A 202,500-nucleotide genomic window follows, 5' to 3' on the forward strand; every position below is an offset into this window, starting at 1 on the left:
CGCCTCACCGCGCCCTCTCCGCCGCAGGGAACACCATCACCATGCCCACCGGCGTCCGGGGCCAAGAAGCGCTTCTGGATCATCGAGGACATGTCCCCCTTCGGCAAGCGCCGCAAGACGGCGTCGTCGCGCAAGATGCTGGACGAGGGCATGATGCTGGAGGGCTTCCGGCGCTACGACCTGTACGAGGACTGCAAGGACGCGGGGCTGCCAGTTCTCGCTCAAGGTCACGCACTACCACTGGCACGCGCGAGAACTGCGGCTACAAGTTTCTGCGGCCGCACGCACATGTACAAGCCACGCGCAGCACCACGACCGCGTGGGACAACCTGGTCCTGGACGACTTCAAGCGCTTCAAGTCCTCGCTGAGCTGCGACTTCCCCGAGTGCCCGTGGTCGGGCAGCAGCACGCACTTCCACTGCCTGCGCTGCGGCTTCCGCTGCACCGACAGCACCAAGGTCACGGCGCACCGCAAGCACCACGGCAAGCAGGACGTGATCAGCGCCGCGGGCTTCTGCCAGTTCAGCTCCAGCGCCGACTGCGAGGTGCCCGACTGCAAGTACAAGCTCAAGTGCTCGCACTTCCACTGCACGGCGCCCGGCTGCAAGCACACCGTGGTGGGCATGTCGCAGATGGACTCCCACAAGCGCAAGCACGACAAGCAGGAGCGCGGCGAGCCCGGGCCCGACGGCGCCCCCCGCGGGTCCTCCCGACCGCCAGGCGGCGCCGCGAGTCGAGGGGGAGGCCCCGGGCCTCGACAGCTCGCTCAACCTGGCCTCCGACGCGGGCGCGTCCCTCTTCTTCCTGCAGAGCGCCGCCGCCGGCCTGGGCCTCGCCGACTCCCTGGACCTGAGCAAGAAGCCCCCCGAGGGCCAGGAGCCCCGCGCTGCCGAGCCCCCCCGAGGCGGCGCCCTGCTCCGCGGGGGCCCTGGACGACTCGTCCCAGGAGGAAGAGGAGGAGGAGCTGAACGAGGACGAGGACGCGGAGGAGGAGGACGAGGACGACGAGGAAGACGAGGACGATGAGGAGGACGACGAGGACGACGAGGACGATGAGGACGAAGACGAGGACGACGAGGATCTGAACACGGACTCCGAGGAGTCGCTCCCCGACGCGGCGCAGAGCGAAGGCCTCGGGCCCAAGGGCCAGGGGGGAGGCGAGGAGGCGTGCCCCCTGAACCACAGCGACTCGGCCCTGCCCCCCGCCGGGGACTTGGCGGCCTCCGCCTCCCCGTAGCCCCCCACACCAGGCCGGGGCCCGTTCGTTTGTTTGCCTGTTTGTTTGAAAGTGAGACCCTGACTCCCGTAGAGAAGAGCCCCGCCCCCCCAGCCCGAGGAGGGGCCCGGGCCCGGGGCTGCGGGGTGACGCCCAGCGAGAGGGAGCAGCGGGGCTCGGCGTGGCCTCCAGGCCTAGGGTCCTCCCGTTTCCCTCCTCCTCTGGCCGTCTGGCCCGCTGAGGAGGGGAGGGGAGGGGGGGTCTGGGTCCCTTTCCCCCTCCCCCGGGGCTCCGAGGGGCCTTCTTCCTCCTGCTCGCTCCTGGGCCTTTGACACCCAGAGCCAGAGGCTTCGCACATGGAGGCTCGGGGGAGGGGTATTTATTGTTAAAGGAAGCATTTAAAGAAGGGGCGGGGCGGGGGTCCCGGGCCCCATCTTCCAGTCCGGCTCTCTGGATGTTGGCTCGTTTTTTTAAAAATATATTTATACATAAAGCCGCCTGCGGTGCTTTACCCAGGGCGGGGGAGGCCCAGCCACCTCTGGAAAGGGGCGGGGTGCCTGGAGCCACACCTGCCCCGGGTGCTGGTGGCAGCCCCCCCACCTCGGCCTGGGGGGAGGCTGGCACCGAAGCAGAGGCCGAGCCTCCCCGCCGGACCCCGTGGGACGAAGCAGAGGGACTTCACGAACTTTCAGCGGCAGTTTGGGGGCTTTCTTCAGGGAAACAGCTTTTTTCTGGGGGGAAAGTGGACGAACCCTCCCCATGACCCAGAGTGGCTGAGGAGGTCCTGAAGCCTCCCGCCGCCCCTCTCTGCGGGACTATTTATTGCTCAGGACTGTGACAGTTCTCAGAGGGCTACTGTGAACCCTCCGGCTCCAGGGACCTCCCCCACCCTCAGGGCTATCCAGAGCCAGCCCTCAGGAGCCCCCACCCCAGGGGGGCCGGATGGGGAGGGGAGGAGGCCAGCAGCGCTCTAAGCAGGGGGGGGGGGACTCAAAGGCCCTCCCCCCTCGGGCCTCGGCCCCCCGGCCCTGTCCCTGCATCGAGGATCCACTGAACTGGGACACTGGCGCTAGACTTGGCCCCGTTGGCGGGCCCCAAAGACCCCGATCCAGGGGGCAGTTTTCTCCCTCGTTGTTCTGAAAGGTTGGGCTGAGGAGGGGTAAAGGTCAGCTTTTTTTCCTTTTAACTTCCCAATCCCACCCTGGGAACGGCCCAGGGAAAACTTACCGTTTACATCTATGCTGAGGGGGAGGACTGAATGGTGCTGATGGAGAGAAGGAAAAAGTGGGGCCGGGGAGGGGGGAGGGGCGCTTCTCAGCCAGCGGCTCAGGTCGTGGCAGGCAGGGCGGATGTGACTGTTGGCTTTAATATTCAGAAATGAAAAAGAAAAATTTACAAAAAAAAAAAAAGGTGTACAGTATTTTTCCTGTAAAGGTTATTATTCTATGTAGAACAAAAGATAAAAGGAAAAAAAAAGGCTGGGGTGCTGGAGGGGACTGGCCCGCCTTCGGCCTGGCCCCCGAGGGGGTGAGTGTGCAATCTCTCTGGAGGGTTTCGTTTAGCATTTATTTTAGAGGCCTTAACACTTTGAGGCTGCCTGTCTTCACGCTAGCACTGACAAGGACTCTTGACTTGAATTTTGTAGCGGGAGGGGAAGAAGAATAGCGTTAATAAGGTTTGTAGTTAATTTGAGTGGGGGGCTCCCTCATCATTTAGCGTGTGTGGCTTCCTAAGACTCCCTTCCCCCCCTTTCTAGTTTTGGCCCCGCTCTGCCGCCGTACCCCCTAATTGTCCACCCCCGAAGTAGTCTAGGCCCCGCTTCTCCCCTAGCCACGAAGGGGAAGAGGCCGGGCCCCAGCTACCGCATGGGCCAGGACCCCGAGCAAGAGAAGAGGGGGCTCAGGTCCAGCCCGTCCCTCCCCCACGCCGCGGCTTGGCCTCCATCTTGTTTATGGCTCTGACATTGAGTGAGTTGGGGGGGAGCTAGCTGGCCCCCCTCTCCCAAGGCCAGCCCCCCCAGGACAGTGTCATTGGACAGCCCCCTTCCCCAAACCCACATTTATTCATCCCTTAACAATGGTTTGGTGATGGTGGATTTTTAACTGAAAATTGGAAAAATAAAAAAATAAAACTCAAGCCAGATAGAAGTCATCCAAGCAGCTGGTTCTGAGGCCTGGACAGACACAGCCGCCAGAGCCAGCTCGGAAGGGGAAAGAGCGGGAGGAGAGGTCAGAGTATTAGAGATCGAAGCGAAAAATCAATTTAGACCCCCCTCCCCCGCCCCGCCCACCTCCCCACCCAAAGGCTCCTCCTGGGCTCTGTGACCGCCTCTGGCTCCGAAGACAGTGATCTCCGCGAGTCATCGCCACGTTCTAAGCCACGAAAACTGGATTCGGTCTGTGGAAGGAATTTTGTCACGAGAAAAATCAGAACACGTTTTTCAATGTAGCAACACATAAAAAATTTTACAAAAAGGAAAAAAAGACGAGGACAGAGTGGGAAGTCTAGCCTTTTGTAATATATTGCACATTAGGACTACAAGCCATTGCTAGCTCATTTCGAATTTTAATGTGTAATTTTTGTTTTATTTTCTTTCTGTGGGGAAAAATGCTTGATCCACCAATGATCTTTTTAATGTTTTATAAGTATGTATGTGTATATATATAAATATAAAATAATATGTATGCACATATATATGTGTGTGTATATATCTATATGTATATACATATATATAGATATATAGATCTATATAGAGGTTTTGAGACAAAAAAAAAAAATGCAGAAAGTGAAAACTGAACAGAACAGTGTGTGCTCCGATTACTTGAATCTGGTCTCCACGGCACCTGCGTTATTAAGAACTGAATATTTTTCCACTTGAATTTAGTGCTATTAGAAATTTAATATATGTGTTTTATTTATTTGATTTTTTTTTTGCATGACTGATGCAAGGTTTGACATTTTCACTCAATAAAAACTGGAAAAAAAAGTTCTCAGGTTGTCCCTTATTTTTCAAGGCCTTCCCGCTCCCTTCACCCCATCCAAGTGAGTGACCTGGTGATCTTTGCTATTGGAGTTACTCAGGGGTCCCCAATCACTGGGGAGGGGAGGGATGAGAAAAGACTAAGTGGATCTGCCCGTTTTATCTAAGAAAGAATTGCAGCTCAAAATCAAGAGGTGGTAAGTATCAGAGGCAGAATTTGAACCCAGTACCTTTTCTATTGTATCAGGCCTAGCGTCCTAAAGTGAGCAGGGGGGGGGGGGGGAAGAGACAGAGACAGAGAGAGAGAGAAAGAGGGAAGGAGGAAGGGAGAGACAGAGACAGAGGAGGAGAGAGAGAGACACAGAGAGAGAGAAGGAGGAAGGGAGAGAGAGGGAGAGAGAGAAAGAGAAGGAAGGAGGAAGGGAGAGAGAGAGACAGAGACAGAGACAGAGACACAGAGAGAGAGAAGGAGGAAGGGAGAGAGAGAGAGACAGAGAGGGAGAAGATTGTCTAGCCATATATATGTGTGCGTGTATATATGTATGTATGGAGAGAGAATCTAGACTTAGGACATTTCCTGGGCTCCGGGGACATTTTGAGACAGTCCTGCCCTCGAGGAGCCTCCAGTCTATGGAGGAGACGGCCAGCTAGAAGCGTTTATTCAGAAACCAGTGACTTCGGGAAGTTGGGCTTGCTGGGGTTCTAGGTGGGACTAGGAGCCTCCCAGGTGTGTTCTGGCTGAGCCCTCCTGGAGATCCTTGTTGGTGACAAGGTCGGAGGTCGGTGCTCCTGGACCCAAGCGTGGCTGGGGAGAAAGATGGCGAGGGGGAGAATTGGCTCTTTATCTCGGTATTGCCGGTTTCTGTGGAAATGCTCTATATGTTTAATTTTCTCCCTTTGAAAGCATTGTTTGGAGAAGGGTCTCCAGATCTCACTGACGACCCCGGGGTCCGCAGCACAAACTGAGGGTGTAATCGCCCCCTTTCCCTGCAGCTGCAGAGCCTGGGCCAGCTGAGCGTGGGGGAGAACGGCAGCCCCCTGCCAGCCCAGGGAGCCAGGGAGAGGCAGTCAGCTCAGGCTTGCTCCCTTCCTGCAAGGACCTGCCCATGGGTGGGAACAGCGTGTACCCGGATCCGGATGTTGGCTGCCCTCCTGTCTGGAACGCAGGCTGGTATAACCGGGAGCTGAGCAAGCTCCTCCAGTCGGGCCCCTGGACCCAGCCCAAGGCGAGGCCCCGGCTGTCGGGCCTGGGCCCCGGAGGTGACCACAGGGAGACTGCCACAAACAGAATCCCCTGCACAGGCTTAAAGACCCCTGCCGGAGCCATTCTGGGCCAGCCAACCCCGGAGAAAACGGGGAGGATTACGGGAATCCCTACACACCCGGGGCCAGGATTTGAATCCCAGGCCTTCACTTGAGGGGTCCTGTTGCTTTAGCCCCTTTCCCCACTGGGGAGAATTACCCCCAGTCTTAATGAGCCTTGGGTGGCTTTTAAAAGAGAGAAAGAATTTATTGTCTGGATGGGCCTTCAGAGGCCATTTGGCCCATCCCCCTGTCCCCAATATTTGGGGAAACTGGCAGCCCCAGGTGACACAGATCGTTAAAAGAGCCTAAATGGCAACTCCGAGCCAGGCCCATGCCCTTCAAGGTACCATGATCAGCCCCAGTGATCTGGGATCAAATGAGATTCGTTCAGGTACACAGTCGGTGCTTAATAAGTGTTTGTTCCCTAACACTGTCTTGGGGGCCTTTGGGGGGCACCATGGCTTGGCCCCAGCTTTCACCCTCAAAGAGAGATTTTACTTAGGTTTTGAAACCAAAAACAATGCAGATCCCAGTGGGCGATTCTGGGCCTGGTCTGGGCGCCCGTCAACAGCGCAAGATCGGGTTCTAGTCTGCTCCCGGGGCCCGTGGGCAGCTCCACGGTCCCGGCCCTCTGAGGCCCTGGGACCAGCTGGGGCCGACCCCGACTCCCCTTAGTGAAGGATGAAGGCCTCCTCCCCCCGGGCCCGCCAAGCGGCTCTCGGCGCCCAGGTGCCCTCCTTCTGGCTCTGGGCCTGGAACGAAGCCCACCAGCCATTTACCTGAGTGCTTGCAGCAGACGCGCTCACCCCGACACACGTATAACACACTCACACTCTTTTCTGTCCTATTAAAATCTTCAAGTTGAAACTTGCCTGTTGTTTGTGGATATCTTGATTCTGTTAAATAAAACAGTGACTAATTTATGAGATAAAACACAAGTTCAACAAATTAAAACCATTATGGCTGCTTTTCAGGCTCTCCTGTGAGTGCTGGGGGGTGGGGGAGGCACAGTGCCAACAGTCGGGGTAGGGGGGGGGAACAGAGACACTGCCCAGCTGCCCTGGGCCCTGGGGGAGGTGCAAGGCTGCTGGGAGAACTGGGGCCTCTGCAGGAGCGGCCGGGGTCCCTGGGGCCCGGACCTCCGCCCACACTGCCAAGGTCCAGGAAGGGGCTCCCATGGTGCCCTCCATGGGGCTGAGGGCTGGGGGGCGAGGTGGGAGCCAGGACCGGCTCCTGGGCTGTTTCCTCTGGCCCTTGGCCACTGCCTGGGGCCCTCGCCTGGACTTGGGGCTCCAGGCCCCCCGAGAAACCAGGCTGTGGGCGCCCCCCATGTCCTGGGAGCTGAGGCTCAGGCGCTTCTTATCTATAAAAGGAATAATCATGCGCCCAGCCCGGCTCGCCAGGTTCGACTCAATGGCGATCTAACGCAATGGGAAGATCTGTGGGGGAAGCAAAGGGTACAGGGAAAGCCGAGCTCCCACCCACCCCCAGCTGGGGGACCATGTCACTTCACCTGTCTGTTCCCCTCAGCTTCCTCATCTCTAAAATGGGCACAATTATTGGCTCCCAGGGTTGTTGTGAGGAGTAAATGAGCCGAGCATGGGAAAGCTCTCCAGCCAGAGCTGGCGCCAGCGGGCGCTGCATCAGTTATTGTTATTGTCAGTGTTGTTTCCCCTCCAGACCCCCTCCTCACAAGGGTCCCCCGCCAGACCTCCTGCCTCTGGCTGCTCTCTCCCTCTGACTATGGACGGCCTTCGAGGTGTCCCCCTTCCCACGACTCACAGCCCCCCGTCCTTTCCCCCACCCAGGGCTCGCCCCCAAGTAGCCGGGCTCTGTCCCGGGTGATGGGGAGGGGCAAGGGTGGCGGGCGTTCCACCCTGAGGGGTGCGGAGCTGGCGAGAGGGCACTGGAGTGGTAGGAGAAACACCATAAAACATGTTTTCATCCTGGGCTTAATTAAATGTGGAGGCGAAGTTCCTCCTACACCCAAACTGGGGCTAATTCCAGAGTTTTGTAACTTCTCGGAAAGAGCTAAAACCCGCTCCGCAGGCTCCCTGAGAGCCCGGCGGCTTGCCCAACCCCATGGAGTCGGCCGGGCCGGGCAGAGTTGGCTGGTATTCTGGGGCCCCAAAGAAGCAAGGCTCCCATGACCCAGACGTCCCCTGTGTGCGCGAACCATCCTCACAGAATCCTGCACGGGGAGTTGGGAGGGGCCTGGCCCTCTCATCCCGCCCCTTTACAGGAACGGAAACTGAGAAAAGAAGCTGTCTGCCTCAGTTTCCCCAAATGTAAAATGGGATAATAATAGCACCTAGCTCCCAGAGTTGTTGTGAGGACCAAGCAAGTAAGATAATATTTCTTTTTTTTTTTTTAAATTAAAGCTTTTTATTTACAAAACATATGCAGGAATAATTTTTCAACCTTGACCCTCGAAAAACCTTCTGTTCCAAAATTTCCCCCCTTCCTCCCACCTCCTTTCTCAGAGAGCAAGTAGTCTTGTTAAACAGGTTAAATATATGTTAAATTCAATATATGTATACATATTTATAGTTCTCTCGCTTGACAAGAAAAATCAAATCAAAAAGGGAAAAAATGAGGAAGAAAATGAAACAACCAAAAAGAAAACAACGAAAAGAGTGAGAACGCTGTGGTGTGGTCCCTCCTCAGTTCCCGTGGTCCCCCTCAGTTCCCGCGGTCCCCCTCAGTTCCCATGGTCCCCCTCAGTTCCCGTGGTCCCCCTCAGTTTCCATGATCCCCCTCAGTTCCCGTGGTCCCCCTCAGTTCCCGCGGTCCCCCTCAGTTCCCGCGGTCCCCCCTCAGTTCCCGTGGTCCCCCTCAGTTCCCGTGGTCCCCCTCAGTTCCCGTGGTCCCCCTCAGTTTCCGTGGTCCCCCTCAGTTTCCGTGGTCCCGCTCAGTTTCCCCGTGGTCCCCCTCAGTTTCCGTGGTCCCGCTCAGTTTCCCCGTGGTCCCCCTCAGTTCCCGTGGTCCCCCTCAGTTCCCGCGGTCCCCCTCAGTTCCCGCGGTCCCCCCTCAGTTCCCGTGGTCCCCCTCAGTTCCCGTGGTCCCCCTCAGTTTCCGTGGTCCCCCTCAGTTCCCGTGGTCCCCCTCAGTTCCCGCGGTCCTCTGGGGGGTGGATGGCTCTCTTCGACACGAGACCGCTGGAAGTGGCCTGGACCCTAAGGTACTATTTCTAAAGCTGGACTCGTTGTTTGGCACCCAGTAGGTTCTGTATAAGCGCTGGCTCCCCCTGTGCTTTCCTAATTAACGCCTGGTGGTCATCATTTTTTCAGGGCTAGAAGGGACTTAATGGATCATCTCAGAGGGTTTGAGTAAACATGAATGGATTTCGGAGGGTCCTTGAGCTTGGATGGGGAACAAATTCCCCTTATTTCACTGTCCTTGGTTTCCTCTGTAATCCTCCGGATTTTATTTTAAATTTGAGACGTTAAGACCCGTTGGACCAGACTGCCCAAGGGGGGTCCGTGAAACACACAATGAAGTCCAGAACCTCCGAGCGAGCCCGCACAGCCCACAGACGGGGCCCAAGGCCGGTACCGCCGGCTCTCCTACTCGGGCCTTCAAGCGCAAACAGGCGCTCTCTGCCTTCCCAGGGCCCGGGACTCTGGGGCCCTTTCAGCCGGTCGGGGACGGGGGCCTTCCACGCAATGGCCGATCCGGGGCCCAGAGGCCGGCCCGGAGCTCCTTCCTCTCCCAGGATGGCGGACGCCTCTGGCGGCCAGAAGCCGGTGCCCGGCCCGCAGCCCGGCCGCCCACCTCCCACAGGGATGGAGACACCCCGGGCTCCCATCAAAGAGCCCCGCGGCCCTGCCCTGAAACTTCCCAGCCCTGGCCGCCCCGCCCCGATCCGGGAGACCGGGGAAAGATCTGGGGCTCCCTTTTTCCAGGGCTCCCCGCACGGAGGCAGGAGGGGGCGGGGTGGGGGCCCCCAGGGCCTCGCCCAGCGCTTCAAAGGGGCAGTTTTAAATCCGTCCCTTTAAAGAAGGCTCTTCCCGGGCTTGTCTGGGAGCGCGGAGAAGGCCTCTGGCCTGGGGAAATGACCATAAAATCCCGGAGAGAGCCAACTTCCAGCGCGCAGCTTGTGCCGGGTCCAAGCGAAAGTCACCCAGGGCTGGAGGTGCTCTTAAACGAGTTTCACATAAAGTTGAAAAATGTGAACAAACAAGAATCTTTTTTTTGGCTCGGGATCTGAGTGGTGCCGGCGAGCTCCCTCCCCCCCTCCCCCGGCTCTGCGGCCCAGCTGGAACGGGGAGGTGACCGCTGGAGTGAGTGTGTGTGTGTGTGTGTACGTCTGTACCTCTGTATCTGTGTCTCTGTGTGTGTCCTGGTGTGTGTGTGAGCGTGTGCCGGCCTGTGAGCAGCGAGGGGGCGGTTACACGCACACAGCGCCGCCCGCCCACCTGGGCCCCGGGGCGGGGGGGGGGGGGGGGGGGAGACCAGGTGGTTTTCTGGAGGGGGGGCAGGGCCCGGCAGAGGGGGGCTGGGGGCGGCAGGTGGCCGGTGTGCGGCCAGAGAGCTCGCCCCCGCCCCCTGCTGGGGGTCCCCTCCCTTCCCGCTGGGGCCGCCCCCCTCCCAGTGCGGCTCCCCGGGGGGATTGTAAATGGCCCCAAACCCCGCGGGGTTTCAGTCACCCCTCAGAGGAAGCCGACGCCCCCCCTCCCTCTGGCCCCGGTCCCAGAGCGGCCACTGCGGCAGGAAGCCGCCTTTCGGGGCGCGGGGACCCCGCTTTTCCCTCCAGTGGCCTCAGCCGCTCACTTAAAGTCCCCTTTAACCTTGGGGGCTCCTCGGCCGGTCTGATTCGGAGAACCGCGGACCTAGAACCGGGAGGCCTCTTGGCCCAACTCGCCGGATCCAAGACTGCGGCGCCGGTTCGGGGAATAACCCAGGGAGCTCGGCCCAAGGAAAGTCAAGGCCTGAGAGGCCAGAGAGCTCCAAAGTGGTAGAGCTGGATTGGAACCCAGGACCTCTGACTCCAGATGCTCTCGTCACTCTACCCTCAAAGGGACCCAGCCTCAAGGAGGACGACGGGAGGCTGGGACAGGATGGGAGGGACGGCTCCTCGGGGCAGTCTCCGCCCGCGCGTCAGGCCAAATCCAGCGGCCCAGCCTCCAGCCAAGCCAGACCCTCAAGCATGGTCCTCTCGGCCTCTGGAGCCCGTCCCCATCCTGGCGCTCACTGGGATCCAGTAACATGCACCCTTCCCCGGGTCCAGCCCCCCTCATGCCCGGGAAGCTTCTCCCTTCTCACCGGGCTCCCAGGCTCACCTCCAAGTCCCTTTGGACTGGAGACTTCCCTTCCCAAGTGAACTTCTGTGGATGGACCTGATTCCCCGGGGAGACGGCCTTTGCCTTCTTTTGGATCTCCACCATTGGCAGCACCTGGTGCTTAATAAGTGCTTTTTTATTCATTTATTACACACCAGGCCCTGTTCTACTAACAGCCGTACCAAGAGAAAATAAAAACCAAAGTCTTCCCCTTCACAGGAGCTCACAGTCTACTGGGGGGTGGGATAGGCAGAATATATTTCAATAGAATTTAACACAAAGTAAAGGAGGAGGGGAAAGAAAAGAAACAAGGATGAGTGGAACTGGACTGAAGTTCTTTGTCCAGGAGGCACTCGGACTCGGTGGAGAGAGGGCTGGGCCTGGGGTCAAGAAGACCCGAATTCAAATCCGGCCTCAGACCCTCCCCCTAAGCTGTGTGAGGGACACACCCCCTGTTTGCCTTAATCCCTGGAGAAGGGAATGGCAAATCATTTCCATAGCTTGGCCAAGAATACCCCACATGGGGTCCGTGGGGTCGGGGAAAAGTGGACACGGATGACTAATTATCCTAGAATTGGGAAAGGAACTTTGGGTTCAAGGAGCATTTTTCTGAGTGTTTTGGGAGAAGCATGAATGGAGCAAGATGGGATCTGGCAGTCGGGTCCTCCCAGGGAGAGCAAGACCCCCTCCAGGCCGGCACCTGCCCCTCAGCCCAGCAGGCCACCCCGTGGAGGCCTCCTCACCCTCTCTGATGAGGGCCGGGTCACCTCAGGCACCATCCTCCCCATTCTAACCAGCTTGCCACTGGAGAAGCTGAATCCAAGGTCAGCCAAAGGCAGAAGGCCGGAGATGGCTCGGAGGGCCCCCACTATCTCTGAGATGTATTAGGAACCAGCCCCCCGCAGCCGCAAAAAAACTCGGGCCCATTTCTTCCCTGAAAGACACTCCACAAAAATAAATTGTAATTGAGTTTAATAATCTTCCCCCCTTCCAGAAGGAGCCTGACAGATTCTTCCTGCTGCTTTTTTCTGCCTCATTCCAAATATTTTTACCTTATTTGGATGAAATGTATTATTTTTCTAATGAAAGGCCCTTTTTTTTTTTCTAAAGGGCGGCTTTCCCCCCTCTGTCCAGCTCCTGCCTTTATTAGGTAGTGTTCATGCCTTTTTGGGAATGGGTTTTCTTCCCTGAAATATTCTCATTCTCTCTCTCTCTCTCTCTCTCTCTCTCTCTCTCTCTCTCTCTCTCTCTCTCTCTCTCTCTCTCTCTCTCTCTCTCTCTGTCTCTTTTCTCTCTCTCTCTCTCTTTCTGTCTCTTTTCTCTCTCTCTCTCTCTCTCTCTTTCTGTCTCTTTTCTCTCTCTCTCTCTTTCTGTCTCTTTTCTCTCTCTCTCTCTCTCTGTCTCTCTCTGTCTCTCTCTCTCTCTTTCTGTCTCTTTTCTCTCTCTCTCTCTGTCTCTCTCTCTGTCTCTCTGTCTCTCTGTCTCTCTCTGTCTCTCTCTGTCTCTCTCTCTCTCTTTCTGTCTCTTTTCTCTCTTTCTCTCTCTCTGTCTCTGTCTGTCTCTTATCTCTCCCTCCCTCCCTTCTTTCTGTCCTCTCCTCTCACTCCTTTTTCTTCTTTCCCTCCTTTCCCTCCCTCCTTTTTTCTCTTCTCTCATCTCTCCCTCCCTCGCTCTCTCTCCCCTCTTTCTTTCTTTCTCTCAGCGTTTCTCTTTTCTCTCATTCTGTCTCTCTCTCTTCCTATCTGTCTCTTCTCTTCAATCTTTTTTTCCTTTTTTTTAACCCTGTCCTCTCTCTCCATCTCTATCTTCTCTTTCTTCCTCCTTCCTTCCCTCTGTCCCTTCCTTCCTTCCTCTTTCCCTTCTTGTCTCCCTCTGTGTCTCTTTCTGTCTCTGTCTTGCTCCGTCACTTTCTCTGTGCCTCTGTCTCTTTCTCTGTTTCTCTGTATGTCTTTGTCTCTCTATCTGTCTCTTTGTGTGTCTGTCTCTGTCTTCCTCTGTGCATGTCTCTCTTTCTCTGTATCTCAGGACAAGTGAGCCTCCTACAGAGGCTGCCCCAAGAACACCTTCCAAGCATTTCGTGTCTGTCTCCCCTCTGCAGGTGGGGAAACTGAGCCTGGGAGCTCATGACAGTTGCTGCTGCCATACTAGACAATAGGGTCAAAGTTGGCTGAGGAAAGCCCCCGGGACTGGCCGGGCCCATGAAACAGCGGTTTGTGGTGGAGTGAGAGGGAGCCGGGACACTGGTATCCCTGGCTGAGTCTGGAGCCTCAGCTCCAATGGCTCTTCCTGCGGGAGGTCTCCTAGTCCGTCCCCTCTGATCTCACCCCCCTATTTTAGGGGTTCTGTTCAGCAGTCTGGGTGCACGTCGTTTCCCTCCTTGTAGACAGAGTCTATTTTGGTTTTTTCTTTCTGACTGCAGCACCTAGGGCCCTGCCTGGTACACAGCGGCTTGTAGACTGACCAACCCAAGGTCTCTGTCTCCCTCACACAGCCACCACCAGCAGTCAGACCTTCACAGTTTTGTTCCCACCGGCACGATCGTTTCCTGCTTCCAACCTCTCCCCTCCCCAATCCCTCTATCCTAGCTGTCTGTTCTATCGTCTTCCTGCTTTTCTGTATTTCCATCTGTTGGTCTATTACTCTGTCTCTATCTCTGTGTCTCTGTCTCCATCTATCCATTGTTCTCTCCATCTGCCCCTCTGTCTTTCTGTACCTCCCTCTATCTATCTGTCGTTCCATCTTTCATGTATCAGTTGGTCTGTAGGACTCTCCCCCACCCCACTCAGTCAGGCAGCTGCGCCTCCCCCTCCTCTAAGAAGACTCCTCGGACCCTCCCTCCCTTGTCCCTCATTATTGTATCTTTACTCCGGGCGTGCTGTAAATGTAATAGGTCGTTTTTCCAGCCAGCCCCTCACCGTACTCCAGCCCGTCATGTTCTGCCGAGCCTTTCCCTCACAACCACCCTAGGAAGCAATGGTGCAAACATCGTTATCTGAATTTTGCAAAGAAGCGATTTCCACTGGGTGGCAACACTAATATAAAAGTCCGAGGCTGGATTGGAACTCAGGGCTCCAGACTCCCTCATCAGTGCTCTTGGCCCTAGGATGCTTCTCACATCCTAACCCCTTAATAAATGTCTTACGAAGTGAAATGGGATTTTCTAACCTTCCTTGGACCCACAAATGTCTCGTTTGGGCTTATGCGGGGCACAGAGGGAGGGGGAACGGGAAGGAATCTATTGAAGGGGACAAGGGGGCCAAGAAGCACTGTCTTGGGCCAAGTCCCCCAGGGATGGCTCAGGAGCTGCAGCTGGCGGATTCTGGGGGCTCTAGAATTCAATTGGAAGTTGGCCCGCTGGCCCTTGCTGGCTATATGTCCAACTCGGGACCCCTCCACCCCCAAAGGGGTCTCCCCCTTCCTGCTCCCAGCTGAAAGGGCCCTAAAAGTGAGATGGACGGGCGGCTAGATGCTGCAGTGGATGGAGCAGCCCTGAAGTTCAAATCTGGCCTAAGGCACTCCATACCACTAGCTGTGTGACCCTAGGTGAGTCACTCAACCCCAATTGCCTCATTAAAAAAAACAAAAGTGGCATGGAAATGATCCTCCCACCCAGCACTGGGGGCCACTGTCGTGCGGTCACTGACAGATCAGGCTGAAGGGCAGAGAGAAAGTGGTAGGAAGTAGCTGCCAAGGTCCCAGCATCCTGGACAACTCCTCTCCTGCACTGACCAACCAGCTCCCAGGCCTAGATCTCTCCTTCCATGGCTCCTCCATAGCCTCACAGACTCTTCCCCGCTGCTCTCTAGGCAGCTTCGGGTTGATAAGGATTCATTTCTGTCTCTTTCTACCAAGAACAAGACCCGAAGCTCTGAAGGAAGTCCAGAAATCAGACCAGCCACCAGCTCCAGACTTGTGATTTCTTTCCTTTTTTTTTTTTTTAATTAGCTTTTTATTTACGAGACATATGCGTGGGTAATTTTTCAGCATTGACAATTGCAAAACCTTTTGTTCCAACTTTTCCCCTCCTTCCCCCCCTCCATATGGCAGGTTGACCAATACATGTTCAATATGTTCAACTATAAGTTAAACACAATATATGTATACATGTCCAAACGGTTGTTTTCCTGTACAAAAAGAACCAGACTTTGAAATAGTGTACAATTGGCCTGTGAAGGAAATAAAAAATGCAGGCGGACAAAAATAGAGGGATTGGGAATTTTATGTAATGGTTCATAGTCATCTCCCAGAGTTCTTTCGCTGGGTGTAGCTGGTTCAGTTCATTACTGCTCTATTGGAACTGATTTGGTTCATCTCATTGTTGAAGAAGGCCTCGTCCATCAGAATTGATCATCATATAATATCATTGTTGAAGTGTATAATGATCTCCTGGTTCTGCTCATTTCACTCAGCATCAGCTCATGTCAGTCTCTCCAGACCTTTCTGAAATCATCCTGATGGTCATTTCTTACAGAACAATAATATTCCAGCACATTCATATACCACAATTTATTCAGCCATTCTCCAATTGATGGGCATCCACTCAGTTTCCAGTTTCTGGCCACCACAAAGAGGGCTGCCACAAACATTTTTGCACTTGTGGGTCCCTTTCCCTTCTTTAAGATCTCTTTGGGATATAAATAGCACTGCTGGGTCAAAGGGTATTCACAGTTTGATAACTTTTTGGGCATAATTCCAAATCACTCTCCAGAATGTCTGGATGTATTCACAACTCCACCAACAATGTATCAGTGTCCCAGTTTTCCCACAGCACCTCCAACATTCATCATTATTTGTTCCTGTCATCTTAGCCAATCTGACAGGTGTGTAGTGGTATCTCAGAATTGATTTAATTTGCATTTCTCTGATTAATAATGACTTGGAGCATCTTTTCATATGGCTAGAAATAGTTTCAATTTCTTCATCTGAGAATTGTCTGTTCATATCCTTTGACCATTTATCAATCGGAGAATGGCTTGAATTCTTACAGAGTCAATTCTCTATATAGTTTGGAAATGAGGCCTTTAACAGAACCTTTGAATGTAAAAACATTTGCCCAGTTTATTGTTTCCCTTCTAATCTTGTCTGCATTAGTTTTGTTTGTACAAAAACTTTTTAACTTAATATAATCAAAATTTTCTATTTTGTGATCAATAGTGATCTCTAGTTCTTCTTTGGTCACAAATTCCTTCCTCCTCCATAGGTCTGAGAGGTAAACTATCCTATGTTCTTTTAATTTATTTATAATCTCATTCTTTATGTCTAGGTCATGAATCCATTTTGACCTTATCTTGGTATATGGTGTTAAATGTGGGTCCATGCCTAGTTTCTGCCATACTAATTTCCAGTTTTCCTAGCAGTTTTTGTTAAATGATGAATTCTTATCCCCAAACTGGGCTCTTTAGGTGTGTCAAATACTAGATTGCTATAGCCATTGACTATTTTGTTCTGTGACCCTAACCTATTCCACTGATCAACTAGTCTATTTCTTAGCCAGTACCAAATGGTTTTGGTGACCGCTGCTTTATAATATAGTTTTAGAGCTGGCACACCTAGGTCACCTTCATTTGATTTTTCTTTCATTAGTTCCCTTGAAAGTCTTGTTCTTCCAGATTAATTTTGTTAGTTTTTCTAGGTCATTAATATAGGTTTTTTGGGAGTCTGATTAGTATAGAATTAAATAAATAGATTAATTTAGGTAGTATTTAGACTTCTGATTTCTTTTTTTTATTTATTTAGAATTTTTTTCACAGTATATATGCATGAATAATTTTTTTTTATAATATTATACCTTGTATTCATTTTTCCAAATATTCCCCCCCCTCCATTCCCTCCCCCCGATGACAGGCAATCCCATACATTTTACATGTGTTACTAGACTTCTGATTTCTTAAGGAAATAAGGATGGGGCAGAGATCCACCAGGAGAAGGCTGAATAGTCCAGAGTGCACCCTGTTTGATTTAGCTCTAGTCGGATCACACCTGGAAATACTCCTGGAGTTCTGGGGCCATGACTTAGACGGACACCGATTGTCCAAACAAGGGCAGCCAGGATGGTGAATGACACCGAGGGCCCGCCAGGGGACCAGCTGAAGAACTGGGGGTGTGGACACCGCAGGAGGCTCAGTGGGGACGGGGCAGCTGCCCAGCGAACAGGAGGCTAGTCTACTTTTCTATTTCCTGAAGGCAGAGCTGGGAAATTGGGAAGAGGTAAATGTTGGCTGGATGTCCAAAAGTAGAACCGCTCAGCCCATCGATCAACAAGCATTTACTAAGGGTCTATGAGCCAGGCACTGTCTTAGGCACAGCAGGACAAAACTAAAATGAACTTGATGCAAAAACTTAGACTTTGATGGAGAGCCCGGCAAGTGAAATAGGTACAGAATAAATGGGAAGAGAATACATACAGGGTGATCCCGAGGAAGTAGGGAGAGGGGTGGGACAGTGCAGTTGGTGGGAGATCTTTAAGCAAAGGGGAAATGACTGTTTCTTGGGCATGTGTCAAAGGGAAGTCTCTTGGAGGCTGGGTTGACGACTCTTCCAAATCCCAAGAGCGAGTCTGCTGGTGGTGATCGTTGCCCCTCGGTCCTTTCCTCCCACTCTTGCCACTTGCAGAATTTCCCCGTCCCGTTTTGGATCCTAAGGACTAACCTCCATGTGTCACGGTGACAATTTCAAGATTCTGGTGGCCACTCGGAGGACGCCATTTTGTTTTTCCTTTTCTATTTTTCCAAAAACATGATAAAGATAGTTTTCAACGTTCATTTTTGTAGAACTTTGTGTCCTAAATTTTTCTCTCCTTCCTTGCCTCCCCCTTCCCGAAGATGGCAATCTGATTCATATGAGTCTTTTCAATATATTTCCGTATTTGTCACATTGTACAAGAAAAAATCAGACCAAAAGGAAGAAAAAAACCAAAAATCGGTGAAACAATTCTGCTTTGATCCACATTCAGTCTCCATAGTTCTCTGGAGGCAACCCATTTCTCCATCCCAAGGCCATTGGAACTGATGGGACATCCTTTCGCATCTTCCGTGGGGCCTGCAGATCCCCACTCTGGTTCTGCTTGGGCAGGCTGGGGGTGGGGATGAGGAGACAGTCAGAGTGTTTGCATCTCACAGAGGAAGAGAGGGTTGGGTTGCACTCAGCCCGGCCTCTCCTGCTCAGGCCATTGAGGGAGGAAAGGCTCCCCTGTCCCTCCTTTTCAGTCCTGGATCTGGGAATCGGGAAGTTTTGTTGTCTGGTTGCCTCAGTTACGTCCACCTGGGGGTCTTCTTGGCAGATATACTGGAATGGTTGGCCATTTTCTTTTCCCAGTCCACTTTACAGATGAGGAAACTGAGGCAGACAGGGTAAGGGTCACAGAGGGTGTCTAAAGACAAATTTGAACTGAGGAAGAGTTTTCCCCAACTTTGGGTCCTGTACGTCTCCAGAGTCAGGAAAACGGCTTCAAATCCAGGCTTAGGCCCTCCCTAGCTCTTTGAGCCCAGAAAAATCACCGTTTGCTTCGTCTGTAAAATGGGGATAATAGTGGTCCCTTCTTCTCAGGGATACTGTGGGCGTTAAATGGGATCATTTATGAGCTTTCAAGTGCTTTATAAATACTGGAAACGGAATCTCCTCAGCCTGGAGTTTAGGAGGAGGAGGAGTTGGAGAAACAGGAGCCTTGAAGAGGAGAAACAGGAGGGGGAGGCGATGCATTTGGGGACTGGAACCTGATGCCTTCTACACAAAAACTCGGCTCCAAAACCGCCGGGGGACCCGGAAAGCGCCGCGGCTGAGCCCATTTTCCCCAAGTCTCAGTCCTCTCTGTAAATGGAGCTGCTGTGACTTCCACAACCAGTGAATCCATGGCTTGCGCAGGGCCACATGGCTAGTAAGCATCTGAGGCTGCAGATCATGGCACCTCAACGAGACACGAGCCACTTCTGAACATGGTCTGAACGGGCCGGAGTGAGCACCCCTCCCTCATTCTGGAGCCCACGTGGCCATGTGGAGAGCAAGTGGCGGGGGGCAATCACCTACAGCTTAGGGGACCCTGGGACTCCAAACCTCGAGGGCCCCCACCGGCGCTCTTTCCTGGAGTTCCCTACATTGATGAAATCCCAGATCCTGGCAAAAACAAGAGACCTCATTGGCTTTTCCGTGGTGTCCCCTCACGCTTGCAATTCAGCGAGACCTCCAGATCTTCTTCACACTGATCTAGTCTCCATTGTGCTCTCTCCCTCCCTGGGAGGTTGGGTCCTTGAAATCAAGTTAGACTTCCTATGGATTCCCACTGTGCCCACACAGATCTGGGGCAGCCTCAGCTCCTGGCTCGGTCAGCGTTCCCAAGCTGGCCTTCGATGCCCCCACCTGACTTACCTCGGCCTCTGCCGGCCTCATCCTTGGGCATAGCGGGGCAGCTAACAGGGGAGGAGGCCCAAGAGACTTGAGTGCAGAGATCTCTAACGGAACCTGAAACAGGCCAGGGTGGCCCCTGTATAGAGAACGCCGCTTCCAAGAGGAGGGGGTCAAAGTCTGGAGTGAAGCCCAGACAGAAGGGACACCTAGAGATGGCAGCACCCAGGCCCTGACCCGGACTGTCTCATCCAGGCCTTCTCCAGGCCTCTCCCACGCAGGCCCCAGCCCGGACTGTCCCATCCAGGCCTTCTCCAGGCCTCTCCCACGCAGGCCCCAGCCCAGACTGTCCTGCCCGGGCCCCGGTCTAGCCTGTCCCGTCCAGGCCTTCTCCAGGCCTCTCCCACACAGGCCCCAGCCCGGACTGTCCCACCCAGGCCTTCTCCAGGCCTCTCCCACACAGGCCCCAGCCCGGACTGTTCCATCCAGGCCTTCTCCAGGCCTCTCCCACACAGGCCCCAGCCCCAGACTGTCCTGCCCGGGCCCCGGTCTAGCCTGTCCCGTCCAGGCCTTCTCCAGGCCTCTCCCACCCAAGCCCACTGCTACCCCCACCCCCGGTCCCTCCCACCAGGGCGAGAATAATGAGGCCCAAGTCCCTCAGATCACCTCCACCAGAGAACTGCCAAGCTGGAAGCAGAGGGGGCCGTCACCTCGCAGACCCCCAGGGCTAGGCCGGAAGGGAGCCTGCGGGAGTCCCCACGCCATGCCGGGAGGGTGCAGACACCCCTTTCCCACATTTCTCTGCCTGCGGTTTCCCGAGCTCTTTCCAGCTCCTGCATGCACTCAGTAAGCAGCGGGTCTCTGGGCACACTCCCCATTCGGAATCCTTTCAAGGCCGTGGGGGGGGGGGGCGCTGCTGGGCGACAGGACTCCCCCGTCCCAACACTTTGGGAGTTTTCTGGTTTCAGCCCAAGGCTCTGTGAACATTACAGGGAGCTGAGAGAAGGGAGAAGGGAGACGCACTCCCGCAGAAAATCTTCATCCATTTAAGGAGAGGGCACACATCCCGGGCAGGTCTGTGTCAGTCATGGGGAGCCCCAGAACGTCCCCGGGCCCTCCGGCCTCCTGTCCTTGCTTCCCTAAGCGGGCCGAGTCGGGCTGACCCGAGGGCTGAGCAGCAGGCCTGCAGCCCGACCACCTGAGTCCAGATCCGGCTCTGCCCCTTGCTCGTGCTGCTTCCCCCCCGCCTGTTAAGTCTGGCTCCCGTCAAACGAGGACTGGCCAGGCCTCAAGGTCCCCCCACCCTAAAATCCTACGGGCTGACTCTGTGGGGTCAGTGAGACACTGTGCTTGGCACCCTCAACAGAGAGCGCCTCCTTCAGGTGAGTTCCGCCCCCAAACAAAAACGATGAGGAGCCAGGGTTAAATAGTGGTACCTCCTATTTATTACAATTATATACAGTCTTATCTTATATTCTGGAATCTATACATGATCACACAAACGAGCGCGGCTTCTCGGGAGCAGGGCGGGCTCGGGTGTTCCAGGCAGCGCTCGGCCGGCGGCTCCTGCGCGGGGAGGGATCGTGCGTCACCGTCGGGCCCGGCGAGAACATGATGCGGCAGAAACGGGCGGTCACGCTTCTCCAGGAGGACAACGGGGGTCGTTGGGGGGTGGGGAGAGGCCGAGCAGGACAGCTCAGTGTGGGAAGGCCTAGGGCTCCCGGGCACCCCCAAAGAAAAGGGGAGGTGGAGCCGCCCCCGTCGGAGACGAGGGGCAGGCGGCCAGGTGCCCGCTGTGCCCGACAGGCAGGAGGGTGGCGATGGAGAACCTTTTCCTCGGCCCTTTTTTCTTACCCGCAGACTCGGGAGTCATGTGAGGAAACCATCTGTCGTCACGCCCGGTGGTGTCAGAGGCCAGACGCCACCAAGGATGAGGGTCACCTCGGAGCCCTTTGACCCCAGACCCACACCACGCAGATCTCAAAGGCTAGACTGGTTTTAGGGACAAAGTGTGGGCGATGGGGGCGTGGGGTACAGGAGGTGCAGAGCCAAGACTGAGGGAGGGCTCAAAAAAGCCGGGACTCGGGGAGACCCGCCAGGGCCTGGGCTGGACCCAAGGAAAGACCTGGGTGGGTCCCCAGGGGCCGAGACGGGGCAGGACAGGCGGCCTCACTGCCCAGCGGCACCCGGGGAAGTCAGCACACGGAGCGCGCTGGGGCCACTCCACCCCGCGGCTCCCGGGGAGCGCTCCAGGAAACAGGAAGGGGCTGCAGAGGAACAGGTGGCAGGGAGGAGGCCCAGGCAATCCTAATCGATCTCGTTCTCGTTGCTGGCCCCCTCGGGTCTCCGCAGCTTCTCCACCTGCTCGTTGATCTGCCCATCTCCCCCTCTCCTGTCCTCGGTCTGGACCCCCAGGCAGTCTTCCTCATCCACATGGCTCACATCCTCTTCTTCCTCCTCTTCTTCCTCCTCCTCCTCCTCCTCCTTGTCCTCTCGCTTCTCCTCCTCCCCCTGCACCTCCATGCGCACCTGGCCCTTCACATCGATCACCACCTCCCCTTCCTCCTCCGGGCCCAGTAGGTGATAGTTGACCTTGGAGCCCTCGGGGCTGTGGTTCTCCTTGACCGGGGACGAGGAGGCCGACTCGTTGCTGACGGGGGAGATGTCGCTGCTGCTGTTGTGGTTGGCCACCGTGGGGTTGGAGGGTGACGAGGATTTGACCGAGATCTGCCAGGATGGGATCTTGGGCGCGGAAGGGGACGGGGGGAACTGCCTCCTGGGGGGACAACAAGGCCAGGGCGGGTCAGAGGGCAACCTCTGCCTGCCCGCCCGGCATCTCTCCCTCCCCTCTTTTTGTCTGTCTGGCACACGCACAGCCACAGCCACAGCCACAGACAGACACAGACACACCAGACACACAGATACAGAGACAGACACACACAGAGACAGACACAGACACACAGACACACCAGACACACAGACACAGACAGACACAGACACAGACAGACACACAGACACATCAGACACACAGATACAGAGACACACACACACACAGACAGACAGACACAGACAGACACATCAGACACACAGATAGAGATACACACACAGAGACAGACACAGACACACCAGACACAGACAGACACACAAACACAGACACACAGACACAGACACACACACACACACAGACACAGACACACCAGACACACAGACACAGACAGACACACAGACACAGACAGAGACATCAGACACAGAGATACAGAGACACACACACAGAGACAGACACAGACACACAAACACAGACAGACACACAGACACAAAGATACAGACACACACACACAGAGACACAGACACACCAGACACACAGACACAGACAGACACAGACACAGACAGACACACAGACACATCAGACACACAGATACAGAGACACACACACACACAGACAGACAGACACAGACAGACACATCAGACACACAGATAGAGATACACACACAGAGACAGACACAGACACACCAGACACAGACAGACACACAAACACAGACACACAGACACAGACACACACACACACACAGACACAGACACACCAGACACACAGACACAGACAGACACACAGACACAGACAGAGACATCAGACACAGAGATACAGAGACACACACACAGAGACAGACACAGACACACAAACACAGACAGACACACAGACACAAAGATACAGACACACACACACAGAGACACAGACACACCAGACACACAGACACAGACAGACACAGACACAGACAGACACACAGACACATCAGACACACAGATACAGAGACACACACACACACAGACAGACAGACACAGACAGACACATCAGACACACAGATAGAGATACACACACAGAGACAGACACAGACACACCAACACACAGACACAGACAGACACACAAACACAGACACACAGACACAGACACACACACACACACAGAGACACAGACACACCAGACACATCAGACACAGAGATACAGAGACACACACACAGAGACACAGACACACCAACACAGACACACAGACACAAAGATACAGAGACACACACACAGAGACACAGACACAGACACACCAGACACACAGACACAAACAGACACACAGACACAGACAGACACATAGACACACACAGAGACAGACACAGACACACCAGACACACAGACACAGACAGACACACAAACACAGACACACAGACACAGACACACCAGACACACAGACACAGACAGACACATCAGACACAGAGATACAGAGACACACACACACAGACACAGACACACCAACACAGACACACAGACACAAAGATACAGAGACACACACACAGAGACACAGACACAGACACACCAGACACACAGACACAAACAGACACACAGACACAGACAGACACATAGACACACACAGAGACAGACACAGACAGACACACACACAAAGAGACACACACACACAGAGATACACACACAGAGACAGACACAGACAGACACACACACAAAGAGACACACACACACAGAGATACACACACAGAGACAGACACAGACACACCAGACACACAGACAGACACATAGACACACACAGAGACAGACACAGACAGACACACACACAAAGAGACACACACACACACAGATACACACACAGAGACAGACACAGACACACCAGACACACAGATAGACACATAGACACACACAGAGACAGACACAGACAGACACACACACAAAGAGACACACACACACAGAGATACACACACAGAGACAGACACAGACACACCAGACACACAGATACAGAGACACACAGACACATACAGAGACATACACACAGAGAGATACACACACAGACACAGACAGACACATCAGACACAGACACACACACACACAGACACAGACAGACACAGACCCACAGACACACCAGACACACAGACACAGACAGACACAGAGACAGACACAGACAGACACATCAGACACACAGATACAGAGACACACAGACACACACAGAGACATACACCCAGAGAGATACACACACAGAGACAGACCCAGACACATCAGACACAGACACACACACACACAGACACATCAGACACACACACACACACACACACAGACACACACACAGACAGACACAGACAGACACACAGACACAAAGATACAGAGACACACACACAGAGACACAGACACAGACACACCAGACACACAGACACAAACAGACACACAGACACAGACAGACACATAGACACACACAGAGACAGACACAGACAGACACACACACAAAGAGACACACACACACAGAGATACACACACAGAGACAGACACAGACAGACACACACACAAAGAGACACACACACACAGAGATACACACACAGAGACAGACACAGACACACCAGACACACAGACAGACACATAGACACACACAGAGACAGACACAGACAGACACACACACAAAGAGACACACACACACACAGATACACACACAGAGACAGACACAGACACACCAGACACACAGATAGACACATAGACACACACAGAGACAGACACAGACAGACACACACACAAAGAGACACACACACACAGAGATACACACACAGAGACAGACACAGACACACCAGACACACAGATACAGAGACACACAGACACATACAGAGACATACACACAGAGAGATACACACACAGACACAGACAGACACATCAGACACAGACACACACACACACAGACACAGACAGACACAGACCCACAGACACACCAGACACACAGACACAGACAGACACAGAGACAGACACAGACAGACACATCAGACACACAGATACAGAGACACACAGACACACACAGAGACATACACCCAGAGAGATACACACACAGAGACAGACCCAGACACATCAGACACAGACACACACACACACAGACACATCAGACACACACACACACACACACACAGACACACACAGAGACAGACACAGACAGACACATCAGACACAGAGATACAGAGACACACACACACAGACACAGACACACCAACACAGACACACAGACACAAAGATACAGAGACACACACACAGAGACACAGACACAGACACACCAGACACACAGACACAAACAGACACACAGACACAGACAGACACATAGACACACACAGAGACAGACACAGACAGACACACACACAAAGAGACACACACACACAGAGATACACACACAGAGACAGACACAGACAGACACACACACAAAGAGACACACACACACAGAGATACACACACAGAGACAGACACAGACACACCAGACACACAGACAGACACATAGACACACACAGAGACAGACACAGACAGACACACACACAAAGAGACACACACACACACAGATACACACACAGAGACAGACACAGACACACCAGACACACAGATAGACACATAGACACACACAGAGACAGACACAGACAGACACACACACAAAGAGACACACACACACAGAGATACACACACAGAGACAGACACAGACACACCAGACACACAGATACAGAGACACACAGACACATACAGAGACATACACACAGAGAGATACACACACAGACACAGACAGACACATCAGACACAGACACACACACACACAGACACAGACAGACACAGACCCACAGACACACCAGACACACAGACACAGACAGACACAGAGACAGACACAGACAGACACATCAGACACACAGATACAGAGACACACAGACACACACAGAGACATACACCCAGAGAGATACACACACAGAGACAGACCCAGACACATCAGACACAGACACACACACACACAGACACATCAGACACACACACACACACACACACACAGACACACACAGAGACAGACACAGACAGACACATCAGACACAGAGATACAGAGACACACACACACAGACACAGACACACCAACACAGACACACAGACACAAAGATACAGAGACACACACACAGAGACACAGACACAGACACACCAGACACACAGACACAAACAGACACAGACAGACACATAGACACACACAGAGACAGACACAGACAGACACACACACAAAGAGACACACACACACAGAGATACACACACAGAGACAGACACAGACAGACACACACACAAAGAGACACACACACACAGAGATACACACACAGAGACAGACACAGACACACCAGACACACAGACAGACACATAGACACACACAGAGACAGACACAGACAGACACACACACAAAGAGACACACACACACACAGATACACACACAGAGACAGACACAGACACACCAGACACACAGATAGACACATAGACACACACAGAGACAGACACAGACAGACACACACACAAAGAGACACACACACACAGAGATACACACACAGAGACAGACACAGACACACCAGACACACAGATACAGAGACACACAGACACATACAGAGACATACACACAGAGAGATACACACACAGACACAGACAGACACATCAGACACAGACACACACACACACAGACACAGACAGACACAGACCCACAGACACACCAGACACACAGACACAGACAGACACAGAGACAGACACAGACAGACACATCAGACACACAGATACAGAGACACACAGACACACACAGAGACATACACCCAGAGAGATACACACACAGAGACAGACCCAGACACATCAGACACAGACACACACACACACAGACACATCAGACACACACACACACACACACACAGACACACACAGAGACAGACACAGACAGACACATCAGACACAGAGATACAGAGACACACACACACAGACACAGACACACCAACACAGACACACAGACACAAAGATACAGAGACACACACACAGAGACACAGACACAGACACACCAGACACACAGACACAAACAGACACACAGACACAGACAGACACATAGACACACACAGAGACAGACACAGACAGACACACACACACAGAGATACACACACAGAGACAGACACAGACAGACACACACACAAAGAGACACACACACACAGAGATACACACACAGAGACAGACACAGACACACCAGACACACAGACAGACACATAGACACACACAGAGACAGACACAGACAGACACACACACAAAGAGACACACACACACACAGATACACACACAGAGACAGACACAGACAGACACACACACAAAGAGACACACACACACAGAGATACACACACAGAGACAGACACAGACACACCAGACACACAGACAGACACATAGACACACACAGAGACAGACACAGACAGACACACACACAAAGAGACACACACACACACAGATACACACACAGAGACAGACACAGACACACCAGACACACAGATAGACACATAGACACACACAGAGACAGACACAGACAGACACACACACAAAGAGACACACACACACAGAGATACACACACAGAGACAGACACAGACACACCAGACACACAGATACAGAGACACACAGACACATACAGAGACATACACACAGAGAGATACACACACAGACACAGACAGACACATCAGACACAGACACACACACACACAGACACAGACAGACAGACACAGACCCACAGACACACCAGACACACAGACACAGACAGACACAGAGACAGACACAGACAGACACATCAGACACACAGATACAGAGACACACAGACACACACAGAGACATACACCCAGAGAGATACACACACAGAGACAGACCCAGACACATCAGACACAGACACACACACACACAGACACACACAGACAGACACACACAGAGACAGACACAGACAGACAGATACACTCACTTGCACACACAGACACATACGCCCCCCCAGCCCCCACTCCCAGCCCTGGCCCAGGCCATATCCAGAAGCCGCAGGGAGGAGCTGCTAAGGCCCAGCTGAGGAGGTGCCAGCCCCGAGCCCACAGAACGGCCACCTTACCCCCACCCCCGCTCTGGACTGACCCCCGACAAGTGTCTGCCGTCTCCCTGGAGCTATCGCCTCCATAATCCACCAGCGCCTTCAACGCCACCAACAAGTCCCAGGGCGAGCTTTCTCGGCCCCCGGCCCCCCGCTGCCTCCTCTTCCTTCTCCACTGGCTGCCTCCCCTTCCCTAGCTGGGAGCCCGTCCCCTCGCCACGCTCCTTCTGAGCTTCACCTTTTCTGGGCAGACAAGGAAGTGACCAGTGTGGAAGGCTGGCCCGGAAGCTCACTCCCTCCCTAAAGCCACCCCTCCGCTTTTCCAAAGACCACTGTCAAGGAAGGTCAATAGCGCCTACTGAAAATACGGGCCCTAGGAGAAAAGGAGAAAAGGGGCTGTGGGAAACGCCTCGGGGACCGCGAGCTCAGGGGGCGCAGCCCTCTTGAATCGGCACCTGCTAAGACACAGGGACCTGCTAGGTGAGGAGGGCACTACGAGAGAGCGAGCTCACGGGCCGGGCCAGCGTGTGGCGAGGCGTCGGGACGACAGCCTGGGACGGTCCTCCCTCTCCCTCAGGAGACACGGAGCACTCTCAGGAGCACCACCTCCCCAGCACAGTGTGCAATCAGCTCCCAGCCCAGTCCCTCCATACCGGTTCAGGAGGAGTCCTTTTAAGGAATTAATCTCAGACTTGAGTTCATTTATGTTCTGTGACTCCAGGATCCAGTTGGTGGATGTGGTGGCCTGAAAGACAGAAGGCGGGGGGGGGGGGGGGGTCATCCAAAGTGGCTCCGATCCCCAGGCCCAGGCGGCAACACCGGGACCCAGCAGAATGCCCGCAGGGCAGGAGGGAGTTCTACAGACATCAGGGCAGGAAGTCAAACAGTCCCTGCTCTCAAGAGCTGAAAGATTCACACAAAATAAACAAGGTAAACAGGATCCCAGAGCCTGGGGGGGAGGGGAAGGCTGCTGACCTCAGGCTCCCCCAGGGACCAGAAGTAGGGAGAGGATTGTGAATGGGGCGGCTACAGGCCACAATGGAGCACTAGGCCTGGGCTCCGAGAAGACTCCCTCCTCCCGAGTTCAAATCCAACCCCAGACCCTTCCCAGACGGGTGGCCCTGAACAAGTCACTTCACCCATGTGCCTCAGCCCCCCCATTTGTAAAATGAGCCGAAGAAGGAAGCAGCCGACCAAGAAAACCCCAGTGGGGTCACAGAGAGTCAGACATAATCAGAAAATGACAAGGGAGATAGTGAGGGAGCAAGGAGGGGGACGTTCCTTCAATGCTGGCTCTGCATAAAGCTCCCCCACAGGCACTGGGGAAGCGCAGAGAAAAGCCAGGCGGACGTTCAGCCGGGCCAAGGACCGACGTCGAGGGCTTCCCCCCTCGGCCGGGTCACCTTTGTCCGGGAACGCTGGGGCTGGGGGCGGTGCCGGCTACAGAAGCACATGAGGGCTCGGGAAGGTCCTATGGCTCCCAGGAATGGGGGAAGGGCTGTGGCGCCGGGGTCTGGAGTCCAGGGCTGTGAACGAGCCCAGCTCTGAGAAGGACCCTGAGGAGTCAGTCAGTCATCAGGCCTCTGTTAGGTACCTGGCTGCGTGTGAGGGCCGGGGATTCAGAGAAATGGAAACCAGGCCTTGCCCTCAGCGAGTTTACATTCTAATGGGGGACCCCATGTGTCAGGAATGGGGCGCGGGGTAGACTGAGGGACCAGGGATCACTGGCCCAAAGGAAGGACGCCTCCCTTCACCGATGAAGGGCCTTCTTGGTAAGCAAGAAGCAGGAGCCCGGGGGGAAGCTGCAGAGAGGCTGGTGGAGTCAGGGCCACCTGTTAGCAGAACAGGCTGTAGAGACAAACCATGGAAGGCCCTCTCTAATGGCAGAACGGGCCAAGGAGACAGACCATGGAAGACTAACGGCGAACGAGCTGTGTAGACAGACAGCCGAAGTCTCTCTCTAATGGCTGCCGGGGGTTACGCTTCTGCCTGCACTGAGCCCGATAGCCCCCGAGGGCCTCCCTCGCTCGCTGCTTACCCAAGCACCACCTCATCTCAGGAGGTCTGATTACAAAGGGAGAGATTCCATTTTAGAGTCCTGGGTCCTGCTCCTGACACTTTCAAGCCAGCTGGCCATGAACTGTCCAGTCTAATGCTTTACTTGCATGCAGGCCACCAGGGTCCTCCATGGTGAACCTTTGAGAACCATGTTCCACCTGCCAGGGAGCCCCGCAGAACAGGATCATCTTTCCTTGCTATATTCACGAGTAATTTTGGGAAAGCTTGGTTGTCTACAAAATCCTGCCCATAAATGGCAGCCAAGGGTGGTGGAAAGGACCATGGCTTTGGGTTCAGGTCGCGTTCTAGTCTGGATCAATCAGATCATTACCAAGGTGGGTCTGGCAGCTGAGGTAGAAAGGATGGGAACTTTGGGGAAAACAAGATTCACTTCTGAATAGGCGATAAGAGGAAATGAGCAGGGAGAGGAGGGGAAAAGAAGAGAAGAGAAAGGAGGAGGTAGACATCATCTGACCAACAGAATGCAGCCTTTGTGAAAGTAGGTTTCAATGGATTCCAAGGATTCTATGTGGGAAGTTAGCCCAGGAAGAAGGGAAAATTCCAAAGAAGGAACTTTGGAAGTTATCAAGTCACTCTGCCAGGAGACTGATGTAGAGGCTATGCTGGGTTTTGCAAGCCATGCACAGAAAACGGAAGGGCAGATTCACCACCAAAAACTAGTCTTACAAGATGGCTAGTGTTCGCTTGTTGGAGGCCAGAGGGACAAGGAAGGATTCAATTCGATTACTATTAACAACTACCAACGTCAAGATTGCTAAAGCTTAAAATGAATCTGTCAAGAAATCTGCTAATAAAAAGGGGTTAGTCTGTGGACTATCCTGGGGAAAAGTGGAGGATCAAAGCAGGGAGAGGAGAGCCCCTTGGTTTGGATGGATGCTAAGTGAAATAGAAGAGATCCACTGCTTCCCTCATAAATACAAACTCTTCCTTGGTTTTTAAAGCTCATTCCAGTCTGGCTCCTTCTCATGCTTTACTCTACTCCCCAAACGCCGACATCCAGCTGGACTTGCCACCCTCCGGTCCCTCCTGGCTCTGGCTGGGTCCCCCATGCCGGGGTATCCTCCCTCTTCACTGAGAACTTAAGACTTGGCCCAAATACTGATTTCTGCGGAAGGCCATTCTCTTGTGGGCCGACCTTGCATTTATTTTTACACGTCTTGTATGTTCCCATTTCCTGACACATGGAATTAGAATGTAAACTCCCTGAGGGCAAGGCCTGGTTTTCCATTTCTCTGAATCCCCCGCCCCTCACACGCAGCCAGGTACCTAACAGATGCCTGATGACTGACTGACTGATATTTTGTTTGTTTTCCCTGCCAAAGAAAATTATCTTTGTACTGGAAAAGAGAGAACAGAAATGGCTAACAGGGAGTTGACATCTGAGATAATTAGGGAAACAGTAAGACAGCATCGAGCTACCCTTGATGATTTGATGAATTCAAGTCACCAGACCCAAATGAATCAGAACCCAGAGTAATAAAAGAACTGACAGATGTGATGGCCTGGCTTTTGTCAATAATCCTTGAAAGGAATCGTCTATCAGGAGACGCACCACGTGACTGGAAAAGAGCAACTGTCCCGATTGTTTTCTTTAAAACGTGCAGAGAAACGAGTGTGCAAACTACCTCCAGGTAAGCCTGACTCCCGCAGACGGCCAAAGGCACAGGGTCAGAACAGGCCGCCACAGACGGGTGGTCACTGGTTGGCAGGTGATTGGTGCTCCCAAGAGAGCAGCCTGGCACACTCCTGCCCCCCACTTCTGGGCCAGTATCCACCCCTTCTGAGCTTCTCTCTGGGGGCAGGGGGATTTCAGCCTTTCTAGCCCAAGCAAACCCCTGCCCCCACTGCTTCATGCTAAGCTCCTTAGCTCATCCTACACATACAACTCTGGGTTTAGGACTAGGGAGACTCCACTTGATGCACATGGACCCATCCTTATAGGCTCACTGTCCCTGTAAATTCTCTGATCATAAATATCCCCCTCTCCTGCCCCAGCGCACCACTTCACTTAGTGTTTTGTCTTCCTCAACAGAAATTAGTTCTTGAGGGCAGGGGCTGTCTTGCCTTTTGTATCTATATCCCCAAAGCTCAGCACCATGTCTGGCACACAGTAGGAGTTTAATAAATGCTTCATCCATCCATTTGTTCATTAGTTTATTCATTTCCTCATTTATCAGAAAAATGTCCTAATTATCATCTCCCTATATTTTATCAGAGCATTTAATAAATACTCTCATGCTATTTTTGTGGAAAAGGAAAAATGTGAGCAAGATGACAACATGATTAAGTGGATTCTGAACTAGTTAAACGGCTGGACCCAAAGCGTAGCAATTAATGGAAAGATGTACACTTAGGCGGCCTCCAGTGAAGTGCCCCAGAAATCTCTGCTTGGTTCTGTACTAGTAACATTTTTCTGAATGACACGCTAAGCCATAGTCCCACACTTATCAAATTTGCAGATGACGCCAAGCTAGGCGAGAAAGCTCACAAGTCAAGATGACCAAGTCGGGGTCCGAAAGATCCCCAAAGGCTGGAACACTGGCCTCAAGACACCAGGGTCACAAGGACAAGTCGAGTGAGGGCTCAACAACAGTCCTTAGGAAAGAGATGCAGGAATGTAACAGATTGTCAGCCAACAGTATAATCTAGCAGTCTCCCTGAAAAAACCTACCAATGACCTTAAAAGGAGGAACAGAGGACCCGTTTCTAGGAGTCGCAGAGTGATAATACTCTGTCCCGGCCAGGCTAGAGCTGAAATACGGGGTTCACTTCCAGGAACCTGATTTTATTTGAAATTTCATTATGGCCTCTTGTTGGCACATTAGAGTCCTTTTCACTTAATCTCCTCCTCCTCATCCCTTTTTCTGAACCCTCTTCTGAACCAAAGAAAAATACTTAAGGAAATAAAGACCACAGGTTACTCATTCATAGTCTCCCCTGCCCTGAGGAAGATGGCTCTCCAAGACGGACGTCCCAGGGACGTGCAGAGTGGCCACCGTGCACGCTACCCGGCTGGCTTTGTGGCCTTTCCTGCTTGTTCACACTGGAGTCCCACACTTTCCTAAATCCTTCTATGTCTCATTTCTTACAGCACAATTCCATTTGAGTGCCACAATCTGTTCATCCATTCACCAAATGATTAACTCCCACTTAGTTTTTAACAGTTTGTTACCAACTAAAGGACTATTCCATCTGTGTTGAAGTTGAACCCTTCTAAATACATCTCCCCCATTAGAATGTGAACTCCTTCAAAATAGGGATTGCCTCATTTGTGTGTGTGTGTGTGTGTGTGTGTGTGTGTGTGTGTGTGTGTGTGTATTCCTTAGTGCTTTGCACATAGAAAGCACTTAATAAATGCTTATTTACTCATTCATTCATATTATGAATTCTTTGGTATAGATGGATCCTTTTGATGGTTGACTTCTTTGAGGTAAAAGCCCAATAATGGGATGAAAGGTCAAGAAGAATTCAGTGACTTTTCTTACATAATACTTTTCCAGAATACAATAATTTATAACTCCATCAATGGTATACACTGTATATAATGGTATACATGTGCCTGTCTCTCCATATCCCCTCCACACCATTTCTATTTCTTTTCATCATGAGATCATGGGCAAGTCACAGATGGGCAGGTTTTTTTCAGGGCTCTAGACAATTATAAATGAAGGATACTTTGCTAATCAGTCTCAAAAGAAGAAGTTTCTGCCAGAGCCCTTTCCCTCCACCAAAAAATCCATCTCTGTTGCTTTGAGAGACATTTTAGCCATTTTCATTTGTTTGGCAGTCTGCAATCCTTGGTCATTGGCTGGGGAATCCATTCAAATACCAATTACCACCAATTACCCAGATACCAGACTCTTGACAAAGATGTAAAAAAAAAATTTTTTTGCACTCAATTATTTCTCTTCTTATTCTAGTTGCATTGATTTTGTTTATACAAAAACTTCTCAATTTTCTACAATTGAAATAATTTATTTTGTCTTTTGAGATGTTTTCTCTTGCTTGTGAATTTTTCTCCAGAGTCAAGAGTAGTTTAAAAAGTCCCCGGGGGCCACATTTTAGGAAGAGCATTGATCATTTGGGAAGTGTTCAGATGAAAGTAGCAAGACCAGTGAAGAGGCTTGAGAGGATGCTATGTGAGGAGTAGCTGAAGTAACCAGGAATGTTTAAACCTAAAGAAGAGAGAACTCCAGAGCTGTCTGTCGATGGAAGAAAGAGTCAGGGGCTACGGGTGTGGGAGCTGCAGAAGAGCTCCCCAAAAACGGAGGGCTAGGTCCACAGCGTTCCCTCTCACATGAGGCTGGACAGACGGATGATCCCTTCTTGAATGACCTACTCGTTGCAGTCTTTTTGGTCTAAAGTGAGCAGACCAGATGGATTCTGAGGCCCCTTCCAACTGTGAGATCCTGGGTGTCTGTGTCCCCGACAGGGATCCTGTCCATGGGTCACAGAAGTGCCTTCCTTCACGAGGGGGATAGATAATGCAGCTGTCAGACCCCCGAGCCCAGCACAAATGGTGACCGCTCCGCTCCTGTCACTGCACGAGACGCTTACCTCAGGCCAGCCGGGGACAGGGGCAGAGTCTCACGGCTTTGAATCTTTCCTTTTACCTGGGGGAGGCAGTGGGCTCCCTGCAGACAAGTGGGATTGCCTTTTCTCATTGTGCCCCCAGCCTGGCAGGGGGGGAGGGGAGGCTGTCACTTCAGAGGTGCTGCCGCCTCCTCCCGCGTGACTCTTGCCCGCGTCCTCCCCTAAGCCGAGTGTCCGAGGGGCTGAGTGGTGCCGCCTTTCACCACCTTGGTGGCTGCTGGGCCAGCCTCTGGGCCTTGTTCTCGGTCTCCAGCAGCCCTTGGTGCTCCCTCTGGCACAGGGACGACGGGCCGGGGGAACCTGTGAAGCCGTGTGCCCTCTGCGTCATCCTGCCCAAGCACTGGAGGCTCCTATAGAACTTTGGGCCCAGTCACTTTGCTTCCTGTGGGATGAGTCATGGCTAAAGAACATCACTGAAGAAAGCTGCTGTTAAAATGACAACTCGGGGCAGCTAGGTGGTGCAGGGGATAGAGCACCAGCCCTGAATTCAGGAGGACCCGAGTTCAAATCTGGTCTCAGACACTTAACACTTCCCAGCTGTGTGACCCTGGGCAAGTCATTTAGCCCCAGCTCAGGGGAAAAAAATAAAATAAAATAAATAAAATGACAACTCTATGACAAAGAGCAGTCTAGAACCAATTAAAGTGCTGCACAATTCCCCAAATGCATCACAGCCAACTCTCCCTTCTCATTTAATTCTGGGGCCAGCTAGAACTGTGCCTTGGACAGGCACACCCCCCCACCACTCTATTATCTGCAAGGCTGAGGAACCTGCAGGGGCTCTCTGATGACTTTGCATCCACTTTCCATGAGCCCACACGTCTATGTTTTCTCCCCCAGGAGAATGTAAACTCCTTGAGGGCAGAGAAAAGTCACATATCTCTCTGTGCCCCCCCATGTTTTGTACGGTGCTTAACACATACAGCAAGCACTTAATGTCTGCTGGCTGCCCGCCATGTGCACGGGATACACTCTTTGAGAAGAGACGTCTGAAGGAGGCATCCAGCTCTGCCAAGTCAGCTGTCTTTAGAGATGCTACAGCAGGACCTCAAAACCTTTCACCAGAAAGCAAATTCTGTCAGAGAGCATTTGCAAAATGCCATTTTCTTCTTGTTTTCCTCCTGGGTACAAGGAGAGTTCATTCTCTCAAAGTTTTAGAGAGATGAGAAAGTAGGAAACTGGACAGTTGCTGAGGGCCTCTGACGCCCCTTCGTATTCACACATGACACGGTCCAACCTGTGGGCATCTCCCCCTCTGTCCTCCCTGGCAGATCCCCTCCCTGTCATTGGCCCAGGGCAGCGACCTCCCCCTTTTTTGCTTTGTGAACGTCACTGCTTCTTCACAACAAACAGGGCCCCGAGTTTATTGAGTCTTAATACGGCAGCTCGGTTTTCCGGTTGTTTCTCACCCTCTTTCAGTCTCTGCCAGGCTTGTTCTTTGGACGATCAAACCGCGTTGCCTCTTGTGTCAAGCTTTGAAAAAACTTGCTTTCCTCCTCTCCACCTGACTTTGCTGTTTTCCAAGGCAAAAACCACTCGTCATTCTTCTCTGTCGTCCACGAGATCTGCAAATGAATGTATATTTGCAGACTTGATCTGGAGACCGAGGGCTTCATGCCTGCAGTGGTTTCAGAGCTCCTTAGGCCTCCACATTGTGGCAATGGCTTCACACCAGGAAATGGGGTGTCTGTGTCATTTTTTCACTGTCTATAGCTTAACTGAAGTCACATAGTAGGAACTTAATAAATGCTGAATTGAATGAAAACCACCACATGGGAAGTAATGGTCATCATCTCTGGGCCTCCGAGCATGATTATATTCTGCTACAATAGATTTAAATAATTCCCAGTTTAAAAGAAACTGTTCCAAAAGACTTAATTTCCAATACTTTCCCTGCTAAGAGCAGAAACCACATGGTGCACCAAGGAGTAATAATTACACAACCCAACATCCTCCCCCGTTTCCTTTCAGCGATTCCCGCTGCAGTGGACAGGACAGCCACCACAGAAACGGTTTTTACAAATGCCAAAGCCAGTGGGATGAAATCGTTTTAAAGGCCACAGGTGTGCCTGACGGAGGCCATGTCGACTCCAGCCAATCTCCACCAATCTCCAAGTTGTTTTTGAATGAGCAATTAATGTGGGCTCCCCAGAAGGTGATCACTCCTAAATTTCTCTTCTCTGTCCCCTATTACCCCGCCACAGGGCCAACCCAGACAATTCAAATAAAAATACAGAAGGATGGGAAGAGACAGCAGCCCAAGAAGAGTAAACAGAGGGTCGTGTGTAGAAGAGAAGCTCAATAAATATTTGAGAAATAAACAAGTGGCTGGCGGTGCTGGTAGGGGTCCCGAGACGGCGAGGAGAACCTTCTCGGAGCTTGTGGGCTGGCGCTCCTCAAGGACCTTCTGCAGGGAGCGTTGCCTCCACTGCCTCCAGAACGAAGAAGCTGGGCTTGGAGGGCTTTGGTTAGAGAAGTGCACCACACACACACACACACACACACACACACGCACACACACACACACACACGCTCATTTGCAAGAGTGTATTCCCTTGGGATTCACACTCCAAGCCATCAGACAGGCAAGAACCCAGGAGCCGCCACTGTTCTGGCTTCTCTAAGACCTTGAAAGCTACAGCAGCACATTAACAAGGGAGCAATTTCTACTCACCGGCCCGCAAAGGACTCAAATTTCCAAACGCATATGGTGCCAGATGCCTAGGATTTAGAAATAAAATCTGACATCTGGGGCTTTTTAGCCAGTCTCTTTAAAAAACAGTTGTAGAAAACTCACAGCCTTCGGTTTTATGTAGGTTTTTTAATTACTTAAAGCTTCTCTTTTTAATTTTTTACAGTGCTCCAGTAGGAGTTTGGAAGGCAGATATAAAAACTTACATTACAGCTGAGAAAACACAGCTTTTGCTCTTTGGTTTATGGGGTTACCAAAGTCTTCGTACACATGGGTTTTAGATACCAAAACAGCATGCTTTACATTTCAGAATAGGAGAAAATGAGAAGGGGTGGGAGGAGAGAGGGTTCTTTAAAAAAAAAAAAAAGTGCGAGAAACTTTTAAAGGCTGTACTAAACCACCAAGCAGAATTCCTGGGCCCTTTCCCTTCTCAGAACCCAACATGTGGTCTTAATCTTAATTCTTAAGACCTGAAAACAGTTTTCCAATTTCCGGAATGGCTTCAGGCCCTTGGCAGGCCACAGCTCCAAAGGATAACAGAGCTGTGACCATAAATTGGCTTTCACGGTTTGTTTATGGCTGTGCCGCCGTGTGAGTCCTACTGCACGGAGCGTGCTCCACGGTGCACAGTGGCCACTGGCCACAAACGAGCCCGGGAGGGAGCCCGCGGCAGCTCTGCGTGTGGGATGGGGGGCATGCAGGCTGCCCGTCAGGCAGCGATGACCCAAAGGCACCGAATGCCCCTCGGCACCCGTGGTTCTTTCTCCGGGGGAGGTGCGGCGGGAGGTCACGGCGCCTGAAGCCCAGGGTCTACCAGTGACAAAAGGTGCTCACGATAAAAAGATGTGACTCCTGCCCTCATGGAGCTTTTCACCTAAATGGAGGCCCACAACTCATGCCCCCGCCGTAGACTAAGCACTTACCACTAAGCAATGAAGAAACGAACCGCCAAGAAGAGCAGAACTGGGGGGGAGGGGCGCCAACGGAGTGACGCGGGAGCCTAGTCAAAGAAGGGCAACAATGCTCTACCTCGGGGCAAATGGAACTTAGCTCAGAGGGGACCCCAGGATATCAACCTTCTGCACTGGAAAGAAGGAAAGGTGTCTTCAAACTGTCAATTTAAACAGACCTACAAGCGTCCCCTTCCCCAAGAAAGGAGTGCGCCCCCGCGGGGGCCCTGCTTGCTTCCTCTGGGTAAGGGGAGGCTGTCAGGGGAGCGATCGGCCCTGTGGCCATTTTGCTTTGTAACGCTGTCTCCTGATTGGCCTCTACAGCCAAGCTGTCCTCTGGCTTTTCTCTGCCGTTCCCAATCTGTTCTGCGTTGCCACCTGGTCATCGCCCGTCGAGTGGCAGAGACTCCCGTGTCCCTGGGAGTCCCGCGACCGGCCCGGGAGGTGGGCGCCATGGCGGCTCCCACGGCACACAGAGGCTGAGCGGCTTGCCACCCAGCTAGCGGTCAAAGGCTGGATCCGAACTCGGGTTTTCCACATCAGGTCCAGCGCTCTTCCACTCTGTCACAAATCCCATTCCCGCACCGCGGCCAGAAGGGCTCAGAGTGAGAGGGCTAAACTGCCCGAGTCCAGAAAACCTTCACTCATCCACTCAGTCAGCATTTATTGAGTACCTAGTGTGTACCAGGGGCTGGGCCCCAGTATAGTCACAGAAGAGAGCAGAGCCCCCTTGGGAGCTTTTAAAGGAGACGCACAGATTGGTGGGCGCTCTTCACATACAAACCTGAGCACACGTGCAGTGTGTGTGTGTGTGTGTGTGTGTGTGTGTGTGTGTGTGTGTGTGTGTGTGTGTGTGTGAGACAGCAGGGGTGGGGGGTGCACAGAGACCCCGGGGGCTCAGTGATCGTCCCGCCCAACGCCTTCGCTTGCAGGGGAACCACCGCAGGGAGGAAAGCGGCTGGTGGGCAGGACGTGGCGCCCGGGCCCCAGCAGCCCCCGCCGCCCCTCCCCAGGGCACGGGTTCTGCAAGGACAGGGAGGCCCAAGTGAAGGCCAGGGCGGGCCTCCCTCTGGACACGCCGTGCTGCCGGCTGCGGCCACTTGACCAGTGCGGGGATGTGGCTGTTGCCGAGCGGGCTGAGGGCACGGTCAGGACCTAAGGAGGTGCCCGCGGCACACGAGGAGAAATGAATGGAGACCGGAAGTACCTTGGAGGCAGCCAGTTCCTGGGTAAGATCCTGGATTTTCTGTTGCTGCTGGATCAGAATTTCTTGGACAGAGGCTAACGTCGCTTGTAACTGAGTCACTGTGAGGGAAAAAGCAGGAACAGCTCAGTGCAGCTGCCCAGGAGATTCCCGCTCCCTCGCCGGCTGCAGCTCTCTAATTTATCGAGGGACGCTCCCGCTCCCTCTCTCCCCCTTATAATTCATCTGCACTGTGGGCAATCTACCTGCACTGCATCTAACCTCCAGTATTTCTAGTTTATCTTTCCATTGTAGGGTTGTCTATAGGCAACAGTATATCCATCCAAAACCTCTCCCTCCTAATTAGATCTACTCAGGATTTGCTCAGCTCTCCCAACTTCGAGGGTGTTTGCATCATTCATCTAGAGGGGCCGCACACGTGTAACTAGCAGAGAATTTCCAGTTCTCAAACAGAATGATTTCTCTTCCTTCCTGATAAACACCGCCCAGGAAAGATTAAAAACAGCAAGTGGGTTTCTCCAGCTGGCCCTCTTTTCGCCCTCCCGAGGGTCCCGGGGGCGCCTTCCCCGCCGCTGGCCTGCCCCCCACCCTTCGGTGCACAGGCTGCAGACAACTTCCAAGGAAGACCCCCCTCAAGCCCCAGGCCGTGGGCAGAAGAGACTCTTGGCCGGAGGTCCGGGAAGCCGCTCTGCCTGCCTTTGTTTTTAATCTGGACCTTCCATCCCGTAAACAAGTTCACGAAGGAAAAAAGAAGCCCACCGGCGTGGCCAGCTCCAGCTAATCTGGGCCGTGGCGAGGTGCTGGGTAATGAGCGGGAGCCCCGTGGAGTCAATAACAGAGAAGGTGGCCGGGGTCGCGGGAGCCGCAGTAATTACAGACTCTCTTGACCCCGCTTTGAATTCTTAGAGGGAAGGGGGAAAATCACCGAAAAACCCCCCTGAAAACCTCGGAGAAGCAGAAATTAAAAATGAACTTTACAGCCCCTAGAAAGGCTGTCATTTTATTCCCCTTATTAATATTCTGAGGTTGGGAGCCTTTCCGTAAAAACATAATTAATTGAGGCCGCGCCGACAGTAAACAAGCAATTTCAAATTAAACCGAAATGACGGCGGCTTCATTTGCAAATGTGAACAGATTCTCGAGCAGATAAATGAAGTCACCGCATAGAGTGGAGGCGGAGGGTGGGGGGGGCGCACGCGGGGGGCTCAGAGGGGCGAGCTGATGGAGCCATCAGTCTACCTGTCTGCGTCATGCTGCCGCTCATCTCCGAGATGTTCGCCTCGATTCTCTGGAGCTGCTTCCTGTCCTCCTTGCCTCCCATGAGCAGAGGGAGCAGGTACTTCTGCAAGAAGCAGGACGGGTGTCAGCGGGGCCCTCGCCCTCAGCTCCCGCGCCGCCCTCGCCTACGGCCTTCCCTCCAAAGCCGGCCCTTCCTCTGCTCTGCCGGCCTGACGCAGGGTCTATGGCTGGGGAGGGGAATCCCGGGAGGCCCCCCGCCCGTCTGCAAGCTCTTGGAATAACCTCTGAGTGACCCTCCTGACCCGGACTCAAGTGCAGGGAGGTTCAGGGATGGAGGAGAAGTCATGGAGCCAAGGAGGAAGGCGCTGCCCAATAACAAGGGGGTGGGATCCGGCTGCCAGGGCATGGACCCCAAAGGCAGGAGTGCAGAGGGGCTGCCCCGTGCCCCCAGAACCACCCAGGCAGGCCACCCAGGAGCCAGCTCCCAAAGCTGCCCCCCAAGCCTAACTCTCCTCAGGCGTCTCACTGACCGGCTCTGGAAAAGGGGAGATTTGGGCCCACCAGGTCTCTAAACTCGAGACCCCTCAAGAGAAGAAACTGAAACTTCTCCATTAAGAGTTTCTTACTGGGGAGGGAAGAGGAGGTGACTCACAAGGGGTTTGTGGGAACCGCTCCTAAGTGAAGCCCATCATTTTGCATTTTTACGTAAGCATTTTCTAAGTCTATTCTGCAAAGTGCTTTTCCAATGGCTGGTATTAGTTCTCGCCCACAATGCCGCTCAAACACATCAATGGCAAAGTTACCAGGGAGTGGAGAACTCTGAAAGTTCAAAGGCAGGAAGTTCCCAGCCACGAGCTGAGGGAGGGTCCTCTGCGGGAGCCCGGCTGAAGCCTTCCAGGCCCCGGGGAGAGCAAACGCACGGCCTCCCTCCCATTTTATCATTTGATAATGGCCTGTCAAGTCCCGGGCTGCTCTCTTTGCCCATTCTTCTTTTCTATCCCCAAGCCCCTAAGCTCTCAAAGACCACCTAAAAGAGAGAGCGGGGGCTGGCCTGCCCTGACGCTCATCAGAGGTCCCGATGGGGATCCCAATCCCGGGGTAGCTTCCCACTCCCCCTTCTGTCTGAAGTCCAGAGGCAGGAGGCCAGGACTTACTCCAGTACAAGTCTTCCAGGCTCCGTCCACGGGACTGCTGCGTGAACAGCTATTTAACCGTTACGCATTATTTATTATAGGAGGTGCTTATTTGAAAAGACCTGGGAGTTGAATTTTCTTTCTAATGTGACAGTATTTAGGCTGCCGTGTCTGTGTACAACAAATAGCCACGAAGGAGAGTGCCAGGAGCAGACTTTTGTTCTGACTGCCTGACACTGAAACATCCAGCTCTGGCACTGGACGGGACTGCTTGTAGCCAGCCACCAGCCGCCGAGTTAGACCAAAGACCTCAGTGCAGATTCATGCGACCGAGCAAGAGATTTCCAGCCTAACAAGAGCTTAACTGACTCTGGATTCCAAGTGTGGGTTGGACCTGCCAATGACGGGACTCTAGGACAAAAAGTGATTCTGAATAGCGGAAAAAAGCAGAAAAAGCGTCCCTTCCAGAGAGGAATAAGGGCAGGGATGGTGGGGAAAGTACGTCAGCAGGGGGGAACAGTGGCCCCCACTCACAGCTGTGTTCTTGGGGCCCTCCTGCCTTTGGGCCCTCCAACCCGAGGCTGGCCTTCTCTCTGTCAGCGTGGAAGCAAGTGCCCCTCTGAAGGGCGCTGACTGACGGGTACCCCACTGTGAGATCCGGAGCTTCTGCAGATTTATGGCCTTCTCCCATGAGCAGTTTTTTGTTTGGGAATAGTATCTTAGACTTAGATGCAACATAACGTGCATATGCTCTAAACGTTTCCAGGACAGCTCTGAGAGCCCGGGCCAGTGCTCCCTTCATGTCACCCTCTGCTCGCTCACTTGTCCCCTGCTAATGAGGTAATAGTGGTCATGACCTCTCCTCGCTCTCCTGGGGCAAAGGGGGCAGTCTTCCAGCCCGATAAGGGGAAGGATGCGGCGGGAAGTAGCCTCCGAAAATGAGGCGGGATCTCAGCCAGAGCCACACGTACCTTATAGAGCTGGTGGAAGCCAAAGGCGATCCCTGCCATGATGATGGTCAGAGCCCCATAATCTCTCCATCTAGAACCTGCAGGGTCTAATGGTTAGAGAGAGAGAGAGAGAAACACCGGTGAGGAAAACAGACGTCACGTCTCCTTCCAGCGGGAGGGGAGGGAGAGGAGGGAGCTCGCCTGCCAGGGTCCAGGAGACGTCCGGCGCTCCTGCCCAATTCGAGCCCCGGGTGCAGGCCGTCCCTGCTCCTGGCCAGTGCTTCAGGAGTGTCCCCAACCGCATCCCCTAAATGGCATTTCCATCACACTGACACCACAAAACAGGACTTTAGAAAGGGATTTGGGAGAAGGCAATGGGCTCCTGACCCTTAAAGGAGCACAGAATTCAGCAGAAGGCCCAGTGGAAGCCAGAGCCCCACGCAGCTCGGCGGCTTCGCGCCCTGCCCCCCTCCGGTGCACACCCATAAAGCTGCTGGCCAGGCCCTCGTCATGCCCAGGGTTTTCATGAATAATCCAGAGGCAGCAGAATGATCTTTCTTAAAGTTCAGTAGCAGGATGTGGGCACGGACACTGAGGGGGCCTCTGGCCAACAGCCCAACCAAGGCGGATCCCCGGCCAGAGCCTTCCCAGGGCTCGGCAGAGGTGTGGGCCCCCCCGCCCCCCAGACCTTGCTCAGCTGTTCAATGGACTCCTACAAGAGACTGAGGCTCCATCCATCGATCGAGATGCCTGGAAGCGTCTCTCCTTGGCCACCGCATTCCCTCCCTCCCTCGACGCCTGTGGAATTCAGACTGAGGTTTACCAAAGCAAGACCTGCCCGGAGCTGCCTTCATAAAACAGTAACGGGGCAGCCCTTCCCTAAACTTTCCATCCAGAATCCAAGTGGGGCTGCTCGTCCAGGGCGTCCGGATCCTTGGAGGTCCCCACCCGTCACAAAACGAGGCAAAAGTCCCCAAGAAGTCACACCCTGACTCCGGGAGCTGAGAGTTTTAACGAGGCTCAAAAGGCTTTGGGTCCAACTGTGGCTCCAAGGAGTCCCCTGCACACCCCCGACACCCCATCCCCCCTTTCACTCCCTTCACATCAGAAAACAAGGAGCCGCTTACAGGATTAGATTGGCCGTTAAGGGCAGGGAAGGCTGACGCCGGATCCCTGCCCTCGATCTCATACATCCAAGGGAGCCAGAGGTTCAGCTTAAGGTGCTGGGCCCCAGGCCACACTTCTACTAAACTCTCAGCATTAGCATCTACTCCTTGGGCCAGTCAGCATTTAGGGCTTTACTTGGGGCACGATGAGCCACCACGGGGCCTCTGAGCTGAGAGCACTTTCAGTCGCGGCAGGTACTCAGAAGAACTAACTACATCCACATTTGTTACTCCGAAACCCACTCAGCCCCCACAAGGTGCGAGGCAATAATGGGGTCGGAAGCAGGACCACCCACCTTCCCAAGCGCCCTCTTCCCAGCTCCAAGGGGTTAAAGCCACGCCAAGCAGCAGAGCGCGTGGCGAGCTGCTCCCACCTTCCCGGCGCCCTGACCTCCACACAGAATTGAGAAACACCTGTAGTTCCTTGTCAGAAGCCCCCTTCACCTCTCTCATCGCTCCCTCCGTTCCTGCCATGCTCACGCTAAGAACATTTTATTGCCCTCTGGTTTTCATTATTAATGAAAAGGGACCAGAATGATCTTTCCTAAAGTTCAGAGAGTCTATAAAGACAAGAAGCCGAAATGCCATTTCACTCGTTTTGGAGATGGGTGATACAACTCTGTCTGGTGGCAAAAAGGGAAAGAGAAGGAAAAGCAGGGCTGGGGAGGGCTCCCACTAGCCCGGGGGCTTTCAGAGGGAAGGAGAACTCGGACTGTGCTAGCGTGATAACGCTCTCCGGGTCCTAGTCCAGCTCAGGTCGGCAATGTTTATTAATCAGCTCTCTATGTGCCCCTACCCCCACCTCTCTCAACCCTGAACTCCTTGGACTTCTTCCCTCCCCATCCCCCCTTCCCTCAGGTCTCCCAAAGGAATCAGAAAGGAGGCACAGGGGCCACCTCCAACATGGGTCCCACAACTGGAGAGAGAACTGCAGAGGCCACGCCAGCTGAGACCTCCTGCTCCAGACAAGCATCAATGGGAAGGGGACACGATGTGGATATAGGCTGGCCGTGTCCACGGGAGATCCAGACGGTCCAGTGAGAAGGCGGAAAGTGGTCAGGAGATCCCCAAGCCTCCTGGCTCCAGGGCGCACGTGGGCAGCCCTCAATGCCAGCGTGCAGCTTCTCTTTTCTTTCCAAGGCCAGATTCAAAGAACGAGACAGGAATCTGCTGCAATAAAAAAGCACCGCAAGGCAACAGGAGCCTGACTTTCTATCCTGGCAGTGCTAGCTAGCTACCAAGGCAAAAAGATTTCTTTCAAAGGAGACCCTCCGGATTTCAAGGGGCTCCCCTCAGCCCTATCTCCAAGCACAAAAAGAAGGCACTGGAGCCCTGGCAAAAAGCACTCTGGCCCCCAGCCCCGAGGCCTGCTGTGGCTCCCGCCTCTTTTTCAAGGTTTAGCTCTGGAGCCCTCTTCCTTTCTCTCCATGTACTCTCTGTCCTCACTCCCTAAAAAAGGGCATCCTGTTACGCAGCACAGTTTGCAGGGACTCCTCTGTTACGGACACATGTGAACCCACCATGGACTGAGACTGCCACCCTTCTGTCTGTCCTCAATGCCTGGCACAGTGACGGGCACAGAGGAGGCACCTGGAAGCTTGAAGAATGAAGGGGTGACGGCCCCTTAGGGCATCCCATGGGCAACCCTGGGCCTTGAGGCCTGGATACCTGCAGCCACACAAGACTTCTCACACTTTACCAGTGAGCCCCTGGGCGAGAGCACGAAGGCCCCTGCCATTAGCAGAGGGAGCAGAGTCTGCGTCCTGTCTCCTCGCCCCTCCTGCCTTGTCTGCTCCAAGGCCCAAGCTCCTCGAGGCGGGAGTTACTGAGCTTTCATCCTTCTATCTCCTGTACCTGGCACAGAGCAACGCGCCCAGGAGGCATCTAACAGATATCTGCTGAACTGAGCTGGGCCAGGAGCCGAGCATCCCCCTCTTGGCCCGAGACTGGCTGTGCTGCTTTAAGGCCTCAAAATAGGTTAACCATGAAAGCGGAGGGCACAGAGCACGCCTGGAGTCACAGAGACCTGAATTCAAATCCTACTTCAGTTACTCATGGGCTGGCTGGCTGATCAGGCTCCTCTGGCTCCTCAAATGTTAAATGAGTCCTAATAGCATCAGTGTCTCAGAGTTCTTTGTGAGGATCAAATGAGATCATTCTAAGTGCTCTGCAAACCTTTAAAGTGCTACATAAAAGCCAGCTATCATCAGCATTGTTATTGTTATCCACTGAGAGGAACTGGGGGGCGAGGGGGGGACGACTCTGTGACTTGCTGTGTATCCTCCTTTTAAGGCTCCCTGGGCCTGGGCCAGAATTCCCTTAGATGCTAGGGCTGATTCACGGGCCCTGATCGTGTGTTGACCACGCGTGCACATGTCACTCAACAGCAAAGCAGCCTCCAAGCTCAAGAACTCCTTTCACAGCAGAGACATCACACAGTGTCTGAAATGTGCCGTGGAGGTGGGGGGGATTCCTGCCCGTCCCCCCGGAGCTGGAGTCTCCCTCACCTACTGCCAAGTGGCCACCGTGGACAGACAGGGACCAGCAAGCCGTGCCGTCCCACCGGGACACTGAGTGACAGATGATGGGCAAGCGCCGCGGGGGCTGCAAAGAGGTGTACCTGTGGTCCAAAAGGTCTTCCACCCACTGCCTCTGGGCTCCCCATTCCCTACACCTGGGGACAAGAGGCCTATGGGGCACAGGAGTCTGCCCGGGGAACACGGGGCCCACCTGGAACAAAGGAACCCCAGCGATGTCACTTCAACTAACAGCCTGTTTTCACAAAACCAATGAATAACGCCAGGTGCAGGTTTTCCCTTTAGTGGAAGCTGAAAGTTAGACCTGAGCATGGTGGAGGGACGCGTGACGGCTCGTCCTCCATGCTTGGGGTCACAGCTTGCGTTTACACAGCGCTCTAAGGCTGCAAAATGCTTTATGCTCCAGCTCCCGGATGCTGCGAACAACCCTCAGAGGGAGCTGCCATTACCATCAGATTTTTGGCCAAGGTCACTGAGGAAGGCTGGAGCTCAGGCCTCCCTGCCTCCAGCTGGGGCCAGCAGCTCAGGATGCTCCAGCATTCCCTCCCCCAGTGGCACATAGTAGGGGCTTAATAAATGCTCATCCATGGGTGGAGAATGGGCACTCTGTAGGTCTGTACCAAAAGTCAAGTGAGACAGTTTGCATAAAACATGCTGCCCCCAGCACTCCTAGTGCTTGCTGGCTCATCATCCTCCAGAAGAGGAAACCAGAGGGCAAGGTTAAATGACTGGCCCAAGACCACCCAGCTCCCACCCACAGGCTTTGGGACCCTCCTAGCCTCCTGGCCCCCACCCCTGGCCATCAGGGACCCTCCCCGGGCTCCCTCAGGCTCCAGAGCCGGCCTCAAGCCTCCCCTCCAGCTTGAAGGGCTCCTTGCTCTTTCATTTAACTCCCGTGTCTGCTCCTGTTGTTTTACAGCACCTACAACTTGGCATTTCATTACGCTGTCTTGCCTTGTTCAATAATCATTTCATGTGTATTAGTTTTGTTTCTCCAACAGTAAATTTGTCAAAAACAGGGGCCCGTCTTCTGTTTCTCCTGTGCACCCCACAGCACACAGCGCAGCCCAGTGCCGAGGACACAAAGGGCACTCAACAAATGGCCACAGATAGCTAAGCCTGTCTTTGCTACCGGTTGGCCACATGGCTGGAAATCTTGGGAGTTACTCTTCCCACTATCTAACATGGTCCTGGATGAGGATGAGATGGTTAAAGAGGTACGCCCGTTTCTGAGCAGTACAGAAGGCCTCTTGAAGCTCCTGTTGCTAAGGGGAAGCCAAACCCCCCACTTGAGTGAGTGAGTGAGTGGGGAGGAAGGGCTAGGAGGAGGGGAGCACGGTCTCCTCCACAGAAAGGAGAGCTCAGGTGATCACTCCCAGCCCTCCTCCTCACCACCCTGACCTCCCACGGCCAAGGAGGCTACCAGAGAGCCTGGAGAGGGAACAGAGCATGTGCCTGGTACAGCACTGAGGTGACAGGTGGGGGGCTGGCTACTTCCCTGAAGAGCGAACAGGAAAACTCTGTCCCTGTCCACAATGAAGAATGCAAAGCTGACTTCTTCTAACTACAAAAGGAAGGCCTTTCTGCGCCTTGGGAATTCTCAATCTCTCTGATCTCTGAATAGCCAAAATATTTAGCCTAAGTTAATGGTCAAAGTGGTCACCACTTATATTTCATTTCAAAGGCAGCCAGGTGAATAAATGGATGAATAAATGAATGAAGTAAACAAGATCATGGGTCAAACTAGTTTCTCAAAAGGTTTGGTTTTGGTTAATATATATATATATATTTTAAGATTATTTTTAAATTTACATGTTCTTTTGGTTGAAAGACTTTTTTAAAGAAACCCTTTAGGCCAAGGTATCATGGACACCTTGCAGAACTGGGACTGACCCCACCCACCTTTCAATGCCAGCCCCCATCTCTCTGAGTGTGAATAAATGGAGAGCGAGGAGACGTCTGCAGGAGCTTGTCATTCTTTTACTTGGCCAGCACTTTTTAGGGCCTACTGTGGACGATGAATGTACGTGATGAGTTTGCTTTCGGCTCACCCCGACTCCCTTTACACACTGAGCATAGCGGCCCAAGCTCCCTAGTGGCCCGTACCAAGTCTCCCTTTGGCACCCACACCTCATCTCCGTGAATCCTCCATGAGCCCTCCAGCCTCCCCGAGCCTCCTTGTCTGGACTCCTAAAGTACTTCTGATTTGTGCCCTTATTCAAATGACAACGTCATAAGAGGTTAGCTCTTTCTGTATGTGGGTGTGTATGTATCTCCCCAAAGAAACTGGGAGTTCCTTCAGAGAAGAGACCCCCCCACACACACAAACTCATGTACAGTCAAAGGCGGCCCTAAGAGTAGGTGCTCAATAAAAACTGACTGCATTGAGTTGCTGCCATTACTCCAGGTTCCCGTATTTCTTTTAGCCTGTTCTTGCTAAAATGTGAAGGGCAAGAAGATTGCCCAAGAAGGACAATGCTGAAAAGGAAGCAGAGTGTCTCGTGTGTGGTCTGGGTGGTTGGGCTGCCCGTGGGCGATAAGGGGGGAGGGGGCAGGAGGCTGGCACACTGTCCAGTCACCCACAAGCTGGGGCCATTGCTCCTCTGCTACTTCTGTGGGAGCTGCCTCTGCCCATGAGGAAGACAACTCAGGGGCTCAGATTCAAGCTCTTCTTGAGCTGCTCATGGAAAAGAGGTTGCCCTCCGAACATGGACCCCAAGAGATCCCTTCAAGGTCCCTCAGGGCATCTCCAACAAAACGAGGGAGGGAGCCCAGTTTTGTCCGGTCCTTCTAACGGGCCAGAGACAGGAGGAAATGGAATGCCAGGCCCCAAGACAGCAGCTACTGGGACTGGGCTACGAGGAGATCGAAAACCAAAAGGAACACGTGTGCACGGAGGCCATAAATACCTCATGCAGGGACACAGACAATGCCTTGGCGATAAGCATGCAGATTGCACACCTAGTTCAGAAACTCCCCTGAGTTTGCTTGTAATTAAGGGGGTTAGAAAGGTAAAAAAATATATAAACCCAATTAATCATTTAAATATTTAAAGTCAGGTTTTTTCCTCACTCCAGGATCAGTATATTTCATAAAGCTAGCAGCCGACAGCCCTGGTTTTTACTGGGGTTCATTTTAGAGCATGTTTAAACTAGTCAGATTGAGTGATGCTTCCAGCAACTAATCGCATGTCAAATAAAAGATATTTTATGTAATAAATTACCGCTACAAGTAATTCAAATGTCATTTATCAGTTTTATTATCAGTCAGGCAAAGTCTTGTTTCTCTATATTAATCAAAATCAAGCTTTTTTTTTTTTTTTTTTTTTTTTTTTTGAGCAGTTTTGACACCTCTTGGCAAAAGTACCTAAGGGAAAAGACAGAATTACCCCCGTCGAGCTGAGAAGAGCAATGTAACGGTTTAAGAAGAATGAAGCTAAAGGGAGAGAACTAAAAACTAAATGTATTTAAAATTATAATTACTATGATTTTTACTCCCAAGGCAGCAACAGAAGGACTTTTCCTCTGATAGAATGCTTCTTATTTTCAGGGCGGGGAGAATTTTTAAAATATACTTATCTGGGAGAAATCTCACCATGCTAACACTTCACTAACAGAAACTCTTTTAAGCAAGTGAACTGGTTTTTCCTACCTCTTTCTTCCTGGAAAAAAAAAAAAAAAAGTCTTCATTTAATCGTGCTAGTCCACTGAAGCCAGGCGACTTCATCGAGACTCTGGCCCAACTCTCTGACCCCCTAAAGCAATTTGTTCTGAGCAAAGAGTAGCCCTGTGTCCCTGGAGACCTATTTCTATTAAGCCATGTAAGGAAGCAGCTGGAATCCAACAGATGTGCCTCCTGGAAGAATTCTGCCAGCTGCCAGTGCCTATCCTGAGCAAGTCCCACTATAAGGCTGGCCCAAGGACTCAACTAAAGGAAAAGAAGCGAATCCCAATCCATTGGTCAGAAAAAGCACCTGTGAAGGTGCTCAGTGACCCACACAGCCAGTACCTGGAAGCCAAGCGATGCTGAGGAGTGGGCCCAGACTAACAAGTGGTTGCCACGGACTCTCTGGTAACTTAAATGAAACGCACCGGCTTCCTTGCCCCAGGGGCTTCCTCCCCTGACGGGTGTCAGTCTGTTCAGTACCAAGGGGTTTGCTGAGACAAGCCAGAATGTGGGCCCTATCTAATCCACAGCCTCTTCTTTCAGAGATCAAGGGGAAGACAGAGGACAATGAGATCGGAGCCTCCGAGTGCCTCCGTCGCCCTTCTGCCTCCTCCGCTGGGGAGGCCAAGGGAAGTCCTCCTGAGACACTGCCCAGCTTCCCCCAGCAGCAGCCTAAAGAGGCAGGTAAGGAACAAGGAAATCCGCTATGAGACGAGCAAAAGGGGTTTGTCTCTGAGGCTTGCCCTTAAGAGCCTGCTACTTTAAACCATCTTAAAGCTTTTAAAAAAAAACCCAACCCAGAGCCCTCTTCCAGACTACCTGAGGCAGGTGAAGACAACCCAGGAAAGACGTCTGGAAGGAGTGGAGGGGAGAGTGGGCTGTTCCCCTATCCCAGGGGCCACGGCCTAGTCTGGGGCACAGCGTTCCATGTGACCTGAAAGGGAGCTTAGCATCCACTGACATATTTGGGGGAGTGCACGATGCCGCCATTATCTGCCATAATCTATCCTTCTAAAATAGCTTTCATGAGAAACCTCATGATTAACATTCATACACAATTAAGAGCAATTAAGAGTGAGGATTTTTACATTTTAATTGGGAAACCCCTAAAGAAACCCCACCACAGATAAATAATAAGCTAGGATCTTAAATTTTTTTAAAACTAAAAAACTTATCTAGACTTTAAAATTTTAAAATAAGAAAACACATGCTCTCACTGAGTGACTGGAAGCGGGGGGAAACTTTCCTAGTTATTCAGCTGTTGAGAGACTTATCTTTAACTACAGAGAGTAAGAGGTGGCAGCACCAGGACACAGTCTCAACAGTGGGAGGATGGCCTCTGACTTCGGAAAGCGCTGCACTGGGCTTCGGGCTAGTCCTTGTGGTTGATGAAGAGGACGAGGGTGATGACCGCGGTGGGGAACAGCCTCTGGGAGCATTTCTCTTTTCCCAAGTTCTCGCTGGAGGGAACGACCCTGAACCCCAGAGAGAAGGAGAAGGAAAGGGAGAAAGGAAAGCACGGGCAGCCACGGGGTGTGGAAGACTAAGCGGGGCTGAGGCTGGAGTGGGACTTACTGTATGGCTGAGGCAGGAGGTGAGGGGGCTGGAGGGGCACCATCTGGGTGGGAGGGCCCAAGGACTGAGACTCATCGGCAGCAGTGCCCGACTGCTGGAAAGCCAAGTCAATCTCTTCATCTGTCAGTCCTGAGAGGGAAGAGGAAATGATATCGGGTTAGCACCTTTCTCCACTTTCTGTGGCTCTAACAAAATCCCTGGTGAGACAGGACCCTTTCGGCTGCACAATGTCAAGCATGGTGACTCCTGGGCTGCCGCCTCCCCGATTTCGGATTCTCTGGAACCTCTCTCTGTTGCAATTTAACCTTAAGCGACAGAATATTAGCCTCAACGCTGCTTCCAAATGTGGCTCATTCAATTTCCTTAATTTATCCTTGAGTTTATTGCTGCTTTTGAAGTCGCTCCGTACTGCAATTCTCCATTCTTCCCCCGAAAACAGATACCATCAACTGCAAATGTGGCTCATTTTAATCTGTAATGGTGTTAAAAAAAAGAAGGGAAAAAACTAACAATAATGCATGAAAACAGACAGGGAAACAAAAAACTAATTATTGGGTGAGACGACTAATTAGTCTAGATCGTTTCCGAAGACGGGAATAATTTGCTTTATTTTATGACAAATGCAGAAATAAAAAGAAAAATCAGGACTGACTGTGATTAGTATGAATGGGATATAGAATGTAAAGAAGAAAATAAAACAAGAAAACAGATCAAAACAAGGCCAGGCCCAAACTTTCAGATGATTATTGCTCCAGCCTATGATAGGCTCTCGCCTCGATCGCCTTTGGCTAGTGTCTCTGTCGTGTGTGTGTGTGTGTGTGTGTGTGTGTGTGTGTGTCCCTCTCTCTCTATCTCTATCTTCTCCCCATATCTCTCCCTCTCTGTCTCTCTTCTCCCCATTTCTCTCCCTCCCTCTGTCTCCCCCATCAGCTGCTGCCATTTTCTAGGGTACTTTGCACATGGGACAGGGGAGTACCAGGGTGCCATCTACAGTGACTAAAACATGTAGAGAGAATTTTCCCACGAAGGATGAAAAACTTCCCAGGAGCCACATCTGGGCCAGGCGCACAGGAGGGCGGGGCAGGACAGAACCTCACAGGCTGCCCTGAGGAGAAAAGAGAGAAAGCCCGGGCCCTGGGGAACGAAGAACTTTCCTCCCAGAACATTCGGGCCATTCACTGTTGGGCTCCAAGAGTAGCCGAGCAGGGGGAGGGGTGCCTCCAGACTGCCCTGGCGTGCCAACACTGCCCTAGCAGCCCACGCTGTTCCCGGAACCCCGGTCTCCAGCCCGGCCACAACACATGCCTTTTTTAACTGGAGCAGAGAGCTTCCCACATCTGGTCCGCAGCTCTGCATCCGGGCTCCATTAGAAGGCCACTGCACGGTCTATTTGCCCCTAGGGGTAGATGAAGTACAAGCAGGTTCTGAGGACCAGCTTCTTCAAAAGCCCGGTGCCTGGCACTCCGTGCCCAGGGGCTAATGGATGGAGCACATTACCGCTCTCAAGCATAGCCCTGCCCGGCCCCTCCTGGTGGGTGTGCGCCCAGGCCGCAGGGGGCCAGGGCTGTGCCCTTCCCACGGCGGCAGAAGCAGAAGCTCTCGAGGCCCTGTCCGAATACAACAGTGAAGCTGGGTCCGGGCTGGCCGGGAGGCCTTGGCCCCCACTGAGCCCAGCAGCCCGGCTCCCTGAGCTGCCCCTTCACCTGCAGAATGAGGGAGTGGGAAGGACGGGTTTTGTGGCTCCTCTGACAGTGGAGGGGGGACGTGACATCCAATGCCCACCGAGTTACAGAGGCGTTTGGGGCAGCTCCTAAGCAGCCTGCCGACGTCAGCACGGGCTGCTGGTCACTGGCATGCAGCAGAATCTTATAAACCTGGCGGCTCGCGTGCCTTGTCAGCCGCTGGCTGCAAATGAGGATAATTTTCCCAAAAGGAGCATTCAGTTGCATTCTCATTTTCCCTTTTGGCTCTTTCAAATATAAACAAGTATGATAATGTTTAACGCTGGGGAAATATACAGTAAGTTACAGGCGGCGCTCCAGCCGTGGGAGTGAAGCTGGTTAAAGGGACAAGCCGCTGCCCAGAACTTTGCCCTGTGACCCCGTGGCTCTGGTGCAAACTGCCTGACTAGTAATTACAGCCGTGCCCGCTACTGAGGCCGGAGGGGAAAGAGAGTCTCTTCTCCAGAGCTTCTTCCCTGAGGCCTCAAATCTGCGCTGCCCAAAGTGACGACCCCCCCCCCACCAGTTCCCCCACAGAGCAAAGCACTCCGTTTACAGGCATAAAGTCTGCCGAGACTCGGGCTCTTCCACACTTTGTGTGTCTTTTAGAATAACATGAGAAGAGCAACAAAGTGCGGCGCGCCGGCGAGCTGGACAGGAAGCTTGGAACACAGAATGTCGGGCCGGGAGGGGCCTCCCACAGCGTCTCACCCAATGCCCTCATTGTACAGATGCCAAGGTCAAACAGCTAACCCGCGTGGAGCAGAGATTACGTCTCCCAGGCCGGCCGGGCGCTACGTCACGCCGGCTCGGAAGAGAGAGGACAGGAAGCCAGTCAAGTTCACGTACAGAGCTTGGGATCGCACTCTCTTCCTCCAGAAAATTTCGGCCTTTCCCTCCTCATAAACAAGTAGATGAGGATCCCATTGAACCCCCCCAGAAAGCATGACCCGGCGAATCCTGGCCTCCCCCACCCCATAACCCCGCACAGATGAGCGTCTCCACTTCACTGAACAGCCTCTCTCGTCTCTCCATCTCCATCTCTTTTCCGGGGAGTGAGACATCTCCACGGGACGGTCGTTTTCTCCCAGTCTGGAGCGTCCCTGCCTTGGGACGTGACCCGGGGAGAGAGATGTCCCCAAAGTCCCCCTGGCCCAGCCCCCACCACTCACAAACAGTGAGGACCCTCAACAGGCCCAGTGAGATGAAGACCGTGCAGGATCCAAAAGGTTAAAAGGAACAATAAAGGAGACTGCCAATTGTAAGTGAATTATATTTGGCTTTGAAAGCTGAGGCACCGGCTATATTATGAAAGGCATCTCTTTGCGTTGTTTACCATCACCCTGACTAATGCAGACCTTTTTTTTTGTTTTAAATAATCTCATGCAAATTAGACACACACACTTCCTTCCAGTTGATTGCTATCTGCAAGGAATAATCTAACCGCAGAGGGGACTGAGCAAGGACTGAGCCCCGCGGAGGGATGGAGCAGACTGGCTCCCTAATCCTATGGTATGGAAGCCTTCTCCCCCTTGCTCCCCCCTCCCCCCCGCCTGCTAATTCTTCCTCAGAGCTGCTGCCTTTGGAAGAATTAGTCATAATTTTCATAAAGCCTAAAATTTTCTTTTAGCTTTCAATTTGCATTCTATTACACCAACAGTGTTCCTCACATTCAGATGCTCTCTCAGGAACTTCACTGCCGCCACTTGGCAACATCCAGGAGCCACCAGCTCCTCTGAACGCTGCCACCCTGGTCATTTAAATCTAGAATCAATAGGAACCAAATCCTGGCAAGACCCACTGGGTGATGTCGTCTGGCCCCGTCAATTTTGCGAAGGAGAATCGGAGAGGAAGGAGGGGAGAGAAGCCATTAGGGATAGAGGCTGGAGGCTGAGCAAACAGGAGGCTGAGGTTGCCATAGCTGAAAGAAAACCCTTCTCCGAGAGCTCTGGCATTGGGGGGAGGGCCCACGCTGGAAGCTATCTGCCACTGCTACCCTCTGCCCCCCACTTCAAGAGGGAAGCAGTCACTGGCACTCCAGGCTCAGGAGGCCACCTCCTAAGAATGCTGCTGGTTTGGGGAGTCTCTGAAACAACCACCTCGGGGCTGATCTCACACTGAGCTCCTTTACCTCCCTCTTTTTAAGAAGCAGACAAACATTTTAATTTTGTCCTGCTTTTCTGGAAGGTTTCTGTTAAAAAGTAAACAAAACCAGAAAGTGGTTGGCTTTGTGGGCTGGAAGGAACAGGTCCTCCTCCTGCTGCCTCAGGGCCCACCCTCCCTCCTGGTTCCCCAGGACTGGGGGTCTCCGGAAGTTTCTCCCTCCCCTCCCCTTCCCTCCAAGCAGCCTCAGAGGTAACAACTGAGAAGGTAAGCGTGGGAAACTACTCTCTTGCTCTGGCAGAGTCCGTCCTAGGCAGGAAGCCATCACCTGGCTCTGCAGGAACAAGGCCAGGGAACCAGTGGCCAAGAGAGCCAGGAGCTTTCCAAGGTGCTCGCAACTCCTGGTCCAGGTGCCTCTCAGGGAGCACAGGGACACAGTTGCTGAGATCAGTGACACACCGACACACTCACTCATTCTCTTTCTCTCTCTCTGGCCAGGAAGACATGGCAAGAGACCACTTCCCTGGCTGCGGGCAAAAACCTCTTTGAATGAAAAGAAAAATCAACTCACCCTGAAAAGGTTGAAGGGGGAGAAAGAGAAGGGTGGAAAAAGTATTTTTTTTATTTTATTATTAACATTTTGTTGGAACAGTGGAGTGCAATAAGGACTCTCCGAGCCTTTAAAAGTCGTCGGATGACCTGGAGACCCCTATTTCCCAGTGCCTTGTATAAAATTGAATTTTTTAAACATAAATTACACGTAATGACGACACTGTAAAAACTAACAGTAATGGAAAGCTGTGCTGTATTTCATTAGCCTGTATTATTCCGTGCCACCTGATCCAGCCGGGCCTTGTTTATGAGTTAGTGTGTTAGCAGATGCCGATGGAAGCATTTGCTTCGACCTTGCTCTTCTCATTGGGGCATGAAATTACGACGGCAGCACCTTGATATTACAGCCATAAATACAGTAAACTGCAAATTTAAGCCAACGGCTCCTATTGTCTCTGAACATAAAGCTGATCGGTATTTATTTAAAAGGAGAACAAAAAAAAATATTATATATCACCTTGTTTATGGGACCTCCCTCCCCACCCACCCACCCTTCCCCCTGCACCCCTTAACCTGCCTGACTCACTTGGTGAAAATACTCAACGAGCCAAAATCTGGTCTCCTTTTCTTTTGATTAAAATATTCTTAAGGTATTCAGCATGGTCTTTGGGGGGCAAAAAACCGACAAATAATATCATCCTCAATGGAACATATTTATTTGCAGATCGGATAGAGCTTCCTCTCTCCCCAATTTTAAGAGATCTTGATGTGCAAAATCCCCAACAAGTCTTGTAACTTGCCCCTCTCTTTAAATGAGGAAAGTTCAAATAATAAGAGAAAAAAGTTGTCGATAAGAAAAGGAGCTGAAATTGAATGTCCTCTTGGTATCCTTCCTAAAAAATGCTCAGCAGGAATGCTATTTCAAAAAGCAACAAAACACAGCCTCCTGCCATGGGGGGGAGAGAAGAAGAAAAATGTCTAACTAACAATATAATTCTCTTCTCCAAACACAAGGAGCTGGGGGGAACTTCCCATTAAAACTTGTACCAATCCCAGTGAACCAGAAAGACAATATATCCCTTAAATACATTAAATGTGGGAGAAAAATCAACACAAAGACAAAAGGACACTGTGATATCACCCAGGCCTGGCTCCCAGCATAAATCACTGTGTTATAAGCCAGGACAAAATGTATTTCACTGCTAGTTTAAAGACAAGAAGCCTAAGAGGTGTGTTCCAGACTGGATGCCTAAGCCCTTCGGGGCCGACTCTCCTCGGGGCAGTTCCTTCCCCAAAGTGGGAGAGGGGGAGCAGATGGGAAAGACAGGGGCGGTACAGGCTATGAACATGTTGGGGGGGGGAACCTCAAGAAGGTCATGGAGGAGAAGTGAGATTTTTTTTAAAACTATCTCATCAAGCTTAATTAGAAATCACTCCCAAAGAAGTCCCAGCCAGACAAGCAAACCCTGGGTTTATATGCCACAGCCCCCGGGAGTGCTTTTAGCTCCGAATCAGAGAGGGCTAGGGCTACCAAGTACCGTGCCCCGGGGAATCCAAGTCACAGCCAAATCAAGTCCACTCAAAAGTTTTGGTACATGAGGTTTTGACACCTCTTCCCAAAAGGCAGACAAATTTTCTCAGTCCTAAATTATTTGAAACACACCAGTCACCGAGCTCAGCTCCTTCCGCACAAGGAGGAAACTTCCCTATAAAATTTATTGAGCTTCTCTGGGGAGTCGTATAACTGGTGAACAAGACAGAAGTGAGCTGCCCCTCGGTGTAACACAAATTGAGATCTCTCTTACGAGAGATTGGGAGGATTTCCAATCAGCATCTCTGAAGCCTATTTTTAGTTCCAGAGCCTAAAGATTCGGCCCCCTCCTCTTAAGTTAAATTAGAAACAAAGATCTACATGGATATTGGGTCAGGGCCTCCAAGGGGTAAATCAAAGGGAGGGCAAACATTATCAGTGCCTGTCAACGATCCAGCTTGCCAAGCAGGGCGAGGCTGTGGCTACCACCTCCCAGCACCCTCAGTGAGTTCTGGGGGACTGAGATAGGACACTGTGCATGGGGTACATGCAAAAGGCTACCCATGTGCCACCCAGAAGCAGCCTACAGGCCAAGCACACTCCCAGCTTCTCCTCATCAGGTCACAAGGCTTCCTTTTGAAAAGCAAGATTCAGACCGTCCTAATTATAGAACTCTGATGCTGAAGTGGGTGTTGGGGCTGGTGGAGTTCATCTCTCTAAGGCTGGCCAGCCAACTCCTCACACAAAGCTCTCCCAAATTCACTATTTCCCCACATGATGACACTCTGACCCCTGCTGATCCATCGGTCCTTACCTAGCTGGAGTATTTTACATCCGTAACTGCCCTCAAAAAGGCACTCGCAGCTCCAGTGCAGAATAGCTGGGACCTGTCGTCTTCCTCTTTGGGGAGGGGCAGACTTGCCTGAGACCCCAGAGCACCGCAAACGAGCGGGGGACCTGCAAGTGCTCACCCCTCGCTGGTCTGAGGCCCAATGTTGTTGTACTCAGGGGAACAAGACCGGGGTGGGGGGGAGGGTGTTGAAAAAGCATGTTTTTAAAAGGCAAGCATCTGTTCTATTTTGACACATCCTGGCTGCCCAAATGTTTCTTTCGGCTCTAAACATTTGTTTCACAAATGGAAACGTTTTCATTATGGCACCAAAACAAACATTTGCTTTGGGACAGTCAAAGACAACCAAGGAGTGTTCCAATCTTCTCTCCGCAGCCAGACTCTCAAAGCCAGGTCGTAGGTTTGTGAGGCCTCCAAGGTGAAGAATCTCTTTCTTTAGCTTCTCCAGAGAGGGGAAAGGCCCCTTCTTGGGAGGCAGCATCCCCCAACCACTCGGACACACTAGAGCCTTAAAGCCAAGGTTTATCAGGAGCCACCTAATTTAGGACAAAGAGCCGGAAACAGAGCAGAGCAGCCAACATTGCCAACAGGTGGCCAACCAGCCTCTGCTACATTATGCCAGGGACAGAGAAATCGACCTCCACATTCTAATCTGAACAGCTTAAATTTTACAAAGTTCTTGGAAGGGTGCTGCCTGCCTGCCTTTCATTTTTGCCTTTGGTTCTAGTTTTCTCCACAGAACCTCACAAAATAAATCTATGAGCTTTTCTGTGTAGCAGCCCTTTACCAATCAGAGAAGAGCTGGAATTATCCCCCTCCACTCCCCAAGTCTGACTGCCCCCCACAACTATACCCTGATTTCTTTACCCCTCAGCTGGGCAGGCTCCAATGTCTCCCGCTCCTGCCTGGCCAGTGCATCCTCCCGTGGTCCTCTCCCTGCCTTAGGACCTCACACTCCCTCCTTAGACAGTGCTTGGAGCTCTTGGTCTCTTACAGTTCCCATGAACCAGAGCTTTCCCTATATAAGAGCTGAGCAATCTTTGTTTTGTCAGGCTTGTCAATCATCTCTAGCAATGTCATCTTCTTGGGGAGGCAGCCAGCATAGCGGACACAAAGGTGTCGTTCTGAAGCCAGAACCCTGTCTCTGACAAGTCCCTTCATCTCCCAGCAATCTCAAAGTCTCCACAATTCCCAAAGTCCTCTCTGCATCGAGGAAGCTCCACACCAGAGCCCCCCAAATCGGCAAATCCACAGGAGAGGAGAAATTAAAAAAAAAAAAATTTAAAAACCCACCAAGTTGGGTGGGTTCTGATCCAGAGCTGGAGCACATCAAGATGTTGTTAAATATAGGTGAAGGCTCCCAGTCACACTCTTGGAAATCTGATATGCTGACATCATGGTCTTCACCTGAGTTGAAATACTCAAAAATACTGAGCAGAACAAGACTAAGCGCAGACTCCTGCGCCATGCCACATGTTATGGAACCTCGCAACCATCATCGATCAATTAAATGAGGACCACGCATCTTTGGCTAAAGCACAGATGCAATATGTCTCTCTCAGTCTAAGGAAGAAGAAACAAGAATGGTCTGGCATTCTTCTTAGTGAACCCATGCTAATTCTTAGTGATTACCACTTCTTTTTAAGTGCTCAGAAGTTATCTTTGTATTCTGCCAGTCATGATAACAAGCTTTTCGGAATCAATCGACCAATCAATTCATCCAACAAACATCGACAAGATCGTCTATGTGCAAATTACCAGGTTGGACTCTTTATTCCTTTTTCTAAATTCAGGACATTTGTTTATCTCTAGGCTTCTGGACATGTTCTCCAAATCTCTATGAGCTTATGGATAGCTCTATCACATCCACAAGTTACCATTATCTTTCAATTTAATACTTATTATCTTATAGGATCCCAGGTAATTACAAGAGCCACCTGCCTGGTCTCATGTTGGAAAGTCGGGGTGCTCACCCTAATTATTTCCCTCTTGATGGAGAGCTGGACAAATCTTTTTTACATCCCAACATCTTTCTGTCTGAAAAATGAAGATAGTATTTCTTGCCAAGATGTCTGTCTGACTGTCTTGCTCCCATTCACTTACTCCAGCAAAAACTGGAAAAATGTACCAGACTAAATAACAATCAAGAAATCCAATGAGAAACTACAGTGATTGACCTCTTCTACCCTAGAATTGAACAAAAAAGCCAGCCAGAAGTCTCTGGGCAATAGGAAAGGGGGTTTTCAGGAAAGTCAGTGCCAGCACGGGCAGACAGGCTCCTAGTAAGAGCAGATAATGGCCAGAGACACAAGAGAGCCTACAAGGCTTTTGGTCCAGAGGCACCAAAGGCACAGGGCTTTCAAGCCCGAGGATGGTCACAAGAATCCCAAGAGAACCTCAGACCAGGAGACTTCTTAAACTTTTCCCACTCATGATCCCTTTTCACCCAAGAAATTTTTACATGACCCTAGGTATAAAGACATGTAAAATAGGTATACAAATCAGATACTGACTGATAATAAATCATAACTTCATAACCCCCACATTCAACTATGAGACCCATATAGGGTAGCAAAGTAGTTTCAGAAGCTGGGCCCCAGGGAGAGGCAGTGCACAGTACAGCATTTAGAATAAGACAGTCAAGGTTCCAGAAGCTCACTTATAAAATCCCTAGCCCTCTGCCCTTAGATGCCATAGATGGCCCTCCAAACCTCAAAGTTCTGGGTTGAAAAGGGGGGCACTTAACTCCAGGAAGTATAATCGGTATGAGAACTCAAATGACTCAAGGTGAGACCAAGCAGGGCCAATCACCCAAGCCACATGGCAAAAAGCCACAATTCCAAGAGCTAAAGATGGAGATGAGTAAACCAAAGAAGAGATGGACTATTATGAAAGATTATCATAACTCTAGAGATTCCTAAAAAGAAGGCAAAAGTATCTCTGTAATAATGGCAAATGAAGATAAAAAGGGGGACAGAGGAGGAAACTGATTTTCTACAAAGATTACAAGAATACTTGGATTAAGTGAAGCAAGAGATTTTAAAAACTGAAATAAGCCCTGGAGAAAAGAAACAGATGAAAAATAAATTGCTTAAAAGAGAAAGTGGTAAATCTTGCCAAAGAAATGGATTCTCTGAAAACTTGAATATAACAAAGACAAGAAATATTAGAATAAAATCAAAAGATTGAAAAAAATTAAAGTTAAGCTATATGACATTAAAAAAAAATGATCTGGAAAACAGATCAAGGGGAGTGGGGGGAGAAATCATTGGATGCTCTGAAAAATGATTATTTAAACAAACAAATAAAAGGCTGGACATTCTATTTCAAGAAATCATAAATGAAAACTGCTTTGATATTAGAACCAGAGGGCCAAGTGAAGAAAGGAAAAAAATTTCCACAATCAATACCTGAAAGAAATCTCAAAAACGGTTTTGCCATAGATAAAATCCGGAACTCTCATTTCAAGTACGAAGGATCCATAAATAGTATCACACTTATAGCTTCTATTATAAATTAAAGGAGTTGTTAAGATGTAATATTTCTAAAAGGCAAAAGATAGAGGCTTATCACCAAGAATAAACTTACCCTGCAAAGCAAAATATAATCTTGGAGGGTTGGGAGTGGAGAATATAGTCCTTTAATGAAAGAGAGGGCTTATTTTAGGGATATAGGAGAAGAGATGAAGGGAGCAAACATGGATGGCTTCTTATCTGAAATGGACAAGGAGAACTGAATGCACACTTACATGCAATGTGATGTTTAAGTATATCAAGTTTAATAAGAAAACAAAAAGGGATAGGAAAAGTGATGCAAAGGGTGAAGGTAATATTGGAGAACAGCTACAAGCAAAACAATCTTTCTGATCTTGAATGGAAGGTTAAAGTTAGGGAAGGGAAAGAAAGAAAGGAAAAACAGAAAGAAAAAAATCATAATCTAAGGAGTCCCTCAGATTGTCTTGGCTGAAGACTAGCTGAACAAACTATGGCATATGATTATAAGAGAATGTTATAAGACCACAAGAAAGCAAAGAGACAACTTCAGAGATTCCTGGTAGCATTAACTGATACAATGGGAAGTGCTCACAACCAGGAGAATCTTTTATACAAGGACAATAGTATAAAGAAAAAGTTAAAAAAAAAAAAAAAAGCTGAAAAAACATTGATAAACATAGGGGATCAAAGATGTCTCTAGAGGACCTAGGACAAAACATGTCACCCTGAAAGAAAGATGGATTTGAGGTTTTAAAAAAAAAAAAAAAGATACACATTTCTGGACATACCCACTGCATGGATTCATTTTTGTTGACTAAGCTTACTTGTTAAAGGATTATCTTCTTTTTTTTTTTTTCTCCATTTTTAATGGGAGGTACAAAAATGATGCCAAGAGGGTCATTATAGCATTCTAAAAATTGCACAGGACAGAAGGAAGTTCAAAAGGAAGCTCAGACAAGAAGGTCAAATTTGAAAGTAATGTGGATTTATTGATTTAAGAAATGCAAATAAAGACAACTCTGTGGTATCACTTCCCACCTCTCAGATTGGCTAAGATGACAGAAAAAGATAATGGAGGGGATGTGGGAAAACTGGGACATTCATACATTGTTGGTGGAATTGTGAACAGATCCAACCATTCTAGAGAGCAATTTGGAACTATGCCCAAAGAGTTATCAAACTGTGCAATCCCTTTGATCCAGCAGTGTCTCTCCTGAGCCTGTATCCCAAAGAAATCATCAAAAAGGGAAAAGAACCCACATGTGCAAAAATATTTATACTAGCCCTTTTTGTAGTGGCAAGGATCCAAAAATTTAAGTTTTCAGAAAGATCTGGAGAGACTTGCACGAACTGATACTAAGTGAAGTGAATAGAACCAAGAGAATATTGGACATGGCAACAACACAGCAAATGATGATCAACTGTGATGGATGTGGCTCTTTTTAACAATGAGGTGATTCAGGTCAGTTCCAATAGACTTGTGATGGAGAGAGCCATCTGCACTCAGAAAAAGGCCTATGGGACTTGAATATGGATCATAACATAGTATTTTCATTTTTTGTTGTGTGCTTGCTTTTGTTTTTTCTCAATTTTTTTCCCCTTTTTGATCTGATTTTTCTTGTGTAGCATGATAAATGTAGAAACATGTTTAGAAGAGTTGCACATGTTTAACCTACATTATAGATTACTTGCTGTCTAGGGGAGAGGAGGACAGGGAAAGAAGGGAAAAAAATGTGGAACATGAGGTTCTGCAAGGGGGAATGTTGAAAAATATCTTTCTTTGCATGTGTTTTGAAAATGAAAGGCGATTTAAAAAAAAAAAGTAATGTGGAATTTATGTTGTTTTAAAAATTAATAACAGCATTTGTAGAGCAATTAAATGTTTATAAACAACATGAATTGGAGGTTTCATATACAATCTTCTTTTTATGTTCTGGTGAATATTAATATGCTTTCTTGGTATTTAAGTTCAGAATTTTTATAATTGAAAAAAATGAAAATAACATGTCAGAGTTGGGCCTCAAGTTGTCTCATTTGTAAAATGGACATTTTAGTATTTTACCCTGCTTAAAAGGAAGGGATGAATTAAAGGATCTGAACAGTTGGGCTTTTTTTTTTTTTTTTTAAAGAACTGCAAATTACTAATGACTATATTAAAGGCTGTTTCAAATTGCTATAAGAAAAATGCAAATTAAAAATAATACTAAGATCTTACCTCATATCCTGCAAATCGGTAAAGATGACAAAAGACTGAAGAATCAATATTGTGGAGGCAGCAGAATGACAGGCACACTAATAATATGCCCTTGATGAAGCTATCAATTGGTCCTCTCATTATGGAAAGCAATTTAGAATCATGCTAAAAAGTGACTGAAATGCCCCGTGCCTTTTGAAAGAGAGATGCACCATGAGTATCTATTCCAATGAGGTCCAAGCCAGAAAGAATGGTCTCGTGTACACCAAAAGAGGCAGAGCAGCGTTTTTTTTTTTTTTTTTTTTTTTTTTAATACTAGCAAAGAACTGGAAATAAAATAGATGCTTGATTGGGGAATAGCCAAACAAATGAGGGTACATGAAAGTAACAGAATATTATTTTTCCATAAGAAAGAATACGACACACTGAAAGATTCAAATAACCCTGTGAAGAGCAAAGTCAGCAGAAGCAGGTAAACAATAAATACAGCCATCACAACAATTGGGACTGAGCAACAACGACAAAATTAGCACTAACTACAATGACCAAGTTTGGCCCTGAAAAAGGGGAGAAAATGCGCCCGTACAGAATACATCCATTACAGTTAACATTATTATCAGTTTTATTGAACTAATGTTTTTCTTTCTTTTTTATTCTTTAAACAAGAGAAAGGAAGGGTATGATCGGATCAAAATGGATAGTAAAACCAAAAGATGGCAATAAAAACAAAAATTAAAAAAATTAAGGGACTATTGAGGTCGGGAAGTAACAGTGATATAAAAGGGTCCTTTCACAAAGTTCCAAGTAAATGAAAAAGAGTGTGTGTGTGTGTGTGTATTTTAAAAGGAAGAATCCTTTCAGTCCTAATATGTACCAGAGGACTTTGCACACAATAAATGTCTGCTGAATCGGATTGAAATTGAATTTGTCTATAATTCTAGGTGACATTTCTTGTCAGTGACAACACCCATTTTCAGATAAACCAGCCATGATGTCATAATCCAAGGATGAGAAGTTCTGCTAGCCACTCAAAGTCCACAGTGGACGGGGTCTAAAGGAAATTTTTAAGCTTCTTTTCATGCAACAGCTCTCAGTGAAATGAAGGTGACAACGAAGTAGAATAAATCAAGAATAACTTCTAAATAAGAATAAGAGACCAGCTGGAAACCGGCTCCCAGGCCAGGATTCCAGTTCTAACATGAGGTGTCTTTCCCAGGCTGTAGCCCCCCCCCCAGTCTCTCCACCCATAAAATGGGAAGAAAAAGGCCAGGGCCACACTCCTCCCTCCCAGGTGGGTTAGTGTTTCTGTACTAAGTATTGTGATTGAAAATTTTCCACCAGACACAATCAGCTCTTTAAAGTTATGGAGTAAAACTCAGAAGTTTTTGATGATATGCCCCAAAGACAGCAAAGCCTAATAATAACGACGGAGGCCCGGCGGCACCACAGCAACCGCGTCCCCCACCCCTGGCGGGAGCACCGAGGCAAAGCCACGGTTTCATCATCCCCGCCCCTGGGGAGGCCCCGGCACACTCCCGGCCTCGAGTCCTCCAAGGGTGCGATTATCCCAATGTCACCGGCTTCCCCGGGGCTTCCTTCTCAGTAAAAGAGAAACTCAATGTGGTCTGGAGATTGGCAGAGGCGCCGAGGGCCGAGGGTGCGGCTGCAGGGGGGCCCAGTCACACTCTCCGGACAAGGACCCTCCCCAGCTGTAATGGGGCAAGTGTGACTGAGCTTCTTTTTACAAATGAGGAGCCCGACGGCCAGCCACGGCAGGGGACAGCTGCCTGCAGCGGGGCCCATGCTCCACCAGGAGAGAAGCCCGGCCAGAGGCCAGAGGCTGGACACACAAGCAAGCACAGGGGTCACTCAGAGGTCGGAGATAAAGGAGCAAATCCTTGTCACTGCACGAACCCGAGGCTGTTTTCTTGTGGAGAGGGATCAGGTGGCTGCAGGTGAGCCTCGCACAAGCCTGTCCTGTTCATGATGGCGAGGTGGCAGGTCCCCCCTGGCGCGGGATGGCACTTAGTGCCAGATCTCGGCGCTGCCAAGTAACTCATTTACTTCTCTGCCCCCCCCCCCATCCCTGACTCTTTCTCCTTTTAAAAAATCTATTTCTGTTTCTCCCTGAAGAGCGGAGTGAAGCAAGCGCCGTGACAATGATGCAATACCTGGCCGCAGGTGAGGCCCTGACTCCTCTGCAAACCTAATGAATGCAGGCAGGCACCAGCATCACCTCGGCTTGACAGCAGCCAGGTGCCAGTAACTGCCGACCTCCAGGGACCCCTGGTAAACACATCCACCCGGGCCGGATCCTCCGAGTCGAGGCGCGCGCACGGAGCCCAGATCACACCTTCCCCACCCGGCTCTCACACCTCAAAAACAAATTATTTAACTCTCCTCCTCCCCAAGGAATAACGCTCTCATTTCAAACATCCAGCTCCTGGCTTGTCTTTCACATGTGCAGAACATTCTGATAGGTTAAACGCTGCCATTTAATTACTGTAATGAGGGCTGCTTTTTTTGGTTTCCCTAAACACTCATTTTCCCCTCTCTTGTTTTACACTTAAAGTCATCTTTAACATTTTTTTTTTTTAAACCAGTGTATGGTACTTCACACTCTTGGGAGGGAGACAGGGAAGGAGGGGGGAAGGGCTGCTCAGTTCATCCTTTTAGGCCTTAACAGATGAGACTGAGCTTTAATGATATCATGCAATTGGCCAAATGGGGAAAAAGGCCAGAGGGAAGGAGGAGAGCAAGAAAGCCAGTGAGATAGGGTAAGAGCAAAGAGGGGTGCCAGAATGCTGTCCATGTGCCCACTCTGTGACCCCGAGCGCCTTAAGACCCCCTCAGGCTGCAGCGAGCTCCTCTGTAATAGGAGGGGGACTCTCATAATTTTGCAAAGTGTAAATTCCACCTAACATTTCATATGGTGGTTATATGGCAAGTACACTATTAACTAGAGATGCTATGTGAACGTGAGCCTCTAAATTAATGAATTAATTTGTGGACCAGGACCAGTATCAAGTCCAATTGGTTTGGGAGTCTCCGGGGTAGGGTGGCCCTCTCACCACTAAGAAAGGGAAGGGGCCAGGTTGAAGAAGCAGTTGAGTATCCTTAGGCAGAACAGAAATGCCCTTCTTTGCAATGAAGGGGAAAAGGAAGAACCCTGGAACCAATTCTACCTGCAGAGATGAGGCTTCTTTCCAAACCTTCAAAAAATAATGCACACTGTGCTTAAGTAAACTGCAATTTCTAAATAAGACTCCCACCTGCTGACCAAGTCTGCCTTCAACTCTGGAAATACCAGCAGCAGACACTCCAGATGGTCCGTGTGCTGCAGATGTGTGGTTACAATCTTACCCACCCACCCATCTATCTACTACTCACCCATCTATCACCCACCCACCCATTCATCCACCTGTCCATCTACCCATCTATCCATTCACCACCCACCCAACCACTCATCCACTCACATATCCATCCATCCATCCATCCCTTCAACAAGCACAAGAATGTGCAAGGCACTGGGAATACAAGGAAAAGCGAAAATAAGTATTGCCTTCAAGGTGCTCGTACTCTAATGCGGTAAACACCATCTATAAAGCAGCACTTGTCCAAGATGAATTGAGAGAGAGAGAGAGAGAGAGAGAGAGAGAGAGAGAGAGAGAGAGACAGAGAGAGAGAGAGAGAGAGAGAGACAGAGAGAGACAGAGAAAGAGACAGAGAGAGACAGAGAGACAGATACAGAGACAGAGAGAGAGAGAGAGATACAGAGAGACAGAGAGAGAGAGAGAGAGAGAGAGAGAGAGAGAGAGAGAGAGAGAGAGAGAGAGAGAGAGAGAGAGAGAGAAGAAAATCTATAGCCTGAGAGGGAAAGGTATCAGCAAGTAGAGTTGGACTAGCTCCAGAGAAGACTTTTGGAGCTCTTATGCTTTGTAGGAGATGGGAGTTTTCAGTGGATATGGAAGAAAGCTATGACATGAAATCATAATTGTTCCTTTCTTTCACAAACACTACAATGCTGTATGTCATCCCTACTGCAATGGCCAATGCACCGTGCTTTGGGCTCTGGATGGGCACCAGGGTACCCTCTCCCTGTTCTCAATGCAATTTAGAAAGAGCCCCTCTCTTTCTGAGAGCAGGCTGAAATTTCCTAGATCTCAAATCCATGGCTTCAGGAAGGACACTGAGCTGTTAGCTGAAAAAAAGCTTCTCTTTTTTGAATGTGGTTCCCTTGAGAGACTGTAGCAAAGGCTGCAGGGGCAGCCCAGCTCTTGGACACTTTATGTCAGGTGACCTCCAGATCTCTGGCCAGATCTCTCTCTAATGCATTTGGAGCTTCTAGTCCCCCAGGGGCTGCTGGATTTCAGGGATCTTTGTGGGGAAGACATACACCAGCTCATTCATTAGAAGGTCATTCCAAGTATAATAATAACAATTACTCATGGATTTATGTTCCTTCTGCAAAGAATCTCAAAATCAGGTGCAGTTTAAAAATGAGATGGCCGGGGCAGTATGCTGGGAGCTAGGGTTACAAAGACAAAAAACAAGGGCCCTGTCCGTAAACAGCTTACATTCTCTTAGGTTGAGGGAGTAACAGTATACAAATGAGTGAATACAAAATACACACAAATGTCAGAGTTAATACTAACAATTGGAAGGATTGGGGGCTTCTTAGAGGAAGGGGCTCCTAAACTGCGCTTTGAAAGAGTGGGGGCCCTCAATATGCAGCTGAAGGGTCTCAAGAAGAGCATTCTAGGTACAGGGAGATCACTGTGGTTCTTGAAAAAAGTCACAAGATGGATCATCATGTACAAGGAATAGATTGAGGCAAATCTAGATACAGGATTGAGAAATGAGGAAGGATAATAGGAAATAAGCATTAAAAGAGAGGTAGGAGGCAGACTAAATATCAAACAGGAATTTCTAATTGACCTGTGGAGCAACAGGGAGCCAATGAAGCTTCTTGAGCAAGATAGTGACCTGTCAGATTTATGGTTAGGAACAGACAACTTTCTTTAGTAAATTTGTATTATGCAAACAGAGAGGAGGCAGTTCTGTGCGCCCCCTGAGCACTGCAGCCATTCAGAATGTGGAGCCCAGAGCCACTCCATGAGGGGATGGGGAGTCCTGCTAAATGGTCAAGGCCTGGCTGTCTTCCAAAGTCACTGAAGTCTAATAGATGCAGTCAATGTCTGACCAACCTCTCAGCTCACCCTCCACCTGCCTCAGCTGCCTGCAGGACTGCTGAAACAAACCGTTCTTATCCCACCCATTTCTGCCCAGGTACTTTACATGTTTGGGGGATTCACCTCCCTAACTCACCAACAAGACTGAATTTGGGGAATACTGGATCAAGAAAAGACTTTCTAAGGATGGGAGAGAATCCAATAACCATTTATTAAACTGATTGGTTGCTGTCCTTTGTTACCAAGAGGACCAAAATGTCATCACTCTGTTAAGAGTCAAGTTATAAATGTCTCTGACTGAGGCTGATCAGACCAATACGAGCTTCGAATACTTGTCCACAGGTGGGGCATAGAGTCCCCACGAATATTTGGGGGGCTTCCTCTAACTCTGCACACCTCACGTTCCTTCTGGACCACTTCAGTCTGCTTTGCTTATGGATCAAGGCCCCTTCTCTGATGCTGGGTGGTCCTGTGCCAGTGTCTCCCATGTCATACCATCGATTCTAAAGTTCTTAAGAGGGAGTTTGAAAGGATCCTCCTATGGCTTTTTCTGACCTACAAACGCCAGCTATGGTTCTAGACAGGACCCTCAACATTACAATCTAATGGGGAAGATAATGCACAAAAGGAGGCTAGGGATGGGGACCAGAGCCCCGGGCCCAGAGTCAGGAGGTCCCACCTTCCAATCTGACCTCAGACAGTTACTAGGTGTGGGGCCCTCAGCCAGTCACTTTCAGCCTGATTGCCTCAGGTTCCTCTTCTGTAAAAAGAGCTCCTCGACAAGGTACAAAGAGTAGGGCAGGACTGAGCCAACTGAACCACAACAAAATAAAGGAAGGCATCTCAAAAACCTGGCAATCCATCCCCAATCAGAGGGCAGAGCAGGCTGAGGGAGATGGCATTCAGGATTGAGTTAGCAACATGGGAACAAGATCAGAAGTGACGAGCTTATTTTGGAAAGGGCATCTTGTGGAAATGTGGGCAAAAGGGAAAGAGAAACCAGGAGATAAGGCAGGATTAAAAATGAGAGACAGAGGATGATCAAAAGGAGCAGGGCTCCTAAAAGGGACAGGAAGGGATGAGTGCCAGGACTGACTAAGAAGCACCTCTTGGTCCTTCAGAATGGGAGACAATGCCAGAAAGTCTCAAATGAGAGCTCATCATGGATGGTTTCAGCTTTCCAAGTGAAATGAAGAGTCTGGTGGACTGATGAGAGAGAGGGAGAAGGCGGTTTGAAGAACCAATGCTGGGAGAAGAGAGACACAGGGAGTCAGAGAAGAAAGAGAAAAATGGCTGGTATTCCCACTGAGATAGGCTGAAAGATATTGGAGTGACCCAGTTGGGACAATGAGACCCCCTCCCCCCCCAATGCTTCAGCCCATCCTAAGAAGGGCAGAAAAGGCCAACAGTGACAAAATAGCTGCGGGCTGGATTAGCACAAGCCAAGGAGAAAAGGGGTTTGAGGGAGGTGTAAAGTTGAAATTTTCCACCTCAGGCAGATGCAACAAGTTTATAATTTATAATCTGAAGTAAAAATGAGGCCCAAACACCAGCGTGGATCCCTTGGGAGAGGCTTTCAGAAAGACATGAGTGAGAATCACACAGGAATAAGAATCTTCTATGAAGGAAGGGAAGGGGCCTGAAGCACTCTGACGGGGAGTACCACTCACGCTTCATCCTGCCCTCTGATCTCTGGGCCCAAGAGCTGCAGTTTTCCAAATCCATGCCAAGGACCAGGCTAACTCTGGAGACATCCAGAAGGCTGGCCACAAAGAGCTGGCATCTCTGGACACAGACCGGGTGAATTTTGAGGAATGGTCCTAGAAACCTAAAGGAGCCCAGTCTACAACTAAAAATCTGCCACCAGCTAGTTACATGTAGGTAACTGAGAGTTAACTGTCCATATAGTTTGGAACTCCACCACAGAAATGCATTCAAATAAGTAACTACCATTTCTAAAAGCAAAGAGGATCATAGGAAAATTGAATGTTTATGCAGAAACTGAATTACAGTTCACAGTGTACACATTAAGTGCCCTAGCTCTACCCCCAAATTATCTCAAAGCCATATCTGTACTACTGAGACTGGTCCTTCCACATGCCCCACAGTCCAGCTTTCTATACAATAACACAGTTTAGTTAATAGAGATGAGCTTTGTCTCCTAGAGATTCAGCCCTTGAGAAAAGATCTTTAAAAGTATGGCACAACAACCCAGGAGAGGCTAGCTTTAATTTTATCATCATAAAAAGGGACATTTGCACATGGACAGCAAGGACAGGAATATCATGTGTGCATGAGAGAATTATAAACACGTTTTTGGTGAAATTCAATAAAGCTGATTCTACTGCATAAGGTCAGCAATTTACTGTAAAAAATGATATGATTGCAATTTTTAATATAACCCATGTATTTGCTGCAAGATGTTCTAGAAGACTATGTAATGTAACCACCCGACCTCTCCACAGGAGCAGAATTCACCCCATTTACCCTTTGTTGTCTTGATAAAGGTCTGCAGAGTACAACAAAGTCAACAGCTTTTTTATTTAACACAGTTACAAGCACTAACAAGACCAAGATTCTCTCTTCTCTAACATAAGGTAGTTCTGGCATGCTACTTTTTTGAAAGTCCAGAAACAAATAAAAACAGGATCCAATTCCTCTTCCCATTCCCAGATACAATTAGTGAAATCCTAAATGAAAAGACTTGGACAAAATAAACCCAATCTGAAGTCATGCAAGATTTAACCCAACAATGTAATCTTCCAAGATGAGAATCAAAGGCTACTACTGTTTCCAATGGGGTCCATGCATCCTCACCTTTATAGCCAGTCAAGTCCACAGAGAATACCGAGCTCTACTCCCTTTTTACAGACGAGGCAAAGAGGTGACCTAGTCAGTGCCCAAGGAAGCAGGAGAGCAGGAAGTCAACAATTCCTCAGACTCCAAAGTCAGACCAGGCCTATCTACTAAGGCCCGGTCTGTCTCATAACAGGCAATCCTGAACTTTCTTTAGAATTCTTACACCGGGGCAGCCAGGTGGCACAGTGGATAGAGCACCAGCCCTGAATTCAGGAGGACCCGAGTTCAAATCTGATCTCAGACACTTAACAAATCCTAGCTGTGTGACCCTGGGCAAGTCACAACCCCAGCCTCAGGGGAAAAAAGAATTCTTACACCATATGGAAGTCTTTCTTTAAAACTGCTCACCAATCCAATGTGATTTACAAAGAAATGTGCATAAAAAAAAAATTCATGTAACATGTATAACCAGGAAAAAAAAAAAAAGGAAAATAATAAAACTGCTCACCAAAAAGGAGGCCAAGATGGCGGCATCAGCAGGAAGAAGGAAAGCCCACCTCCCCCAACCCATATCCTCCCAAGGACTTAGAAAACACCACACTGAATGTTCCAGCCCAGAATCTGGCCAAGAATACAGGATCCAGCAGAAGTACACCCAGAGAATGAAAAGGATTGAGTGGACACAAAAGCAAAAAGCAATCGCACAGAAAGAGATGGTAGGGATCTCTGAACTTGGGTAGGGTACAGAAACAGGTGCCTTCTGGCAGTTGTCATTCACCACCTAGTGCTGGGAAATGGATCCAGGTGAGCTGAAAGAGAAACTGGCAGCTAGGGGTAGTGGAAATGAGCAGCTGGTTGTCATGGATCCTAGCTATAGTCATGGATCCTAGATAAAAAACAAGTTCATAAGGTAACAATAGCCGGGTGATCCCAGGAGCAGAGCTGGGATTCACTGCTAGCCTCTAACACAGGCTGAAGCTTGCAGTAGAATAAGCTGGGTTGGAATTTGGAACCAGCAGTCCCTATGAACCTGCAGAGCTCCCAGCTGGCTGACAAGAGCTGAAGGATGCTACTGGAACTGCAAATCAGAGGAAACCACATAGAGCTCAGACCAGAATGGCAATGAGTATAAGTCACTCCAGATCATATCACTTTGTGAGTACCTCAAAACTTCAGGTCCTCAGCTTGGGTTAAAAAAGCGATAGGAATCAATAAGAAGAAACACTGCCCAGATAATCCCCAAAGTAATGTGCAGAGTCCAGCTTTAGTATAAAGTGCAAACAAATAAAGAATTCTACCAAAAAAGTATTAGGGTAATAGGGAATCTTGAGAACAAAGCTAGAAGAGAATGACTTAAAACCCCATAAAAGTAAAGCTTCAAAGAAAAACGAAGCTTGAATATAACAGATGCCTAACAGTTCAAAAGAATTTTTTAAAATAGTTAAAATAGGATTTTAAAGATCAAATGAGAGTGTCAGAAGTAAAAAAAAAAAAAAAAAAAGAAAAGAAGTGGAATATGTAAAAAGAGAATCAACAGTCTGGAACAAGAGATACAGAAAAAGACTCTGTACTTAAGAAAACAATTTCAAAAATTAGAACTGATCAAATAGATGCTAATGATTCTATGAAAAATTTTAAAGAATATTAAAACAAAATCAAAAGATTTGAAAAAACTCAAAAAAATTGAAGAAAATGTGAAGTATCTCATAGGGAAAAAATGCCTGGAAAAGAGATCAAGGAGAGAAAACTAAGTGAACAATCTGAAAAATGATTTCAAGAAATTATGAAGTAAATCTGCTCTAATTTTTTATAACCAGAAAATAAAGAGATAGAAGAGAAAAAAAATTCACCAGTCATTAAATGGAAAAAATCACAAAATAAAACTCCCAAGGAATAATATAGACAAAACCAAGTATTTCCAGGTCAAAGAAAAAATATATAACAAAAAGCCAAAACTTCCAAGGAGTTTACAATCAGGATCACACAAGATTTAGCTACCACCACTCAAAAAAAAGCAGAGAGCTGGGAATACAAAATTTTAGAAGACAGAAGACTTTGGCATATAACAAAGAATATTTCTTTAACATATAAACATAAACACCAAGAGGTAAACATGAATGAGAAATCATAAGGGACTAAACAAGGGTAGGCTAAACTGTTTATATTCTTATACGGAGAAATAATAAACATATCCTCAGAGTTCTATCATCATCAGGGGCAATAGAGGGCAATTAATTAGAAGATCTGGGAGTAGTTTTCTTATGTTTTGATGATCTTAAAAGAATGGGAAGGATTGGGAAGGAAGGAGATGAAGAAAGGGAGAAATTATTTCACATAAATGAAGCATGGAAGTAAAAATCTACAGGAGTGGGAGAGGAAAACAATACTTGAACTTCACTTTCATCTGAACCAGTTAAAGGAATATACATGTACATACAAGAGTGTATAGAACAAGAAAAAGGAGGGAAAGGGCAAAGAGGGGGAATAAAGAAAACAGATTAGGCCAGGATTAGTCAAAAACAAAAGGGAAAGCATAAAAGAACAGGATGAAGGAAGATATACAATAAACAATGAGGAATTAAATAAAGTAAATGTGAATGGGATCTACTCACCCATAAAGTGGAAAAACTAGAATCCAATGTATGCTGTTTATAAGAAACACACTTGAAACAGAAAGATGCACACAGAGTTAAAATAAGGGACTGGAGCAAAATCTATTGCTTCAAGTAAACAAAAAATGGCAGGGGTAGAAATCATGATCTCTTACAAAGCAAGAACAAAAATAGCTCTAATTAAAAGAGATAAACAGAGAAACTATATTTACTAAATAGTTCATTGGCGGCAAATCAACATGAATACTAAACATTTATGCACCAAATGGAGTAGAATATATAAATACTAAAAAGAAAAGTTAAATGAGTTACAGAGAGAAATCCATAGTAACACTGTAATAGTGGAGAATCTCAATGTATCCACTTTCAAAAGTATCTTTCCTCATGGCTCCCTTTTCCCAACTCCCTCAGCTGGGTGAAAACAATTCATTCATTCAGTCACAAACAATTCATTCATTCAGTCATTTCACTCCTGCCCAACTCTTCATGACTCCATTTGGGGTTTTCCTGGCAAAAATATTGAAGTAGCTTACCATTTCCTTCTCCAATTCATTTTACAAATGAGGAAATTGAGGCAAACAGGGTTAAATGACTTGCCTAGGCTCACACTGCTATTAAGTATCTGGGGTCAAATAAACTCAGGAAGATGTCTGACTCCAGAACTAGTACTCTATCCACTGTGCCACCTAGCTGTACCTATCTCATATTTTACAGAAAAAAAAAAAAAAAGAAGCTATTCACTATGAACTCTCTTCTAATCTCTTCCTCATTGCCACTTTATTGACCTTCACTCATCTCACATGATGAAGAAGCCTTAACTTGGCACCAAATTTAATCCCTCCTCTACCTGTTCACATAATCTCCTTCCACTCCATCTTCTCCAATAGATCTCCTATTCCATCACCACTGCTTCTTCACTTATTTTCATGATCTCCCTCTCTACTGGCTCATTTCCTGCTGCCTGCAAATATACCCATGTTTCTCCCATCCTGAAAAACCTATAACTTGATTCTTCATCTCTGCTAACTATTGGCCTATTTCTCTTCTGCCCTTTGTAGCTAAACTCCTCAAAAAACCCATCTACAATAGATCCATCAAACTTCTCTCTTCTTACTCTACTTAACTCCTTAAAATCTGGCTTCTGACCTTATTATTGCACTGAAACTGCTCTCTGCAAAATTACTGGTGATCTCTCAGTTGCCAAACCCAATGGCATTTTCCTTGACCTCTTTGCAGCCTGTAACACTGTTGATCCCTATGTTCTCCTTGATGCTCTCTAGGTTTTTGGACCACCCCTCTCTTGGCTCTCCTAGTCTTTCTCTGTCTCCTTTGCTATATCTCTTGCAGATTATGCCCTCCAATACTGGATGGTCCTCAAGGTTCTATCCTAAGTCCTTATCTCTTCTCTTTCAATACTACTTCATTTGGTGATCTCATCAGCTCCCCTAGATTTAACTGCTATGTCTATGCTGATGATTCTCAAATCTACCGGCTCAAAACTCTGCTGACCTCCAATTGCAAATCTCCAACTGCCTTTCACACTTGAAATGAAGGTCCAGTAGACCTCGTAAAGTCCCCTTTCCCCTTTCCTACTACCTTTCCCCTAAGCTAACCCCTACTCCTACTTTCCTCTTACAGTATGGTCCACCTCCCTTCTCCAAGCTCTGCCAAAGGCTCGCCAATCTCACCTTTTCCACATCTCTTGCATGTGGTCCCCTCTTCTCTGGACATTGACACTGCTCTAGTGCAGGCCCCATCTTGTCATGCTTGAATACTTCAATAGCCTACTGATGAGGCTGCCCACTCAGGTCTCCCCCCACTCCAATCCATTCCTCATTCAGTCACTAAAGTGATATTTACTGAAGGTAAAGGTCTCACGTGTCATCCCCAGCTCAAAAATTGCAGAGGGTCTCTATCACTTTCAGGAATAAATACAAATTATTCTACTCTATTTGACATTCAAAGTCCTTCATAATCTAGATCCTCTTTACCTTCTTATCTTCTTACACCTTATTCCCCAACATTTACCCTTTGATCCATTGGCCTTCTGGGTGTCCACAAACAAGACCCTCCATTCTCTCAGCTCTGACTGCCCCCATTCCTGGAATGTTCTCTCTCCTCTGCTCTGATTATTAACTTTTCTGGTTTCCTTAAGTCTCAACAAAAATCCCATCTTCATCTTCTACATGAAATCTTCCTCAGTCTTCTTAATTGTAGTGCGTTTTCTCTATTAATTATCTCCTAGTTATCCTGCATATAGGTTGCTTTGTAAATATTTCTTAACAAGTTGTCTCTCCCATTATTCTAAGATCTTTGAGGGCAGGGACTGTCTTTTGTCTCTTTGTAATCCCACTGTTTAGCAAAGTTCCTGGCACATGGTAGGAATTGAAACAAAAAAGAAATGAAGGATTTGAATAGAATTTGAGAAAAGTTAGATATGACATACCTGGAGAAAAATGGGAATAGAAAAGAGCATATTTATTTCTTAGCTATGAAAGGCACTTTCACAAAAATTGCAGAAAAACAGGAATATTAAAACATCTTTTGCTTACCATAACACAATAAAAATTAAGTAACAATTTTTAAAATGGGCGAGTCAAAAACCAAATCAAAGAAACAATAATTTTGTTAAAAATAAAAACAACTAGACAATATATCAAAATTTCGGGGATGCAGAGAAAAAGAGATCAATGAATTGAATATACAACTAAAAAAAAAAAAAATCTAGAAAGCCAACCCCAAACACAATAAAAAATCAAAGAAGAGATTAACAAAATTGAAAATGAAAAATCCATGGAATTTACAGAACTAAAAGTTATCTTTTTTATTTTTTGCAGGGGGTGGGGAGTGGATAACAATAAAAGAGATAAGCCATTAGATAACTTGATTTTAAAAAAATAAAAAGAAAACAATCACTACCAAAAAAGAAAAAAAAAGGGAATTCAAAACCAATGCAGAAGAATAAAAATTATTAATGGCTATTTCATGCCAAAAACAAAACAAAATCTGACAACATAAATGAAAAAAAAATTATAAAAATGCACACAACTCCAGATTGACAGAAGAAACAAATTACTAAATAACTCTATCTTAGAAAAAAAAAATTGAAAAAGTCATAAATGAACTATGGGGGAAAAAATCTAGAACCAGATGGATTTATAAGAGAATTCTACTATACATCTAAAAACTATTAATTTTAATTTTATATTAAACTCTTTGGAAAAAAATAGGAAATGGAAAAGTCCTATCACATTCCTTTTATAACACAAATCTGATCTTCATACCTAAACCAGAATGAGTCAAAAAAAATCCAAAAAACAAAAAACACAAACCTATAACCAATATACCTAACGAATTGCACCAGTATGAAAAGATTTTAAATAAAATATTAGCAAAGAAATTATAGCAATATATCACAGATTATACACTATGATCAGGATAGATTTATATCAGAAATGCATAACAGAAAAATATTAGGCTATATATACATACTTACATATATGTAAAATATATAATATATAGGTGGTAAAAATTTTATTATAAATATAAAATTGTTTTGTGTGTGTGTGTGTGTATATATATATATATATATATATATATATAAAAAGAAAAATTTAATGTTAGGAAAATTATTAAAATAACCATGCTAAAATATACATAACTTACACACACACACACACACACACACACACACACACACACACACACACACACACACACACCAAGCATTATCTTTAAAGGGGAAAAGATAGAGGCCTTTTCAATAAAATCAGTATTAAAGCGAGGATATCCATTATCACCAATACTATTCAGTAGAGCTATAAATAGTGGCTATAGCAGTTAAGACAAGGAAAGGTAAATGAAGGACTAAACATAGGAAAAGAGGAAATAAAATTATTACTTTTAGCGTATGATGCAAAATTTTACTTTGAGAATATTGAAGAATCAACCAAAAAACTACCTGATACAATTAAATAGTCTCAAATAATTAACATTTCTGTATATTGCCTACAAAGCAATAAAAGACAAAAGGAGAAATAATATTCAAAATAGTTAATGTTTGTAGTTTTCTACCTGCCAAGATACACACAAAAATGTGAACATAATTAAAAACCCCTTTTTACTCAAATAAAGATAGATCTAAATGACTGGAGAAATATTAATTGCTCATAAATAGATTACCTAAATTAATTTACTTATTCAGCATTATGGCAATCAAACTACCAAAAAATTATTTTATAAAACTGAAACCAAAATGAAATACGTTATCTGGAGTAAGAAAAAGCCAAAAAATATCAAAGGAATTAATGGAAAAAAGTGGAAAGGGTGACATCATAATCAAATTAGAGGGGCATGGAAGAAAATACCTGTCAGATCTATGGAGAGGGAAAAAGTTTGTTTTGTTTTGTTTTTTACAAATAAAACTTATGCAGTTAAAATGAAAAGAGAACCCGGAAAATGGGGGAAAGTCTTTGTAGCATATTTTTCTGATAAAGATTTCACTTCTAAGATAGGAAACTGACTGAGCCATTCTCCAATTGACAAATTGGGAAAGAATTTGAATAGGCAATTTGTAGATGATGAAACAAATAGATTCTACCAATTCTACCAATAATCATATAAAAAATGCTCTAATCCACTAATTGAGAAATGCAAATTAAACAATTCTGAAACAATACCTCATGTCCATTTGATTGGCAAAGCTAACAAAAAGGGAAAATGATAAATGTTGAAGGAGTTGTCAAAAACAGAGACATTAATGCACCATTGGTGGAGCTATGAACTGGTCCAGCAATTCTGGAAAACCATATGGAATTATGCCCAAGCTATTAAACTGTGCATATCTTTTAACCCAGGAATATGTCAACTAGGTCTATACCCTAAAGAGACCTTTAAAAAGAAAAGAGTTCTATACATAAAAATGACTATACTATAAGAAATTATGAAAAGGATGGTTTCAGAAAAACTGTTAAGACTTTATGAAATGATGCAAAGTCAAGTGAAGGAACCAGGAGAACATTTTATATAGTAAAAACAAAACTGTAAATAAAAACAACTTTGGAAAACTTAAGAATCCTTAATTTGTTTTATGAAAAACCCGTTTCAGAGGATTTAAAATGAAACATGTTATCCACCTCTCAATAGAGAGGTAATGGACTCATTTAAGTTTGGATTGGTTTAGGTTTTTTTTTTTGGGGGGGGGAAGCATAGTTAATGTGAGAATTTGTTTTACTTGACTAAACATGTTTGAAATAGGTTTTACTTTTCTTGCTTTCCCAATGGAGGTCAGAGAAAATAATGGAAGGAAGAACATGCAAAGCTGAAAAAAAAAATTGGATTTTAAAAAATAATACAACAAAGCATTTAAAAAATAAAATACAATTATTCTCAATTGTTATATGTATGATTTATCACACACACAGACACACATATCATAAACATATCAGAGACTCCTTATGTATCTACTAGGCTGTAAGCATCTTTAAAAAAATCAATTAATCAACAAATCTTCATTAATTATACAGGGGGTACAGTGCATAGTGCTTACGCTCAGGAAAGATGACAAATTTTTATATGATACAATACCTTCCTGAATTTCGTGGTCTAGTAGAAAAAGAAGTCACACCTACACTTACTTCCAAGTTTTGGGATCGCCTCCGGGAGGGAATTTCTTCTACCACAATCTCTCCAAGACTCAGTAGACAGTTTCTCCCAATTGCTATGACTAAAAAAATTCATTCTTCTCCAGTCACCCTGGTAAAGAATCTCTGAAACTCATTATTGGCCTGATTAACACCAACTCAACTGAATAAACATTTATTAAGCACCTACTATGTCCAAGAGAGGCAGCACTGAATAGTAGATAACCAAGTTCCTGATAGAGAAGAACTGGGTTCAAGTCTTGCCTCATATATATCTGTGTGTCCTTGGACTAACTTCCAAGACCAGAAGCTGCAGCCCAAATGCCAACCTGAAAAAGTAGAGGGGTTTTGTCACTGGGAATTTCCTGCCACAAGATGTAGAATTGACAGGGTTTGGTAACTAATTCAATATGAAGACTGAGGGGCAGGTACCAGCCAATAATAATTTCAAGCTTATCTCTTGGATCCCCACTACACCAATGCCATAGGAAGACAGTGGAAAATCAGTAAATGCTTTCACGCTACTATACACTTAGGTCACTGAATCCAGGGTAGCAAGACATGAGTCTAGTTAAAACCACTCTCAATGGCAATATCCACTGTTTCAGGAGGTACAAGGGAAAGGAGGAACCCTCAGCTCACAGATTTAAGGCCTCAAAAGCTGGACCTGTGTGTGATCCAGAGTGCTGAAGGGACTTGCCTGTAAGCACAGGCAGCAAGTAGCAGGGCTGAAATGTGAACCCCGCTCCACGAGCTCCAAATCCATCTCCCCATCAACCTTACAAAGTATTAAGATGTTTCTCTTCCTCCTCCCCCTAAAGGTGCTCTCATCTGTCATCTGTTCCTGACATGGATCCTGCCTGCACAAGTTCTCTCTCTCTTTAAAGGGCTGTGTAAGAAAAAAGTTCCTAAATTAGGTTAAATATCTGAAATGGACTCCAAATGGAGGCATCATGGAGCTCCCTATTTATTCTCCCTCTCAATTACATTCTGATCCAATTACCTCCATTTCTAAGTGCCTCTACCTCAAGCCCCACCTGGGCCCTTTCTGTCAATGCCCCCAAGTTCTGTAATCATGTCTGGTGAAGTGAACATGGCTGCTTCAGCTGAGCCAAGGTAACCCTGACTGTGGACCGCTAACGTAGCCAGCACTGCAAAAGGGTCAGTGGTCAAGCAGAAGGATCAGTGGTCAAGCGTGTTGCTTGTTGGCCACCAGTACGGCAACAGCTTGAAGCTACAGAGAGGAAAGGAGAGCCCCATTTCTATAGACTTCAGTTTTCTCTGATAACACTGACAATATGCAATTGTGACACTTTATCCTCTCCCTTCTGCTGACCCCAAGATTCTATGGAATGGTAAACTCCAACTTTCTGAGTGAAAGCCACTGACAGCAGGCACTTCACAAATAGAAATCCACCTAAGTCCCTCCCCAACCCAATAACATTTTAATCAATCGTCCAATTACTGAAAGGTTCTGTTTAGGGCCTTTTAAACTAAAAAGCATAATTAATAGTAAAAAGGAGAGTATAGCCACATTGTTTGCCAGTGCTCCTAAGGATGGCTAAGAGGCTCAAGACCCTCCCCTCCTCTGTCAGAACATCTGGAAACCAAATAGAGCTGGTGAGGGGAGCGCTGCAAAGGCCCCCTCCCAGAGAAGCCTGTGAGGCGATCCTGTTCACACACTTCCAGGAACATTCCTGGCTGTGAAGTGTCAGGGTGCCAAGCCACTCCCTGCAGCAATGGAAGCGCCTCCAGTGGCCCAGGCCCAGACCGGGATGCAAGATCACCAAGGCGAACTTCAAAAACTGCAAAGGAAGAAAACACAGCCATGGGTTTCAAGGAGAAACACAGTGGCAATGTTTGTGACTGAGCAAAATTCACCATACTGAGCAAAGTTAATTTGAAATCTTTTGCTTTACAGATTAGTCAATGTTAAATTTATTTATTTTTAAACTGGGATGGTAACTGAAAACCATGGACATGCTCCATCTCACATAATACCCATCGGAACCCTGAGCACACAAACAGACCACTCCCTAAAGCCCCAGGTCCCTTTTCAGGTTCATCTTAGGTCTCCCCTTCATCACCCACCCCTCTTTCAGGCAGATACTCAGGCCTGGGAGGCCCTCCTTCCTGCTTTCTTCCTCACCCAACTCCGAGCTGTCCTCAGGGCAGAGCTCCAACACCAGGCAGACCCCCTCAGCTGTTGGCAACTCACTGTGCCCCCAGGATTTACTCACTGTAGTTGGATATAGACTGAACAACGTCCCTAGGGAAAATGCCTAGATGCGCAGCATAAAAACACTTTGTAAAGTTCTTGGTTATAGACTGTATGTAAATATTTAACTCTTAGTGGAGAGAACCAAAAGGGAAATAGAAGGACACACAGGAGAAGGTCTGCAGCATTCGCTCACTCAAACAAGGAGCATTTAGTAAGTACCTACTATAAAATTTGTACCATGCAAATACAAAACAAAAAGTCCTGCCCTTCAGGGGTTTACATTCTACTGAGAGAATACAACCAACAAATATCATTAATATTCATCAACACTATTTAAAGAGATTGGAGAGGACCAAGAAACGTTATCTGAAAAAACTCCAGAGTAGGATAAAGAGAAGCAAAGGAGTCTATGAGGTTGAAGTGAAGGGAGAAGGCATTCCAGGGAGGCAAAAGCCTCACGAGCAGAGATGGAATGGCCAGGCTAACGAGTATCAGGTAGACCAAATTGCAGTGCAGGAAGCCTGGGAAACAGGCCCCAAAGCAGAGTGTGTAAAAATCCCCTAAAGATTTCTGAAAGAGTAAAAAAGGTCAAACTTATGATTTGAGAAAGATCACTATGGCCCCCACCAGGAAGAAGGACCTGAAGAGGAGAAAGCAGACCAGTGATCAATCCATAATAAACTTGACCTGAACTAGAGTGGGGGCTTCGTGAAAACCAAGATGTTGCAAAAGCAGGACTCAGAAGATTGCTGGGAGGCAGGGGAAAATATTGAGCATGACCCTAAGCTTGCAAACCCTCAGGGACTAGTACCCTCAGCTGCAAAGTTCTGTTGTCTCCAGAGACTGCTCATCGCTCTCTGGGAGAAGATCTGCTGTCTCAACTGCCGCCAACTCTGACCTCGAGTAGAGACTCCTGCACAATCTCTCAAGTGCCACCCTCTTTTATCCTTCCAGAGAATGGGCATGGGATAACGCAAGGGCTTCTGGGAAAAAATACTTCAACCAATGAACTTGCTCTTCCTAAGCATGCAAGCTCCTCCCCAGAAGTTCGAAGGGGTAAAACTCCCGGTAAAGGCCAGAACTAGAGAATTGTTATGTTAAGTCCCCACTTAGCACTTAGTAAGACTCAGCTTTGTAGGGAAGATAAATTTAGGGTGGAAAATGATGGGTTCCATTTTGGAGCTTGTGGTGTCTATGGGATGGCCAGGTGAAAATGTCCAATAGTCAGGTCCAATACAGGCAAGTCTGGAGCTCAGGAGAGATTAGGAATGAATTTATAGATTTGGAAGTCATCAGCAGAGAGGTACATCTACAGAGGTAATCTGTAGAAACTGATGAGATCACCATGAGACTGGGTGAAGTAAAAGAACAGAGCCTTGATATGCACACATAATTATGGGGCAGTATGTGGGATGATGATCAAGCAAAGGAGATTAAGAAGGAAGGAGATTAAGAAGGAGCATCCAAGATCTGAAGGTGATCTTGTCCTCCTGTAGGGAAAGCCTAGAAAAAGATAAAAGGATACAAGAGGGAGAGGTTATTGTTCTTCATTATGAAGGATCATCAAAATGATATTACTATGTCAAGGTCAAGGTACAGTGGGTCCAACTGGCTGATCAGACCACAGTGAGCTGGAATGGAAGGGCACAAATGGTCCCTATGAACATTTGGAGTGGATTCTAACTCTGTGCACCTCACAGTTGTTTTGAGCTTTTGCAATTATGTTTTGCTAAGAGAGCACAGCACCTTCTCTGATGAGGGCATGCCATGCTGAGCAGTCCTGGGCCAGTGTCATGCAATTAATTCTAAAATTTTTAAAAGAGACCCTGATAGTGCCCTTGTATCTCTTTGTGAGTTCTCCATAACTTAGGCAAACAATGTTTGGAATTCAAACAACATGACCAGTAGAGTTTGGGTGTTTAATAGTTCAGCTCGAGAAAGGACCTCTGGTATCTTACCCAGTCAGGTATCTTCAGAATCTTCCTAAGACAATTCAGATGGAAGCCATTCAGTTTCCTGCCATGGTGCTGGTACACTGTCCAAGGCTTACAGGCATACAACAATGAGCTCTGTAGCCCTTCAGTCTGGTAGGCAGTCTAGTACCTCTTCTCTCCCACACTTGCCTACAGAGCCTCCCAAACACTGAGGCAGCTTCGCCATGAAAACACCAACCTCAGCATCTGTGTACATCCCTGGACAGCGCACTGCCAAGTTAAGTGTAACAATCCAAAGCCATCTCCATTTGTTGTAACTAAGGTTTCAACATATGGACGCTGTGGGGCTGGCTAGTGGAGAATCTGTGTTTTCCAGGTGTTGATTAACAGGCCAAAATTAGCATAAGGCCAAAGAATTGATCTCTGGTGCACCTTAGTCTCAGAGGCTGCATTGAGTAGCGATGAGGGAAAGGAGATAAAAAGTATCAAAAGCTTCTTAATAGAGAAGTCAAAAAGAGCAAAGACTGAGGAAAAAAGTCACTGGAGTTAGCAACTACAAGATTGTTGGAAACCTTGGGGAGAGCATTTTCAATCAAGTCATAGAGTTAGAAACTAAACTGTAAACAGTGAAAAGTGAGAGGAGGAGGAAAAGGAAATCAAGGCAATGAATGGAGACATAATGTCAATGGTTTTGTATGTGTGAAGTGGAATAAAAGTCAATGTCCCTCAGAGAGATGAATCCTTGGATTCCTAGAAAGAAGGAATTTTACATACAGTCAAAGTACAGAATCTTATACCCTAGAATTTTCATTTAGGATTCAGTGGTAAGTAACAAATCATTGCTTTTTTTTCCTCGTATAATTCCCCTGGGATAGCGACTAGAGCAGCGATCCTATTCCAGTAGGATACTCCAATGCCCACAGGCACCTTCTCCGCAGCTAAGCAGGCTTAGCCTGAAGCATGGACAAGTGAAGCCCAGAGCCACACAACCAGAGCTGGCTCTCTATCTACTACACTTGCTGTGGCTCATAATTCTACAGGTTAAGAAATAACTTTCTCGCTTCTCTGGAGCATAATCTCATAAAATATACATTTTTAAAATTCTGTCTCCAGTAACAGACAAGAAATTCACCATTTTAAAAGTACATTACAGAGAGACTTCAATTATATTTGAAACATTATACAGGCATACCAGGTTAAAGTCACATTGTATTTTTATAGGCAATAAAATACCTAGCATTTAAATAGCACCTACTATGTGCCAAATATTAGATTTTCAAAACAATCCTGGGATAGCTTATTACTTCCATTTTAGGCCTGGTGCTCTGTCCACTGTGGTGCCTCCTAGTCCACTCAGAGGATCACATTATTGTAAAGCCAGAAAGAACCTAAGAAATCAATCAGGCCTCTAAAATACAGATGAGGAAACCAGGGCCCATAAATGTGAAATGACTTACCTATAGTCACATAGTCACATGTAGTCATAGGCTTTTTCAGAATTCTCCCCATCTCTTGCCTCCAAAATAGGCTCAATTTCTCTAATTCTCTGCAACTTACACTGGATTCTTACTTCAAAGGATTTAAATTATTGCAAAAAGATGTTTCTTGGATTCACTTGACTAGAAATGGCATGTTTTGCACATATAGACACTCCAATGTTTGATGAATGCTTCCTACCACAAACAGAACCTATCTAAAATGGAATGCGCAGTTTCCTCCATAACCCACCTTGCCTCCAAATGTCGTCTCTCCTCAGAGGTTCTTCTTCCCCCTCCATAGTCACTCAGCTTCCAGGTCTTGTAAATTCTCCCTGGCTCACATCTTGTGTCCACTCAGTCACCACTCTCAGCACTGTTCCTGTGGCTAAGTGTGACACTGTCTCAACAGGACTCCCTACTCTATAGTCTCCTTTCTTCAATTCATCCTTCAAACAACTGGCTAAATTATCCACCATAATCAATCAACAACCATTTATGAAAGGATCACTATGTGCCAAACAATGCTAAACTCTGGGTACAGAAAGACAAAAGCATTCTCCCGGGGAAGTCAATATATATAAATCAGTTGTGTATACAGAAGTTAAAATAAAAAGATAGATCCACTGTTTCAAGGACAAAATACAAACCATTTAGCCAGTCATTCTAAAGCTAACACATGGCTGTAGCCTATGTTTCTGGATATATCACATAACACACACACTCTTTCTCTCTGTCTCTCTCTCTCTATCTTTCTCTGTGTCTGTGACTCTCTTGTTGACTGCCCTGGCCAGATTATGATGGGTCTGTCACCTCTTCATTATGAGAAGTTCAAGCACTTCTTGTACAGCCCCATATTATCTGACCTGACTCATATTAAGTTTGCCATCCACTAAAACCGCCAGCTCTTTTTCAGACAAATCATTAACTATCTCCCCCTTCCTTGTGCATTTACAAGACAGACTTTTTAAAGCGCAAATGTAATGCTTTGTATTTATGCCTACAGAATTTCAATTAATTTGCTTCAGCCTCATGCTCTGGCCTGGCAAAACCTCTTTGGATCCCAAACAGTATCCTATGTGTTACATGTGTATCTCTCCCAGCTCTGTATCATCAGCAAGCTAGATGAGCATGCTACTGGTGTTTTTATCCAACTCACTGATAAATAGATATTAAACAGCCCAAGGTGAAAGAGACACCATTGCATACCTCTTGTTAAGTTAACATGGAATCAGTGAAGACTACTGCCTTCAGAATCTTGTAACTGGACACACCACCATTTCCAAAATCATACAATTGTTAGAGCCAAGGTCTTTCCACAAGAATGTTAACAAGTACTTTACCAAATTCTCTGCTAAGATCTAGGCATTGATCACAGAAAGCACTCTCGTGTTTTGCCAGGTAAATAGCTAACCAGATCAATGGTGGAAATAAGCTCAGGTGAAGGGACTGGTTTGTGAAGAAGCTGGGCTGACTGCCTATCTAGATGCTCACTCACCAGCTCTACAATTGCTCTTCTAGGATTCCCCAGGAATCAAAAGCAAGTATGTTTACCTCAAGTTTGCATTTCCTTTTTAAAAAATGAGGGTTCTCCTTGGCAAGAGAGTCTAGATAAGTCATCCCACTCATTTAAAGATAGAGTGGATAAAGAAATCAAATCCTTGAAAAACAAAATTAGTAAATTGGAAAAGGTAAACAATTCCAAGGAAAACAGAATTAGTGAATTGGAAAAAGAAAATAGCTCTCTAAAAAATAAAATTGCCGAAATGGAAAAAAATTCCATAGAACAAAACAACTCAAAAACTCAACTGGACAATTAGAAAAAGAAAATTTAAAAGTAAGTAAATAAAATAAATCATTGAAAATCAGAATTGAACAAATGGAATTGAATGACTCGAGGAGACACTAAGAATCAGTCAAGCAAAACCAAAAAAATGAAACAATGGAAAGAAATGTCAAATACCTTCTTGGGAAAACAACAGACCGGAAAATAGATCTAAAAGGGATAATCTGAGAATTATTGGACTTCCTGAAAAATATGATGAAAAAAAGAGCCTGGACACTATTTTCCAGGAAATTATCAAAGAGAAGTGCCCAGATGTTTTAGAAACAGAGGGTAAAATAGACATTGAAAGAATTTACCAATCACCTATTGAAAGGGACCCTAGGGGCAGCTAGGTGGCACAGTGGATAGAGCACCAGCCTTGAATTCAGGAGGACCCGAGTTCAAATCTGGTCTCAGACACTTAACACTTCCTAGCTGTGTGACCCTGGGCAAGTCACTTAACCCCAGCCTAAAATTAAAAAAAGAAAAAAGAAAGAAAGAAAGGGACCCTAAAATCAAAACTCTAAGAAATATTGTGGCTAAATTCCAGAACTATCAGACCAAGGAAAAAATACTACAAGCTGCTAGAAAGAATCAACTCAAACACAGAGGAGCCACAATAAGGATTACTCCGGATCTAGCAGCGTCCACATTAAAGGATTGAAGGTCCAAAAGGTTAAGAAACTTGGCATGCAGTCAAAAAATAACTTACCCAGCCAAAATGAACATTTTTTTCCAGGGAAGAAGATGGAAATTCAACAAAATAAGTGAATTTCATCTATTCTGATGAAAAAATCAGAACTAAACAAAAAGTTTTATCTCCAAATAAATACAGGACTTAAGAGATTCTTAAAAAGGTAAAAAGAAATCTTGGGAACTATATTTCTGTTATAAAGATATATAAAGAACACATGTATAATTTGTTCTAGAAACTAGAGATGGAAAGAAAATTATACCAGAAAAAGGGTAAAGTGGGGGTTCTACATCTCACAAAGAGGCAAAGGAAACCTATTATATCTGAGAGAAAGAATGTAGGGGGATGAACATAGTGTGTATCTTACTCTCATCAGAATTGGCATAAAGAGAAAAATATTAGACATATTCGATTCTCCCAGATCATTGAAAAGTGGGAGGGGAAAAGTAAAAAGGGAAGGAGTAAGCTAAGCAGAAGGGAATACAGAAATTGTGAGGAAAAGGGGTAAGATAGGGGAAAGAATTCTAAGATGGGGGGAGGTATACTAAAAAGGGAGGGCTGTGAGAAGCAAGTGGTGCTCACAAGTTTAATACTGGGGAGGGAGATAAGGGGGAAGGAAAGGAGAAAAGCATAAGCAGAAGTTAACAAGATGGCAAGTAATACAGAATTAGTAATTTTAATCATAAATGTGAATGGGTAAACTCCCTCATAAAGAGGAAGCAGTTAGCAGACTGGATTAAAAGCCAGAATCCTACAATATGTTGTTTACAGGAAACACATTTGAAGCAGGGAGATACATACAGAGGTATGTAAAGGTTGGAGAAGAATCTACTATGCTTCAGGTGAAGTCAAAGAAGCAGGGATAGCCATCCTGATTTCAGATCAAGCAAAAGCAAAAATTGATCTAATTAAAGAGATAAGAAAGGACATTATATCTTGCTAAAGGGTAGCATAAATAATGAGGCAATATCAATACTAAACATATATGCACCAAGTGGTGCAGCATCTAAATTCTTAAAAGAGAAATTAAGAAAGCTGCAAGAAGAAATAGCAAAAATATAATAGTGGGAGATCCCAACCTTGCACTCTCAGAATTAGATAAATCAAACCATAAAATACGTAAGAAAGAAGTCAAAGAGGTAAATAGAATACTAAAAATAAAAAAAGTTAGATATGATAGATCTTTGGAGAAAACTAAATGGAGACAGAAAGGAGTACACTTTCTTCTCAGCACTTCATGGAACCTATACAAAAACTGACCATATATTAAGACATAAAAACCTCAAATTCAAATGCAGAAAGGCAGAAATAATAAATGCATCCTTTTCAGACCACAATTCAAAGAAAATTACATTCAATAAAAAGCCAGAGGAAAATAGACCAAAAAATAATTGGAAACTAAATAATCTCATACTAAATAATGATTGGGTGAAACAGTAAATCATAAACATAACTAATAACTTCACCCAAGAAAATGACAATAATGAGACTTCATACCAAAATGTGTGGGATGCAGCCAAAGCGGTAATAAGGGGAAATTTTATATCTCTAGAGGCCTACTTGCATAAAAAAGAGAAAGAGAAGGTCAATGAATTGGGCTTACAACTAAAAACACTAGAAAAGAAACAAATTAAAAAACCCCAGTCAAACACTAAACTTGAAATTCTAAAAATAAAAGGAGAGATTAATAAAATTGAAAGTAAAAAAAACATTGAATTAATTAATAAAACTAAGAGTTGGTTCTATGAAAAAACAAACAAAATAGATAAACCCTTAGTAAATCTGATTAAAAAAAGGAAAGAGGAAAAGCAAATTGTTAGTCTTAAAAATGAAAAGGGAGAACTTGCCACTAATGAAGAGGAAATTGGAGCAATAATTAGGCGTTATTTTGACCAACTTTATGCCAATAAATTCAATAACTTAAATGAAATAGAAGAATACCTTCAAAAATATAGCTTGCCCAGATTAACAGAGGAAGAAGTAAATTGGTTAAACAGTCCCATCTTAGGAAAAGAAATAGAACAAGCTATTAATCAACTCCCTAAGAAAAAATCCCCAGTACCAGATGGATTTACATATGAATTCTACCAAACATTTAAAGAACAATTAACTCCAATGCTATATAAACAATTTGAAAAAAAGGATTGAAGGAGTCCTACCAAATTCCTTTTATGACACAGACATGGTACTGATACCTAAACCAGGTAGGTTGAAAACAGAAAAAGAAAATTATAGACCAATTTCCCTAATGAATAGTGATGCTAAAATCTTAAATAAAATATTAGCAAAAAGATTATAGAAAATCATCCCCAGGATAATACACTATGACCAAGTAGGATTTATACCAGGAATGCAGGGCTGGTTCAATATTAGGAAAACTATTAGCATAATTGACTATATCAATTACCAATTAACCAAATTAACAAAAATCAAATGATCATCTCAATAGATGCAGAAAAAGCATTTCATAAAATCCAACATCTGTTCCTGATAAAAACACTTGAGAGTATAGGAATAAATGGACTTTTCCTTAAAATAGTCAGAAGCATATATTTAAAACCGTCAATAGGGAGCATATGTTTAAATCCATCAGTAAGCAGCATATGTAATGGGGATAAACTGGAACCATTCCCAGTAAGATCAGGAGTATAACAAGGTTGCCCACTACCACCATTATTATTCAATATTGCATTAGAAATGCTAGCCTTGGCAATAAGAGTCGAGAAAGAGATTAAAGGAATTAGAGTAGATAATGAGGAAACCAAATTATCACTCTTTGCAGATGATATGGTGGTATAGTTAGAGAACCCCAGAGATTCTACTAAAAAAGCTTTTAGAAATAATTCACAACTTTAGCAAAGTTGCAGGATACAAAATAAATCCACATAAATCTTTAGCATTTTTATACATTACCAACAAAATCCAACAAGAGATACAAAGAGAAATTCCATTCAAAATAACTGTCGATAGTATAAAATATTTGGGAATCTATCTACCAAAGGAAAGTCAGGAATTATATGAGCAAAATTACAAAACACTTTCCACACAGTCAGATTAAATAATTGGAAAAATATTAAGTGCTCTTGGATAGGCCGAGCAAATATAATAAAGATGACAATACTCCCTAAATTAATCTATTTATTTAGTGCTATACCAATCAGACTCCCAGGAAACTATCTTACTGACCTAGAAAAAATAACAACAGAATTTATATGGAAGAACAATTTCAAGGGAATTAATGAAAAAAAAAAATCAAATGAAGGTGGACTAGCTGTACCTGATTTAAAACTATATTATAAAGCAGCAGTCACCAAAACCATTTGGTTTTGGCTAAGAAATAGATTAGTTGATCAGTGGAATAGATTAGGTTCACAGGACAAAATAGTCAATAACTATAGCAATCTAGTGTTTGACAAACCCAAAGATCCCAACTTTTGGGATAAGAATTCATTATATGACAAAAACTGCTGGGAAAACTGGAAATTAGTATGGCAGAAATTAGGCATGGTCCCACACTTAACACTGTATACCAAGATAAGATCAAAATGGGTCCATGATTTAGGCATAAAGAACATTATAAATAAATTAGAGAAACATAACATAGTTTACTTCTCAGACTTATGGAGGAGAAAGGAATTTGTGACCAAAGAAGAACTAGAGTTCATTATTGATCAAAAAATAGAAAATTTTGATTATATCAAATTAAAAAGCCTTTGTACAAATAAAACTAATGCAGACAAGATTAGAAGGGAAACAACAAACTGGGACAACATTTTTACAATTAAAGGTTCTGATAAAGGCCTCATTTCCAAACTATATAGAGAATTGACTCTAATTTATAAGAAATCAAGACATTCTCCAATTGATAAATGGTCAAAGGATATTTATCTTTGATGAAATTGTAACTATTTCTACTCATATGAAAGTGTACCAAATCACTACTGATCAGAGAAATGCAAATTAAGACAACTCTGAGATACTACTACACACCTGTCAGATTGGCTAAGATGACAGAAAAAAATAATGATGAATGTTGGAGGGTATGTGGGAAAACTGGGACACTGATGCATTGTTGATAGAGTTGTGAACGAATCCAACCATTCTGGAGAGTAATCTGGAATTATGCCCAAAAAGTTATCAAACTATGCATACTCTTTGATCCAGCAGTGTTACTACTTAGCTTATATCCCAAAGAGATACTAAAGAAGGGAAAAGGATCTGTATGTGCAAGAATGTTTGTGGCAGCCCTTTTTGTAGTGGCTAGAAACTAGAAAATGAATGGATGGTTAAATTGTGGTATATGAAGGTTATGGAATATTATTGTTCTGTAAGAAATGACCAGAAGGATGAAAACAGAGAGGCTTGGAAAGACTTACATGAACTAATGCTGAGTGAAGTGAGCAGAACCAGATCATTATACACTTCCACAGCAATACTGTATGAGGATGTACTCTGATGGAAGTGGATATCTTCAACATAGAGAAGATCTAACTCAGTTCCAATTGATCAATGATGGGCAGAATCAGCTACACCCAGAGAAGGAACACTGGGAATTGAGTGTAAACTGTTTGCATTTTTGTTTTTCTTCCCAGGTTATTTTTACCTTCTGAATCCAATTCTTCCTATGCAACAAGGGAACTGTACAGTTCTGCATACATATATTGTATCTAGGATATACTATAGCATATAAGTTACAATAATAAAAAAAATAAAATAAAGAGGCAAGAGAAAATACTAAGTTTAAACAGAAAGAAGTAAACTCAAAGGCCTTAACACAAAATAAATAAATAAAATGAGGTTTCTCTTCTCCCCAACCTCTCAAATATCACTAATGATGGTCCAGCAATCCCAGTGGCCACTCCTTACACCCAAAGATAGAGAGGTCACGTGGGTTGGCCAATCAACAAACATTTCCCATGCACCCATTCCATGCTGGGTCACAGTGCTAAGCACCAAGAATAGAAAGACAATTCCTGTTTTCAAGGAGCTCCCAGTCTGATGGGAAAGACAATAGCAAACAACTGTGTATAAACAAGATAACAGATAGGATAAATTAGATATAGTTATCAGACAGATGGCTCTAGAATTAAAGGGGATCAGAGAAAGCTTCCTGTAAAAGGTGGTTCTTGGAGCTAGAACATCAGGTGGAATTGAGGAGGGAGAGTATCCTAGGCAAGGAGGGGCTGAGAGAAGTTTGGGAGAGGCAGGAGAAGACCACAAACAGGAGGAAGCTGGCTTTGAAGAGCTGTCACATCAGAGAGAAGGTTTCATCCTGGATCCTGAAAGTGAAAAGGGGCCCCTGGAGTTTCAGGGAGAGTCACTTTGGCACCGAAATAGGAGATGGAGTGGAATGGGGAGAGTCTTGCCCCCCAAGCCAGGTGACTGGGATTCCTTATTGATGGCAAACATGAACTGTTTGCTAGTCTTGTTATTTCCAATACAACGGCCATTCTTCTGGACAGAGAAAACAAAATACAAATTAGGTAGTTCTGTCTTCACTTCTCTGCCAACCAAGCACTGGCCCTAATCCTTCTTTAATCCTTCCTTTTTCCTCAATATGGTAAAACCCCAAAGCAGACAGAGTGTCCAGTCCTTTGCCTCTTCTCAAATCCCCTTGCCAGGTAGCCTCAGCCCACTCTGAGCTCTCCTACTCTGACAACATTCTTACAGGATAGTGTCATGCTCTTATATTCACTCTGTTACCTGTCCTTGCTTCCATCTTCTGAATTTTGTGTTGGTTGCAGAATTCCCTGTGCGTCCACATCAATCTCTTTTTAAAAAGTTGTGGTTTTTTTCTTCTTATTGGAATGATTTCTCTTTGTGTCCTGAGAACATCCCATCTCTCCTCTGCTGACTTTCTCTGAAGAATTTTTAAACTCTTCTTTCTCAAACTCTCGAAAACTTTTCTTTCTCAAAATCTTGGGTATATATCAACTTATACCTGGCTTTCCTATACTTTCCTACCACAAATTCTAGAAGAAATCAGTCATTTCCCTCAAAGTTCTCATGATTTCCAATTCAGCATCAATACCTTTGTGAAGGATGAAATTCTTCTTAAACCAAATCAAGGCAGTTGGTGCCTTGTTGGTTTGTTTGGGGGTTTTTTGCTTGCTGAAGAGATCTCCAGCCACTATCTAGATAACAGACTCCACATCACTGTCCCCAGTCACTATAAATCATACTTCTGTGGAATTTATCCATTTCCTCCTTTTATCCTGGCAATCTATAGTATACTCACTCTAACAACAAAATTACTTTTTTTTCCCCCTCTGGAAATCTTCATCTGAAAGTTCCCTGCTATGTTTTTTTCTGCTTTCTGGATTTTTTCATGTGAATATGCCTTTTTAATCTACAACATCTTTTACCTCTCTTGTTTCTTCTGTATAATCATCCAGAGGCACAGTGCTGTCACAGGTTTCCCTCTTTGCATTATACCTTCCTGTAGATCACAGGTTTTACTACTGGCTCCTTTCTTAGACTTTGTTATGAGCTTCAGTAATCCCAAGTGCTACCCTCTTATGTCACGGTAGCTACTCACAATGGTTTCTACTTCAAGGGATGTGCATAATGTTCTCTCTTCCTCATCCTTTATATTTGTTGTTGCCTAATTTCAAATGCCGTCATCCCACCTTCTAAAAGTCATTTCTTCATCTTCTTTCTTCGGCCTTCCTTCCCTCCTGAAGCCATTTATGAAAGACACAACAGATGTGACAGCAGATAAACAGCTAGCTCTAGTGGATAGAGCACCAGCCCTGGAGTCAGGAGGACCCAAGTTCTAATTCAGACTCATATAGCATTTACCCTGGGCAAGTCATTTGACTCCAATTGTCTTGCAAAACCAAAGACAAACAAACAAAAAAAAAAAAACCACACACACATGTAACAGGATAGGTTTTCCCCCCTTTTTTCTTCTGCCCCCTCCCTCTATTACCTCCACTGGTCATTCACTCATCAAATTATGCCCTGAAGAGATCCAGGTGCCTAGGGAGGGATGCCACAAACATCAAACTCCAAACCATGACTGGGGCAGCAGAACAAGTCCCCAAAAAACTGCCCACGTCCCAGGGCCCAGGCTCTGTTCTGAGCACTGATGCTCAGTTACACCCCATCCAATGCAGCACAGTGTTGTTGCAGGCTCCCACTCATCAGTCCCTCTTGTTCCAGCCCTGCTTGCGGCTGCCCTTCAGGCTGTTTTCAGGGTCACTAAGGGGATTCAAAGCTGGGATTTTCCTTTTCTACTCCCAATAACCTAACCTCATTTTAGAATGAGATGAAGGATCCTCTTCTGGTCCCCCCTAAACACCTGGGGCCTTGTTAATCTGTTACAGACATTTGAGTTTCTGTATTCCCATGGCTTTCAGCTGCCCTGACTGTTGTAGTTCTCATGGATGCGGAAAGTTCAAGACAAGTTGGATAACAAGGGGAGCAGGAAAATTGATAGGGGATGAAAAAAAAATAGTCAATGTGATGAATAGGTTGGCAGAGAAGAGCAGGTGACAGATATGCAGATGCGAGACTGGCAGGAAAGGAAGACGGTCCATTCACAACAGATGGATAGAGATGCTCAATCATTCTCAGGAACAAACACGCCGCTGCAGCACAAAGCCCTGGACCCGTTCCTAGAGATGTTTGCATCGGAAGCACCACTGTCTCATCTACCGGCAGGCTGAGCATTCCCCCTGCCCCAAACATTATCTACCCTGGACAAACAAGGGCATGATGCACAAAGAAGGAGTTAGAGAGGAGAAATGGGCGAACTGATAGCTTAGTAATGAGCTAAAGTCTTCCTTTTTTACTTATTTTCTAAAACCTTTGTTTTTGCTCTAAGTGACTTGGCTATCTCTCCAATCCCATCCAGAGAGTACTCAGACACAATGAACAAACACCCAGCTCCATGGTCAATAAAACTCTCAAATGCCTAATACGACTGAAGCTCATTTGTAGAGAAGGACTCAAGACTACAGAGTGGATCTCTTCCCTCTGGTCATCCAAATTCATTGGATTCATCTGTTTCCTAATACAAGGTATTTTTTCAAAAATACATAGGAGTTAATGACTTGATCATCTCCTAATGAAATCCCCAAATCTAGGGCTTTCCAAATCATTTGTGTGGCCCAGGCTCCTTTTAATTCATGTCCTATTAATCCAAGTATTAAGAGGACCATCCTCCCCACCCCTCACTATGTTACTAGCCCAGCCCAAGAACTATCGTACTATGAACAAGTGGACCACAATCTCGCAGGGGCTAGCAGATGGAAATAATCATACTGCCTCCCCACCCCACCCCCCACTGAAAACTTGACTGTTGGTTCAAGAAAAGGCTTTGTAGAGACTTCAGGCTTCACCAAGATGCATTAAAGAATTAATTATAAAGCAAAGCTGAAGGAGAAAATTAATTTTAGAAACACAAGAGGTTACAATTTTTTTTTCCTGGAGGTGGGGGAGGAAACATAGTTATTTTCGTTTTCATCCTAGGGGCACAAGCTGGGAGCTGTCCAGTCGATAACCTGGCCATCAGAACAAGGTTTGTAATTAAAAGGTCAGTGACCTGGAAAGCTAGGCCCTCACTCCCAGGGCTTCTCAGTAATGGCGGAGCTATTAAATTAAGACTGCTATGAAATCAATGCTAAAAAAGCTTTCATGGTAACGAGATTCCATTCAAGGACATGCAAACTGCCTCATGAAATGGACTTAAATTATAAAAAAGAAAAGTAATAAAAGAGAGTTAAATTGAAATCTGTGTAAGAATTTACTCCCCTTTAAAATACTCCAGTTAGAGGCTTGCTTGCCTCCTCTCTCTTGCCAAGGTTGAGGCCCAGTTGGTTTCTTCCATATGCTTCTTCCTAGGGAAAAGGTAGCTTTGCTGCTGGAGGTTCACCTTTCAAGAAGAGACTGAAGAGAAGATCTGCTGTCACCTCAAGGATAATACCTGCTCACAGAGTCACTCAGGGTGGCACAGAAAAGCTTCTGTTGCCCCATCTTTTCATTCCCCAAGACATTCTGTCTTAGGTATGAATGAAGCACACCGATAAACCACTATCCTCCCCACCAACTGCTAAAACGGTCAGCACTTTTACTGAGCTACTCGTCTTGTCACAAAGCCTCCAGCGCCTTGAGGTTCCAGCAATGAAACAGCACAAGCTTAGAGACACCAACTTTGGATGCTCTCATTTCCTGGGTTGACTTTTTGTTGTTGCTTTTTAAATTAACCCAGTCTTCTGGCCCCTAGCCTGCTTCAAGCCCCAAAGCTAATGCAGCCTGGCAAGAACAACTTCGAAATCTAGGCTGTTTCAATGAGGGTTTGGGCCCCCACACACAACGGCTGACAAGGCAGGCTGATGTGTCATCTGCAGAAGCAAGGAGTTGGAAGGCAAACAAAAACATTTATTAGAACATACTGAAGGTGAACAGCTGCTTTTCTCTTTCATCCAAAAAGTTCTCGATAAAAGAAAGAGGAAATGTTGTAAATTACACAAAACGGCAGTACCAACTTCAAAGAAATGATAAATGATTCTAATAACTTCAAGTTTCTCATTAATGACTCCACATCCAGAGTTTGAAGCATCCTAAAGAGATCACCACAAAACAGTGAAAAGTTGAGATGAACCAATGTCCCCTTTTGAGATTTCCCCCCCCACAAAAAAAAAATCAGGGACCACCCACCCTTAACCCATGAGTAATAGGGGCAGGATGCAGTCACAGCTCCCAGCTGTGGTTTCATAATAAAACAAACTCAGCTGATGCTCCTAAAGTAACCTTCATTTTCCACTGAACTGACATGCACTACAGGGACCTCAATTTCTATATTAAATATTAAATAATATTAAAAGAAAAACAAAATTGGATTTGCCTTTTCAGGAAAGAGATGTTTATTAAAAAAAAAAAAAAAAGTCCAGATTATAATTCAAGTCAGTGCTTCACTGCAATTCCCCGAAGTGACATTTGCTAGGAAAAGCCAAGACTACAGAAGCTGTGAGCCCCCCCAAAGCCAGGGCTCCAAACCCACTCGCTGCAATGACTCCTTTGGGGAGAAGCTGAGAGGGCGGCTGCCAGTAGCTCCCTGCAGTCAATGATCCGCCCAGGGTTCCCTCTCAGCAAATGCAAGGGGGCTAAAGAACTGTGGGCTTGCTGCCCCACTGTGGCGCACTAGGCCACCCCCCCCCTTTCCATTCCCAACCAGAGCCTGCCAAGCTATTCTGATCCTATAAGCCTGAACCAGGGAACTAGCGGGAATTGGAAACGGGAAGTTTAAATCCACAAAGGGGCTTCTTCTTCCCCAGGCGCCCATCAATGCTTGCAATTCTCTACCCAAGGAGGTCCTGCCAGAATCTACCCTATGGGGATTCCACTCGGAAATGGCTGGGGACTGGCTCCAGCAGCATCTAAGAAGGATAATGGAATTGGGTGATTAAGAGACCTTCCTGGTCCTATCCATGGACAGGGCTAACTGAATATAATTCTGTTTAGAGACAGTCAGATGCCTAGCTATCCAAAGCTTTTCCTTTCAGTTTTGGACTGGAAATGGAACATTTCTGCTAAAACATATTTCTCATCTACAAATTGAGAGGGCCGGCCTAGCTGATCACTGCAGTCCCTTTAAGCTTCATCCTCCTGGGGCCGGCTCTCGGTATGTCTCCTTGTTCTCTGGCTCACAAAGGCACACACAGTCTCCCTGAAAGGCTTTTTGCCTGGCCAAGGAGACTGGCCTGAGGAACACCAATTTGGGGTCTAGACCTTGGAGTTCAGCAATTTAAGAGACTTAGTTTTCCAAAGTGGAAACTCCCTCTTCCATGCAGAGGCACCTGGTTCAATGAGAGACTGAAGGACCTGCACATCCAAGAACAGGGCTTGAACCTGGGTCCTCCTGTTCAATATCCAAAATCTACCCATAACACCACACCAGGGAGCAATGAAGAACCTTATGTTAGCTAGGTAGCAGTATCAAAGAAAGGAGGAAGCTGTTGAGAATGAGGGTATCCAGAAGAGTTAGGGGGCACAGAGCCAGCTATTCTAAAGCCCAGACTGTTAATGGTCAGGACAGAGCCACAAAGCAGGGGAGCAGTGCTAAGGCTGGAAGAGTGCTAGAATTGGGGATATCTGGTTCACTGTTTAAGTGGCTGTGGACAAAAGCACATCTGTCGTCACTGAGATGACCAGAGGGCACTAGCTCACTCCAGTCGAGTTTTCTGCGGCTTTGCTCTATGTTTCTCATCGATAATGATTAGAAGAGAGGTAGAGAACACCATGACAAAATTATAAAAAAGGAACAACAAATAATAGTTCCACCAAACAGTTTCGATAATTATTAGCCAAGTAACTCATAAGAAATATTATTTAAGCCTGTGCTTGTCTGTCTCTGTCTCTATGTCTCTGTCTTTCTCTCCCTTTTTCCCTCTCCCAGTCAGGGATTTATTAAAATTAAACAGATTAGATGAAGCTCTTGATACTAAAACTGCTCGGCAAGGCCTGCGGTGGGAAGTGCCGAGCAAACACCAGAGACATTTGTCTCCAAATTGCTCTAAATACCTTCTGCAAATGAAATTCTAACCCAGCTGCGTTTGAGAGAAAATGAGGAATAACTGGTCACTGTCAGTGGAAGAGCAGCTCAGGCAGTTATAATATTGCACAATATACTGGGGCTAAGGATCTCTCAGCAACAAGAGATTTTGTATCAGGTTACCGTGGGTAATCAGCACGGCTTTTAGGCTCAGCTTTCCCCTGCTTCATTGCTTTGATGATAGAGCTGAAATCCCCAAGCTTTTATGATTAATTACTCCCCATAGGTCCACAGATTTCAAGGAAAAACTCTTGTATGGCACGATGCTCACACAGTGGAGTGCATGGCCAACAAGCTCCAGATTTTCATAATCTCCTCCTGGTGCAGAGTGCCCACGACGCAGCCAGCATGTGGATGCCACCCCTCAGGTCTCTGCCACTCCAGAGGGGCCTGGAGAGGCAACACGACCGGCTCCTTGGTAGCTGCCGCCCCAGTGTCGCCAGCGCCCCAACACACCAGAAGCTCTCAGGAGCTTCTTGGGGGAGGCTGGTCTAGGACAAACTCAGAACTTCGCTTGCACCAAGGGAAGAAGCAAGCTTCATGCGGGCATCATGAGAGAGTGCCTGGCACCCGGCAATTTTACCTTCTCTTCAAGACATTCCAAGGAAGCTTTCTGGGTACAGACTGCTATTCCAAATACCAAAGAGGAAATAATTTTGCTTTTTCTTTATTTTGGAGTGGGGGGAGGGAAGCTGAGGAAGCTTGCCCCAAAGCTAATTTTTTAGGTTATAGAAACTGTCCTATCACCAAATGATCAAAAGATAGAAACAAGAAGTTTTGAAAGAAATCCAAGTTATCAAGAATTGTAGGGAAAAAATGCTCCAAATTATTAATAAATAAGGCAAACACAAATTAAAACAGTCCTGAAGATTCACCTTACACCCATCTGACTGGCAAAGTTGACCAAAAAAGAGAAATGACAAATGTTGGAGGAGCTGAGGGGAAAAGGCCCATTAATGCACTGGTAGGGGAACTTTGAACTGGTCCAAGTCATTTTAGAAAGCAATTTGGAACTCTGCCCCCAAAAGTCACTACACTGTGCCTCTATGCTTTAACCCAGTGATAACACTACTAGGTCTAAAACCCAAAAAGGTCAGAGAAAGAGAAAGAGGACCCTTGTGCCCAAAAATATTTACGACATCTCCTTTTGCAGAGGCAAGCAACCCTGGAAACTAAAGGGGGTAGTCATCAATTGAAAAATGGTCAAACAAATTATGTATGTGCACGTAATGGAATATTCTTATGCTGTGAGAAATGACAAAAGGAATGGATTCAAAGAAATCTGGGAAAACACATATGAAATAAAACATAGTGAAGTAAGAACAAACAGCAGGACAATTTATACAATATTAACAGCATTGTAAAGACAAGTTTGGAAGACTTAAAAACTACAGTCATTGCTGTAACAATGGAAGTATACAACCCACTCCTGACTAGAGAGAATGGACTCAGCATAGAGAATGAGACATACATTTCAGAAGGTGGTCATGGTGAGAATGTGCTTTACTGTTTATATTTATGATAAAAGTTTTCTTTTTCTTTATTTTTTCTTTAGTTTTTCCCAATGTGGGGGAAGTGGGTCAATGGGAGAGTCAACTGAGAGAAGAAAGTCCATTCCCCCGCCTCTCCTCCCCAAAATATCTTCTACAGTCCTCTATTAAGTTACTGATTCCCAACTTTGAGACTTGGCAGGAAAAGGTCAATTTGTTTGGCGTCCCCAATGCAACCACCACAGATTCTGCTTCAGGCAGTACTGAATTTGTTGGGATTCATTCTACTCCAGTCTACAGAATACCAGAGCACCAGTGATTTACCATTTCAGCCTGTAAATCAGACTGACCCCAAGTCTGACCTTACCCTGACCTTGCCAAGCCCCTCAGCCTTTGCATCCCTCTGACTCTGCTCTTTTCTGAAGCAGGTGACCTCCTAACCCACAGCTGGCCATCCTAAGGCCAGGGTGATTCATAGCTAGACTTGAGACCTTATTCGAGGGGGCCTTTGTTTTTTCTTTTGGTCTTTTTTGTTCCTGTGCATTATGGGAACTAGTTCTCATTGGATGATCTTTCTGTTCCACGGCAAGGAGGAAACCTGTGTCCCCAATCTGATAGGAAATAAGATGATGCAGAAATCTGTCCTTTGAGCACATGACACCTATTAGGAACAATATGCTTTCTCCCCAAACCTGCCCCCATACTTATTTTTTTGGTAGACAATTCAGAATAATAAAGGTAATTATGTACCTTTCTTCTTAAGAAATGCCCTTCGGGTTGAAAGTGGGCTTTGGCGGACCCGGGAATTCTGTAGGAACTTGACTGCAGTGGCAATCTGGTTGGGAAGATAAAAACACAGAAGAGAAAAAAAATGTCAGGAGTCTGAATTTTTAAGATCAAAAAACCAAATGGTTCAGTGAAAGTCTATGGAAACAAAGTCTATGTATTAATGAAATTCAAGAGTAAAATGGCTACCTGTCAAACATCTTCCACAAGAAAAAATTATCTTAAAAAACAAGATATCGTTTGTCAGCTCAAATGCCTCTAGTAGTACCTTTCCCCAAAGGTCAACTTGAAATTTTCTTGTGCTTCAGCCCCAGTATGAGCTCTCCCTACGCTACTTATTTAACTTTCTTCCTGTAAAACATCCCCTCCCAGTGCAAAGTGGCTGGCCCACAGGAGGCACTTTAAAAATGCTTGTTGAATTGAACAATCTTTCCCAATGGGCCCCAACACACTCCTCCCGCTGCTCTGGCTGAGCCTGTCTCCTAGGTGACCCATAAAAGCATCATGATCAACCCAGCCCCTGTATGCCTGGTCCCTCTATTCTTCCCCCACTTTGCTAAATTCTACTCATTCTTCAAATCTCAACTCCAGTTACAGAACCATACGGCTTGAAGTCACAGACTACACTGCACTATTGTGGGTATTTCTTGTCCCCTCCAACTAGACTGCCAGCCAATGAAGACAGAGCAAAGAATACCCTGTTTTATTATATTCCTCTGCTGCCCCTATAATAAGCATGCGGTAAACACTAACTGAATCCAATTCCCCAAACATTTCTTCAGTAGCTACTCTGCCTAAGACCCTGATCCAAAAGGAACAAACTTCAGAACCATTAAATTGCCTGGAGAGATCGATCATCTAGTCTGGTAGATCTCAACTTTCTGGGCTCAGGAAAGCTTTTGTACTCTTAAAAATTGTTGAGACATCCCCCACGCAGCCAGCTTTGCTTAGATGAGGTGTTTTTATCAGAGTTTGCTGCATTAAAAATGCAAACATCTTGTGACTTCATGGACTGCCAAAAGGGTCTTCGGGACTCCAGGAGATGCCCTGAACACAGGGGGAAGAACCATGAGCTGCCCTAGTCCCCTCATTTTACAGATGATCAAATGGAAACACAGACAAAAGAGGAGGGACTTACAGATACTCCCCCTGCTCACCCCCTTTTTCTTTTCTCCCTGCCCTGTATTCAGTTAAGTGCTGGACTGTGTTCCATCTAATCCTCCAACTACAGCAGGAGCAGTGTGTCAGCTCCTGTAGAGCAGGCCAGGTCTTAACACAGCTTCTGTATCTCATTCCCAAACAAAAATCCAAGAGGCTGATCAGATATTCCTGGGCAGCTAAAAATCCAGAAGCACAGAAGCATCCCCCACCAGACCACCATCTTGAGGCAGACCTCTACTGTTCTCTGAGCACCAAAGAGCTCCGAGGAGAGCATGGGGAGTCTGGGGCTGGAGGAAGGAATGGCGGCTAACAAGTGATCTCGTCACCCACATCACCATAGGAACAATATTTGACACAGTCTTCAAGTCTTCTGGCTCATAAGACCAAATGGGAGGGCAAGAAAGCCTCAACACTGGAACATCTTGTAAAAAGCAGGGAAGCCCAGCCAGCCCAGAGAAAAGCGGCCATTTTGTGTGACCACGGGGACGACATCTCACCCAAGCCAGGAGAATCATGTAATGTCCTGGCCCAGGTGAGGACATCCTCCGGAAGCACCATGTTCACTGGCTGCTGAAGGATAACTGATCAATGGAGAAAAAAGGAGAAAGTTGGTGCTTATTTTCCCAGCAGGAAAACTGAGACAGCTGGTAGTGGCAGGGCTGGTCTCCTTTCTTTCCTTCTCCTTTTATGCAAATTCGATGCAGGTTCCCGATAGACATCTTCGAGGAGTTCCAGATAATCCAGAAAAAGCTACTCCATAATCTGCAAGTCTTCATATTAATCAAGAGGTACCCTTTCAAAGATAAACTCGGGGCTCTCCATGTTGGTCAAACCACCACACCACCACACACATCGATATCACTTGACATGCTATTTCTCAGGATCCAGGCTCAGCTCCAAGGAGCTGGTAGCTAACTGCCTGGGGCCATAAGCTTTTTCCAGAAAGCCACTATCATAATAATAATAAAAGCTAAAAGTTCATGCTTATGTAGAGCTTAAAGTTTGCAAAGTGCTTTAAATCTATTATCTCATTGGATCCTCCCAACAGCCCGGTGAAATAGATGCTATTATCCCCAATCAACAGATGAGGAAATGAAGGCTCATTGAGCTAAATACTAAGAGAGTCCTAAGGATCCTATGTGGAGATGGAAATTGTTGGAGCAGCAACAATACAGTAGAAACAGCATTAGGTGGACAGTCAGGGGATCAGGGTTTGAATGCCTGCTCTGACACCACTCGGATGATCTTAACTGGGCGATCGATCAATTAATCGAGTAACCAACCAACCTTAATTAAGTGACTGCTACACGCCAGGCTCTGTGCTAAGCCCTCACGATTCAAAAAGAAGCGGAGTGCCTGCCCTCAAGGGGCTTACAGTCTAATAGGGGAGACAACATGCAAACAAAGCAAGGACACAGAGGAAATCATTAAAGAGGAAGAGCCAACTGTCTGGAATCAGAAGTTCAAATCCAGCCTCAGACAATTTCTACGAGTGTGACCCTAGGCGAGGCACTTTGCCTCCGTTTTCTCAACTGTAAAATGGAGAGAATAACAACAACTCCCTTCCAAGATTATTGTGAGGATCAAATGAGATAATATTTGTAAGGTGCTTGGTACACAGAAAGGACTATAATGTGATGAAACATTTGGATATATATGCGGTAACTAACTAGTAATAGTAACAACAGCAGTAGTAGTAAGAGGGGCTGAGAAAGCTTCTAGTAAAATGAGGGATTTACAGTAGAACAACAGAAGCTGGGGAGGAGGTAGAGGGTTTCAGGCATGGGGATGGTCAGAAACAATGCCTGGGGCAGAGAGACAGAGGATCTTGTTCATGGAACAGCCAAGAGGACAGTGTCTCTTCATTCTCACCTATCCCTTTCAGTCTTATATCCCACGATCTCTATGATCTTGCCCAGCCTCATTTTATTGCTTTCCCTGCAACCCACCTCTCTCCCAAACCTCCCCTTCCTCTCAGCAGAGGATCTGGCCTCCTACCTCATTTAAAAAATAGGCCCTCTGGGATGAGCTCCCTCTTCTCCCTGATTACACCTCCAAATTTCTCTAAAATGAGTTCCCTCCCATCCCATGAAGGCAATTATCCCATCCACGCAGATGGCTCACAGATCTATATATCCATCAATCAGTGTCTCTCTAGGGCTCCAGTCATCATCATCATCATCATTGTCACCGTCACCACTACTACCACCATTGATGAAAATTTAGTCAAAAATTACTTTGTGCCATTCAATGTGCTTAGCTTAGTACTCGGGTTCAACAACTACTTGCTGGATATCTCCACTGAGGAGATCCTGTGGGCACGTCAAGTCTAAAATGTCCAAAAAGACTTCCCTCCCTTGCCCGTGAGATCTGTCCCTGCTCCAACCTTCCCCAGCTCAGATGAGGGCACGACCGTCCTTCCATGAGCCTGGGTCCTCTCCGACTTTCCCCCTCCCTCATGCCTCTCTTCTATAGTCATTCAGTCACCATGCCCTGTTAATTCTACGTTCACCACCTCCAAAACTGTTCCCCTTTGTGCCGGCCAAGCTGCTGCCACTTTCCCTCCAGTCCTTGGCCCCTCAAGCTTAGACTGAGGTGATCTCTCGTGGTCTCTGTGCTCTCCAGTCCAGCTCTCTACTTTGAACAGCTGTCAGATCTCCCTCATGGCACTGTCCTCAAGAAGCTTTGCTAGGACAGAAACTCCTCACCTTGACCCCCACAACCCTGCACACCTTCCCCATGTTCCAAACTGGCCGCTTGGTCCCACACCCTGGGGCCTGTCAGACCGTGAGAGGGAAGCGGGCTCTCCTCTGCCCTCTGCCTCACAGATCCCCTCGCTTTCCACAAGACTCTACTGAGGTCCTGCCTCTTACATAAAGCAGGCAGGGACACCCACATAGTTTACAGAGCCAGAATCAGAAATCTCCATTTTCAGACTCCACTTACAGCACTGCTGCCCCATTTGGACCTTCAATCACTGCCACCTGGAGCAGACCAGAGCATAAATCAGACACCGTGCGGGAACACTAACCGTCCCTCTGGGGCTGAACCCTCTCCTCAGGCTCCTCACATACTGGTTCCTACACACCAAAAACCTGTCTTTCGCGTTAAAAAGGAAAGGAAGCCATCTCCTGCTCTTCCAAGGAGGACGGGTGTGGTCAAGGAAAGCACTGGACACATGTCCATAATGATCAAGACACAGCATGGACGGGAAAGGGAAGAGTTCCCGTCTCCCCCGGAGAGAGCTGACAGGCTGGGTACCATGCTGCACACTCTGTGTCCTGTTCTCTGCAGGGGTACCGGAGGGTGCACAGGAAATGAGAACAGCGAGGTCTTCAATAGTGCACACTAATGGTACCATCCTATTGTTAACCTAGAGAGTCAGAAACCTTTCCCTTATCCCTCCAAAATTTTCCAGGGCAGACTATGGAAACACAAAATCCCACCACTAAAATGAATGTGTTTCACCTTGTTTTTGAATACAGTCCTGCGTCGATGCATTTCTGGTCAGAGAGCAAAGTTTTGATGGCTTTAATGGTGCACTCAATGCAGGGCTTGGCGCATTCCATCAATTTTTTTTTTAAAAATTGCATCTCTTATTTCTTTAAATACATTAATCAGGCTAGTGTAGGCAAAACGGATCCATCGGACAATGCAATAAACATGAATTATCATCTATCCAACACGCATAATGGCTTAAAAATACATAATAGCAGGTGTAGTTTAAATGATTAGTTATTACACCTGCGGTGGGTCTGATTCAATTGGGAAAAATCATCTTTAATAGGTTAAAAGGTTTAGATCACCATGCTTTCCTTAAAGTGGCTGTAGAGAGGGGATGATGGAGTGCTCTGTCATTAGTAATTCATTTAAGAAAAACGTGGGGGATATAGCAAAGAACAGCATAAACGAGCGAATCCAATTTAAACATCAGGTAAAGTAGAAAACACCTTTTAAAAAAGCAAGATAAATGAATTTGGAAGAGGGATGAAATTGACGTATTTATTTTAACGGGAATTTGACAAAGTCCCGGCACACTTCAAACTTGCAAAAATATGAACAATTTTTTTTAAAGTTTCCATCCGCTAATTTCAAGCCATATAAAATAATTCAGTCAAACACCTGCATAAAGTGTGTTTGGGGCTGGTTTATGCCCCTCTTGATCTCTGTCGGAAAATGCAGGCGACAGGCAAATCACATATTTAACAGCATCGATACCACTGTGCCGGATGCAAAAATATAAAGCACCCAAACTAATAGCCTCCTTGTAATGTGCTGAATAAGAAAGATGCCCAAAGAAGCACTACATCTAAGTGTGAACAGAGGAAAACCTCTCTCTTCCTTTCACTAATTGTTTCTTTAGCTACTCTTTACCCTTTCCTCCTCTCCCTCCCTTCAAGAAGCTAGGAGCATAATAAAAAAGGGCTTGGCAGATCAAGAATTTGATAAGCCCTGTGATTCATACACAGATGTTAACAGATTTTCCCAAAATCTTTATCCATAATGCAAAGACTTTAATGGCCCAAATTACCGAAGAGCTCTCAGGCAACTTCCTTCGTTTACTTTTGCAGCTGGACACTTTTCATTAACTCCAGGAGACCCTGACCCTCTTCCCTCTGCAATGCACACAGACACATTCTCATTCTCCGTCTCTCTCTCTCTCATGCTTTTGTTGGATTAAGTGATAGGGTTCTTGTAGCCTGTCCTATGGTATCAGTTGATTTTCTAATTAGAAGATGAATTTAACTGTTCGTGGGCTTTAGTTGTGCCCAATCATAGTACATAGATTTAGAGCAAATCTTCTGCCTTCACATCAAAGATATAAAGAAATCTGATTGCATGAAATGGGAGTGCAGCAACCAGGGAGGTTCTGGTGTGAAGTGGTAATGAGGTCACTGGAGCTGCTCTTCCTCCTTTGAAAGTACAAAGTAGACATCATGGTCAAAGAGGAAGAAAACAAGTTTTTTCTGTACGAACTTAGAGCACCATCTGTCACACTGAAGTGAGTGGCAGCAACTTAGAGGAAGGAACTTTAAGATGTACTTATCTCTGGCTCTCGGACCAGCTGCCAAATGGTGTGAGATCTGTGTTTCCAAGACCAGGATGCATCTCACAGCAGGATCTGTACAAATCAACAAGCTCCACCAACTGCAGAAGTCATCTTAACCTGAATCATGTGCTGTGTTCGGACAGGGAAACAAATACCCTTTGGCAAGAGGTGGAATCCTGAAGGGCCTGCGGGAAGAAGTCCTTTCTTAGGTGTGATTCTCTCGCAAGCTTCCATTTATTTGGGATGTAGCTGATGCTTTTTACAAGGGGAAAGGACAAGTGATGACAACCTAAAACCTTAGGTTAGAGAAGGAGCCTCGCTCCGCTATACCTGACAAGCAAACCACTGATACATTGTCATCAGTGATACATCTTTGGAAAGCCCCCACTTCCACAATTCTGCATGCACCCCACTACACACACACACACACACACACACACACACACACACACACACACACACACCCCTCCTAAAATGTGAAAATTCACTGAGTATTATTTTTAATCCTTAAAAATGTGACAATAAGCATTCAAGGTCAAGTTCTTTTCGAACAACAGAGACCTAAAAGCTGGAGAGCAAAAGGATAACCATTACCGCCAGACCAAAGCCGCCCTCCCTGCTCTGTGTGTCCTGCCCAGGAAGGTTCCAGCCTTCCTTCTCTAAGGCAGACACTGTACTCAGAATGCTGCTAACGAGCGTCAGGCTGATGCTAACTCGCATTATAACAAGGGCTGGTTTAAAAGCTGGCATTGCGGAGAATGCGAGAACCCCCTTCGAACCGAAATGCTGCGTTTTCCTAAGAAATCGGTGCTCTGTCAGGAGTTCCTTGACAAATATGGTCATCGGTGGCATGAGGAAATAGTAGCAAAGCAGCTGTTAATCAGAGAAACACATCGGAGAACGCTGATGCTAGCACTCGTGGAAAAATGCAAGGGGCTAATTAGGAAGCTATATATCTCACTAAAGAGGCTGGGCTCCCTGAGATTCCAGGCAGAGCTCTCGTGGATTCGGGGTACTGGGACACCTCATTCTGATTTCTGTGCCCAGGATCTTTTCCAGTCTGAGATGCCCTGGCTTAGGCTGAGTTTTCCACGTAGAATTCAATGCTGCTATCTCACAAGCTATCTTAGGTCCTCTTATTCTCAATTTTAAAAGCTCAGTTCTCTCTAACTAGAGGGTAGGCTGGGTAGGGAAGGAAAATGAGGCAATACTGGAAGTGTTGTACAAATTCCTTCTAAAGACGAAGGGCAAATAAAAGAAAAACACTAGATGAAAAAGAAAAATCATTAAAAATCGTGGAATAATAATCCACCATTTCTGTGAGGAGGGAAAATGTAACTGTCAAACTATGTCCCTCCAAAATATAGGAAGGAGAAGAAGGTGAAGGGAACACTAGGAGTGAGGAGGACTCCGGTCCAAGGGAAGCTGGGGGACGAGCCCGAAGGCGGCTTTCCATGGCAGATGCCAAGATTCTGAGAGTCAGGTAAGAGCCTGGAAAGTTAATATGCAGAGGAAGGCTGGGTCAGCCAAAATTCAATATGTGCAAGGACGAGGAGGGGTGCCCGGTGGGCACGGGTGGTAGGGCGGGGGGGGGGGCTCCCACCAACACCCAGGCTCTCTACAGAGCTGCTGGAATGGCATGGGGGGATAACCTTGGGGTGGCCGGGGACGCCAGTGAGGGCCAAGCGCGGAGCCAGCCCGCCCCCTAGCTGGGGCTAGGGGGAGATGCAGGCCAGAGGAGGCCCACTCTCCCCAACTCAACAGCCCAAATTAAGTGTTTTCACTCAGTGAAAATGAAATGTTTTGCAAGATGAAACAGAATGAAAATTGAGGTTTTAGGTAATTACTAGTTGGCATTTACATATCACAGGCTGGTTCAACACCTATTCATTTTCCTCTTTTATTTTCAATTTTTTAAAATTGCTCATTAAAAAATGAACAGATGACAGTGACAGGATTTTTTTTTTTACTCTTTCCCCTTTTCTGAGGGCTACAAAATCGAGAGATACTTTTAGCACAGTTAGCTACAATTATCCCCCACACACAAAAAGTCTGTTTCATTTACAGTCAGAAGGGGAAGGGGGAGGCCAGAGGAGTGAGGGGGGAGGGCAACAGAGGCTCTGGAGCCTAGGCCGGAGGTGCTTGTCTCAAATCCCCCCCCATCCCCCCAGCATCCAGGCAACAGGGAGTTAAAGGAAGGAGTCTCCCATCCAGCCTGGAATTTCCTGGGTTTTGTCACTGTGCCCTTCCCATTGTTGATTTGGGCCCCAACCTGGCATTAATTAAGCTTAGAGGAGCGGGCTTCATTTCCTTTGTTTCAGTTTGCTCCATTTGTGCTTGGCTTCTTCGCAGGCAGGGAAGCAAAGCTCTGGAGCTTGAAAGAGTGTACACGGGTTGACATGATAGAACACAACATATTTTCAGGTCTATTGTGCAAATCTGTATTTAGGGAATTCTAAAGCATGCATTATTGACCCTGGTCTCTCTTAAAACACATTGATATATGCAGTAAAAGCCCTTATGAAAAGTATCAACTTCACATGCGCAGAAGCTTCCCTTTCAATGTGAAATATCTCTGTCATTTTAATTTGTTTTCACCCGACTTAAACTATATTGCACAGACTTCTTTAGAAAATTTTGTGACTGAGGGCTTTTCTTGGGAGCGGTGGTTGTGAAGCCAGAAAGGGGCAAGTCAAAGCATCGGCGGTGCCTCCTCTCTGGGGGAAGCTGAGAACCATTCGGGAACGGATCTGCTGTTGGGTGCCCAGTTCCAGCCCAAAGTGAATTTTTATGGGCGGGAAAGAAACCCCCGAAAACCATAGTGTTTCCACAATCTGCTGACAGCTCCTCTAACTGTAGCTCAGCTACCAGATGCTCTTCTTCTCTCCCTCCCGCCTCCCAGACGTGCTGCTGTGAACAAACTGGAGACCCCTGCTTCAGGGAGAGAACACAGTGTCTTTGGGGAGGCCATGGAAAAGGCACGGCATCTTTTTGGGTTTACACACACACACACACACACACACACACACACACACACACACACACACACACACGCAAACCAATGTAAATAAATGCCTCTCGTCCCCATGCACTCCTGCCTAAAATTAGACATTTCTGACGCCACCAACAAAGAGCAGCACTAGAGCAGGGTAGGAGGGAAAACAAAAAAAGGATGACATTTGCCTTTTCTTTGGCTTTGAAATCCAACTGGTAGCAAATTGTTTGAAGTCCTGTTTACAGAAGAAACTGCAATAACCTCCGTACTGAAAAGGGGAAGAAAATGCCAGTCTGCATGGATCACGGTGGCAGTGACCCGAGGGGGGTGGGGAAAACAATCTGGCGGAAGTCTAGGATGGCTTGGGACAAGTGACACAGTTTGGGGCCAGATCCTGGGAGATGCTAAGGATGCTGAGGCAAAGGCTTCAATGTCTTGCCTTTAATGCTGCCTTTAAAGGGCACTTGCAGCAGTCTCTACCTCCCAGTTTCCCCGATTTGATCTTTTCTTGAATCCCTCTCATTTCCCTGCATTGTAAAAGAGGAAGCAGAAAGCGATCAAGGTTTGATGCTGTCAAATTAATGAAGGTGTCATGCTGCTGAGCTGAATCACTCCGAAGGAATGCAATGACTCAGTGTCCAAGATGCTCCCTGGGAGAAGTGTGAGATCACAGGGCGACTCCAAGACTTAACAATATACAGGATGCGGCGGCCAGGACCTTCCTAAAGAGCCTCCCCTTGCTTGCTCACAACCCTTTGGCTCTGCTGTCCTTTCAAGCACTATGCGGTTTTTCTACTTTTTGAAGGTTACTTTGCCTGAACTCCAGTACTTTGCGATGCCCAAAGGATGAAACAGTGCTGCAATTTCCATCTCCTCCTTTGCAAGTACAGGACAGACAGATTAGGGAAGTTCTAGTCATGCACTATTGAGCGGTCAGACGATTAGGAAGGGGACGGGGGAAAGGTTGCAGCATGGATAATGACAACTTCAAGCATTAAGTCTTCACTGGATGTTAGACACTGGATAGATCATCACCAAGAGGGATGTACACAGCCAAGGGGCACTTCACAAAGACTTAGCACCTTCTGCTCAGATGGTGACAAGACAGGCTACTGAATCCCAAGCAATATTACCACTGGGGAAGAGAAGGCTACCTCTGATAAACCCCACATGTTAAGGGGCTGCCCCTTTGGAAAATCACCAAATATTACTTGAATGAATACGCATAAAGTAGAAAGCTTAACAAACCACAGAGGAGTTTCCCCAAACCTGGCTAGTGAACTTCCTACCACCCTCTTCTAGAATCTTGACTAAGAATAGAGAAGACCCTTGGAGATCACCTAGCCCAACCTTTCATTTTATAGAGAAAGAAAACCAGGGTCTAGAAAAGGTAACAGAGAACCACAGATCTGGAGCCAGAAAGCATTTTAGAAAGCTTCTAGTCCAATCCACTTAAGAATGCACAAATAAAGCAATGACACCTGGGAAAGTGGAGGGACTTGCCCAACGTCAAGATACAGGGAATGAGTGGAAGGAGCTGAATTCAGTTCCATATTGCAGAGTGCCATGGATTTAAAGGGAGGGCTGGCTGCCTCCACAACCTCACTCGGCCCCTCTGACTGGACCAGCATACTAACTGCCTAGGACATGAGATGAGAGGGGGTGAGGGTGCTATTGAAGTCTAGGTGGTCTCCATTAGTGAGTCTCTTCTGGGTTCATGGTTCAAAGGCCACCAGCTGGCAGTGCCATCGACACCATCAGGCACTTCTTGGGCTAGATTCACTCAGGCCAGGAATCTATAGAAAGGACATGAGGTCGAGAATCTTTCACCAGCCTCTCCCTAAGGGTCATAAATGTGCCTTTCACTGACAAGCCCTGCAACTAATAAATACTCATCTACTTTTAAAAAATAAATAATTAAGTGAATGCTTCTTCTGGGCCCCAAATGTCTGTCCAGTCTACATTAGTCATGTGCCATCTTCCTCCCCCAGAATGAAGTACTGAAAATAACAGTCTCTATATGATTCAGCTGATACCTTTGCTGATTTCTTCTAACAGCCACTATGTGTGTGCACATCCATTTCTTCAAATTAAAACAAAAATTTTAGAAATTTCACACCATTAAACAAATCAGCCCTCCTTAGCATCCTCCTCCTCCTCCACTAAATCAATGTTAACCCAATTCCAGTGCCTCCAAATCTGGCCTGGGAAACAGAGAAAGGTTCAACACTTTTTATTTAAAGGATTATGAATCACCACCTTGCTGGGGCTGATGGCTATCTCCATTCCCCACATCACTCTCTAACTGGGAAACCTTTCTAAAATACAAAATCCCCTAATTTTACAAAAGCTTCCTGAAACTTCTCTCCCCTATCCCCACCCCCATCGTTTTCTGCTTCTCTTCCTCTCTCTTCCCTTGCCTGTTTAAATACATGGGCAGAGAGTTATTAACTTTTACAGTAAAACCAGATAAAATAATGTTGAAGCAAAAATGCAGTGATGTAAGGGCTGCAGCTAGCACCATTTATCTGTGGAAATCAGATTAGCACTCAAGTGCCAGAGATACCTGGAAAAGTGCTCACAATCAAATCAAAAAAGGATACAAAAACATTAACCTGATGGCTAAAAACTCCACATTTAAACATTTAAAGTAATAAAGGAGCTTTTATTGAGTATTTTTTCTATTTCATTAGGGCTCAAATTGACGAGGACTCCAGGATACATTTCCTAGACTTTTGGTTCTTCAAATCAAATGCTCTCTTGGACTTCTTTTTTTTTTTTTTTTTTTTTTTTTTTAACCTAAAAGGAAACGGCATTTCTTGTAAATTTGAACTAAAGGATTAAAGCTTCTCCTACAATATCAATATCAGCCCTGAGTGCAAACATAGCAGCAAATACAAAGCTTTCTAGTCTGTGTGCATTAATTCTGAACCCACCCCTAAGCCAGCAGAAGTATTTAGATGATCTGACCATCCAGATACACCTCCCTTTTGTGTGAGATCTGCACAGGAAATAAGAATCAAGATAAAACACGCGGCTATTTTCTCAAAGCAACAAAACCCCTCAGATTTCCATAATTATCTCAAGGTTTCCAAAGCTCTTTGTACCCATCAAGCCACGTGTAAGAGAGTCCAGTGTCCAGTTTTGGGGGTTCAGAAAAGGTAAGGGCCTATGCTCTTCCTCTGAAGAGCATCCCCTTTTGGGGATGTTGTCTTGGATTTTAGGCTAACAAGAACACAAAGGAACCACAATTTGATTCTCACTGAATGCATCTCAATAGAAATGCTGAATAACTAAGTCAGGAAGCAGTTCCCAATTCAGATCTATGAGGAACAACTAGTCTGACACCTCACCTATCTGGGACTCAGCTATAAGTTCTGGCTATAAGATCACATAGGACAAAGCCAGCATCTGGGAAAAAGCAGTAAGGATCTAATGCACCCAACACAGATGTCACTTACTCCATCATACCTAAGTTCATCCTTTTTTTTCAGAGGAAAAACATGGAGGTCCTCCCTCGGAGCTAACTACTTCCACTTTAGACACAATTCAAATCTGGCAGCATGTAACAGAAAAGACTCTAAACAAGGAATCGGGAGAGAACTGGATTCAAATCCAAGTGTTTGGCCCCATCAGCTCTCTCTGTTTGCTTCAGGAGATTGCTGGGAGGAGAGCATTCTGTTAAGCTTTAAGTATCTTCTAAATATGAGCTACTGGAGACCCAACTTTCCTAACTCAAGTCCAAAGCTCTTTGACTGCTTTACCCCCAAAATTTGCCATTTCTGTTGAAATAATGTGCTCTAGCCCCCATTGGTGATTTTTGAGGAGAGCTTGGCTTACACTGTATACAACTACCACCTGAGAACAAGGGAGACCCTGAGGTACCATTTCAGACCTCTCAGATGACAGGAAAAGATAATGATATACGTTGGAGGGAGATGTGGGAAAACTGGGACACTGATACATTGTTGGTGGAGTTGTGTACTGATCCAACCATTCTGAAGAACAATTTGGAACTATACCCAAAGGGCTATAAAACTACACATATTAATTGATCCAACAGTGTCACTACTGGCTGTGTATCCCAAAGAGAGCATAAAAAAGGAAAAGGGACCCACCCATATGTGCAAAAATGTTTTTGACAGCCCTTTTTTTGGTAGCAAGGAACTGGAAACTGAGTGGAGAATGGCTGAATAAGTTATGACATATGACTAGAATGGAATATTATTATTCTGTAAGAAATGATCAGCAGGATGATTTCAGAAAATCCTAGAGAGACTTGCAAGCACCAATGCTAAGTGAAATGAGTAGAAGCAAGAGAACACTGTATACAGCAACAAGATCATGTGATGGACATGGCTCTTTTCAACAATGAGGTGATTCAGATCAATTCCAACAGATTTTTGATGGAGAGAGCCATCTGCATCCAGAAAAAGGCCTATGGGGCCTGAATGTGGATCACAACGTAGTGTTTTTCACCTTTTGTTGTTGCTGTTGTTGTCTACTTGCTTATTTTTTTCCTTCTCATTTTTTCCTTTTTGATCTGATTTTTCTTGTGCACCATGATAAATGTAGAAATATATTTAGAAGAATTGCATGTATTTAACCTATATTGTATTACTTGCTATTCTGGGATAGGGGAAAGGAGAGAGGGAAAAAATATGGAACACAAGGTTTTGCAAAAGTAAATGCTGAAAATTATCTTTGCATACATTTAAAAAAATAAAAAGGTATTATTATAAAACAACAACAACAACAAGGGAGAACAAAAGCTATCTTGAAAAAGTACAAGGACAGTCTGGATAGTCCTTCCACAAGTCCTAGGACCACCCTAGTGTTCCAACATAGAACTAATACTGACAATGAGCCATCCCTCCAGAAAGTATAAGTTGTGTTCAGTCCAGGAGCTGGATGGCACAGTAGATCGAGCTCTTTCTGGACTTGGAATCCAATCTCAGACATTTACTAGCTCTGTGACCAGGGGCAAGTCACTACTTCACTCTGTTTGCCTCAATTAACTCATATATAAAATGAGTCAGAAAAGAAAATGTCAAACCACTTCAATATTTTTGCCAAAAAAAAAAAAAAAAAAAAAAAAAAACACCACCAAATGGGGTCACAAAGAGTCTGACATGACTGGAAAAAACAAAGAACAAATGTTCGGTCTAGTCAGTTTAATAAATCAGAGAAGAGAATAATCCACTTAAAAAAAAACTGCTAGAACAATATATACATATATTGTATTTAATTTATACTCTAACATATTGAACATGTATTGGTCAACCTGCCCTCTGGGGGGGGAAGGAGGAGAAAAATTAGAACAAAGAGTTTGGCAATTGTCAATGTTGTAAAATTACCCATGCATATATCTGGTAAATAAAAACTATTAAAATATATTTTAAAAAAACCTGCTATCTAAAATAATTAAAATTAAAAAGTCTGCTTCTAGTGAGAAATTCAATTCATTCTGACAAGTTTTATGTGCCTCCTTTGTGTCAGGCACAGTGCTAAATGCTGGGAATAGGGTAAGGAGAAGAAAAACCAGTTGCTACAAAGTAAATATCAATCCATCAACAGGAATATATTAAACATCTCCAATGTAGCAAGCATGAACTATGCAAATCCCTGAAAAAAAGACAAACATGAATCTGTTCCTGCCCTCAAGAAGCCTGCATTCTTTGGGAAAAACAACAAGCAAAAATAAATACAAAGGGCAAAGACCTGGCTATCAGGGAAACTAGCAAAGATCTTATGTGCTGAGCCAGGGAGTTAGCTTGATTCAACTAGGATGAGCTTAGGGGCCTCTTGTTTTAACTGTATTATTATCCCAAGGCAAGGACCCCCTTGGTATTCAGGGTAGTCTCTTAAGGGATCGAAGAAGGCCCAAAAGTTCAATAATGATCAATGAGTATTTTTATGGACTGCCCAGAAGGCACAGTGTGATGTCGAAGTCTCATCATGGAGCCTAAGAGACTCAGGAAACAAGAAAAGAGGGAAACTTGGCTCCTCTCCTAAGGTAAGAGGCCAGAAACCCAGAGCTCAGTATGAAGCATGATGGTTCAGGGAAAAATGGCAAGCTGAGATAAGACAGAACTTAGCACTGCCTTTGTGGTTTGAAAGGCATGAAAAAGAAAAAATCCTATTAAGATAAACATTCACAAATACTCTAATGAAACATACATAGGATACTGATACATATAAATCCTTTTTTTTTTTTTTTAAGTTGTGCACAATAAACTTTTTTTTTTCATTTTTAGTGATATTTTCTATTTCCAAAAGATATTTTTCAACATTTACTTTCTCAAAACTTGTATTTCAAATTTTTCTCCCTTTCCTCTCCTTTCTCTTCCTCTCCTCTGATTTCTTCTCCAAGACAGCAAACATTCTGATCTAAGTTAAAAGTGTACAATTCTTTTAAAGGTATTTCTACATTTGTCGTGCTAAACCAAAAAAAATTCAGATCAAAAGGGGAAAAAACACGAGAAAGGAAAAAAAAAAAAGCAGTTATTTAACAACAATAATAAAAAGATCAAAAAATTGTGCCTTGATCCACATTTAATCTTCACAGTTCTCTCTCTGGATGCGGACGGCACTTTCCATCACTAGTTTCTAACCAGTCTCTTTTTGAAAGAGTATATGGGGGAGAGGTGACCATGTGAGGACTTGGGCACGCCCTCTCTAGCATCTCTTCCTCCTTACAATCAGCATGTATATTTTCACTCTGGTTTCCAGGCAGTCAGTCCAAGAAGGATGCAGCCTTATCCTGGAGAGGAAGGGGAATGGATGGGGGCAGGGACCCAGGCCACACCTGTACTGCCAAACTGCATTAGCAATAATCCAGGCCATAGTAATTTGAGAGAGCTCTCCAACACACGTCATTCCAGAAGGGCTAAATTCAATCAAAGATGGCAGCTCTTCCTGCAAGGATGCGATCATTATTTAGAGCTGGAGAGCATGACATAGGCCCACTGACTGGAGACCAAGTCAGAACTCGGCCCTAAGGCTGAAATGAAAGCAAATACCAAGCCAAGAATGAGACTCCAGATGAGCCTTCAGGGGAGGAAAGAACAAGCAGCATCCTCCATCCTTTCCCCCCAACCATCTTAAGTACATCAGATATCACTGCACAGGAGATGCAGACACTTGAGTTTGGCACCCAAAGCCTAGATACTTCAGGCAAGTCACTCATCTTCCCTTTTTTAGGACCTGGTTGTTTTCTCATCTGTAAAATGGGACTAAATATTACTCAGAGATCTCATTGATATGTTCTAAAGAATCATTAGTTGCCATTTACTTGGCATTTTTCAACTTCAAAGCAATTTAACACACTAAAAGAGTAGATACAGTTTGAAAAATCTATTTTAAAAGGAAAATAAACAAACATAAATTCAGTACAGCACAAATAAACTGAACTCATTTTGTCGAAGGCTGAATTCCCATGCCATGAGGGGTACCCATCTGCATCAGTTCTAATCTGTATTTGCATGTGAGCAAAGATTTAGAAAATTTACATTAAAGGAGAGAGAAAAGGAATAGAGAAAAGAAGAGAAGGAGAAAGGAAAAGGAGATGGGAGGGAAGGAGGAGAAATGAAGTGAAAAGCAATGAGAGTAGACAATGGCGGAAAGAATTGATCTCAAAAGATTTTGGAAATATCAGAGAGAAAGGGGATGAGGAAGGGGGGGGGGTGGAAGTGGATAGAAAGCTTCCCTAAGAGAACAAAAAAGTTTCTGCTTTCAAACGAAAAGGAAAGGAGAAAAGGAAAAGGGAATAAGAGAAAAAGCAGATGAGAAAGGAGGGGGGAGGAAGAGCAAAAGAAAACATAAAGCTTTCCAAAGTGTGTCTGGAAACCAGAAAGCTAAAGGAGAAATCATTAGCAAGTCCATAGTGCGTCTACAGTGATACCGTGCGGATCAATTCATTTAGCGCTGCCCTGTACATTTACAGAAAAGTACCTCTGATATAATAAAGGCTCATAAACACGCAGAAATTGGGTTAGGCCCGTTTCGAATTCCTGCCAAACAATGGTTCAGAAAAATGAAGCTCTATTTTAATTAGCTGGATTCACGAGTGATTTGATAACAGCAGATGCTGTCTGGATGCCTTCAGCAACATGGGCTCCACACACATGAACTTGGAGTGCCTCTGATACAATTAGGAGCTTCTTTCTGCTCCCACATGCCAGGCAAGGTGGAGCCCTTACATGTCGCTGTCCTGCATCCTTGTGTGTCCATTCAACTCCCTGAGGATACGAAGGGAGCACCTGGGTGGGATCAGCAGAGAAAACAGTTTGCCAAAGACACCACACGTACCCTGCCCCAGGTTTCCACTGGAAAAGGGACCAGAAGCACAGGGTGGTCAGCGTCTCCCCCATGCTTAATCCTGTTGCAGCCAGCCGGACAAATCAGCCCTGCCAGGCTCCGTTCTTCTGCGGACCGAAGGCAGCCCCAAGAGCTTTGCCACCTCTGGCAGGGGTGGAAGCTGCCCAAGCTCCTGCCAGAGCCCACGCTGCTTTCAGCTCTGCCACTCACTTTGTGGAACATGCACATATGCAGCAAGCAGAGCTGGGAGCAGAAGCAGGAGGGCCTAGCTGGACAGTGTGAGAGAGGGAAGGGAGGAAAAGGGAAGGAACTTCAGAGCCCTTCGTCCCACTGCTAGAGGGCACACGGGATGGAGAAGTGAAGCTGGGCAAGTACCATTCTAGTTCCAGCAGAAAAGGGACCCAGCAATCTCACACACACACACACACACACACACACACACACACACACACACACACACACACACACACACCTCTCTCTCTCTCTCACCCCTCCCTCCCTCCCTTCCTTCCTTCTCTCCTTCTCTCTCCCTCCCTCCTTCCCCTCTCCCTCCCCTCTCTCTCTCTCTCTCTCCCTTCCCCTCCCCAAGAGGGCAAAACGGACACAGTGACCTTCACATAAGCTCCCCTTCGCCCGGCACAGGCAGACGCTAAGCTGAGCACTGTAAATCAAGGGTGAAAAACTGGTGCCAGGAAAGTGAATGAGCCACATTTATTCTGTAAAGAGCCCCAAAGATGCACAGGCTTCTGAATCAGCACTTCAGGGCAATGGCCGGGAACCCAGGAAGCAGAGAGCAAGAGGAAAATAGGTATTTATTATGTGCAGTCGAGGCCTCTTCTTGAAAAGTCATTCATTTCCTAAAACCACTTCAGGCTAAAGAGAGACTTTGCTCTCCCCAGAATTACAACCCGGCATTACAAATGGAACGCCAAGATGAGGGGCTTCCTTCCCTTCACAATCCCCAGGCGTGAGCCGGTGGATTCCGCACTGTGGGCTGGTCCAGACGGTAAGTCACATGAGAAAGAGCGTGGGGGCTCTCCCATCACTTCTATTTCTGCCCCTTATAATCCCCTAAGCAGGGGGCAGAGGGTCCAGGCTGTGAAATGGGATCAAGTATGCAATAGCCCCACAGAGACAAAGCCAACGAACAGAAAGACGGCTCGCCGCAGCGCTAGAATTTGCTCTAAATGTCCCGACTCTTCAATCCAAGCAAACGTGGCCGTTACAACAGGCTGAGCTTGGAAGAGCTTTGACCTGCTCATCACCATTCCCCAGGGCTCTCATTCATATTTTCCTTCACTTATTCCCTCCCCAAATTAGCCACAGCAAACTGAAAAACAAGAGTATTTAAAGAACGGAGGAAAGGTAAAGAAATGAAAAGCAGACCATCTAAAATCAAATCACAGAAAATGAAAGGAGCTAAGACAGCCAAGAAAAAGCCAAGGACCTACAAATGCCAACTGAAGGGATAAAAAAGGAAGGAAAGGAACAAATCGGGTGTTTGCAGGTGGGCTTGGAATTCTGGTTCCTGACTCCAGACACACAACAAAAAGTTATTTGCCATGTCTGGGAGACATCACCCTGGGAAAAGACACGGGGGCAAATATTCTAGGTGTCCTACATCAGCCCAAGACCCATCTGAGTAGATCTTAAAATTGAGTTCCTGATCGTCACAGTCCCTTGGCCCTCTCCGGCACCGGCAGACTTAATATGCCAAGCCTGGGTCTTGGAAGATCTGAATATATCCCTCTCTCCCTCCTTTCCTCCCACAGCTCACAATTTTTTTCCCCAAAGTCTCCCCCCCTCTTTTCCTCCAGCCCTTCAGTTAACAGGGTGTAACCTCCATCAAAAACACATACAAAGGTATAGCTAAAAAAAAAAGAATAAATATAAATTTAAAGGGGAATTCTGCCCAAACCTTCACCTCCCAAATCTGGTTCAGCCACATTCTTGCCCACAGCCTGTGTTTCTCGGTGCCTCCCTACATTTTTCCAACTGCAGCTGCATAACCCTCTTAAAATTCAGATTTCTAGCACCTATAATTACAGGCCTCTCTATGGCAGGCTCCTTTAATTAATGAACCCGGCTCCCTTCTCTTCAAAGGGAATCTGCATGAGGGCTATCACAGGGGTGAAATGACCCCACATCACAGTGATCTGCTCCTTCTTCCTAGGGCACCTGAGCTCTGAATCAGAGGAGACCAAAATCAGGCCTCTGCCCGGCTGCTTCCTTCCAGTGCCCGGGAAGCTCCCAATTTAACCCTTTCACATCTGTGGCCATAAAGGATTTCTGGGAACTCCCAGGAAAAGCACAAGATTTCCTGGGTGGGCCCGGGCAGCTCCAAGAGAGAGCTCGCTCCTTGCCATCTGGCTTGAAGTGAATCCTTGCCTCTCTCCCCTCAGCTGCTGAGCACTGCTGCCGAGCAGCAGGTCTAGAAGCCATAGCAGTCCTTCCTCCTAGAGCTGGTCAATGGTGGACAAACCAGAAGGGCGAGTGAGAAGGGGGAGAACTCTGCAGGGGGCGGAGGTGCACACGGCTCTGGGGCCAAGGCTTCTCTCAAAGTCTAGCAGAGGAACAGTACGTGCTCCCTTCATAAAACAAATATCATTCAGAGAGGGCAGAGGCTTGGGGAAATTTCTGGCACACTCTAAGAAATACACACTGAGAATCCTAGGGCCCAGACGTCATCCAGTGTCACGGTCTTCTTTACCACAGAGCGAGGAAACATACTTGCCAAGACCCCACCACGATGGAGGGAGCAGCAGGGCTCCCTTCGCGAGGCCTTCCCACAGTAACACACTGTCCTCCTGGGATTCTGCCGGCTACTGCGCCTCCACCGCATCCTCCATGTCAAGTGGGTTTGCAACAGGAGCTCTGAACACTGGGATGCCCTGTTTGTATATAACTGTCACATGGAAAGGAAGGCTGTCTTAGGCTTCAGCAGAGACTGAAAAGAGCCTCCACAAAAGGTCAAGAGTACCAGAAGGGAGCAGACTTAGGTCAAACCCAGGTCTCCTGGGTAATGTTTTAGGAGGAGATTTGGGGACACAGTAAATTAGTGAAACGGCACCAGCCATGATGAGCAGATACCAACATCTAATCCTGGCTTCCTACCCGCTGACCCTGCCAAGCAAACACACAAACCTCTCCTGTAGGAAGAGGGAAAAAATCTGCAAAAACCTGCTCTCCAAAAACCCAAGTATAAGCACTCTGGAGAAATCCTGCAGCAGTTTTGTAAGTAACTATCAAGGGAGACGTAGCCAGAACGTGGGGATAGAACCAGAACTAGCAGGTTCAACACTCAAATTCATTACCTACTGATTCTGCTCCAGGAAATCTATACATAAAATAGATCACTTAAAATTATATCAGGAGAAAAGGGTATTTATGACTGAAAATACTAGGTCTTCTGTTGTTCTCAAGATCTCGGGAAAAGCTGACTTTACTATCATTCAACATCACCACCAGCTTGACTCCCCTGGGAAGCGCACATACAGGCTCAATGGGGCCAGTCTAAGACAGGCTAAGTAGTAAGTATTCCAACCTTGGCAAGGGCACAGCTGTGGACCAGAACATTATACCAATAAGATTTTTTCTGAACTGACTTTATACAGATTTTGAATTTACTCATCCATATAAAATTTGTGCCTGCTCTACCACCCATCTCCCCCTTACATAATGAATGTTTAATAAATGCCTAGTAATTTGGACTAAAATCCTGGTCCATCCTAGATTCTGCATCTGAGTAACCTCATGTCCTCAGGGCCCTGACACAATGCTTAGTCCCATCCTCTCTTTCTCCCTGCAGAGCCAGGTCCCAAATGCATGCCCCGGTACAAGCCAGAGCTGCCCATGACTGCTTCTAGGAGCTAGCCTGAACCCCAGAGTAGGCATCCAAGGCCCTGAGCAGAAACATACACACACACACACATACACACTCTCCCTCTCCCTCTCCCTCCCTCCCTCCCTCCCTCTCTCTCTCTCTCTCTCTCTTCCCTCCTTCCCTCCCTCTCTCCCTTCTTCCCTCCCTCCCTCTCTCTCTTTCTTTCCCCCCCCATCTTCTTGGGCATGATAAGGCTTTTTTGTTTATCTGGGCTTTTGAGGAGTTTTTGTTTGATCAGTTGGGGTTTTTTTTTTTTTTTGGGACGAGGGGCTGACTGTTTTGTTTAGGGCTAAGTCTGTTCCAAAGTTGCTTCTTCCTTAGAAGCAATAATCTCCATTTTTCTACTGAGCTGTAATTTACAGGCAAGAAAAAAAAGAGCACAGAATTTAGGGCCAAAAGGGTACAGAGAACAGAGCCCAAGGGCTGGGGATTCTCATCCAGGACAAGTGCTCACTCCAGCTCCACTGAAAGATTTCTCCCTCAGAGTTTCCTCAAGGGGAAATCAGCCATCGATCGTGGGACACACAAGTTCTAGGACCATTCCCTACCTCTGCCTCCAATTCCTGCTTGTGCTTTAATGTTTAAATTATTAAATGCATTAATGTATTTACATTATTCAAGTCTTATGTGCATTTTTCTAAGATAATTTATGTATAAGAGTTTGAATGTCCATGACTGTTAATGTCTACAACCCTTCCTGTTCATTATTGATTCTGGAAGAAAAAAAAAAAGTCCGAGTTTTAATGCCTTATTTTTAATGTATTAAGAGTCTGAATAAGTGCATTCTCTTTTTTCTTTTGTAATTTCATAATTTAAGTAGTACATTTATTAAACTGACACAGTATGAATTGTGGTGAAGTCTGGCACAGCTCCATGCTGCCGGCATGGCCGGACGGGGAATCACGCTATTCTGCAAATGGAAGAGAGAGAGAGCGAGAGCGAGAGCAAGGGAGAGCAAGAGAGAGTAAGAGAGAGACAGAAAGGCAGGTAGAGAATGCAGAAAGATGGAGGGAGGAGAGAGAAAGAGAAGGGAGAGGAGAAGAAAAGAGGGAGAGAGCAGGAAAGAGAAAGACAGAAAGGGCACTTCTCTTTCTGCCTGCTTTCTGCCTGGCTTGCCCCTGGATCCTGCCTCTGCCCTCAAAGGAGGGCTGTGGGAAGGCAGAGGGAGACCACTACCACACCAAAAAAGCCTCTGCAAGTACATTTCTCTCCAACCTCTCAGCAGCTCCTCCATGGATTCTTCACCTTGTTTGAGTCCAAACCCCAGGTGAAACCCACAGACTTTTCTCTGAAGTGTTTTTAAAATCAGGAAATAAAATATATAGAACTATATAAAAAATCAAATTATTAAAAGGCAGGGATGTGTGTGTGTATTAGTAACCATGGATTCCAGCTTAAAAACACTGAAAGCTACATTTCCAAAATGGGGTTTATTTGCTTTATTTTTTAAAGGTCGACACTTTAAAGACTCACTGGAACAAATGAAGCTGCTACCTCCCTGCCTCTGCACAAGCTCCCTCCTCATTCTCTGGAAGCTCTCCCCTCTTCCCTCTGCCTGTTGGAATCCATCTTAGCTCAAAAGCCACTTTCCTCCTACGCCATCAGGCCCTCCCAGAGCCCCAAGTTCTTGGTGCCCTCTGCCTTGCCCATCATTTCACTGTTTGGGGATAGTCTGGATTTACTTATTTACATCCATGTTATCCCCTCCTACCCCCTGGTACATAAGCTCCTTCAGGAAAGGAGCTAGCTGACTTATAGTTTTGTATCCCCGGTACTTTAGCACAGTTCCTGGCACACAAGGGACAATTAATAAATAAATATTTGAACTAAATGCATTTGTGAACCCAATAACTGCTTTAAAATTAACATAAGAGCTTTCTAAAAATATATTTTTTTTTTTTAAATAGAAATGCAGATCTAAAACATCTTTACAGAGAGATCAGGCAATGAAGGTCTCATTGTCAAAACACCCCAAATTTGGGCAAGAAAACTTTACTGTGTAAAAGTCCAATTATCAAGAATGGGGGGAAAAACACCGTCCTTGAGACCTCATCGGTGGAGCTACAGTGACACCCAATGGCTTGTTATCCAGGCCCAGAACACTCACTCCCCCAGGGATGTGTCTCGGGCCCTGATTTCCTCAGCCAACACAGAAGTTCCAAGGAAAATCGGTTCTCGGCTAGCCCTCGGAAGCCGGCTCACTCCTCCGTGCGTTTCCTGTAGGCCCGGGGAGCATGCACATGCACACACAGAGGGTATGTAACTTGGCATGAGTGTGCGGAGAGCACAGGGCATCGCCCGAGCAAGGCTCCCCCTCACTCGGGCACCAGGGCACCCTGGCACGGGGGCCGTACCACACTACACGCGAGGGAGGCCCAAAGTTTCTGGCGGCCGTTTGAAGAGCTGACACCACCATTTCCAAGGTGAAGTTTGCATGTTGTTTTTTTTCTTTTTCTTTCTTTTCTTTTCTTTTTTTTGCTACTCATTACCATTCTTTAACTGTTACAATTTATATCAGCATATAATGTTAAATAATTACAGGGAGCAGCGCTCACTCTAGTGAGGATATAAACGCGCTGTGGGAATCTACAGATTTAAACAAATAACACTCCCAGCAGGGGGTGAGCAGATGAATTAGCATTAATATCCTGCCTGGGAGATCCCAGCGCACTGGTCCTGCTTAAATACAGATCTTTTCTGTAACAGTCAATATGACAGCTCCCGGCAATGAGGCCCCTTCCCTCTGCCCAGTCAATATAGCAGCCAGTGAAAATAGAAACGTCCCTATAGCAATCAATATAGCAGCCAGCTAAAATAAACCCTTCCCTTTTAGGGGCTATATAATAGTCAGCTAAATGGAAGAATTGGCACCCCTGCCGGAGCGCTCAGCAGAAGATCCAAGGAACTCGCAGGCCACAAACACTAAACGAGCTTCTGCTCCTCCAGGAGGCCCGGCTCTGGGACCGGGAAGGCGCCGGCCTCGGGGAGTCCAGAGGGAGGCTGAGGGAGGCACGAGGAAGGCTCTTCCAGGGCCGCCGGCGGCCAGAGTCCACATCCCCAGTCGGGAATGAGGCACTGCTCGGTCGGGTTTTGTTAAAAGGATCTACCGATTGTGGAGTGGGTGACAATACTGCCACAGCTGGAACATCTGTCTTCAACAGTAGTCAGTCAGAGAGGCTTGATTCCCTTGGAAAGGGGAAAGTCCTAAATAAAGGAAATAATTGGGGATTTGCAGAGAAAGAGCAGTGCTAGTCAAACCCACCAGCTACCCGGGTGAAAAAACAATGCAATATGCCCTGTGAGGCCGAGTACTTGACCCTGACACTTCATTTTTTAAAACTCTCAGCTATCAACCCACAAAATTCTCATTTTAATGTGGGATTTCCCCTTGCACAAAACATAAGAAAATTTTAAAATTCTAAAACTCACCTCCTTCCCCTGGGAAACTATAGCAATGAAATTTTTGTGATAATGGGATTCAGTGGATGATGACCTTACCTTGGGAGCACAAATGGGCTAAAAGCCTCTTAAGGGGTGAAGGCAAGGACACCCGGACAGACAGATAGTTCTAAATATGAAGCTGGCAACCTTTCTCTTTTTTAACTGGTTACTACTCAAAAGAGGGCTTGCTGAATTTAAGGATTTGACAATTGTAGAATTTTACTGCCAAAAACTCTAACTACCATGTTGTCTCCACTTGCCAACTTCAAGAAGTTAATGCTGGGATTGTGTTACGCTCCAAAGCAGATGAACAATGGGGACCCTACAGTCATTAAAATTCCACAATCTGTCTTCGTCCTCTGGGTAAAGCTAGTGAGGGTCCCCGTTTCCCTAGCCAGGTGTTTAACACCCAAGGATGCTCAATCAGGTGACTCACTCAAGCAACACAGTGCCAGCTAACAGGAAGAATGGATCCGGCAGCTCCCTGAAGCCCTGGTTTCAAGTGCTAAAGGTCTTAATAATTTAGATCCTGTACCTCTTCAGAGCTACCAAGATTGAGTAGATGTCGTTTCTATGCCAATGAAATCAGATCTTAAGGATAAGAAGCATGGTCAAAAAGACCATGAGAAAGAGACCAGGGATTTTTTAAAATATAGTTTGATAAATGTATTTCAATAGAATTCATTTTTATTTTATAAATTAAAAAACGCAGTTTTGGCAGACATGCCTCAGAGAGGCATAAGGAAAATCGTGTAGCCCCCTGGACTACAGACCCTCCCAGTGCCACAATGCTCAGTGGTGGATCACTAGTACTTCTAGGCCTTACTGGAAGGCCAGAAGTCCTAAGGAAGAAACAGAAATGCTCCTCCTAAACTGAGGTCACCTGTGGACAGGCTGACCATGTCCTATTCCCCCCACCTTTTTTTAGCAGGTCCAGGCACTTAGCTGCTGCACCAAGCCCAACAGGTCTGTGAGAAACTGGGGAGGGGGTTCCCTATCTCTAAACCACATTCAAAAATGTGAAAGGGAAGGTGGTATTTTGTGCATTTTCACTCAGTTCCTGAAGATTAAGCCTTGGGCAAACTCACTATAACATTAGCAAAACTACAGATGCCATTTAAATGCATCCAAGAAAGGTGGAGATTCTGAAACAAAGAGCTGGAAGAAACAGGAAATTGAGAAAGAGAGAGGGATGGGAGAGAAAAAGAAAAAAAGAGCAAAACAGGCTAGAAAGAGAAAGGATTCGGTCCCACAAACGAAGGCATTTCAGGAAGGGACAACAACAGAGGGAGTCCCCCAGTTCCTAACTTCTGGGTCCAAAGGAGCTGCTGCTTGCCCACCTGGAGAGCTCCAGGGCCAGGTGTGGAAGGAACTAAGAGAGGAGAGAGCAAAGGAAGGGAGGAAGCTGGTTCCCGGCCACCAATGACACTGGAAACAAAAGCCACTCTCAAAGACACTGAAATCACAATAAGAGAAAGGTCATTTTATATTCCAGAGAGATCTTAAAGGAGGGAAAAGGGACCCACATGTGCAAAAATTGTTTGTGGCAGCTCTCTTTGTAGTGGCAAGAAGCTGGAAACTGAGTGGATGCCCATCAGCTGGAGAATGGCTGAATAAGTTATGGCATATGAATATTATGGAATATTATTGTTCTTTCTTTTTTTTCTCCTCCTTTTTTTTTTTTTTTTTTTTTTTGGCCTTTTGCTGAGGCATTTGGGGCTAAGTGACTTGCCCAGTGTCACACAATTAAAAGTGTTAAGTGTCTGAGGCCAGATTTGAACCCAAGTCCTCCTGACTTCAGGGCTGTTACTCTATCCACTACACCACCTGGCTGTCCCAGGAATAGTATTGTTCTGTAAGAAATGATCAGGACGATGATTTCAGAGAGGCCTGGAGAGACTTGCAGGAATTGATGCCAAGTGAAGTGAGCAGAACCAGGAGATCATCATACACAGCAACAACAAGATTATACAATGATCAATTGTGATGGATGTGGCTCTTTTCAACAATGAGATGATTCAGGCCAGTTCCAATGATCTTGTGATAGAAAGCCATCTACATCTGGAGAGAGGACTGTGGGAACTGAGTGTGGATCACAACATGGTATTTTCTTTTGTTGTTTGCTTGAATTTTATTTTCTCTCTCATTTTTCTTCCTGTTTGATCAGATTTTTCTTGTACAGCAAGACAATTGTATAAATATGTATACCTTATATTCAATTTATATATATATATATATTTTACCATGTTTAACATGTATTGGATTACTTGCCATCTAGGAGAGGGGTGGAGGGAAAGAAGGAGTGGGAGGAATTGAAACACAAGGTTTTGTAAGGGTCAATGTTGAAAAATTATCCTTGCATGTTTTGAAAATAAAAAGCTTCAATAAAATAATAATAATAACAATTTTTTTTAAAAGAGAAAGGTCATCAAGGTCCCAGGTTGAACATTTCCTCTGCTATTCCCATTCATAAAACAATGTGTATTCCCCTTATATGGGGAGGTCAGCAGCAGTGTGTGCACCCTACTGAGGAACCCAGAAATAGGAAGCACCTCAAGGCACTCCAAAAAGGAGCCTTGCCCCATAGGACCTGCAGCTCACTGCACAGACTCACCAGTCAGAGACTCGGAAAGCCAGGGATTCCAAAAGGTCATTTACAACGATAGCATCCCTGCTAGACTGACATGAATGTGGCCCAGTGATGACAGGAAGACATCACCGAGTGAGCGCCAGGGGGACTCTGTGCACAAGGGCAAAGGGCAGGCTTCTGAAGAATCTGTCAACCAGGATCTCACTCATTCTACCCTGTTTAGGGGCAGGAGGTTTGGGGATTATTCTGTCATTTGTTTATTTTGTTAATAATAAATAGATAATAAACCCCAAGTTGAGGAAGGGTGGTTTGTATTTGCTTATCTGTACCCACACGGCTTTCCCCCTCTCCCCAGAACAGAAGATCCCTGAGGGCAGGGGCCATCTCATTTTAGTTTTTGTCACTCAGGATCAAGCACAGAACCTAGCACTTAGGAAATGCTTGCTGACCTGGACAATTTTAAAATGCCAATACCACACTTTTTCAGTAACACTTCTGGGTTGCCTACATCCCCTGATGATGGCCTGTGATTTGAGGTGACGATTTTTACATGTGGTCCCTCCCTTTCATCATTTTCAAAGCCCCACTGCCCAAGCCTCATTTCTTCCATGGCTGATTGGCTCTTCCAGCTCAAGGACCAAGACCAGGCTTTCCTGATGTTCCTTCCCTTCTCTGTGTGTCATTGGTAAGTCTGTGACAAGTGGGTCGGTGAGTTTGGTGCCCCTTGAAATGAGCCTAGAGACAAAGGAGATGAAGGAGTGACCGGAAGCCAGCAATGTCTGATGCCTGAGCACAAAAACAGACTCTCGTGCCTCACAGTTATTTCTACCAGGGTTGGGTTTTTTTTTTTTTTTTTAAGTCATTCAGAAAATAAAAAGTGAAAGAATAAAACAAAAGAGAAACTCAATTTTCCTCTCTCTTCCGCCCCAAACCACACTTAGGATAAAATGAGGTTTGAGCAAGTTAATCCTTATGAGGTAAGAAAAAATGATTAAATACATTAAAAAATCAATTGTACATTAAACACAAATCCAGGAACTGCAAAAAAACAAACACCACAGCTTTCAGCGAGGATGTATGAGCAAAGCACAATGAAGTCAGGAGGGGGGACTCCCACCTGATCTAACTAGCGAAGGCAGACAGAAAATGAAGGATACAAATGGGGGGAAGAGACATTCAGACAGAGGGAAACAGAGACAGAGGGGCCCTGAAACTTGATTTCACTAGAAATCAAGTTATTTACAGACAACAAAAAGGAAGGGATACATCTACAAGGAATAAAGCTCTGGAGAGTGTACTTGAGGCATTAGAAAATTCAAGGGAAATAACAATAATGACAATAATAATGACCATTATTATTAGTTGACCAACGGACGTTACAAACCACTTAGCCGGCCAAAGATCTGTCTTGCTTCCCTGGTTATTTCTCGTGCTCATTAACAATTCTATTAGCTGCCACTTTCCAAGCAGACAACTGTGGCACAGGAAGATTAAGGGATTATGAGGCTTTGAAGGAGAGGCTCTGAGAACCGGAATTAGAACTCAGTGCTCCAGGCCCTCAGATGAAAAGGTGCAGAAATGCCCAGTCAGCATTTCATTCCCATGGCTGAGAGACACTACCCGGCACCTCCAATAGCTGTGTCAGTAACTGAGAATTCTTGGCTAATCCCAAATAAATCCCACATGGTTGAAATGTCATGGCTAATTTGCTTCTCTGGTGTGCTGCGACCATTCTGCTCTAGCTACATCCACCCTCCTCCTTTCTGGCATCTGATAATCTGTGGGCTTCAGCCTCACACTGAAAGGGGCTGCGCATGGACAAGATGGCCTGGTTCTTGGGGAGGGAGCTACCCTCTGGCCAATATGTGCTGATGGACGGACTGGTAGGCCCAGCCTCCAGAATTTAGGCAGCTGGGAACAGCTTGGAGTGGGAAGAGCGCTGGATCGGGAGACAGCTGGGCCTGGGTCCGAATCCCGCCTCGGCTGGTCCTGGACCCCTCAGGTCCCCTCCATTCTGAGACGCAATCTCTTTTCTACAAAAAGAGGATAATGACAGGCTCCCACCCACCTCACAGGGCAGTTTGGGAGACTCTAATGGGGGGACATGGTTTCAGTTCAGCAGGTACACCAGAAGAACTCTCCCAATAGAACAATGGACTTGGTCAAATTGAATGAATGAGCTTATTCATTCATTAACAGACGAATGAATAAAGCATTTACTTAGAGTTTATGTGCAAATAGATACACACAGGAAAAGTGGACTGGCCCTGCTTTCAGGGAGCTCTCCCTCAAGTGAGGGAGTCAGGCCATATGGACAGTGTGGGTCATAGGTCAGATGAAAAGGCCCCATGGTCCCATGGGGACAATGGCAAGCAGATGGGCCTGTCCATGCCATTTCCACAGATAAAATCCTATTGGTTTCTGACAGGCCCAAGGATGCCTCCAGCAAGAAGCCCCAGCTCTGGCCTTCGGGAGCTGCAGCCTTGGCCCCTGCAGGAGCCACCGGAGGCTACATCTCCCTTGGAGCCCCACTTGGGCAAGGTGACTATGTGACACCAGGTAGTGACCAACGGCCAGAGGTTGTCCGAGGGCTCCCAGAGCCCCTTACCATCCCGCCGGTACCCACACAAGAACTCCAAGACAAAGGGACTATTATTATCTCTATTTTACAGATGAGGAAATGGGACTGCAGCGGGAAGTGACTTGTCTTGGATCACACTGCCAACGATCTGGGACAGGCTTTGGACCCTGGCACGCAATGCCCTGCCTGCCCACACAGAGCTACCCATCTGAGCGACTCCCACCACAGCCCCCCCCCCAGGGTGCCTCAGCTAGGAAGGTAACACAGAAGCTTTCCTCCCAGCTTCCAACAAGCATCAGGCCAGCTGCAAAAAGAAAACTCCTTGGTGGCTCAACATCTGAGAAAGAGGAAGAGTCAAGCAGTTTAATGCATGAATGCACTGATGGAAATGGGACAAAGAGGCAGAAATGGAGAGAGCTGGGCTTCCCCCCTTTTTGATCTGTTCGTTCTGGGCAGCCAGATGAGTCTCCGAAGATCTCCCCAGACTGCCTTAAGAGGCAGGGAGTGAAAACCTAGATTTCTCATTCTGCCACTCGGAGCCGAACTGCAGACAACTGCTGCCCCCTACAAGCAGTCACGCACATCACACCTTGCTGCACAGGCGCAAGATGAAAAGGTTCTATTATCTCACCTCCATCCCACAACCTGTCATTAGGGAAGTACAGGGAGTGCAGACGCCTCCTCCAAGCACACCGTCACCTGTGATAAATTAATAGGTGCCCTTTTCAACAGGCAAGATGCACACAAAGGGTTCCCAGCTTCCCGGGGAGGGCTCCCCTGGCAGCCGACCTGCCAATGAGCACTGAAATACCAGCTGGCACCTAAGCCCAAGCCAAAGAGAAAGGAGTGTGTGCGCTCCCGGGGATTATAACCTCTCCATTTGGATGAGAGCCTCTACAATGAAATCCACAAAACGAGATTACAGGTTGTCAATAGGCGTCACCCACTGTGGGGACTGAGAGAAGACCCTGGATGGAAGAGTAAACCAGCACCCCCACCCCGGCCTCCCCCACACCCGCTGGGGAAGGTCTCCCTGGCCAGCCCCCAGCGGCGAGGAGCCGACGGTAGCCCAGAACGCCACGCCGCGCACTGGGGGGGAGGCTCACTGCAGAGCACGAGGCCACCAAGCTGATCACGCCGCTTCCCCTGACAGCGCGGGCTGAGCCTGACTAACATCACACTGGGGGCCATGAGTTAGGCCCTCTCTGACTCAGGCTGTCAGGGAATGCCCCCAGAAAGATTTACTCAGAGAATCACTCAGTGTCGTCTGCATCTCGAGGCTGTTCCGACAAACGAAGGATGGCAGAGGAAAGATTTGTGGAGCAAAAAGCATAAATCTTAGTTATAACTACACACCATAAAAGAGAGAAGAGCTGGGAGGAGAGAGGGAAGGGCAGGGAAGACGCCCGCCTCAACGCTCCCCCATCTCCCTGAAGCTTTCCATGGCAAACAAGTCAGGCACAAGAAATCTGAGCAGCTCTCCCACTGGGGGGGCCACTCGGGGACTGAAGCGGCCACTTGAAATGCTCAGCCTTCTACCCAAAATTTCCATAAGGAAACATAAAATTCACTTAACACAATAGTGCACTTATACAGGACAATCTTTCTGAATAGGGTGAAGATCCATCTCAGACAAAAATAAAACTTTTCAGAAAGTCCCTCAGTCCTCCTCAAATGAGAATTTTCTGAATCATTTTCAAGTTCATGAGGGACGAGAGTCTAAGACAGGTGAAAAAGAGAAGGGAAAGACGGCAGTGAGGAGGCTGGGAGGGAAGCCAGGGTGCCCGAGAGAAGTTTGGGGGATCACGGTGTCAGTGATACATACTAAATGACCACTGCGTGCTAGGTACTGTGCCAAATGGTGACGATCCAAAGAAAGGCCAAGGACAGTCCCCGGCACCTAGGAGTTCCTAACCTGCTGAGGCCTAAAGCCCATAAACAATTATGTTCAAACAAGCTATTTACAGGGAAAATGGAAGCTGATTAACAGAAAAAAAAGCATCAGAATCACAAGAGTTTGGGAAAGGCTTCCCAGAGAAAGCGATCCTGTAGCTGGATTTTTCCTGCAGAAAGTGAGATTTCAGCTGGTCTTGGAGGAAGCCGGGAGGCAGAGATGAGGAGGGATAAGGAGGGATGAGGAGGGATGGGGAGGGAAGGCATTCCAGGAATTGGAGAAGCCAGAGAAAGTATCTGGAGTTGGGAGAAAAAGGGGCTCGTTTAAGTAACAGCCAAAGAGACTGATGTTCTTGGCCTGAGAGAGGGAGAGCAATGGAGAGCAGTATCAGAAGACTGGGAAGGAAGAGGGAGGCTAGATCAAAAAGAGCTATGGATGCCAAAAGGAGAGGTAATAGGGAGCCACAAGAATTGAGAGAGTAAGGGAGTGAGGAGGCCAGGGAGGGGAGGGAGAATCTCAGCCCTGCTAGTGGCTGCTGCAGTGACCCAGCTGTGAGGAGACAGGGGCTTGCCCAGGCGGCAGCAGGCTCCAAGAGCTCCCGCCTGGCTGTGGGGCCGGCCCTGCGGCCCCAAGTTCTGTGAGAAAGCCTCAGAAGGCAGAAGTGGCCGATGAGATCAGCCCTGGTCACAACCTGGGTATATCTCGGGGGGCAGGGGGAGGATGTGCAGATGGGAAGCAACAAAGCTTGACAAAGGGAGTCCTCCAACAAAGAGGAGGCGGTCAGACAGGCAGGCAGCAGGTACCTCCTAAGTACTTGTAACCCTCAGAAAGATGGAGGCAAAAGGCAGTGTTCTAAGCGATGGGGGGCCCCAGAGCTCTCCAGAAGGGAAGCAGCTGCAGTACTGGAGAGTGGGCAGAGATGGGGGGATGGACACAAAACACCTGGAGGGCCCACGAGTGTTTGCCCTAGGACCGGCCAGGAGGCCGGAGGCTTTGGACTGAAAAACAGGTGGCCGGATATCAGGGCTAAGAGGAATGGTCAGGCTGTGGAGGGCTGAGAGGGGAAAAGAGGCAACTGGAGCCACCAGAACATGGGTGTAAGGGGGGACTGACTACACCCCCAAGCGGAGGATGAGCTGGAGGGCCAAGGCCTGAAGTGAGGAGCCTGTGCAACAGTGAGGCTCCCTGTGAAAGAGAAGGGGAGAAACGCAGGATCTGAGAACAGAGGACACCAATTTAAAATAACTTCCAACATTTTAAGCCTTCAGAGGATCTCCATTTCCTCCAAGATCAAATATAAAATCCTCCCACTTCTCCCAGTTTACACTAATCCGGGCTGACCCTCATCTGTGACCCTAGCTGTCCACCTCTCTTCTCCAGGGCTGCCCCAAGGCCTGAAAGGCCATCCCCACTCCTGCAGGGGCCTTTGCTGGTCTCCACCACTGCCAATGCTTTCCTTCGGAGATGAGCTGTTCTCCAGGCATCTTGGAGCACGTGGGGCTGGCACACTGTCTTCCACTTAAGACAGATCTTCTGTCTGTCTTTCCATCCCCAGTGCTTAGCACCAGGCCTGGCATACAGATGGCACTTAATAAATGCTCACTGGCTGACTGATCATTATGTTTATTATGTGCTCCTTTTGTGAGCCCCTCGAGGCTAAAGACACAGAAGGCATTAAATAAATTCTTAGACAGCCTCTGGGAACATACCCACGAGGTGACGAAGGCTTTGGCCAGCAAACAAAGCATTCTGGACTTGGGAACCCCTAGAGCCTACTGAGGAGGGGGTGAGCTTTAGGAAAATCACTCTGTGGCTGAATGGAGGATAGACTGGAGAGGGGAGATGGAGGCAGGCCCCCGCAGCAGTGCAAAGGGGATGCACCAGGCTGGGTCAGTATCAGGAGACATCGGGGATATGTTTGGGCAACCATCATCTCGAAGTCTCAGAAATAAGAGCCTATTATGCTCCATCCTTCCACACCTGTTGCCCAAAGATGCTTTAATTTCCTTTTCACTGATGGTAAATTCTCCCTTTTCATTTTTGATACTGGCAATTTGGTTTTCTTTTTTCCTTTTTCTAATCAAAATAACTAAAGATTTATCTATTTTATAAGTTTGGGGGTTTTTTGTTGTTTTTTATTTTTCCCTGAGGCAATTGGGGTTAAGTGACTCGACCAGGGTCATACAATTAGGAAGTATTCCGTGTCAGCGGCCATATTGGAATTCAGGTCCTTCTGACTGCTGGTGAGCTATCCACTGTGCCACCTAGCTGCCCCTGTAGGGTTTTTGTTTTTTTTTTAATAAAATCAACTCTTAATTTTGAAGTTAAAGATTTACCTATATTTTCTTGTTTTTTTATAAAATCAACTCAAGTTTTGTCAATAGTTTTCTTTCAATTTTATTAATCTTTTAATTTAAGAATTTCAAATTTAGTATTTGTTTTAAAATTTTTTCCTACCATTTTTAGTTGCATGCCCAATTTATTGATCTCTTTATTTTATGAGGGGGACATGTCTACAGGATATCTAGTTAGAGATGTCCAAGAGAAATTGGATATAGGAAAATGGTGTCATCAGAGAGGTTAGGGCTAGATGAATAAATCGAAGAACCATCTGCATAGGAGGAGAACTGAATCCATGGGCATTCTTGAGAACCGGAAGAAGAGAAGAGGATATAGGAGAGAGACTGAGGAAATACCTGCAGATAATGGGCATGACCCAGAATAAGATCCAGGGAGGATGGAAATCTGTCAGGTCTGGGGGTGACGCTCCCCAGCAGCAGTGCTCAGTGGCTCTCGGGCAGGCCTCAGCACAGGGGAGAGGAAGGGAAGGCCTGGAGCACATGTTCAGGTAAAGGTCCAGGACTTGCATGCTGGGGCGTATGCGAAGAACACTCAGGCCTCCCACTGGCTGCTGCGTCCTTCCTGGTGTCCAGCCTGCTGGCCTTGCTTCGGGGGTGACTCAGAGAAGTCCCCTTGCTGTGGCAGTCAGGCTTCAAATCCTTGCAAAGGAGCTCAGGTAAGGTGAGAGGCAGAGGCCTGAAGAGACTCTCCCAACCCGTGGGCTACCTGTCCCATCTGCCTTCAGCCACTGCACTATTTGCTTTCTCCAGAACAGCAGCACCAGGTGAAGAAAAAGGTGATGGAACACCTGCTCCCTGCCACAAACTGCTCGTTGCCACGATTTCCTCATCTGTGAAATGGAGAGAAGCTCACAAGGCTGCTGGAGGGAGAGAGCGCCGGGAGTCTAGCTGTGGCCGTCCCACCCTGCCGGGTGCTAGGCTCAGAGGAAGTGACCAAGCGCTGTGCCGGCCTGCCCCCAGACCCGAGGAGAGAGACAGGACCCTTGCCCCTCACTGAAAGGTTTTCTTCAGGCCGAAACAGCCTGTGCCTCTGCTGTGGGGCTCATTCTGAGGAGGGCTGGGCTGCCGGGAGCCCCTCTCACCAGAGTCCTAGGGAGCTAAGAAAAAAGAACCATTTCTGCAGTATTCTGAGCCGACTTCCCACCAGAACAGGTAGACATCCACATTAGCTCACACATGAAAGTTCCCCCCCCAAACCCCGGGCCTGCTCAAGCCAGGCTCACCGCCCCCACATGCTCGAATACAACAAGCCCTTACAGCCACAGGGTTAAGAAATGCTGGCGGAGATTTTCATTTACAGAGGAATGAAAGACTGACCAGATTAGGCCATGTATTGTCAGGGGCCCCAAGCACTTCTGTACTCAAGCAAGACAAGAGCTCCGTTCAGTGCTCAGCACACAGCAGGTGCTTAATCAGTGTTTATCATCAGTCACAGAGGCCCAGAGTGGGGATCGCCTTTGGTCATGAATGCTGCCAGGAAAGAGCTCTCCACTCCCGGGTCTCAGTGCTCTGGAGAAGACGTCCATCTGGGGGCAGCAGGAAGAGGCCCACATGGGGGGCAGCTCGGTGGTGCAACTCAGCTGTGCTTTTTTTTGTTCCAAGAGAAGAGTCTATTGCAGGGAGAGGTAAGGGAAGGAGACACTGAGAATGACAGCAATAGAAAAACAATCAGTAAAACTAAAAAAGAAAATAAAGATGAAACCACCATTCTAATTTCACAAGAGGCAGAAAACTAAGATGCTGATAAGAGTCAATAGTGTTTGGGAGCAAGGAGAGGAGAGAGAAGGGTAAGCAGCAAGAGAAAGGGCGGGCACAAAGTCACAAAGCACTCCAAGGCTGCCCAGACAAGAAGTCTTCACTCCAGTCAGTCACGGAGAAGACCAAGGCTAAGCCCGGAAGCATTGCCCAAGAATAGAGCAGCAGCCTAGGGGCAGACAGAGGAAGGGCTGCTGGCACGGGCACCTTCCTCACTCCCTGGAGCTCCTGACAAGCCCTGCCACCGGCCACAAGTGGTTCACAGTCGGAGAGGCCCAGAGCCCAAGGGACCGCCCATGGCCACACAACTTGGGAGGATCAGAAGCACCCGAGGGTCCCTACTGACAGTGACTCAGGATCCTTTGCCACTTAGTCTGACTGTCCTAGGAACTAAGAGCAGGTCCTGCAATCCTGGGTCTGGGCAAGACCAGCCCCTCATTCCACATGGCTAGACCAATGTCCAGCACCTGGGAAGCTCTCTAGCTTCAGCCACGGCCGGGCAGGGAGCAGAACAAGGGGCTGTGTGGACTGGGGAGGGGGCTGTACGTGTGTGTGTGCACACATTTGTAAGTGCTCACACACCTGGGAGAAGAAGCTCTTGATGGGACGCCAACAGAAAACTCGGACCGGGGCTAGAAAGACAACAGAGTGCAGGGCACTGCACACACAGTACAATGCTTCACTCATGCAGGAAGAGCTCGGCTGAGGTGGAGACCAGGAGAAGAGCCATGAGCTGCCCTAACTTCAGCAAAAGGGTTTTATGCTCAGGCACTTGAGCCAGGTGACGGTTCTCGAGAGTTTGCAAAGGACAACCTGATGATGTACAACCTGCTCCCCAGGAATGGTTATGGCACCCTTGCAAGCCTGGCAAGTTAAGGGCGGTGGTCACCATGCCCTGTCACCTCTGCTGGGCCAGGCCGGCACTGAAGGTGACAAGCCCAGTTGGTCACAGCCACGGAGCCAGGGGCCGACATTCAGCCACCAGACCCGAGGAGCTGCTGCCCACCGCAAAGTTACAAGTTTTTTGATCCACAGAGGAAAAAGACAAGGCCAGTCCGCTGTCCAGCAACTACAGCTCCCGGCCCCAATAGCACACACCCAAACGCCCACACATCTCCACACAAAGTTTCTTACTCTCCAGTTATTTTTTGCAAAGTGACCAAAGCCCTTGCAAAATCAATCAGTAAGTACTTTTCCATCACCTACTATACCTTAGGGGCCTTCCCAGACATCCCACCCTAGAGCAGCTGCAGCTTCTGCATGAAGGTAGCTGCATGAGGGTCCCACATTCAAGGAAGACAAAGGGCTTTCTCCCTCAACAGAAAGCTCTACCCTCTTCTCCACTCCCCCAAATCCAACCCATTTCCAAGGTCCAGCCTTAACAACTCTTTCCACAAAGCCATTCCCAAGTCCTGCAAGACTGGGTGGCTCAGTGAAAAGAGCCCTGCCTCTGAGTCAGGAACCCCAAGTTCCAATCCTGCTTCTGTGACCCTGGGCAGACTGTTTCTAAATCCCAGTTCTGCCTTTCTGTCCCTGGGTTCCTTAGGATAAGAGAGCTACACTCTCTAGGCCTCAAGTTCTGCCCCTGTAAGATGTGGGGGCGGAACATGACCTTGGAGGTCCCCGAGGCACATTGGTCTGGTGGAATCCTACCATCCAGTCACTAGGCACCAGGCAAAGGGATGTGATTTCACTCAGGGAGCTCCCTAACTTGTCTGAATATGGGAGAGTGAGAACAAATGATTCTACAAAAATAACACTGAATTTGGGACCTGAAGTCCTGGGTTCAAATCCTTCCTCTCCCCTTGTAGGAGAGCAAGGTAGAACTCGAAGGACTTTGGAAGCCACATAGCCAAATGAGGAACCTGAGGCCTAGAGGAGGGAAAGAAAAGGTAATGGGGCCTAGTGCAAACAGCTGGGGCTTTCCATCCAGAAGCTCTAGGTTCAAATTCCACCTCAAATGCTCATTCATTATCTGTCTGCCTCAGGCAAATCACAAATTCCTTCAGTCTCAGTTTCCCCATCTGTAGTACCTACAAATTCAGGTTTTCCAGAACCAGCCCCAGGATTCTCTACATTACAACCCATTGCTTTCAGTTGGTTCCATATATACTTATGGATGCTGAAGATGAAAAGATTATTGTTTTTGGCTGAGGGATTCAAAGGTGGAAAGTCAGGCAGTCCTGCCCTTAGAGGATTTATAATCCAGTGCCTTGAGGCAAAGGAGGCCCTTATGGGGCTAAGAAACTTAAACACAAACATTTTTCCTTCCAGTTGGACACTTGAAGGAAACAGTACACAGTATAATCCTCCCCTGCCCCCCCAAAAAAGAACTACCCAATCCTGACCAGGAAATCCAAGGGAAAATCAGTGAGGCATTTTTCCCGGGCAGGCAGACCAACAGGTCCTGGACACAGGAGCACAGAATGCCAAGAAAAGCTACATCCAGGGCAAGAAGAGGCCCCCGATCCCTAAGGGACTAAACTTGATTTGGGCTCAGGTACAAAGGCCAACCAGCAGGCCTCACACTCTCTCCCCAGTTCCAGGGCAGACTGAGATGGGGATCTTTGCTATAAAAGCTGTACATCAAGCAAGGAGAAAGTCCGGCTCACCACCCGGGGCACAGCGAAGTCTCAATTCCAACTCAGTACACTATCTGAAGTCTTCAGAAGAAAAACCAAGGCACGAATGGCAGACCAAAAGAGTGACCGAACCCCTCAGCTGACAGTGTCTGAGTCAACTGCTGTCTACTAAAACTTAGGCCTACCAGCCTGCCACTCAAACCCAAAGCCAGGTTATGAAGTGGCAGCCGTCCGGGGGGGGGGGGGGGCAGAGGGACAATGATCAAAATTAATCCTGGATCAGACCATACTAGATGCCCTGAAAGCTGCCCCTGAGAGTCTGGAGTAATACAACACTCAGCAACCCAGGGAAGCATCAGTAGCTCCAGCCCAGACATTTATTCCGGAGGAATACAAAATCTGGCCTTGGCATCAAGCTCAAAGGCAGGAAATAGGATGGAAGAATTTAAGCAAAAAAATCTACCATGAAAAGCCAGGGTGGTGGTACCATATGGAGCCAGGGATGTTCCAGACACAAACCCAGAAGAAAAGAAAACGAAAGTCTGGGCACAATTAGAATTTCTGAAAGAGATAAGCAAGAATTAATTTGTTTGTTTTTTAAGTTTGAAATATTTTTGTATAAATGAAATAAGAGTGCTAGAGAGGAAAACTGGGAAGCTAATGAAAGCTACAGAAAAATAAATTGGAAAAGGAATTAACAAGTTGACAAGATACACAAAACTTCACCCAAGCAAAAAACCTTCTGAATATTAGAAAGGCCCAAACAGAAGCTTCACAACTTCATGAGACAACCAAAATGCTAAAGCAAAGTCAAAGGACTGAAAAGAATAAAAGAAAATGTGAGTTCTCTCATAGCAAATAAAATAGACTGGAAAAAAGATCAAGGGAAAAATTTAAGAATTATTAAACAACCTGAAAGAACAAAAAACCGAAGCTAGACATATTTCAAGAAATCATAAAACTCCTCAGATCTCTTGGAACAAGAGGGCAAAGTAAAAATAAAAAGAAATCACTGGTCACCCCCTGAAGAAACCCCAAAATGAAAACTTCTAGGAACATTACAGACAAAATTCAGAACTTTCAGGTCAAAAAAAAAAGAAAAAAGTGTGCTGCAAGTAACCAGACAGAAAGAACTCAAGTGGCAAGGAGCCAAAGTCAGTATTACAACAAGATTTAGCAGCCACATAAAAGGAACAAAGAGCATGGAATACAATATTCCAGAAAAAAAAAAAAGGATAGCTGACAAAGCAAAACTGAATATAATGGTACGGGGGGGGGGGGGGGGGGGGGGGGGGGAATGAAACAAAGAACTTACAAGTATTTCTGATAAAAAGACCAGAGCTAAGTAAAAATTATAAAGTATAAACACAAGATTCAAGAGCAACATAAAAAGGTAAACATAAATGAATACTCATAGGGACCAAACAAGGATAAACTGCTTATATCCTAATATGGAGAGATGATACATCTGTCTCAACCCTATAATCATCAGGAATTATAAAAATAGTCTAATTGGACAAAAGGCCTGGGAGTGGTTCTACTCTCTCTAGGATCTTCAAAGAAAAATGGAAAGGGATGGAAAAGGGGGGAGAGAGGAGGGGAGAGGCAAAATTATCTTACCAAATTAGGGTGCCTAAGTAGAAGTCTATGTAAACAAGGAAGAGGGGTGGGAGGATTAGCTGACATATGAACCTTATTCCCCTCTGAACTTTTCTAAGGAAGGAAGAATACACATAAACAGATGGGTTCAGAAATAATATCTCATTCAACCGGAGAATAGGAAGGAAAGGGAAGAAGGGAGAAAGGGGAATTAGTCCTATGCAAAATAACCCCTAAGAATGTACAAAAATATTTATAGCTTTTTTTGAGTGTCAAAGGACTGAAATATGAGGGGAGTGGCCATCATGCAGAGAATGGCAAGACAAATTCTTGCATATAAATGTGATGGAATACTACTTATGCTGTAAGAAATGATGAAAATGATGGTTTCAAAGGAACCTGGGAAAACTTATATGAACTGATGCAGAATGAAATGAGCAGAAGAGTGTACAGTACAAAACTGTAATGACAAACAATTCTGAAAGACTTTGGAACTCCAATAAACATATATCCTACCATAAGTGAAGAAGATAAAACATGCTACCTACTTCCTGATAGGTCAAAGGCTCAGAATGCATAAGACGTATTTTTTAACATGGCCAATGTGGAAATTTGTTTTATTGGACTATCTACCAATGTATGTGTGTGTACGTACATGGATATGTATGTGTGCATGGAATGAATTCATAAACACATATGTAATAGCAATTATATTTTCCTTTGTTTTTCAACGAGGTGGGGATAAAGTAGGGAAAAGGGCAGAAAGTGGACTTTCTGCTGACTGAAAAAAAGATAATTAAAAAAATAAATAAATAACAAGGACATGGCAAAGTTTCAAAAGAAAGGAATGAGAGACCGAGGAAGAAAGAGATCACATCCAGTAGGGAAGACTTCATGCAAGTACTAAGGTTTTGAAGACATAGCCAACAAACAGTCAGAAAAGTGTGAATAATTCATGCCAGGCACAAAGAAGTGGCTTACACCAATAAATGGAAGCAGAAGGGCTGAAGTTTCTAGTTCAATGAATCATCTGATCAATAAACAAATAATAAATGAGCCAGGCACTATGCTAGGCACTGACTACTAAGTATAAAAAATGGAATCATCTCCCACAGGTCTTCTGTACGCAATAAGATCACCCTGTTCAAGGAACATAACCCTTACCATTATCTTCAATCTCTCCACCTAGCAATTCTTTCTCAAGTCATCACCCATGCAACAGCTACATTCTCTGCCTGTTCTCTCTATCAACCCCTTGGTGACAGTTCAATTCGACACACTCTCTCTCTGCTCAAATACTGTTCCCTTGTCTTACTGTTGATCACACCGTACTAAACCCCAACCTTGATTTATTCTCATCACATCATCCTCTTTGTGCTGCTGAACAAAGCTGAAGAAAGTTAAAAAGCCATCCTGCCTGGGTCCACTACAGTGACGTTATGTAATCTCAACTGGCCCTCAATGAAACAAGGCAAAGCTTCTACTCTTCCACTTACCAGAGGGACAACTTTCCAAAAGTTCATTACTCCCCAAGGCTCTCACATTATCTTCCTCCCTCCCACTTTCAACCAAAAACCTCATAGCAGATTTTGCTGGAAAAAGAAAGGCTATTTTTACTGAGAGTTCCTCTTCTTCCCTCTTCCTCTTCATCCCACACCACTTAGACATCTTCCACCATTATATATCCTCCTTCACTTGTCTTTCATGAAGAGATGACTCTTCTCCTTACCAAGGTAAATGCATCTACAGATATGCTTGATGCCTTCGCATCCCATATTCTCTAACAGACTATCACTCCTTTCCATTTGCCCTAATGAGCAATCTCTAACCACTGGCTCCATAATTGGTACCTACAATCTCACTTGATCCGTCCATCTCTGCTAGCTCTCATCCTTCCCTTTCTCTAGTAAACTCGAGAAAGCCATCTACATTCACTGCTTCCACTCCTCCGCTCACTCCCTACTAAGTCTTCTGACCTCATCATTCAATTGCAACTGCTCTCTCCAAAGTCACCCCTGATCTCTTACTAGACAAATCTAATGACTTTTTGTCAGTCCTCATCTTTTTTGATACTTCACTTCCTGATCACTCTCTCTCTTCTGGCTACCTTCTCCTCTCTAGTTTTTTCCTCTTTCTTAAGACCACATTGTTCTTTGTAATTTTACAACATTCACTTTTGTGGTTGTTCCTTCATTGTGACCATTATGCAGGTTGTCTCCCCACCTGTCTGACCACCCCATTAGTCTCCTGTGCTGGACCTTCATTCAGACCATTCCCAGTATCCACAGGTTTCCACAGGTTATGTCCTAGGTTCTTAGTGATCTCATCAGCTCTTATGTTCAGTGATCATCTCTATGCATATGCATGGTTGTGTGCGCACATGTGCGTGTGTATGTGTGTGTGTATCTGTAAACACATCCACATAAAACCTCTCCTGAGCCCCAGTCTCACCAACTACTTCTTACATATCTCAAACCTGATGTTCCATAAGCATTTCAAAGTCAATTAGGTTCAAGACTAAACTCATTATCTTTCCTCCAAGCCTTCCCTTCTTATACTTCCTTATTAGTGTCAAGGGGATCAAATTATTATCCAAAATCACAATTTCAATGTAATCCTCAATTTCTCTCTCATATCCCACATATCCGATCCGCTACCAAAACTTCTCATTTCTACCTTCCCAACATCTCTGTCCATGACCCAGTCACCACCCTGATAAAAGACTTCACGGCCTCATTCCTAGATTACCATAATAGCCCGCTGGTGGGTCTGCCTTCTTCCAAGTCTCCCCACTACAACCCACCCTCCATTCAGCCACTCATGTGATTTCCTAAACTGTGTCACCCTCCCACTTAGTTAAACTCCAGTGGTTAGTCACGGGTAGGGGAATTGTAGGAAGACAGGTAGAGTGGTGCATTGTGGATGGAGCTATGAACCAGTAAAACCAATTTAGAAAGAAATTTAGAATTAGGCAAATAAAGTAACTAAAATGTCAATACCATTTAACTCAGAGATTTCACTAAGTACATGCACCAAGGAGATCGCTAACATTAGAAAGTCCCCCAATACACCGAAGTAATTATGGCAGCACTTTTTGTGGCAGCAAAGAACTGGAAACAAAGTAGATGCCCAAAAACTGGAGGATGGTGAAACAAATGTGGTACATAAAAGTAATGCAATATGATTGTATAAGAAATGATATGTGTGACACATGCCTAGAAGCACGAACAGATCAACATAAACTGATACAGAGGGAACTAAGCAGAGCCAAGGAAGACAACCTGCATAATGATCACAATGAAGGAACAACCACAAAAGTGAATGCTGCAAAATTACAAAGAACAATGTGTTCTCAAGAAAGAGGGAAAAAAAAGGGATCCCTTCTCCTCCAACTACTTTGCAGGAGAGAAAGAGAGAGAAGAAAATTAAGAGAGAAAAGGAGGAAGGGAGAGAGGATTTATTAAGCACTTGTTATATACAAGGAATTGTACTAAGTACTTTACAAATATTATCACAAAACCACTCTGGGAGGTAGTTGCTATCATGATCCCCATTTTACAGCTGAGGTAACTGAGGCTTAAGTGAGATTAAGGGGCTTGCCCAAGGTCACAAAAGCTGGTATGAGTCTAGATTTGAACACTGCTCTTTGATCCCCATTTTACAGATGAGGTAACTGAGGCTTAAGTGAGATTAAGGGGCTTGCCCAAGGTCACAAAGCTGGTATGAGTCTAGATTTGAACACTGCTCTTTGATCCCCATTTTACAGATGAGGTAACTGAGGCTTAAGTGAGATTAAGGGGCTTGCCCAAGGTCACAAAGCTGGTATGAGTCTAGATTTGAACACTGCTCTTTGATCCCCATTTTACAGATGAGGTAACTGAGGCTTAAGTGAGATTAAGGGGCTTGCCCAAGGTCACAAAGCTGGTATGAGTCTAGATTTGAACACTGCTCTTTGATCCCCATTTTACAGATGAGGTAACTGAGGCTTAAGTGAGATTAAGGGGCTTGCCCAAGGTCACAAAGCTGGTATGAGTCTAGATTTGAACACTGCTCTTCCTGAGCCCAGACTCATCATTCCATCCACTCGCCCAGCTAATGGCCTATTCGTAAGTATAAAACACTGCATGCATTTCCAGAGCAGTCATACTAATTTTCCCCTCTTCTTCCTTTTTCCTTCTTTAAAAAATTGTTCTTTGTTAGATGAAGTGGCTCCCTGGGAGGGGGAGAGGAAATGGAAAAATGTAAATGATATAAAAACTAAAGAAATTAATTTTTTAGAAGAAGCTTTCAATTTAAAAAACAACAAACTCTAGGGACTCCCTATTTCCTCCAGGATCCAATAAGAACTTCTCTGTTTGGCTTTAAAGGCCCTTCCCACCCTGGCCCTCTGGTGCCTTTCCCACTTTGCTCCATAGCCCAGAGACCCTGGCCTCCTGGCAGTTCCTCACAGGTGACCCCTGCTGGCCGCCTTCTCCTGGCTGCCCCTAGGCCTGGAATACCATCTCTCCTTCTCTCCCCTGCACCTTTCCTGGTCTCCACCACTGCTGGTGCAAGTTGGTTCCTTCAGAGATGTTCTCCTGGCTGTTTGCATGCTGTCTCCCATCTCAGAGCGGGCACTCCTGGAGGGCAGACTGTGCTTCTGTCCATGTTGGTATCTTAACACAACATAAGTGCTGAATAAATGCTTGTTCATTGGCATAAGGCATCATCCTCACTAGAGTAGGGCCTGGCTCAGCTCTCCCTGGACCTCCAAAGCCTGGCACCCTGCAGGGCCCTGCTCCCTTAGCAGCCCCTCAGCACGATCTACTTTGCCAGCTGCCACATGGGCCTCCCACACAGCTCCAGCCCTCTCCTAGCTGCTTCTTGCATCCCCTGCTCCCCACCAGCTCTCAAGTCTTAGCTCTCCCTGGGCAGTCTGCCATCCCAGCCCACTGGCCTCTCTGCCTAGCAACTGCCCCTTGGAATCCCTGGGCTCCAGAAGGCAGCATCCCGAGAGGTAGCAGCAGCTCACAGAGGGCTAGCCAACACTGCCGGTGCCCTCATTTAATCAGGCTTCTGCAAATGCTGGGCCAAAAGCAATAAGGACATGACTGAGAGACTGTGGGAGTTTAATATAAAAAAATTAATAATAAAAAAAAGGGGGGAAGAAGAAAGGGTCCACCTTTTAATAGGGCCCTAATTACCCAACTCACAGGATCAGCCGCAATGAGATGGGAGTTTATTTCAGGGGTTTTTTTAATTATTGTTTTTTTTTTTATATATATATAAATTGCTGCTATGTGTTTTCTTTCCTCTGAGCAATTATGCAGTAAGTATGTAAAGAGGGGAAAAAAAATATTAATTAAATATAAGGTAATTGTGGAGTTGGCCTGGAGAGAGTGAGTCTGAACTCTGGACGATCACAGACTACTAGGGTTTGAAGGCTGCTCAGAGCCTCCCGGAAAAGAAAGAAATAAAAATAAAATCAAACCCTGGGCAGATGCCGAGAGCAGCAAGAAAAGAGCCGTGAAAGGAAAGCAGGAGAAGAGCAAAGACGCAGAGAGAGGCTGCGTCCTCAGGAGCATGGGCAGCTTCTCTCAACACAAGGCACGGCCTGGGAGAGAAGGTCTGAGCAGAGGGGGCTCAGCCCGTCCCCAGAGAGGAGCCCCCTGGAGAGGAGCACCCGGCGCTACCCAGCCTCTGCCACCGGCCATCCTTAGTGCACTCAACGATTTGTACATTCTGGGAACCCCTCGTGGGCCACTAGTGTTGGCAGTCTTTCTTGGCATCCCAGGCAGGGCCCAGCCCCAGCTCGCCAACATCCTGCGGCAAATCCTTCCCTTCTGCCTTTGGACTCCTCTGAGAAGCCACTGCTTGTTGGGTTCCAGGTGGCTCCAAGGACCCCTCCAGGGCTCAGACAATTGCTGGGGATCTCTCCTCACACAGAACTGCCGTCTGCCTCCAGGCAAATTCCTCCCATCCTTCCCAGAGCCAAGCAGAACAAGGCAAAGGCTTTATTCCTGACAGCCTTCTTCAGACCTGCCCTCCTAACACAAGCAGGCAAAACTTCCCTGCTTCCTTCCCCCAGTCCTCATGTGGAACAGCTTCCAGGTCTCCATTATCCAATTAGCCTCTTGTGTGCATGCTCCAGATTGCCAATGGCCTGCCTAAAACCAGGCCAGACACTGGCAGGGCTGCCCCACAGTGGACCACCTGAGGCAGCAGTCACCGGTTAGGCTGCCATGTTGGCTCCCGCTGATTCTTCTCCCAAGCCACTCCCTCATCCAGGTCAGGATCCCAGCTCGGCAGGTACCTGAGAAGCGATCTAGTCCAAGCCAGACAGGCCCGACAAACGCCCAGTGGCCCTTCTTGGAAAGTGTTGGTACCTCTCCATTCGTCTCACTCCACTCAGGGACAGTGGCAAAGCTCACAGAGGCTTTTCTCTGCCCGAACCTTCAGCACTAGCTCCTTTGCCCCACGGACAACATCCCTGCTCCCAGCTCTGCAGAACAAGCTTCAGCCCTTCCTCCACAACAGCCTGATTCTCATCTCTTCTCTAGGTTAGACATCTCTGGTATCTTTGGCGTGGCTTCCGTGGCACAATCTGAAAGTCTTGTTCAGGTGCCAGGCTCCCAAGGGAGCACAACACTTTAGATCCAGTGTGACAAAGGTGCAACACAACAGAACCACCCCTCGGACACCGAGCCTTTCTAAGCTCAGTTAGAGACTGCCCAAGTTTGGGGAAAGCCATATGACACTGCAGGCTCATGGAACAGGTAGTTCCCAGATGAAATCTGTCTCTAAGTATACTTCTCCACCTCACATTAATAAACATTAGACTAAGCATTTCTCCCCAGCAAATTTTACCTTCTTAGATCTGTCTCTTAGATCTGTCTCAACATTACAGCCCATGGAGATCTTTTTGGGTCTTGCCTCCACTCATCCACCACCATAGTAGCTGACCACACATGCCTTTTTCTAATCATTCATACAAATCTTAAGTATCATGGCCAAGGACAGACCTTGGGGGTACTCCATTACAAACTTCCTTCTTTTCTCAAGTAACAGCTCTAGGTAAACTAACCTGGTAAGACCTGTTCCAGACAGTCACCCTGCTCTTGGGGCTCACTCTCCCACAAATTTTGCCAGTAACTAAAGCCAGGCTCACTGGTAGCTAACTAGGCCACAGTGTCAGAATGCTTTGCTTTTTTAAAGATCAGGCCATGTGTCCATCTCCAATTCTGGGTCACCGCTTCCATTTACCAATCTTCAAAATCACTGACGAGGGTTTAGCAATCCCATATTCCAGTTCTTTCGGTAGCCAGGAATGAATTTCACTGAATCCAGGTGACTCAAGAGTCATAAAAGACAACCAGCAAGCAGCTCTTACTAGCTCCCCTTACTTTTCAGCTATCCTTTCCCTATTAATCACTTCTCCTTAGCAGAGAAAACAGAAGCCAAGTACGAACTGAGCACTTCTGCCTCCTCTCCATTGTCCATGACCATCATCCTCAAGTAGCACTCCTGCAGCAGGCCAGGTCTCCAAACTGATAAAGCTAAAAAAGAAGAAAACGATTTTCATTATCCTTCTCTTTGCTCACGAGTCTCAGTCCAGGGAGCTCCAATGCTACTTTTACAATACCATACCATGTTTTATACTCACCCTCTATTACTTGCTTTCTTCTTAGCATGGCTTCTTAAAATCTGAACCAGTTAAGAGAATTTCATATGCATCCACATAAAGCTCCTCAGGCATCTCTTTTTCCTCCTCATCACTTGTCTTCAGAATTTTATTCCTGAGTGTTTTCTTCCTGGAATGGCTTTCTGGACAGAAGTTTATAGCATGGATTCCTTTGAAATGTGTCCTATTAAAATTCAGGGTGCACACTAAACTATGTCTAGCTTTTCTCTCTTCTCTTTCATGATTTCTAAGATGGAAGGTTCACTTCTCAAGATTCCCGTCATTTCCACAGCAACAATAAGATCTTCTAATACGTCTGATGAGAATCAGATCCAAGACAGGATTTTCCCTTGTTGGTTCCACTAACTCAGAAAAGATGAACTTATGATTAAGGAAAGTCAAGAAATCATTAGTTACTTGGCAGAAAAAGGATGCCAGCAAACTAAAGTTCCCATCACCACTCTGTCTGGCCTCTATGCCAGGCCTCTGATCCAAACTCATTTCTTCCAGGTAGGTGCGTTTATAATACTCCAATGAGAGAACCACAGTTGTGTTTCTGTCTTCAGTGATCTTTACTCACATAGGATGTACCATGCTTCCTTGCTCCGATGCCTGGATTTCCCTCCTTATATAGACACCATAACGTTTTTATTCCAGGATTCATATCCCTCCCACAAAGACCTATCCTGCTTCTTTTGTCATCCCCCAGTCACGTTCCATGTCCCTTCTTACCCAGTTTCAATCATACCTATGAGATTAAGCCTATCTTCTTCATTTTAACATCTCTAGCCCTTCCAGCTAGCCACCCATATTTTGTGAATGCCTGTATAAGCATCTGGAACAGCAGATTTTATTACTAGTTATTTTCTTGGATTTTTGCCTCCTACGAACTGCAGACTCTATTTACAGTCATTCTTCCTATAATGATAACTATTCTCCATAACAATATCTACCTTAGTTAATAAATCCAGAAGCACTTTGCTCTTCCCCCTTTGATTAGATTTATAAGGCTGTAGGCGAAGAATTCTGACCACCTTCTGTCAGGTGCCAGGAAGCTGTCATGCTTAATATTTTAAAGCATAGTCCAGGAACACTAATTCAATTTTCTGAGATCATCTTGTTAATCAGCTCTTTTCTTCCCAAATCTGACTCTGTTGTCTGAAGCCCTGGTTATCATGAAAGCACCACCCAGGCCTTCATGTTCCAGACTTCTGTCTCCAACGATGCTTTCTAGATTGCTTTGGTTGGTACTCTTTGTGTCCACAGAAAATGAGTAGAAGTGCGAAAGAATGATTTACCTTGAGAAGCTTTGAGAGGTTTTCTGTCATGTCCTGGATACGTGTCCCGCACAAGACAAGTTTTAGAGAATTGTTAATAGCTCAACAAGGAGCTAAGTAGGTCCCTGAGTGTAGGTGAAGAATCTCTCCCATATAGTGCCCAGGCACCCACAGCCAAATCCTCCCTTCTGGAAGAGCCTCCCTGATCCTTGGCTTTAGGAGTTCATTCATTCCCCTCTTCTCCTTCTCTTTTCGTGTGTCTCACACTTCAGTCTTTTACCGTCTTGACCCAGGTCACAATTGCCTCTATTTCTCTTTTCCCTCTATATTTTCAAGTTCAGGTCCTTCATTGCACAAAGGATGTTTCCTTCTCCTTGAGAGCTCATGTGAGGTAAGACCAGAAAAATCAGCTTGTGCTGCACAGAAACAGAACCAGAACTATCCCATACTCCTTGCTGGTCACTGCAATGTTTCCCTGCTCTCCAATCTTTCTTCTCGTGAGATCCTCAGTCTTCAGTCCTCGTTATTCGGTCTATCAGTTCCCTGGGAGGACTGCTGCAGCAAAGCGCCGTGAGCATCTCCACCAGTTCAGCAATCATGCTTTCAATCTGATGAGCACTTTTGACAAACATACCCACCTCCTGCTACTTCCCTTCTTAAGCTCTTACTCTATTTACCAACTGTCTTAAGTTTTTCTTCTTCCACTGCGCAAGTCCTCCTTTCCCTCTTCTCCTCCTCCAGTTCAACACCTTCAAGCCCTTCAAAATGTTTGTGGCCTCACATTCAAGCCTAGACTTCCAAGAACCTTCCAAATCCCTTCCACAATTGCTTTTTTCTCTGCTAAGTCCTTCTCTTGATCCTTCTTCCAAGGAGAGAGGGCCTTGTTCACATGAACTGTGCTCTAGTCATCCCAGAGCAAAGGAGTTTGTTTGTTTAATCCCAGTGAATCTCTTTGGTTGGACTTGGTCCATCCTTCTGTTCCACCAGAATCTTCTCGCCTTCCCACTGTTAGTTATCCTGGTCTGCTCCAAGTTGTCTGCAAATCTGCTGTTTGTTATCCTATGCCTTCATCCAAATCAGGGATAAATCTGTTGAGCAGAAACGTTTGGAGCTATCCGCTTTCCCAAAAGAACAATTCCAACAGCACCTTGTGGTGAATGTCCTCAGTGCCCTTCTCATGTCCTACAGGTAATCAGAGGGCAGCCTGGTATAGTAGATTCATGTCCCACCACTAGGGAACTCCTCTCAATCTCAAGTTCCCCATCTCTAAAAAGAAGATAACAGGGGGCCACTAGGTGGCGTAGTAGATAGAACACCAGCCCTTAAGTCAGGAGGACCCAAGCTCACTTAACACTTCCTAGCTGTGTGACCTGGGGCAAGTCACTTAATCCCAATTGCCTCAGCAAAAAAAAAAAAAAAAAAAAAGAGGAAGATAATCCTTGCATCCCCTACATCATGGGACAGCTGGCAGGGCAGCATGAGGTCAATGTCAAAGTCTATAAAGTTCTAGACAAATGTAGATGTTCATTCCCATCCTCTGGGCCCCTGACTAAGTTCTAAGCTCTGTTACAGCAGAGAGTGGGATCCCGACTCCCTTTACTCCCAAAGGATGCCCCGTCCCAGGAAGCACAGAGGCGCAAGGGCTGCTCTTGGAGTCAGGAAGACCAAAGGCCTCGTCTCCAACACACGCAGGCTTTGTGACCTGGACAAGTCCCGGAAGCTCTCGCTGCCCCAGCAGCTCTAAGACTTTCAGCACAGCACAAGTTGCTCATTTGCACAAGTGGAGGAAGCTTCTGTCCCAGGAGCTCCTCACTTTGAAGACATCACAGATCCAAATAAAAAACCAAAAGCTCAAGAAGCTAATAAAAGAAGGTAAGCTGCGTGCAGGTTTGCCCAGCACCATCCATGGAAGTTGGGGCGGATCCTGTGGACAAATACCAGGGCTCCTAAAGCAGTCTCCCCCTCTCAAGGAGGGCCTTGGACACCAGGACCATCCCAGCAGACGGGATGGGGGTCTGTGTGGAAGCTGCTGAGGGCCAGGGTAGGCCGGGCCTATACCACCTTCTCAGGACAGGCCATGGAGTCCATGCTGTATACCCCGAGCAGGAAGGCGCCCCACAGAGTGAGCCCTTCCACCTTTTCCTGGAACATAACTGATCCTCTGAGAGCGTTTGGTTAAGGAGAGTACAGATTTACAAAGGCCATGGTCCCAGTCCTCATGGATTCTACAGTTACCTCTGAATATAGACTGAGATCATAAACAAAAATCCCCACGTTCATTACAGAGGTACAAACAAGTGCTGAGTGAAGTCTGAGGGGAAGATCATTGCCAGCGGGGATCAAGGAAGGCTTTGCAGGAGGACTGGCATCCAGGACGCACTCTCCAGGAGCGAGCGAAAGGAGGGCGCTATCTCGGGCAGAGGGAGCGGAGGAAGGAGACTAGGAAGTGGCCGGAGAGAATGCGGAAGGGGGTGGGCACCTTCCCAAAGGGCTCCCCACTCCCACCCTACCCCCTCAATTGCCTACTACAGACAAAGTAATGCAGGAGGTCCCGGGGATGCAGAAGTAACAGAGTCCGTCCCCGCCCCCCGGGAGCTTGCGGTCAGAGAGGGGAGTGCAGAGCACACGTAGTACGACAGCCAGACAATTAAGTGCACAGGGATGAAGGGGACCACGAGCAGCCAGCATCTCGACTGCACGAAGCCCACCATACTTGCATGAACTGAGGAAAGAGCCTGGTCTTCCCCAGCCTGGAGAGAAGCCTACAGATGGCCTGGTGAAAATGCCCAGGGAACAGAAGAGTGGCACCTGGGCCTGACAGGAGAGCAGCCTGGCCCGCAGCCTTGCCTACACCAAGGCCATGCTGCCAGTGAGATCACAGACACCCCAGGAGGGCAAAGAGCTGAGCTGGTGCCTCGGAAGCTGCTGACGTAACAGCAGCCGGGGAGCACTCCACGGGGGCTTCCAGGGTGGCCGGTCTCCCTGCCAACAAACGCTCAAAGGAGCAGAGACCTGAGCCCGCTGCCACCCGTCCTCCCCAGCACAGGAAGCAGGGGGAGGTTAGAGGTTAGAGGTCAGAGGCCATGGACTGGGAAGGTTCCCCGAGCCTTTAGAACAACTACAAAAGTGCATCAGGTTACAATACTGCTTTTTAAAAGCTCACGGAACAGGTGAATTCACAAGATCACAGATTTAGAGCTGAGAGAGAACACATTTTTAAAAACAAAATAATACCCATCTTGGGGACTCACAAGGGGTTTCCGAGGCACCACATTTTCATTTTCCGGGGTAGAGCCGGGCTGCAAAGAAAAAGAAAGACAAACGTGAGATGACAGTGCCGCCCACTGGACACCCCAGAATCTAATACAGGAAAGCTTGGCCCCCCAGGGTAGCCTGCCCTGGGAACCCCAGGGAAACAGGGGATGGAAGGCCAGCAGCCCCGCCTCCTGGCTCAGGCCAGGGCTCTGCCCCCCCCCTTGGGATGCCCCTCCTTGGTGACCCTGGGTCAAGAAGCACAAGCCCTGCTGGGGGGGCTGTCCTCTCTCCTCCCTGCTGACCTGGGGCACACAGCCGACCTGGCTGCAAGGACTCAGGAAGAGTGAGCTTTGGCCACCAGAGGGCCCCAGCTGCCCACGGCTCAGCCAGAGGCAGGCAGGCAGGAGCCAGGCGGCTCCTCCAGCACCAGCCCTCTCTGAGGTTCCAGATCTGCCCCCTTGGTCAAAAGCTCCCCCACGGGACTGGGGAGCCCAGCAAGCAGCAGTCGGAGACTGAGGAAGCCAGGACCCATTACTGCTGCTGCCCCAGGCTCTTCCACTGACCTGCCACCAGTGTGACAGGAGCCAGCGTCCACAGCCCAGGGGCACCAAATCCTCCCCCCCTGCCCAGATGCGCCCTCCCCAAACCCTCTGCCCCGAGGGCCAGCAGGGCCCAAGGCACAGAAGGAAGGCAAAGGGCTCGGTAAAGATCACAGACAACCAAGAAGGGGCTGTACTGGGAGTCAGGGCCCAAGGCCAGAATTCAGGCCCTTGCTACTCTGACCTCAGCAACTCATCCCAACCCCTATGCCTCAGTTTCCCCGCCTGTAAAATGGAGACAACAGTGATCACATAATACTGACAGCTGCCTGCACCACAGCAGTAACCTCCTGACTGGTCCCCTGGCTCCATTCCCCCAGTCAATCCCATCTCTTCTGAGAGGGATTGGTCTGAATACATCAGAGCAGCTAGGTGGTGCAGTGGCGAGCACACCAGGCCTGGAATCAGGAAGACAGAAGTTCAAATCCAGCCTCAGACACTTCTTAGCCATGTGACCCAGGCAAGTCATTTCCCTCTGTGTGCCTCAGTTCTTTCAGCTGTAAAATGGGCTGGAGAAGGTTTCTTTGCCAAGAAAACCCCAAACGGGATCACACAAGAGTCAGACACAACTGAACTGACTGAATAACAACCTCCCTCAACAACTGAACAGATCCCTTCTGTACATAATGACCACCTCCCATGACCTGCAACCCAATGCCAGCTCCTGTTTAGCTGACCTTCAGAACTGACCCCAACCTTCATACACTCTACAATCCACCCAAGTCACGCCAGCAAGCATTTATGGAACACTTCCTATGTACAGTGTTTACTGTTTTAAGCAATGGAATTACCAATAAAGGCAAAAAAACTGCAATTCTTTCTTTCAATGGCTTGACACTTAGGAATGAAACAAGAACTAACAACACACAAACCCAGGCAGAGGAGATGGAAGTCAACGGGAAGGTGGGAGAGCCCAGGGACTACTGGGGGAGAAAGGTTCCTACAGTGAAATTGCAGCAAGTTCTGAAGGAAGTCAAGGCGAACTCCAGAGACAAAGCACTGGAAGTTTGTGCAAAAGCACCGAGATGGGAAATGGAGAGCGATGTTGAAGGAGCTGGCTCAAAGGTGTAAGGGAGATGCCCCGAATGCACCCCAACCCTAAAGTCTTTATTTCTGTCAAAATTCCGATCAAGCGACACCTCCAGGAAGCCCATCCCTTCAAAACAATCAACTGTTTGTACGCTGCTCTCTCCCCCAAAGAATGGAAGTTCTCTGAAGGCAGAGAGGACTCTCTAGCACCTCAGTATTCTTGGCTGCTTAACTGAGTCCCATCAATAAGAGCATTATCACAGAGCCTCAGAGCTGGGTAAACCCCAGAGCCCATCTGCACTAACCCACCCCCCCAACCAACGGGCAGGCCATTCCATCCTGAGGGGGTTCTTGGCTGGAAGTTCTGCTTTATATCCAACCTAAATCTGTCTCTGTCTCTGTAGCTCTGCTCCCTGCCCCTCAGGCTGGCCATTGCCCACCCCTGCAGGATCACAAGATGTGGGGGTACCCAGTCAGAGCTTTCTAAATGTTGGCTGACTGGCTGATGGAGCCCCTGCTCATACTGACACAAAAAGGAGCCAGCCGGCTCCAGGCAGCAGAGGACCCTGGCTCCCTTTGTCCTTACCCTGCAACTGCTCCAGAGAAAGGGTTTAGAGGGGCTACACTGCTGGGGAAGCAAGGAAATCAATGGGAGAATCTGGCCAGAGCTGTCTGCTTCCCCAGCTGCCCTCTGGCGGAAGCGTCACCCAAGAGGCCAGCCCGCCAAAGCAGGCTACCTTAAAGGGAACTTTCCTCACTTTTTTGGCCATTCTGAGCAGGATGAACCATAAAGTTCCTTCAGGGAAGTTTCTCCCTGCCCATGGCCAATGCTACTGCTGGCTGAACTGAACTGCGAGCCTCACCCATTCCCCCAGGACCAGACACACTCCAGCCTCTCCCACTCTGGTCCATCTCCATGGGGCAGTCACTTTAATCCAACCCAATCCATTACACACCAAGGCCTCCCTCTCCCTTCAAAGACAGCGGCCTGCTGGCCAGCCAAGGCCCTTCACAAGCTCCCTCATTCTCCAGCCTTCTTGCACAGGCCTCTTTCCCACTCCAGCCCATCTTCAGGCATTTGCACAGGTCCCTTCTGCCTCTCACCCTGGGCCCAACCGCAGCTTTCTTCAAGGCCTGGCTAAGATCCCCCTTTGGAGGAGAAGCCTTTCCCAGACCTCCTACAGTCCTTCCCTGTACCAATTATCTCCCATTTATCCCATCTGGAGCCTGTGGTTCATGGGGATTTGCACGTGGTCTCCCCCACTAGACTAGGTGGTCCCCAAGGGGCTGACTTCTACCTTTCTTAGAATCCCTATGCCTAGCCTAGTGTGTGCGGCACACAGTAGGTGCTTAAATGATGAGATGCTTGACTGAGCTCTCCCTCCTCCACTCAATTATAATCATAAACTAGAAGCCCATCTCATTAATCAATCTAACAATTATTTCCCACTCATTTCCTGTACATGACACACTCTAAAGGAGACAGAGATAAATAGCATGCTGCCTTATATGAACCCTTATGTACGCTGGTGCAGAATGGCATGGCGTTGCCAGAACCAGGAAAGCGGCAGACACAATGGCTGTCCTAATGCAAAAGACAAGACCACAGACCTGGGATAACAGGGGCAAATGCACCCCTCCTCCGCTCCCTCCTGGGGTGTGGTTCTGGGTGTGCAATGGCAACTATGCAGTCACACCTTCAATGTGTCAGTGGGTTTTTCCCTGAACTATGTATCTGAAAAATCTTACAAGGAAAGGCTCAGGGGACGGGTAAAAGAAGGAAATATTCTCACAAATGGATCCTAGTGTGGTATAAAAGCCAAAGCCATCAATAAATATCAATCCATCAATAAACATTTCTTAAGCACCTACTATGTGCGAAGCAAAAAGAGGAAAAAGTGTCCCTCTCCTCAAGGAATCTGCAATCTGATGGAAGAGACAACGTGAAGCAAACACAGAGAGCAAAGTGTGTACAGGATAGATGGGAGAGGATGGATGCACAGTGGGAGGGAGGTATGATTAAAAGGGTTAGGGAAGGCTTCCTGGACAAAGTGGGATTTTAGGTGGGACTTAAAGGAGAGCAGGGAGGCCAGCAGGGAGAGCAGAGGAAGCAGTTCCAGGCCCAGAGAGCGACTAGAGACAAAGTGGAGCTGAGAGACGGAGGGAAGACCAGTGTCACTGATGATGCGGCTACAGGAAGTAAGGGGGGGTGCAGTCCCAAAGGAGCTTCCAACCCAGCACATGGAGTCCTTGGCCTGGGTCCTGGATCCTAAGGGGCCCTTGGAGGGATCTCGGGAGGCAAACTTGGATAGAAAACAAAGCACATCCTCATTCCATATGACTGGTTACCTTTAAAATCTGTATCAGACAGGCCAAGAGATCCATGGCCTACACAAGGGGGAGGAGCCCTAGGTCCAGCAGGAGGAAAGGGTGTCTTCATAAGTAATTATAACAGAGCAGAGGGGGACCCGGGCCTCTGGAAGAACATCAAAGTTGTCATGGAAGAGATACTTTAAAGAATGAACAGAATTTCTGCAGAGCAGAGTCAAAAGTAGGGGCACCGGGGGTAGATAAATGAGGTGGAACACTGCTTGGCAGGCTCAGAGTATAGGAAGTGGAATAATGAGAAGGCTGGAGAGGCAGCGGTCTGTGACAGGCCCTGCATGCTGAGGCTAAGAAGTTTGGACTTTCTTCTATGATGAGTCACTTAAGGTTTGGGGGGGGAGTATGAGGGACAATGATAATGGCGCTGACATGACAGCGTGTAAGAAGGGCTGTTGGAGAAATAGAGAGGCTGGAAGCCAGAAGTCCAGTTCCAAGCTTACCTACAGGATCTGACGCAAAGTGAAGGAAGCAGAGACAATGGAAATGGAAAGAAACAACCCCCCATGAATCAAAAGTTGCAAAATTACAAAGAGTGAGCAGGCCAAGGAAGAGATGGGAGAAGCCCTGCCTCCCCCAGACTCCCGGAAGAGCTTGGAGGGCCCGGAATATATCTCACTGCATCCGTTTTTGCCTTTTTTTGATTTACTGATCAGGCAGTTTTGCTGATCTTTTGTCCCTCATTATTTCTCCTATGGGATTTGTGTCTAGGAGCAAAAAAAGGCAACTACTAACAATGCTGGTGATGTAAAAGGAAATCAGCCCAGAGAGTCTGATAGACTCTCTGACTCTCTATCTATAGAGATAGAAGACAGAAGTCATTTTTTGATGAGGCAACTGCACTAGTCCAGGTAAGAGACATTATGGATGTGAACCAAAGTGGGGCAAAGACCCAGCAGTGAAGAGGGGCAGATGGCATCCCTGAGAGCCATCTCTGGACTCCAAAGGGGCTTCCTGAGCCCTCCTGGCTACCTTCACCAGGTCCCCTGTCACAGGGTGCTAACCCAGGATCTATGGAGACCCCACACCGCCTCCTCATGTCCTAGAAGCCGTCTTGCCTACTTGGAGGTTCGAAGCTTGTGAGGCTCATCAAGCAGTCCACGAGCATTTACAAAGCACCTAGCTGTATACCAAGCAATGGGGACCCCTATCCGAGAATCAAACAATCTCCACTCAGAAGGAGCTTCCATTGCAGTAGGAAGATAAATGTAGGTAGAGAAGAACTCCAAAAACGAATCTGGGGGCTTGGGGGATCACAGAGAAGGAGGAGTGGAGAGTGTCTTTAGGGAGCCGTGTGAGGTGAAACAGAGAGAAGGCCAGTCTGGCTGGACACAGGACAGGATGAGGAGCGACGGCTCACAACAAAGAGACTGGGCCATGCTGAGAAGGGCTGGAAAAACTAAAGACTGTCTGCTAGACCTAGAGACAAGAAGGATCCAAGGGATCCATGAGAGCCACGGAGGGGCCCAGGTGCGGGTGAAAGCGAGGGGAGCCCAGAGTCAGGAAGATCGGTGGGAAGCTGAGGCAATCGTCTAGGGCAGGCATACTAGAGAGGCTGGGAGATGGAAAGGAATGGCCAAGTGGGATGAGGGAAAAATGAGGCACCGAGGGGATGAACCTTATTTACACAAGCAAGAAATAAGGGCTCTCCTCCTGTTTACAGAAAGCAGGACCAAGACATGTGAACCACACATAGCAAACAAGCACGAGGTGGCCAAGGTCTGACCAAAATGAGAGAGAGAGAAGTGCTTTAGCCCCGTGGGAGGGCACTGGCTGGCACTGCTGCAAACCGAACCACCAAGATGACGTACCGGCACGCAGTCTAGAAAGACAGAGCCCGGGAGCTTTTCCCTTCCAACGTCCCTCAGCCACAAGTCTGAGGTGGGCCCAGCTGGGACCTTCCGCCAGCTCAGCCATGGGAGATGGTGTGATTAAACAAGAGGCAAGTCAGTGGCCATCAAGCACTTTACAAACACGAAGTTCTTTCCAGTCTGCACTCGAAGTACTATTCACGGTGACTATCGAGGGCCTCCTATTCACAACCCAAAGCTGAGACATGATCCCCAGGGAGGGGTCAGGGCAGGAGGACCAGGCCCTCTTTTCTGGGTTTCTGAAGTAGACTAAGTCGCTGGATCTGTGCAAAGTCACTGAGAAAGCACTGACATTCTCCATATCTCTGGACAGAACCATCTCATCAATGGCAAGGACCTCAAAGGTCATCTAGTGTAACCCACAGCTGCACAAATCCGCCCCATCCCAAGATGCCTGACAAATGGTTCTGAACTCTCCAGTGATGGGAGACTCATTACCTCATGCCCACCAATTTCACTCTGGATAACTTTGTTAGGAATTTCTGCCTTATGTGGATTTGAAATGGGTCTCCTAAAGCTTTCCATATATTCACCACAGTGATATGCAAGGGCAAACTAGACCTATCTTTTCTCCTTACTACAAAGTGGCTCACAACAAGGCCTGCCTACCTCTAGAGAAATAAGCTCCCTGAGGGTAGGGACAGCTTCCTTTTAAGTCTAGGTGCCCCTAGCAAACGAAAGCTGTCCTGTGGTAGATGCTAAATGGGCACTCATGACTGGGCACCCAAGATTCCTGCCCAGCTCTCTCTCCTACAAATGTTCAGGGAAACAGATAGACAGAAAATCTGTACAGGGTTACCAGCCAGGCCAGAAAGGGGCTCATGTAATTTTTTTCCTCCAAATGAGACTTAATTACTCTCTCCAGGATATGAATACAGTAAGCAGGGTCACACCTGCTCCTGCAGGAAGCCACGGCAGCTCAAGAGACCTAAACCAAGGTATGGCTTCCCAAAGGTCAGCAGGGGGCCAGCACACTGCAATACTGCAGTGCCCATGAGTGGGGCTGCCCACCACACCACCCTAGGAAGGATGGAGCAATAACTCTAAGCCACCTCACTCCCAAGGTGCTTGGAAATGACGTATTTCTTCCCCCAGATTACGCTGCCCATTTACTCCACATGGTCAGGACACTAAGGCCACAAATATTGCTGGCTGTCAGATAACAGCCTATTGATCAGTGATAACAGAGTTTCTGAGACTAATGAGCAACAATAATGAGGTGACTAAAGTTAGCGCAGGTGCACAACAAAACTGGGCACCCACCCCTTCACTTAGTGAGTTTTCAGGCCTAAAAACACAGCTCAGAAAGTCCCCCAAAGCTGTGCCCAGAGAATTATGGCTACTACATCTGCACATAAAGTCAGACCCAGACCACTCCTCAACTCCAGCTCTAAGCCATAAAATTAGCAAATCAGTGATAAGAATTTTTTCCCTATAAATTTATCTTTCCTGCTTCTGGGTCTTTGCTAACTTCTTTTGGAACTTAGCCTGCTTTATCTGGCATTACAATTATAATAAACTTTGCCCCTTGATTTGGAGATGGGTTCAAGCCTGAAGCCTGCAAATTCTTTTGAGAATTCTCACGTCACCAGTCCAGAACCCTAACATTTAAGTCCCCTGTGATCTCCAATAAAAGGAAACAAAATTAGGAGTCTGGATAATGGAGCTGAAATTTCATTTCCTCCAGGATTCATCTTCTTTTCCACGTCTGTGACTCAGGAGCAGCAGCAGAATCATTATTCCCAATATCTGAACCCAAGGAAGCATAAATCAAGTCCAAGGTAAACCACACAAAGCAGACTCCCAAAGTGAAGACAGAAATCTGGAGGGTAGCTCCAGCTACAGCAGGAAAGAAGCTTTTTTTTTTTTTTTTTTACCCACTGTCCTCCTTCTTGTTAATGAAGTAACAAGCTCTGTACTTCTTGACTACAGAACCTCAAGCCCAGGACAGCTCTGCAGTCAGGTCCTTGAAATTCTGAGCACCCAGTCAAGGCCCCAATTACCACACCTTGATTAAGAATCAGAACTCAGGGTTCTGGTGGCGCAGTGGGTAGAGCACCAGCCTTGAATTCAGAAGGACCCGAGTTCAAATCTGGTCTCAGACACTTAACACTTCCTGGCTGTGTGACCCTGGGCAAGTCACTTAACAGCCTCAGGGGAAAAAAAAAAAAAAAAGAATCAGAACTCAATCAATTTTGTAAACAAATTCTCAAACTCTGTTCTACATAAATGCCAGGATTTGGCCACTTAACAAATGTCAAATGAAGAGAATTCCTGGAATCTGAGACATTTTGGACACTGTGAGAGGTAAAACGTTAGCCATCAAGAATTTAAAAATAAGGGCAAGTGACGAGGATCTGGCTATTCAGCAATCACTGAAAGAAAAGGAGGTTGGGATTTGATCTCCCACTAATTCTCCTGTCTGGGGTAATTTCAGCATGTCACAAAAGCCCACCTGAGTTACCAAACAGGAAGAACTTCTTCTCTTAGGGTCAAACTCCTTAAAGCAAATTCAATCAATTCAAGACCCTCCTCCCATCACTAGATAGAATACCTGCCTCCTCCCTGGCCTTAGGTTGTGCCCCGGATCAAGTCTTTATAAATTAATTTTCCATGGCCCTCCTCAAAGGTCTGCTCTGGCTCCCTAAGGATCACCCGTAAAGTCCAGGGTCGCCCTGGGCCCAGCTCCTGCTTCCCCCCAGAATGAGTTCATCTTCAGTACTCTACATTCTAGGAAACTGGTCTGCCGGTTCTTTCCTGAACTTGCCCTGCCATGGAAGCCAGCTCTCCACCCCTGCACTGGCAGGCTGACCCAGCTACCTCCTCTAGGCAGGTTCTAGGTTCTCCAGCTCCCTCAGGTTATTATTTCCTATTTTCCATCAGGACATCTAGGGAACTCCCAGCCTGAGTTCAGAAGAACGTAAACTCCAAAGCTTTGGAGCTTCGTATTCCCAGGAGCTAGCACAGAGCTGGCAGCAGAACTGGCCCTAGATACATGCTTATGGATTGGAGCCCCAGATGCTCAATTCCTGCCCGTGGTTCACCAGGGCTCAGACGCCTCGAGCAGAATATCCAACAGGGAACTGGAAAGCAGGCGGCACTGCCCCCAGACAAGCAGGCGGTTGTGAAAGGCCAGAGCTGCAGCCATGCTGCCGGGTCAAGGTTCTCAGGTTTGTTCCCCAGTGCCATCCAGCTCCCCTGGCCAGCTTGCTGTCCATCACAAAGGGCACGTGACCTCCCACTTCCCTACCTTTGCATTGGCTGGCCCACACTCCTGGAATGCCCTCCCTTCTCACCTTGACTTCTGAGCTTCTCCAGCTTCTTTCAAGACTTAATTCCAATGCCATCTACCTCAGGAAGCCTTCTCCAGTCTTGCCCAGTTGTGAGGGCATTCCCCTTCATGGCTATCTTCTGTCAAAATTCTCAGAGATATGACTTGTATGTACCTAATTATTTACAGGTTGTCTCCTCCACCAAGCCGTGAGCTGCCCTTTGTCTTTCTGTGGATCCCCAGCACAGCAGCTGGCACCATGGTCAGCTCTGACTGCCTGGCTCACCCACCCGACGCTGGACCCTGAAAGAAGTTCTCCTATTTGGGGGCGGGGGGAAAGGACAAACAACATTCCTCCTTCCTGTAAGCCATGACATTTATGGGGGAAAGGACTTTGGCACAGATTCCCCACGCTGATTCTGCCAAAACAGAGAACAAAATACTGAAGCAACAACCTTAATAATTCAGCAAATTATCTGCATGAGACCAAGGAGAGCTCTGACTTCTCAGACAGAATAACGAAGTCTACAAATGCCCAGGAGCTGTTCGAGGAATAGCAGCAAATTACGAGGAAGCAGCGAGGTGGTGCAAGGGACAGAGTGCCAGGCCTGGAAGCCGGCCTCGTCTTTCACTGGGTGGGTGGCCCTGGGCAAGTCGAGTCTCCCTGTCTGCCTCAGTTTTCTCTTCTGTAAAACAAACTGGAGAAGGAAACGCCAGTATTTCTGCCAAGAAAACCCTAAATAGGGACACATCAGAAAAGACTAAAAACACCTGAACAAGAAGTGCTCCGAGCGGAAAACATCAATAGGTTTCAGAGGAATGCTATCCCTTGTGTAGGTAAAAATGTATAACTGGTTAGTCCTTAAAAGGGAAGGTGCCAGAGGTGCGGGCGGCGGAGTGCTAAGCTTGGGAGCAGAGGCTTGGCCTGGGTCACTGGCCGTCCCACAGAATATCCTGGTCACCCCCAGAAATACGATAAGGAAGAGTCAATGTGCGTTCAGAACAAGCACGTATCCAGTACTTGTGGTTCACAAAGTGTCCGTGACCCGTAATCAATGCCACCTTCTGCATGAAGGCTTTCCCCATTATCTCCAACTGATCCTGCAGATACTTTGTACACAAGCGTCGGCAGGTTGTTTTTCCCCCTCCAGCAGAATTGTTGTGGTCATTTCAGGTGTGTCCGGTTCTTCGCGACCCCAGTGGAGAGGTTGGTCATTTCCCCCTCCAGATCATTTTACAGATCAGGAAACTGAGGCAAACAGAATGAAGGGATTCGCACGGACGTGTCTGAGACCAGATTTGAACTCAGGTCCTCCTGACTGCGGGCCAGGGCTCTCAGCCACTGGACCACCTGGCTGTCCTCCTGCAGCACACGTTGTTTACTTTTGTCTATATTCCCAGGACTTAGCGCGGTAGCTGGCACACAGTAGACGCTTACTGTTTACTGGCGGGCTGCAGAGCCGCATCCCCAGAACAAGCTGTGGTTGGCTGAGCTGTTTGGGGGGAGGTAAGGGGACTTTTGCAGGGTCTCTGACCGGCTGAGGCAGGATTCAGAGGAAAGCCGCTCAGGCCCTGCCTCCCCTAGTCATTAGGCCAATTGTTCTGACCTAAAGGGCAAAATCTCAAGTCCAAAAGCGGATCAAAGGGCAGCCCAGCCGAAAGCTCCAGAGTTTTGGCGAGGGAGACTCGGACTCATCAGCCCCAGAACAGTCCCTGGCACCGGTGCCTGCCTCGGACCAGGACTTTCAAAGTGAGGCTCCTCCCTTCTCACCCTGGAGATGAGCGAAGATGGGAAGGACCCGGGAACGCCGGGGTCGGAGCCCTGAGGGAGCACCCGCTCTCCGTGCTCCTCGGGCGCTGCGGAGGCAGACCTTCCCAGCAGCTCCCCCACCCCCTCCAGCCTAGGATGGCGCAATCCCACCTCCGCTGGGGCGGCAACAAGGGCAAAGGAGAAGCCGGCAGGAGTGCTTCCCAAAGTAACCGAGGCCCGGTGTGGGGGGAGGGGAGGCGCCGTGTCAGGGTTCAAGCACCACTGCAACAGCCCCTCCCAGGGTGCCCGGTACCAGCTGCCAGGCCCAAGGCCCATATGGCATTCCGAGGACACCGAGCCTGGGAGGGGCTGGACTGCAGGCATCTCAGCCCTCCCAGGAACTCGGGGCAGGCCGGGTGCGAGCTCCGCCCTGTGGGACCCCTCTTCCAGGAGCCCTGCCGAGGACACAGTGCCCCCGGGGTCCGCAGCGGTGGGCGGGAAGTGAACTTCCCAGGGACTCCTGACCGCAACTAGCACTTTAAGAGGGGGAATGTGTCACGTGACTGGGGGACAGAATGGAGCAGCCTTGGAAAGGAGAGCGGCTTCTGCACGCTTAAATAAAGCTTTCTTTATTCTATTAGAAACTGTAAAAAAAAAAAACCCGCAGAGCTCCCAGGGGGAGGCCTCGGGGCCAGGACCACTCACTGCCTCTCCTCACCTCAGGGCGTCACCTACAGAAGGAAACCACGTGGTCTCCATATCTCAGCCCTACCGGTGGGGGCTTCGGAGGCTCCACCGCTAGAGGAGTCTCCGGCCCCAGTGGCCACAAGACCCGAGGGCAGCTAGCCGGAGAGGGCCAAGTTCAAGGTCACCTGGTCCCTTCCCCTCCCCGGGCCTCCTTCTAATCACCTGTAAGCTGAGGGGGCAGAAGGAGGGGGCTCTGAGGTCCCTCCCAGCTCTGGTCCCTGGGTCCTACAGAGTTCTGTGTGACCTCCCAGGGTGAGGAGGGCGCGGGCTGCCTGGCCAAGAGCTCCCACAGCCCCCCCCTCACAGAGCCCCCTGTGCTCAGCAGGCTCTCCGCCGGCCGGGCCTCCTCGCCTCGGGGCGGGGCCTGAAGCCAGGCAGACCCTGAGGTCCCCAGGGGTGAATGACCACATGGAGGCAGCACCGGCTCCCGGGCAGAGGAGGACCCCGGACCGGACCCCGAGAGCCTGGGGCCGCCCAGAGGATCCCGGGACCGCCGCGCCCCGGGCAGTGCTCCTGACCCCTCCCACCCGGGACCTCCCCTTCAGGTCGGGCCGCTCGCCCCCGCCCCCCCGGGGCACAGGGCCCCCAGGGCGGGGGAGGGGCCAGTCTGGGCCCAGCGCGGCGGGAGCGGGAGAAAGGCGGGCGGACTTGACCCGGCCTGAGAGGCCCAGGGCCCGAGCCCGCACTTTGCGGAAGGGGAAACTGAGGCCCACAGAGGCTCCACGTCCGGGAGCCCGAACCAGCCCCTTTACAGAGGGAAACTGAGGTGGGGAGGGGAGGGCAGAGGCGGCGCTCCCGGACCCAGGCCGGCGCGGGAAGCGACGCAGACCCCGGCCCGAACGCCTCCGCGCCCGCGCCCGCGTGAGCCCCGCACCAGCCTCCCGGGCGCATGGCCCGGGGCTGCGGACTGACCCTCTCCGGGCCCCGTCACGCCGCGGCCGCGGGAACGCGCGGGGGCAGGGGAGGAGGGGGCGTGTGCGGGGAAGCCGGGGGCGGGGCCGCGGGCGCGCGGGACCGCCGGGGGTTGGGGGGGTGTTGGACGAGGGGTCATTGGGGGAGGGGCAACGAGGGCCCCCCCCCCCATTCCTTCCCCCGGTCCCTCACGCCCAACGACCGGGGCTCCCGCCTCTGGGCCCCCGACACTCGGCCTCAACGACCCCGGCGACCCCCGTGCCGGCTGCGGGACCCCGGCAGCCCTAGCTCCCCCTTACCTGGCTCGTCGGCTCTGCCTGCTCCGAGGACGCCATCTTTCTGAGGCCTGACTAATCGATCGCCGCCCCGCGACGCTTCTCTTGAACTGCACGCCCTCACTCGAGGACACAGGCAAGAAGAAGCAAGAGCTGAGTGATCGATTGGGAGGAGTGGGCGTGGCCAGTGGTGGGATGGATGGGGCGGGACCGTAGGAAAGTGGAAAGTTCTTAACCTACTCTTCTACTTGGAGAGTAACAGCCGCTTACATTCTACGGCGCCTACTGTGTGCCAGGCAGCGTCCTAAGCGCTTTACAGATATTAACTCATTTGACCCCCATTTTACAAAGGATTTGCCTAGAGCTAATAATGGTAATAGCTAACATTTATATAGCACCTACTATGTGCCAGGCACTGTGCTAAATGCTTTGCAATTATTATTTCAGTTAACAATAATAACTAATATTCACATAGTCCCTACTGTGTGTCAGACACTGTGCTAAGTACTTTGCAATTATTATCTCACTTAATAATAATAATAACTAACTTTTATATAGTGCCTACTATGTGCCAGGCACTGTTAAGTGCTTTACAATTAAATCTCAGTTAACAATAATAACTAATATTCACATAGCACCTACTATGTGTCAGACACTGTGCTGAGTACTTTACAATTGTTATCTCAGATAACAATAATAATAGCCAACAATTATATAGCTCCTACTATGTGCTAGGCACTGTGCTAAGTGCTTTACAATTAAATCTCAATTAACATCAATAAGAATATTAACTTTAATTTAGCACCTACTATGTGCCAGGCACTATGCTAAGTGCTTTGCAATTATTTCAGCCAATCCTCAAAGCAATAGAAGGAATAGGGAGATGATGTTGTTATTATCCCCATTTTACAGATGAGGAAACTGAGGCAGAAATGAAGGGATTTGGGCAAATTTTGGGTCACCCAGCTAGTTAAGCAGCGCTTCAGGATTTGAATTCAGATGCTTTGACTTTTAAGTCTTATGTTTCTTCAACTCATCAGAAGATGAGGACTTGGAAAATCTTGGAATTTGAAGTCGGTAGGGATCTATCATCTAATACCTACATTTCAGGTTGCAAATGAGGCACCAAGTCCCCTCCAGTCCTTGATCCCTTGATTTATGCCAGAAATTCAAGCACAAAGACAGAAGATTTCCCAAGAGCTTCCACCCCCAGCATCCACTCACTACACCATACCCATATCCTGGTCTATGCTAGGTTATTATTTAAAACATATACAGTACAACTTCTTTCTATGTGGCAAAATATGGAGCCATTTTGTAACTCATCATGTCTGTGACTTCCCAAGACCAAAGCCCTTAGAATGTAAATTCATAGATGTGCTTCCCTGTAATCAATGCAGTGCTTCATCTGGATTTCCCTTCTTCATGTCCTCTAGACTTTCCTGAATACCCTCAAGTCCCAGCTAAAACCCTGCCTTCTACAAGACTTTCTCTATCCCCCTTAATTCTAGCACCTTCCCTCTGCGGATTATTTCCATTTATCCTATCCATATCTCTGATTATAAAACAGGGCCTGCCTTTTGCCTCTTGTTGTATGGCCAACACTTACCATATTTGCTCAGCATATTTGTTGTGCGGTGTGTCCAACCCTTCATGTCCAACTCGTGTTCAACCAGGACGTCCAACCCAAGCCCATTTGGAGTTTTCTTGGCACAGATATTAGAGCACTTTGACATTTCCTTCTCCAGTTCATTTTACAGATGAATAAACTGAGGCAAGAAGGGTGAAATGACTTGGCCAGGCCACACAGCTATTTAGTGTCTGAGGGTGGATTTGAACTCAGGAAGGTGTCATTGGTGTCTTTATAACTCCAGGAACCAGCAGAGCGATTTACAGAGTAAGTATTTAATAAATACTCCTTGGTTGGAATTGTTCAGTTTTGTCAAATTTCACATTATTCTGATGAAATCTTAGCTTGCCCTAACCCCACTATCCTGACTCTACAAATAAAGACCTTTCACCTTTTCCCAGGTATATCTAGCTTGTCCCAGTCCATGAATATACTATTTGAGATATACCTATCCTGAGGGTTTTTCCCAAGCCTCTCTTATCTGAGGTTATCCAAAGTATTTGAGATTGCCCAGTTTCTCTCCTTTGCCTGTTTTCCCGTTTTCTGGCCATTTTTCTATTTTCCTGTTCATTCTTATTCTTCCTTCTCTGCAGAGTCCCTCACCTTATTCTGCTAGGATGCCTCCTCCTTTACCCTAAATAAATGCCCTCACCTAATTTGGAGATAGTTTGAGCCTAAATTTTTTCAGATTCAACACAGCAACCCCTGCCGCAGTCCCCCAACATTTTTCGAGTACCCTAACAGTTTCATTACAGGTGTATTTCAATGTTGCTTCTAGATGAAATCATAAGATAGATATATTAGAACTCTTAAGTGGATTTATATTTATTCAATTAATTTATTATTTTTATATAAATTAATTCAATTTAATTAACAAAATGAAAACCTTGATGGAAAATGTTGAAGAAGTCATCATCAACCAATGTGTTATCATTCACGATACAAGGCACTATTATCAGGATTCCCCCAGATCCCTTCTTGATCCAAAATTCAGCGGCTCAAATGTCTATATTTTTGTTGCATTTTGTATTTAATTTCCATTACTATGTATATAAACCAAAAATTACAGGAAGTCATCCTAGCTAAAGATCTCCAATGTGTTCATATTATACAGAAGATTCTTTGATGATCAATTCACCCAAAGGGGTGAACTTGCCATTTTATAGATGAGGAAACTGAGTCCCCGAGAGGTTAGATGGCATGTCCAGTGTCACCTCGGTGGCAGCAGGGGTTCTGTACAATCCTGCCTCCACTTTGGCCAGGACAGCCTGAGGCTTGGGTGTGCCCTCCACAGTTACACAGAATCCACTGGAATCCCCTTTTCCCTGAAAGGCCTTCAGAGAGTTGAAGTTGGTAATACCCACCTGAGGCCTTCTTTCTACTATTAGAATTGGAAGCTGACAAGGCTGTCCCCCTATGCAATCTTAAGGAAAGATGAAAGCTTGAGAGGGTTCCAAGAAACGCAGTGAGCCATAGATGACTAGAAGCCAGTGGAGAATGGAGCGTCCTGGAGATGGGCAGCTGTCCAGCAGTGGGAGATACTGTGGGCTGAAGGCACCATCCCTCCCTTAAGTGAGCAAACAGTCAGCGTTTCCAGGAAACGGGAGAGGGTTTATGGACAAGTGTCTGGTGTGTTAAAAGAAATAAGTATGTTTGTTTGTAAAACTTTAATGGAAAAAAAAAAGTGAATTAAAAAAAAAAAAAAAAAACAGAAAAAGAGAAGGTGGCAGCCAGAGCCAGTCCCATGCTCCAGGTGTGTTCTGGCCAGTATGGTAAGACTCTCATTTCCTTTGGGCTAAATAGGAGTCCCCAGGGGCTCTGTCCTGGCCCTCCGCTCTTCTGTGATGTTCAGTGGTGTCTGTTCTTCATGGACCACACTGTCTGTGAGCTTTTCTTGGCAAAGCTCAAGCGGCAGTGGCTGGCCATTTCCTTCTCCAGTGGACTAAGGCACACAGGGCATGGAATTGCCCAAGATCTCACATCCTGTGAGTGTCTGGGTCTTCCTCAGGGCTGCTCTCCACCCACCTGCAGCTGCTTCCCTCTCTAAACAGCCCCCCCCCCCCCCCATGCTGATGATTCTCCACTAGCCTGAAACTGTAGGTGGCTCAGGGCTCTAACAGCTTTCCTGTCTCACTCTCCCATCACCAGCTGCTTTCAGATATCTCTAACTGGACTTCGAGGATTCACCTGAAACTCGGCATTCCCCAAACTGAGCCGTCCCCATCACCGTTGTCCCAGGGCCCCTCTCACCCTCCCTCCCCCATATCCGAGCCGTCCCCAAGGCTGGGGATTCTGCTTTGGTCTCATCTCTCCCACAGTCCCCTTCTCTCCTTCACTCTGTCCCCACTTTGACGCAGGCCCTCACGCCTGAACTAAGGCAACAGCTCCTGCCAGGTGCGCCTGCCTCAGCCTTCTCTCCCCAGTCGGAACCATTCTCCATTCACTAAGAAAAGGGTCTGATCCTAACAGTCCCCGGTTCAATAAACCCCAGCTACCGCTTCCAGGAACCAATGCAAAATGCTCTGGCATTCCAAGCCTTTCACTCCTAGGTCCAGTCTCTTCCCAGCTTCTCAGTCTCCCCAACCGGTGTTCTTCCAGCCAATGAGAACGGCCTCCCGGGCTGTTTCACAAACAAGACCCTTCTCCCCTCGGACCACCAGCCTCTCTGGTTTCCTTCAAATTCAAGCTAAAATCCCACCTTCTATGGGAAGCCTTCCGCAGCCCCTGGCGATTCTAGTGCCTTTGTTAGTTATTTCCTATTTGTCCCGTACGTGCCTTTATACACACATTGTCTCCCTCATTGGATTGTAAACCCCTGGAGGGCAGAGACTGTCTTAGCACAAGCCGGGTGCATAGCAGGCACTTAATAAATGTTTATTGAGTGATTGGCCTGTCCGTGCCATCCTTCGCTGGCTTTTTCAGCAGGTGGATGTTGAGACTAATCCATTACAACTCTTTCTAGCCTCATCTCTCATCCTATCTTTTGGGTAATTGACTTTTTGAACTTAAACAAAGGATTTTACATTTATCTGGTTCTGTGACCACCTGACTGTGACCGTCCAGGCTTTTAGCAGTTCCCTCTTCCCTGCTTCAGGGCGTTCAGGAGTTTGCTGGGAAAGCCGGCTCTGCCTCCCTCGGAGCCATCCGTAAAATGCGGGCACAGGACTGGGGCACAAAGACCCCCCCACCTGGCACGGGAGCACGAACTTGAGCTGGAAGGGAATCTAGAAAAAATTCAATTCAACCAACGCCTCGTTTTGTGTCTTTCGCCTCTTTTTGCGTCCTCAGCGCTTAGCAGAGTGCCTGACGTGTAGCGGGAACTAATCAATGATTCTTGAAATGATTTATAAGCGAGGAAACTGGGGAGGCTCAGGGAGACCAAGTGGGGTCCGACGTCACGGAGGCTAAATTGCGCTCGGATTTGGGTCCCTGCTCGCTGCAGCGCCGGGAGTCTCCCTCCTGGCTATTTCAGGGGGTTGATGCCGGGACCTGCATCCTCTAAAACCTCTCTCCAGTCCCGTCCTATCTCTGCAGGCAGCGAGAGTGAAGCAGACCAACTTCTGCAATTAACTCCGGGGGTCACCTTGAAAAGCGTCCGGGCCCCCAGGACGCTGCAAACTTTAAAGAAATGTTTTGTCACTCACGTAGGAGTGCAAACAAAGGCTATAAAAAGCCTCAGCGCCAGGCGGAGAAGTTCCGAGCGCCCAGAGCAAAGTCCAGAGTCACGCAGAGCCCGCGCTCCTGTTCCTTTAAGATGACTCTGGCGGAATCCGCAATCTCACTTGGGCGGAGCGACTACAAGACCCAAGATGCTTTGGGGCCCCCCCTGCGTGCCCCGAGGCAGCCCGGAACTACTAGTCCCGGCATGCTCCGGGCGCGAGCCTACGCGTGTGGGTGGAGCTCGAGGCGAGCTCTCGGCTTCCCGGACCCCGGGTGTTCCCAGCCGTGACTCAGACCGTAGCTTCCTGCGGCCCGCGATGGACTTTTCGGAGGAGACCACGGGTGACCTGAAGCCCTGCCTGCTGCGGCGCAACCGGAGCCGGGACCACCACGGCGCGGCGGCCTCCTCCCTGGAGGAGCTGAAGAGCAAGGGTGCGCGCGGAGCGGGCGAGGAGGGTCCGGGAGGTGCCCACGCGAGGGGGGGGGGCCGGGGCTCGGGAGGGACCATTTCCCAGAAGGGGGCACTGAGTCCCGGAGAGGGGACACGGCCGGGCTCGCACCCTGGTCCCCCCCGGTTATCCCTCTCCCCACTGAATCCCCCGAGAATTTTGGGGCTACCCTTGGGCCCTGGGGGGGAGGATGGAGCGGGTGGGGCAGGGGCGTGAGGAAGGAGACGGCACCAGCTTTGGGCTTGGCTCTGGAGGCCGCCTCCCAGAGCGAACCTGGCTGGGTCCGAAGGACTCAGACGCCGCCTAAGCTTCCTAAAGACTCCGTGTCCTTGGGGGTTGGGCGCCCCAGCGGCCAGTCTGGGACCTGTCTCCTGGCCCTGGGCCGGCACCTGACCGCCGGCCCCAGATTGGAACGGATGATGTCACTGTCACCCTTCCCGTGTGCCCAGGACCGGGCCAGCTCCTGCCGGTCAAGCAGCCCCCTGCTGGCCGCCGGACTGTCTGCTGCAGACCCTTCGTTCCCCCCACCCCCAGGGAGCAGCGCTCAGAAAACCCCACGTTGCAGGCCGGCTCCCTGAGTTCCATTAGCGAGCTTGTGAAAGAGGCTCCTGCTCTGGCAGTCTGGAGTCCCGTCCTTCCTCGGTCCTGTCCCAGGGTCCTGTCCGGCCCTTCCTCGGTCCTGTCCCTGGGTCCCGTCCCATCCTTCCTCAGTCCTGTCCCGGGGTCCCGTCCCGTCCTTCCTCGGTCCTGTCCCAGGGTCCTGTCCTGCCCTTCCTTGGTCCTGTCCCGGGGTCCTGTCCCGCCCTTCTTCAATCAGTCCCGGGGTCCAGGCCCACCCTTCCTCGGTCCTGTCCCCGGATCCCGTCCCGTCCTTCCTCGGTCCTGTCCCTGGGTCCGTCCCGCCCTTCCTCAGTCAGTCCCGGGTCCCCTCCGGCCCTTCCTCCACCTCTCCCGGAGTGGAAGGGCAGACTTGCTGGGGCGCTTCCTGGGGTTTTTAGTGATCCAGGATATCTTATGGGGGCGTTGCCCAGGAAACAACCTCCCGCCTAGTGAGAAAGAAGGTGAAAGTTATCCACAGCATCCTCCCTCTGTTAGGCTTCTTATAAGGGCTTGCAGTCAGAAAGCCGCCTTGGAGGCAGGTTTCCAACACAAAGAATCCGGGCTTCGGGCAGGGGCTCAAATCTGCCCTGTTTTCAGCCTCTACAGCTGTGGTGGGAGCGGCCTGTTCTGTGGGTTATCTCCTGAAGTGACTTGATCAGAGTCTCCCAGCTAGCAGGTGTCTTCAGACGGAATTTGAACTCAGAGCCTTTTGACTCCAGGGCCAGGGTTCTACCACTGCACCACCTAGTTGCCCTGGGATAGTAATCTGTAGACCAGTGGCCTCAAACTTTTTAAACCAGTTCACTGTCCTTCAGACTGTGGGAGGCCAGACTAGAGTAAAAACAAAAGCTCACACTCTGTTTCCGCCCTCAGCCCATTTGCCATAACCCGGCTGCATCTGGCCCAGGACCTTACTGGGAGGTCATGGAGAAACAACGTTTTAGCCGGCACTACTACAAGCTGCAGATTAAGCTCAGTCCTTGTGTTTTGTTTTGTTTTTTTTTTGGGGGGGGCGCTCTCAGGGGACAGACCACACTGAGGCTGAAGGGTCAGATACTTGCTAGCTCTATGACCTTGAACAAGTCACTTTCCCCTGTATCCCAGGGTTACAACCGCTCCAGTGTCTTGCCAAGTCAAATAGGGTTACCAAGAGTCAGATACAACAGAACAATAAAAATCATATGCAAGGTGCTGGGGATCCTGGGACAAAAGTTAAACACTCCTACTGACCCAGAGCTAAAGTTCTTGGTGGAGGGGAGGTATAAAAGGGGGGGAGAGGATGAATATATACATGATAATTTGCATGAGGAAGAAGGAAGAATTAAAAAAGACTTTCCGGAGGAGGAAGTACATGAAAGGAGCCAAGGAGGTGACCTGGGGAGAGTGATGCATTCTGAGACTAAGAACCGTTCTGTACAATGTGCAGAGGTCGGAGACTATTTGTACTGAGTTTGGACAACGATAAATTGATCTGTTTGTCTGGAAATTAAAAGTATTTAAAATGTAGTCACGTGAAATCAGTCTGGCTACTGAGGGGTCTTAAATATCAGACAGAAGTGTTTGTGGTTAAGAGGCATTTATTTGGGAGGCCCCAAGGGACCAGCAGGTCTCCAGAAGCGGCGATGTGATTATAGGTCTATGTGTAAGGCATCTCATGCTTTCTCTCACAGCTTGTGACATCCTGGCCATCGACAAGTCTCTGGAGCCAATCACTCTGGTTCTGGCGGAGGACGGCACTATCGTGGATGATGAAGACTACTTCCTGTGTTTGCCTGACAACACCAAGTTCGTAGCACTCACCTGCAATGAGACGTGGACCTACAGCAATACAGGTGAGGGGCCCCAGCTTGTGAGGCAAGGCCTTCGCTGGGATAGCACAGCCCGAGGGGTCTGGGGGGCCTGGGCCCTTAGGAATGACAGGCAGGTTGTTGCGAGGCTTCGGTGGAAAGCACCTTGCAGACCTTCAAGAACTCTGTGAATGCAGCTGCTGTCACTGTTGCCGTTTTTATCTGTCATCCTTGTTGAGCCGATTCCCCTTCCAGCACTAGATCTAGGGACGTGTCACGTGAGTTCTTTGAGCTTCAGGTTCCTCATTGTAAAATAGGGGGATGGAACAGATAGTCCCCGAGATCCCTTCCAGCTCAGGGTGACTCTAGTGTGGGGGCGGGGTGGGGAAGTATCTGGTAACTAGAAAAGCTTGGCAGTGGGCTAAGCCTAACCTAACCCTCTGGGGAGTCTTCTTCAGAACAGTTAAAAGTAGGTTCGTGTATGCACAAAAAGAGAAAGAATTTGAGCCCCTGCTGGTCTTCCCGTGGATCAGTGAAATGGTTTCCCATGAATCAGTGTTTCCTGGACATCCCGGAGGCTGCAAGCTGGAATGGCTTTCTGAGGCCCCGTGTCCATCCTTTTCCCCAAGGGGTCCTCCAGCCTCTGCGTGGAGCTTGCCCCCAGGCCCTTCCCAGGAAGCCCCTTCTGCTTTTGGACAGCTGAAAGGTTCTCCTCATGTCCAGCCCCAATCTGGCCCTTGCTAGTTTCCAGCTTCCAGCCAGAGGGATTATCATCTACCTCCCGAGGCTCGAGCCAGCTCTTGTCAGGGTGGTCCAGGCCACCCAGTGAGTTCTGACAAGTGCCTGGCCTTTTCTCCTCTGGGGCTCAGACGGGGGCACGGCGTGGCTCTCCCAGGAATCCTTCGAAGTGAAGGACGAGACAGACGGCAGTGAGGGACACAGGTGGCAGAACCTGGCCCGGCAGCTCAAAGGCGATCTCTCCAGCATCATCCTCCTGGCAGAGGAAGATCTCCAGGTGAGGGCCTCTCTGCCTCCAGCCCAGCCCTGTCCCAGGAGGCATCCTACTTTGTCTGTCCCTCAGAGGCACTGCTTCTCAGACCCCTCCCTTTTCTGGAGACATCCCCTCCCCACCCCGCCCAGTTCTTCCTTCCCAGCAGCCCCACCCCCTGGCTTTTCCTAGCCTTACTAGGCTCAGTAAATGCTCACCCTGGCTTTTAAGACTTTGAGATCCTCCTCCTCACTAGTTCAATATCCTTAGAAGGTGGATAGCAAGAGGTTTTCCCTGCTGAGTGCACTGGGCTTACTTCTGAAGGTGGGGCGCAGCTCCTCCCAGGGTCATGCTAAGGAGGGATGATAACAGTGAGGGAGCCTGGAGCCTGCCCCCGGCGTCCCAAGGCCTCTGCCCAAGTCCTGCCCTGAATTAGCAAAGGGGAATCTCCCACGATGAAGTCACAGGTCTGGACAGAGAACTGAGCCGAGCCCATTCTCTCAGAGGGACGTCACCCACTTGTTCCTGCTATGTGTATGTGGGTGTGCCTGAGTTTGGGTCTGTGCTTTCATGCAGAATTTACTTTTGTTCTGGGATTTTTATTTTTTTGGTCTAGAACAAAGTCAGTCTGGGGCCCTCCAGGTGTGGCAGGTCCCTCCCTTAGCCCAGACTGATGTGTCTGAAGCAACTTAACTCCAGGGCTTCCCGACTCAAAGCCCCTCTGCTGGGGCACTAGTTTCTTTCCTTGTTCCAGACTTTTCATATACATATGAGGGAGAAACTCCCAGTGTGGAAACTCCCCCGGTGAGAGCCACAGCTCATTATCTCTAAAAGCAGGAAGGTACTTGGGGCACAGAAATGGCCTGTCTTGCCCCACTCTCACATGGCTGGTTTGTATTAGAGGCACAGTGCCCACCTAAGCCTGGCTACCTCACACCCCCACACTGCTTTTCACTGACATTAGGAGCCTCTCTTTTTCTTCCTTTTTTTCCCCCAAAGGAAAAATGGGCACAGACAAATCCATTGTGTAGCTGGTTTGAGGGCAGCCCAGGGGATGAGGGCTGGACTTGGAACCCAACAGTCTCTTCTCCCTGAGTTCAGATCTGGGCTCCAGTGCTAGCTATGTGATCCTGTTTGCCTCAGTTTCTTCATCTGTAAAGGAGCTGGACTAGGAATGGCCAACCACCCTAGTGTCTCTGCCAAGAAAACCTCAAGTGGGGTCAGGAGCTGGCTTCCTCCACCCCTTCTCGCACCATCTTTTTCCCCAGTCAGACTCAGAAAAGTCAGATCCGTTGTATCACTGACTTCCTCTGCACCTTCTTGCTCCATCTCCTAGCCAGAGTGCTCCCCCTGGCCTCTCATCAGCTCCTGGAAGGGTTCTCAGCCTCGCCGGAGCGGGGGAACATTTGCTTGATGGGATGACACCCTGTTTCTCAGGCCTTATTTGCCTCCTTGTTTCTGCCTCCCATTCTCTCTCTCCAGATGCTCATCGACGTTCCCTGCTCAGACTTGGCTCGGGAGCTCTCCCAGAACCCCACAAAAACCCGGGACCTCCAGAACACACTCCAGCAGGTGCTGGACCACAGAGAGGAAGCGCGCCAGTCCAGGCAGCTGCTGCAGCTCTACCTCCAGGCCCTGGAGAAGGAGGACAGCGTCCTGTCGAAGGAGGCAGGTAAGGCCAGAACTGGGCCTTCCCTTCCCCGATTTCCCCCCAGAGAAACCTTGTGTGGTTGGAGGCCTTCCCTCAGGAGAGAAATGGAAGCTGAAGGCAGAGTCCCCCCCAGCGTCCTGGGCCACTCTGAGGTGGGAGTTCCCTGTGGCTGATGTCCTCCCTCCTGGCCTGGGCCCGCACTTGGGCTAGCTGCCAATCACTGGCTTGGGGCTGCCTTGCAGAGTCTGAGGCTGCTTCGGATGAAGGGATGGACGAAGTGGACTCCGAGATCACAGGCCCTGTCACACTCTCCAGTCCTGTCCTGAAAGTGCTCAAGGAAAAGTTCTCCCCAGAGCTGAGCCTGTCCAGCCAGGATTTAGAGGTGCGTCCCCTTGGGCCCCGGGGCGGGGATCCTTCCCAAATAAGCCTTTTCTTTCACTTATTCAATGTTTTGAGTTGTGTCTTTCCGGGGCTCCATTTGGGGTTCTCTCGGCAAAGATTCTGGACTGGTCGGCCACTTCCTTCTCCAGCTCGTTTGACAGCTGAGAAAACTGAATCACACAGAGTGAATTGACTTGCCCAGGTGAAACAGCCTGGATGGTTTGCACTCTGGATAAGTCTTTCCGATTTCAGGACAGGGCAGCTGCCCCCTAGGGCGTGGAGGTGTTTGTCTTTACTCTCCCTGGCCAGTGCATGCATCTTGGGGCAGTGTTCATCTTCTGAGTCTGTCTCCTGTTGTAAATGAAAGGGAAGGAAGACCAGCAGGGGAGGAATTGTTTCAGCTTTTTCTGCTAGGACAGGAGGGCAGGACTCTGGTCTGGAGCAGCAAAGCAGCAGTGAGGGAGGGCATGGTTCTGTACAACTCAGGTTGGGCCCCCAGGAAATACTGGGCTCTGTGTGGTGTCTGGATGGCCTTAGTTTGAGTCTCATCTCTGAACCTTGCCGGGAAAAGTCACCCTCCCCACTTCAGTTTCCGCACCCACAGATCAAGTGTCCCCAAGTCACTGGTGGGGCTAATTGGAGGCAGGAACACCTGGATACCCTGCGCCCCAAAGGGTCAAAACTGTTGGTCAGTCAGCAAACAAGACAACAGGACAAGTGACTTTCAAGAGTGTGATTGAGATCCTAGAGTTAGAGCCAGGAGGGAGGGTTGGAGGTCACCGAGTCCATTTCCCAGAGATCGAGGCAAGTCATTTGGCCAAAGCAGGACTTGCAAACGTGTCTTCTGACTCCACAGGAGGGCTCGTGCCCCCCCAAACACTCCCCCCAAGGCCTCATAGGATGAGATAGTGTCTGTGGAGTGCATGTCAGCAATGTAAATCCATAAAGATCAGGTCTGCGAAGGACTTAACACAGTGACTGCACACAGGAGGTTCCTGATTCCCTTCCCAGGAAGCAACATTGCTCAGGGACTTTCAGGCAGAAACTTGGCCCAGCTGGGCCAGTGGGAGGGGGCCACACACTGATTTCTCCTCCCCCCATTTTGCTGCAGCTTGTTATCAAGGAGCACCCGGAGGCTCTGGCCCGAGCTTTAAGCTGGGACCTTGAGAAGGCCGAGTTGGTTCAAAGAGCCTGTCAGGAGCAACTCACCCTGCGCCTGCAGCAGGTCCAGAGCCTCAATGCTCTCCACAGCATCTCCACCAGAAAGAACTCTCTGACCGAAGAGCCTGTGAGCCTAAAACGGGCTAAGTGAGCCCCTACCTCCTTCTGGCCACAGCTGCTGGACCTCCAGATCTTCCTCGGGTCAGCAGCAGCAGCTGACTCTGGATGTCTGCCCTGTCTGGCCCCTCCTCCCCTGTCTTAGGGTCACCCAAAGAAGGGAGGAGGAAGGAGCCGGACAGATGGGACACCCAACCTGGAAAACCATCACAGGAACCTGTCGACATCCTGAGCCACTGAAGCTCTGACCACTTTAAAAACCTTGGGCTGCAGAGACAAGACTTGGCTCCCAATCTCTACCTGGACACTCCAGCCTTGTTGGAAGAGAAGCCCAAAAGGGGGATCCGTGACTGGGACATGGCTGCCATCCACCTGGGACCAGAGCAAAAAGCCTGGCGGGGGAGGCGGGGCCAAGCATGGTCTGCTGGGGAGGTTGGCGGGGAAGCTTTTATTGTTCAAACTAACTGGTTTTCACTTTGACTTTTGGGTGTAAAGTCTGCAGATCAGGAACAGCTTGAGGTGGAGGGTGGGTGGATATTTCACTCCTAATAGCTAATTCAGAGCAGAGCTGTGGTTTTGGGGGCGATGGGTTCAAATCTCACCTCCAACGCCTCCTGGAGCTGGACAAGGGCCCTGAGGTCCCGGCCCAGAAGCAGGTGGTCTTGGTTGGGAGAGGCAGGTTTCCCTGCGCCTCCGAACTTAGATCCAGGCCAGCAGCAGGGAGCTCTAAGCCATGGTTTCCTTTGATTCTCATGTTAACCCTGTGAGGCAGGACCCCTGTTAGTGCCGCTTTGTGGACGGGAAAATGAAGGCTCGACTTTCAGAGGTGAGCGGGCAAGGCAGAATTTGGCCTCGTGCATTAACAGATCCCTCCGTGCCCATGTCTGATACACATACATGTGGGCTGCATGGCTGCCACTGTGCTGTGCGTCATACAAATCTGTGTATACGATACAGCGGCCACTGAGCTGTATGTAATGCACATATATGCGCGCTGTGTAACTGCTGCTGTACCGAGCATCCCCAGATGTGTATATATGGGTAATAAATGATTACATATTATGCAACAGTTGGGTTGTGACAGTGACTAGGGCCCCTCCTCTCCAGTTCCAGTAGGGGAGCTCCGGGCTCCAGCCGGTTTCCACTTAATGTGGTATGGGGCTGTCTGGGCCAGAGACAGTTCGCTCAGGTCTCCGGTGCCAGGAAGTTTCCATGGAAGGGACACAGGCTGGGCCATGTGCATCCTTGGAGAGAGAGAACGCTGCTGATAAAGTGCCTCAGACTTTTAATGTTGGAGAAAGCATAAAATCAACAGCACCAGAGGGGGAGGGGATGGGGGAGAAACACACATACACACATGGTTGGGTGGTGGAACACTGTTGGGCCCTCCCTTATAACTGACAGGCAGTGATCCACACTGGCACCCAAGTGTCCTCCCCATTCCTTTCATGGACGATGGATCTGGATTTGCCGTGACCTCGGGGCCAAGCTTAGTGAATTTTTTAAAAATAATTTTTCTTGATGCTTTTTGAGTTTTAATGAACATTCATGGTCACCCCCTCCCCAGATGAGCCTCTCATAACTAAATAAACATTTAACTGATCGATTTTGTACCCAGAATGCTCCCATTTACTGAAAATAGGGAGGTGCTTTTTCCCATAAATCAGGAGCTCCTTGAGGGCAGGCAATGCCTCTTGCCTCTTTCTGTAGCCTGCAGGGTTCTTTTTGCCAGTGCTGGACATTTGTTGGCTTGTGTCCAGCTCTTTGTGACCTCCTAACCTTAGCAACCCAATGCTGTCCACGGGGTTCTCTTGGCAGAGATATTGAACTGGTTGACCGCTTCCTTCTCCAGCTCGTTTTATAGATGAGGAAACTGAGGCAAACAGGATGAAGTGGCTTGTCCAGGGTCACACAGCTAGGAAGTGTCTTGAGGCTGGATTTGAATTCAGGTTTTCCTGCCTCTGGGCCTAGCACTTTATCAACTGAGCCATCTAAATGCCCCTGGTTCATACTAGGCGCATAATATATGTTTAATGCCTGTTTGGGACAACAAAGAGGCACTGGACAAAGCACCAGTCCTGGAGTCAAGGACCTGAGTTCAAGTCCAACTTCATACAAATACAGCCTTATGAGCTGTGTGACCCTGGGCAAGTCACCCTGATTGCCCACACCCCCCAAAAATATTTTTTGATTCTTCTAGGCCAAGAACAGTTGTTATAATTGTTCAGCATTTTCCTTCTGGTATTGTACCTCTGGTATACAACACTTCCTAGGGAATTCAATCAGCAACTTTGTTCTGATCAAAAATCAGAGAACCTTGATCTTTGTTCTAGAGTAAATCCTGAATGTTTTGTGTATTCCTTCTCTCTCCCTCCCCCCGTTTCCTCTGACAGTCTGCTGAAGCCTATGAACCACTTCTTAGAGTAAAGCTTTTCAATAATTTAAGGAAGTGCTGAATTTCACTATAAATAACAAATAACCCTTTATTCTCCGTGCATCGGTTGGTACATGTATTCCCATGTTTCCATCCATTCTTCATTTTGGTTGTTTCATATATCAGAGAAACGTCCCATTTTTCTTCATGGGCTGCAATTTGTTTATACTACTTTTCTTCAATCGATGGGCACCCCCTTTGTTTCTATCTTTTGGTAATCACCAAAAATGCTATTAGAAATAGAAAGTCCATTTTTGGTACACACGAGGACTCTTTCTTTTGTTGACCTCCTTAGGCTAGCTGTCGTGTAGAACGGTCAGAGAATATGAACAGGAGGTAACTTTCCTGGTTTTGCCCCTTTAGGCCCTTGGTTTTTTAGGTCATCTCTGTCCTTTTTCTTTCCTGACATTTGTAGAACTGATTCCATTTCACTTTCATTCCTGGCCTGGGGCCCAGGTCTAACTGGAGAAAACCTGATGTCCACAGAATGAATCTGCTTTAAAGAGAACATCAGGGTTGTTTTCTTTTTTGCCGATAATCTTTGGGAACAAAGTCCCATCGGCTTACCTGGCAGCACAGGATGGCTCTTTTTTTTTTTTTTTTTTTTTTTTTTTTAAAGCTCACGGTTGCAAAGATCCTTAAGTCTTTGGCCCTGAGTCTGGAGCCAGGGAGACTCGTCTTTATGAGTTCAAATGTGGTCTCAAACACTAGCTGTGTGACTCTCGGGAAGTCACTTTGCCCTGTGTGCCTCAGTTCCCCCATCTATGAAATGAGCTGGAGAAGGAAATGGCCAACCACTCCAGTATCTCTGCCAAGAGGACCACAAATGAGATCAGGAAGAGTTGGACATGTTGGAAATGACCAAACAACAACTTAGGCTTTGCTGTCATTCCACTGGCTTCAGAGAATCAATTGGCTCCTTTCTGAAACTGGCCCAGAGGACCCTTGGTCTAGGGAAGAGGTTTTTAACTCTTCTTAAGGTCATGGACTTCCCCTTTTGGTGGGCTGATGAAACCTATGAACTCAGAATAACATTTTCAAATAATTGGAGGAAATGCTAAATTTCAGTGAGAGATTGTTTTAAAAAAAAAATTTTTTTATCCAAGTTCACAAACACCTTGAAATTTATCTCTTATTAAGAATCTCTAACCTAAAGGTGCTTCATTTTTTTTAGTACCTATGCAACAAAAGTTTTATTGGTTTGCTTTTTTTTGGAGGGGGGAACCGATATACACTTTTGCCCACCCTTAAAAGGGAAAGACAAGTTAACACATTTTTTTTTATTAAAGCTTTTATTTTCAAAGCATGCATAGATAATTTTTAACATTCACCTTTGCAAAACCTTGTATTCCAAATTTTTTCCCTCCACCTCCTCCCCTAGGCAGCAAGTAATCCAATGTATTAAACATGTGCAGTTTTACACATCTTTCCACAATTATCATACTGCACAAGAAAAATCAGATCAAAAAGAGGAAATGAGAAAAAACAAAATGCAAACAACAATAAAAAAGGTGAAATACTATGCTGTGATCTACACTCAGCCCTCTCTTTGGGTACAATGCCTCTCTTCATCACAAAACCATTGGAACTGACCTGAATTACCTCGATGTTCAATACAGATCTCTTAAGCACCTACTATGTGCCAGGCACTATAATAAATTCTGGGGATACCAAGGCAAAAACAGTTCCTGCCCTCAAGAACTTCACAGCCTAATGAGAGATAATAATGATAATAACCATCCAACTAGTGACCACATCTCGTGGCAAATGCAACAGTTTGCACCTGGTTCTCTCTCCTGCCCTGGGAAGAGGAAATCATGTTTATTTATCTGTCTCACTGGACCAAAACTGACCACTGCAATTAGCCTGAATCTGGCAGCTCTTGGTGTGATTTTCATTTGTGTTCTTTGTAGTCAGTCCATGTTTTGTTTTTCTTCTCTCTGTATCAGTTCATGCATGCCTTCCTACATGTCTCTGTTGAAAACAATTGTCATTGTTTCCTGATGCTGACAAAAATATTCAATTATATTCATATCTACCACAGTTTAGCTATTTCCCAACCCATGAGAACGCAATACATTTCCCTTTTATTTTATTTTTGCTACTATAAAAATATTTTTTTATGAATGCTTTGGTCTGTGTAACACTCTCTCTTGGTCTCTGATATCTTTATACCTAGTAGTGAGCATCCATCAACAAACTTATCTCTAATTGGAATCCAGTGACATCATAACCTCAACATATCTTTCCCCTTAAACTCTCTCCTCTCCCTCTTTCCCTATTACTTTAGAGAGTGATCTTCCCAGTCTCTCAGGCTCCCAACCTGGGAATCATCCTGTTTTCCTCTCATCCCCCAAATACAAGCTATTGCCAAAGTTTATCTATTTCACCTCTGTAGCCTCTCTTTTCTATTTCCTTTGGTAATATCTCTTATCCATTTCATCTCTGCAGCCTCATCTATTTCACTTTGTAGTGTTTCTTGTCTATTTCACCTCTGCAGCCTCTCTTGTCTCTTTCACTTGATTATATCTCTTGTCCATTTCACCTCTGCAGCCTCTCTTATCTATTTCACTTTGTAGCATTTTCTTGCCTTTTTTACTTCTGGAGCTTTTTGTCTATTTCACCTCTGCAACCTCTTGTCTATTTCACTTCTACAGCCTCTTGTCTATCTCATCTCTGCAGCCTCTCTTGTCTGTTTCACCCTTGCAGCTTTTCTCCATCCCTTCCCTTTCTGTCCTGACACAGCCACCACCCTCATAAAAACCATCATTTCATTCCTGAATTATTAAAATATGCTGATGCTATGTAGGTCTGCCGGCCTCAAGTGTCTCTCCATGCTAATCCATCCTCCTTCAATCTCCACAGTGATTTTCCTAAAGAGCAAGTCTGATCATGTCATCCCACCCCTACTCAATGAATTCAGTGGCTTTTATTACCTCCTCTTGGCATTCAAAGCCCTTCATAACCTGGGCCCCTTCTACCTTCCCAGTCTCTTATATTTACTTCCCACCATATACTCTTTGATCCAATGACACTGGTCTGACTGTTCCATAAACAGTCTCTCCCCTCCATCTCTGACTCCCCCATGCCTGGAATGTTTTCCCTCCTACACTTTGACCATGGACTTCCCTGGCTTTAATTCCCAACTAAAATACCATCTTCTTTATTTGTTTTTGTTTTTCCCCTGAGGCAATTGGGGGTAAGTCACACAGCTAGGAAGTGTTAAATGTCTGAGGGGAGATTTGAACTCAGGACCTCCTGAATTCAGGGCTGGTGCTCTATCCACTGCACCACCTAGCTGCCCCAATCCCATCTTCTTTAGAAAGCCCTCCTCAAACTGCCAATTCTTGTACTTTCCCTCTGCTAATTATTTTCCAATTATTCTGAGTAAAAATTGGAGATATATATATATATACACACATTTTTTTTCTTGTCTCCTTCATTAAACTCTGATCTCCTTGACCCCAGGGACTGTCTTTTGCCTCTTTTTATGTGACCCCAGCACTTAGCACACTGCCTGGGACATAGCATTTTATAGTAGTTTATTGATTGATTATGACTTGTAGTCTTAGAGAGAGTCCAGGATTCTCGAGATTAAGTGACTTGCCCAGGATGTCCGAGGTAGGACTTGAATCCAGGCTTTCCTGCTGCTAAGTTTGGCTCTAACCAATGAACCAAGGTGCCTCCTGGTATAAATAGACAGCTAGGGGGCGCAGTGGATAGAGCACCAGCCCTGGAGTCAGGAAGACCTGAGTTCAAATGTGACCTCAGACATTTAACACTTCCTACTAGTGTCACCCTAGGCAGGTCACTTAACCCCAATTGCCTCAGAAAATAAATAAGCAGGAAAACTATTTTGGGGGCAGCTCGGTAGTGCACTGGATGGAGCACCAGCCCTGAATTCAGGAGGCCCTGAGTTCAAATCTGCCCTCAGACACTTAACACTGCCTGGCTGTGTGACCCTGGACAAGTCACTTAACCCCAATTGCCTCAGGGGAAAAAAAAGCATTCTATCCATTCCGAACACCCCTAGCCTCCCGCATCGCGCAAGCGCAGATCGTCACCGAGCTCCGAAGTTGCGGGCTGGGCGCGGTTACGGCGGATTCCCACGTGAGGGCCGGCCTGGCCCGCGCCCCGGAGCGGCGATGAGCTCAGGCAGCAGCTTCGCGATGGGGCGAGTTCCGCCCGAGGCCCTCCTGGTGGCCTCCGTGGCCCTCCTGCTCGCCCTGCACGCCGCAAGCTCCCAGATGGACTTCCAGTTCAGAAAACAGCAGAAGGACCCGCTGGCCGACTTCCTGTACCAAGCAGTGGCCACCATTCGGGAGGCCGCGGAGGTGCTGCTCGGGCCCGAGGTCCTGCACGTCTTGGCCGAGATCTTGCCCACCGCCTCTTCGGTCATCTCGGAGCTTTCCTTCACGCTCTCGCGGGTCTCGGCGCAGCTGCTGGACGCCGTGGGGCTGGAGGGGGAGCGGCTCACGCGGAGCTTGAAGCTCAGCCCTGACGAAGTCCAGACCCTCCTCCTCTGGGGAGTCGCGGCCCTCGCGGCCTACTGGATGCTGGCCCTGCTGGGCCGGAGCCTGAAGCTGCTCCTCTTCCTCGTGGCCTTTGTGATGGTGGTCAGGTCCCTGCTGGAGCTCTTCGGGGAAGATGAAGAAGAGCCCTGGGAGACCATGTGATGGCCCGAGGGGCTGGGCTTTGTCAGGAAGAGCGGGACCAGGCGGACCCTAGCTGACTGTGGAAACCTCGGGGTCACGCAGCGTCCCCTTGCGGGCAGAGGGAGCTGAGGTGGCCGCACTTCTGTCCTGCTCCCGCACTCCGTGGCCTAGGCCTCCAGCCACCCGGGAACTCTCCAAGGTTCTTCGGTCAGGCAGCAGGTGTTGTGGGGGGGCGATCCCCGTGACTCTCCCTCAGTGACATCTAGAACAGCAGGTTCTCATTCAGAAATCAGCCCCTCCGACTCTGACTACGGAGATTTTCCGTCATAAAAACTAGATCCACTAAATGTAAACACTAAAAGTGTGAGGCGCCTACTGTGTGCCAAATACTGGGGGAAGCTCTGTAAACATTAAAAAAAAAAAAAAAAAAAGCACCTACACCAAGGAGGTGGGTGTTTGTATCCCCAGGGCCTACTGAATACAGAGATATAGTAAGTCCTTAAAAATACTCATTTGAAGCGATTGATTGTACGGGGTGAAGTGGGAGGGGGTAGAATATAAAATGCCCAAGGCCGGGAAACTACTAACTGGGGTAGGGAAAGGAGGAGGCAGAGCTTGGAAGCCAGGGATTCTTTCCACGGCCTGGAAGGAGGCGAAGCGGGAGAGCATCGGATGTCCGGCCGGACAGAGGGACAAACAGCTCCCGAGGGACGTCTGTCAGAATACGTGGAGATCCCTGTTTCCGGAGCAAGGCCCCAAAAGTAACTGCGCCCTAAATTGGGCGAAGCAGTAATCTACCCCTCTGGAACGGTTTCAGCCTTTTAGAAAACATCTTGCTTGAACCAGCCCCAGGGGTTCCCTAAGAAGTTTAGTTGTTCTTATTTCCCAGGGCCATCCACAACATATTCACAGTCACCGATATTAGTATATGTTCCTAGGCAGAGCCCTGGCCCTGCCCCTGACGGGGTGCACACCCCCAAGCCTTGAGACAGTGACCATTCCCAAAGGACCCAAGACCATCAGTATTGTCTTAAAACTCCAACCAGAAGACCTGTCTCAAGACTCCAGAAGGATTATGTTGTGGGCTCACCCCTGTCTGTATCTTAAGCAGTCCCAGCATCCTTCCTAGAAGGGGCTTCTGCCTGCAGGTGTCGTTTTTCTCCCCTCTGAAATATTAAATTTCTGTTTGTATTCTTACTCTCCTAGCTCTAACCTGCTCCATTTTGGATAGGGGAAGGGAGGGAAAAAAATTGGGAACACAAGGTCTTGCAAAGGTGAATGTTGAAAACTATCTTTGCATGTATTTGGAAAAAGAAAAGAAAAATAATAAAAGAAAAAAAGAAAAGAAATAAAAAGCACTCCAGAATCTTGGCCAATTAAACTCAAATGAGGTCACAGAGAGTTGGACACAACTGAACAACTGGAGTGGTGAAGAAATTATTATCAGCTGAGATAATAATTGTAAAGCATTTAGCACAGGGTCTGGCATATAGTAAGCACTGTATGAATGTTAGTTATGATGATTATAAAACTCAAGTAATAATTGTACAATGCTTTACACAGTGCCTGGCACATAGTGCTATATAGATATTAATGTTATTTATTATTATTTTAAGCCTCACCAGTGTGAGGGAGGTTTATGAAGAGAATTAACTCTCCTAATAATGAGACAAAAATAGGATGTAGAGGACAGCTCCTAATCAGGAACGATAAGCTTTTTTTTCAGTCACGTTTTTTGTCTTCCATGTCAGATAGCAGCTGCCTTTTGATAGGAGCTGAGCTCGTTCCCACAGAACCTAGCTTTATATTTCTGGGTAAAAGCAAAAAAAAAAATCAGTTTGGTTTTTCATCTTTTGGAGAGAAGGGAAGAAGATAAATTGTGGTATAAACTTTGAAAGAAAAGGTTTAAGGGCAGCTAGGTGGCGCAGTGGATAGAGCACCAGCCTTGAATTCAGGAGGACTGCAGTTCAAATCAGGTCTCAGACACTTAACACTTCCTAGCTGTGTGACCCTGGGCAAGTCACTTAACCCCAGCCTTAGGGGGGAAAAAAAAGAAAGGTTTAAAAAAGGTAGAATTACCACAGTGACTTTATTATCCACATGCTCGGTTACATTTTGTGTTAAGTCCTTTTTTTCTATTCTATCTTTGGATGCTTTAGAGTCAGTATTCAATTCTATGTTCATTTATTAAGTGTTTACTAGATGCTAAATGCTGCAGTAGATTAAAAAAAAAAAAAGTTCCTGCCCTCAGAGAATTTACAATCTGGAAGCAAATAAATTGATATGAAATAAACATAATTTTGAGAGGTGAGGGTATTCATGATATTAACAACTGGAAGATCAGGGAAAGCTTCTTATAGGAAGAAACTCAAGCTGACCATTAAAAGGAGCAAGGGATTCATCAGAGGCAAAGGTAAGATTGTATCACAGGACAGCTTATATACAAAGATATGGAAGTCAGAGATAGAATGTGTTTTTTCTTTATCAAGAAAATGTTGTGTTTAATCAAGAAAAAAAGGACAATGTAATTTGAGTGTTTGGAGAATATTCTGGATATCTGTAGCTGTATTCTGCTTAAGGCTCAAGAAACCAATCGTGCTAAACATGGTATCATATGATATGATGTTTTATGGATGAGAGGTTACTTGGTTAAGCTTAAAGTGGTTTTAGAAATGACTACTCAGGGGGCAGTGTGGTGGCCCAGTGGATAGAGCACCAGCCCTGAAATCAGGAGGACCAGAGTTCAAATCTGGTCTCAGACACTTAACACTTCCTAGCTGTGTGACCCTGGGCAAGTCACTTAACCCCAATTGCTTCAGAAAAAAAAAAAAAAATGACTACTCAGGAAGGGGGCAGAACCAGGAGAACAATGGATAAAGAGACCAGAGTGCTGTAAAGAACTTGAAAAGAAAACATTGATGGATTCCATGACCAGTCACATCCCAAAGACTGATGGGGAAGTAGCTACCTACTGGTAGCTGGTCTTCTGACAAAGAATAAAACATTTAAGTGGGGCTGGCAATGGTGTCACACTTCTGTAATCCCAGCTAATGGGGGGGTGGACTGGTGAGTCACCCGAGTTGGGAGCTGCAGTGGGTTATATGGCCATCAGACATCTGCATATGGATCTTGGCAATAATATGGTGAGTACCCCCAGGAGAGGGGCACTAGATTGCCAAAGGAGGGGCAAACCAGGTCAGAAATGGATCAGGTCAAAGCTCCCAAGCCAATCAGTATGGTACCAAGACTATGAGTAACCACTGCTGGGACAGAGGAAGGAAGGAAAGAAGGAAGGAAGGAAGGGAGGGAGGGAGGGAGGGAGGGAAGGAGGGAGGAAAGGAGAAAGAGGGAAGGAAAAAGGGGGGGAGAAAGAAGAGAAGAGAGAAGGAAAGAAAGGGAAGGAGGAAGGAAGAAAGAAAAGAAGTTAAGAAAAAAGAAGGAATGAGTAAAGAAGAAAAGGAAGAGAGAAGGAAAGGAGGGAGAAAGGAAAGACAGAAGGAAACATTTTCAGAGATGAACAATGTGTTTTTTTGGTTGTTTTGCTTGTCTCTACTGGTTTTTTTAGAGGGGAATATTTTAAATTTGTGAAGGTGGACTATGGATTATTCAGATTGATGAGGTTTAGATTTGGGGTACCCAAATGAAATTAGGGTTTCTGGTGATCAAAGAGTTAAATGAGGTCTAGTGGCAGGTTTTGGGTTCATGGAGTTAAATGGAGCTCCCCTGCAACCCCTCAGAATTCAGCTCAAGAGTAGGGAGTTAAATGAAGTTTAGTGGCAGCACAAGCAGTCCTCTATAAAGGAATTTACAGACCCCAAAACCTAGATTGATAAAAGAGGTTTATTATGGGGATTGGAAGTAAGAGTAAAGTCTAGTTAGGGAAATAGGTGAAGGTAGAGATAATAGGGCACCGGAAACAGTATTCCAGTGGGCAGAAACCCTTGGTGTGCCAGGCGTAGGGCTTACTGCAAAGAGAGGATTTTAATTTGGATCTTTTATAATAGGGGGCCTTGGCTACCATCTGAAGGGGGCTCAGTTTCAGGTAGCCTCCTCCCAGGGTTTCAGCTAGGATTAGAATTTGAATTGAATTCAATGAGTTTCAGAACTGAGCCAACCCCACCCAGATAACAAAGATGAAACTGTTTGTGCTTGGCAGAGTCCAAGGAGGTTTTCTTCTTTAAGGATTTTTCAGAGTTTGGGGGTTTTCTCTTCAAGATCACTGGGTAACAAGAGCCACAGTAAGGCAGAATGAGTCTCCAAATCAGGAAGGCCTGACAAGTCCTGCCTCCCACACCTACAGATTGTGTGACCTTCAAATAGATCACTCTAACTTCTTTTTTTTTTTTCTGATAAAGGTTTAATTTCTTCTTTTTTTTATTATACTTTATTTTTAAAATTAATTTTATAATTATAAATTTTTTTTTTGACAGAACATATGCATAGGTAATTTTTTACAGCATTATCCCTTGCACTCACTTCTGTTCCAAATTTTCCCCTCCTTCCCTCCACCCTCTCCCCTAGATGGCAGGCAGTCCCATACATGTTAAATGATCACTCTCACTTCTAAGGCTAAAATGCAGAAAGGCGTCAGTCAGCTTTGGGAGAGGGACTTTCCTCACACAGAAGTTCTTCTAAACCAATGAAGTAGAGTCACAAATAGGAGTCAGGAAATAGAAGGCAAGCAATTATAAGAGAGGCTAAGGCTGACATGACAATCAGGGAGACAAAGGGCCTCCAGTTTGTGCCATAGAAGGATCAGTGGGGGGCACTGGGGAAGAGATAGGATCATCATCATCATTTTTAAGTATTTGAAGGGTTATTAATCACATAACTAGCATTTATTAGGCACCTATTGTGTGCTAAGTGTTGGGAAATACAAGATAAAAGATAGTTCCTGCCCGCCAAGGTGGTCTTTGTCCTCCGTTCTCCAAGAGGGCCAAGACTTCAGGGGGGTGACTGTGAGATGTGAGTGAGTTGGATTTGAGGCAGGGAAGGCTGGGTTAAAGGGCTGAAACTCTTGAGTCAATCCACTGAGGTCTGACAATCAAGTACTTGAGGCTAATTACCGACTGGACAATACTCTATAAGAATATGCTTGGAAAATGGCCCTTCCCACTATCCTGTGCTGGCCCAATCGTTTGGTGTATACAGAGAATTGTGGGAGGGATTAGGAGGTGCAGGGAGACTAGCCAGGGTCACTTCTGGGTGGGAGACGAAGAGGTGAGGTCACAGAGATCCTATGCGATCCACTCTCTTCACTTCTACCTCTAAAGACCAAGAATAAAGACTTTTGCTTATCCTGACTCCAGCTGATTCTAAGGTACCCAGGGTGTTAGCACGGTCACCACAGCTGGGCAAGGTCCTCAGCCTCACATTCCAGAGTCCAGTGGCCAGATCTAGATCAAGTCGAGTGGAGATGGCCCTGGATGCAGTGGGAAACCTTGACCTTTGGAAGCTAAAGTCTTCTGCAGGTCTAGGTCTTGTCTAATGAGGGGAAGATAATATATAAGTAACAATGTCCAAACATTTGTATGGGACTTTATCTAGTTTGCACAGCATTTTATAAACATTGTCTCTTTGATCCTCAAAACAACTCCAGAAGGTGGGTACTATTATTATTCCCATTTTGCAGAAGAAAAAACTGAGGTACCAAAAAGTGAAGTGATGGCGTGACATAGCTAGTAAGTGTCTAAGGCAGAATTCCAACTCGGGTATTCCCAAGTCTGGTTCCAAAGTTCTAAGCCAATGAGCCACCTAATTCAAGTCCTGGATTCACATTTTGCTTATGACCCATAATGTCTGTATGATCCTGGGCAAATCACTTAATCTTTCACTTAACTCTTTGAGACTGTAAGGTGCCTGCCTGTGCTGATTTTTGAAAGAGTTTCCTGACCCTGGAGTTCCCTACACTGATGTATTACAGACCCAGAAGACACTAATAAATTATTGATCAGGGAAGATTTTAGATATTGCGAGGAAACAGTAGAAGTTGTGCCCTAGCCTAGATCATACTGTAGTCTGCAAAAATCTGGCATTTATGACTATAGAAGAAGGGGTTCTAAACTTGGTCTGAGAGTCACAAAACACCCTTCACAAACTAGAGGCCGCTCCTCAGAATCATTTTGTTGCCTACATCCGTGTTTGGATTTCCATTTTCCTCATTCTATTTCATTTTCAATTCTAAATTTCCACCAAAGGTTAATAAAAATACAGAGGTAAGTCTTTTTTCTTATCCAAGTCCATAGACCTCCTGAAATCTGTCCTTGGACCTTTGGACCCCACATTAAGGACCCCCTATCTAGGAGTTATATGCCCAAGTTATAAGTCCAAAGCTCAATATCCTACATAAACTATCATCCTGCGAACACAAACCCCAAATATCCCTGAGTCGAGCTGAGCCTGAGTGTTATCTCAGACATAGCACCAATACACACAAAAAAATTAGGAATCACTTTTCCAATAAGTGCCCTGATATTGAAAACTCAGAGGTACCAAGTTAGGTAGCAGAAAGGGCTCTCAAAATACAGAGAGCTGCTGGAAGAGCTCCAGACTGCACGAGAAGAGAATGAAATACACGACTGTCCATCCCCTTCATCCTTTTCCATAGCTGGAATTGTCTTGAGCATGCTTTTAGTGAGCTGGCTAAAGATGAGCTTCCATCTCGCTCCTTTTATTCAATTACACAAAGCAATCATTTTATCCACCTGGGCAATAATCCAGAAAACACCAAATATAAGGGAATCATAATTGGAAAGCACCTTGTCCCTGGACCATTTCTAGCTGAACTCCATCGACTACAAGAGGAAATAATATGGTACCAAATTACATTAAAGTTTCAAGTCTCCAAAAAACGCAACTTAATCGTTCTTTTCGAAAAAAAAAAAAAAAGAAAGAAAGAAAGAAAAAGAAAAAGAAGATGATAACTGGTTAGTCAGAGTTTGATGCATACTTTTCACAGGTAAATTTTTGGAAGGCACATTGCACATTTTAATATAGGATCCGATTAACTTTGAGCTACATTAGGTCATTGAGTTCTATAATTTCAAAGAGTCAGTTTCAAAGCCATTGATTGGGAGGTGACCCATACCCAAAGGATCATACACAGCTATTAAGGGCTATTTCTGACATAGTTATTGGACATTTCAATCAATGTATTAAAAAAAATTACTGAGAAAAAAAAAAGAAGCATTTTATATACTTTTCTACAAACAATTACTTGAAGAAAACAAGCCCATGGATTTGCAAATACTTAATTACTTTTAGTTATAAATGCAAATTGTCAGAGGCTACTTAAGCAGAAATAAATTAGACTGAGTCAGAGAGGTCAATAAGGAGCAGGGATTGTCAGTTCTGCAGCTGGTACCACCTTCTTCTTCCTGTTTATTCAATCTAGGGGAAAAAAAGACTTTTCTTGCTTTTTCAATTCTCAAATGATTTCTCAATTTAGAGTGAATTGATCCAGAGAATGAAAACGTGCTTTCTTGCAGCCACAGAGGAAGTGACTGCTAACAAACCCTAGTTTATCACTTCAATGCTCTCTGATGAATCCAGGTGCTTGAGAAAATTCCACCCAACAGTTTGACTCGAGTGATTTTCTTAAACCCTCATCAGCCAACATACAATTCTGCAATGGCTCATTCATAACGCTGAGATTTAATTGAGTTTGTGCGATTGATTCGGTGGCATTATGAAGGGAATGATTGCCGGGTGCCCACGTCACAGCCAGCTCTGCAACAGTCAAGGACTGATGTTAGTACCAAGCACTTTCTTTATTGGAAAGAAAATGAGCTGCAAATGAATCTCAATAGAACCTCAAATAAGGTACTGCGAGTCCTTGGGATTCTGATATCTCTCCAGGTAAAACTTTACACACGTTTGTTTTAACAACAAAAAGTACAAGTTTTGTTTTTTAATCTAGTTGAAAAGATTTTATATATTTTAATACGTTTTCCTTCAATTTTATATATTTTCAGGTTTTCCTCATGTCTTGCTTTTAATGGAATAATTATTTCGGAGAATAATCTCCCTTTTCCTTATGAGATTGATCCCGCCTTTGGAAGAGATGAAAAGTGAACAAAAATACCTTATAGAGTCATTGTGTCTGAAACTGCATACAACATTCTGCCCTTGTGGTCTCTGCCAAGAAGAAGGATTTATGTTTCATTATCTGTTCTCTGGAATCATTATTGGCTTATAGCGTAACAGATTCAGAAATAGAAAGGGCGACTTGTTTTTACAAATGAAGAAAATGAGACTCCACAGTGACATGGAGCTAGTGGACGAGCTGAAAGGTTTTGAATAAAGACCATTGCCTTGTATCCAGATCTAGCACTAACTCCATTATATTTCCAGTGCCCTGTTGTTTGGAGCTCAATTTCTTTTTATTGGTGAGAGAGAGTGAGAGACACAGAGACAGAGACAGAGACAGTGAGAAAAAGAAAGGAGGGAGAGAAAAAAAGGATAGAGTGAAAGAGAGAGAGAGAGAGAGAGAGAGAGAGAGAGAGAGACATAGAGACAGAGAGAGAGAGAGAGAGAGAGAGAGAGAGAGAGAGAGAGAGAGACATAGAGACAGACAGAGAGAGAGACAGACAGAGAGAGAGACAAAGAGAGAGAGAGACAAAGAGACAGAGACAGAGATAAAGAGACAGATAGAGAGACAGAGACACAGAGAGAGACAGAGAGAGAGAGAGAGAGAGAGAGAGAGAGAGAGAGAGAGAGAGGATAGAGGAGAGAGAGAGAGAGAGAGAGAGAGAGAGAGAGAGAGAGAGAGAGAGAGAGGATAGAAGAGAGAGAGGAGACAGAGAGAGAGAGAGAGAGAGAGAGAGAGAGAGAGAGAGAGAGAGAGAGAGAGAGAGAGAGAGAGAATCTTTTTTCTTATTCCTTTGAGAAGGGATAAAGAGATGAAGAATTCATATGGTCTGCTGGTATCCAAGGGCCAAGGATACTGACTAAATCTCCTGGGGTGATTTGATAGGAAGATGCAGAATCCAAAGGCATTGATGGGCTTCAATCTGTCTTGTAAACGTCCGTGTGGATGAGACTATTTAAGACTATTTAAAATCCAAATATCAAATAACTATTTTTATACTTTAAGTAAATTAGTGGAATGAACAATTGCTCATTAAATCAATCTTGGAACATGTAGCAAATACAAGTGCCTTTTTAAATTACAGATTTCTGGGTTGGAAGAGACCACAATGGCAGGTTAATCCAACAAACACCTGAAAAATACCATTCCCATTATATAATATGGCCCAAAAAGAGTTCCTCCATACCCCCTCCTACAAGAGGTTCCTTCAGATCCCAATGTCCCCCAGCCCCTTCCCCAAAATTATCTTTTATTGACTTTGAAAACACATACATGTGAACATGCTATATATGTTATTTCCTTCTACAGAGTGTAAGCTTCTTGGGGGCAGGGACTACATAATGCTAATCTTTGTCTCCAAGGTATCCCAGTTCATAGAGTTCTGGGTGACACATCCTGGCTGGGTAACCCTGGGCAAGTCGCTTCACCTGCAATAGGGGCAGCTGGGTGGTGCAGTGAATAAAACACCAGCCCTGAAGTCAGTAGGACCTGAGTTCAAATCTGGTCTCAGACACTTAACACTTCCTAGCTGTGTGGCCCTGGGCAAATCACTTAACCCCAGCCTCAAAAAAAAAAAAAAAAAAAAAAAAAAAAAAAAAAAAAAGAAAGAAAAAAGAAAGTCAGGGAAAGAAAAAAGAAAGTCAGGGAGGTCTGTGTTCAGAGCAAAGAAGGGAAATTGTTCGGGCCTGGGGAAAGTAGAGAAAATGCCCCAAACCGAGACATGAGCAGTTTGTGTTGTCAGATCCAAGAATGCCTATTGGGGAGTAAGGTATAATAAGTCTGGAAAGGTAAGAGGGACTAAATTATGGAGGGTTTTGAATGTCAAATAACAATTTTTGCATTTGTTCCTGAAGGTCATAGGGAGCCACTGGAATTTTATGGAGAGGGAGTGATATGGTCAGACCTGCTTTTTCAGAAAATCACTTGAGTGACTCAGTGAAGGATTGTTTGGAGCTTATTGATTTTTGTTGACCTCTGATGAGAAGGAGCCTACCAGAAACGACCTCTGGTGAAAGTCCATCCCACTATTGGACAGTTCTGTTAGGAGGAATTCTTGCCAGCAAGCTCAAGTCATTCTCTCCCATTCCCACTGCCACTAGTTCTATCTTTCAGATATCCTTTGAGGGCAAAATGGGACAAAAAACTTGAAGTCAAATGGAGCAATCCTACTCCTTCCACACAGTAACCTTTGACTTGGTGCTCTTTCATACACTAGCTGCTCCATTTTACATTGGAGGAAACTGAGGAAGACAGAAGATAATGCTTTGTCCTGGCAAGTAGATACTATTATTATCATCCTTATTTTACAGATGAGGAAACTGAGGCAGACAGAAGTTAAGTGCTTTGCTCTGGGTCACACAGGCAGGATCTAAGAGAGGATTTGAATTCGGGTCTGTCTTGACTGAGGCAAGAAGGATTATCACCTCCTTATTCTTAGGAGCTATGGCACTCATCCCCTTTGCTAAACAGGTCCGGGATTGCAGGGAGAATTCCAGGAGATGTGGCGTCCATCCTGCTATTGTTATAAAGTCTATGACCTTACGGGCTATTAACGGCCACATGGTCCATTGACATCCAACAACTACAGTAATGGCCGTCAGCACAGCAGAATCTTCAGCTGAGGAAGTTCTGAAGGTCAGCCGTCCTTTCCAGTAAGCATCTTCCAGCAGTGCACTGACCCAATTACTATTCTGCTAAACTTGCTGGGTATGGAAATGTGGGCGTTGTTAATGCTCTTCAGACATATTAGGGCTTTATTTTCAGCTGGGTAAGTAATTAAGAAGAGCACAAGTTCAGCTCTGCTGAAACCAGTGGAATGGAGTGGTCAGCAGAGCCCATTTCAGTGACTCTGCTCCCTTGGTATCTGGCAGAGGATAAAATGGCCCTGTTCCCGCCCTCGGCCTTTTCCACTTTTCCCAGGATTCAATTTTACCTTCAGCAGAGTGCTATAATTATGGAATATAAAGTCACTTGTGGCTAAAATTTGTCTGCTTAATTCTATTTAGTACAGAAGATTCAAGTTTAGTGAGGAGAATCTATTAATATCAATTGATAGTTTGGAATTAATTCGTAGTTGGAAAATTGCTTCATTTCTCTCAGCCTCAGTTTCCCTCCCCGTAAAATGAAAATAATAGCACCTACCTTCCAGGGTTATCTTGACTCAAATGAGATATTTATGAAGCATCTACCATGTAACAGATACTTAATAAAACTTTTTTTCCTTCCTTTTTTCTTCTTTTCTTCTTTTTTCTTTTTTTCCTTCCTCCACCTTCATTCTCATCTTCTTTTCCTTTCTTTCATACTTCCTTGGAAACTTTCTTCCTTCTGTTATGTTTCAAAATTAAGGTAAATTGAGAGACAATGGTCTGAACAAGTAGTGACCAATAAGTTGAGTCAATGGCTTTGATCAATGACCGAATACCCTGAGGTAGGGCCCATCAGCCTGCTTATAGTTTGGGGGAGTACAGAGTTGGGTAGGGGGAGAAAATAATGCAATTGGTTCCAGTGGGGATGAGAACAAGATTGATTATTTTATTTTTTATTCTATTTTTAAAGATATTTATTGTCAAAACAGTTAGTTTTCAATATTCGTCCTTGCAAAACTTTGTGCTCCAAATTTTTTTTTCTCCTTCCCTTTCCCCCAACTCTCCCCAAGATGGCAAGTAATCCAAAGATTAGTTATTTTAAAGAAAGCAGGCTATCATGCCCATGTGAGTTGCTCTCTCTGACAATTAAAGAAGGTTAATTGTTTTATGCATCCTATTATTAAGGTTCAGGACTCCCAAAAATATACTGGGGTTCAGATGCCTCAAAAGAATTTGGAAGCTTAGGGGGCAGCTAGGGGGCGCAGTGGATAGAGCACCAGCCTTGAATTCAGGAGGACCCGAATTCAAATCTGGTCTTAGACACTTAACACTTTCTAGCTGTGTGACCCTGGGCAAGTCACTTAACCCCAGCCTCAGGATTAAAAAAAAAAAAAAAAAAAAAAAAAGAATTTGGAAGCTTAGATAATTTTTAAGTCAAGAGGCTAAGTTTTATTATAATTGTAATGCTAATTAAAGCAGGCTAAGTTCAAAAAGAGGAAGATAGCAAAGAGCAAGGAGCTGAGGGGTACATTATAGGGAAAACTGTTAGAGATGGAATTGAGGTTACAGAACAAAGAACAGAGCAGGGGAGATGACTCATGGGATTGGGATCCACATGATTGGTAGGAAGTTTGCTAATGGGGGTAACAACGACTCCCTTGCTTCTTTAAAGAAACTAAGAGGTACTATTCATTGAATCCAGGTGAGAGACAGCAACCCAGACTCTAGGATAGAAAACCAGAAATCCTGGAAGTGGCTGAATAAAGCTATGGGCCCGATAGCTCCGTTCTCCAAGGTTGTGTCACATCACTCCCAATAGCTACATTCCTAAGGTCAGGTCTGGGATTACTTCAAAAATACCGGGGTCTTTACTGTTATTGGGGTCTCTACTACTATTAGGGTCTCTACTATTGGGGCCTTTACTATTGTTGGGATCTCCACTATTATTGGGATCTCCACTATTATTGGAATCTCTACTATTACTGGGATCTCTATTATTGGGATCTCTACTAAATCATCAGTGTCTTGCAAACTTTGTTCATAGACCCAAGTTGGCAGATTTCCTGGCACCTAGAAGGATTTGTAAGAGAGAGAAGACCCTTCTTAATTTTACAAGGACACATAAAGATTTTGGAGATAACAAGTTGACTTGTAATTTTAAACTCAGAAGAAAAGCTGATTCAATTGTACAATTAACACAATATAAAATTAGTTGAACTCATACAAGTAGAAACTGGAGATAATATTAATTTTGACATTTTCTCTTACTTTTTTTCTTTATCCTTTGTTCCTCCTCCTTTTTCCCTCCTTGCTTCCTTCCTTTCTTCTTTCCTTCCTTCACCCCTCCCTTCTTCCCTCCTTTCCTTTCCCTCTTTCTCTCTTCCCTTCCCTTCACTCCTTTTCTTCTTCCTTCCCCCCTCCGTCTTTTTTCTCTCCCTTCCTTCCTTCCTCCCTTCCTTCCTTCTTCCCTTCCTTCCTTTCTCCCTCCTTCCCTTCCTTCCTCCCTCCTTCCCTTCCTTCTTGTCTTGGACACTTTTTCCTTTTTGCTAAAGATTATCTTGCTTGGTGATCTCAGAAACTGCCACGGGTACAATGAACACAACTATTCAAATGATTCCACTAGATATACCTACCCCCTAGTAAGCCAGCCATTTAGTCAATAAACATTTATTAAACACCTTCAGTGTGCCTGTCTTCTCCATTAGAATGTGCAAACAAATATGCACAAACACACTACATATGGGATAATTGGAAATAAAGAGAAAGAAAGCATTAGTGAGAATGAGGGAAGGTATCTTATAGACATGTCCATGTTCTTTCCTCCCCCCACCCCTACTCCTTTTTAGGCAATTGGAGTTAAGTGACTTGCGCAGGATCACACAACTAGGAAGAATTAAGTGACTGAGTCTGGATTTGACCTCAAATCTTTTGTGTCCAGAGCCCGTGTTCTGTCCACTGTGCCATGTAGCTGCTCTTTGATGTCCTTTATGCATGTCCTTTAGATTCTTCACAACTTGGCTCCTCCCTGTCTTTCTGGGTACCAAGTAGATAGTGTTGGAGTCAGGAAGACCCGAGTTCAGATCCTGCCTCAGACACTTACTAGTTGTGTGACCCTGGGCAAATCACTTTACCCTATTTGCCTCAGTTTCCTCATCTGTAAAATGGGGATAATAATAGCATCTACCTGCAAGGATTGTTGTAAAGATCAAATGAGGTAACCTCTGCAAACCTTGAAACACTCTATATAAATGTTAGTTATTATTATAATATATAATACTACATAATATACTACATTATTACACTATATAATGCAAGTTATTATTACACTTTTTTCCCCTCCACTTATTCCTGGTTTCTCAAGCTTCCCTCAGTATTCAAGTCAAATCTCACCTTCTATAGGAGAGATTCCCTAGTTTTTCCCTCCCCTTCCAATCTGGTAATGCCCAGATTACCTTCCAACTTCTGAATGCATATTGCACATATGGAGTTATTTACATGCTGCCTCCCTCCTGTTAGAATATGAACTCCTTGAGGCAAGGACTAAGGATTGGGACAAAGTGGCCCAAGGTCAGGAAGACTAGGAACACAGAGGGCATTAGCGAGTTGGAAGGACCTTGCTTATTTTTCACAGAGCTGAGATCCCCTTCTAGCAATGTCAGAACCTCCAGGAGTCAAAACTGAGGGGAGGAGGGCTTTTTGCTAGTCTCTAGCAGGGGGCTGTGCTGAGAAAAGCCTACGGAGCTAATACCGAAAGAACATCATGGCACCTGCTGTCCCACTGATGGGAGCTGGAGAACAAGGGAACGGCACATCTGGCTAGGCAGTGTCCAGCAGGGAGGGGGAGACTAAGGCCAGCAGGGAACAGAGGAACTAAAGGCCATTCCCCAGAGTTCCTGCCCTGCAAATTGTTGGGGGACACCTTCAGGAATGACGCACATGAAACAAGCAGACTTTTGAATATGAAAAGAAATATTCTAGAGAGGAAATAAATTCCAATTATATATAAATGAGGCTTTACTTTGGAATTTCGAGTAAGTATACCTTTGCTACTTTGAAACAGAGAAAGACCTTCATTTAAACAAAAGACCACAACTTCCAACAACTAGTTATCAGGTACATTATGTGGGGTGAAAGATAAATGGAAGAATAAGATATATACATATGTGTATATATGTTTGTGTGTATACATGTGTGTATATAACATATATGTATATACATGATATTGTGTATTAATATCAAATATTAATATACATATGATGTAAACATCTATTCAATATTTCCAAAATGGTTTCTGTGAGATCAGAATACTGTTTGTCATGGTTGAATATATGATTTCACTGACTGAGAGATTCCCAGGAATGGATGAGAATTCCCAGGAAGTCTACCGCCTCCACTAATACAGATCTCTTCCTATATTGTAACTTAAGGTCTTAGTGTCCGGGATCACATGGTCAGTGTCACAGGTGGAACTTAACCCTGTGGTCAGTTCTCCATAGGATATGCCATGCATTTTAAGGGTGTATTCCCAATTTACAGATCAGGAAACAGGCTGTTCAGGGTAAAGTGACTTTTTTTGCCCAACTCCTCTGCTGGTAAATGTATAAAGACCA

General features: G+C 47.1%; 3 protein-coding genes and 1 pseudogene across 3 annotated transcripts in view; 3 read left to right on the forward strand and 1 right to left on the reverse strand.

Annotated features, from left to right (window-relative positions):
- Nucleotides 1–4,205, forward strand: part of CASZ1 (castor zinc finger 1) — a 92,747-nt gene extending 88,542 nt beyond the window's left edge. Inside the window, 7 exon segments of the mRNA XM_074306296.1 lie at nt 28–50; nt 52–204; nt 206–244; nt 246–269; nt 271–297; nt 299–322; nt 324–4,205. Of these exon segments, the coding sequence (XP_074162397.1) occupies nt 28–50; nt 52–204; nt 206–244; nt 246–269; nt 271–297; nt 299–322; nt 324–968 (935 nt within the window). The 3' untranslated portion in view covers nt 969–4,205.
- A 16,337-nt stretch (nt 4,206–20,542) lies between these two features.
- On the reverse strand, nt 20,543–167,844 carry PEX14 (peroxisomal biogenesis factor 14). Its single transcript, XM_074306297.1, has 9 exons — nt 167,728–167,844; nt 154,864–154,911; nt 102,430–102,514; nt 51,794–51,922; nt 42,871–42,956; nt 40,767–40,869; nt 39,531–39,628; nt 28,663–28,754; nt 20,543–21,896 (listed from the first exon to the last, which is right to left on the reverse strand). Exons 1-9 carry the CDS (start codon nt 167,761–167,763, stop codon nt 21,428–21,430), a joined length of 1,146 nt encoding a protein of 381 aa, XP_074162398.1. The 5' UTR covers nt 167,764–167,844; the 3' UTR covers nt 20,543–21,427.
- A 5,283-nt stretch (nt 167,845–173,127) lies between these two features.
- DFFA (DNA fragmentation factor subunit alpha) lies at nt 173,128–181,194 on the forward strand. The gene is made up of 6 exons (XM_074306298.1): nt 173,128–173,425; nt 175,713–175,874; nt 176,699–176,844; nt 178,300–178,489; nt 178,711–178,850; nt 179,961–181,194. The coding sequence occupies exons 1-6, from the start codon at nt 173,143–173,145 to the stop codon at nt 180,159–180,161; spliced, it is 1,122 nt and encodes a 373-aa protein (XP_074162399.1). The 5' UTR covers nt 173,128–173,142; the 3' UTR covers nt 180,162–181,194.
- Nucleotides 181,195–186,566: 5,372 nt separating this feature from the next.
- Nucleotides 186,567–187,724, forward strand: LOC141564168 (voltage-gated monoatomic cation channel TMEM109 pseudogene; annotated as a pseudogene).
- Nucleotides 187,725–202,500: the final 14,776 nt, after the last annotated feature.

This window comes from Sminthopsis crassicaudata, chromosome 3, assembly GCF_048593235.1.
Source record: "Sminthopsis crassicaudata isolate SCR6 chromosome 3, ASM4859323v1, whole genome shotgun sequence".
NCBI classification, from domain to species: Eukaryota; Metazoa; Chordata; class Mammalia; order Dasyuromorphia; family Dasyuridae; genus Sminthopsis; species Sminthopsis crassicaudata.

Excerpts from the sequence above, each read along its gene's own strand:
- PEX14 (XM_074306297.1), bottom strand. The coding sequence starts at position 167,763 with ATGGCGTCCTCGGAGCAGGCAGAGCCGACGAGCCAG. Across the intron at positions 154,912-167,727 it reads AGGCAGAGCCGACGAGCCAG|CCCGGCTCTACCCCGGAAAA; the intron begins GTAAGGGGGAGC and ends TTTTCTTTGCAG. Across the intron at positions 28,755-39,530 it reads AGGAACTGGCTGCCTCCAAG|GCCACCACATCCACCAACTG; the intron begins GTACTTCCGGTC and ends TCTGTCTTTCAG.
- DFFA (XM_074306298.1), top strand. The coding sequence starts at position 173,143 with ATGCTTTGGGGCCCCCCCTGCGTGCCCCGAGGCAGCCCGGAACTACTA. Across the intron at positions 173,426-175,712 it reads GGAGGAGCTGAAGAGCAAGG|CTTGTGACATCCTGGCCATC; the intron begins GTGCGCGCGGAG and ends TTTCTCTCACAG. Across the intron at positions 178,851-179,960 it reads TGTCCAGCCAGGATTTAGAG|CTTGTTATCAAGGAGCACCC; the intron begins GTGCGTCCCCTT and ends ATTTTGCTGCAG.